The sequence below is a fragment of the Dipteris shenzhenensis genome, chromosome 20 (assembly GCF_047967505.1).
Source record: "Dipteris shenzhenensis isolate YYH24624 ecotype China chromosome 20, Dip_SZ_1.0, whole genome shotgun sequence".
NCBI classification, from domain to species: Eukaryota; Viridiplantae; Streptophyta; class Polypodiopsida; order Gleicheniales; family Dipteridaceae; genus Dipteris; species Dipteris shenzhenensis.
This window is the reverse complement of record NC_141615.1, coordinates 4,390,961-4,679,318: the sequence shown is the minus strand read 5'-3', so window position 1 is coordinate 4,679,318 and position 288,358 is coordinate 4,390,961. Positions and strand designations below refer to the sequence as shown.

Below are 288,358 nucleotides of genomic sequence, written 5' to 3'. Positions count from 1 at the left end.
TGTCCCCACTACATGGACGGATCTTTATCACATAGTGAACATGTGGCTAACATATTATGGGCACCCTATTTGTCCTTTGTCTATAGTCCAAACCTAAGTAATTAGCACCTTTTTTAGTGTTTCCTAATGCACTAGAAGATTTCTTATGAAATTTCATTGTTGGGTCCCTACTTCTTAGCAAAAGTCCAAGTTTAGTATGTAGTTAATAAAGTTTTCCCCCCAATGGGAATCTCTAATTGAAAAGATTACTATAGGTCCCTAAGAATTTCAAGGATTTTCCTTTTGAGAAATAGCTTACTAGTCAAGGAAATATAGGATGCTAAAGCTACTATCAATGGTATTTTCAAAATCCAAATTATGTGGCAACTAGTCTACTTGAAATCCTCAATCTCAATGAGTCCTAAGTGTCCAATTGCAAGGATATGGTCTTGAAGTCACGTATATCTCTCCTTCTCTATAGTCATCTACCAAACTTAAGTCATAGTAGGTGTGAGGTGGCTTGTTGAGTCATGGCTCCCACTACAAGTAAGTTGAGCTTGTGGGTCTTGGCTATGTTAACAATGTGGCTTAGCGCGGTGACGAAGGAAGCACCTATTTTATTAATCAATAAAAGCACCTATTTTATAGCAAAATAATTACTAGGGGTGACTCTTGCAAGTTCCATTTCCTTCTAGTGTGCGCTAAACCACATGTATCCCTCACACCACACCACTTTTGACATTGTGCAACCACTTCCCTGTATCGTTGATTTTTCACATATTTTAATTATAATGCCATCTATATATGCATGTGTTTTTTATAGCAAGGTGTGAAAGTAATAGAGTGATCATTAAGGTGATTTGGGGCTCATTGGGCCCTAAGTGTTATGAATCCCACAACCATGGGATATAGTTGCCTAGCCAAAACATGTGCAATGAGCATGTTCTAGCTGATCTTGGAGCATCCTCCTAGAATACCAAAACCGGAGAGTATGGATCTCTCTGAAGATAAGGATGAGGATAAGCCTGTGTGTTGTCCCAAACTTTCTTCTCTTCCTCTAAAAGAGAGGAAATACACCCCTCAAAGATGGGGTTTGGAAGATTATGGAGAGTGGTTACAAGGCTATCATATGCAAGCGGCATAGACTTGAGGAGGACCACGATCCACTTTGACAAGTTGTCAAAGGAACTAACAACATATTGAAATTCTTCGCATGTCCCGACCAAAAGGAGAGTAGCTCAAGTTTTTTCACAAATCCGAGCAATCAAAGTGGTAGAAAATTTCATAAAGGACCATATACCAAAGTCACTAGATGAAAAATACAGCCACCCACATAGGACGACCCACAAAAAAAGATCTCATAAAATAAAATAAAAGTCTTCTATGCTCAAATAAATCTTCAGTGATCACATGACCAGCCACCTCCTTGTTAGTGAAGACTTTGGCACGTTTTCAAAAGCAACTTCAATGAGTCTCATCCACAACCTAATAAGAGAGGGTGATCACATGACAAGCCATCTCCTTGTTAGTGAAGACTTTGGCACATTTTCAAAAGCAACTTCAATGAGTCTCATCCACAACCTAATAAGAGAGGGTGATCACATGACCAGCCACCTCCTTGTTAGTGAAGACTTTGGCACGTTTTCAAAAGCAACTTCAATGAGTCTCATCCACAACCTAATAAGAGAGGGTGTATTTTTGTTGTGAAATTTCACAAAGCAAATTGTGGAGCCACCCAAGCATTGGCTTCATCTCGTGTGAAATATAAACAAAGTTCTCTTAGAGACGTGAACAAGATATGTCCTCTTTATCTAGGCCACTAATAGTCTCCACTATGCAATGAACTCATGCCACTTCATTGTCCCATAAGACCTTATTTGCTCTGATACCAATTGTTAGAGTACAGCTGCATGCACCCCATTGTAGGAATCAACATAAAATAACATCAAAAGTAATCTAGAACGAGAAGTGTGGAGATCTTCAAGCTTGATTACACTCCAAAAAGGTGACATAAATGAGTACTCGAACAAACATAGAAATAACCTTAACACAAAATCCTCACCTCTACTAAGTTTTTCTGCTTATAACATGTTTGAATGACTCGACTATGGAGCCTACAAACAAGACTCTTAGAAAGACTCGACATGAGTAGCGACTCATCTCTATATGCTAACAAGAGCTTGTATATGTTAAGAAGAGCTTAATAACCTGAAGGGGACTCTCCTTGGACTGACAATGGACAAAGAAAAGATGCTCTGTCAGTTGCGACTTGTAAACAAACATGGTTTTCCCACCTTGAACCACCACCTTCTCTTCGATGGGCATGAAGGTCAAATCACTGGCCATGCAATCCATAAGTTGGTCAATGCATGAATAGTTGCCATGTTAGAATTATCCTCAAAACTTCACTAGCCATCCACTATCCACCACGTGAGCAATGCATCATTTTCATCTCCTTGCCAATCATGTGCCACTAATGTAAAATACTTCACAAACCTTTCAAATATTAAGCCCCCGTGAGGGTCACACACCAGCAAACCCCCCTAAACTGAATGGGGAGAAACACACAAATAATAGTAAAAGAAGAACTGAGAACAAACATCTCGAGCAATCTATAATGTGGTCAACTCAATAATAGAGTCCGGCCACCTTTAAACAATCTCCACTACCAGGCAATTCTCAAACATCCTCGGGATCTCAAAAGGCCCAATCTTCATCACAACTCTCAACCATCGCAAGTCCAGTAATCCTCACAAGCACATATAGCCACAATAGGTGCACTTTGTCCACACATCCATCTTCATGTACTCTTGTGCAAAGGTATCAATTCACTTCCGCAAGCTATCAAAGGAACTCACAACAGATTGAACTTCTTCACATGTCTCGACCAAAAGGACAACAACTCAAGTTCTCTTACAAATTTGAGGAATCAAAGTGGTAGACAAATCCATGAAGGAACATATACCAAAATCACCAGATAAAAAAGATGGTCACCCACATAGGACACGACCCACAAAAAAAGATCTGATAAAATTAAAAAAATTCTTCTACACTCAAATAAATCTTTAGTGATCACATGACCAACAACCTCCTTGTTGGTAAAAACTTTGGCACGTTTCCAAAAGAAATTTATTTATGAGTCTCATCCACAACCTAACAAGAGAGGGTGAATTTTGCCGTGAAACTTCATGAAGAAAATCCAAGAGACACCCAAGCACCAGCTTCATCTTGCATGTAGTACAAATAGAGCTATCTTAGAGACCTCAACAAGATCCGTCCTCTTTATCAAGGCCACTAGTAGTCTCCACTCCATAATGAACTCTTGACACTTTAGCTCTGATACCAATTGTTAGAATTCAGATGCATGCACCCCACTATAGAAATCCACACAAAATAACGTCAAAAGTAGTTGAAAACTAAAAGTGCGATGACTCAAATCTTCAATAAACCTCATAGATCTTCAAGCTTGATTACACTCCAAAAAGGTGACACAAATGAGGAATTGAACAAACATAGAAATAACCTTGACACAGAATCCTCATCTCTATTGAGTTTTTTGGCTTACAACATGTTTGAATTAATTAAGTATGGAGCCTACAAATAACTCTCTTGGACAGACTCACGTGAGCAGCTGCTCAGCTCTATATGCTAATAAGAGCTTGATAACATAAAGGCGGCTCTCATTGAACTGACAATTGACAAAGAGAAGAAGATTCGTCAGTTGACCTACTAATAAACGTGGTTCCCTCGCCTTGAGCTGCCACCTTTCTTAACCTACCTCATCTAGTGTCAATATGTTAGCCATGTCGTTAATGATCTCCCTACATCATACAGAACAAAATGATGTATGAGTAAGCGGTGTTGAAATTTGCTTATTAAATTGTGAAAGGGAGAGTGGGTCAAGCAAGGACCTATGATATTGGAGATTTGCTACTGCTTGCACATGTATAACACTTGGCATGCAAATAATCTTCTACTCTACCAACAAGCAATGTTAGCAATCGTTACTTCATCTTTGGCCTTTTTGATCGCATGATCTGGACCTTTCTTTTAGACCTGGCAATCTCAGTGCATAGTATCCAATTGTGTTGTAGTTGACCAATGTAACTACTAATATCTCATAATCAGGTGGCAAACTATTAAGTAGAGCAAAGACTTGATGTTCTTTTAAAACTGGCACACCTACCCACTATTGCAAGTTCATCCATAAGAGCTTCAATGTGCTTGAGCGTACTTTCATCAGCTTCATCTTGGCATTCATTAATTGCATCTTCAATTGGTGCCTAATAATTGGCAAGAGGTTTTCATAAATAGAAATGACTTTAGGGTGGGTTTAGATCATCCGATAGCCACATATTTCAAATTGCAAGCAAGACAGATGGCCGTCACTCTTGTTGTTCACACTGGGCAGTGAGATTTTGACCCTCCACACTAATGGAGGCGGAGAGTATTGTTCTAACCATTTTGTCAAGTTTTGTGACACTTGGCAAAAAGGAGAATGGAAAAGGAGAATGAATGAATCGGACACTCGGCAAAATGGTCAAATGCATGCTCTTTCAAGCACGTCTCCAGGCACCTTTTTGGGGAGAAGCCATCCTCACTGTTGTTCACATAGTAAATTTTTTGCCCACTCGTGCTTGTAAGAAAGAAACTCCGGAAGAACGATGGTCAGGATAAAGATCTGATGTCTCCTCCCTAACGTAGAGAGGGTGAGCTAGGTATGGACTATGATCTTGCCTCCTTTCTTGCATGTCCATTCTTGGTTCCATGCCCTATCATAGAAGTATCTAAGAGGCCATTCCCTCGGTGTGCCTGTTAAACAAAAATGTCATGAATGCCAAGGTTCCATATGTTCCCACCCAGCGCTCCGCAATCTTAGGTGCTAGAAATGAGCATTCAATTTTCTTATTGGAGACAAAAAAATCATCTTTCTACATGGGCATTTTGGGCTCACTATTGACATTCATTTGTTTTTTTAGCTCATAGTGCCAGTTCAACATTGGCTACCCATCTCATTGTTGGTTCACTCATGTCATTCCATTGGGTCACTGACAAAAGAGAGGGCTGCAATGTGTCCCAATCGTTAATCATGGAGATCTCCAAGAGGAATGGGAACAACTCAATGTGTTGTGAGTAGGAATGCCATAGTTCTAAGTGAGAACACCTCTAAAGACTACTAGTGGAGAAACTAATGCGTTACATGGGCCTATAAAATATTATTTACAAAGAATTCGCATATGTAGGTGTCTTCTTTGAATTCGCATCAAGAATGATTTGATAAATTGGACTTCTACAAAGCATGCATGAATGTGGGCTGATTTGAGTTTCTGTCCTAAGAGGCAACACACTAGTGGAGTCACAAAGGTGCAAAGGATGCCTAGAATGCTGAGTAAATTTCTCATTTGTTGTTGTATTTCTATAGCATTTGGACTTACATAACAAAGAGAGATGCTAAGTATTTGGACTTGCATGACAAAGAGGATGCTCAACATACAAAGAGAGTGTACATAATATGATATCATCCTTAGTGTTGTCAAGTTTGCTTCATCTTGTTCACATGGAAGAAACATTAAAAGAAGCTAAAACAAACACCAACATATAAATGCGTTAGGAGAGCTAGATTCTTTCAAAACAAGCCCTGAAGCCTTTGAAAGGTGATTTGTCTCACCATAGCCTTGTCTAGTCCACCCTTTTCTACCTTTCTAGTTATGCAAAAAATTTCTTTAGCATCTCAATTCATCCAGAAATCCACATTCGAACTCACATTGCAAAATAATTTTATACGTTTTAAGAATCTCAGAGTGCTTCCAATCCAAGATCTTTACCATGCTTGTAACAATTTTTGGAGGACTCGGTCTCTCATTCATTGGGTTTGGATTTATTCAAAACAATGTCAAAGAGAAGCATGCATGCCATGGCTCCTCAACTCACGTGGATAATGCCTTCAAGTGTAAATATGTATGGATAGGTTTCTTTCTAACCCATAATACATTCTGAAGTTAAACTCAACCACATCCCAAGCCTTTGTCTTTTGACCATCCAATGGCTCACAATCTTGGAGTTTAGTCTAATGGCCAATATTCTTTCAATGGCCCCATAACCATCTTCCCACGTTAATACATTAATAGATGTTTGTGTCGCTATAACATGGAGTTGCTCGTAATCTCTAGAGAGCTTTCACTATATCATCTAAGACTATGGGTTTGTTACACCTATGATTTGCAATTTAGTTCCCCGTTTCTATTCAATACCTCATCCTTGACTCGACATGCTACATATTTCCCCATTGAGAATATCTCAAGGCATAAGGCAATCATCATCATGAGGACTCGTGTTATCTTTGAACACTAGCCTTTTAAAGAGATCATATGATTTTTGGGAGGAGAAATCCCATCATGTAGGGTATGTATTTGAACACTTGCCTTGCAAGAGATCATGTGGTTGTTGGGAGGATAACTAGGCATAGTTTTTAAGGGCACACAAGGCTTAAGAGATCATACCACATGTAGGAGGAGGAGTTCAAAGGTTTGATAGAAGCCATAACAGTGCATGGGGATGTGAGAATAGAGATGGACAAAACTATATGAGTGATGTATACATCAGAAGCTAGAGGGGTTGAAAGTGTGGGTTTTGTTGTAAGGCTACATTGCACAAAATCTTAGCTACATTGAACAAGGTAGGGAATGGAGGGGTAGGTGGGTGAGGTTTGCTATTCATCCCTTCAGCATTGTTGCTACAGGTACCTAACAAGCACTAAGGTAGAAGGAGTCAAGGATCAAACTTCCAAGCTACTACAATGATGCAAAAGGAGTCAAGGATAAGTTACTACTCTGACATTGATGTAAAATGAGTCAATTTGAAGCTTTTTTTCTCCAATATTTTGCTCCTCAAACAATACTTTCCTATTCCAAATGCTATCTTCTTTATTCACATGCAAGAATTAAACTAGGAGAGATATGGTTTAATATAGATAGTTTGCCTCCCATTTAGTAGATAGTTTGCTTTCTCTTTTGGTTTTCATGTAACAATCCTTATACATGATTGAGAAATTATTGCACAACAAGCTATCCCTTTTCTACAAGAATCACTCTCCATTAATTTTTAAGATTATAAGAATTGCTCCACATTTAGTTTAGAGCTACATCCCCGATTGACATTTTGTGCAGCAATTATCCGATTCTCAATTTCTACAATTAGTGCTCAATTACTTAGCTCTACAATTTTTGTCTGATTTACTTAATGTTGCTCTCCAACTAATGTATCTAAAATGTGAGAGATTGTTTTAAAAGGCCTTTGGTCTATGTATCCAAGGTGCATGTGATGATCCTTGGAAATGTGCATTATACTTGCCTCCATCCCCATGTCTATTTAGTTCAATTGAGCAAACTTCTGCTTCTACATCCTTGACATCATGACCGAAGATTTGAGTAGAATTCCATTGTCCTACTATTATTGTGTATATCCGCTTCATTATCAATGGTGAATCTTGACCGTGTCATCTATTCCAAGATGTATGGGATTTCATTGTCCTACTATTCTTGTGTCTGTCCACTTTGTTATCAATGATGAATCTTTGACTATGTCTTCTATTCCTCACATCTCTTGTGGGTTATGGCCTTTTTAAATACTCCAAAAGAAACAATCACATGGATATCGTAGCATGTTAAAGATCTAGCATTATTATTGGATGTTCTATCTTAGACTTAAACTTAGCATGGAGGGTTTCTTTATGTGCATGTTTGGTTTGCATGGGTTTTATGATTGCTTCTTTTTGATAGTCGAGTGTGCAATTTGCACATCTAAATGGTCGAGTAAACATACTCCAGCATATGGACCGACCAATGCATGTCCCATCATCTATGCCAAGGGTATGATATGCCTTCTAAATTAGGATTCATGTCAATCTTGAACTATCAATTAAGATGAATTCTGATAAGCATTTCTTTATACAGTGCAGTCACTTGCATTAAAGAGAATTTTCCATCAGGGGATGCTTGTTAACATGATGTTGACAAGAATTCAAAGCCTTGGATATCTAGATATTGGTATCATGCTTCGGTATAGCCACGATGTATGTTGAAATGTTATGACTACAACATTTATCCAAAATAAGTATTTCCAGGAAGCTCTATATTTCTTTCATGTGATGTGCCTTGCATGTATTGATGAGTCTTGGGGAGTTGAAAGGTACTAGCACACTCTTAGTTGTGGAAATAGTGTGTTCCCCATGTGTGTGTGTTTTGTATATGTGTGTGTGTGATTCAAGGCCATATTCTCATACTCTAATGGGATCATAGAGCTTTAAGGAGCAATTGTTGGTGGCATGATGCACGAGAGTGTAGGAATAAAAGAGGAGATGCTACAGCCTAACTATAAAAGTTCAAACACTAATGACCATAGAAGTAGAAGGCCCTTAGGGAAGTTAAAGAAGAGCAATGTGGTTTAAATTTGAGTGGAATGGAAGGCAATAGAGGATGAGATTAGAGCTTTCCTCTGGTATGAGGAGAGGGTAAAGGGTATCTGCTATGTCTATGTCTCTTGGTAAAGAGTGATTTTTGCCTAAGGAGAGGGGATGATTATAGGCTCTCTACCTCAGTATGGGATGTAGCTTTGGTCTCTAATGTCTTCCATGATACTAGATAGTAAGTTTTCATGGGTTCAAAGTAAACCCTTTTTGTTTCTCAAAGATAAAATGTTCTATTACTTTCCACTTTGAGACATAGGTTTTGATTTATTAAAGGGTCTAGTAGGAGCAACGTCTAGCAAATGGTTCATTTGTTGATGTTAAGGAAAGAAAGTAGGGAGATTGATGGCACTAAGATGATAAGGTAAAATTTTTTCTTACTTTCCACTTGTAGATGTTAAGGAAATAGCGTAGGGAGATTGATTGCACTAAGATGGTAAGATAAAATGTTTTGTTATGCCACACTTAAAGAAATGGGTTTGGATTTATCAAAGGATCTAGTGGGAGCTTGAAAGCAATTTGTGCTTGAGCTTAACTAAATTGCAAGGGCTGGCTCTGTTGGAAGGTCGAGCTTAAGAGAGGATGCAATTCTTGCTAGCATAATTTGGTGAAGTAAGGCATGGCAGATTGTTGTCCTACCTTGAAGATAGGTGCCAAACTATCTAATAAAGTGCATTAATGATTGTGCAACATCATGGTTACCTATGGAAATATCATCCCAATAGATGGTGGATATAATTTCATTTTGCATTGTTTATAGTCCATCTTAGCTAACTTAGATAATTCGCCAATACTAAATAGTAGTGACCATGAATTGAATCTCTTCATAAATCTTGATGTTGATTCTAATGCTATAGAGAGCTAGTTCACAAAGATCCCATCCACTAAGTTTTGTTCACAGATGTACATAAAGCAAATGAATTACATGAAAGTTTGTTTCTAAGGAAAAGAGATAGGTATTAGGGTTAAGAAATCCTATGTGTCACATGCATTCAAGGGGTGTTTTAAATATCCTTTACCTAAAAAAAATTCCCCACCAATAATCCCTCCCCAACTTTACTTATGAACTAATATCGAGTTTTTTTTAAAGTTAAATTTCAAACCTCTCCTATTATTGTAATCCCTTTAACAGTTTCCTTAAAGTTTAATTTAAACACCTCTCATATTTGAATACACATGGTGTGTAGTGGGTATGTCTTTTTTTACAGTCTTCCAAAGCTTTTGATGCATCAGGAGATACCTGATTTGTGTAGACCAGGTATGAAATCCTTCCTCAGTGAACTTCTCAATAGTTGGGGTGCATATTGCCATTTCAAAGGTCTTACCAGTTGAAGAAAATTTCAAATCTGGTAGTGTCTAATTGCATATAATGATTCTAACTTGACAGGCACATAGAGCTCAAAAAGACAATCACTTTTTCATTTTGGAGTGCGTGCAAATTCTTCCTGGATTGGAAGTTACGGCTTGTCGAAGTTTTATGAAGAAGAGGTGGCCTTTGATGATGTGACACAGGAATTCATATGGTGCATGCAAAGTGTGCTTATGATGGGACTATGTGCTTAGTTGATTGAGGTTGCATAGTTAACTAATCCATGGCTACTATGGTTAACTTGACCAGAGTTAAGTCTTATCTACTGCCACGTGGCAAAACTTATACTAGGTGTCAAAAGTAGTCGCATTAAAGCCTCTACATTGTTGATGAAGAGTCACTAGCATTGGCACTACACCCAGTCGGTGGATGTTGCCCGTGCATCTGTTAAGGCTGAGCCGATGAAGATGCAGTCTAGCTCGCAGTGGATGATCGCTTGGAGGCTGTCTTTGCAGATACTCGTTGTCCCCATGGAGGCTTGTTGTGCTGGAGTTGAGATTGGTCAAGATGCTGTGAGGCGATCGGTGATGCTAAGAGTGGACAACCGCTCTATAGGAGCATTGGAGACTGGATTCAGCAACTGAAGCTACTAGTCGGTGCTCATGAAGGAGCCCATGAGAAGGTTGTGTGTCAAGGTCTCTACACAGTCGTGTAGGTCGTGAGGAGGCACTGCTGGACGTAGCAGCCATGTGTTGTAGAGCTAGGTCTCTAAGAGATAGAGCACACGGGCTGTTGGAGCTTTTGGCGATGGTGCTATGGGTTGTAGAGAAGGGCCGTTGAAAGATACATTGCATGCAAACTGTAGAGCCGCCTCTACAGTGATGGAATTGGTAGCCTCTATAGAGGAGTTCATTGCAAGGCAGAGAAGGCATGGCATTACTTTAAGGATGTCTTGGCCGCTGTAGTCATTTCTGTTGGAGGAGCATTTATGATGTCATAGCCGTGTGGAGCTCCTTGCCTTGCATGAGAGCTATGGTCATTAGTAGTACTAGGAGACCTGGATGCGTGGAGCTGCTTTGTGACCACTCAAGTGAATGAATGGCTCTCAATCTAAAATCTACATCTAATCTACGAGAGCTAGGACCTAAGCTCTGATACCATGTGAAAGCACATGGACTGAGCTCTCTTATGGACCCTAATCTACTCTAATGACAACACTAATCTAAGGTGGATGAATCCTAAGAATGATCATGATCTATAACTCAAGTCAATTAGGTTCCAAGATAGATTAGCTTGGACTCATAAAGAGAATCTTGAGATAGTGCAAAGTGCTTGATTGATATTGCTTCAAATAAACCTCCCTTTTATAGGAGTGGGTACTTACATCCATATGCATGCTCACATGTGGGATATCTCCTCCATGCCACGTGGTAGCTTGCCCTTCATACCTTTGCTCTACATGTGCTCATGGCACCACAACTCTCAACATGAAGATGGTCCTCAATTAGACATTTTTCTATCCTACTAGTTTCCCTTCCTCTCTAACCTTAACAAGTTCACCATGTTGTGTAGACATTTTTTGTGAGCTTGTCACCCCAAATAGCCATAAAAATTTAAAGGTCAAGCAGAATTTCTACTCCAAAGCAAAGTAGGATGGGTGGCTGGGGGTTATAGACATAGAATTTACAAATCATCTATCTCATGGGTTATCAGACTAGTAAATAATTTTTAGACACTTTATGGGCCCATCTCTCGCTCAAGAACATATCCACAATCAAATAGGGCCCTTAGATAGAAAAAATGACCTTTACTAGCTATAATCTATAATGCTTAAACCTTGAAGTTCAAAGGAATTTTTTTCCTTTACTAGCTACAATCTGTATATTGAACCTTTATGCTCAAATACACCATATTAGATAAAGTGGGAAAAATCTCTCATTTTGGGAATTTTGAACTTGCTTGGATTTCAGTAAATTTGGGAAAAGTTTTATTGATTATGGGCTATTCTATTAATTATGGGAATTATGCTAATATTGAAAGTTTTATTGATTTTTGGAAAATTCCAATGATTATGGGAAACTTTATTGGTTGTGGAAATTTTCATTCATTATAGTAATACCAGTTAATGGTGTTAATAACCACTGTGCAAAGTAAACCACAAGGAACAAAACTAGTGGACTTTAATATAGGTAAATTATAATTATATTAATATGCACTATGTATCATTAAAGATCACAACAAAATTGATGAGAAAGATTACATGAGAACATATTACTTTCAGGCTCGTAGTTTGGGAGGTCAACATTGTCAGGGAGAAAGCCACCACCCTTTTCTTTGCTCCGATACCAAGCAAGCCTTCCTTTTCTTTGACTCATACATTCTGTGGAATCTTAATCTTCTTGGATTGATTTATGGCTTTTGACATCCACAACCAGACCACCACATCAATACACTCCTATACCTATGGATCCGACCTCTATTCTGTGCCAACAATCAAGGTAGACGTTTGCATCACTAAAACTTTTATCATAACCAATGGTGCCCAATATTGAATTAATAATTTCTTAAAGTCAGGAGATGTAGCACCCATCTTGACACTTGATTGGGCAACACCAAGCCATATGGAGACAAATTCATCTTGCTTAACATTTACCATTGGTCTAAACTCCTCCCTCGGCTTATCTCTTAGAAGCTTGCAATAGTGGTCATTCCATTTCTTATTGCCTTGGAACTCATTCATGCAAGCATCTTTATTATCCTCCTCATTAGGTTACTGTGTTCTTGGCCAAAATCATGTGTGCACTTCTATCTCTGAGATATTTTGTTGTTCGAGCTCACCAATCATGTTTTTATAGTGATTTATCATTGGCCTAATATAGGACTCATATGATGCATTCTTTCCACTTGTGCACCTTTCCGAAAAATTAATGTAATACCTAATATTACTTGCAAACAACCTCTCACAAATTCAATAATTGATAGTATATCTGGATAACTTCTTGGCAACAATGGTTCTTCCTTGCTATCATTCTTCCATAGTTGATTTCCCCCTTCAATGGCCATCCAATTTGGTTATTTTGGATCCACTTTGTACTACATCATTGGCGTGTCACCTAGCATGAAAAATTATAATTGCAATGGTTTTGCATGACCAACTAGCATATCTAGCCCATCACATAGGTAGCCTTCCATATAACCCTTGAAGCTTGGAACCCTGTAAAAAGAAGTGGTACTAGTGAGGATGATGTACCTTTTTTGAATGTATCCATCAGATGAGGGGGAAAAAAGGTTCGTCCCACTCACAATGTCTCGGGGAACCAACTAAACATTGCATCAATATCCTCATGTGTGTGCCCGACCATCGAGAAGCCCAATTGAAAAATAGTGTTGAAAATGCCCCTTGCTAAAAGAAGAGAAAGGTATACAAACAGTATTGTTTATGTTCTCGGATGCACAATTATCTAGCTGGAGTAGCAAGTTCTCTGGCCACTTTTTGTATGGTGGCTCAATAGTAACACTTCCATTTGAAGAGGTTGGGTTCTCACATCTAAGTGATGGCAAGAAATTACTGCATGTAGTTGTAGCCATCGCAATAGAAGTTGCCATGGAATTCACCCTAAACATTGGATCACTATCAGATATAGTGTCTACTATCTACATTTATGATCATGCCATCTACAATTTTACATGAGCCACCCATAGTAGAAAGCTGCATACCTATAGAACTATAATGAGAGTCCAATGCCTTTCTTGAGCATAGAGCATTGAGAAGTCAAACATTGCTGCTTGGAATCGCATCAGTAGCAAGGTCTCCAAGGTCATGTGTATCCATCCTCTCTAGGTCGTGCAAATAAATTAAAAGGGATCCAATTATTAGGTTGGGGTCAGATGGCCACAAACCATTGACGGTGAAGTGCCTGTAATGACCATGTATGGCCATGCCCATGAGTAATCATTTTAATAAGAAACTTGTAATTGCCATGGGGAATCAATGTTCTTAGACCTCACCCAAAGCCTTGGAATCACTGTCTCCTTCTAGTCCATCTTGTCATGGATTATGCATAAGTATTTTTGTGGATCCATCTCAAAGTACCAATGCCATGCATGCATAGTATAAGTTCCTACAACTCTGTTGCTATATCATATGCTTCTTTCTCTTATCCATTAGCAAATTGTGCTCCTCTCAACTTTTTGTGGTCGCCAATTGAGCTTTGATCCCATTGCACAAGTTGCATTTAGAGAATTCACTAGTCTTAGCAAGGCCTATATTTTTAAAGTTTGTATTGCAAACCTCGCATGTAGATGTGGATAGGCTCTCATAACCACATCATTTTAGCAAAATTTTGATCTCATGTAGGATGTTTATTAGCCAGTTGTGTCTCTCTAGAACCCTACCCACACCTATGTGCTCCTCGATCCTCCTCGCAATTGCTAAATTCCCATGCACATATCATTGCACACACCATTCTCAAATCGCTCCCTGTATCAATAAAATGACATCCTTGGTATTCCATAAATCTCGTACCATGCTCCACAACACACCTCCAGACCATTCACCCTAAAGTTGTAGCATATCCTCCCAACCAAGCCACGATTCCAAGCCATTGACAACACATCATATACAAAGTTTGTACAAGACTCTAAGGAGCTGCCCCTAAAAATCTTCCTTATCGACATTAAGAAGTCTCTCTCAATATGTTGGGGACATCTATTCCCACAACAATCGATGGAAGACAGCTATTGTACCAATTCTAGTGACATTTTGTACATTGATGTTGGAGGCTCTCTTTGCTTAGGCTCCCTCTAAAGGAAAGTGTTTATTCTTTTCTTTGATGGTGGAGCATCTTTTTCCAACATTCAACCATTGATCACCTCATGTATTCTAGCATCCTGGTCCATGGGCAATTTTTTTGCAATGGGCTTCCATTCAAGGTAATTTGCTTGATGATCCACTTAACTAGCCTGAGACAACCAACGTCTCGCATAGAAGACTCTAGGCCACTTCCTATAGTCTATTCTTTCTTTTCAATACCCACATCAATGTAGCCATTACCTAATAGAACTTAGGACTCAGAACCTAAAATCCATTTGATGGAGTCTAGACCAAAAATGCAAACCAAAGCTCAACCTAAAACCTATTTGATGAAACTCTGAACCTAGAATTAATGCATTAAATAAAAATAGGGATCACAATTCCATTACCCCCTAGCCATAGACTCTCTCAAGAGCTAGCTTCCTCTTGTGTTCTTCCTCTTGCTAATCTTTCCTCAAGAACATTTCAGAACCTAGATCTCTCTAGAGTTATCCTTGAACCCAACACTTGTCAATTGGCCTCTCCACTTGGTGTCGTGTGTCCCACAAGGAACTTAAACCCTTTCCCATGGTAAACTCTCTTCAAATCTATCTTTCCACTTAACTAGACATTATTAATATACTGTACCTCTTGTTTTTTTTCTTGTCTACCTAAGATTTTTTTTGGTTCATGTGCTAAAGTAGTAGCTTTAGCGAGTGCAACCAAGGCTTCATTTCTAATGATATTTTCATCCTATCTTCCTTTTCAACCTATTTATATGAAAAACTAAAGGTACCCAACATCCTTTTGGTAAGGCTAACTTGTAAGCAAGTCTCCAATTCTCTTAAGTATTAGGAATGGTCCACAATAAGTATGAGACAACTTTGAAATTTATCTATCTTAAGTAATAGGAATGGTCCACAACACGTAAGAGACAACTTTGACATTTACCTATCTTTAGGGATTCAAAGATTCAGCTACCCTAAGATAGAGTTCCTGATTTTCTTCAAAGTTTAACTTTCTATGGTGAGGGTTTGCGTAACTTCTTACTTTATGTTGAGCCCTTCTAATAATATCTTTGGCTATTTTGAGCATTTAATTCATATCTTCAAGAAAGCCTTTAGTTGCTTAAACCTTCTCTTTTTTTGAGACCCGCTACAATTGGGGCTCTAGGTTGAAATCTAGACCTTATCATGAATGGACTAAAATTGTTGTTGTCTATTGAATGCTTGGCACTATTATATGCAAATTCTAATATGCCAAATACTGTTTCCAATTAGTTTGCCTTTTAATTACATATGCTCAAAGCATATCCTCAATGCCCTGATCGACCCTTTTGGTTTGGCCATCACTCTGTGGATGATCCACATGGCTCATATCCAAAGTAGTTTCCAACCTCATGAATATAGCCCTCCAAAAATGGCTATAAGTTTTCTATCTTCATCACTAACAACACCAATTGGTAGCCCATACAATCTGTAAATATGCTTTGGCACCATACAAATAATGCTTGCATTTATTTGAAGCATAAACTTAGCATATAATTTCTTCTCATGTGCCACATGATTTCAGTAAGCACGATCTAATTTTTTACTTCCAAAAGCTTCTGGTCGATACTCTTGTAAAAGTACGCCCTAACAACAAAATCACAAGATCTTTTTCAACCACAAATGGTTCATTGGGATCCACTACCCTTAAGGCAAAAGTTGGAGCTATAGCTATTTTTAACTTTTTGCCTCAAAATTATTTTGAGGTCCATCTAATATGAAGGTACTTACCTTTTCCTTAATTTAATCCATCATTGTGATGACAATTTAAGCATAATCTTGGATGAATCTCCTATAAAATTGAGACAAACCTAAGAATATCTATAATATCTAGGTTTTAGGATGTGGCCCTCCCAATATGGCATGTACCTTTTCAAGATCCATATGAATACCTTCTTGGGATATGATATATCCCAAGTACTTCACTTCTTTTGAAAAGTATCCACACTTAAATTTCTTTGGGAAAAGGAGAGTCATCTCTAAAGCAACTAGAACACTTTCCTCAAATATGCCATATGCCTTTTCCTAGTTTAATTGTAGATAAGGATATCGCCTAAAATACTATAGCAATTGGTTCATAGGATACTTATTTTTTATTATGGTTTTATTTAAACCTCGATAATCTATGCATAAATGCTTAGTACCATCCTTCTTCTTTATCGATAATATTGGTGAGCACCAAAGTGAGCTACTAGGTTGAATTTGACCAAGGTGAGTTATTGGGTTGAATTTTGACTTTTCTAAGATATTTATTTAATTATCTTTCTACCTTAAGTTCTTTCATTTGACTAAGTCTAGGCATATTGCTACTCTCTTCTTGTAATGGGGGGAATGGCACAAGTGCCAATATTCACAAACTCACGTGGAGATTAGCACTTTAATCTCCTCTTGCAAGGGTGAATGGTTCCAGTGTCTTTCTTCCCATGCAAGGAGGAACATCACAATAGAGCTCTTGGGAACAATGGTAGTTGTGCCATCCCCCGATTGCAAGGATAGAATGGCATCGATACCATTGTCCCCCTTGGAAGGGCAAAATGACGCTACTACCATTCCCCCCTTGGAAGGGGTAGAATGGCAATTGGAGGGAGAGGAAGGTAAGTAGTAGTGACATTCCCCCATTCTTCCCATTCCAAGGAGAGAGTGGGAATAATGACATTTCCCTACTTTCAAGAGAAGAATAGCATTAGTGCCATTCTCCCTATAGTGGAAGAAAAGAATGACACTAGTACCATTCTCACCAATGCAGTTGAAAGATTGGCACAACTACAAGTCTCCCACTAGTGCAACATGGCACTATTGCAAGGGGGATTGGCACTAGTGTCATTCATCATGTGAGGTTGTGGAGATTGGAACCAATGCCATTCCCATATTTGTAGGGGTAGAATGGCATAGTGCCAATTTCCACCTTGCAAGCATCAATCTCCCATTGTAAGAAGGATTGAAAATATTGCCAATCGATCACATTGTTGAATCAAATAAAATTTCCTACATAGCTACTGAAAAATTTGGGGAAATCCAACACATGATGTTAGGAGAAATATTGTTGGAATCTCTCATACTCCATGTCAAAAAATCAAATTCCCTAAAAAATGTGTAAAACACTACTAAAAACCATAAATATCTAATATATAAGTCTTTGAATATTTTGTCATAGTCTTCGCTATTTCATCATATAGTCTCCGCTATTTAGTAATCATATGTCGCAAGAAGTAGTATGACCAAGGAGGGCAATCTAGTAGCAATCGAGGGAATTTTCATGGAAGAGGAAATCCCCATGGTGGACATTCAAGACATAGTCATTATGTCAATGAACCTCAGAATATGTATCTTGTAATTAGAGATATGCTGAAGACTGACACAATATACATTGACTTTTTTTTTGGGGCAAAAAAAGAGTTGATGTTTATATTAGAATCATAAAATCTGTACAATAATTTCCTCTGTAGTACAAAAACTTCTCCTCAAAGAAGGGATAGCTACCAAGAAACAAAAAGTCCCATTGAAAAGTGAAAAATCAAAACACTGCAGTCCACTAGCTCTTCTTTACTAGCAGAGAAAGTAGGGAAAGAAAAGGTCTGCCAACTCTGTTGGAGGCTGATGAACCTAGTATACTATGAGAGATACTCCTCATGTTCAAAAAGTAGAATTCAAACATTTGGCTCTTCCTTAACAGGAAACAGAGAAGGGATAGGTAGGGTTTGCCAATCCTGAGGGGAGTTGGTGCAACTGTTAAAGGATTTGAGATGTTCATCAACCTCCACCTATAATTGAGCAAGCTGATCATTATAGTAATGAATATCTTAGTCCAGATGGTACTTAGCCTATGGTACTTAGCCTGGGTCAAAATAGAGGGAAGTTAGTTAGAAAGCAAGTTAACATTCTTATCATACCAACTTGTAAATAGCTATTCAACACTTAAGTATTCATCATTAAACTGAAAGGCATTTTTGGCAAACCACAGTGCATGTGCCCTGATAATGACCCACAAGGCATAAATAAGTTTGGAACTATGAAAGAGATTGCCGCAAGAAGTAGTATGACCTAGGAGGTCAATCTAGCAGCAATCAAGGGAATTTTCATGGAAGAGGAAATCACCGTGGTGGACATTTAAGTCACAATCATTATGTTAACGAACCTCATAATACGTATCTTGCAGCAAGTGAGGATATGTAGAAGTTTGATGCAATATACATTGACATTGATTGCAATTCAAAAGGGGAATGTAGCTATTAAGTTGATCAAGCAGATCAAGATCCTTGTAAATTGACAGCAGTGCATCATCTCACGTGACAAAGTGTCAGGAATGGTTCACAGATATGAAACCATTATAATGTTATCTACACAACAAATAACAGACCAATTCTAGTTCAAGGGAAAGACATTGTCCTAATGAGCAATTTCATTGGTACAAAAGGATTTTACTGAAATATGTACTCTATGTTTCAAAGCTTAGCAAGAACCTCGTGTCAAGTGGGCAATTGATGGAACACACCTATCGAGTCATCTTCAATGGAGATGAATGCACAATCAGAGATATCAACTAGTAGGAAAAGCAGTCAAGGAAGTACACTTGTTCAAAATGTTAGCTTTAGTACTAGATTGGAAAGCCATGTTAGCTCAATAGCAAACTGATGCCACTTTTTGCACTATGGAACAAGAGATTTGGACATGTCAATTTCAAAAGCTTGATGCAGCTAAGAAATCAAAATATGGCAATTGGAATTCTCAAACTATGGTTTCTAGGAAAAGTTTGTGAAGCATGTTGCTTTGGTAAACAAAAGAGAACCAATTTTAGATAAAGCACCTCTGGAGTAAGAGGTATTCTTGATTTAATGCATACATATGTATGGGGTTATGCACAGACCCATAGCATCAATGGTTCATTGTATACCTGACTCTCATCGATGACTACAGCAGATATTATTTGGTCTATTTTTAGAAAGAGAAATCTGAAGTCTTTTTCAAATATCAAGAGTTCAAAGCCATGGTAGAGAATCAGATAGGCAAAAAAATAAAAGTCATGAGATTAGATAAAGGAGGTGAATACGTGCCTTCAAAATTCATGAACTTTTGTAGAAGTAATGGCATTCAAAGTTAGTTCATATGTTCGGATACTCCTCAACAAAATGCAATAGTATTTGAAAGGAAGAACGGTACTTTAGCAGACGATGCTTAAGCAATGCTCAGTGAGAAGCATCTTTCAAATCAGTATTGGGTGGAAGCAATTGCCACTACAAACCACTTACTTAATCAGCTTTTGACTGAACCAATTTAGGGTACGACACCTTATGAGGCATTCACTGGATACAAGCCACGCATAGGGCATCTCTGCATATTTGATTTCATATCATATGCCCAGTGCCCACATACATGACGACCATCGTAGAAAGTTGAATGTGAATCCGTGTAAATGCATCATGATTGGCTACAGTGAAGAGAGCAAAGCGTACAAGTTGTATGATGCCATCAACTGAAAGGTCATAATATCTAGAGATGTAATCTTTGATGAAGAATTAGAAGGGAAAATGTCAAATACACAAAAGATAGACACACAGATGACTCAGTTACCTATAGAAAAGGTTGATGAATAAAAGCAAGAATTACCAAAGAATCCACTAGCAGAGCACCAACTCAGATGGTCTACTAGGGAAATCAAACCACTAACAAAGTTGACATATGCTTAGAAAGGCAAAACAATTTAGGTTGAAACCACTAATTATGCTCTTATGACTATCATCATGGTTACAAAAGTGCCAGTCTACTTCGAAGACGCAGTTGAGCTGGAATGGCAAACTGCTGTGAATGAAGAAATGGAAGCCTTGTATAAAAACAACACTTGGTATTTATGCGACCTTACACCAAGAAAGAAGGCCATTGCAAACAAACCCTTGGTGGAAGGCCATTGCAAACAAATGGATTTACAAAGTGAAGTATAATCTAGATGGAAGTATTGAAAGATACAAAGCCACCAGTTACAAAAGGATTTGCATAGCAATATGGTCATAACTATGATGAGACTTATGCTCCAATAGCAAAGGTGGACTCTATATGATTCTTGATATCACTAGCGACACTCAGTCAATGCAATGTGTACCAGTTAGATGTCAAAAATGCTTTTCTCAATGGTTACCTAGACAAGGAAGTCTACATGCAGCAACCAATAGGGTATGTTGAACTAGGGAAAGAGCATCAGGTTTGCCATCTCAATAAAAGTCTCTATGGCTTAAAGCAAGCACCCAGAAGTTGATATAGTAGAATTAACAAGTATTTATCTAATTTGGGATACATGAAGTCCAATGCAGACCATACTCTCTACTACAAAGTTCAAGGGGAAGACATTGCTGTTGCACTTTTGTATGTAGATGATCTAATTGTGATAGGAAGAAATGATAGCTTCATCAGCAAGCTGAAATAAGACTTATCTATAGAGTTTGACATGAAAGATCTTGGACTTATGCACTATTGTCTTGGTATTGAGTTCTAGAGCTTAGACAACACCTTCATGAGCCATCAAAAATATGTGGATAGTCTCTTGAAAAAGTTTCATATGGAATTCCGATTGCAAGATTGCAGCCACTCCCATGGAATACAATTTGAAACTTACCAAAGATCTAGAAAATCCTACACTCAATGACAAAAACTATCGGATCTCTTATATATCTAACTATCACAAGGCTAAATATTTGTTATGCAATTAGTTCACTTACACATTTTATGGCAAATCCCAAATAGTCTCACTGGAACGGCGGAGCCAAGAGAGTCTTAAGGTACATCAAAGGTACAAGACAGTTTGGAATAGAATATAGAGGATGTCATCCAAGGTCGCATGATAATGTGATGATGACTATGCAAGAGATCATGAGACTAGGAGATCCACACAAGGATATGCATTTTTCCTTAGTCAAGGTGCTACATCTTGGTTATCAAATAAGCAACCAAGTGTTTCTTTGTCTTCAACTGATGTAGAATATAGGGCACTCACAACAGGTGCATGTGAGCCTATATGGCTCAGAAGACTATTGTCAAAAATAGACTACTTTGATGATTCAAAGCCAACAATAATATACTATGATAATCGATCAACTCAAGCATTAGCCAAGAATCTAGTATATCACTCCAGGATAAACGCACATTGATGTCAAAGAGCATTTCATCAGAGAAAGAGTGTTACTTGGTGACATCACACTACAACATTGTGACAACAAAGATAATGTTGCAGATATCTTAACCAAACCGCTTGGAAAAGAGCTTTTCAAGAAGCACCAACAAGATCTTGGTTTGACACAGAGGAAGGACATTGCCATTAAAGGGGTGTGATGGAATGTAATGTTTAATCCTTCTTCGATTCCCCATAATCATCATAGGCCTAATTCACAATGTTGATCTTGAGGGAAGGTGTTTAGCATTCACCTCAACATCATGTTTGATATTGTGCATAGCACTAACACAAAAAAGTGCTAAAAAAGAAAGGGTTGGAATTCCTAACCCTAACCCTAACCCTACAGGGGTTTGTATATATTTTTTATTTTCAACTAAATCTAGTGTACAGTTAGTCATTTGTGGTATGCTCTCTAGTTGTGCCCTCTCTCCTCATCTCCACTATTCTCCTCTCCTCTCTCCATGTTTGTTCAAAAACCTTCGACTCTTATCTCCCAATGATTTATTTTGATTGTCAGTTATTTTAGGCTGGATTTGGCTCTGTTGATAGCTGAGTGTTAGTGATTCTATTGTTGATTTAGCTTCATTAGATCTTGCTCAAATGACAATGATCATTGAATGTGTTGATGGTCTTTTAGAACTTTAGATAAGAGAAGAGGGTTATCAACTATTCTAAACCTCCACTTTCGAGCTTAATAGGAAGTGGATAGTTTTAGTTGTTTACAACCCTATCCACATGGAGCAGCAAGTTGTGGCATCAAAGAATGTTGAGCTCTCTAATGGTGTGTGCAGCCTATGGATATCATCTATGGTAACATTAGTGAATAAAGCAAAATCATTAATCTGAAATTCATTTTCTTGAACTTTCCCTCGAGCCGCAAAATTTGAAAGCTTACTTTTGGCCATTTCGGTAATTTAGATTGTGATAAAGTGAACTATATTTCATAGCCTGGTGCTAGTCCCAAACATTTCCTGCTTTGGATGCCATTGATTTAGTGCATAAATCAAATTCTACCCCACCTTACACACCACAAAAGAGCAGTTTGAGACGACATAACTCACAAGACTTTTGACAGTTCTGGGCATAGCAAAGATTTAAGGCTTGTAAATGTATACAAAAAAAAGATCGCAGATCTAAAGAAGGTTAAAAGAAGTCTTCCTTGGAAATTGGAGTTGAGTCCCTTGGGCATCGACCAAGCTTTGCTGGGTTATACTGAAAGAAATCTGTTGTTTGCAGCGTTTGATAAATGTATAGCAGAATTTTCAATTGTCCCATGCAAGGCTCAAAGCAACACAATCATTCTATCAAGGCAGCTCACTAGAGTCTCTTGACTATTTCCTAGTTTTAGAAATTAAGCAAGTTTTCAAAAGTGCTGTTAGGTTTGCATTCAAAGGGAAAATCTTGATCAAATATGAGACATTTTGTGGAGCAAAGGGACCTTGGCCCAAGCTTTTGAAAGCTGATCTCATTGATCGAAAGACTGAGGACACTATCACGCTTGTTGTTTCTGAAGTATTCATACCAAGATTTGAAATAGCATTAAGTTTGATAGCTTTGTGCACATTGAAGGTGTCATTGTATGACCCAAGAATCATAATGATGGTGGCACCTCTAACTTATCTTTGCATGTTGATGCTACTGCAACAATCCTAAAAGTTGAGCCATTTCCCTGCTGTATATCCTTTTGTACCTGAGAAAAGTATAAGCGAATTCCTATTGGAGACTTCCTTGAATCGAAAAAGAAGGTTCTGCTATCGACCTCGCAACAGTTGCATTCATAGTTGTCAATGTTGATGCTATGACTAAAACAATTGGACATCCAATGGAGCAGCTAACAATCATTGATGATCCATTGGCAATCGACCGTGCAACTATAATTGCTCTTTCTTTGTTCATGAGCTTGTAATCATCAATTTGTTTGCTGTAGTTAAGTCCCTTCCTTTTCTATCTATTGCAACTCTCGAGAGATGGCAGGAATACCAATGAATGATTGCTGAGTTCCAAGAAAAGAGATCAGCGATGTATGTTGCCCATAATATAGGAGTTTGGAAGCAAAAAAGCAATGCCCTTTCAATATAGATGGAACAATCTTGACCCCACTTCCAATAGTTAAGCTACAACAAGAACTAATGGATGCTGTTTTGAGACAGATTTCAAAACTTAGTAATGGGAAAAAGGTGATTTCAGAATTGATTTCATAGAGTCTATGTACACTTTTCCTTTGCTCGAAGTTGACTACTAATTGTAGGTCTTTAGAATTTTGAAAATTATTAAGCTCAATAGCACTAAGGTCAACTCGTTTTGTAATGAATGCAAAAGTACCAAACTAAGTTGGCACGGGTTGAAATATTTCTACCATTAGTGTTCTCAGTGTACTGCAATCAACTAGATAGCTACTTTGCAGGCCAGAATCACACTATGAGATAATTAGGTCACAAATGTGGTCCTTCATGGGATTAATGTTGATAGAATTCTTGGTCTAGATAACTCCTTTGTATCAATTTACTCTAAAAGTTCTCCGCATGCGAAGGTTGCACTTGCTAATTGGGGGTACAAGTTTCATTCTTGAACTTAGACAAAACAATTTTATCTTTAGCATCCTTGTCTAGCAGATCTAATAGTATGAACATATTGATGGAAAGGCACGAGTGACCTGAGATCTTTTGGTAGGGCCTTGTACTCATTAACTTTTGATACAAACCATCTACCTCAGTGCTGCCACCCTTGGGAACATTGCTCCTTGGTGGCTCCCTACTCCTTTGAGCGTCACACCATTAGCATTGTAGGCCTTCCTTGCTGATGACTTGAAACCATGAGGGTCTGCAGTAGACTCAGCAATGATGTCAGCATCAGAATCTAAGTCATCCTCCCTAGACTGCTCCTTAGCCTTTTTTCTTCATGGACCTAGCTCCTTCTGAGCTGATCCAGTCTTCTATTCATGGTGGCAAAGGAGTTCTGCATTCTTATACCATTAGCCTCAATCTCCAGGGTCATCTAGGTCTAGATGTCCATCAGTATTCTGCTCCTGTGCATGAGTTGCTTGAACATTTGATGTGCCATCAGTGAACTCCTGTCTGCAACTTCCAGGAACCTCAACATTATCAATGCCATCATCCTGGGCTCCCCCACTGGAGCCAATGCCCAATCTGGAAGAATCCATCACAGCACGGATCAAGGCCCCCATCCGATGCTTCCTTTTGTGGCTCCCAGGCATCCTTGCAGGCATGATGAGACTCGAATCAATCTTTATATGAAAACATTGTTTAGAACTCTGCGCGAACTCTGTTGGAGGGATTAAATCACTGTCTACCAGTATATTTATTGCCAAAGCATTGTCGAACATTGTCTGCTCTCTGGTGGAGACTTAAAAACACTGTTTGAACTGGGATTTACTGCCAGATCCTTAGTTGAAGACTATCTGCAGACTGTTCAAAGTTTCTGTTTGCACACTATGTAAACCACACTGTTTAGATGCATTGTTTAAGGCTTAGGAAACTGTTTGAACATCCAATTCTGTGTCAAAGCACTGTATAGGAGCACTGTTGGAGTCACCGGCTGGATAGGACCTGTCTGACAGAAAATACTAACTGGCCACTGCAGTGGATTCGCTGCCATGGGCAAATGCTGATTGGACAGTTACACAGGTTGCCCATTGATTCAATTAGGGCTCAATTCTCCAACCAAGGCTTCAATTTACGTATGAAGGGATTTCTCTTGTCATGACAATATCATCTTGGATGGCCTATGGAAGGAATATATGTTGGAAAATAGAGGTGGAGGTTGCTTGCTACAGCCAATAGTGCCCGCAATGGAAGATTATGAAAAGTATGCCCAGAAACTATACAGTGCTATTTCAAATCTCACGTCTTTCCTTAATATTTTCAAGTGCATAGAGAGAGATGCAGGCAGTTATTGAAATATGCTCATGAGAGTAGAAACAGTAAATATACATTGTTTCAGAGATGGACAAAACCTTATACAAAAGTGTGCAGTGTGCCAGACTGCTGTCACTACAAAACTGTTCTTCTACCTCCTCGTGGCACCTTCAAAACACTATCAGCCTGCATGCTCTCCTAGAGCTTCAGTGGGCTGCATAGTGAATTGCCCTTCCAATAGACCTCCTTGCCGCTCCGGCGGACAGCCAATGGTGAGGCACTGTTTGCACCTTGATTTTTGACCTCATTGCTGCTTCCATCTGCAGCCACTGGTGAGGTACAAGTCTCCCTGATTCCTGCCCTCCTTGCTACTTTGATGACAGCCTGTTGTGAGGCACTGTTGTGTGTCTTTGGACCTCCTTGCTCTTGAATGTGCACCCAGACTAGGCTCCAGAAAACCCAAAACACTGAATGGCATGACGGCCCTGAAGGGGCCTTTATATAGAGCCTAGAAGCCCCCAAAACAGGCCGACCCAGTACCCATAGACTGGCTGACCTGGCAGTCTGCCAACCTGTAGGGTTCCAGGTCAGCCAACCTGCTTCCTGGCCTATTTGAGGCATGTTCTGCATTTGCCTTGCTTCTGATCCCTGATCCAGACCTGCTGCCTTCTACAGGCCACCTGTACATGCTGCAGTACCTGACCAAGTCTGTAATACATGTCCTGCAGTACTGTTGACCAGTCACAGACTGCTCCTTCCTCTGTTGGCCTGCTGTACCTGTTGTGGAAGTAGCCATACCACTGCAATACCCTCTGTACCTGCTGCTGCTGTACCATCTGCAGTACCATTTGTACCTGCTGTACCTGCTGTTGTACCAGCCCAGGTACCTCCACAAGCTTGACCTAACAGTCGATATACGTGCTTCCCATGTGGCCCTGTGTACAGTAAGTCATCCTTCCCCATGTCCTCATATGGGGGCTCACAAGTGGGGAGGTGACCCTTGTATTCCAACAATACATCCATAGAACATGGATATCTCTCCTAGAGCCACACGGGACCAACATGGCTGGCCTTCTACAGGGCGCATTTTTCCACCTAAGCAAGGACGGCTTCATTCAAGCACCAGGAGACCTACAAATCCATCTCTCTCATGCAGTCTGGATCACCATGGGCCAGCTTAGGACCTCATCTCATAGATTCTAGCTCGAGGCAAGATTGCAGCCACACGACACTGCAGAGACTTCAGGCTCTGCACCCTTGTGAGATATATGAGAAGCATGCCCTGAAGCGATGTCCCAAGTGTTCTGAGATTCGAGGGAGATACTGCTGCCTTTTCTCCCATAGATACATGGATATAAGCAGAGTCATTGACCATTCAGAGCAGAGATTCGCCGCACTCAGTCCCAACTTATGTCTAGACTCATTGACATGGGCCTCAGCCGCAAACATTTGGAGATCACAGAATGGTGACGTTGGGATCAAGGACTTGATTTTTCCAGCATGCCAGGTTAGCAAGAGACTAGACATCGGCCCAGCGAGCAGCACCCACCACCATCATTGTCGCATTCCGGTGTGAATTTGCCTCATGCAGCATGCTGCGCACGGGTACATCCTACGGACAGCAGAGGACATCTGAGTTTCAGCAGAGACACTGCGACTCCAAATGGGATCCTCACACAGCTCTGGTCACTCATCCCAAGACATGGTATAGCACACACGGTATTTCTTTCCTGGAGTTCTCATTTTCAGCATTAGTTCTTTCCAAGTTCCCCATAGGGGGTATACTCTCATGGTGATTTCAGATTCCATAGTCTAAGTTACTAGGAACCATGTTCTCATCTGAATTGAAGGTTGGGATTTTGTTTTTGTTTCCTTATAATTCAGGGTTAGCTATAGAAAGATTTTATGTTTGAAAGGGGAAAGGGTGGGGGGGGGTAGGGGGAGAGAGAGAGAGAGAGAGAGAGAGAGAAAGTCTATTAACATCCATTGGAGACCAAAAGGTCTATGGGACAGCAAGAAACCCTCTAGTACAACTGCTTTAGGGAGGGTGCATGGCAGCTCCCAAGGAGAGAGAGAGGGCTGACAATTGTTTATATTGGCAGGGCTGACTGCATAATGCTGAACAAAGGTTTACACATTGTGAAGGCTGTTTCCTTTTTAGATAGGTTTTTGAAGCATTGATCAGTTGTAAACTGATGTGGATACTAGAGATCAACATGTCCATATGTAAGCATTTCTCATAAATGATTTGATGCATCAATTGGGAACTGGGGGTGGTGTTTGAGAGTACAGGTAATGTGAACAAGATTCAGAGATTTCCTTCTCAAGCTTTGGCATGTATGGTTCGTTGGGTTTGGAAAGATGAACGGTGTCCTCAAATTTTTCTCTGGACTATTTTCAGCCGTTGAAGGTTGGGCATAGAATCTGAGCAACTTGGTACGAGCCATAAAATGACTATTATATGGAAATGGTAACCACTGCAGAAGTGTCTGATGAGATTTGAAGCCATTTTGTAGAGATATTTAAAGAGTTGGTTAGGTTTTGAAGCTTGTTTAAGCACATCTATGTCCATTCATTGCCCTTTGATGCCACTTATGGCTTCCCCTTTCTTGCTTTATTCCCATCCTCTTTTGTGCTTTATTCACATTTTCATAGGTCTTTCCTCGTGCATTTAAAGAGAGTCACAATGAGAATATTGAAATCAATAGTACAAGGTCTTCCTTTTTGGGACAATAATAAAGGATTCCCTACATGAATACTATCACACATCATTTTTGAAAGATTGCAAGTAGGTCTAATTAAACCCTCGAGGGAAAATCAAGTAAATAGTTCAGCAAATCCAACCATGGTAGATTTCTATCCCAAGTTATATTGAGAAAGAGGAAATGACTAGGGTTATACGATCTCATGTGTCACTTTGTGGAGAGTAAAAGGATAGCACAATATACACAATGAGGAATCTCATAGAATGGTTTCTCAATGCCATAGCTAGTTGTGTAGGTTGTATGTAGAATTTAATAATCAATCCCTTTACTCCAAAGTCTATTAAGCTCTTTGTTGCATGTGCACCAAATCTTCTTTAGGGAGACTTACTTTTAAAATGAAGAGACCGGCTTGTATAGAAATTGTGATAGGGTGTGAAGTTCAATCATAGAGTGATCTCTACTTGAAACAATAATGGTCTATAAGTTTTTATTCCCCCAGATCTTCATAGCTGGTTAAACACGAGCCTCAAAAGGGCACCGCCTCAAGCGATCACAAAAGACCTTTCATTCATCATAGATATGGTCTATAAATCTCATTGTGAACAAGTTGAAGGGGTGACACCATCGATCAACATCAAGGAAAGGAATATGTTTAGATTTTGACGTCTATCTTAGCATAAATCCATATCCTCTAAGGATATCATAGTCTAGAACTAGACTCTGCATGTTGATAGTAGAAATGCAACAAGAAGATTTCATCTGGTTCATTTAATGTGCGAGTCTGGAGAAGCTGCAATGGATCAAGATGATGTGGTTCTAATGTTTAGGCATACTAGATCTATACTATTGAGTATGCCAACAAATCAATGTGTAATGAATAATTGTTCAGCATTTTGTTCTTTTTATAGAGCCTTGATCAAAATTCCTCATAGATAGAAAGTTAAAGGCCTTTGATGTTTCGTCAAACTTTGTCAAAGAGTGGTCAAAATGATGATGTGGCACTATGTGCATATGTTGCATGAAAGAGTGTGCCTATGTAGCACAATGTGATTAGTAGCATTGTGTGAGGTGGCACTTAATGCTGCAACATCACTAACTATGTAGGATTATGTGGATGATGATTATGCGAGATGACATGGCACTTGCTTACATCGTTGCTAATGTCACATTGTTAGCTAGCTGCCTAGCGTGGCTAAATAACTAAATTGCTTTGAGGTTGTGTGGCTATTTGCCATGTGTCAATATGGATAAGACCTATCTGGTCTACTACATGGTGATTTGCCACGTGGATTGGCTATTGGTAAACATGCTGTGGATGAGGTTGAGGATAGGCTGAGGAGAATCTACAAAGTGCATTCAAGTAAGCGAGATTGTGTTGTGATTTTTAACCTAGATTTCTTTCTACAAAGTATCTTTTGGCCTTCAATTTTGTGTTTGCAGTCCAGGGATATGTTGTTCCTAGTCGAATATCAACAAGTGGTGGATATATAACTCTAGACTAAATGAGGCACCAAGTCTATAGAGATATAAATTAAGATTAGGTCAAATTTAAATATAAACACATTCTTAGCTTGTAGGTTTGGCCATCTATATCAAGAGCTCTAAGGTGTATTCAAAGTACAAACTTGTACTACATAGTCACATTGCTCACACTGTACATACTACTTTGATATTTTTAGTTTTCTTTTTTCAGTTTTGTTGGTGTCATATACACCAAAAATTCCAAAAAATATTTTGTACAAGCACCCTCTACTTATCCAATGCAATTTAAGAGGGCGTGTAGAGAATGTCACAAGTTGTACCTTAGAGATAGGGCATAGGAACAAATTTGAACCATAATCCTAATCATAACCCTAATCCTAACTCTAAAAGGTGAACATATATATATTTGATATTTATCATAGAGTATGTTAGTCATCTCTTATGCAGTTTAATCTCTCTCCCCAATTGTCCAACATGGCATCAGAGCTGGTCATGCTCTATCATTTCTAGTGAGAGTGTAAGTCCTTGCTTCCATCAAGGAACAAGCTTCCTTCTAAGGAATCTTTATTATTAGTTTATTCCATCTTATAGAGCTCCTCGTTCTCTTGAATTTGCTTTAGAAACTTGCCATTTAGAACTATGGAGAGAGATTTATCTTCATTTTAGTATTGGGGTTCCTCTTGAGTTCACTTGTGAAGGTTTCTAAGGTTCAATGAGTGATACGGTTTTGTCAAGGTGTTGTATAGTCTGATTTATCATTTACAAATATGGAAATGGCAAGCTTCGGTAATGAACATAGCTTCCTTCTACTTACAAACTACACAACAACCATCAAGCGTCCAGAGTTATCGTCAATGACAAATGAGGGCCTATAGAAGTGTATGGCATAATAGATGCATGTCTTTTCATCATTCATGTCTGTCTCTTAAGCAGTCTAACCTTTAATGACTCGATGTTAGTAGCATACAATAGACACATAAATGCAACATTAAAATGGTAGGCAAATAGTTGACTAGGCACGACAATGATTCAAGCACACAATAGTACCTAATATCAAACAAATGCAACCTACAAAAATGCAAAAACAATACACATCACCAATGCCAAACTGCTATATTATAAACATGAAACAATAGCACATGCAATTCAAATGACAACACAAGAATTGAGTAAGAGCAGTTCACTACACACCTATAGCAACAAAGATGACATAACCGTAGAACACATAGTAAGCAAAAACATAGCAATAGTAAGTAGGCTACTGACCGTAGGAGCAAGCAACAAACATAACGAGTTTTTGGCAACAATTAAGTAGTCTTCTTAGTCCATAGTACCATATGCTCCCAACTTGCTTCACAATGCCAAGCACACATTGAGCATTAGCATTGATGATGTCTATCTGGCTTTGTTTTCGATTACTAGTTCTAATGTTGCACAATGACTAGATAGGATGGTAAATAGACTCAACCCTTGCCCATTACTTGCATTGTTTTAAAAATAATGAAGTCCTTATTTTTCACCAACGATTCAGTCCTAATGGAGAGGATATTGTTACATCCTTGATTGCTATTAGATCATTTACATTGACCTACTTGGCACACACACTTATAGTTATGAGACTCTCAAAGTGTGCATTTTATTCATTTTGACCTTCACTTCATTCAGAAGAACAATAGGCCAAGAGCACAACCTCAAAATAAGGTGGAAAAAGTACTTGCCAAAAAATAACAATTTAACATGACACTACACAAGATTAAAGAAAATGTAGCATGCGACAATGGCAAAACAACACAAAGTACCAATGCCAAACTACTATAGCATAGATATGAAGCATCATCATACACAATTCAAAAAACTATGAAAACAAGCAAGTAAGAGTAGCTATGCACCTATAACAGTAGGTTGCCTACTTGTTGCTTGCTATGTGTTCTTCTACTGTCATGTTATCTTTGTTGCTGAGCCGTTACCACAACAAGCATATAGCAACTAAGTAGTCTTCTTGGTCCATAGTATCATATGCTCTACTCACTTGACAATGTTAGGCACACTTTCCACATAAGCATTAATGATGTCCGTCTAGCTTAGTCTCATATCGCTCATGTTTGGATGATTTGATGGAAATGGGTGCGTGTGAAAATTGGCCACAACCTTGTCGCTGCTTGGAGCAAGATTGCTAGGCTGATATAATGGAGCAACAATGCAAGTAGCTCCATATCCTCTGATGCCACTAGTCCAAGCATGCATCTAAGTGTGGTCATCTTCACAACCGGAGAGAATATCTCATCAAAGTCCACACCCTTCTCTTGCTTGAACCCTTTAGCAACCAAACGGGCCTTATACCTAGGCACATCATCACCTGTGACCTTCATTTTGTAGACCCATTTACATGGCAATGCTTTCTTTCCATGTGGCAAAGAAACCAAGTTCCAAGTCTTATTCTTCATAAGTGAACTCATCTCTGATTGCATAGCATACTCCCACTTGCGTTGATCCTCACGCATCATAGCCTCTTTGTAGCAAGAAGGCTCCCCGCAATCAGTAAGCATCACATAGTCTACCCCTGGAACAAACCTATCAGGCGGTCTAGACACTCTAGATGATCTTCTCAATGGCATTTCAGCTTGCTGTCCCACTTGCATATCAGCCACATTTGGCTCATGATTTCCACCAATAGATGATCCATCATTTACCCTTGATTGTATACCTGTGGGAGTACTTGGTTGTACCATTTCTTGCACATTTGGTGCATGGACAGCTTGCTGTCTATCAACATATGTAGGTGGATTCACATCCTGGAAAGTGATTCTCCTCATTTCCACATCCCTCATGGGTGCCTTATGCATCTTCTTCTCATTGAAGACCACATCATGGCTGCGTATGATCTTCTTTGCTTCTGGATCCTAGAGACGATAGCCCATCTCTCCACTTTCACCATAACCCAGAAAGATGCATTTCCTAGACTTAGGATCTAGCTTCTTTCGAAGCTCTTTTGGCACATGTGCATATGCCTCACACCCAAATATACGCAAATGAGAGTAAGAGGGCTTCTTGCCACTCCATGCCTCTTCATGAATACCACCATCCAAACTCTTACTAGGTGATCTATTGATCACATGCACTGCAGTCTTCATTGCCTCAGCCCAAAAACCACCAGAAAGACTTGCATTGGAAAGCATGCATTGCAACCTTTCTTGAATGGTACGGTTCATCTTTTCTGCAACTGGATTTTGCTCTGGAGTACGAGGGGATGTGAGCTCCCTCTTAATCCCACGTGTATCACAGAAATGCTGAAAGTCATGAGAGAGATACTCTCCACCATTATCAGTCCGTAGGCATTTAAGCGTTCTACCTGACTGATTCTCAACCAAGGCCAGCCATTTCTGAAATACCTGAAACACATCACTCTTCCGAGCTATAGCATAAGCCCACACTTTCCTAGTTGCATCATCAATGAATGTCACATAGTATTCAGCCCCGCCTAATGACCGTGTAGGCATGGGACCACATACGTCTGAATGCACCAAATCAAGCATTTCAAACTCTTTCTTTCCTTTTCTTTTATGGGCTGATTTAGTCTGCTTCCCATAGAGACAGTGCTCAAAAAATTCAAAATCAGAGAAACTCAAATGCGGTACATAACCCAAAGGGCATAAGAGTTTCATTCCATTCTGGCTCATGTGCCCCAACCTGCAATGCCACAAAGAAGTGCTTGGCTGCTCAGTTATTGCAACAACATGATCAAATACCCCTGATACATGTAAGGGATACAAAGTCCCACACTTGGCACCCCTGGCCAAAAGCATAGAGCCCTTCTGAATTTTCCAACTTTGAAAGCCAAAAGTGATGTGAAAACCAGCATCATCTAGCTGACCCACTGAAATAAGACTCTTGGTCAGCTTAGGCACATGTCTCACATGTTTCAAAACAAATGCAGACCCATTTGCAAAAGAAAACTTTATGTCACCTGCTCCCACTATGTCACATGCATAGTCATTTCCAAGATGCACACAACCTGTCTTTCCACTATCATAAGTGGAGAACCATTCCCTATGGGGAGTAACATGGAATGAAGCACCAGAATCCAAAATCCAATCCTGGGAATATGCATCATCTGAAGTGGTAAGCAACTCTGCAGATAAAGTAGACATGAAGAGAACATCATTGTCACTATCATGTGTGACTGCATTGATCTCCTCGATCTTCACTTTTCCTTTGTTCTCCCTTGGACTCTCTTCCTTTTTATTTGCACCCCAATTTGCATTCTTTTTCTTATCCTTTTGCTCTCTTTTCAGCTTGTAGCAATCCTTTTTCATATGGCCCTTCTTGCCACAATGGTAACACTCAATGTTCCGTGCCTTGGATTTGCTACGAGACTTCCCTCTTTCTTGGGACTTCCCCCTGAACTGTGATCTGCCCCTTTGCACATTTAAGGCTGCATCCTGCTTGTTGCCATCCATAGACTTCCGTCTAATCTCCTCGGCCAACAAGCTACCCACAACATCATCAAATTTCAGTACTCCACCAGGTGCAGAGTTACTGACAGCTGTACGGAAGGTATCCCATGAGGATGGCAATGAACATAAGAGAAATATTGCCTTAGTCTCCGCATCAAAATTCATTTTCTGAGCCTGAAGCTGGCTGAAAATAATATTGAATTCATTCAAGTGAGAAGCAATGGAGACCCCTTCCTTCATCTGCAGCTCAAACAACCTCTTCATGAGGTAAACTTTATTAGAGGCAGTTTCCTTTTCATAAGTGGCACATAGTTTCTTCCACAAATCTTCCGTAGTCTGCTCATTTACTACTGTGAAATAAACTGACTCTGCAAGATGAAGTCTAATAGTATTGCTAATGCATCCAACTCATTCCAATCATCCTCAGACATATTTGCAGGCTTAGCTTCAATCCCTGCCAAGGGTTTAATCTGCTTCTTTTGAATAAGCACATCCCTTATCTGTTCTTTCCACAAAGAAAAGTTTGTCCCATCAAACTTTTTAATGCTGAAAAACTCCTTTTCAGGCATGGAAGAGGATGCCATGATGCAAATAAAGCAAAATCCCAAATGCTAGTACCTGCAAGAGAGAATCACACCAAATACTAGGTGCACCCAAATGTGTATGCCACAATAGAGTGAAATATCACCAAAACTCAAAACTCAAAGCATCTGACTCATGTGCATATACTATGCATCCATATGAGCAAATCTGGCCCAAAAGAAAATGCCAATATGTGCCAAATGACTCAAGCATAAAACTGTCCACTAGCATATGCATCAATAATGTCTCATCCAAGAGAGCATAGCACTATCAGTGCGTCACCTGCAATGTGTCAAAGCTGTCCCTCAGCATAAAATAGCATCCATGTGCAAAGCGTCCATAAAAATAGCATCCCACAAGGCAATTTGGGCCTATCAGCGCATCCAACAAGGACCGCAATGCATCCAATTGGCCTATAAATCATCCACTGCAACCCAATGCATACCACGAATGAGCGCACATTGCTCAAAATGCAACCAGAGTGATCTGCATAAGGTATGCTCAAGAAATCATAGTCCCACGGTAATGAGCGCTACTAAAAATAGAACCTGAGATGCTTCAAAACATGGGCGCCATTGCATAATCGGACTCAGCAAGAAAATTTGCAAATATCTCTCTTCTGCTAGAACTCCAAAATCCCAACCGATGAATGAGAAATGGGAGTCAACACTTATCCACTGCCATGTGGCATAAATCTAAGGTTTCAAAACCTTAGCATGAAAAATGCATAACAGAGAGACGAAATCGAATACACAGAGATTTATAACTCTGAAAATCCTCCACCGAATCATGCAAGAACTGATAGGTAGGGGTTTTTGGGCGTCCGGAACGCAATGGGACAGACGGTTTTGGAAACCGTGGTCTCAATCACTGGGTCCAACACACGGACTGAAAAACGTTTTTGGAAACAGAGCTATCTGTAAACTCCACCGGAGTGCGAATGATGAGCAACATAGAAGTTTTAGGACCTCCTGAGTCCACCGGAACTGACAGATCTGCAAATGGTTGCTCCAAACTTGAGTTCCAACACCCGGGTAAAAAACGCAGGAACTGATACAGTGAGTCAGAAATCCACTGAAATGATCCCAGATTCAAGAATGAAGGTGTTTCCAAGCTCCTGAAGTAATGTGGACACCAAAAGCAAGCAATAGTTGCCTCTACAAGTCAATACGGAGTCTCTGTCATCGAACGGAACAGGGAAAAGCTCAAAAAACGACTTTTTCTTTGAAAGCTCTTAACAGGCTCTCAAAACCACTTCGTAAAGCCAAAATGACTTTTCCAAAGGTTCCTCCAAGGTCTCTGCACACTCGGATGCAAGTAAAGTCACCCACAAAGCTTCCCACAAAGCTTCTCCTTCCTCCTACAGAGCTGCTGAGCTTCCAAGCATTCACGCACGCTCAGCTAGATCACCCGAGCTCTGATACCAGTTGAGAGTGCTCTCAACGGAAGCAAGAACGGAAGAAAGGAGAGAGAGAGATAGAGAGCCACACAAGTTTGGTGGGTGCAGAACCACCCTAATCTTCTTTTTCATTCATTTATATATGTGTTTGAGTATTGTACATAACTGGGGTTAAGGCACAGTGACCTTTAACCCCCACACTCATAACTCTTGCAAGATGTTCGTTGACACCATTATAAAGTTAAACTTGTAACTCTTTCAAGGTGTTTTTTGAAACCATTATAAATTATTTTGAGATTTTACAAGTGTTGTTTTCTAAAACTTCTCTATAAGATTTATGCAAAAAAAAATATTCTCTATAAGTCATTTATCACCACCATTATAACGTCTTATGACACTACTATATATTCTTAGGGATTCTAAAGACTATCATCATGGATAATCAATCCCTTTGAGTGTCATCAAGTGCTTTTGTAATTGTATTTGTTTTTTCTTTAAAAACTTCAAAATTAGCATAATTTTTAAGAGAGTTTTTTTAATAAATTTTATTCTCTTAAAGAAACAAAAAATTATTATTTATTATAATATGTATATGTACTTGAAAAATATTTTCTTTAATTGTTTGTTCTAGTCTATTTGTAGTTGGGTTACATAATATCTAAAAGCCATATTTGTTGAGATATGGTGCCATGAGCACATAGATTAAAGGCTAAGGTATGGTATAGGAAAGAATTAACGTAGCCACCCTAAGATGTGGACTACATGATGTGGAGATGTGGATTGAGGATATCTACAAGGAGAGATGTGGATCAGAGGATCCCACATGTGTTGACTATTCAAAGGGCACTCTCTATATAAGAGGCCTATCATGTATTGTTGAGTAGAGAGAAAATGCACGTTCACTCAAGATTCTATTTATGAGTCCAAGCTAATCTATCTTGGAACCTAATTGACTTGAGGTATATGTCATGAGCACTCTCTTCATAATGTTTCTACACAGGTTCCATCCACCTTAGAACGCTCCATAGATTTTGAGTCACGCATATTTTGTCATGGTATCAGAGCTCCCTTGCCTTCCGCTGAGGCATTGTGACCTTGGGAGATTGAGACCGATTGAGTGAGCATCCTTTCATTCCGTTGATGAAAGAGAATTTCCATCCATAGGATTTTCATTCATTTCCTCGAGAATTTGTGAGAGATTTCTTATAGATCCTTCATTTCTGCCGCTGAGAGATTCTTGGGAGTAAAAGAGAGAGAGTTTCAGTTTATTCTGCAAAGGAGAGAGAGATGCTTTGAGAGATGGAGACTCTATGCTCCAAGCACCTCCAACAAAGGCAAGCCTTTACAAATGCCTACCTCGACTAGCTTCAAAGGCTGCGGCCTCTACATACAATAAATCATATCTTCAAAGGCTGTGTTTGGACTCCATTATGCAATATCTGGCATGATTCGCTCTGCTGGACAGAAAGTAAAAGCTTCTACAACCTGTGCTCCATAGCACTGACTACCATCAATCACATGGGCTATAAAGCTCCACGCTCCATGTCCTCTCCAAGCTCCTACTGCAATAGCAACCTGTATAAGCTACACCTCACAAACCAGCAACCTCTCCAATAGCTGGTGCTTCTACAACGAATCAAGGGCTCCAGCTCTATGCCTCAACGACTAAACAAGAAGCTCGAATACAGCTCCAGCCAGCCAATGCTTCTCATCACAGCCGAGTCATTGACAACAACGACTGGCTCTTTAGGCTCACAGCCTTCAACACTCATGACTGACTATAGAATCCTCTCCTTAGACCTTCTGCTCCAACACGGTCCAAGCTCTAGTCGCTCCTTGCACACGATTGTAGCTCTAGCCTACCGTCTGCTCCCACAAGCTAGCACCTTCATCAAACAAGCCTCTCCAACCATCACCAGTCCGTCAACGTCCTCTGCACCGCAACCCATTTGCAGGTCACACCAACGCCTTCATATGGGAGATTGCAACTCGCACAATAGCCTTTAATGGCTATCAGTCATTGTTTGTTGAGGCCCGCATAATAGCTGATATCAGCACCAACTATCACGAGCTCTTGGCTCTGCACACATGCACGAAAGCTTCTCCACAACTTCTAACTCTAGGTCTCATAGGTGAACCCGAACTGCAACCTCTCCATACCATTGACCTCCTCGCTCCATTGAAGGTTCCCTACTCTAAGGCGTAGCCTACGACAACTCCCTATGATAACTCACGTGCCATTGCACTAGTGCCTTTATCGATGGAAAACTCCATCATAAATTCCAAAGGCTTCTTCCTTTGACTGACACGTTTCAAGATAGGATTTAACTGTGGTTAGATTAAAGATCACCATGGTTAGGTTCAGTTGCTTGGACCATGGTTAAGATTTCTTAGACTTGGGTTAATTCAGTTCGGTTAGAAGATTGCCACATCATCATAGGTGCCAACTAAGCACACAAAAGCCCTTTCTAAGCATAGTTCTGCAAGTAGCATGTGAACAGCCAAGCCACATCATCAAAGGTCCCTTTTTAAATCAAAATTCGACAAGTCGTAACTTCCAATCCAGGAAGAATTTGCACATGCTCCAAAAAGAAAAAGTGATAGTCTTTTCGAGTTTTACGTGCTTGTCAGATCAAAATCATTGTTAGCAATTAGACACTACCAATATTGAAAGAAATCAATTGGTAAGACCTTTGCAACAAATGACAAATTAATGCAATGCACAACACATGCCAAAAGCACAAGTGCATGAGATGACCATAGCACAGAACATGGCATCCACACATAAAGCATCAAGGCACATGGTAAAACAAAGCATCATGCATCAAGCTACGTCAATCAAAGAAGACCATGACATCGACAACATGTATTGAGAAGCAACATCCTTGCCACCTTTAGCCCACACGTTGTAAATCAAACCTAACCACCTGAGAGTAGCTATGAAAGCACCCAGGGGAGGTATTGACATGTAAAAACCACACTTGACCACCTTAAGTAGCAATGCATGCACTAAGGGGAGGTGATGGATTTGTAACTCACATCTGACCACCTTGCGATAGCCAAAGGATCATGGCACCAAGGAGAGGTGTTGAGATATGGTGCCATGAGCACATAGATTAAAGTCTAAGGTATGGTATAGGAAAGAATTAAAGTCGCCACCCTAAGATGTGGACTACATGATGTGGAGATGTGAATTGAGGATATCCATAAGGAAAGATGTGGGTAAGAGGATCCCACATGTGTTGACTATTCAAAGGGCACTCTCTATATAAGAGGCCTATCATGTATTGTTAAGTAGAGACAAAATGCACATTCACTCAAGATTTTGTTTATGAGTCCAAGATAATCTATCTTGGAACCTAATGACAAAATATAAAGAGGGGAGAGGAGAAGAGTGGAGATGAGGAGAGAGGGCACAGCTAGAGAGCACACCACAAATGACTAGTTAACTATACACTAGATTTAGTTGAAAATGTAGAATATATATAAACCCATTTAGGATTAGGGTTAAGGGGTCTAACCCTTTCCTTTATAGCACTCTATTGGGTTAGTGCTATGCACATATGATCACATGATCGTGCTATGCACACGTGATCACATGATGTTGAGCATGAACTCTCAACACCTTCCCTCAAGGTCAACATCATGAAGTAGGCCTTCCCTCAAGATGATGATTTTGGGGATTGAAGGACTGAACATTACATTCCATCACACCCCTTTAATGGGAATGTCCTTCCTCTGCATCAGCTAGTTGGTGTTTCTCGAATAGCTCTTTACTGAGTGGTTTGGTAAAGATGTCTGCAACATTTTCTTTGCTATCACAATGCTGCAGTGTGATGTCACTAAGTAACACTCTTTCTCTGATGAAGTGCTATTTGACATCAATGTGCTTTGTCCTGGAGTGATATACTAGATTCTTGGCCAATGCTTGAGCCGATTGGTTATCATAGTATATTGTTGTTGGCTTTGACTCACATATAGCCATATAGTCTCCTGAGCCATATAGCCTCACATGCACCGGTAGTGAGTGCTCTATATTTTGCTTCAGTCGAGAAGATAAAGAAACAGTTGGCTGTTTGTTTGACAACCATGATATAGCACCTTGACCAAGGAAAAATGCATATCCTTGTGTTGATCTCTTGGTCTCATGATCTCTGGCATAGGCACTATCAGAGTATCCATGCAACCATGGATGACTTCCTCTGTATTCTATCCCAAACTGTCTTGTACCTCTGATGTATCTCAAGACTCTTTTGGTTGCATTCCAGTGAGACTGTTTTGGATTTGCCATAAACTGTGCTAGTGAACTTACTGCATAACAAATATCTAGCTGAGTGATAGTCAGATATATAAGAGATCCAATTAGCTGCCTATAGTATTTGTCATTGATTGTAGGCTTTTCTGAATCTTTTGTAAGTTTCAAACTCTGTTCCATAGGAGTGGCTATAATCTTGCAATCTTCCATATGAAACTTCTTCGAGAGACTGTCAGCATACTTAAGTTGACTCATAAATGTGCTATCTGAATCTCTCCAGAACTCAACTCCAAGATAATAGTGCATAAGTCCAAGATCTTTCATGTCGAACTCTGTAGATAAGTCTTGTTTCAATTTTCTGATGAAGCTATCCTTGCTTCCTATCACAATCAGATCATCTACATACAAAAGTGCAATAGTAATGTCTTCCCCTTGAACTTTGTAGTAGAGAGTATGATCTGATTGGACTTCATATATCCCAGATCAGCAAAATACTTGTCAATTCTATTGTACCAACTTCAAGGTGCTTGTTTTAAGTCGTAGAGACTTTTCTTAAGATGGCAAACCTTATTCTCTTTTCTTGGTTTAACATAACCTGCTGGTTGTTGCATGTAGACTTCCTCGTCTAGATAACCATTGAGAAATGCATTCTTGACATCGAGCTGATACACATTCCATTTGCTGAGTGTTGCTAGTGATATCAAGAACCGTATGGAATCCATCTTTGCTAATGGAGCATAAGTCTCATCATAATCCTGACCATATTGCTGTGCAAATCCTTTTGCAACTAGTTTGGCTTTGTATCGTTGAATACTTCCATCTAGATTGTACTTCACTTTGTATACCCATTTGTTTGCTATGGCCTTCTTTCCTGGTGGAAGGGAAGTGTTCTTGGACTTGTAGAGAGTTGCGAGCATATCCCATGCTTCTTCAATGTCTTGACTATGTTGAGCTACCCTAGCATGACATCTTGCACATTCTGCTTGATCAGATGATAGGCGTACTTGTCTTTCCTATCCCATTCTACCTGAGCTTGGGCAATGGCAGGATCTGCTACAGGTGCAGAAACTGTTTGTATAGCTATAGATCCTGTTATAGATCCCGCTGCTGGTGCTATGACAACAAGTGGAGTAGAGCTACCGCTAGCTAGATCGTCCAACAGTCTAGCTGTAGACCCATCGACATACTCCCATTTGTCTTGAAATACAAGAATGGTCTCCATTTGGTATTTCCATGTACCATAATGTCTAACTTAGCAGATGCCTCGAGATTGAGGTTGCTAGCTGTAGACATGGTGTAAGAAATGTACTCAAAAGCAAAAATAGTCTCCTAACTATTCTTCAAAAGGCCTTTGTGGTGTTACAAGCCTTCAATACAAATTTCTAAATTTTTGTGCATAATCCTCCACTAATAAATCTTTCTGTTTCATGTTGCGAAGCCTTTTAAGCATTGCCTTTGGTGTTTTTTCCTTCCAAAATCTTCCCAAGAAAGATCCCTTCAGCTCATCATATGTAGCAAATTGTGGTAGCTCATAGTGCATGGACCAACTCATTGTTCTCCCTTCCATTGTTACAAGCTACTCCTTCTTTAATGCATCTGCCAACCACTCAAGTTGCCAATGTTTACCCATGGTTTCACTTCGCCCAATTGTAGCTTGTTATTTGGCATACCACATTGTGCTTTAGGCATTCTGCATCAACTTGGAACAATCAAAACTCAAATTGGAGTTCAAAATAAAAAGTACTTGAGCTAGATGTACCATGTGAGACTCATGCATGCTAGCACATTCTATCACATAATCTTGTCTTCTCTCTCTAAAACATAAATAGTCAAAGTATGGAAATGTAGATCTAAAGAGTCTTTTGGATATGATCATTCTATCAAGTCCATTGCATAGTTGGTTTATTAGAAGTGGGGCTTTGTTGCTACTCTTGCTACTCAACACACACACATGCAGTTCTAATGATCCGTATAAATTGTTTCTATCAGATGCATTGCATCATCAATCCATCATGTTTTGAACTGCCCTACATGGCTGTCAGCGTCTTGTCCCTTTTTGCCTTCAAACTTTGCAGCTTTTACCAGTGGAATTTGGATTTGCCATGATGATAGGTGGTGGAGCATTTCGTCTCCTTCTTGGTTAAGGTGGCAATGGATTGAACAAGTTTCTTCGAAAATGCAACATAAACTCTTGCTACTATATATGATCCACAGGTCATTCTAATGAAGAATTTTGATGGTGACTCCGAGGTCAGTCTTGGATTTGCTTCCTCCACTTCTAAATACTCTGAACTCCGAGTAGAATCCATAGAGGATCCTTCTCTGCTAGGGCATAGTCATCGACATCCTCATTACTTTCTCCATCTTGTTGTTGTTGTTGGAGGTCAGTTTGACTTGAGGCTTTGGACCTAACTCTCGCCCTGGTAAAATAAATGTGGCATCTTTGGGTAGGAGTCTCCTGTTCTCCTATGTTTGACATTTGCTACTTGATCCTCCATGAAGCCAATGATCACCCTCAATCAGAATTCAATCGGAGCTTTTGATCTTCTTTTACGTACTACCTTTCACATTAGTTGCTTGTAGATCTCACGTCTTTCAACCATCGCCTTCCAGAATGGAAGCAACTTCTTCTTTCTTTATTCGCGCCTAGCTGTCTTTTTGTCATTGTCGTTCTACTTTAAAAATTCCACCAAGATCTTCATTAATACTTGATTTACACTTTCTGCTTGCTGATTCCCTTGTGGGATGCAAGCCTACATCCACTTCATCTTGCTCTCTTTCTTTATAAAATTGATGCCCTTTGTACATTTTGCTAGCACTTTCTAACCCACGGCATCAAGCTTCCTTGATTCCCTCTTGATTCCTTCTATCTCAAAGGCTTTTCTAAGCTCGAACCAACTATAGGATTGCCAAATGTGTTTAGGGTGGTTATACCTAGAGCACTTCTACATCATACTTTAAGCAAACACTTCCCATCAAGAGCCTTAACATGGAATAAATACAATAAGATAGAAATCGAAACTGATTACAATTTAGTAATACATTGCAAATGGCAGATACAAATTAGAAAGTGATCTCCATTCATTTATCATTGTCGGATTATAGTAAAAGATCAGAGTGCAACTGATAAACATAGCATCATTGTAATTCGATTCATCTCTGAGTTCTATTCAACTAACAAGACTCATTAGTACGAGTCTAGTAGTTACATGCATATATAAATGAATAACTATTTTAGGATGCTGACGATGTGACAACTAACTGCCATAGGTACTACTTAGGACTAGAGCTAACTATAGGTGACCAGTTAACCCCTAACAGTACGAAACTTCTACACTTCTCTCTTTTCATTTTTTATTTATGTTGCAATGGGCATTTTCTAATGCCTTAAGCACTAGCAAATGTAAAGGGCGTAGGACCCTTATCTCCATTCACTCTTGCTCCCTCCCCCCCCCCCCCCTCTCTCTCTCTCTCTCTCTCTCTCTCTCTCTCTCTCTCTCTCTCTCTCTTCCTCTTTCTCTTTTCTTAATCTTTTCCTCTCTTCCTCTCTTAGTCTCTTTCTCTTGTTCTCTCGTCTCTTCCTCTCTTTTTCTCTCTTTCTCTCTTACTCTCTTTCTCTCTTTTCCACTCTTCCTCTTTTCCTTGCTTCCTCTCTTTTCCTCTCTTTCTGTTTTTCTCTCTTTTCCTCTCTTCTTCTTCCTCTCATTCTTTCTTTTCTATCTTCCTCTCTTTTTCTCTCTTTTCTCTCTTGTTCTCTCATTCTCTCTTCCTCTCTTCCTCTCTTTTCCTCTCGTTCTCTCTTCCTCTCTTTTCCTCTTTTTTCTCTCTCTTACTCTCTTACTCTCTTTAGGTAGGCAACATTGTGCTGTGAAAAGTAATTCTAGATTCTCCTTGAGCCATGCATGATGATTTTGTGTGAATGCCAATAAAATTTTAAAGTAATGATCTCATGGTAACGTCCTCTCATTGTTGCCACTTTGCTTGTTTGCTTTTTCCCTTCTTTTATTGCTTCCATTAACTCATCTCTTCTTCCCTTCTCTCCTTGCTTCTACCACCTCATCATTTCCTTGCTTTTCTCATTTCCCATGTCCTTGTGTATGCTTTCTTCATTCTATTTGGCCGTACTCTATGAAGTAAAATCTTCCCTTGGAAAATGATGTTGTCGAGGGGTCTTTTCAACTAGTCTATGTCGGTTCTCTCCAAAACTTACCTCAATGTCTCGTGCCACTCTTTGGGGTATCAAAGGTTGCAAGCCACCATATGTCCTTCTTAGATTGGACTGAGAAACCCTTCTCAACTTCCTCATCCCCTTGAGCAAAATGCAAGGCATCATTCATAATACAAATGCTCACTCTCTCTAGCTTGTGCTCTTTTACCAACTGAGCTTCATCCATTTTTATAACAAATACTAGCTTGCCATCTATACAATGAAAGAGAAATACACTAAGGATATTGAAATGAGAAGAAGTAAAGTTGAATGTGAAGAGGGAATTTCTCTTACCTTCTTCTCTCATCCCATAGAATTTAACCATGGCCCTTTGCAAATTCTCTACATCCATGTAAACATTATTGAAAGCATTCATCTCAAATGTTTGGATGCTAGATTTATTTTTACTCTTCCAAGTCAATGTGCCACTTACACAATGGTATCCTCCAAGCTTTTCTTTAGCACATTGGTTTATTTCTTGACATGCAAGCCTTACAGACCAAGGTGTTGGCAATGGCATTGTAGATATCTTATACTTTCCCTCCATAGTAGACTTGAAATTTTTTAAAACAGAGTTGTAAGCTTCACCACTTACACCAGCAGCATCACAAGCTCCAAGCACCTCCTTTGCTTGTGCGAGGCCCTTGAAGTCCTTCATTACCTCTCTAGTAACTTGTTCACGTAGCCCTTTTTGTCTAGGGTCCTTCAACACTTCAATAACATCACTTGGCTTTATTAAACTTTTTAGAACATAACATTGTAACATCTAATTCGAGAACTGTAACCTCAAAATAAGAACTCTAGGGGAATATTTCAAAGATTCCCTTCTTTTCATGTGAATTTTACATATTTTTTAAAACGATGGCCATTTTGCACAAAAGACATAAAAACCATCTTTTTTTTTTAACAATTTGACAATGGTATTTCAAAAAACAGCCATGAAAACCTTTACTTAGAATACAAAATCCACATAAAATACAATAATGTCTCAAAACCATTACAATATGGACCTATACATCCAATGCAAATAAAAGGGCCATGGCATGACATATTTCAAAATACTAACATGCTAGAAATTGCGTCACAAATATACATGCCATTGATTCTACAAAGAATAGTACTCATCCTCGAATCCTATACCTTCAAATGCACTAGAGCTAAAGCTTTGCAGGGTAAAAGTTGTAAGAGCCTTCCTCCTCCAAATTATCCACTAGAACATTCTCTGAGTCAACCTAGCCAAGTTGAGATGCCACCCTCTTTCTTGCATGGCGTGTCTTGGCTTTAGCTTGTGCACTACATCCAATCAATGTCTTTAGAATCTTTTGGGATAATGTTATGTATTGTGTCACCTTTGGCAATTGCCCTGCTTGTCTCAATTAAAATGCATATACCAAAATATATAACCCAATTGCTCATTCATTGATATCATCTACCAAGCTCTACCTTGCTTGCTTTATGTAACCAAGCTATATGCTTGGTCAATGATATCATTGACCAAGTGAGCCAAAACCTTTGAAAGCTCTAAATTATTTGGAAAAAAATGTAATTTTTTGTAGATACATATTTTGGTGCTTTTGACATTAGAAATGAGCTTGGAAGGCCCCAAAACCCTAAAAAATGACTACAAACATGGGTATTTTTTGATGATTTTTTGAGAAAGCCTAGAGGAAAAAGTATGCGCCCACATGCTAGGTCGATGATATCATCGACCTGGCACGTGTTTTGTTGATGACATCATCATCGACAAAATGCATGCCAGGTCAATGATATCATCAACTAAGAGCTAGGTGCATGCTTTCCCATCTGGGATTTTCAAAATATCGTCGGAAGGTAGATATGTTTACAGTCGTTTTCAAGGTTTTAGGGCCTTCCGAGATCATTTGTAATGTCAAAAGTACCAAACTAGGATTATACAAAAAATGAACAATTGTTTCTCAAATAATTTAAAGGTTTTGACTCACTCGAATAAAAGTTTTCCATTCTTTCTTTATGTGATTTAAAAAGTGGGTGAAAAGTCTCGTTTGGAAAATAATGAGTAGAACATGCTATTAGGTGCAACAAGTTAAGATAATAAAAGTTATTTTTTGATAAAAATACACAGGGCATGGGAAGGAAAAATCTTTAAGACTTTTAGAATATAGAAAATCAAAATACATTTTGCGATATAGTGGAGGCTCTTTTTAATTTATAGACATGATGTTTGAAAAATATATGAATTCTGTAAGTTTATAATTTTTAACTACGCAAAATATAGATTTTTTTTTTAAAGTTATAATTTCAATGAATTTTTTAGCGAATCTTAAAACGGGTACCAATGTTACGTACCTGAAATAGATGTTACACTGTTACATGTGAAGGTCACTATCATCCATTTCCATTGTTCCCATCACATCCTCCATGAAATTCCTAAAGTATAGTACAAATGAGTCTGTGGAAACAATGCAGCACCACAAATATTTTGGAGTAAGAAATTTCATTGAAAAATTGGGGAACTAACCTTGCAGTCCGTACTCTCCTCTTTCAGGCACCACTATTGGTCGACAATGCATCCATATATTGCAATTGTCTTTTCCTCTCCTTCAGTCCCAAAGACGTTCCCTTCAACTTTTGTACTCGTTCTATCGACTTCTCGCCTTCCTTCTCCACAACATGTTGAACTTGGCCATAGATAGACTTTCCAAATCTTGTTTGCCTTTAGCAAGCTTATGGATTGGTTCTTCCAATTCCTATCGCTCCAAGTCCAGTGCACGTGCTTTGTCACTAAGTTCCTTTATTTTGCAATTGGAGATCCTACATACTACTATGCATTGCCACAATAGTAATATTTTACCAAATGTGCTAGTTCTTCTACTTGGGTTCTTTGCACCTCGCTTGCTTGCATCGACAATGTCTGGGAATGGTTCAATCAATTGCAATAACTAAGCAATCTAGCATGTCTATTGCCAACAAACCGAACAACATCATGCACTGTATGAAAAGGAGGACTCTTTTGGGTGGCAAGGTCAAAAGGATACAAGGTTCTATCCACCCAAAGGTCAAGATGCTTCTTCCCTTGTAATCAAAGACTGTCAAGCACACTTTGAGGAGTTCCACTAAACCCCAAATGGCACGTGCTTGCATATTCAGCCTCCAATTGCAAGTTCACATGGTACTTGTTGGATATGTCCTTGAATGGTGCCATGAGTACTCAAGGAGAGGTATTAGTGATGCAGGATGAAATATAGGGGAGAGCTAGCAAAGATGGAGCAGTGAGAGGGAGAGAGTAGTAAGGAAGAGGGAGGAGGAGAAGCAGGTCAAGGCAAGAGGAAGAGGAGGAGGAGAGTAGGGCGACTGGTGTAGAAGGGAGGGAAGGAGTTGCTGCAAAAGGGAGGAGGAGGGGAGAGCTACTACAAGAGGGAGGAGGAGGGGAGAGTTACTGTAAGAGGAAGGAGCATAAGAGAGGGAGTAGGGCGGTTGGAGAAGGAGGGGAGAGGAAGGAGGGAGGAGGAGGAGCCAAAAGGAGTAGGAGGAGGGGAGAGGGAGGAGCAAGATAGAGGAGGGGAAAGGAGGAGGGAGGGAGGGAGAGGGAGAGGGAGAGGGAGAGGGAGAGGGAGAGGGAGAGGGAGGTGGAGCGAGAGGAGGGAGGGGGAGGGAGAGAGAGAGAGGGAGAGAGAGGGAGGGAGGGAGATTTAAAATTTGAAATTCAAATTTCAAAAGGTGGCCCCTCCCCTCATTGATGGGGGGAGAGATGGGCTCAATTGTGGGCTTAACCCACCTAGGTTGGGCTGGTTGGGTCTCTTTGGGACCCCCCAAGCCCCTTGCATTAGCCCACTAAGCATTCCCAAATCCATTCCTTATAAGGCCCTTTTAAGACCCCAATTCTCCCCTAATGGTTCAAACACATAAAGACCCCTGGAAAACTTAGCCCCTTGGATATTCCAAATATGAAATGGGAATGTGTAACCATGGATTTCATTTATGGATTACCAAAGCTTAGATCCGGTCATGATCCCATCTTTGTGGTAATAGATAAATTGACAAAAGTAGGGCAGTTTATTCTAGTTAAGTCCACCGACACTCCCCTGGATATTCCAAGAGTATTCATAAAGGAGACCTTTAGATTTCATGGGCTATAGAAGAAAATAACTTTTGATAGGGATAGTAACTTCACTTCAAAATTTTGGCAAGCCCTATTTCATGCTATAGGCACTGAACTCAAGTTGAGTTATGCCTATCATCCACAGGCAAATGGGTAGACTAAATGAGTCAATCAAATCCTTGAGGATATACTCTGCATGTATTGCATGGATAAAGGTAACCTTTGGGGAGAGTACCTCCATCTAGTGGAGTATGCCTACAATAGCACATCCCAAGGCTCTATTAAGATGACTTCTTTTAGAGCCTTATATGGCCTAGAATGTTTTCAACCAGTGCCTTGGTGTGATCCAGTGAGAAAAGTTGAGATCTACAAGGACATGCTAGATAAAATGCAAAGGGAAATTTGAAAATAAAAGAGCATCTTAAAATAGCCATTGATCAACAAAAGAAATATGTTAATAAGCATCAGAGTTAGAGGATTCAAAGAAGGGGAGTGGGTTTTCTTAAGGGTGAAGCCTTGTATGTCCTTGATAAAATTTAAAGGCAAGAGAAAACTAAAGCCTCAATATTGTGGACCTTTTCGGGTCATAACTAGGATAGGGGAGCATAATTACCTAATAAATATTAAGTTCACAATGTGTTCTATGTAATCTTGTTAAAGAGATATGTGCTCGATAGTACCCATTGCTGAAGATAGATGAAATAATAAACATAGATGGAATTTTTGATATTGAACCCGAAGAAATAGTTGAAATAAGGGAGACCCCCTTAAGAAATAGAACTATACATGAATATCAGATTAAGTGGAAGAGATATCTGTCAGAAGAAGCAACATGGCTAACTAAAAATGAACTCAAAATCGAGTTTCCCAAGTTTCAAGGTTAAGAGCATCCTTGATCCTGTAGTAGGGGAGAATGTAACATCCCCCTAGAATCTCAAAATAGGTTCTTAAGTGAAAGACGTTGGACTTACCACGGTTACGCTTTGTTCATATGATTGAATTCATGAGAATTGTGTGATTGCACATGCCTTTATGATTTAATTCATATGAATTGGGGGTGGGAATGTATGGATGCAAGAGCTTGGTTTTTATAATCATAACTTTATATATAAGAACTTTGAAAAGTATTTTTTTCATACTAATCATTTCCTTATGTGTAGGAACTTAAGGCTAAAAGAGAATATGGCCATGTGTGGGATTAGTCAACATGCAAGAAGCCATGGAAAGATGATGAAGCTACATCGAGATGGATCGGTAGCCATGACTTGCCAAAAAGAGAGCATGAAGAGAAGGGCATCCGCCCTTGGAAGGAGAGGGAGAGGTAGTTCTTCTTTGAGCATCAGAAGAGCTCAAAGGCAATCAAAGGTCACAAACCTTACAAGGCAATCACTTAGATCTACATAATGGACTATTGGGCCTTGCAAGGAGAGAATATCTATGATCTGCGGTGAAATTTTGTCTATTTTGGGCTAAAGGGGAGGTTGGGAGGCAACACTTGAAGGAAAGGTGATGTGACTTTTCATCTGGGAGTAGGGAGGGAGTACGCTATCAATCAACTTCTCTTTTACAATGTAATGTGTTACTTTCAAAATTGCAAATATGTGCGCTGATTTTTCCCTTTAGATGTAGATTCGTTTGTCCTCATTGCCATCCATTTGGTCAGGATTTGTTAAGGAGTCCACCCCTCAAGAGTTAGGGTAGCTTTAAGGGATACATTTTCCTCTATCAACTTCTGCACAGTCTCTGGTGAGATTGTGTTCCCATGGAGGTCCACGTAAACTTTAGGACTAGAAGTCATGATGCCCTTCAACTACAGGAGAAAACTGCACGAGATTAAATATTTTAGAAAACTTCTTTTTCAAAAAGACATAATAGTAACAACAATTACAAGTGGGAAAAAAATAAGTGCAAATGATATTTAAATCTTTCATTACATTGACTATGTCAAAGCAACTTTATTGATGCATCAATCTTTGTTCACACTTCTGCTCTCAAAACGGTTATTTCAGGATGTGAAGATTGATTGGTAGTGGCAAGTGCATGTGCACAAAGCATGACATCATCTAAGTTTGAGAGTGATACTTGCAATCCCTCTCACTCTAAGGCTAGTACAATTGCTTTGTCATGGAGATCCTTGTTCTCCAGTTGAAGATTTATTGTATTATATGTGGCACTGGGGCCGTGATTCTGACGGCATGCACGAGGCAGTCAATGACGTGGTAGTTGGGTCTTGATGACATGGCATTGGGTGATGTGGCACCCAAGAGTGGCGTTGGTGATGTGGACCTGTGATGGCAAGTGCTGACATGGCAGTAAAGTTTGCCACGTAGCAGATAAGATGTGCCACATGGCATAAAACCCTCTCTCTCTTTTATTTTTGAGAATAGGAGACTCATTATTCAAATATTTACAGCAAAGCCTCCTCATTATAATGACTTCCTAATTATCATATTCTCCATAGTGGTTAAACCCTACCAAGGGTTTAAAAGAACCATCACTAGCCTTCAGAATAATTTTCTCCCTTGGGAGGAAATGAGAGTATAGATTTAGAATTTCTGCTAGGGATGGGGTGGCCCAACCCCAATACATATAGTCGAGGTCAATCCAGTCCACAAGTCCAAGCTCACAAAGACAAATTGCTGCCACAATGTACTCCTTGGTATTTTCCCACCACTCAATAGAGTCCCCGCAATCCATAAAGATTGATGGATTGGGTTGTACTGCATACTTCCTATATTGGCAATGATGTGGGTATAGAACATGTAAGTCATTATGAGGAGTTCATCTCGAGCATGTGACATGATTGTGGCCAAGGGGTCTATAGGTTCAAGAAAATCCCTTTCAACTTAAGGGAGAGGGGGAAAGGGATCAAGTTTTGGTATTGAGTCAGAATCAGGATTAGGGTGGTTGGGTTCGAGGGATCAGGATTAGGTTAGCAATCATGATCTAGAAACGACTCTGACCTCAAATAGTCTTCATATAATGACACCAAGTTGGGCCTTTGAATATGCTTTCTCAGAGAGGGGATCCACACCCTCTGATAGACTGTCTTTCCCCTCTCAATGTTTGGAATGACCTTGAATAATGCTGGATTTATCACCACCATGTCTAATAGTTGCGAATACAAAAGGACCACATCACACGATCATGTAAGTAATTATAATCATGAGTAGAAATCAGATCCTTTATTAACTTTTCTCTAATACCAACTGTAACATACCTTGATATCTTTTTCCAATGGAACAATTGCGGAAAATTAAGGTCCTTTATTCTACATATTAAGGTTATGTTCCTTTGATTCAATGGATCTCAGGGGATGTTACACTCACTACTATATCCTATCCTAACACTGTTGAAAAAAATTTGAGAAATTAATTAATTATTGTCCTTCCTTATATATATATATCAATATATTTTGACTTTGCACTTACCAAGAAATGGATCTTCCCTTATATATTAGCTTAGGAAGGGGACTTTGTGAGTAATCCTATATTAATCAAAGTTCCTAATTATCATGCAATCAATGTTCTATCATATATACTCTCCCTTGAAATTATTCCCTTAAGCTATCAAAGGGACTGATGTAGTATATCATAACTTATGAGTTTAAGACCCCAACTATATATAGCTCATGAAAACATATTGATAGAGAAATGATCTAGTACATATCATAGTCTCTTTTAGATATATAGATATAAAATTCTAATCAAGTGGTAGGAAATTAAAGGTAGATGACTAATCACAAAAAAAGCTGCATACAAACAGTTTACATCGGATCTTAGAGGAGATTCATGGAGCTAAAAAAATCCCATCTAAAGCTTGATTTTAGTTGCATTATAGATAGTAATTTTATGACAATAGTAGATAGACTTGAACAAATCATAGTTGGGAATTAGCGCTTAGTCTTACATAAGAGTCAAAGTAATCTCCCATACAATGAATTTTTTTTTGACATAGTAACCACATTGCTAACAAAAAAGGGGAGTACTACTAGACTAATCAAATCCGATGTTACCTCTATTAACCAATTGCAAACAAAGAGCTATTGAACTATGTAGAATTTATGCTACACCAACCTCTTTGATATGGATTACCTCTATTAACTTTTGAAGAGTCTTGGGTGATATTGTGTTCCTATGGATGTCCATGTTAACTTTAGGTTTAGAAGTCATGATGCCCTTCAATTATGGGAGAAGATTGCATGAGATTAATAGAGATTAGATCTTTTTGAAAACATGACCCTAAGTTTCTCCCTTGGGGGGAAATGAGAGTACGGATTTAGGATTTCTACTAGGGATGGCGTGGCCCAACCCCAATACATATAGTCGAGGTCAATCTAGTCCACAAGTCCAAGCTCAGAAAGACAGATTGCCACCACAATGTACTTCTTAGTATTGCTCCCCCACTCAATAGAGTCCCTTTCAATCCGTAAAGATACTACATCAAAGGGACTAATGTAGTATAGCATAACTTATAAGCGTAAAACCCCAACTATATATAGCTCATGAAAACATATAGATAGAGGAATGATCCAGTACATATCACAATCTCTTTTAGATATATAGATATAGAATGCTAATCAAGTGGTAGGAAATTAAAGGCAAATGATTAAATATGAAAAAAGTTGCATACAAACATTTTACATTGGATCTTAAAGGATTCACGGAGCTGAGAAAATCCCATCTAAAGCTTGATTTTAGTTGCATTATAGACATTAATTTTATGACAATAGTAGACAAAATTAAACAAAACATAGTTGGGAATTAGCGCTTGAGACTTCAAGTGTCACATAATCTCCCATACTATGAAAAAAATCTTTGACATAGTAACCATGCTGCTAACAAAAAAGGGGAGCACTACTAGATTAATCAAATCCAATGTTACCTCATAACTAACCAAATGCAAACAAAGAGCCTATGCAGAATTTATGCTACGCTAGCCTCTTTGTTATGGAATAGAACCAATTTCTTTACAAATCCAATTACTAGTAGTAGCTGATGCCAGTAACAGGTACTACCTTTTTTAAAAACCAGCAAGCTCAATCTCATAGGGTTCTTCACATTCTACTGGCATAAGCTTCTCTTCTCCAACTCATAATTTACCCAGAAATCTCCTTTCATGACATTTCCTAGCATTATGAAGGCTATGTTGGGTAAGAAAGACTACTGGAACCATAGTCAAGGCATCCTTTAGGGCCTAAAAACTTTCTTGAGATTCAGGGGTCTAATTCTCATTAGTTTCTTTCTTAAGTGGATCTATCATAGGCCTTGCAATGTTGGCAAAACCTCGTATAAATTTTCTATAGAATCCAGCTAGACCTAGGAATACCTTAATATCACATGTTGTCTTTGGAATGGCCAATTTCTAATGGACTTAATATTCCTTGGATCCATCCTAATCCCTTCTTTACATATAATGTGTCCCAAGTACTCTATTTTTTTTGTATAAAAGGAGTGTTTGCTCTTCTTGGCATGAAATTTGGTCTTCCTTAGATTGTCTAAGACCATTCTCAAAATTTTTTGTGATCTTCTCCGTTCGTATAAATTTTCTATAGAATCCAGCTAGACCTAGGAATACCTTAATACCACATGTTATCTTTGGAATGGGCCAATTTCTAATGGACTCAATCTTCCTTGGATCCATCCTAACCCCATCTTAACATAAAATGTGTCCCAAGTAATCTATTTGTTTTGTATAAAAGGAGTGTTTGCTCTTCTTGGCATAAAGTTAGTTCCTCCTTAGAATGTCTAAGACCATTGTCAAATGTTTTTTGTGATCTGAATTCTGTTCTTCGAATAGACCAATATGTCATCAAAGAAGCCCAAGGAAAAATCACCTAAATGCTCATGGAACAAGTCTTGCATAAGGCAATTGAAAGTTGCAGTGCATTAGTGAGTGCGAATGACATAACTACCCACTCATAGTGACCATAGCCAGTATTAAAAGCTATTTTGGGGATATCTATTTCTCTAATCTATTTCTTTAATCCTAATCTGATGATAAACTGACTTAAGGTTAATCTTTAAAGAGATATGTGCCCTGTACAACCTATCAAGGAGTTCATCTATCCTTGGAATAGGATATCATAGGTAGGATTTTCTTACAATTTTAACTTGGAAGTCCTCATATGCAAGGGACAATATGAGCACCTCGTAATTGAAATAACCTTTTTTATAGCAACTTCAGAAGTCAAGGCACTGGAAAAGGGAACTCAACTTGGAGGTGAGCCCAATCGAGCACAACATTTGACAGTGAACAGGGAACTCAATATGGTGGTGAGCTCCAGCACACTGACACATGCTCTCAGTGCATTAGAGTTGATCACCAAGTTGAGTTCCATCCCTAGTGTGAAAGGTTGTGCGCAATTATGAGAGCCTCAAGTTGAGTTCTCTCCTAGTGCCTCACGGAACAATGACGACCCGTTTTCCTTGGCCTGCAACATGGTTGGTCATGAGGTTTTTCTTTCAAGTCTTTCAAGGAATTGCCTTCGTCATAGCAACTTCTTTCTTGAGGCACTGGTGGGGTTATCAAATAATGGCTTCTTTCAAGGTGCCACTGGCAGAGAGAACTCAACGACGACCCATTTCTCTTGGCTCCCCATCCTACAACTCCCTTGGTCATGGCTATGGCTGGTGGAGTGTAGGATGGAGAGCCAAGGCAAACAATGGATCCCATGACTTGGGCAGCATTATGAAGGGGCATCGAGGTTGCAGTAGAAGATTCATCATAGGGGTAGAAGGGGGCTTGGAGAGAGTGTGGAAGGGGGTAGGAGAGAAATTTTCCTATGTGCGATGAATTGTTTCTCTGCCCTTAAGGCCTTTATATAGCTAGACTTGCCACCCTCCCAGTATTTTCCCCTTTGTTTCTTGTGTCAATTGTGCGACTCTGGGTGCCTATCATTGCTAAGAGCACACAATCCACTAGCTAGATTTTGCTGGTAGCCCAGCCTAGTGTAGGCAATCATCTACATCATCATCTAGCCATGACGCGCAATTAGATGGTTGCCATGCTAGAATTTCTTGGTCATCGGAGCCAAGATCTTGTGTCAGTTGTTCGACTTTGGGTGCCTATTGCTGCTAAGAGCACACAATCCACCAGCTGGATTTTGTTGGTAGCCCAGCCTAGTGTAGGCAGTTATCTACATCATCGTCTAGCCACGACATGCAATTAGATGGTTGCCATGCTAGAATTTCTTGGCCATCGGAGCCAATATCATGATAATTCAATAGGATGAGGGGGGAGGAGCGGTGGCACATATACCTAGCTTTGCTGGTAGCCCAACCTAGCATACGTGATCATATACATCATTGACTAGCCATGACGTTGGATGGACAAAAGCAGTAGAGCCCAATCCGCCTTCACAGCCACCCTCCTCCACATTTAAAACAACCGAACAACACCACCAGAAGGTAAAAGGCATTCATTCAACATCATTGTCTTTACACATTCAATTCATACACTGGCTACATTTTCCCCGGAAGCTAGACAACCTCAAAAAAACCCAGTGGACCGCCCAACACAAGCTCCTACCAATTGAGCTCAAGCTCAGGAACATAGATGACCCATAAACCATAAAACTCTAGAAAATGACAACTTCAGGATTGCATAACAACCATGCTCACATTTCCCCTGAAAAAGTCTAGGAAGAACAACCCCAGATCTCTTTGACCTCAAGTAGCTAACTGCCTTGTATGCTCAAACTTCCACCCTATAAGAGAACCCACACCGATAGACACACAAGCACTGCACCTTTGGACTGCAACTACAAGCCTTTTACTACCCATAATCTCTCTTTTGAAAATCCACCAACCACAAGCTCCCATTGAGTCATGAGTGTATTGAGATGAGTTAGGCTTCTTTGATGGAACTCGCCATCCCCGTTTTCTCTCACAGCCAAGTCTCTGAGGCAAGCACTCGACACCCACCTGGCCAAGGCCTCTCTGCTCTCAGCCCATGCAATTGACAACTAGCCAGCCTATGAGCACGCTGCAGCACCTCTGACCCAAAGCTCATGACCAATGCAACCACCAACTGCATAGTCGCCTCCCTCAGCCGCTCTTGTGCATCCCAGAGCTCACGGAGATCACAACCTCCTTTGTCTGAGAAGCTTCCATCTGCACAGTAGCCACGCCAGCCAAGTAGCTCCCTCCAAGTGTAAACAGTCCACTACCTAGCTCACACACAGCCATCTATCAAGCCACCTCCCTTCAGCACCTCCTAGTAAGAGCCACGGCCTCTCCTTCATGACGATCATAGCCTTGCATCAAGAAACTCCAGTGTCGCGGCTTCTCCCTTGGAACTAGTGCACACGCTCTCCAACCAAGCTCCCAGCTTATTGCTATTAGCTCACCTTCTCTGTCGCCCTTGAGCTCACACATTCGTCTGCTCAACTCTTCATGATAATAGCTGCTCACAGCTTCTAAGTTCTTCTCCTCACAGCGCACGCAGAGCTCTTACAAAGTTCTCTCCGCCCACATAGTAGTCTTTCTCTGCCTTCACACAATAATTGCATCCTTGGAGCTTCTCCCTTACATCAGAGAGCTCCTATCTCTGTCGCCCACGATCCTCCAGATCGTATAGTAGTGATGCCGCTCTTGGCTAGAAGCTCACGACCAATGCTCCAGCAGCTTGTCCTCTAAACCCGAGCTCTCGCAAAGCCAATATCCCCCATCTCAGGACCTCCCTAAGCTCCCTTTATCCCAGGAACTCCTCTCCTACAGTCACGATCCCCCTCTTTCAGCAACAGTCCTGTCCTTGGATGCCCAGCCACCACCTTGCCATCCAGAAGCACCTCCTTCCTTCTCACGTAGCCACAACTCATGCATGCTTTTTAATTATAGCCACGTCATCTTTGCCTTTTACCACTCTCCAAGGATTCCCACAATTTCATACACCAAGGCACTTAAGCACATATGGTTCTAGTTAGTTATTCAATCACTTGCATGCCTCCAACACTTAGCATTTAGTTGCCCAAACTACCACATATGGTGAACACCATCCCGTCACAATGGATTTTCAAGACAACCACGACAAAATAATGCTCATGCCCTCATATAAAAAGGATTCGGGACAACCATGAAGAGTACATGTCATCCCATAACAAAACTCCATCACACTCTGGATACCATGCTCTGAATTGTTTGCTACACCCACACTGCTTTCCATCATCTCCTAGAAGTCCTCGTAAAGTATCTACCTTCTCAAGAAAGTATATCATCAGTGTGGAGTCCTTTATGAGGGTGTACATAACTCAAAGCCACCACTAATGTGCTATGTACTTAGCTATGCACCTGCCTATCAACATGCAACAAGTGAAAAACATTTTTTTCGTTTTTATCCACACAACGTGCGATTAGATGGTTGCCATGGGAGAATTTCTCAGTCATCGGAGCCAAGAACATAATAATTCCATGGGATGAGGGGGGAGGAGTTGTGGCACATACATCCAGCTTTGCTAGTAGCCCAACCTAGTGTAGGCGGTCATATACATCACTGTCTAGCCACGATGTGCACCAAACTCTATTTATCTATCCATTCTATTGCTTCCTATGAGCAATTGTAGCCCTTATTGTTATAGTTTTCTTTGCTGATCCAAGTCTGTCACGTGAACTTTGTACTAGCTTATTATTTTATTGCTTTTCTACCACTGGCTCTTGATCTGAAGCGAAGGAACCTTAGTTCCATGTTCTCCCTATCATCCTAAGATTCTCATTTTTTTGGCCAAAATATTGTACCGCTCTTTTAACGTCCTCTATTATGCCTGCAGCGAGTAACCTTTATAGTGAGGTCTATAATGAACCAAGTCATTGCCACTATTCTTCATATGAGTTAGACCAAGCACCGCCTCTTTAGCCTCTTTTTTGGGACTATTTCTTCAAAAGAGATAAATAGGGGTTTTTTTGTAAGGTTCATGCATGCAAGTGATGTGTCCCATTTATAAGAAGTCAACCCTTTGGGGTTCAATGGGTCACCAACTTGGAGGAAAAGACATTTCACTTTTTGAATGGGAGATCTTCTTCTTTGAGAGTTGATCGTCGATGAATGATAGACATTGTTCTAAATAGTTGATGTTTCATTGAGAACTCGAGCAGCTCAAACTTTGAGTGAGCATACATGTATTGGAAATACAGGATGGGCTGTAGGATGGGGATGTCTTTTGATAGGTCTTCTAAAGATGTTACATGATGGTATGTACTACCCATCTACATCTTGGGTGACTCTATACTAGGGTTGAGGCATGGATCCCATGCATGCAGGTCGTGGGGGGGGGGGGGGTCACTTACATATGTAAGCTAGCACATGGGTTCAACACAAGGAGTTTTTTTAATCCCATTTTTACACATTTTTCACATACAGAAGGGTATCGTATAAAGGGGGTATTTACAGATTGAATAGAAAAAAGGTGTATTCTATTCATGATAAATTTACAGATAAGGGATTTTATAAATTAGCATTGAACACACGTGATATATAGGGTTTATATATAGTGACCCCCCTGAGGTGCAGGTGCATTATGGAGATCCATGGTCTTATCATTTTTCATCACTACCACCATTGCTAGCAACATTTTTTATGCCTCTAACATGCCTATACACAACCACATGCAGATCAACATATCAGAGGCCTACTTTTTATTGCATCTAGATACTTTGAGATCAGTCCCAGATGTTCATGTTGGTCGCACACATGGATGGCCCTATGGACATTCCAATTTTGGAGGTTGACGATGAGATTAGCATAGAGTTTGTAGATTCATTAGTTCCAAGCATCCAATCCTCCTCAAAGCTAGTTGTGCATCTCGGTGATCGACTACGTAAGGAATTGATTGTCATGCGCTACAACTCCCACTGATGATAACCATAATGATGATTGCAAGCGTTTGAGTGACTAATGCACCCCTTGATCATGCCCTCATACACATTCCATAGATTTATTTAGATTTTGCATTGGATATTATGAAAATGTTATGTATCATCAACTTTGTAATTTTGTCCCATTCTCTAATTTTTGGAGTTTGTGGAACAATGTTAGAGAACCTTTTCAAGAGAAAAGTCTTTTGGATGTCTCTAACTATATATTAATTAATCAATCTAATAGTGCCTTATGTTACCAAGTGAATATGAATTTACTTGAGTTATTTAACATAGCATTCTTCTTTGTGACAATGCAAAATTACTGCCTTTGGTTTCATGCCCCTTGGGTTTCCAAGATTGCCATTTTTGAACACAGTGTACTATATCTCATGGGCAATGCCTTTTGGTTGATTTGAAGATGAGAGAGAGAGAGAGAGCGCGCGCGAGAGAGAGAGACCATTATGGAAAAGTAAATTTTGCTTTTGAACATTAAAAACGAAGTTTGTTACTGGCACAGTCAGGCACATAAACCACGGCAATTGGACAAACATATCATAAACGGACAACATCTCATACTTAGCTTTCCAGTCCTGGCCGCCACAACCTAGGCTCACACGCAGCGCAGACGGAATCATTAAGATTCAACACACACAAAGTTAAGGCTGCTCAGTCGATGGACGTTCACAGTTCCATCCAGATTATTGAAAAATCAGGCGACCTTATCTGAAGAACGCACCATTTTAACCGGTAGCAAGTAAAATCGCTCAAAATTTCTCGCTTCAGCGGGAGGGTGCATCTATCGCTCGACCAAGAAATTGAGGCTTCAAGCTCCATCCATACAAGGACTCCCAATGCGACGGACGTGTCACGGGGTCTTGACGTAATTCAGAGATCCTGATTCGCAAAAAAGTTGGCCTTCCATTACAAGCTTTTCAATAAATGTGCGTTGTAGCTAGCTCGCTGGAGATGTTAAGAGAGGTTTGATACGTGGGTTTTGTCCGTTGTCTGGGCCTCTATGAGTCCATCCGTTTTCTCGTACATACAGAAGCTCGGCTGGGGAAAGTTCAACGGCTTGGACAAGTATAAGTTGGTTACTCTGTCCGTTTTGCTGTAGATTGGCATTGCCATACAAGAGTCCGACTCTTCGAACATGTGCTGAATTCGTTCCGCATTATCGTGGTACATGAGAAATGTCCAACACAATGGGTTAAATTAAAAAGTCAGAGTCCGTTATATTAGACGGTAGATACTAGACCAGCCCTGATCCAGGGTCAAAGTCCCCACAGGTTATCGTCGCGACTCAGCATATAGAACAACGATGAGCAGAAAATTAATGATTACAAGGGAAGAATTTAATCAAGCAACTTTTGACGTATCAGCTAGCAGAAAATGTTATATCCGGATATATATGTCTGAAGCCTGCATAATATTCCGTAACTTGCAATCGAACCGCAAAGCCCCAGGGATTTCAAAAAGTGGCTAGAAAATAACCGATGCAAAGATGCCTAAGTTGGACTGAAGCAATTCATTGAATGCATGAAATCCTTACACAGTACGCGCGCCCAACTTATTTAAGCCGCACAAATTGTTGTTAGGCATCCAAAGCTTTAATTAGTGGCCCTGATAAAGGAAAGCACGCAAGCCAAGAGCAAGAGCCATGGCCATGGTGGCATGGCCCATCGCCGATGGGCAAGTGCCGCAGCGAGTTTAGCTGTAACCTGTAAGGACAAGCTATTTGACGCGTGCATGATGAGGCGCTGACTTCGGCTCAGCCGAGAACCGAGCTGCTGACTGCCTCTAGAGTCTAGCCGATAGCCTTGCGCGGGTGGAAGGCCGTAATCTGAGCGTGTCAGTGGAATGATGCGTTTTATCTGATAAGTTGGGCCAATCATTAACGTCCTTTAATCACCCATGGCTTTCTTTTCGGAAAATAGGAAGGAGAAGATTTTATTCTGGCAGCTCGCAGGAAAGAAAATTGCTCTATTCAGAGTATTGAAGGTTCAATGAGAACCCCGCGGCTCCTGCGGGGGAAGAGGAAGGAAATAACTTTAAAGCTTTCAAGTTCAGTGCCGTTGGAATGAACAAAGAAACATGGCTATGGTGACTGGTCTACCGTCCCATCGAAATTTTTTGCCCCGGCATGCTCAAACCTAGAAGCATGACGTGGCTACTGGGTCAATGGGTTGTTGGAATGAAGGGGTTTTAGTTACTAGGGCCTTTTTACTAGGACATGCCAACGAATACGAATAGTCTTATGTGCGCGAAGGCGGCCGATATATATATTTATTAAAAATGCCCGGATCTCGAAGCGCGGGTAAAAGGGGCAAAACATCTGAGCAAATAAAGCGAGCAACGGTATTCCAGCGGCTGAACTCTTTATGACTCTAAAAGTTCAATAGGTTGCAAATTTTTAAAAATGCACCTCCGAATAAAATATATCGTCAAAACTCCAAAATTCGCGTGGCGACCATCTGAATAAAATGCATGGAGCACTGATTGACGGCCGACGGTCGCGATCACGCTGAGCTCATCGAGTTTAAATACCACACTCCTGTCCCAAAACGAATGAGGTTAGGTTATAAAGAGGCAATGAACACTCCAGTTAGTGACCTTAATAATAATAATCATCTTAAATGATAAAAGGAAAAAGAAGGAAGGGCAGCTTCCTTCCTCCCTCGAGCCTTGCGTCTCGTCCCTCCCAGAGTCCCAGGTTCCCACTATCTCTCTCTCAGCGCCGCTCGCTGCAACAAGGAACGCATCATCGCCACATCGCCAACCCTCCGAAAGCTCTCCTCTGAATTGCCCATAGCATATGGCTTTTCTCATTCCATGCGTTTGTGAATCCTTACCCGTCCCTTCCTGATCACCCTTTTCCTTCGCTCGCTGGCTGCAACCCACACGTTATGGAAGACGATCTGTTGGGCTTTGCTGGAGTTTGCCTCCCGCCCGCGTGCTGCTGTCCGTTCGTGATATCAAATAGGGCTGCTTTGTTACTGGCATTTGTGCCCGACAAGCACGCACAGTGTGAATATTGTAATCCGAGTGCACAGTCTTTCTGCTGGCTTGCAAGCTCCGCCCTCCGCGTTCAGCTGGTGCATAGTCTGGGAGAGGATGATTGTCGGCTTTCATCTTAAGCGCTGGCCTCCTGCAGCTCCACTTTCGTGACGCCGCCTTGAATCGCGATGGAAGAGGATGTTCAAGAGCCTCCAGAAAGCGAGAACCCTACCGACCCTTCGCCTCACTCATCTCATCACCAGCTCCACCAGTCCGCCTTCGCGGCTGTTCCTTCTCTTAACCCCGCTTCCTTGGCTAGGCAGATGTCCTTCCCGAGAGAACTGCCAACAGATTCACCTTCCGCCAAGCGAGGAAAGTATGGACCTGCCTGGAAGCAGGTCAATCCAGCCACAGTAGCAACAGGGGCAGTCGCTCAACAACCTTCTTCCAATCCAGCCTTCCCTCTTGGCGCTCTCTCCCCTTCCTCCGGCCCGAGTTCCGCGAGCGCTACTTCATTCTCGCAGTCCTCCTCACCCTCAGCTCAGCCCTCGGTCTCTGCTCCGCCACCTCTCCTTTCCGGCCGAGCAACCGTTTCTTCGCCGTCAGCATCGCACTCTCCGTCCCAGTCACGTATTCCCTGTCTAACTGGTGCTCAAGCAGAGCCTATGCCGGTGCACGAACAAGCCACAGATGTACAGCTGCCAATAAGGAAAGGTAAGGTTGTTTCTCCTGTCTGGAAACCGTTCGAAATGCTGGCCCTCGCGAAGGCTTGGAGGATTCAATACAGTGGGGGGCCTTCGAAGTCCGAAACTGGAGAATCTGGAGGGCCTGGAGAGGCTACGGTTGCTCATAAGGCCAAAACACGAGCGGAGAAGGACTGGGAGGTGGCAGAGTATTTGAAACAGCATGGTGTTCAACGAGACGTGAAAACAGCAGCAACGAAGTGGGATAACATGTTGGGTGATTTCCGTAAAGTTCATGAATGGGAGAAAGGTCCGGAAAGGGATGCAGTCGGAAAGAGCTACTTCCGTCTCTCGCCCCACGAAAGAAAGTCACATCGTCTGCCTGCTTCCTTTGATGAAGACGTCTACGAAGAAATGGTGCAATACATAGGTCACAGGCCTCGATCGCAAGCGGTCAGGGTTGGCCGAGGTGGAGACAGCGAGGCGATCCGAGGAGCTTCGCGCGAAGCGCACCATCGGAGCTCCCCAAAGATCGACCCCAGGGACATGTCTGGAGGTGAGATACCATCCGTAATCTCCAGAGTTGAGAAGAGTTGCGAATGGCAACAAGTCTAGAATGCTTCTGTTATTGCTGATATATTGAAAAAGCCTTAAACTCCAGAATCGAATATCAGGACTGCAAACAATTTACTCACGTGGTTTTTAATGCATGTTTGTTGTCACGATTGGGTCTGCTTTCGGAGTGCAACTCTGTTGTTTGTTGGGAATATTATAAGCGCGACTAATCGACAGGTGAACTACGTATCTCATTTGGCGTTTCAGTTTTAGCGACTCGATGATTGATATTATATTCTATCTCTTAAAAGCTTTTGAAGCAAAGCGGGATCAGAAGCTATAATGGCATTAGAAACTTTACAGTTTGAGGACGAGAATAACCGGTTGTGGCGTGAGTCCTTCCGTATCGACATGCGTAACGTCCGTTTACAAATCGCACTCCCCAGACATGCTGAACATCTTCCCTGGATTTGTTTCACTTCATTTCGGGGACGTAGAGACATTAGCTGCGGGGTTTGGGCACGTAAGAACAGTGTTACATTTCTGCATGAGAGCGGTTTAAGTCATTACAGACAAGCTAAATCCTAAGGAAAAGATTCTTTGATATGAAACTAATCCGTATTGGTCTACCGTTCTGTTTGGACTTCAGCTCTTGTGCAGTATACGCCAGTTGGAGAGCAGGTAACGATGGGAGGTGCAACAGCAGGAGTAGGCGGCTCAAGGCATATCGTGGGTGGACGAGGTAAAGCGGTATCAGAAGCGGCCAAACGATCGGAGGGCCAAGCCCACCGCATAGGGAAGATCAAAATGGTGTGGGAAGAGAGCATTCACATATGGGGCGACGATGACGGGACTCAGCAGGGCCGATTAAAACTAGAGAACGTGAACTTTCTTCACGCCGACGAATTGGTGTTTCTGGACGAGAATTTTACAGGCAACGCCATTGAAGTCTTCGAGAGCGGCTCTCTCCAAGGTTTCTCTACAGATACTTTCACATGTGGTCAGCAGCTTAAGGTCTTCGGCCGTCGGAAAACTGGTAAGCGGACTTCTCTCTTTGCAGCTCGCTATTCTGCTCTGTTAACTTCTGGTGTTTATCTTACCTGTTGCTCCTCCATTTCCCAAGAATTCCTAGATCGACCTGCTCCTGGATCGTTATTGGCTAGCTCTTTAATAATAGATCTCTAACATAGTTTCGCATGCGATTGAAAGTCGATGCATCGTTACGCTCCTTTCTGAGGCATTACTTTTATCCTGGAGGAGTTTGTAAGGATGCATTTGCAACAGCGTTAAACTCATCCCGGTTTCCAATCACATGACCTCCCGACATTTCTCGCCATTTGGAAGAGCGTGTTAACGATGTAGTCTTTGAACGAGCCACATTTACAAGTCCTCAACTAGCATAAATATTATTAGCTGGCCCACATGCATTTAGGTTTTAATTGAATTCGTATAAGTTTATTCACAACCAAAATACGACATGCATAAGTATTACGATACAAATCCGATCCAAAATAAGAGTTACTTTGAATGCACTTGTTAACTATTTTGAAACATTTCAAGGATAAGATGTAGTGGAGCCTAGCCTATGGTATAACCTTTTATTAAACAATAGGGCTCTGGAAGTCTTGGTGAAGAGAAATTGAGAAGTAATGACTCTTAGAGCTTTAAGCATATAGATAGTCTTGTGGTTGCAGTAATTTCACAATGCTAAAGCTTAGAATGTGCTTACCTAGCACTCTCATATTGTTGGTTTCTCCCTATGCTAAGAGACTAAGTTGTAAGAAACATGAGTTTAAGGTAAAACATCCTTGAATTTTCCATCACAAATAGCTGCCCAGATTTTGCCACTATCGCTCATAGGACGAAACCATCTTGAGTATGGATGAAATACTTCTAATGGCATTATAGAATCTAAGATGGGTAACACTCCTTGTTTGATACACCTTGAACTTAAAGTACACATCCATCATATTTAGTTTATATTCAAAAAAACTATAATAAAAATGCATTGTGAGTTACTAAAAAGAGGAGATTTGGAGATTCAGATTTAAGTTCAATAAAGCAATGTGCTTTTTACATTAGCAAGGTTGCTTGTTTTTGTACAACCTTATGTTTAATGTAATGTAACGGCCCTATCATGTTTGTATATTTGCATTTTACTACAATTTGATGAATCATGTAGAGGGCAGCTATGTTAATTCAGCTTTTCAAAATGAAATGTGTGTAAATGGATAATAAAAGATGTTATTTTTATAAGACAATTTATTGCCTGATCTCATAATTAAATGCACATGTATGTAGTTCAAAATAGAAAGTACATTAATAAATGTCTTTGAATGTTGTTAATGGATCTGTAGAGCAGCCTCTAATCAAGTCGTTTTGGATTTTGAAAAGCTAATATAAGCAACTCTTCCTTTCTTTATTAGCTAATATCACAATTAAAAATGTACATGTTTGTAGTCCAAAAGAGAAGTAATTGTGTGGATGTATCTCGAAGTTGTTCATGCTAGCTATATTTGTAGAGAGGACTCTAATGAGTAGCCTTTTTGAAAAGCTTAGATAAGCAATGCCCATCCTTAATTATATGAAGGGACTTAGAAGGGTTTTTAAATTCCATTTCTATGCATGCTGGAGCAAGTACTTGTATCAACATCAAGGAAGTCAAGGTAGAAAGTTCAATGAATTTAGAGTATCACAAGGGGCCCTAGAATGCTAATTTCCCAAGCCAAACTTGACTTGGATCAAGCCTTGCTCTAAGTAAGTAGATGCCCTTTCTAGGATTCATGTGAGCCTTGTAATAGAGCATGCTTCAAAAGGATAAATAGATCACCCATAGTATGCATCAAATAGGATACATTGTGAATTTAAAGACCCTAATTTCCCAAGATAAACTTTACTTGGGTCAAGCCTTGCTCTAGGTAAGGAGATGCACTTTCTAGGATTCATCGGAGGCTTGTAATAGAGCATGCTACTAAAGGATAAATAGATCACCCATAGTATGCATCAAATAGGATACATTGTGTGCTCACGTGCATGATCTCTCTTTGAGGGGATTGTTAGCGAATACGAATGATATCGTATTAACCTAAAGGAGGATCCAAAACTTTCCAATGCATTTAAAGCTCCTATAATACATATGAAGTTACTTAGGACTCAGTCTAACGAAGCAAAAGTAGAAGTCCATTTGATAGCCTACAATTTCTCTTTAATAGGAAAATAAAGTTTTGATGGGCAACAATAGTTTATAAAGCCACTTTTTTTAAAAGTAGACCTCTTATTGGATGATGGTTAGAAAACCCTAACATAAAGTCATATGAATGCATGCATCTATCTTCATCCATAGTTGGTTCCATACTTGTTTGGTTGGATGAACCATATGCATATGAGATAATTATTCGTAAGCGTTTGGCATGTCCAATCATACTTGGCTTTTTTTGGGGGGGAAAAGGGGGCTTCCTAGACCTTTTAAAATATTTTTTAATGAATTTCTTCACTTTAATAATAATGATACAAGTTTTTGCCGTATGCGTATGTTAGCATATGAAAAAAACTGTCTTGATCATCATGAACAAGGATCTACCCAGTGAATATGTTCATTGTTAGTATAAGTTATTGATTGATCATCATCTTGATCAATCAATTCCTCATACTTCTAATTGTTGTACATGTGAATTGGATTTTTTATACTATGAATACAAATGTTGTATGAGAGTAACAAGATCTACCTACCTACCTACCTATCTATCTATCTATCTATCTCTCTGTTTGTGTGTGTGTATTACTTACTTATTTACAATCAATAACCCGTAATTTACATCATTGTGCATTATGCATTGTTTGCAATCAAAATAATCTATAAGCATATTTTAAGCTAATGGATGCTTCTCATACATACATCAAGATTAAGGGGTTTGTGAGTCACAAGAGATTCATGAGCCCCTTTGAAAAGAGTCCCAAGGACTTCCTCATTCTTCAATGATATTGGGCTCAAGTCCTAGGCACAATGAACAATATTCATATCAATGTATAAATTATAATATGTTCATGAATGTTAGATTTCAGTGGATCATGAGGAGACTTAAGGAGAACAACCTAGAATCTTGAGCGATGGGATCCATATTTTCCTAGTCTAACCCTTTTTTCGTGAATTACCTAAACTTTGGGACGCTTCCAAAGTGGAGGATTCTTGCTAAAATGAAGTCAATATTCCAAACACATTATGGTCGAAGAAATAACACTTCATATATTGTTACTACTTCTCCCACGATAAAAGTAAATAATAATGTGTTGCAAATTGCAATGCATGATCCTTAAAAAAGTCATGTGATCAATATGTCATGCTTGAATGCCTACATGCATGTGCATCTAGATATACTTGAATGTTAGAGAACTGATTCCCATAACCATTCAATAGCCATCATAATTCTTCTATATGTTTTCAATGCGAAATTAGTAATAACTTGTTTTTTTGATATTCATTTGGTATTTTTTTCATAAAAGTATAAGATTTTTAAAAGTATTAGGGTTTTGTCAGCAAATGGACTCCCTCAATGATCATTTAGCCCAAGGTTTAAAGAGATTGACTAAATGTTAAGTTTTCACAAAAGAGATGAAGGACATTGTGAGATAAAGAGGAGTTCAATAGCAAGAGGGCCATTCTTGAAATTATTGAATGACTCATATGTTTTTAAGAGACTCGGTGGAGAGCGGCATTTGATTAAATTTGTAAGCCCGTGTGCATGTTCATTCATGTTTGTGGGCACAAACATATAGATGTGTTCATGGTGGAGAGACCATGAGTGTCTATGTTTGTGTTTCTTTTTACTTGGATGATTGTATGTTTTATAAAGCATGCAAATGGATGAATGTAATTTTTTTGGAAGAGATGCTTCATGTCATATATTGAATGTCCTTAGGGACATGAATCTTCATAGATCTTAGGTGTTAAAATATACACTTGAGGAATAGAATGTTTGGTTTTCTCACCGCTAAGCTTCAACTAAGTCTTGGATATATTTGAATCCTAGTACGTACTTCTATTTTGTAGAACTAGTACTCACATACCTTTTTCCACATTAAGCTTTTTTCAAGGTACATTATGCACCATATTTTTAATCAAGTCTCCAACAATACATCTCTAACATGTGATTGGGAAGGTGCTTTGATGTATTTGCTTTAGGGAGGCTTGTCTCATAGACATTTCGAAGAAGTTAGCTAAAGCATTGGACTCAATACAAGAGGGAGTGAAGAATAACTTTCATATTTTAGAATCTTCAACATATTCAATAATTCAAATAGCACATGTACGAATGTTATGTATACAAAAACGTTTACTATTACAAAAAAAGTTGTAATGAGTTTATAGGCCTCAACCAAGATAGAACATAGTGAGAGGTTGTAATTGTAGAATAGATGAAAGCCATAAGAGCCTTTGAACATGATCAAAAATTTTGAAGAGTTTGATCAGACATTTTGAAAGTCTAGAGCCTTCAAAGAGATAGGTTAAAGATGTTGTAATCCCATGCTCATGCAAGAAGACTTCACGACAATCTCTAGAGAAAGATACACATAATCACATAAACAATAGTTTTCCATAGAGGGTAGTTAAAAAACCTAACAAAAAGGATGTCATGAACAACTCAAAGCTATATGGGGAATTGAGTAATGGAATAAGATAAAGTGGCATTAAAAATTTTAGCGAGAATGTATTTTTTTAAATTTAAAAAATAAATGCAAAAAGAAAATTTCTCAAAAATTTTCCCGTTGGTTGTATAAAAGGGTTGCCAATTTTTGGGGTATTTGGAGTGTACACACAAGGTGGTCTTTGAGACTGTGGCGAGTAAAGTGTACAAAGTTGATGCTGTCTATGGTGTGACTAAGATGATGCTTGCAGTCTAGGCTCCACCTTGGAAGATGATGTGGCTCACGAGAGGTCTAACCTTCCTTCTACATTATGTGCCTATTGGTCGTATATAAGGGTTGCCAATTTTTGGGGTTTTTGGAGTGTACGAACAAGGTGGTCTTTGAGAGTGTGGTGAGTCAAGTGTACAAAGTTGATGTTGTTTGAGGTGTGACTAAGACGATGCTTGCAGTCTAGGCTCCACCTTGGAAGATGATGTGGTTCACGAGAGGGCTAACCTTCCTTCTACATTATGTGCCTGTTGGTCGTATATAAGGTTTGCCAATTTTGGGGGTTTTTGGAGTGTACGAACAAGGTGGTCTTTGAGAGTGTGGTGAGTCAAGTGTACAAAGTTAATGTTGTTTGAGGATGCTTGCAGTCTAGGCCCCACCTTGGAAGATGATGTGGATGGTTGTTCTTTGTTATAGTTAAGCCTTGTGGGGTGAGTTTCTTTGTTTGCTATAGTGCAACGTAGATGGTGGGAAGTTAGCCCTCATTCGGCTACTTTTTGTATCTCTGCTCTTTTCTACTAGTAAAGCAAGCAAGTTTCATGTAATTTTATTAATTAAAAAAACGTTATCATTATCTCAAGAACTAGGTATCATAGATGACCTTGTAATTATTTTACAAGCAATCCTTGCAAGTTTTGCATAACGAGAGGATTGATTTGTATAAGGAGACAAACCATGTTTTATGAATAAAAAAGAAATCTAGTTTAAAAAGTCGAGGTAATGATTGTGCAATGGTAGCAAAATTTGCAGGTGAATAGATATTTAAAATTCTGGCTAAAAGACGTTTGCTAATTGAAAGCAAATTAGCATAGTACATAGATCTTAGCAAGGAGTTTTTATATACTACTCTATAAATGAGGAGAAATATGTGATGCTTACTGAAGAATGTTAAAGTTGATAAAGCACACCACCATAGTCTAAAACATTTTCATAAAAGGTTGCTAGACACTTACATTTAAATACCTAGCATTCTTGCCACTAGTTTGTCCATATGCCATCCCTACATATGATGTAACTATTGCTTGGAATGATAGCAAGGCTGATTGTAGATTTCTTGGGAGAATCATATGGGTTATTTGGGTGCCATTGATTCAGAATATGTTTGTTCATGCTTGAAGCAAACATGTAGAAACTCATGAAAGGAAAAGTGTGTTGTTCCTATAAGAACAAAGATTGGTATCTCATGATAAGAACAAAGACTGATATCTTATGACCTAGGAGCCTTACTTGTGATAATGTGAACATGCATATTGTGCATTCACATTAGGGTAGCTTTTCATTTTGAAACTGCATTTATAATTTGGAGGATATATATGCAAATATAGTAGGAATATGAGAAAGCATTAAAATGCTTCTACATTTAGTCGAGTAATTTTTTCATTTTCAAAGTGCATTTGCAACTAGGAAATCTACAACTGATTGTAGATTTCTTGGGAGAATCATATGGGTTATTTGGGTGCCATTGATTCAGAATATGTTTATTCATGCTTGAAGCAAACACGTAGAAACTCATGAGAGGAAAAGTGTGTTGTTCCTATAAGAACAAAGATTTGTATCTTATGACCTAGGAGCCTTACTTATGAAAATGTGAACATGCATATTGTGCATTCACATTAGGGTATCTTTTCATTTTGAAACTGCATTTTTAATTTGGGGGATATATATGCAAATATAGTAGGAATATGAGAGAGCATTAAAATGCTTCTACATTTAGTCGAGTAATTTTTTCTTTTCAAAGTGCATTTACAACTAGGAGATATATATGCAAATATAGTAAGACAATTTGAGAAAAAGATATGCATTCTAACACGGCGTAATTTTCCTTCTCATGCAAGATGTATATAGAGGTTTATTATTAGTTAGATGAATGCACATGATGGGTGGAACTTTTAGAAAGTGGGGCCCCTTTGGATAAAAAAGACAGACAAGGTCATGCCAATATTGTGGCTACTTTATATTGCCAAGATCTCATAGCCCATCATACAAAAAGTGAAGCCCTTATTGGACACCTAAGGTGGATGCAAAATTGAAGAAATGCAACAATATGTAAGTACAACATATATTGTAACAACATGTTTACAATGAGCGCTATATGAAAGACAATTGATCTTCAATAGGACAAGAAACATTATATGCTCATCCTATTATAGTATCATTGGTCGCTATTTTTGACACATAAGAATTTTGGCATATATTTACTTTGGTGAATATAGAATTTTCTACCTTGGTCTATCAAGGAATTTAGGTTGTGGAATTTGTAAAAATCCTTCTATCAAATGTCAACCAAGCTATCATTCAGCTTTAATTCACTTCTGATTACTACTTAATGAAAGTTTGTTTGGTGGGCAGTTTGCTGTACAATATTTTTTATGCTTGTAACATATTGTGAACTATATGTTCTCCCATTTAACAATGTGCGTGAGTGAATACGTATTAATTATGTCACAGTGGGTCCCTTTCCCTATAATAAACATGAAAAGATGATCATGTAGAAGTTGTATCCATGCATATGTACATTAATGTCTATGTATATCGCACATTTAATTTTTTGTATACCAAACATTTAATTTTATTCTCTCGAAGATGAAAGAGATATCAATTCCTACTTGGGTTGGGTACTCGTTTCTCCCCTTGCATCATTGGGCTAATTCCTCAAATCTAGACTATTTTCTTTGGCAAGAAATCGAGACTGGAGTGGGTACTTCAATAATCTCAAGAAGAGAGGTGATTAGTGTGCCTTACCTTGAAGTACTTCCCAAACTAGTATCTTTTTTTTAAAAAAGCACATACATTCTACTTTCTCCCCCTACATCACTAGCCGATTCCTCAAAATCTACACTAGTTGGAACATTCTTCGACAAGAAATCAGAACGGATTGGCTAGTTCAAATAAACTCAAGAAGAGGGGTGACAAATATGCCCTACCTTGAAATACTTCCCACACTAGTATATTATGGTTTTTGGACCACATACATTTTATTATAGGTCTCCTATGAAAATTCAGGCTTTTTGAAAAACGTTAGACCAACTTGCATGTCTTCAACTCTGTCTTTGAGAAATTGATTGCTATCATTTTCAAATTTTCTATTATGAACATCAGTTGTCTCGTATTTCTCATATTTTAAGTGATATCATGGGCCAATTCTTTTGATAGTTCTTCAATCTTGAGAATCAAACATATTCTTTGTTTCGAAAAGGGAAGTCTCTCCTCACCAATTAGAGATACATTTAACAAGCGAACCCGATCAAAAGCACCACAATCATCTTTGAGATTATAACTAACTACTTGCACATGTACACATGCATACTTAAAAGCCACCCATGTATATGTTGTTAAGCCTATGCTTGCATATGTTTGCAAGCATTTAGAGATATGCATGTAGTTATGTCTTCATGTGCATGCACTCACACACCTAGGAAGACACGCGTGCACCTACATATTTGTACATGGATGCAACACTCCATGAATGCAAGTCTTAACCTGTGAAAGCTTCATGCCTTTTTCATTTTCAAGCATTCCATTGGGCATAGATCAAAATTAATATTTCCAACATTGGTTCCCATGGTGCACACCACATTTGACATTTCAAGCAGTGGCCCTATGCTCAACACTTAAATTTAGTGATAATTGTGTTGCTCTTAATACCATAGTCAAAACTAAGTTGCTTTAAAGGCAAATGTGCATAGTCAAAACTAAGTTGCTTTGGAAGGCTAATGCCATAGTCAAAACTAACTTGCCCCTTTTGAAATGCTCGATGAGTGAGTATAGCTGCTTGCTTGATTAGATGTGTAGTAAGGCGCAGCTTACTTGATATGGCTGCTTTCTTGATATCATTTTCACTTACATGCAACTTGCTATATACAAATAAATACTTATTGCTCGAATTTCACCTTTTAAATGCAATGGCTTTTGTTATGTCATTATTATCATCATGGCTAATGTTTAGGTTTTTGCAAATTAATAGGCTGATGTGGATTAATGTTTGTCTCTCATGAACAATATCATGTTTGCATGTTCACACTAACATAATGAATCAAACATGTACTTGCTATAATTTTCATGATTATGTTCCAAACCTATAAATACTTGTAACCCAAAACTTAATTTTGCATGCAGGTAGCTCTCAAGTGATAAGGGCCCCCGTTATTGGTAAGTCTCAAACTAACTCTTCAATTTGTTTGTGTAGTTTACATCACTCAAGGTGTGCAGTTGCTTTTTTTGATTGAACATGCAATTTTACTACCAAGTTTGTTCTAATTGTAGCATAATTGCAATCCTCCCTCATGGCTTAGATGAATCAATGGGCAATGCTTCGCTTGAGTCAAAATGGACCCATTGTTCTCAAATTGGCCAAGGATTAGTACTACTAGGTATATTCTTTGAAGGTTGATCAACTTTGTTCAAGAATTCATGCACCCCATCTACACCTCCTTTCATCATTTGTAATAGTTCTTCTTCTTGGATTAGTCTAGATGCTTTAATGATTGACACTCCAAGGACTCCTTCACTGGAGGATATTTTCTAATGGCTCAATCAATCAATGGCTAGAGTATCTCCTTCATAAACCAAACAACTTGCTCGGGTGAATCCTCTAAGTTACTATATCATATAAGTCATTGCATGTTGAGTTGTTAGGGTCAACCTACAAAAATGAACTCTATAAATTAAGGCTTAATCTTCTTTGTTGATGCACAGAGGCTTCCCCTAAAATAAAAAATTACTCAAATCGGACATTCATCCAAACCACATTTCCTCAAGTACCCCAAATGTACGCATGCATTTGCATACCCATAGGTATATATACATGTCGTATGCCTCTCTATGAGCAAATACATTCACTTAGTTTACCATCTTACCCTTGCTAGTGAGGCTATTCTAGCTTGACCAATGGTGGCTAGGAATGTTCCACTATGGTTTATTACCCAATGTCCATAAACGTTTAAATTGATTTGAACTTATCTGTGTGATAAACATCATTGCTTGTTTTAATAAGGGCTTCTAGATATATATCAGAATAACTCTATATACATACAATGTTGGATACATGACCCAAGATTACAAGTGTGATCCATTGCAATCATTTCTTATGAAAATCCATGTCTCATAAATATTCTTGAAATTGTTTATTTGGTGTTCATAGGCATAACCTTTCCTAGCTAGGAAGCCAAATTCATATGACCATAAATTTTTTCACCTCACATGACTTCAAATCTACAACATAATTATCTATCTTATAGACAAACTTAATCAAGCAATTTATACTTACGGTGCTATCATTTAATTTGTGTAAATAATTCATTCCAGTATTATCTCTATGGGTTGAGCTTGTGCACTTGGTTTACTATAGAAATTGTCTAGAAAAGAGTGAGAGGCTCCAATGAAGGAGCCCTCATAGCAGCAATTTTATCACATTTGAAATAATCTAAGCATAATGGCCTATTGCATATGTAGGTAATTATAGGTGCCATGAGATACATACCTTTGATTGTACTCGAGCAATGCTCAAGGGTACCTTCCATGAAGGACTTAGGTCAAGGAAAATACTTTTTGGCTATTTAAATGTCATAGGAGTGTATTGATCTCTCATAGAAAAGGTGAGTTGACTTGTGTAAATCAAGTTTTGTTCCATTGGAGGCTAGAAATCAATCCTCATTGTCAATTCTAACATGAGGTTTACTCAAAATGCCTATTTTTGACATGTCCTGTCCAAAAGGCTTGCTCTTACAAGTAGATTATCATGTAAGACATATCTAACAAGTAGCTTGCTAGTGGTTCAAACGGACTAAGGTGGTGAGTGCATCAAATCAACACTAGTGTCAAAAACATCGCATACACCTAATAGAATAATGGGACTTGAGCTAACCAACTAGCTATAACAATATCGCATCTATAAGATAATAAAATGCACAATAGTGATTAGTAAGCTAGCTTCATGGCTGCAACACCGTTCAACATTAGTAAAACACTAGTAGAATTCATAAGTAAGCTAACTACAAAGGAGCTAACCAAATAGGGGTGTTTAGAGCTGTGACATCATAACTAGCCATAGTTCTTTGGAGGTTCTTTGTTGGTGACATATTTAATGCGTAGCTTGCTGGTGGATCAAATGGGCTAGCAGGTGAGTGCATCAAATCAAAACTACTATTAACAAAATTGCATATATGTAACTAAACAACTAACAATGTTTATTCCCCAACGAAGGGGGGGGAGAGAGAGAGAGAGAGAGAGAGAGAGAGAGAGATGATATGATTGTATTAAAGTAGAGAGATGATATGATTGTATGAAGGTTCGCTTGAGACCCTTCAAGATCTATGGGACTAGGCATTACTATCTTATAGCTTGTGGCTCATATATCTCAAAAGTTTGAGAAAAAAAATTCATACAAAACTTCCTTTTTTGGTCCTAGGTCTTGCCATAATTTCTGTAGCATTTTCTACATAACTAGATTTCTGATATCTCCCACATGGTCAGGGATATCTGCAACCTATATTCCCCACAGCCCTAGTAATATATCCCCTTGTCTAGGTAGGCCATCTTTTTTACACAAAACTTTCTATGCTGCGAGTCCTTGTTTGGTCCTAGGTCTTGCCGTAATTTCTGTAGCATTTTCTACATAACTAGATTTCTGATATCTCCCACATGCTCAGGGATATCTGCAACCTATATTCCCCACAGCCCTAGTAATATATCCCCTTGTCTAGGTAGGCCATCTTGTTGTTTTTGTGGGCTCCATCGGCCTACATGAAATCCTGTTTGCTTCCATTTTCACAAGCTTTTTGAGGTTGAGCATGTACTGGCACTATCATCCCAAGATCGTGTGTTATTTGGTCCTCAACTCCCTCATGAAATATGGTTAGTGGATTCTCTCTACTCTTTTCCAATATACCTTTGAGAATATGGGTGGGTGCGCATGCAAGGCATCCATAGAAGACCATTTGTACGAGCGTAGTATATTAAAATTCTCTCATGTCAAAGCTCCATAAATGTGTTTCTTGCATTTATTTTGAAAGCTATAATTATTTCCACCCTCCTGCTACTCTCCTTTCCATCACTCATTCCACTTGTTTTTTTTTGGCAAATTCCAACCCTTACTTCGATACAATAGTTTCTAGATGTTCCACAGAGAGAGATTAAGAGAGAGAAAAAGAGAGAAAGCTGGCTGTTCCAACAGGATTTTCAGATTTCCTCTGCTGTCCCCATATCCTTCTCTGGTTGGTGGGTGTGTGTGTGTGTGTGAGAGAGAGAGAGAGAGAGAGAGATTATTACTAAGTGGACAAAAGCAAATAAGATGTGAAAAACACAAGAAACGTCACCGTGTGAAGTCTCAAAAACCAGGTGTTTTCATGAAATTTGAACATGGGCGTACATTCCAAGTTGTAATGACAATGAGTTAAAAGCTTATGCTTACCACCTAAATTTGGGTTGATATGGTGAAAATTCTGACCAATCAAGAATGAAATAGTATCCATTTGACCCTTAAATGAATTACTTACATAGTCTTTAGTTTTCCTTGAAAATAAAGTTGTAGAGTGCATAGAAGATTGGCGTTCATAGTAAAGACAGTCTTATCTAACTATGCACTCAAAAGTAATGCCGTTGGTGTTATAAAGAAAAGTGCATGCGATAAGGTATGGCTGTAGTAGTAAAGGGCCCAATTCTTTTGAATACATTGTAGCACGTTCCTAATGTTCCTCATTAAAGTGATTAAGTTTATCTGATTAACAAGTACTATATACCTTAGATTTGATGAGTCCAAAATATACAGTAATTAGTCCCTTATGTCATTTGTCCTCAATGGCTTTGTCAAGTATGTTGTTCCGTGATTTAATTAGGGTGATCCCTTCAATGTCTTTGCTAACGTAAGCTATTGTTTTGTTTTGTTACCTACTAGAAGTGGTTTTTTAAAACTTGAGCTGAATTGATTATTGTTGCAATCCTTGATAATCCAAGCTACACTCTGCAGGTTAAGTGGGCCTAGAATAGGAAAACATAATGTTCCACCAAGTGAAGTGCTAGTAGAATAAAGAGGATACGTTTTGAAGTAATAAAGCGGTTCTACAAGCTTCGTTACCTTTTTAAGTCCTTCAACATGATCTAGCCTTCCTTCGTATCTCAAGCCTGAGGCAAACTTGCTAGCGAAAACAACCACTGCGAATGCATGAGCATGTGTGCTTTCGCATGTATGTAGAGAGAGAGAGAGAGAGAGAGAGAGAGAGAGAGAGAGGCTAAATGTTTCACTGCACCTCATGTGTGCTCATTTAATGTATTGGTTCATGTACACGTGCTTATATGACTATGCAAGCCCTACCACCATTAAAATCAAGTAAAAAGATTCTGTTATTGGGCATGACTGAGAGTAATTGAGATAGCATGACAGCTAGTCCTTGCTGTAACATGATACAACCTCCTTTTTTGCATTGATATGGCAAGGTTGGGCATGTTATTGGATTCATAAAAGGGGGAAAACTGCAATCACACCTTTTTTTTTGGCATTGAAATGGTAAGGTTGGGCATGTCTCTTAAAGGAGACCAGTGCCGGAATTCTGTCAAGGCTATATTGCTCGGATGTTATGTTGTATGGAATAAAAAATTTTGGCCGATTTGCAATACAACTTTCAGTGGTATTAATGTCAATGAAGAAAACAATACTTTTGCAAGTAAAACTACGTTGATTACTTCTGCAAGTAAAATACTGTCAATAAAGAAGGCATTGGTAATTTTCATGCAAAACGTTTCCAAGAGGCAAAATTTTTGTGGCATTCCTTTGATTTGTTTATTTTTAGTGCAGAAAAGAAAATTCAAAGTGCCGGAAGCGTAGCATAAATAGTGTGTAAGAAACTTGAAAGAAAGGCTTGAGACGTCGTTAGCTTGAGACGTCGTTACAGATGGGTAACTTCTTTTCTTGATATCGTGAGATCTCCATATACGTACCTTGGTCGTTAAGTGTTATCATGCCTGCTCTCTATTATGAAGCTCTAAATAGAAGGTTCGTACAGTAAAGTTTTTGTGGAAGGTAGCCCATAGCCGTGAATTATGTATATGATGAGCATCGTTTTGCGGTTCTGGTCCATGTTGCTTATGTATATGACCACCACCACAAGGAAGTTGGAGATTCCTCCCAAGACATGGAGAAACTTTCCTTAATAAAAATTCCTGATGGTTTTTGGTGCATGATAACGTTTTAGTCTTTAGGGTCTGCCGAATGCAAATTTAATACACGCAGTCAGGAAGGCAATTGAAATCTTGCTTTCATGATTTTGGAACCATCGTTATCTCCGACTTAATTGCAGACATTTTCAACTCCGACTTAATTGCAGACATTTTCAACCACAGAAGAAGTTAGGTCCCTCGAGGAAGACTTCATCATCCTCGCAAACTAGTCTTGCGAACTTTATCGTGGTTGGATGCCTCATAGTGCCTCATAGTTGCATACTTAGAATGTCTGTTCGGCAACAGCTTCTTTCATATCACGAATTTTGCACCAACTCGGCTTCTGTTCTATAACAATTCGTACCCTTCCAAGGTGGAATGTTTTGCTTCTGTAGTTTTTGTTGTTCTGCGTAGTTCAAGATACATTCGTGGACAGCTGGTTATAAATAGCATCATTTACATGCTTCGGTAATCTTTCTTTTTCATATCCAGTCTGATCCCACAACTCCAAAGGTTCGGGTTTACCTTGATTCTGTGCAGCAGCTGTACCTCCGACGCTTCGGGATCGAACAAATTACTACCTCAGCTGCCTAAAAATTCCTCCAACAATGCTCCCAACCTTGTCCGAGCTACCATTTCGTCTCAAAGAGCCGCCACCCTCTGATTTGCGTTTTCCAATTCGCACGGATGTTTTTATGGATTTCCCTCCCGGGAGAGAGACTTTTTTTGTCGCCTCCGCCGAAAGCGACTGCAGAGAGATCGTATACGAAGTAGTAGCCCCGCTGATCCGCTCTGGCAATGTTGGGTCCGGAATGGAATTTCTGATTAGTTTGTGGGATGATTGTATCAATCGCATTGTCAAGGTATTCTGCGCAGAGGAGGTTGAATTAATTCGCGACAGTGACTCCAACCGTTCCTGTGAGGAGGAACGACCGAATCTGTGCGGCCTTGTCCGGCAGTTATGCCTGTGGCGAGGAGAAGAGCGAAGACTACCCACCGGAAGTGATGACCCTGCCAACAGTCTTGTTAACAAGTTGCTATGGACGTACAGGGATTTACCATATATACTGGGGTACTACGCTGTCGGCATGAAAGTCACATTTTGTGCTTTGAGTAGAGATCAAGAAAAACTGATACGCACTAACCTTGCCACCATCAGTTTGTCCAACCCTGCAGAGAGACTGAGTGCCCTAACACCGTGCTGGCACGTTGCGCAGCTGTTACCGCTTCTTGCTGACGCCTGCTGCAAGCTAAGGGACGTACACAGCGATTACGTGAGGTCTCATCGCGGGAATGGCAAGATCGTGGAAGTTACTCTTTCTCAGGTCAGGAAAATATACCCGAACAGGAAAAAATGGGCAAGTGTTAAGGAGATCTATGCCATCTTGGAGAATCACAGAATCCCGTTTGTTGAGTACCTCTACAAAGTCGACGAGCAAGCCTTGTCATTAATCTACAAGCCGCGGGGACAACCAATCAAACCTTCGTCTATCGATCAGCTTATGGAGGCCTTGAAGTGTGTATGCACAGCGTTGATTCCGCTGCACAATCTATCGTTCATGCACAGGGATCTGCGGTGGGAGAACGTGATGAAGAGAACAGATATCGATGAGTGGTTTCTAATCGATTTTGAAGACGCAACGACTGAGTCTTCTCAGATGTACCCTTATCATCTGAACCCAGCGAGCCACGCCCCGGAGATGTACAGAGGTCCCCATGGGCTGAAAGTGGACGTATGGGGCTTAGGTTACTTGATTAAAACTTGTGGCCTGGATCTTCCTGAGCATCTCCGGGATCTGCAGAGAAGGTTTATGGATCAGGACCCTGATCAGAGACCGCCGGTTGATGATTGTTACTTCCTACTCGTGCAGGTGCAATCTTCCTTACAGCATTACTAGCATCAGTAGGTCACTCACAAGGAAGCTTTTTGTGAACGCCCAGTCCTCTGTAACGATGACATATACGTTGTCACAAAGTAGAGTCGGCTAGCCGAAATTTTGTATACTACTTAATTTATCTCAGGATGAACGTTGTATCGATATGTAATTGGAAGTTTGAGGTTGGTATCCCGTCGGTTACGTCAGTTTTGCAGGGATGGGCGAGGGATTTTTGCCTCCACTCTTTTCTGTTCTTCTCTGGGTCCAATACAGGGGCCAAGGCATTGATAGTAAAAGCCATTGCACAAAAGAAGTCCGCTGACGATCGAAGTATATAGGTTGTAATACTGCGAAGAATTGCCCTAGTTTGACGGCTTAAGCAAACCAAGTTCGTTCGATTGGAGACTACCATGTCTGGAAATGAAATATATGGGATTGCACCTGTTTTTCAAATATAGGAGGGTACAAACCCGTGGCTTTGTAAAATATATAGGAGACTATCATGTCTGGAAATGAAATATATGGGATTGCACCTGCTTTTCAAATATAGGAGGGTACAAACCCGTGGCTTTGTAAAAACGGGTGACAAGAAAGCGACTTTCAACATCCGTATCCTGGACCTCACCATGCAAAGTGGTTCAGTTTAGCCACATCACAAATGGAGTACAGCTCTGCCGGTTCTTAATTTGGACGATCATTAACCTCGTATTCCCAACGCCTGCACAATTGTACGGCCTTAAGAGAAGAGAGTAGATGCATATGAATATGTTTATTAGGGTTTATAAATGCATAGCATGGATGATATAGTCCTTGCAATGCTATGAGAATACATGCAAAGATTATGATTGAAAGTGATTACCTTTTTGAGAAGATGAGTATAGCCATGATTTCCCCTTTCACCAAGAATTTAAAGGGAAAATGGAGGTTATATATAGCATAATGGAGAATTTTTATTGTTTGCTTGTAATTGATCAATGTTCACAAAAGAAATTGTGGAAAAAAAGAACATGCCATGGACTAGGTGCTTTAAAATAAAAATAAAAAACATGCCGGAGATGTCGAAAGCTAGGTGGTCAACCCATTAAAAAAAAACTAAATCCAATACTCTTTCCAACGTCTTCTAGGATGGAGCTGACTAAAGGGCCCTTCCTTGCCACGATCATTACTAGAGTTTGCCAAATACACACCCACCCTTGCCACGATGGATGTGATGCCATGAGCCTCTTTTGTGTCTGATGTTGGACGACTAACCTATTCTTTATTTCCCATAGTGCCATGATTACTAGCTTCCTTTTCGAGGTTAAACTTGTTTTGGGTTCAACTTCCATGATATTTGTCGTGCGAGGAGCATGTAGAGGAAAGGATCAAAGGGGGTGGACTTGTTGTAAGCAGTACTTTGCAAGCAATTCTACTAGAATGATTCCAGGTTTGTAGACCTCAATCAGAGATAGAACCTCAAGCATGGAGGTGTACGGTGATATGGACTAGGTGTGGAGCAAAAACATGGTCATTGCCAATGGAGCAAGAGTATGACTATATACGTTTGCTAAGGCTAAGTGTATGTATGGATGCATGTGAAACGGTGATATGGACTAGGTGTGGAGCAAAAACATGGTCATTGCCAATGGAGCAAGAGTATGGCTATATACGTTTGCTAAGGCTAAGTGTATGTATGGATGCATGTGAAAATTTTAAGCTAAGTAGTGATACAAAAAGATTGAATTATGTTTTGCAAAGGAAAAAAAAAGGATATACCTAAAAGGGAAAGCTAATAACATGTTGCACTTGCAAACAACGATGGGATCCAAATCCTCCCACTTGCAAACAACAATGGGATCTAAATGCTCCACGAGTCCCTTTCAAAATAGCTTGCTTTTTCTTCTAAAAATAAAGCTTTCTTTTTTCACTTTAGTTAATACATGAGTATTTGTAATGTCAAAACTTAGGCTTAGCCTTGTTCTCCCTACCAAATACGATGAATCATGTGCATCAAATGCCATCGCTTGATCAAATATTTCTTGAATTCAAAAAAACCAATAATAATTTACACTTTAAAGCACAGATAACCTTGGAACTAATCACCACAATTAATCAACCTTTTAGTATTTTAGCGATAACAAAATCAATGAATCACAAATGGATGGTACACATGCTATTAAAAGGTTTGCCTCATATGACATGCCATCAGATGGTCCACCTTATGTACACATGCAACACATGTTATTAGATGTTTGACCTCATGCCACACATGTATAAAATCACATGGATGGTGCACACATGCCACACACCGAATACACCGTCATCATGTAAGTGGTACCCACAGTGCCACACTTATATAGTTGTAGCCATATATCCAACTATTAAGAGAACATGCAGCACTACGAACAACAATATATGCATTAGCTATGTGACAAAAATGCTAGATCTCACTCAACTAAATATTGAAGGATTAAATTAATGGGATAATTCTATTTCTTGTGAACCGTCATCATGTAAGTGGTGCCCACAGTGCCACACTTATATAGTTGTAGCCATATATCCAGCTACTAAGAGAACATGCAGCACTACGAACAATAATATATGCATTAGCTATGTGATAAAAATGCTAGATCTCACTCAACTAAATACTGAAGGATTAAATTAATGGGATAATTCTATTTCTTGTATCACACTCGACCAATATCTCTGATTTTTTCGTTTTTGCGCCATTTTTTGAGGCTTTTTGTGCACTTGTATAATAATTGTGACATTATTAATATTATTAATAATATTAACAATAATATCAAAGGATATATATATATATATATATAGTTATTAAATCAATAGTTTTATTGATGTAATATCAAAGCAAATATTGATATATATACTAACGTCTTTATATTAATGAAAATACTTATAACAATACTAACCATAATATCGATGTCTTTGCTAACACTTGTAGTAATCATTTATTTACATAGAGTAATTTCCAATGGCACCATAAATCATAGTACCTAGGGTTTCACATCATTTGAAGGATTAAAATAGTGAGAAGATCTCATATAATCATCCTCATGCAAGTACAAGTTAAAGGATAAAGGATAGAAGGCCCTCTACATTGAGGGTTGCAACTGCATCCAAGTCCATCAATCCAAATAAGTCTATCTTTAGTTATGTCCCTAACTCACCTATATCTTCAAGAACTTAAGTAGATAAAAGTTGATTTTGTAGAAGATACAAAAAAGATGTACTAGCATGTTGAATCATGGTCTCCATCTTCTACACCATCTCACTATTACCATTCAAAAAAAGTTTAATGTTTATTTGAGAAACTTTTTCTAAAATAGTGGCAAGCATTGAGATAGGTATCAAAAAGTGGTTGGACATAAACGTTGATAGAAACATTGAGATAGGTATCGTTATTTCTAATTCTAAGATCAATCCTCTTGTGGTCTTGTTGAATTTTCCCTTCCTCACTTTCATATGAGTAAACTTAAAGTAGGGTGATTAGAAGATGAAGGCAAAGTGAAATATCTTGAATTAATAAAGATATAAAGCATTCATTTGTCAAACTTATAGCTATATTAGACTCCGATCTACTTTGAGACATGGGAGTAAAGATTATATAAGGAGCTAGATTTAAACCATAATATAGTCCATGAATGCATGAATTAGTGAAACGTACATATAGCATAACAAAATTGTGTGCATAATTAGTTATGTCGATCCTTAGATGAATCTTTTGTATGATAGTCTAATAAAGTTAACATTTACATGATCATGTTAATCTTGTGCTAAATCTTTTATGTCCTTGAAAACAAATTTTCCCAAATTTGGGGCCCAAAAGTATTCTAGATCTAGAATGGGAAGTGCCCCAAATCTAGGGCTTGGAAGTGTCCTAAATCTAGGACTAAAATTGTCTCGGAATTGGGGCTTGTTCTGGATATGGGGAGTGGAGGTGTTCCATATTTTGCATTGAAAGTGTCCTAGATTTGGGTACCAAACCTTAGTTCCCAATACATGTGTCAAATTGGATATTTCTATCCATGAGCACTACTACATCATGCAGTGCTACATCATTAAATGCACTCTCAAAGGCATAAGGAAAGAAGGGAACTCAATTTGGGGCCCTCTAAGAAATTCACTATTTATCTATTTTTATTGCACTCAAAATATGGAAAATGCCATAAAATACAGATACTCACTACAAAAATGTCAGTCTAGTACTCAGGCTTCACATTAAATGCATATATAAGATCCTTGATTTTCTATCTAGCATTTGATGATTTTGACATCGCCAGTGCATCTAGAGCGGGCCAAAACTCCCAAATTGACCCTGGAGAAACCAAAAACCGACGCTTGAAGGCCCAAAAAAGGGCAAAAATGCAGGGGGCATCAATTTTCAATGTCTCCAAGGTCAATTTGGGGGTTTTGGTCCGCTTCGGATGTGTTGATCACGTATGTCAGACATAATATTAAAAGAAAAAGATTTTGAATATGACTTATTTTATATTTTTACATGGTTTTTGGTATTTTTCCAACGTTACGTTGGTCCTCTTCTGATTGGTAGAGAGCCTATTTTTCTAAACCCTAAAAGGTCCCAAAATGAGCTTCCTTTTTCCTATGCAAGCTTGCTTTGCTAAAATAGTTGCTAAATTTTGCATGGATTATCATGCATCTCCACTAATAGTCTATTTCCTTTGATTGCATACTTCATGCAAACTTGGCTTTTTGGCCATAGGTTATGCTATTACAATGGCTATTTTGCCATTGCCAAAAACTTCAATGGTCTAGTTTACCAATGTCTTCCCACTTTAAGCCATTTGGAAAGTTTGCTCTATGCAGTTTGGTCCCCTCCTTTAGCATCAAGTCTACATTGACTTTTTAGTCACAAGCCAATGTTTGTCCATTTTACGAGATGCTTCGATCTTACCATCGCCTATTGCACCACTTGTTTGCAAGTTTTGTGATGTAAAGGATGTTACTTTATAGGGTAGCTCTACATAACCACAAATGTACATTGTGTTGCAAGTGGCACTCTTGGCTAAGTGCTCAAGATGCCAATGTCATAAAGAGCCTTGGCTCCCAAAGGCCTTAAGTCAAGGCCCTTATAGGGCCTGATGGCCTTAGGGCTTAGAGTCACCCCCCTCAATTCTAGCAGTGCAAGTAACATTTTTTTAGGCCTACCTCAATTTTTGCAATCAAGAGAGGTTCTTTGAAGCCTTTTTAAAATAGAGATCTACTTGGGTTTTCTTTTTGTGTATGACCTCTTGGTTGGAACTCTAAGATGGGGGAGGCCTCACTCAAGGACCCTAATGTTTGAAATAAAAGGGCATATCCTTTGGAACAAAAGAAGTCAACACCTTTCTTAGGAAATTGACAAAGACCAAAGCTACTTTCTCTACAATTGTGTCTCTTCCTACACTACAAGCCCTCTCTCTCTCTGTCTCTCTCTCTGCACTATCTTATCTTAAAAGCTCTATGTTTCTCATACTTCCTTCTCTGTTAGCAAAATGATAGATGCTTGTGCTACAAGAAATACATTGGTTGCTTTGAGGCCGTTGCAAACTCTCTCTCTCTCTCTCTCTCTCTCTCTCTCTCTCTCTCTCTCTCTCTCTCTCTTTGAAGTATCTTATCTTAAAGCTCTATGTTTCTCATACTTCCTTCTCTGTTAGCAAAATGGTAGGTGCTTGTGCTGTAAGAAATACATTGGTTGCTTTGAGACCGCTACAAGCTCTCTCTCTCTCTCTCTCTCTCTCTCTCTCTCTCTCTCTCTTTGTGTGCATGTGTGTGTGTGTGTGTTGGTGTTGCCTCTAGTGTGTGTGTGTGTGGTGGTGACGTGAAGGTTCGAGATAGAGCTCGCTGCTCCATCGTCATCGCCCACATAGCTTTTCCCTCTTGCTAGTCCTTCCTTGGTTTTGTTCCATCCTCATGTTGTTCCATTGCAGTCATCCGAATCGCCATCCTTTGTTCTTGTTTCCTTGAAGTCATCTACAGTTGCTCTGTTCCACATGCAAGAATGGTGTAGAGGAGAGTGTGAGTGAAATAGTATTGGAGAGTGTGTTCCTTATGTGTGTTTTGCCAAGTATCAAGGACCTTGGTTGCAAAATAGTAAACATGCGCATAATGGAACTGAATGTATAAATGATCGTGATGCTGTGTAAGCACAAATACATAAACAAGCAATATGCTAGCTTGTTCCATGATAAAGGGATTCATGGCAAGCTACCATTAGCTAGGCAAGCAGTAGTGGTACGTTGACACCAAAGAGGGACCGAGAAAGGATTGAACAATAGGATGAAAGTGAGGGTTTTAATAAACCTTCCCAGGGCATCAAAGTGGGCCGAAGGAGCGAGTGCCAAGAGCTAGGCAAGAGCAAGGCAAGGATGCAACGGAAGCTAGCAAACTAGACGTTGAGGGAAAACTACAATGCAATCAAAGTACAAAAAAGTGGGAGCTTTGATGTAATAGGATTCGGAGACCTGAGCTAGATAATCATCCACACAAGATATGTACGAAGGGAAATAAGGTAGGCATACTCAGGCACGATAGGGAAGCAACTGGTAGAGAAAAGATGGGGCCATGCTATGCATGGAGTCTTCCATGAGGGTGGTGAAGGAAAAGGAGCTAAGGAGAGAGAGGAGGCACACCTCAGAGGGCATAAGGCTATGCAAGACCTTATGCAGAGACACAATTGACATTTAGTATGAGGGTGGGCAAGAGAATCATGACCATTTGTTCCCCCGAGATAGTTCTCCCAAATCTAGTACCAAGAAGCTTTCGCAAGATGGCAAGCCAAGTAGCAAAGTACAGCCAGCTTAGCAAAGTACATAGCACTGAATGTAAGGCCATGCAAGTGGGAAGTCATGTCTGTATATCCTAAAGCGAGGCAACCATGCACCAAGCTACAAGCTAGTTAGTAAGTGATTAGTCGTAAGTACACAAAGAGAATATATAATCATGAAGAAACAAGAGCACTTGAGTGAGTGCGCATCTTGCAACGTGAGAGGTGGAGGAAGGAGCATTAGCAAACTAAGAAGGAGCAGCCGCTCTACAACTAAAGAGTCCAAAAAAGGTTACTCGATAGTGTAGCAGAGTCTATCAAGAAAATAGAGACATAAGTGAATGAGCAATTGCCAATATAGAATAGCCCGAGAGCATATGAGCAATAAAAGTAAGGGAAGGGCACTACTCCTGGGATGCAAGCCACCGCCACCACCATAAAGAGCACCACCATTACCCACATAGTGCATGCTAAATAGAGATACATCTAGAATCTTTGTGATTAGTAGGTAGATGAACTAGTTTTAGACCCATAGCTTAGCTACAAGAGAGAAGACCTTGCATCTTAGCAGACCCATTGTTTAATTTTTTTAAACGTGAGTAAGGAGAGCCATACAAAACCATGTTGACATACTACTATGAGTCCATATAGCCATCACCATTTATTAACACGGGCACACAAGAGGTTATTACTAAAAAAGATAACCAAAATTTTGCATTTCAAGGAGCAAAAGACACTTTAAATCAAAGTATGAGCGAGGACATCAATTATAACATGTGTCCAATACCCATTACTATCCAACCGTAACACAATAAAAAGATGCTTCAAAATATGCCAATGAACAACACCATGACCTAGTGTCAATAAAACTACTACTTATTAATAAAGCATTACTTGAAGAGGGGTCTCATGAGAGAAATTAGTGTGTGATAAGAGTCTACAATATTGTGTGTGTAAAGTTGCGTGCAAGGAAAATATACAAATAAAAAATACATGTGTGAATGTACGTGTGTGTGTGTGTGTGTGTGTGTGTGTGAGAGAGAGAGAGAGAGAGAGAGAGAGAGAGAGAGAGAGAGAGAGAGAGAGAGAGAGAGAGAGAGAGAGAGAGAGAGAGAGAGAGAGAGTATAGAAAGTGTGTGTGTATGTGTGTGTGTGGTGTGGTGACATGAAGGTTCGAGGTGGAGTTCGCTGCTCCATCATCATCGCCCATAGAGCTTTTTCCTCTTGCTAATCCTTCCTTGGTTTTGTTCCATCCCCTTGCTGTTCCATTATAGTCATCCAAATCGCCATCCTTTGCTCCTATTTTCTTGAAGTCGTTTGCAGTTGCTTTTTTGGCTCCCCCCTCTTAAGTGCCTACAAAACCATCCCTAGCCTACCAAAATGACCTAAGCCTCCATTATGAGCCCTCCACATAGGATTGTATTAAGTTTTTAATCCCTCTCCTAATCCATTCCTTATGAGGCCCTTTTGAGACCCCATTTCTCCCCTAATGACTCCTGCGAATGTTGAATTTTCACACCTCTCGCCCATCAAATCTTACGCTACAAAGGTGACATGTAGTGATCCAAGTAGAGGTCTTTCATGTTTCTTCTTTGCAAATATATCAAACATATTTGCCTTTGGCATTAGAAGATGTCAATGTAGGGAAGGGACGTTCACACATGCACCTAACTCGTTGAGAAAAATACATAAATGTTGTTAGAGGGTATGAGGCTACAAAGTATCGACAAAAAGCAAGAATAAAGTAAGCTATGATAGATCAAGCTAATGTTGTAGTCGATGTGGACAAGAGAGAAAAGATAGCAAATGAGGTTGTGTTGTTATTTCAAAATACACAAGCAGGATGGACTCAGTAGCCAAAAGGATATCTTTGAACATGTCAATTTTAATCCCAGTGTCAAGCATTTTCACAATGCCAATAATGAAGTTCAGTTACAGCAAGGAATAATTATATCCAACACCTGCAACACCTTAACACATGTGAAGCAGCTATGAACCTGTGACAAAGTTTTCTTCAAAAGATCTACTATGATAATGGTGATCATTATGGACTAGATAACTGGAAATTCAACATTACAAAAGCTTTGAACCTTTTGCGTGTTTAAAGAAGGAAATTCTACTCTGCAAAATCCCATTTTTTCATTGAAGATCAAGGAATGCTGTTAATATCTTGGTTTCAAAGACGACAACGATGATGGAGGTTCAAGATATTGTCTTTACATCTTGGACTCAAGAAACAAGGGTGTCCCACACTATGAAAGATGTTTCTTAGAATATGATAGGTAAAAAAAGCTACATGAAGCACCCGATCCATCTTCTTAAGGAACCTCAAGTCTAGTACAATCAGCTTTGTAGCGTTGATGGGATTGTTATTGGGTACTTCCAGTAGACACAACTCTACTTTAGACTGCTTTGAGAATATTGTGTGACTGAAGCCATGATAAACTACTTTCTGACTGATTAAAGCCACAATGAACTGTTTTCAGAGTTTTTTCAAATCACTTTTTGACTAATTAGAGCCATCATGAATTGATTTTAGACTGATTTGAGAGCGATTTTTAACAAGTTGGAGCAATGAGTAATTGCTTTGAGACATCTTTCTAACTGGAATGAATTCTCCTTCAATAAGGCATCCATTTTGGTTGCATCTTGGATTGCACACCATTTCGCATCTTAGATTACTCCGTAGTGCTTTGTGACTATTGTGAGAGTTCTTGGAAGTGATTTATGACAATTATGTGACTGCTTTGTGATTTTTAAATGGCTTCTTGGTAGTGCTTTGGCAACACCAAACAGTCCCATAACAATGAAAGCTATGTGAGTGTTTTATGACTACTTTGTGAGTGCTTGGTCAATGCTTTGGGTCTATTTATTGCAGTGCTTGGTAGTGCTTTGTGACTGTTATGAGACTTTGTGGAAGTGCTTTGTGAAAGTTATGGTAGTACTTTGTCACTATTATATGGTTGCTTGGTATAGCTTTGTGAGCACCAAACACTCTCATAATAGTGAAAGCTATGTGAGTGGTATGTGACTCCTATGGAGTGCTTTGTGAGTGCAGCAATACTATTACTTGACTTCTTGTAGTACTTTGTGACTACTAGCCTTCTGTTGGACAATTTTCAATCATGGTGGACACTTTTTGGACTTCATGTCAAATATAGAAATTATGGACATCAATATGTTTTGTTCTATTGTGTTGCAATAATCTTTATTAATTATCATAACACTTTGATCATGACAGCCGAGTAGTTCTTGAGGATGGAGGATGACCAATATATGAAAGTAGTCATAGCCAAATCATTTAACATATACTTGATGCATTTCCACATGAAATTGTGATGAGTCAATCAAGCTGTCAACATAAGTGAAATACAGATTAACTTCTAAATGCCACATGAACCAAAGGCCGAACAATTACAGTTCATGACTTAATTCACAAAGCAAATGATCCAAGGGCTTAATTAATACACTTAATATATGATAATATTACTTAATGCAATTACAATTCATTTTATAGGCCTTTTGAGACTGTTATGAACCAATGGTTGAATAATTACAGTTCATAGCTTGATTCACAAAGTACATGGTCCAAGAGCTTAATAAGTATACTTCATACATGATAATATAGGGATAACATCATTTAACTACAAGATACTACCCCTGTCAAGTTTCGAGTCAAAGCAACCATCTCTGAAACCTCTGGGAAGCAACCATCTGGGCTTCCACCCAAAATCCTGGATGTACAACAAAATTTTCTACAACTTGCGATCCTCGCAAGCCCCAAAATGGTCTGTAAAACCAAACTACAACCCATCTTGTGATAGCAACCATTATCATAACCATGATGCTACATGTTAAATAAAAAAATTGCAACACATGCATGGACTGATCCCATCTTTGGAAGTATGTTGAAGGTCCCTTCTAGATTTCCTGCATGCATACTTGTAAATGATGTCATCAATAAGTATGGTACACGACGCAACATAGAAAGGGCATTTTTCCCAAAAATATCATAGGTATTTGAGAAAAATTGGCTTCCAACCCAAAGAGGTGAAATGCACCGAGTCACAATATGCCTAATCCATCCATCCCAATATCAAAGACTAAAAGTTAGGAAAGCACAACTTCAAGTGCCATCTTAGGTTGTGGTGGTGACACTATGAGCTTCATATATGCACATAAAAACATCAAATCACCCAATGCAAAAATGCCTCTACATCCTTTGGAATAAAAAATGTGACATCAACATTAGGTCTTATGATAAAGTCTCGTTCGTGCCACACGTAAAGGTGTGATTGAGGCCATAACAACTCATTTCTACAATTGTGTTGATGAACCTAGCACACCGTTCATGTCCAAATAAAAAGCATTACATTCAACATTCTTGCTATCAGAGATGGAGCTAGGTGGAGGTAGCGTAGGACTACTCTCCTAATTTGAGAGCAGTATTGCACTATTACATCTAGGATGAATGACTCCTAGCTTGGCTGCATAAAACTTTCGCACTATCCTTGGTTGATCTAGATAAAATCCACGTGCTTGTGCAGCACGCATCTTGGGCCAAAGTTTGAAAGGCCCTTTTTTGTTCGTGACTAGTGCAATTTATTCAACTCAATACAAACCATGACATGGTTATGTTCTCATTCATAAAGCCACCTCTTGTGAGTATCATGGTACCTTATGGTATTGTGACCCCATCCAATTTGGACCTTGGCCAGTTGCTCCTTTTTAGCCCCTTCATTGGCCAATCAAAGGCACTTCGTCCTCTCTCTCTTTCCCTCCCTCTCCTTAACCTCTCTCCCTACCCCTCTCCCTTCCAATTCTTTCCCCTAATTGTTCCCCTTTGAATGCCCTTAGGTTCCCATCCTCTCCTTCTCTCTTCCCTCTTGTCCCTCCCCTTCCTTTCTTCATCCTCCTCTCCCTCTCAACCCTCTCCATACAATGGACATATCTTCATCACTTTGAATAGGCCTTCCTTCCTTGCTTGACGAATGACGACCCATTTAATCAATCATCGTCCGCTTCCACTGACTGTGAGAACATATATTTTTTTTCAAAAGATGAGTTGCTACAATTACAAAAGAATGTGGAGCTTGAGAGCTCAACCACACTCTTAGCTCGAGCTAATAACTAGACACTTGTCGCCTTGCCCTTAGACCTCGCTCAACACCTCGCTAATATTTAAATTTTGGGACAAGGTTTCTTCCAAGTGACTTTTGACACTCCTGGAGCTGCGAGCACTGTGCTCAATGCCAACCCTTTAGCACTTGCTTCTAGGAAGATTTTTCTTATGCCTATCTCTGTTGGTTTTGACCCAATAGGAGGACGAAAAGACAACATATCTTTTTATCAGAGTTACAGGTCTGCCCTACGTGTATCATTAGCTCCTTGCCATAATTGTAGCTACTTTTGGAGTTGTCATTGATATCCCCTCCCCGTTCTACCCTCTTTGGAAACAGAGGCAATTGGATTGGATGGGGTTCTTAGAGTTAGGGTCATTGTCTCTAACCCTAATACTTATGATGATAAGATCATGCTCCATTGCCTGGATGGTTTTAGAGGGTAGAGAGTCTTAGATATCCAGGGTCTTTGGGCATTTTGCTAAAGATTTCCCAAAGAGGAGGAGAGCTTTCGGTGGTGACCCCTCCTTATACTCAACATAAAGTTTCTTTGGAACTACTACATTATCTGATTGTAGATGTAGGCACAATTCTTATAGCCCCTTGCTAGGTTCAGGTTACAATTAAGGTGCCTTCGGCATGCTCATATAAGGAGGCACTTCTTGATTTTGGTTGCAACAACTACTTGAGCCATGGCCACTAGAAGTTTACCCCATGACACATGTTAGGTTACAACTACCACTTCTCCATCTTCTATAGATCAAGAGGAGCCCTCTCTTAACTCAAACATTGCCAAGGGTTCCTCACATTCTAATTTAGTTTGCTACTGTCTCATTTCAAGTCCTTTGTAGAGATGAGCCAAGGTTGTGAGTCTATGTCATGAGTCTTCGAGTCCTTTATAATAAAGAATTTTGATTGTATTACAATATTGCAATTGCGAGTGAAAGAGACCTATGATCATCTGTGATCATTTTATATGAGAAACAGACTGTATGTAAGTGATAAGCAATTCTATTTAACAATGGTATCAGAGCAAAGTTGGTGAGTGATGTTTGTGAAAATTCATGAGATTTGTGCATGCTACATGAGAGTTGAGACTCTTGCTTGTCAAATAGGTTGAACTAACGATGTTCTGCGTCGATATTTGTACCTCAGCATCTAAGAAGCAAAAGCTACTATGAATATAGAAGGAGATTATCTCTAGATATACAAACTAAAGCTTATTTTGGGGCAATTGTCAATTGTGCTTGAGTGGTGGTCATGGACACTATCAAGAATAAAAAAGTTTTAAAAATACTACTATAAAATTTAATGGCAAAAATTTCTCATCATGGTAGTTTGCTACTCATCTTTATTTTGATGCAAAAGGATCTCTGAGGCCTTGTTGATGGAACATATTAAAAACCAAATGGTGAACAAGTCCTTTATAATACAACAATTTGGTTGTTTTACAATATTGCAATTGCTCTGAATATTGACAGTGTCGTGAAAAAGAGATGTATGTTATCATTTTATATGAGGGATAGACTGTGTGTGAGTGATAAGTAACTTAGCACATAAACTATCCTTGTTGAACATAAAGATTAGTACCAACTGTAGCATTGCCATTACGGTTAGCCAAATGAAACATGTAAACATAAGATCATGAAAGACCAAGAATCTTCCAACATAATAACCTATCTAATTATTGTCAAAAGAAGCGAATATCAGCATTAGGCTTGTTTCCCATCCTCAAATGTAATGATCTCCAAATCTCAATTTCTTCTTGTTGCATTTAAAAAATGCACTGTCTAGATTTATTAAGCCATATTTGAGTGTTGGAAAGTTAAGAGACAAAGTTGCAAATAGTTTTATTGCTCCTATTGCGTACATATGTGTGTGTGTGTATGTGAGAGAGAGAGAGAGAGAGGGGGGGTTCTTACATCTCAGAAAACTTGTGTTGGCATCTTGCTCATGCCAAACATGCGAAAGTCTCCTGCTCTATTGTGGTTCATGATGGAATTGTCTCCAAAGAATGGATTCTACTCACAAAGCTCATAGATCCCTGTGTGGATAATTATAATGAGTCTCAATGAGATAGAATCATGCAACCAACCACTTGAGCAATTTCAACTTGATCCTGGCAAACGTCAAGTTTTCAATACAAGAACTATTGCTATATAAGCTCTTGGTATGCAAGGTCCTAGTGCAATTAGCACAGAAGAAAGTCATGGGAAAAGACCAAATTTTTATGTCAAGACCATAATGAACCAAAAAATGAAGCAAGAGCTAAGCTGAAAAAAGCTTAACGATAGGAGAAGGTAGATTGATTTGCTTAGCCAATTTTAGATAAGTGTTCACCTTTGTAGGGGTAGAGTATTTGAATTTGATCCCAAGCTTCAAGAGAATTGATGTGAATGCTTCCGATCCTATTTTTTAGAAAGACGAGGTCATTTTCACAATGAAGACAGATTCCACCTTTGCAACTTAAAGAATTGACTCCATAAATCATCGCACACGAACCAGATGAGAAGTTTGCAACGCTCGCAACCTATGTGCAGATGACTAATCCTTGGATCATTGTTTATCTTTCCTTGAAAACTTCAAATCCCTTAAAATAGATTCTTCAACAAGGATTGGCTCCTTTCGCTTTCCCGTGGATTTTTCTATGAACATTTTACAAAGTGCAAATCCGGCAACCCTCCAAGGAAATTGCAACCCCAAGTTGGGCAAGTTCTGAGCAATCTCCTCTGATGATAAAGACGATACTTTCCTCTCCGCTTTAGAATACACATTAATATATATTGCGGAAGCTTTCTTGTAAAGTTCTTCTAGAGGCTCTGGGCTCTCCACTAACGTATCTGCCTTATAAAGTTCCTGTTATGATTTTTAATGAAACACCAAACCCAAGTTAATGAAAAAGAGGAGTATACATGCACAAATAGATAATCTTTAAACTAGATATACCTTTCCCTCTAGAGTACTCATAAAATTATTTTATTATTCATGAGCCTATCGAGCCTATAGTTCACAAAGCAGAAAAAGATTTAATATTAGGAAATATTACAAATTCACATCAAAGCATAAAAGCTTAGAGCAAGGCCCCATTGACATAAAATACGAAAAGAAACATACTCTGCGATATCTTTGGAACACTGTCTCTATTTGAGCCGTCCTTTCCTCACCTTCAGAATCTTGTAGACAAATTCTCATTTGCATTCTATATTCATTGAAGTGTTTTTCCCACATGTCATAATGGTTGGCAAAACCAGGGTACTCAAAGTTTCTTTCAATCAAGATCTCGCCTGGAATAGAGATTAGTGAAAACTTGTTCTTTAATAGATGGAAACTATGCTGTCATGGCATTCAAATCTTTAATCAATATCTTTTTCACATCTATAGCTCATGAGACAGAGTACCTTACCTGGGCGCAATGGGAAGTCGCATGTGCTGCACTGGCCTTTAATGAAATTATAAATATTTCCAAGGACACTTTTAGAGTTGTAGATCTTCTTTGTAATCCACTTTTCATGTGGATCTCGTTCGATAGGATGTGGCGAGCATGTTAACTTATCTTCTTCTCTTACCATATGATGTGGCCACCATGTTGCTTTATCCTCGTCGTTAATAGAGACCTGTAAAAATGTCTATTAAGCTGCGACTACATATACACCGGTACTCAGAACTCATCCCAGGTAGTTCAACTTATATCCATCTGGAAGCCAAAAAACACCTAACCACGTTTCAAATTATTTTAACAATTTCTCAAGCATGCTCTTGGATGGTTAAAAATAGATCTTTGAAAAGGCCAAGAAATGCTTTATTCTATTGTGCAACGGATATGCTTCTTGATTTTGTCCGAAATCTGCTCTACTAAATATTTGGTAAAAGATCTGGACGTGGGTTGTAAGAAGGATAGGTACATGTACCGCCCCATACATACAAATAGATTAAGGCTAATGTCAAGGAAGTGACACAATGGATCAAGAGAGGCACATGAGATAAAAGCACTGATGAGAAAAAACAAAATAAAGGCAATTTGTGGTGTGTAAATTCCATCCTTAAGGGATTACCATTGGTAAACTCAAAGAGGAATAGGAGAACTATATCATCCATCACAGAACAAACACTTACACATAGATTATAAATGTACTAAGTAAAGTATTCAATACTGTGAGAAGCATTCGCTTCAATGTTGAATTTGTTTAAATGAATGAGTATAATGATCTTGAGGATTGTCACTTTAGACAACTTCATTTCACACCCTAAAACAAAAAAAGGTAAGTATTCCACTCATATTTTCCAGTATTGAAGAAACTCACTATCTGCAAAATGGGACAACAAAGACAACCGATAGCTTTGGTGAAATGTAGTTGGCAAACAAAATTATATTCCCTAATTAAGAGAAGTAATTTGAAGATTTTTTTACTCATGCAAAACATAAATGTGTGTGTGAGCGCGTGCGCACGTTGTGTGTGTGTGCTGGTTATGATATCTTCTATGCTGGAGAGAAGTCCTTTTTTGGTGTGGCTTTTCTTCGTAAAGCACGACCTTTAACCTATTGTGGCTCTCAATGATCGCCATGGTAGATGGATTATTTATTGAATTTGCATCGGTTTATGCCTCCTAATCTTCTCGTGATAGAGCTTTGATTTGGACTACCATGCATACTTATCCATGGCGACAACATGCCTTCATTTGTGGTGACTTTAATAATGCCCCTCAATCGGGTGACAACACCTCAGGCCACACTCATAAGTTGGCTTCTGAAACACATGCATGGTCTGATTTTATGCTTCAGTTGCGCCTAGTGGATCTCTGGAAGGAATTAGTACCAATGCTTCCGAGCTATACCTTTCAGCATAATGCTCAATCTTCTTATCGGTCACACTTGGACAGAAGGTATCAGGTTGATCCCCAGCTTTGTGATGCCTTCACACATTCGGATCATGCTCCTCTTTGGTTGAGGCTTTCCTTATATGAATTTCCCACTGACAGATTGCCTTGCTGAAGGCTTTTGCTGATTAGTAATAGTTATCTGGAGCATGCTGACCTTAAAGCCTTGATGCGATTCAGCCTCTCTTTCGTCAAATACACATTGGTTTGGATTATGCCTGATAGGCTTTTCTTGCTCGAATGCAAACAGTTATTCGAGATTATGACAAATCCTATATGCAAGCCGCAAGGGAGACTGTAGCACATGCCGAATTTACTTGTCAGAGTTTGACTGAGCTTGCTCATCTTCACTCTTTGTCTTCAGAGGAAAGCATGCTCTTATGTCAGGCTCAATTCTCTCTTTAATCCAATGATCACAGAAAGCTTCCTAAATGGAAAACTCGATTCAGACAATGAGCATTTTTGGATAAAGGCTACTCTTCCAAGCAATTTTTTAAGAGTTTACACTACAAAAGACAACCTTTGCACATCGTCTTCAAATAGTGCAGTCCATCCTTGTGGCATATATTTAATTTTACTTGCCATTGATCATGTTCACTAAGGCAAATCTTACATCTTTCATGTCTGTCTTTATGAAAATCTTCTGGCGATCCAAACATGGCAAAAAAAGTCTCACGCTGCTTTTGATGCATCACATTTGTTCTCCCAAGATGCATGGTGGATTGAACATCACGGATATTCATGTGCATATTCTTACCCACAGGGAAAAAATATTGCTGCAATTTCTGCAAGGTGATCAGCCTTAGGCTCTTATGATTAGGCCTCTGGTCACTCATATGAGTATTTCTGCGTTTGGTCATTGGGAACTTGATCAACTGGGATTTCTTTTTTAGCTGCACTGATGGCATGTTGTTTCTCATCTGGAATGGAATGGACGGCAATCTTTGCTTGGGAATTCTTTGAGAGCTGAAAGCATTCACTGGTCAAAAGTCTTTCAACCTCCCTTGGGTTTACACGAACCTCGACGTTCCTACTTTGTCTCGTTTAAAGGCATCACCTCGATTGCTGATGTTATAGATGATGCTGATACTGTGCTTCCCTTTTCTCTAGCAACCACTACATATGGATTGGGCTCTCATTATCGTCCTTTGTGGGGACAAATTACTTCTATCCTTTTGCCTTTTGTTCTGATTCCTCCTTTGGAACTCCAAGACCGGCTGGAAGATTGGACTTTGACTTCTCCGGGGTCCTCTTCTCGTCCTTTGAGGCTATCTCAGATTACTGTACCTGCATTGTATAAAATCCTTTTGCCTCAACCTTGGGTTTTAGAGAGAGGTGATTCTGTTTGGCGAATGCATCGCCCAACCAAGTGGTGGAGGAAAAGATTACAGCAACTTTAGGCCATGTTTGGATCGCCCGAAGATTACAGCAACCAAGTGGGTTCTCCCAGTAGTCACACCATCTTTTGGACATTCGACCACGCTCGTCCCTACTGTTCGACACCATCCCAAGCCATCTTATGCTCCTTGCAGGTCACCTCTAACTAAGGCTGCTGTCTGGAACTATTCCCTGCCTATGCTCTCTTCAAGTTGATATGACGGGCTTGCCATCCAATCATGTTTTCTTCAAACTTAAATGGGGTCAATTTGCGGGTTCTTGTTTTGAATGTGGCGGATTTTATTGAAACCTCCACCTACGACTGCACGCCCGAATGATGCTTCTTTGGCAAAGCTTGCAACAATATCACATGCTCATGGGCCCTGGGCAAGCCATGTCTGCATCACAAAGTGGCCACATCTCTTCTGCCATTATGCCCAATTTTCCAGCCAGCTCTAGAGAAAGAAAATTGGCACGGGCCCCTGGATCAAAGAAGAACAAAGCTGTCTGGTCACGGATTTTGCCCCATGCTCTCCATAGCTCTGTGGCATCCACATCCTGTATGGCTCCAGTCACATCTGACATAAGACCAACAGTCCTACACCTTTGATCATGCTTCTTTTCTGCCTTATTCTCACTCTGCTCCGACGTGCAATCATATGATCTGTGGCTCTCTTCCCTGCATATGTAACATTTATTCGCATCATAGAGGGCTTTCTTCTCTTCCTCTGACATCTTCAGTCGAGGCGGTCCTCGCCTCTATCCTGCAACAAACCGGGCTGTTCTGAAATTTTTAGGGCCTTCCTGGTTGCTGCCCTTAAACTTTTGTGCTTCCTGGTTGCTACCCTTGAAGCCAAAAGTCTTCTCTTGAAAGAGGGCATATGCTGTAGTGGCATTTTCTATCAACTGAGACATATTAGAGACTTTGGTTTTGGTGCAATAGTCCCGGATGTCGTTTGGAAGCCCACAACAATACTTCTCAATCTGTGCGGACAGCTCCACACACCTGTAAGAACTCACAGGCAGCAAGGCTTCCCAAAACTTTTTGTTGTACTCTTACATGCTTACAATTTGCTGCATCAAGCTTGTGCCAAGTTGTCATTATGTCCACCTCAAAAGTGGTGGTGAGCCAAGTAGATGAGAAGACTTGCTTGAACTCAACCCAAGAGGTAGGGGCTCTACCTTGCAAGAGCAAATTATTCCACCATTGAAGTGCATTGTCTTTGAGAATCGTGGCTGTCTTCCTGACCTTTGATGACTCCGTGAGGTTCCCAACAGCATAGGCAGCATCAAATTGTTGCAAAAAGGTCAAGGCTTTCAGCCTATTCTGTGTCCCATTGAATGTCTCAAACTTTGCAACAGCCCCACCCTCTTTGTACTCTTTCAATTTGCCCTTGTGTGCAATATTGTCATACACAGGTGGCTGCAAATAGGAAGGTGGCATTGAGAATTCCAGGTCCCATTCCTTGCATCTGTGGCATGTTCAATGGACCACTCTTTATTCCAAGCATGCCCATTTGCATTCCGGGCTGCATACCTATGTTGGGATACATCATATTGGGATTTCCAACCTGCATACCCCCCACCATTTGTTGCTGAAAATTTCGCATTCCTGGCTGGGAACTTCCCAAGTATGTGCCAGGCATTCCTAGCCCTTCTATGGGCTGTCCCACCATTGCTTGGAAGACCGACCCTCCTCCGAAGTATCCTAGGTGCATCACCGAATGAGGAAAGGAGAAAAGGACCTTGGACCACGTGCTAATCAGCCCGTGCAGGCAGGGACTGATCCATACAGCAGCAAGGAGTATTGAATGAGTCTGTACAGATGATAGAGCAGGCCCGTACTCCATTTATGAGGGCGTACAATAGCTAAAAGAAGTCCGTACAACATTTATAGTACTGTACAACAACGAGAACAGATCCGCACTGCAATTAATGCGATCTGTACAGTCATAAATGCATTCACCCGTACAATGAAGAAATGACCCAAACGTTTGGGGTAGGGGGAGGTGAAGAGAAGGTTGCTTGGGGTTGTGCCATGTGGCACATTTGCCCCCCCTTTATTAAAGTCCAAACCCCTACAACCAATGGCACACTTAAAAACTCTAAACGTCCTTACGAATGACACATTGGTTTCCCTTTAGCCCTACAAATAGACCCCCCTTGACGTTGCCTTGGCCTAGCACTTGGGCCCTGTGATTGCACCTAGGCATTCGATGCATTCCTAGGGACTTCAAGGAAGTATCCATTCCCCTAGGCTAGTCTCCAAAGCAGTCATGGTTACAAAATTCACATCCCTGTGACTGGGCAGATGAAACCAAGAAAGAGAGAAGACAAGGGAGCTTGCTGTCCATTAGTGTTTGAAAAATATTCAAGATTTAGCAAGGAGCTGCTAGTTAGGGGAGCAATTTTAATGTTTGTCCTAGGCAGTAGCTTCTAGGGTTGTCCATGTACTCAAACTACACATGGATCATCCCTTGAATTTGTGGCAACCATTGCATGCAAGAAAAGTCTCCCCGCAACCCACAAACGTGCTCGTTTAGTGGCCACCTCTGTTTTTCACCAAAGCCCAATGTCAGGTTGCCTAGGGAGATTATGTGGTTTGGGATCATAGTGTTCTTGTGGCTCATTTAGGAATTCAGTAACATGCAAAGAAACTTTCTTTTAATGTTTTGAAGATGGACTCTTTAGATGCATCGATGGGCAAAGAGTAGTCCTACTGATGGGACCTTGAATATGTGGATCACACCATTGTAATCCACAATGCGGTAACAAAGACAACCAGCATTTACTTCATGGTGCTTTGATGTCTCGATCCGATGGACGTTGATTTAATGATGAATGAGACTAATATTAGAGCTCATGTTTCATTAAATGAAAGTTTACAACTATCTCTTGTAAAATGTGTATTAGTTGTAAGCCAAAAAACATGTATTTTTTCATGCATAAATAAAACTCTAAATTTTTTGGACAACCGCTCATAGTTACCAAGGAAGCGGGAACATTCTAGTAATGGAGATGTATCCAAAGGGGGAATGGGGGAATGGAACGAGAACAATGTCACCATGTCATACGACACATCATCAAATCACATGAAAACATACCAAAATATGAAAAGAAAACCACTTTTAGTAGCAGCTATGAACTTTCCATTTCAACTTTAATTTTTTAGAAACACACAACATTCTTAGAAATTTGAAATGTACATGTTTCTTACTTTTCGTAAGTATGAAAGAAACTCCGAGAGCAAAGCTAAAGAAAAAAGTACATCATGCGAAGCAAGAGAAAACCAATACCCTAATACGGTAAAATAAAATTCCTATAAAAGCGCTAGAAATGTTGAGGCTGAAAGTGCCATTCAACCCTATGAGAGACTGCGAGAAGAAATCAGTCCTAGTATAAGCTGCTCGTAAAGACTCATGCATGCTCCACCAGGCTCCAACTAGCCACCAATGTCTATACCGTATCTATCTAAGTACTAGCCAATGTGTGTAGGGTGAACCTACGAGCCATCCAAAGCCTTTGTCCATTTGGATCTCCTAATATGCCATGCTGATATGCTTGCCAAAATCACCCATGAAGCATCCATGAATGTCATGGAACGCATAAAAGTGCTCAATAATCTAGCCATTCCCTTTCAGACAATCCTTCCCTGTCTCCAGTATGCTGAATAGACTCCTCAACAGAAACGCATTGAACACACCTGGAATCTACCTGAACATGGCTCCACAATCTCTCCATGGATAGAAAGCCATAAAAAAAGAGTGATTTTTCTTTCCTGAGGGATTTTCAAAGTCTCTTCCAAAAGAATTTTTGCAGATCAGCAGAAATCTGAAAATTTACTCAATAAGGAGCTCTCGTGGGTCACCAGCCTCTGAAGCTAAGCTGAAACTTCCCAGCATTATTGATCGTGTATTGAAAATGGAAGGCTCTTCTCTGCATCAATCCATTCCCAGTCCCCACAATCCCACTGCAAATACTTTATGGGCACACCTCCATAGAGCCAAAGCATCCATAATCCCAGGGGAATGTGATTTGGTTAAAGTCTAGATATCAACCTGATGCCAAAAAACACTAGTCCACGTGGCCTACAACCCTAAGGGGTTGAAATGGAATATGCATAAGAACATCATCCCTAGACCTAGACAACTTGCTTTCAAAGAGAACATTAAAGGTGAGGACATCCCCATCTAATCCTCAAAATCCTATGACATGAAGTCATGAACTCGTAAAGGCCCCTAGCCAACAAGACTGAGAAGGAGGCCTATCACCCGGAAGGACCCAATCCCAAGGTATGGTTGCACCAACTTGTTGGATTCTCCCGGCACTCCCTCTGAGGTGACTTACTAACTGGAGTCTACGATCATCTAGCGGCCTTTTTAAGACCTTCCAAGAATACACAGATGAAGCAAGAACCCTCTCCCATCTAAACCATTGCATATTGTAAGAACTACCAAGTGGCAAGCCATGCTTCCCAAGTATATTATCATTCCACGTGATATGCTATCTCTCTCTCTCTTCTAGAGGGAAAGTGGGGACTCCAAAAGTACTCCTGAAGCTAGCCCAAGCTTTCAGGATAGCAGCCATAAGAAGGAAAAAGGGAGCCGTATGATGGGCTGAGGTGAATATCCCATTGGTATTATCCATCCAATCTACATTTTAAATCTCTACTCTTAAGTTTGAACTATTATATTGAGGCCTCTTTTCCACGAGGGTAGGAACGAAGTTCCCCAATCCACCCTGGCTCTGGTGTCTACTGAACCATTTGGACCACTCCAAAGAAACTTCCTTGAGCTAACTGATGGAGTCCCTAGAATGGCACCATCAAGAGCACACACACCATGCCATGCTGAAATTTAGGATGACACAAACAAAAGATGCACTCAGGCGTCTCGTTTGTAGCGAAGAGTGGGAGGCTTGGAGGGAAAGCCGCAAAGTGGAAGAATGTACCATAGCTTCCTACATCTTGGACAATACTTTTTGGGAAGAAGCCGCAGCCATAAAAGCCGCCATCATGCTTAGTACTTCATTTTAAGATTATTTGACTATGAGGGAAGTACAATAGTCATCTTTGCCGCTAAATGCAAAATCTTAAAGAGAGCATGCTCAATTGTAGATGTCTCTTAAGTGATAGGTATGCAAACTCTTTGTTATTCTATCATGAGATGTTACATTGAATTTAGAGATTGTTGCGACATAGTATTGAAATTTCATACATTTGGGGGGGAGTGTGTGTGTGTGTGTAATCTATACGGCCCCCGTGTAGATTTCCCTCAGCGCCCTGTACACAGTCAGTACGTCCGGATAGTCCCTATGAGCCACTTCCGTTCAGGTATGCAGTTCGTACGCCCGTACAAGTACTCGTTTCGTTCAGGCACTGTCTACTTTCCGTACAGATTTTCAGCTTCCAACCTTACAGTTCTCTGATAGCAAGCCGTACGCTCAGTTTTCGTACATTTTTCATGCTTTCAACCATATAGTTTTGTGGGTCCTTTTGTGCAGCTTCTTCTTGGGATTCTAGCCCTCTGTTTACTCCTCTCTCCCTCCTTTTTCTCTCTAGCTGTCTATGCCTTTTCTGTGACCTCTTGCAAACTTACCTTTTCCTTGTCCAACCTTTTACGCTTTCTTCTTTAGTTGCTCTTTACATATTTTAGTTTCTTTATCTCTTCTTCTTTTCAGAAAAATGGCAGACTGTCCATATGAAAAGACTTTTTAAACAGAAAGATCAGTCCAAAACAAAAAGCAAAAGCAGGCAATGGGTCAAGATGACCCTTTTCGTGCCTCTACAAAGGCTCAACTACTATATGAGGTGATGCATGAGGGATTTGAAGATACTCGCAAAAGTTGGAAAGATCCAACTCCCACCACAGGCATCATGGTGAAACTGGACGATATTTTGGATCCAGGCAAAGAATATGCCAAGCATGTCATCATTATCTTCTTTCTAGGACGTATGTCTGCTGTTGCAGATGTTGGTAACTGGTTGACTAGAACCCTGTGTGGTTGCTATGTCAAAAAAGTTCACTATGCAGCAAGGGGTTTTTTTGAAGTTATCATGGGAGATGAAGAGCACAAGCAGATTTTATTGCAGCACTCTCCTCTTTTCTATGGGCAACAAATGGTTCATGTGTTGCCCTAGTCTCCCTCCAGAGACTATCACGCGCTGATCCGACACAGTTGCCCTCTCTGAGTGGAAGTTGTGGACTTCCTCAATGTCTGGCTTCTCTTTTGCCAGAAATTGCAGCATCTCTTGGCAAAGTGGTTAGTCCGCCATGGCCTAATGGCAATTCAAACATATTTTGTATTTTGTGGGATAGATATAATCCAATCCCAGACTCTTATTCGCTTACAGTGAATAATGTTTCGATGGGCAGTGCCTTCTATAAACTGAAATGGGGTCTCTTTGCAAGTACTTGCTTTGAATGCAAGAAGTTTGGGCATATGGCCTCGCAACGCCCTTCACATACTCCCAAAATGCCAGTGTAGGCTGATTTGTCACCGCCTCCGAGCAAGACTTCTATTGCCCCCTCTTTGATGAAGACTAAGGGGGTGAAACATTTTTTTACTGTCCAGGACAAAGGGAAAGCACCAGTTGCTTCAAATGGTGATGTTTCTCCTTCTGTGCCGTCAGCCTCTCATCCTCGGGCAAAGGAAAAAACTTTGAATGATGCTCGGCAAACCCCAAGAAAAGTCTTTTTACCTAGGAGACCTTTGCCCTCCCGGACTTGGAATGGTGCTTCATCTCACGACAAAGCACCGGTTGAGAATTCTGATATTGGTTTGACTAGGGCTGAGGTGACAGCCAATCGTACCCTCTTTGAAGAAGAGGAAGTTGCTGCATTATTGTCCTCTCCTCAGGCTGAGTTTGCTTCTCAGGGCCAAGGCCCGGATACTGAGGTGAAAATGCAGACATAGAAGGCAATTGCAGCCTGATATAGTGGCTTTAATCAGGATATGTATGCTGGAAAATCTGGACATTTTGTTGGTTATGACATTTTTTATGCTCGAGAGAACTCTTTCGCTGGGGTAGCTTTTTTGGTTAAGCATGATCGTCACCCTATTGTGGCCTTCAATGATCACCATGGTCGATGGCATACAATGCCTCATTCAAGGCGACATCTTTCAATTTGCATCAATATATGCTCCTCGATCTTCAGGGAATGGAGCTTGGTTTGGGATGCCATGCCTAAATATCCATGACGGCATTATGCTTTTATCTGTGGTGATTTCAATAATGCTCCACAATCGGGAGATAATACCTCAGGCCACAGTCACATGTTGGCTTCTGAAAAGCAGGCACGGTCTAATTTTTTGCTTCAGTTGTCTCTCGTTGATCTCTAGAAGAAATTGCAGCCCATGCTTCCAGGCTATATCCTTCAGCATAATTCTCAATCTTCATATCAAGCCTGCTTGGACAGATGGTATCGGGTTGATCCGCAGCATTCCGATGCTTTCACTTGTCAACTTTGGATAGACCATGCTTTCATATACTCTAATCATGCTACTCTTTGGCTGAGGCTCTCTTTGCATGACTTTCCAGATGACAGATTGGCTTGCAGACGTCTTTTGCTGATAAATAATGGTTACCTTGATCATGCTGATTTTAAAGCCATGGTTTTTGATACCATTCAACCTCTTTCTCATCAGATGCACATTGATCTGGATTATGCATGGCAGGCTTTTGTTGCAAGAATGCAAGCTGTTATCGGGATTATGATAAATCTTACATGCAGGCCACACGAGAGACCATGAAGCATGCCAAATACACTTGCTAGAGTTTGACAGTCCTCAGTCATCTTCGGCCTTTGTCTTCTGAAGAAAGCATGCTATTATGTCAGGCTAAATTTAGTCTCCAATCGAATGATCGAAGAAAGCTTTTTTGGATAAAGGTTGCTCTTCCAAGCAATTCTTTAAAAGTTTGCATTACAAAAGACAAGCTGCCTCATGGTTCTTGGTCCTCATCTCGCTCAGAGCTTGCTGCTTTTTGTGTTCAACACTTTTCATCTCATTTTGGGCATGTGGACATTCTTTCTCCTAGGGTTGTGTCTACCCGCCAGCTTCTTTTGCAGCATGTCCATCCCATACTCTCTGATGCTTAGGCTTTGGAACTGGAAATTCCTTTCAGATGCTGTTAAATCCTATGGCAGAAGGAAATCTCCTGGATGGGATGGTCTCACTGTGGAATTTTTTGTTGCTTTCTCGAATATCCTCAAGCAAACTTTGCTGCAAATGGTTAATTCAGCCTGGGAAAATCAGCAAATGCCTATGTCATGGAAAAAAGGACTTGTGAAGCTCCTTCCAAAAAAGCAGTTATGTGATTTGCTCACTGATTGGAGATCAATAACGCTCATGCCAGTTATTTACAAGATCATAGCCAAAAAGGTTGTTAAACGTATTAAAGGTTATTTGCATGATGGGCTGCATCCTTTGCAATATGGCTTCATTCCCTGTAGGCATATCACAGATAATATTGCCAATGCTTATATTGGGATTGCATATGTCAAATACACACATCCGGATGTTCTGCTCTTACAGGTGGATATTGCAAAAGCCTTTGATACAATTCAATGGGAATTCATCTCGCAAACAATGCGAGCTTTGGGGTTTGGAACAAAATTGCAGCAGATTATTTTTTGGCTTTACAACGACAGCAATGCAGCTTGCATTCTTTCTGGAGATCTCTCTGATGAGTGGACTCTTTGTTATTCGGTCTGTCAGAGATGTCCCCTTAGTGCTTTATTATATGCCATTGCTTCCCATCCTATGCTGCAATATATTAATCATCTCGTGGCTATAGACTCCCTTCATGGTTTGGAATTGGACGTAAATCGCAGCATGGTTGCTCAAGCCTATGCTGATGATTCTTTCTTTACCCTAAAGCATACGCTGAATGATCTTTCTGCTTTGATGCAGGCTCTCTCTATTTATGGTTTGGTAGCTGGTCTTCCTGTAAAATTTCAAAAGTCCAAGCTGCTCCCATTGCATTCTAAAGACTGGCATAGTCTTTTGTGTCCTCGCGAAATCATTCCACCCACTCAGATTGTTCGTTATCTTGGTTACCCTTTGGGGTGGGGTCTCACTCGTTGTCAACATACTAATTGGGTGATGGTCCAGCTTCGGAAAAAGCTAGAATATTGCAACTTGGCAACCTGGCCTTTGCATGTTTGGCTTCGGACAGTACAATCCATCCTTGTGGCATATATTCAATTTTACTTGCCTTTGATCATGTTCATCAAGGCAGATCTTGCTTCTTTCATGTCTGCCATTATGAAAATCTTTTGGCATTCCAAACATGGCAAAAAAAGTATCATACTACTTTTAGTGCATCAACTTTGTTCTCCTAAGATGCATAGTGATTTGAACATCACAAATATCCAAGTGCACATCCTTGCTCACAGGGGAAAAATGTTGCTGCATTTTCTGCAAGGTGATCAGCCTTGGGCTCTTATGATTAGATCTCTAGTTACACATATCAGTATTTCTACCTTTGGTCACTGGCAAATCAATTACTGGGATTTCTTATTTGGTCGCATTGATGGCACTTTGCCTGACTGCCCGTTGGTCTCCAGTTTGCTTCTTGTTTGGAAGCACGTCCTCTCTCATCTGGAATGGAATGGTCGACAATCTTTGCTGGGTAATTCTTTACCAGCTGAAAGCATTCATTGGTCGACAGTTTTTCAATCTCCACTGGCTTTACAGGAACCTCGTCGTTCCTATTTTGTTTCTTTTAAGGGCATCACTTCTATTGTTGATGTTATTCATGATGATGGCTCTGTGCTACCTTTTTCTATGGCAGCTACACGGCATGGCTTGGGCTCTCATTATCGTGCTTTGTAGCAACAAATTGCTTATATACTTTCACCTTTTGTTCCGATTCCTCCTTTGGAACTTCAGGACAGGTTGGAGGATTGGACTTTGACTTCACCAAGGTCCTCTTCTCGCCCCTTGAGGTTCCAGTGCCTGCATTGTATAAAATCCTTTTGCCTCAACCTTGGGTTTCAGAGAAAGGCAATTCTATTTGGCGAATGCATCGCACAACCAAGTGGTGGAGAAAGAGATTAAAGCAGCTTTGGGCTCTCTTCGACAACAAGTTTTCTTCGGGCAAGTGCTCAATTTGACCTGATTCATCCATGGGAGGCAAATCTGCTGCAACTAGAATGGATGGGCCCACAAACCTCTTGAGTAGAGAAACATGAAATACATTATGAATCTTGGCTGTGGCTGGTAAGCTGAGTTTATAGGCTAAGTCTCCCACCTTCTTAAGGATCTGAAATGGGCCATAGAACCTGCGAGCTAACTTAGTGTTAGTATTGCCCCTTAAGGAAGCATACCTATGAGGGTGCAGCCTGAGAGATAACCCAATCTCCCTCCTCAAATTCCACATGCCTCCTCTTCTTATCTGCATTTTCCTTCATCCTAGCTTGTGCTTTGAGAAGGTTATCCTTGGCCAGCTATAGGATGGCTTGCATTCTATCCACTTCATCCTTTGCATGCTGATTTAACAAAATCTGATCTTTGATGGTGGAAGGTACCTGAACTTGGCACCCATATAATGCTTAAAAAGTTGACATGCCAATAGAGGTGTGCTGGGTGGAATTGTAACAAAATTCTGCTGAACACAACCATGTATCCCAAGACTTTTGTGTCTCAAGTATTCCTCTACCCCACTTATTTACTCTCTCTGACTGGCCATCTGTTTGGGGATGATATGCTGTACTAGGGGTCAACTTTGTTCCAATTTGAGAGAATAATTCTTTCCAAAAACCACTCATGAATTTTGCATCCCTATCACTCACAATCTTCTGTGGAAGGCCATGCAACTTGAAGATATACTCCACAAACGCATTGGCCACTTGTGAAGAAGAATATGTGGTCTTGGTAGGAAGTGAGCAGTTCTATCCACCACCACCAGAATACTATTCCATCCGTTTGCTGTTGTGGGCAGTCCTGTGATAAAATCCATGCTGATGTGTGTCCACTTACCCTCAAGAATGGGTAGGGGATTTAATAGGCCAGCAGGATGAGTGTTCTCAGTTCTATTTTGCTGGCATTGCTCACAGCTCTTTACATACTGCATTACATCTTTCGACAGACCCTTCCAATAGAAGCTTTGTTTAACCCTTTCATAGGTCTTACCTAGCCCAATATGTCCTCTAGCATCAGCTTCAATAAAGAAAGGCTTTGAAAAATCTGGGCATGTCAAGGTAGGTGCTGAAGTGAGAGCTTCCTTGAGATCATTGAAAGCTTCTTCGGCAGATAAACTCAATGAGAAAGAGTTGAGTCTATTTGCACTGTTTTGAACTCGGCATATTGAGTCTTCTAAGTTGTTTAACAGTGACCAACTGTAATTTCTGAGGATGAATTTGGAAATAAACAAACTTCCTTAGCCCCATCTTGGAAAGTCATGGTCATCCCTTTGAGATCCATGGTGAACTTACCTAGTGTTCCAAGCCAATCAAAGCCAAGAATGATATCTATAGGACCAAGATTTAATGCAAATAAATCTACAGTACAAGAGTATTCTCAAGAGAGCTTAATATCCACATCTTTGCAAATCCTTTGGCGTGTAGTGTAGGCTCCATCAGCCACTTCCACCTTCAAGCTGTGAGGTAGTTCACCACTTGGGAGCCTAAATGATTGAATAGACCTGGAATTTATGAAGCTGTGAGTACTTCCTATGTCCACAACTACATAGACATCTCTGCCCTTCACTTGCCCTTTGACTCTAAAAGTAGTAGGTCCACTTATCCCACTTAAAGCATTGCTGGAAATGACATACAGCAATCAACCGTTGTGTCAAAATTTCACCTCTTAAGTGACACTTGGTACACTTTGGATGAACTGGTTCCACCTTCTAGAATTGGCACATGAGCTGGACTTGTTTCTGTAGTACCTGACAGATTTGCATTCCATGGGGGCACATGATAGGAAGGTTGTTGTGGATGAGATCTTCTAGCCTCTGCCATAAATCCGTCTTTTCCTGAGTTCAAACCACCCTGATTTGGTTCCATAACCTTCTTGGGAACATCCTCCCTTAGAATTTCCTTCCCACTAGGTTCACCTCTATTCCTCACTTGATTCACATCACTCCTCATATTTCTTAGCTGAGTGAAGCATAGTCAAACTTAGTCTTGGATTCTCTTTCCACATCATCAAATTTCTACTCCAGCATTACATTGAGCTGCCCAACTTGACCAGATAGCTTTTGCTGCTAATCCATAAGATGCTGCATCATTTTATTTTGCTTCTCCATAATACTTTGCTGTTGCTGCAGCATTGTAACCAGAAAACCTTCAAGATCCACTCCATGCCTGGAAAGAGGAGACTTGAGAGGTGATTGGGAGGTAGACCTTCTTGCCAATCCCTCATCTTCTGGCTCTTGCTCACTAATATGGACTCCATCCCCAAGTTCAAGGGCTCCAACATGCTCTTCTTCCTAGCTCATTAACTGAGCTTCATCATACTCCATATCAGATCTTACATCTTGAGATATTTTCCCCCTTCTGGAATTAGATGAAAATTTCTTTGGTGCCATAAGATTTCTTTCGCTAGGCAAGATAGAATAGAGTACATTGGCCTGCAAAATCAGAAAGCCCCAAAAAATTTTCAAAGTATCTGATCAGATAATACAATTGCGCCACCTATAAGCTGAATTTTGAGCAAACTTCAAGGTAAACGATCTTCAATGGACTCCAAACTTAGTTCATGTGCTTTAGAGGCTGAGACGACTCCTTGGAAGAAGAGGTATCACTATTTGCAGCAAGGAAACCCTAATTCGAAGCAGAAATGCAGATACAGCCAGTCAAAAACGCTGATAACTCCCCCACTTGGACTCCAATGTCTACCAAACCTTAGAAGCAGCGTGTAGAGCCTAGGGCGACCAGCTTGGTGCAAGAAGCCCCAAATTCTGAGCAGTACTTGGCTCGATCGTAATTTAGGTCAAATTCGCCAGTCAGATTTTCGAGCAATTTCTGGGTGAGACCTGCACCATTTCGTGTTTCATGCACATAGGAGTGATCAGGGAAGCAAGTGCTATCCAATGATGCTAAAAGCCCCAATTTGAGCACTCTGAAATTTAGGGTCTCTGCACAGTCCAACACGTGGCAGCAGCTTATTGGGACACCTGACCGCGATGAATTTTTCCACAGAAGTAGGGATAGGCCTCAAGATGCCATGCTCCAAGTTTTAGCAAGTTTGGACATGATTTACCCCACCATTTCCCATGAAAAGAGCTCTGATACCAAATGTAACAAGGGCAACTACTAGACTACTAAACTGCCACTTAAACTAGTAAAAAGAACAGAAAAGATAGAGGGGTAGGGTTAGAGACACTCTCACATGAGAGAGCATGCACTTGCAGCTCCATGGGAGCTGGCTAGCCATTGCAAGGGGATCTTTCTTGGGATTGAGTCAATCACCAAAGGGAGTAGCCTACAATTTGTATTACTTGGAAGTACAGCTGAAGCCCTTTTTTATATTATGGGAAAGTGGGCCAGCAACACTAAATGCTTATGGGATAACCTCCTAGGGCTAACACGTGGCATTACATGATTTAAAGTAGCACTTACAAAAGGAAATAGTAGTTTCCTACTAAAATAGAGCGAACTACTAAGCTGGAAGTAACTACACTTACACTTGTCAATCGTATAATGTATTTGTCTTTGTTTACTCTAAGCTTGAATATAACATACCCTGTTTGCCTCTATCCTTGTATATATGAAGTATCATTTCAAAACCTATACGTTTCGTCCAAAAAGTCGAAACGAAACGAAACGAAATGAAATGCGTCAAAACCCTGAAACGATGAAACAGACAAAACGGTTCTTGTGACTATAAGTAACACCCGGGTGGAAAGAGGAGAACCCAGTTGAGAGAAAGTGGCACCGGGTGAAAACAAGAGGACCATGTAGAGAGAGAAAGTGGTAATCAGATACGAAGATATGATATGATATGATTGTACTAACGTCCTCGTGAGACCCTACAAGATCTATGGGACAGTGATCACTATCAACAAGTAGTAATTGTTTACATTCATTGAAAGAAATAGCATAAATGTGCCATGCAGCGAGTACTTGTTGTGCTAGCCTGTGTGCTAGACCAAGTACTTTGTTGCGATATTCTAAAATTTCCTTTATTTAGTTGCCTAGACCATTGGCACGTGGGTAATAGGGAGATGAAAATTTATGAACTATCGGTAACATGTTAACCAGGGCAGCAATGGTGTCATTTAGGAAGTGAGATCCTCGATCACTCATCAACTCAACAAGACAGCCAAACCGAGAAATGATCTGGTCATATTTTGACTGTCGACCCATTTGGTTCCATAGTCAGTGGCAAGCAGAGCATACTTGTTCCCTCGACGATAGAAGGGGGGCACTGGAGTGAATGGTTTTAGAGGAAGGTACTCCTGTCTTGTAGGCTTGGGGCCTACCCGTTGACATGAGTCACATCGTGTCACATGAGCATGGCAGTCGTCTCGTGGAAGAGCTTAGGCCACCAAAACCCAGCACGTATGATCTTCCGAGCAGTAGCATCTAGGGCCATATGCCCTCCAGCATGTGCCTCCTCAAACATGGATTGTGTCTCATGGGGACGCATACACCGTCTCAAGATATAGTCCTTCCCGAGTTTGTACAATTGACCTACAATCAACTTAAAAGGAGCCGCTTCAAGGATCCTCTTCCGTTTCTCTGTTGGAGTCAGACCTGGAGGAAAGCCACCTATAGACAATAGTTGTACTAAGTTGACATACCGTGGTGGAAAGCAGTCCACCGCAAACAGGTGTTCATCAGGTAGTGCCGTCACCCCAAAAAGGCCAGCGTTAGGGTAATTCATCTGTGATACCACTGGCTGGTTCCCTGGAACATAACCTGGACAAGTGGTCTACAGGTTCACCAACCCTCACCACAATGTCAAATTCAAATTCTTGAAAAAGAAGAATCCATCTGCTTAACCAACCACCAAGAGTAGGCTTATTCAAGAACATAATGATCAGTGATGATCACAAACTTGTTTCCCAAGAGATAGTGACGATACTTGGTCATGGCATAAACCATGCCGAGACCCTCCCTTTCTCTCGTACTGTAATTGCGTTCTGCTCCATTGAGTTGTCGGCTGGTGAAGTAGATGGGCAAAGCAATCTCGTTATCCTAGTTAGGTTGAGGCAATATAGCACCTACTGCCCAGCCACTTGCATCCACATGAAAATGAAAAATGATATCCCAATCTGACTGCCTGAGGATTAAGGCCTTACGAGGCGATGCTTCAAATCATCAAAGGCTAGTTGTTGTGGGCTGGCACAAACAAATGATTGGTCTAGATGCAAGAGTTCTGTCAATGCAATAGCAATCCCTGCATAGAAACGTATGAACCTTCGGTAACACCCCACATGCCCTAAGAAGGAGTTCACCTCTTTGGGTGTACAAGGGATAGGCAATGAGATGATCAACTCTACCTTAGCGGGGTCAGTAGTCATGCCCTCAGTAGAAACAATATGACCAAAGAGAACACCTCGGAGAGTGAGAAAGAAGCATTTGTCAGGGTTCAAGCAGAAGCACACTTCTCTGGACTTATCAAATACCCATCTTAACTTATGTAGATGATCATTTTGTATGGCCGGATCAAGATGGGAGGCATCTTTACCATTAAAAACAGAGAAGTCGTCTAAAAATACCTCAAGAAACTTGCCGATATTCTCCTGAAAGAGTTTGGCTACAAGTCGTTGAAATGTTGCGGGGACATTACATAATTCAAAGGGCATCATTCGCTAGGCGTATGTTCCCCATTGAGTGACAAAGGTAGTCTTGGGCTGATCATGTTCTTTCACGCAGACTTGGTTGTGCCCGCTATATCCATCCATGAATGAGTATAAAGCATGTCCTGCCACTGTCTCCAACACTCTATCGTGAAGGGAAGGGGAAACTTATCACGTCATGTTGCAGCATTCAAACTCCTATAGTCAACACATATTCTAAGTTAGCCAGTCTCTCTTTTGGGTACAATGACAATTCCGCTGACCCAATCTGAGTAGTCCACTGGGTAGATTAATCCTACTTGCTCCATTTTTTGTATATCTGTTTAGACTGCCTTGCATTAGTTGGGATTCATGCAATATGGACCTTTAACCACAAGGTCTGCATCCGGGTATAAGTCGATGCGATACTCCATGAAATTAGTTGGCACCCCCTTCAAATCCTTGTAGGACCAGGCAAAGACATCCACAAATTCTTTAAAAAGATATGTCACTACTACTAGAAGATAATCGTGTTCCCAAACCCAAGTGGCTACCTACAAATGCCGAGGTTGGTCCTCAATCCCAATGTTGAGGTACCGCCAGTTCTGTGCCTCATCAACAAGGGCAATGCATTGGGAGGTTGAGGTACTTGGCTCACCCATGCTTAGTCATGTATGTGTCCTCAAGGGGAAAGTCCCCTCCACTTCTCTCAACCAAGACGGGGGATAATTAGCTGGTGGGTTCTCCGGCATGTGCACGGGCTGAGATGTAGAGTCGGTAGGTGTTGTGTGTCTTTGATGCCTCGGTGCCTGTCTCAGCATGCCCCGGTAAGGTAAGCCTTCCACCTCATAAGTGGTTCAGAAGGTCTTCAACTGAGGGGTGGTCAGCTTCTGATAAGTAAAGGTCAAGCAGAGTGAGGTCGGCCATGTTCTCATCGCCGTATCTAGTATGCACCCTGGGTCTCCCCAAGACCTTGATCTCTTGGTGTTGATTGTCCTCAAGTTCAGCAATGTCTGTGTAACTGTCTTCTAAATCACCATCCCCATCAGTTTCTTCTCCACTAGTGCACCATTGGTGGGTTGTGCAATACCGGCATCGTATATAGTAGATCCATCATTGTATGCTATAGTACCATCAGCATCAGTTTGGCCAATGTCCTCCATGTTGCATTGTATCACCGTCAGTCTTCACTATACTACTGCCAATGTTCACTCAACTACCATCAGTGTTCACTGCAGTGCCATTGTTGCCCTCGGTATGATCATTGGTGTCCATTGTAGTATCCTCTACACTTCCTTGTGCCGTACTCCTAGTCACCATTCTCTGATACATGTGTGGACTATCGCAAAGATCAAAAGGCATTCTTTCATAAACTAGTTCAGCTAGACCCTGTGCATATGGTTCTTGGTGGACTTCTGATACTCTGCTTGAAGTGCTAAGGTGTTCTTATGGATCTTCTTGTTGACATAGTTCCACCATGTTGACGGCTAAGGAGCCCAAGGCTGCCATCCAATCCAAAATGACAGCTTCCTCGTCTTCTTGATCAGCCCGATCCAACAAGTAGGTCAAACTTTCAAATCCTTCCAAGGTTGTCTCCTCGTTGTTATCTTGGTCACCACCCATGGGCAAGTCACCACAACCCAATGCTCCTCTTCGGCTCCTATTTGTTCTTCAAAATCCTCTTCTCCTAGTTCTATTGGTATGTGCCTTGCCTGTCCTGAGACCATTTCTATTTCGAGGGAGGTGGATCCGAGGAACAACCGATTGGCCAATCTTGAATGACCTTAGCGGACCGCAACCAGGGCCTACCAAGAAATAGAGGGTAACTTTGTTTATTTTCGTTCATAGCAAGGACAACAAAGTTGGAGAATAAAGTTGGAACTTTATGTGATTATCAATTTGTTGAGACATAACATTAAAAAAAACTAAGTTGGAGAGAAAAGTTACTCCGCCAATCTTCATGTGAACACCATTGACTGCGCCCATTGGTTTCACTCTGCATTGATAAGCCATGCGTACTTGAAATTGAACATCACTTGTCAACTTCAACCCCAATTTTTGGAGTGTATCTTTCGGCACGATGTTCACGGCTGCCCCACCATCAAGGAAGACATCCTTCAGCTCCACTCCATGAATATTCAAGGTGAGCTTGGGACTCTACTCACAAGTGAGGGCAGTGTAGGCGGAGCAGTGGTCTGGTGTAGACCCATGCTAAGCCGGTAATGTCTCTGGATGACCGTGTCACAACGCCCAACACTGTGCCAATCAAATGGGACTTGTTGCTCTCCCCCGCTACTACTACATCAACCATATTTAGTTGGAATGCACGTTCCGCTCTTCCATTGGGACAATCTCTGGTGTAGTGGTCATTTGTGTTGCACTGTGTACAAGAGGGTCTCTCGAATGGCTGTGTACAATCATCTTGGTAGTGGCCGTACTCCCCACATCTGTAAAACATGATGGGTCTTCGAAAGTGAGTACCTCTGCCTACACCTCCACGTCCACCTCGAAAACCTCCCCATCGACCTCATTGATAAGGGAGTCCATAGCCACGTCCTGGCATAGGTGGTTGGTACGCTGCATAGTAAGGATGAGGATAGAAATAAGGGGCACCAACCGAATTGGGTGCAGGAGCTTGGAGCAAAGGGGGAAATCGTTTGAGATACCTACACTCAGAGGTATCATATCCATGGATCTCACAAAATGTACAAACTAGATAGAAGTAGGTACCTTACGCTTGGAGGGACACTCCCATTGACCATGGTTAGAACCCTTGCATTCTATGCACCAAAGACCACTTCGAATCTAGGCCTCAAAGGACGACTGGCCATCCACTTTTATTCTACCCTTCAGACCTTCTTTGATTTTTTCTAACTCTTTCTTGAGTTGCTGCCATGCGGACGATCTCTTCTCTCTTGGGAGCTGGGTGGTCGTAGTCGATGATGAGCCAAAACTTAACTGTGACCGTTCCATCTTGACGGCTCCCTTCAGGAAGTCTTGAAGTGAGACACGTTCAGGGAGTTTGTCAACCAACCTTATAGCAATGGTAGGGGGTAATGCTTTCAAAAACCACCCCTTCATGACAGCATCATTAGGTGGCACAAACATCTTTGCCACCAAAACCCTCATCCTTGTGTACATCTCAGAGATGCTTTTCCTAGGCTTCATGGTGTCAATGAACAACTCCTGGACAATCATATGTTGAAACTTCTCCAATTTGAAAGTCTGTAAAAACTCCTACATTAGAGCTATCCAAGTTTGAAAATGATCATCTGGAAATTGGCTATACCATACATCGGCTGCATCCTCCAACGACGAATGAAAGATTTGTAGAAAGGCATGCTCATTCTCCACACCCTTGGCTTTGCATCCTGTGAGAAATTTGATCACATGAGCTTCCACATCCTCATGTAGGTGACATTTGAATTTCTTAGTCTTCACATGGACTTTGTTCAGTAACTCAAAAAGTCCGACTTTTTCTCTAGGACTGAGAACCACTGCACTCACCTCGAAAGCTAAGGCGGAAGGAAGAGTAGAAGGATCTCCCGATAGAGCAATACTCAATGTGGGTACTATGGAGACATCTGGTGGAGTGGCTGATGAGACAACACTCCGTGTAGGAGACCACACTAGTGCAGTTACTACTGATGTAGCCATAGTGGAGATAGACGGTACTACATATGCTGCAGGCACTATTGTTGCGAAAGCAGATGGTGAAGACAGGGGGAATATGGGGTCAATGGGGATGCGGAGGCAGTTGGGAAGGAGAAGGAAGGGGTTGAGGCCATTTACGATGGATAAGGAGTAGGGAAGGATAGAGATCATGGCAACGGTACGGACATGACTGGAGCAAAAGGTTAACCCATGGTGTCACGAATGTAGAAACTAGACTCGAAGGACCAAGGTTATACATGGCAGACGAAATGGCAGCTTGACCATTGGATGTCAAGTCCGGTGCTAAAGTGGGTACTACTCCCGTTTAAGTGGCTGCAATGGCTGCTGATGAAGACATTGTTGCAACAGGAGATAAGGGGCTGTCTTGACCTTGATGCACGTCTGAGGAGCCCTCATCCTTAGTACTTTCCTCTTTCTCCCGTTTCTTGCTTTGTACTTCTTCTTCTTCGGAGTCGAGATCTGATCTTGTTGGTCCGAATCGATGAGAGTCTCGATGAAGTTACTTGCTCTCGCTACAGCTCCAATAGGTTCACTTTGTGCTCTTTCTTAGGACCTTGCGAACGTCCGTCTCACGTAATGCGTTTCGTATCAAGTTTGGTCGGCCGGAAGTCTCCTCTCCACTTTCCTTAAGAACCTCCTAGTTCTCTCACTCGCTCCTTCAAGGGTATTAGAACTACTCGGCATAAGAACTCTCTCCTCTAGGACCCTAGAACTCCACTTTCCTCTTGCTACTCTCAACACCAACAGTGTCCCACCGTGATCGCCATAAACTGCCTGAGGGGGGAGGGGTTCCTATCCTTCCGGAGGTGTTACTGGAGGCCGCAGGTCACTGGACAAGTGTTGCAATGCTCTAATGCAGTGGATCGTGCGCAGTGCACTGTACGGTGGTGCACGGGTGTCATAGGGTGTACTGTAGTGAATTCCACAATATGAATGCACTATGCTAAATGACAATCACATGAGAACCCCACAACATGAGCATAAGAAGAGGAAGTGGCCAAGTTGGCCAAAGTACATGTATATCACTGGACCAGCACCGAGAGGTCAAAAGTCACAGGTCACAAGAACATACAAGTATACCCCCATAGTGGACAAAGAGGTGCACACAGGTCTCTCCACACTCTGCCCTCGGCGAGCTCGTAGCTCTAGCCTCTATCTCTCCTCACACTCTCCTCTCTCTTCCTCCAATGCCTAACACCAAATGCTCAATGCTGAATGGTGAATGCTGAAGCCCCTCTCCCCCTTCTCCTCCATCCTCTTCCCTTGCCTTAGAGGGTCCCCTCTTCGCTAAGAATCTCCCTCCTTTCTCTCGATTGGTCATCCTCCTATCTCCTTAGCTGTTGAGGATAGCCGTTGCGCCACTGGCTCTCTTGATGGCACCAGTGACTTCCTAACTCCATGACTCGCCATCCTCTTCTAGTCAAGGTGGTGTAAATACTCCATGTGCAAGTGAGCTAGATCACCGCACCATTGAACCACTGTACACGTCTTCACCATGTGCAACTGCAAATACTCCTGACTGCTCCATGTGCTGAGCTCATTCTCCATGTGCGCAACTCTGGATGAGATCGCCTTGGGCATGGTACTCCTGGTTGACATGTGGTTGACATGTGTCGACCTGTGGTGGTTGACATGTGTACCTCGGATATGGTACTGTGCAGGTGAGCTAGATCATTGCACCACTAAACCATTGTACACGTCTTCACCATGTGCAACTGTAAATACTCCTCACTGCTCCATGTGCTGAGCTCACTCTCCATCTGCGTAGCTCTCGATGAGATCGCATTGGGATGTATTATTTAAATGGCTCCGAGTTTGTGATGTGTGTGGATAACACATCACTAGTACTTCTGTACTACTACTGTCTTGGGTTGGTTCCAAGGCTACATGGTTTTGAGCTTTTGATTTTGAAGCTACTACAAAAGAAGTGCCACTAATGTGGTGGCCGATGCATAGAGTCGCATCAGTTTTCTAAAATTTTTGAATTTTAGTGAGAGTCGTACCGCTCTTCTTCCATTCCTTACTGTATGAGTATGATAACTATTTCAGCCATATACGGCAACGAGTGGGATGCTTAGATGAACCCACTGGTTCAAATTTAAGAGAAAAGGAAACTGGAGACCAGTTGTCCATTTGAAACTCTTTTGTTTCAAAAGGATCAAGTTTGCATACCAGCATCCAAGACACAAGAAAGTGTGCATACCAGACGTCCAATGACAACCCTTGTGGCATTCCACAAGCCTTGGCTTTGTAAAGCATGAATTTTATTGGCCAAAGATGCGGACTAATGTCGAACAATACGTTTGAGTGTCAGCAATGTCAAGTCAATAAAGCATACTGCTTCCAACAAAGTGGCTTGCTGCATCCGTTGGAAATCCCTTTTCCCCTCTACCCATTCCTCCTCCCTCTAAGCCTCTCTCCCCTCCCTCCCTCCCCCGTGCCCCCCTCATTGTCAGGTCTACACTAAACTCCTCGCCATGATCAAAGATTCCCTTAGTTGGGTTACAAAGATCCCTCATCTCCCTCGTTTATAGCAGAGGCTATCAGATTGACCCTAATATACCGATAACTATATTCCGACATCTGGATAGCTCTCTTTCGGAAGAGAGTTGAGGTTGTAGGCAAGGGGCACACTGTACAAGACCTTTGGGCAAGTCGCCAAAGATTGCCCAAGGAAGAAGAAAAAGCCCAAGAAGTGCAATATCAAAACTTCAAGTAAAAAAACAAACAGAACCAAAGACATTATCTCAGGACTGAAGGTTTCAAGATAAACCAACCTCCATTCCATTCTTCTCAGCATCCACAGCTTCATAGTATCTATTAACAAGATTTTGCATTTTGGACCATAACACTGCCTTCTCTTCTGTGTGTCCTTCTAAAGTCGAATACAGGTCCATATGTGCAAGCCAATTATTCGCTGCTGTCCCCATAGCAAAGCTGCATACACAAAGTAGATAGAGTTAGGGTGCTAAATGTAAGTTAGGGTGCATACACAAACTTTTCTTTCTTCGTTCTACCTTGGCTTGAATCTTGCTTTGAGATAGGCTTCAAAATGTTTTTCCTGAAATTGTGAAGCATTCCATCCCCCAACTAAAGATGTCTTCTTCTTGGTACCCACATTCTGCCAAACGTTTGACGGAGCAAAGTACTTCACCAACTGAAATAAATACATTAAAAAATATAGTGTATGTTTTAGGTTGTTGAATATCACAATAGATCCCATAAAAACAAACAAAAGCTTGCTTTAAAATTAACTAACATATTGATGTCTTATGTTTTTGTGCACTGACCAAATATTCTAGCAGAGCTCTCACTCTTTATTCCATAAGCTAAATGCCTCTATAGTAGCATATCTAGGTTGAGCACCAATACAGAAACATTGGTCTCAACTAGTACAGTAACAAGAGGCCACCACAAGCCACATCCACACATAGCCCCGTTAGGGTTCTATCTCTAAGCTCATGCAAGTACAGCCCCACTTGACATCAAGCCCATCATGATCTCCCCCTTTTTTGGGGCCCTATCTTATCTATCTGACCAAACTTGGCATTGGATATGATTTCATATGATGATGATGATGATGGTGGTGATGTTCCGACTATGTAGCACTTAGATAAAGCATGGGTGATGATGCTCAATTAATAGCTCCACCATTTTAGTGATGATGATGACGATGATGATGATGACATCGGGCCTGCTGTTCTCCTGCTCCACCCGCTAGCCTCCCCTCCCGCTCTCCTGCGCCCCTTGCTCGCTGCCCACAACAGCTCCACCCCCTCCTCTTCGCCTAGCCTCGCCTACAGCTCTCTCCGTCCCCGCCTAACCTCGCCTGCAGCTCCCTCCCTTCCCGCCTGCAACGCTAGCAGCTCCTTCGTCCACTGCCTCCTCCGCCCCTCCGCTCCTGCTCCTGCTCCTTCCCCCCTACCCCTCCGCTCCTGCTCCTCCCCCCCCCCCCCCTCCGTCCACTGCCTCCTCACCTACAGCCCCTCCGTCCACTGCCTCCCCGCTTGTAGCTCCTTCGCCGCTACCTTCCCTCTTCCCCGCTTCTGCTCCACCCTCCCTCTTTGCCTCCCCTGCCTAGCCTCGCCACCCTCCCTCTTCCCCGCCTCCTACTCCCTCCATTGAGCTCATTGAGCTCTCCGGCTCCCCACCTCGTTTCAGCCTCCTAGGGGTTCCTCCGTGTCAAGGGAAAGGGGGGGGTACATGCTCCCGCTTCCTCTCCCGCTCCTGCAATAAGACTAAGACCTACACCGAACACGGGTCGAACGAAATGGAGAAAGGTGGCAAACATACAAATAAAGCCGCCAAGAAAGACAACAACAAAGCCAAGAAACAAACTGAAACTCGAAGATGTGAACACATACTACAACCGCAGTGGACTCGCAATGGACAGCAAAGCAAAGGCGGGACCCACCTCTGCCTCAGCTTCAATCACAACTTCAACTTTGGCTTCAGTCTCAATCTCGGTCTCAACTACATCCTCATCCTCAATCTCAGCGCCAACCCCAGCTTCAGCTTCAGAGTCAGCTCTAGTTCCAATTTCAGTTTCACTTTTAGCTCCACTTACGCCCACAACCTCTACAGTTACAGCTACTGGCTCTGATATACCCCTACCCATAACATCGATTGCTCCACCCTCCCCTAGGATAGAGGGGTTGCCACTGACACCATCTCTCCCTTCTTCTCCCACTACAGTTCTCTCTCCGATTATGACACCTATTTTGGAGGGGTCATACATTGTTCCGCACTAGTCGATCTTTCTCTCTCCTCTACCTCTCAGTCAGCCCACGCTCCCACACCCTGCTGGAATCGCCTCCTCCACGCCACTATCATCTCCATACTGCATCCATCTCACCCAGTCATCACCCAGCCTCCAGTCTCATCCTCACACTTTCAGGCCACAAACCTTTCAGTTTCCGTTAAAGCACGAACGAGCTGACCCATTAGAGGCTTGGAACTACTTGCTGATGGAGGTCAAGAGCATCCAAGATGCACGAGAGGGAGCTGTCACGCTTCGCACAGGAGCAGACATGCTTCATCCAAGAGCAATCTCAAGCTATCCGAGTCCAAGCTGATCTTATTCAGGGGCTCAGACAGGAGATCTCACAGCTCCGACAGGTGGTCACTGCTATACGTACAATCCCAAGGAGCACCCCAGTTGTGGAGGCACATATTGCAAGCATGCAATCTGCCATCGAGGAGACGTCCAGATGGATCAACGAAGCCAAACGGTAACCTACAAGGGTAACCGTTTCGGCTATCCTCCTAGAGCAGCAGCAGAGAGCTAGCAAGACTCGCAACATCAGAGTACGTGGGATTCCCCGCACTGACGCTACACCAATGGTAGATGCACAAGCCTTCGTAACCACTATCCTAGGGACGACTGAGCAAAGGATGGTGGACTTAGATGACATGCCTATTACTTGTTCCACCTGGATGGGGGCATTTTCCAGATTGGGCATTCCTTTGTAGGTGATTGCTTTACGTAACACACATGAGGATGCCCTAGTCTTTGATGTTTCTTCGGGGGGCAGGTTGTCCAAGTCCACAGACGATATATTGTTGGAGGTACCGTTTCAGCCAGTCAGGATAGTGAGCTTCATGGAGCATGGCTCTCTTTCACAGTGGTACTTGGATCCTGACCTTGGATCCTGACCCGCTACTCATTGCCCTGGGCTCATGGAGACTGTGGCTCTACGGAGGTGTCCCAATTCAGTTTTTGCGATGGGACCCTGGGGAATGGGAGTGGATAGATGAAGGGCACCGACAGAAGGGCATCCCCTTCTTTCGTTACACGGTCAGTAATGCCAGGAAATTCCAGCTCAGCTGTAGGGGTTGGAGGCCCACCAGAGCTCCTCATTGGGAGAATTTTCAGAATTCTGCAGACTTGCAGAAATTTTTTTGGCAGAGGCTCTGGAAATCCCACCGGAGTAGAAAAATCACTCTCTTCTTTTCGTGGTGGGATAGCCGTGAACAATGTGGAGATCCAGGTTCGGGGCTGACCCTACTTACCCTCGTTGCCTTTCTGCTTCGGAGACAGTACAACACTGCCTTTGGGATTGCAGATAGGAGAATCATATGGAAGGGCATTGCAAGACTTTTCAGTACTTTTGTTCGCCTCCCTTTCTATATGACCTGAGGATCAGTGGCTTGGCTCACTCTTTCAGGGCCCCATGTTTTCTTTGAGAGACATGACTCGTCTTGGGCTCTTCACATCCAACGACACCTTGTGGAGTCGTGCTCTTTAGAGGATGTTCCGGCCACTCTCTTCAGGGCTGATCATTCCTCGGTTGACTCTCCATGGGAGGTTTTAGCTAGCATTGCAGCATGGCACATTTGGAGAGCCAGATGCACTGAGGCTATAAAGGGTTCTCAGGTTCACCCCTCTGAGACCTTGGCCAGTACTTGGACAGATACGGTACACACTCTGATGGCCATATGGGCGACCATGCAGGGATCCTCTCGAGCAGCCTCCTCCACGAGAGTTTTTTTTCTCACGGATTGGAGAGACTCTCCCTTCCTTGTTGAGACTTCTACAGGGTTGAGTTGGCATTTTCAGCCTCAACCTTGGTTTCTTTCTACCTCATTCTTCTGAGGTTTTTTTTATTACATGCTTAGCATGTTGCATTTCCACACAGAGCTTGCTCTAGCGAGTTTCTTTCTTACTTAATAGAAGTCTCTTTTTTGCCAAAAAAAAAAAAGAGCAACACGACAGGCCAGTTTCAGGCGGGATCATGGGACCATGGATCATATTCTCGCGCTCAGATGTATCATTGAGGAGACAAGGGCACGGAAAAAGAGGGTTTACTCTTGCTTTGTGGATTTCCGCAAGGCATTTGACACCGTTCCGAAAGCCCGTCTCATACAATGCCTACAGACAGGATCTGGATGGACAGACGAGATCATGAGCACTATCGGGATCAAACAAGGGTGCCCACTATCACCTACCCTATTTGGCCTCTACATCGACGAGCTCGAGACAATGATGCAGGCACAGAGTGGGGTAGGTTGCTCTCTCGCGGGCACGCTTATCCGGATACTACTTTATGCATATGACGTGGCTCTCTCGTCTTTCTTAGCAGAGGAGCTCCAGAGACACCTTGACACACTACAGTCCTTTTGTGAGTATCATGATTTGAAGGTTAACTTAAGTAAAACCTTTTTTATGATCTTGAATACATCTTGAGCCGTCATGCGCCATTTCATATTTGATGGGTCCCCTGTGTAGGTAGTTTCATCAAACACTTATCTTGGGATCGTCTTTTCCAGACCCATCTTCACCATGAGACCTGCGATGCATGCACGCCTAAGCAGCAGATATGCTTCATTGGCTAGACTAGAGAGACAGTGTCTTTTAGGATCCACGGACCAAAGGGTTGCTTTTTGACTCCTTGGTCTGCCCAACAGGGATGTATGGCAGTCCATGTTGGGGGCTAGACTTGTCGAAAACAGAGTGGGCCAAGGTGGAGCGGCTGCAGGTTCTCATATTATCACGGATGATCCGTGGTAAGCCATCCGTCCCTCACCAAATCATTCGGGCGGAGTTTGGTTCACCCCCATTACAGCTACATGCAACATTTCAAGTCATTACGTATCTATACCGAGTCAGGAGTATGGGGATTACACATCCAGGCGTAGCAAGATACCATGGCTAGCACTGTCCTCTTCTATGGGACTTGCAACAGGGAGAGACCAGAGGTGCTAGTATGCACGCACAAGAGAGATGGTTTGAAAGACTAGAGCTCCACATGGACAGACTACCTCCTTTCCAATATAGCATGGATGCTCCTTTCTCTCCCCTCCTATCACACGAGGTCAACCAGGTTATCTGTGAGGATCTACTACAGCTACACACAATGATCTTCTAGTGAAGCTAGGCTTCTACAAAGATCACTTCTTACATATCACAGTAGAGGGTTTCATTGTTCCACCAGGATACACGCAGATTCACCTACCCCACTCGCTGAGGATCTCTCTTGAGCAGTTCCAGGTCTCTTTACTCAAACTTCGTATCAAGAGCGCCAGAGCAGAACGGTTACAAGGAGAGGCGCATATGCACTGTGTGACATGCAGGAGGTTGAGACACAGGAGCATTTCATCTTCAGGTGTCCTATTTACTATGAGATTCGAGGGCGTTTCTACTCCCTCTTCAGAGATAGTTATGGGGTTTTGGCACATTTCCTCTCCCACACAGACCAGCGATGTTTGGCTGGTTTCATTCATGAGGTGCTCAAACACCGCGATAGGATACTCCGAGCATGGAGACAAGAGCAGACTTCTTCCTCGACTAACACCTCTCAGAGCTCTATCACGGAGTTCTTTCAGCCAGATCACATACACCCCCACGAGGCGATACCTCGACATGACCGTGACCCAGAGCCTGTGACCCCACAGCTCAGACAGAGGGTTGACTCACATATCATACTTGGGGACATCCCCTCCTTGTTTAGGATCGGAGCCTGACCGACGGGGGTCACAGTGGCCCTGGTTAGACGCAAAGCTACGACTAGGAGACGTACCAGGACTGCACCCTTGGGGGGGCGACAGCGCTCTATTGCTGGCCTCATGCCTCCACTTCCACAACCTCATCCATCCTGATATCCTGCTGCTAATAGATCAGGAGCTCTCCACCAAGACACAATTCTACCGTCACAATTTCCTGAATGTCTCAGAGGATGGATTCATCGTCAGACCCTATATCTCGAGGACAGAAGAGTCTCACATACGCTAAGGATCGCCATTGGGTAGATGCGGGTTACATCCCATCACTTGAGGATTGAGACAAGGAGAGCAGCATGTATACCTAGAGAGCAGCGGACCTGCACGCTATGCACACTGGGAGTTGCTGAGGAACACTTTCTTTGCACCTGCCCGGCCTACTACGAGATCCGGGGACAGAATAGCTTCGACCCACTATCACGCTTGATCCATTTTCATGACCAGGTCTGTATTGGGCCGACACAAGGAGACCTTGCTACGACAGATCAGAGAGCACCAGGAGGCGATCACACCACAATATGCAGAGGCTGACCACAGACAATGGCACGTCACACATTTTTATGCATTCGAGTCAGCTCCAGGACACAGTGGGGTGGAGGAGGAGGAGGTAGCTGCTATGCGGGCATCTTGGATTACCGAGAGAGGACTACAGAGGCCACCCACGACACGGAGACCGCCCAAAGAACACTCGATTGAGGTTTGCCCTATCACATCTTTCCTCAGAGGGGACCGCCCGCCGAGACAAGGGGTTCACTCTGAACATAGCTCAACAGGTTGATATATTTATTTATTTGTGTACTTGTTTTTGTTTGAGCCAGTGAGCTCTGTTTATTTCAAAGGGTCCTAGCGCGCCCTTTGCCTCAGCCCCTTGTGGCTTGTATGAGTTTTTCTCTTTGGTGTCACTTTGTCCCATAGGACCGCGAGGCCTTCTGTGGACGTTAATCTCTCTCTCTCTCTCTCTCTCTCTCTCTCTCTCTCTCTCTCTCTCTCTGTGGGACACAAAGCCATGGAACAGGCAGGCTACAATGGATCACATCTTAACATTGAGGGCTGTCATTAGTGAGGCCCAAGCACAGAGGCAGAGGGTTCATTGTTGCTTTTGTGGATTTACGCAAATCCTGTGAACTCAGGTTCTTGAAGGACCGAGCAAGCAAGCAATAATTGATGAGGTGATAAAAACCTGGAAGGCTTTCCCCCCTACCCTCCAGCTAGTTCTACGGTTAAAGATTTAGTTCATCTGAAGTACATACAGTTAGAAAAGAAGTAACTGTAAAGTTTGATGCAAAGATAAATAAAGCGGATATTTTGGAAGAGATCAATGAACATGCAGGTAGACATGATAATGCTTTGAAGATCAGAATTGGGAGACTCCCTAAAGGATGCTCCAGAGAGGAGGACTCCCTTAGTGACACTATAGCACATGCTAAAGCAGCCATGCCTAATGTTGATTGGACGGTTGACAAGGACGAGGATGATGAAGATGAAGCTAGGGCAACCAATATCCTACATCTAAAGGTCATGCTATTATTACACTCAGCTCACAAGATCTATCTATCGAACTTCTCCGACAATCTTACAAGTTAAGAGGCACCACGATATGGATAGCTAAGAAGTTCGCACGAGCTCAACTAAAGAATAAGGCAACGGCATTAGTCAAGGTCAAGGCTGCTAGGAAGGACTGAAAATGGGAAGTATTTCGCGAAAGCATAGCAATCGTTGAAGAGTTTAAATCCAAATGGAAAGACTCTCGGTTTGAAACTGATGTATGGCTGATTATGTTTTCAGACTATTATGTAGGAACTCTAAATAACTGGAGTTACTATTTTGCACTCCTTGGGAGCTGCAATGTGTCCTCCCTAAGATGTACTTGGCTTTTGTTGTCCCATAGACCTGTTGGTCTTCCATGAACATTAATAGACTCTCTCTCTCTCTCTCTCTCTCTCTCTCTCATACATATGTATTTAGGAGAGGATATGACCAGATTCTCTAAAGAGAATGCAATTAAAATCTCTCAAGAGAGTTTAATGCATGAACTGGATCAATGCAAGGCATCACAACCATGAGAGAGACCCCATGTGGACGGAAGAAGGGGAAGAGGACTATGAAGAAAGAAGAGGCTGGAAAAGGACATCAAAAGATGAGGGGAAATCACTCATATTGGAAAACGACTGCTCATGCTATGTGGATGCTTTGGGGTACAAATCTATAATGGTCCATTGAATTATCAGGATATACATGCAAGACAACACAAGGGTCAAGTGTAGTTGATTAGGCGATCACAAGCCCACATACAATACACAATTGATTTTATCAATATTGGGGAGGAATCCCTTGAGTTTGACCACAGGGCAATGTCTAAAGGAATATTGGGGACAAATAATGCCATGAAAAAACAAAGGTTAAGAATGGATCACAAAAGGTCTCATATTTATGAAAGGATAATAGAGGCGGCAATGGCATAGGGTTAGATGCTTTCTACATGCCATGAAATGAGCAAATACATAACAAAGATGTTCCTGTCAACAGCCCAAACGTGCTTCACTACAAGTAGGGGAAGAAGTACAGAAGGGCCATGTGGTATGACCGGGACTGTAAACATGCAAACACAACAGAGAAAGAAGACAAAGCACGAACATATAAACAGGTAGCAAGGAAAAAAAAGTGATATTTGTCAAGAACAAACAGCTTCAGAGTTTTGAGGAGCTAAAACAAAATTCCAAAAGTTCTTTAAAAATTAGATGCCATTAAACCTCAAGAGAGGAAAGCACAATGGGAAGACATGATCCGGTTTGTTAAAAGCCTATACGAAAAGGATGGGGAAGAGAAAGTCAACCACAATTATACTATCAAGGCAGCTAATAGAATCATGACTGAAAAAGACGTGGATAAAAGCTTGAAAAGGCTACCTAATGGAAGGGCTCCAGACACAAGGGCTGGTCGCAGAAATATTAGTATGGGGAGGAGAGAAGACAAAGAAAATGCTTACCAAGATGACGAATATGGCTCTCAAAGGAGGATTTCCTCAAAATGGCAGCTTACTAGGACTATACCAATCCATAAAGGGGGGGATAGTATGATGGCAAAGAATTATCGGACAATCATGCTGAGCAGTCTTATGGCAAATTTCTATGCTTTGTCCTTGAGCAACACGTGAACAAATGGGCCGAGGAAAAGAGATTCAGGACCCATCTCAAGCAGGATTTTGTCCCAAGAACTTATGACTTGGTTGCAGCAAGGAAGGCAGACGATTTGGTATTCTTTACCAAGAAAAGGAGAGCCTAAAACCAGCAATGGCATTCAGACAACTTGCAAACCTGCCAGTTCTCATAGCTCATCCCATCTATTTGTACCAGCAGGGTAGGTTGCTGCCATTTACCACTACAATGCTAGGAGCGGCCTCACAGAAAACATGTTCCATTGTCAACCTGCAGTTCATCCTATTGTAGCTGATTGTTACCATCGTGAGGGGCCTACGAAAATGTTCTAGCATCATATTCTGTGCACCACATCACATCTTCTAACGTCCTATGAAATGGTTGAGGTTTGTACCGAACAACATGTGCTCAACTGGAGACTTTGTGAATGATCTTCTTGGCATCTTCTTGTCCTTAATCTCCTTTTGCATTGGGCGACAGGCTTTGCATTTGTATACATGCATGACGAGCGCGATGTGGAAGATGCTATACAAGATTTGAACAACACCGAGTTTGGACGACAGAGACGCCGTCTCCGTGTTGAGTGGTCAAAGGTTTAATATATTTGCCTGATTTGAGTGCGCAATTATAAGTGAATTGAGACGGAGTTGTTTCAATGTGTATGTTTCAATTAATATATTTGCCTGATTTGAGTGCGCAATTATAAGTGAATTGAGACGGAGTTGTTTCAATGTGTATGTTTCAATTCGTCATTTTGCAATTTTACCAGTGTTTACCTTCCAGCATGATAGCAAGGAGATGGCATCATTAAGCCGCATGAGGATGCCTTGAGGAGCATTACAAAGCAAAGACCAACAACACCCTTTTTGTTATGAGCTTCCATCCTTTTTGGACACAAGAACACATGATCTAGAAAGGCATCCTGAACCTTACAAGAACCTTATGCAAGTACGGATTCAAAAAAAAAAAAACCTTTTCTCCAATATGAGACACAAGAGGAAGCCACAAAGGCACTAGAATGTACAAACATGAGGTAGTTTTTTGTTGCCCATCTACTGATGCTTTGAGACATTCAAAAGCTTTTATGAGACCTCTTGGAGTCCCTCAGTTTTGCTTGCTTGGTCATGAAGGTTAGATTTGATTTCTCTAAGACGATCAACACCATGAATTTGTTATGATAGGCACCTATGATGGCCCCTCAAAATGTATGTCATGGGATGTGAAGAGTTACTCCTTGAACCACCACATGGCTATGATGGAATCCTGAAACTAGGCGTCACCCTCAGCTTTAGGAACATTTGTATCTAAGCTTTTCAAGCACAGAAACTCACCTAGACATAAAGGTAGTTTCTGTTATTACCCTCCCCTTTGAGGGAGGAGTCTTTATGTATGTAAGGTTTTGTATTGTTTCAGGTCCCATAGGCCGATTTTTGGTCTTCAGAGGACAATAATATCTTCTTCTTCTTCTTCTTCTTCTTCTTCTTCTTCTCCTCTCTCTCTCTCTCTCTCTCTCTCTCTCTCTCTCTCTCATTGTTGCAGGCCACAAGCCCCATTCATGCCCTATAGCAGCACACATTGTTGCCGCACCCAATATCGGACCGCCCCCCCCTGACTTATGAGGGCCACCTCAAGCCCTGGGGGCTGGCTGCAAACTAACAACGCCACCTAGAACCACAAAAACAATCATTCAGCATTCAAAAAAATCAAGGAGAGAGAAACCAAGAAGCCACCTGCTGGGACCTTCTAAACACAAAGACACAATTCTACAAAGAACCAGGTCAAACGTCAACAAACTGCCAACAACGATACATGCTCTGAAAAACAGCAAAGGGGAAAAAGGAGGTGTCAATTTCACACGAGACTGTACTGAAGATACATGGGAAAAACTCGCTCTGGATAATGCTGTGACAGTATCCTTAGCAGGAGGGCCACCTAAAAATAGTGCTGAAGTCATCACACACCTCAACAAAATCTACTTTGTATCCATTGAGAAAATAGAGAACTTGAAAGCTACAAATGAAGGGACATGTGGAGAGGGGAGCATCACTCTAACACTAGGAACAGAATGGAAAGATGGAAAGCATAATGAAAATGGAAAGAAAGTACAAGTGCAAGGCAATCATAACCGAAATACTCACATGAATAGATAGCTTGATGTTGACTGATATGAAAAGACTCAAGACTAGTACAAGACTATATAGTGTGATCCTCTAGACTCTAGAAAGTCACAATGCATATGGGATAATCTCCCATATGACAAGTGGCACTATCTAGGACTAACTAGACTATAAAATAAGTCCTAGGTTCCTAGGACACACAAATACAATCACTTTGACTTCATATTCCAACTGCCCCCCATGAAGGAAAGGTGAGGGACTACTAGAATGAAGCCAAAAACAGAACATGACAATGATGGAGTCTACTACTCTGTGCACCCCAAGTAGCTCAGACCCTCAAATGAAGCATGGCTACCTAACCAACACATCGGTCTAGGGAATGCACCAACATCCTAGAACTCAGCCAAGCCTAATACACAGACCCATCAAAGCCAATAGAAAGGCTCCCACAATACATCCCCCTCCTGACTCCATAACAGAATGGTGGGGAGTCAGACGCGAAAAATAAAAAAGATTACAATCGTTTTTGGAGGACAATCCAAGGCTGTGAACATTTATTGACTCAATGACAGACGACTCATTATTACAAGCATTTGTGGGGGACTACCCAAGGCAGAGTACCCAAGCACATCAAGCTTACGCAGGAAAATAAATAAATCTCCCAAGCTGGAATATGTTCCCCGTGTAGCTGTCGCACACAAGTGTGCACATTCATGCATGCCGATGAAGGTGTTGATGAAGTCCTTGGCAAGAATGCCCTCGAATGATATGTCGATGAAATCCATGGGAGCAGCTGCGTAGGGCAATCATCCCATGACTCTCAAAACGTCGAGTGCAGAGGCACCAATATCGGAGTAAAAGACCTTAATTTGGGTCAATCTTGCTTGATGTAGCAAAATCGCCAAATGTTTACATGGTACAGGATTCAATTCTGATTAGGAAGAATGAAATTCAGAAAAGCCCCAAAATTTTGAGGAGCTAGTGCATCAAATATGTCATCAATAAGAGGAGAAGAGGGCAAAATCAAGAAGAGAGAAGCTGAAGGTAATCAACTTCAACTGGGCGACATTTTATGCTTTCAAGGGGGAGCTTCAATCCCAACGGTTCCTTCAACAGAGATGCACAACTTCAAGTGTTACGTGTATGAATGTTTTCTCATGAACAGTATCTGAAATGTACGCTCGTGGAGTACACAGATAACCTGTAGAACTTGTGCTGGAAATTGTGCAAAAAAATGAGTACGCTGCCCACAGAGCAATTGCTGTTGAATCTGCTATGATAAGGAGCGCCTTATTCTGAGTAACCATGCAGATTACTAGAGCAGAGATAGATGTCGGCTTGCATTTGCTTTGCAGTTGCAATCCATCTTTATTCTGCCGTCCACGCTCATCAAATGATCAATATCGATGACCCAACATCAAGCATGCCATCTGAGCTTCCCATATCTAGCCTTGAGCAAAAACATCAATGCTTAAATCTTTCCAGAGATGGTCCTGCAAAGGTTGTCGCCCGGCAAAATTGAAGCTTTCTTGGACAGGATCAAAGCTATCTCCATGAAAGACAGTAATGGACAATGGCGGGCAAAACTGGATTAGCGACCAAGACTACACAGCTGTAGCTTCAACAAGGCAGTAGTGAGAGCACCTGAGAGGAGGTGTGCGTCCACGTGGTGGATGATGACATAATCGGAGGTCCTTTTTATAGATGAGAAGATGCTCATGGCTCTCAAGACGCTCCCAATGCAAAAACGCACCGGGACCCACGACATGTCTCCCCTAGTCTTCTATGCCTTTCGAAAGCACATATTCACCCCAATCCAAGCCAAGACAAAAACGTCCAATATATTTGGATCCTACAGAAAAACCGTCTAATTCAAGGGGGGGAAACAACCTTAGCCCAAGGCTACCAGCTTGTGATAAGTTCTTGTAACTACAGCGTGAAAGGGTGATTGGAAACTAGTGACTTACCATGGTAAGCCCCATAAACTAACACAGCTTGCCTAGGCTAAGTGCACAAAATGGCCCCAAAAGTTTTGTTGAAGTACAAACCTATCCGCTTCAATGTCGTGGTTCTTACTTTTGCTCGACGGCAAGGCACACAGATAACTTAGCATCTCCTACTTGAAAAAGACATGTCTAATGTGCCTCTTGCAATGTCAATCACATGTAACTATGTCTTTCGGTTGAGAAGCTGGGTCAGCTGATCAGTTCCCTAAAGATTCCTATAAAGATCTCTCAAAATCTATAGGATCCAACCTAACTCCGTAATCATATTACATTGTTCAATACCACATACTTAAAATAGACGAAAGTTCCTTGCTTATTCAATCTTATTGCTAGAGTGACAATAAGTGATGAAGACAAAACTGCCACGCACTCTCGGCGTGGCCACAGTTTTGGGGCTCTATATAAACCACCAATAGCAGCTCAGCGATCTTGGTTATTGAGTTAGTCACAGTGTAGTTCAAGCATTCAAGCCTTTCATCCTTCCAAGCACTTCTCCTTTCCCTTTAAAAAGACCTTTGTTGACTTCAGAAAAAAACTAGGGATTGTAGAAAAAGAAAATAATTACTAAAAGCTTGTTTGAGAGAGGAGTAAAAACTGCAAGAAGTCAAACCCAAGGGCATAGCCGAAGGGAAGGAGAATGCACGCTGCAAGTTAATGTTATCGTGGATAGAGGCCATAGAAGCTAAAAAAAGAGCTGCAAAAGTTAGAGACAGACGACCGGTAGGATGCGACAGGAATTGAGCAGACAAGAAGGGGCTGTGAGCGATGCCATTGGGGGAGTAGACCTTACAAAAAGTGAGAGTGCAAGAATGGTTGGAGGGAAGAGGATGGTGTTATGAAGAGGGAAGGTGGCAGGGAGGGAACGGGAAGGCAGAAATGGGAAAGCTGTGGAGAATTGGACCTAATAAAGGGACCAAGGAGATGTGGCACATGAGTTGAACGGCAAAAGTGGGGGCTAGGTGTGGATGGGCTGTGATGATGGTTCATGGAAGCTGATCAGCACAACTGTCAAGGGCATCTAAATTCGTGAGTGGCAGTCCGACAGAGCTTTTTTTTTTTTTCAAAGAACAGTCAGACAGAGCTTTGAGGAAACAGGAGACACTTCGACAGTCTCCGTGAACTTTTCAAATGCTTTGATTCACACTGTAAGTTATTTGTAAACACTAAAAAGATGGCAAACACCATAGAATCAAATACTTTGATTCACAATGGATATTACTTGTAAACACCAAAAGCAGGTAAACAGGCAAGCTGAGGGTGTTTCTCTCTAACACTCTACCAACTAAGCAATGTACAAGTTATTGTCCAAATGGGATGCAGCACAGGCTGCTGTTTTCATCATTTCCACTTTCATATTATTTGGGCCATAAGCATACCTGTGCATTATTGCAGACCCAATACTGATCTCCATCAAGATCACTGTTTGCAATCTCATCAACAACTGATCGGGGGCCCTTCACTGAAAAAAAAATCACATACTTTCCATTCCCAATTATATTCTCGAAGTCGCTATGCCATGTTGCTTCAAACACTTTGACATCACCTGTATGTAATCCTGGAGGCTTATAAACAAGTACTTTGGGACTGTATAGTGGACCATTATCACTGCATATTCGAATGAAACAAAAAATCTTAGCAGAGGTGTGTCTCCACTTTGTAGCATTCATTTAGGACAAAGTGTTTGCAGATTTGTTTCTCCATTCATTCCCATCACAACCCCTACAAGGAGTGCTCCAGGTCATTGAAGAACTATGCTTGAAGAATGCATCAAAACTTACAGTATAACCACCACCTGGTTTCGTTCCAACTTCCCAGTCGGGTCTGCACAACCCATCAAATTGTATGTCTCAGGAATCGTTACACGTGCTTTGCTCAAGTCTTGAAGCCGGGACTTTGAGACATCCCATAATGTCTTTTTCAAATATGCCTCATGTAAGGGGATTCCTGAAAACAGCATCCTTAATGCCATCTCAAGAAGATCTCCTTGCTCTGTACTTTTGGTAAGTGCTGCATCAAATCGAGCCACTACTTTTGTCAAAGAATCTTAGTAAAAGTGTGCATTTGCAAGTAGATGTAGGTGCAAACACAGGAGCAACATGAGTGTATTTAGCTTACTTGGAATAAGTAGAAGTGTACATACATATCGGATAAGTCAACAGACAACTGGTAGGAAGAAGACGACTGAAGATGCATAAATGAATGTAATTTCAATATTGGTTTAGCAAATTTGGCTTACCAAAGCGAGAAGTAGCCAACAATGGTCTTATCTTCAACTGAAGTAAAATATCAAGAATCACCAATGCTTCATGTGAAGCAGTTTATTTCAGATGACTTCTTCAATCACTGGTGGGAAGTGCATTCATAGCCCCTTAAAATTATCTGTGAGTGCTTGAATCGCAGTACCATATTCTAAAGACCCCATTTGAAACCTACACTTGAACAATGACCCCAAACATTCGAGTCACAAGTGCTGTTGTTAGATATGGTTGTCAAAACGTTTCAGCACAAGCTGTGGCATGAAATTATTGTACAGAGTTAACTCCTATATTGGGAACAATCAATTGCAAACTCTCTGAATGCTAGCAATAACATGGAAATTGTCAAAAAGTTGGGCATAACTTCTTGTCAGAAGTTAAATGATGAGCAATGCTGTGCAAGCAAAGCGTGTGTCTTTTGCATTGAAAATGTAACAGTTCCAACCATCAAAAAAAGTTAACCACTACTGAGGGAATCAAAAGACATCAAGCTCTCATGCACCTCAGTTTGGTATTAATGCAGCTCCAACAAATAGTTTGGAAAAAGATGATATCATGATACCATGTACTCAGAAAATTTTATCCTTGATTTCAAAAAGGCCTTTGACAAAATGCCAAGACAGAAGTTATGGAAAGAATTAACAAAACTGAACATTCCCAAGGAATCGAGACGACCTATACTCAAGCCACATGAAAAGGTGATAGCTGAGCTAGGACAGCCATTAGTAGGTGGATCAAACCTGATGAAATTTCAAACTCTGTAGGCATAAACCATTGTGTTATTAAAAAGATAATTATCATTGCTTGTTTGTAGGCCAAAACATCCACAAAGGCTGAGCATGTGCTTTATCATTTTGGCCAATCTCTTTCATCTGGTAAATCCGTCATTAGCATTCACAGGCGCCCATTGGAGCAGTCATAACCTAGCCTATGTAACGTAAATTGGTTTACAAGCTTACCACAATGAATGATTCCCCATCCTTCGCATACAATGCTCCAAATCATATGTTACTTAAACAATAAAAAAGACCTACATACTAATTGCCTTTACAAGCACTCATAACCTAGCCTATGTAACGTAAACCCGTTTACAAACTTACCACAATAAATGATCCCTCATCCTTCACATACAATGCTCCAAATCATATGTTAGCTAAATGCTCAAAAAGATCGACATAGACATTACCCTAAAAAGCATGTATGCTTTCAACATCGACATTATACTTTACAAACTTACCACAATAAATGATCCCTCACCCTTTACATATGATGCTCCAAATCATATGTTAGTTAAATGCTCAAAAAGATCGACATAGACACTACCCTTACAAGCACATATGCTTTCAACATCGTAAATAGTCCAATTACTCCTAAAGCAAACCTTTTGTCTCCACCCCATCTGTATAGGTCTGAATTGCATCAGCTAGAGCATAGGAATTCTGATGCATATTTAGATCATGTGTGGCCTTGCATACCACATCAAAGCACCATGCAAAGTGTATCACCTAGCTTGCACTATGCAATCTCCTCATATTACACCATTAGGTTTAATCAAGAAGAATCCAATCCAGACTCGTTAAAAAAACAATCTTTCCCTTCTCTCTATTTCACAATATTGGGGCTATTGATCAATATCATACAGTTTTGCCTATGGAGAGGGACAAAAAGAGGTTGAATCTTTGTCAAAATGCACCTACATCTTTACAAAACCATGTCCATCCACACATGCATCGTTTTATGTCCATGTACAAAATAACTAACGGTCTTAACAAGGGTAGGCACAACTTCAAGTGGAGACCTAACCCTGTAGGAATGTGCATGCTCCAAGGAACCTTGTTTAGATCATCTTAGCCATGAAATTCATGGTTGTCCAAGTTGGGATTAGGACAATGTCTCAGGTATTAGGGTTATGGATACCATTGGAGGCCATAGTCGGTGCCACTACCTTGGGTAGCATCCCCCTTATGTATTAGGAGCAAGATTCCATTGTCTTTAGGCAAAGTTACCTCTAGCAACCATCTTGGTGATATCACACTCATGAGAGAGGCATGCAACACACATTCTTACTGTCAAGTTGTCTTTCCTCCAGTTATCCATCTTCGGAATCTATCCCACTTGAGGACAATGAAGGCCTATATGATTATGGACAAAGTAGAAACTAACCCATTTAAAATTCCTTCTAATAGTATTGGGTGCACCGTTTGATAATTGAGACGGATTTGATATATTATGATTGCATTTGAATATTTGTTCTATGTTCTTTCAAGAATATGATTAAGATTTCACAGTTCTGTGGAAGGTATCTTGAGGCTCCTAAGCCACGCTGATCATTAATTGGGATTGTGCACTTTAAATCATGCACTTACGATGCAGACCAGCTGAAAATACGAAGAATGCTGGAGATGAGCGTTAGTCTGTAAGGAAGTGGATAAAGCTGTCGCCATTCAGCCATCGCTTAAGAATTGAGTGTGTGTGGCTGTTTGGAGTGCATGGGCTTATTATTACACCACCATCACAAGATTTCTTTGCAGCTGAAAACGATGCAATCATTAGGCTCATACTAGGCCTTCTTGCCACAACTCATCATACAATATAACAATACTTGATTCAAGTGCATACATGGGACCATGGGATAGGGTAGGCACCTACTATAGATGCTAGGGTTGTTAGGAAAGATGTGGATTGACTATATATGCTGAACTACCAAATGGCAAGAACGCATCGAGCAAAAACTACCAAGTGGCAATGAGCAACGCGAGATGGAGGCCCCAAAGGTGACCTCTCCCACCAAGGACAAGTGGCAAGCATGTTGAGCTAAAACTACCAAATCACAAAGGGAAATACCAAGTGGACAGATGGATGAGCACAAATGACTTGTTAGGGAGGGCACGCCTTACCAAATGGGTGGACACGATCCCCTCGATTATTGGAGGTGTAAAGGTTGACTTGACGCCTCCAATAATCAAGGATCAGCTGAGCGAGAGGATGATAACTCTGTATCCAACAACCAAGGGGACAAAAGAGTTTGAAAATGAAATACACGTACCACCTAGTGCCAACTGCAACAATTGACCAAAAAGTGTAACTTGAAAGCATCTGAACTGACTTAGCACAATCTCTGGCATCCAATTTGTGTTAAGAAATGAAAATGGACCCACAGTAACACCTTGATAAAGCTGATTGCAATCAGTTGCCTATGGTGGAGGCGATGTGGCACACCACCAAGGCCCTGTATGTTCCAAGTGACAATCCTCATCGGCAAGAGAAGATAGGATGGAACACCTTACCCGACCCGGTGGCAGAAACAAACCTCTCCTAAGAAGGAGCCCTTCTCCAAAAGCACGTGGAAAAGAATCCTCACACCTACGGAGGGAGATGCTCTATCAATAGGAAATCCAATAACAACATCCTTGTGGAGGGCACAAGCTCCTCCTACCCTATCTCCGCCAAATTTGCCATGATAGAAAAAGAGTTCCTATGAACCAAGCCTAACACTGGAATGTGAACAATCCCCACACTCGAGGAAGGAGAAGGAGAGGAAAGCCCCTTGCCTCTAGCAATGGAAGAAGTACAAAGTGCAATAGAAGAAAGGGACTGGTCGGATAAGGGCCACGAGTCTGAATATCTGCATGAGAGCCATCACTGGTCCTATCCACGACTGGAACTGAGGTATCTCTAGCGGGAGCAAAGGCATCACGTGGCCCCTCCTCCTGACGTATGACTGATGAAACGATAAACGGTAGCCTCAATCGCAACCAAAACAAGAATGGCTCTTGCCGTAATCAAAGAAGAGGCCAGGGCACGAGAGGCGTCCTTCTAAACTGTTGGTGGAGTGATGACCCTAACTGCAACCCGACAGGGGACAGTAGGTGAAGGACGTGAGGATTGATGAAACTGATTGTGCTGCTAATGAAGGTCTAGTAGCACGCGTTGCAGGACGAGCTGGGGGTGCCAAAGGAGTGGTACGAGGAAGAGTCGCACCAGAACACTTCCTGGATCTTTATTTTTTCCTTAAGCAGTCTGTAGCGAGGTGCCCAAGGGTCCGGCAAATCATACATTGATCATGTTTTCCCACAATCTCAATCCTCTAGCAAAACAAAGATCCATCTGGGCATTGAAGCATGATGTGGTAATCCATGATGTTAGTGTCAGAGACAATCACCCTAACTCTAGGTACCCCATCTGCCTTAACCACCTCCGCTTAAGAAGAAGGCACGCCAGGGAGGGGAGGGGATCTCATGACCACTCCAAAAGAGGCTCACATAGTAGCAAGATGCCGATGGTACACCTGAGGAAGGCTGGAAAATCGGATAAAAAGAAAAAGTGACCCAACTATCCTACTCAACACGATCAAAACCCAAAGTGAAAGGTGAAAGAATAATCCTCCTAGAAGCTAGCACCAAGGGGTTGCCTTGAGCACCGAAGTTGTGGCCTCAGGAGAATTGAAAACCACCTAAAAGAAGCCTCGTCCTAGTAAGTGTACATCTAAAGGTAAGGCCGCAAGCATCCAGTCACCGGCTTGAATCTGGAAGGGTGGGACCCATGGATGCAGGCAAAGAGCAAAGTAGAACTTTCTAGATCTACATACTTTCTAAACTACTACAACTTGCTTTTGAAAATATAACTATTTTCGCGGCCGGTGGAAGTAGTCGAGGATTGACCGAGTAGGAATCAATTCGTCAATCGAGACAAAAAGGCCGACCCAAACACGGTGAAGCTCCATCAATAGAGTCCTTGCTGTGGGAGAGACTGAAAAAATATAAGTAGAAGGAAGGGAAGGACTAAAGCGCAAAGAAGGGAAGGTTGTAGGATGAGAGGACAGAAAGATGAGGGGAAGGGGGGGGCTCATCCTTTCAGCCTCCCCTCTTGCTGTCCTGCCCCCTCCCTAGCCTCTTCCTCCCCTCAGCCCCCTTCCTAGCCACTCCCCCTTGGCTAGTGTGCCACCCCCCTCCCCAGCCTCTCCCTCCCCTTGGCTGTACCTGCCCCCTAACTAGGCTAGTGTCCCACCCCCCTCCCTAGCTCCCTCTTCCCCTCCTCTCCTGTACTGCCCCCCCACTACCCTCTCTCCCCTCCTCCCTCCCTCCCTCACATCCCCCCCCCCCCCCACCTTCTTCCCCTCAACCTTCCCCTCCGCCATCGATAGAGTTTAACTAGCTCTTCCACAAATATTTGTGCTAACTCAGAACTCTTAATACTCAACCAAGTAGAGATGAATCTTGCTAGCTTGGTGAGTCTATTTGTGCTAACTCAGAATTCTTCCCAAATATAGGTCCTAATTCAAAACTCGTAACACTCACCTAGTAGAGATACCTGGTAGCTTGGTGAGTCTATCTACCACGACCCAGATAGCATCATGACCCGTGGTCATCCCACTACAGAGTACATAGAGATACTCTTTCCATCAAGAATCTCTAATGGCCTCAACATCCCTCTGATCCTATAACGTTCGGCCTTACTTAGTTCACATTGTTCACATTTGAGAGCATAATTCTCAGCATATAGTTTCATTTTGCCAACAAAAGTGCCTCTTGAAGAAATCCAAACTTGTGTATATTCAAACGTCCAACACTAGGATTATCATGACATCCAAAAATGTCATCATTCTTCGATACAGGAACTTTTCCCAATCTAAATAATAATCCATTCCTTATGGAATACTTCTAGATTACCTTCCCTTTGCTCCACTCATTTCCATACAACCAATCCTCTAGTGAGCTACTTGCTTGAACCTCTTGTCAAATCTTACCAAAGTACCTATTGACTCAGCAAGTCCCTCTAAGGGAAAGATATAGAGGAAATTTCATTCACTTATAAGCTTCTACTTAGCACATCAGCAATCCTATCAGAGGTTCCTTTTCAGTGAGTATTTCAAGATCAGACCATTGGATGAGTTCAACCCTTTAGCTTTCTGACGCCGAAGATGAGGCTAATTGAAAATATATTTCAAGGACTACAATCAGTCCATGCAATAAATAATGATCCATAAAGATAATGCCCCCAACCTTTCAAGGCATCAACTAATGTTGCGAGTTCCTTTTCCTATGTATGATATATTATTTGAGGCTCAATAAACTTTTTATTCTCCAACGCCACAATTCTTCTGTCTAGATACAATGTTAATCGAATAGCATAGTCGTTTATATATGTTTCAATCACAAAAAGTTACTAGGATCAGCAAGTAACATGTGTGCAGTAGTTACCAAAATTGTTACAATCTGAAAACTGGATCCGGTGTCTTTCCATTGCACAAGAGGACTGCACATACCCTTCTTTTTCTTGCTTCCCAACTTGCAAAAGAGGGCAATGAATCATAAGTACCTACCGCGGAGAGCCCCAGTTCTCAGTAACAAGAAGTGGGACTTACTGCATGTGTGCGGATTACAAAGGGTTGAATAAATTTACTATTAACATGGATGATTTGGTAGATCATTTGCAATAGTAATTCAAGTCGCTTCCGTAGTGCCCAGAAACGGCGTTTCTAGGCACCCGAAACGGTTCGCCATTTCCGAAACCAGAAACAATGTTTCGGACAGGCCCTTTCTTTTGGGGGGGGGGGGGGGGGGGTTTTGCAATGCCTCTGAAATTTATCAAGGAAACGTATATATAGAGCAACAATGTAAGAGCTTGTACACACCAATCCTCACCTATAGAAGCAAAAGTACTAGCGCGCACACACACACGCACGCCTCAACCACCGAGTAAGAAGTTGGAACCCCATTAGCAGGTAGGGCAGTTTTTGCTCTCCCTCTCCAACCTCTCCTCTTGCTCTCCTCTCATCCAACAACCCCCCTCTCAGCCCGTTGCCCCTCCTCCTTGCTCTCCTCTCTAGCATATCCTCCTTGCTCTCCTTGCTCTAGCATATCCTCCTTGCTCTCCTCTCTAGCATATCCTCCTTGCTCTCCTCTCCAACCTCTCCTTCTTGCTTTCCTCTCCTCCTTGCTCTCCTCAGCCGTTGCCCTCTTCTCCTTGCTCTCCTCAGTCATTGCCCTCTCCTCTCCTCCTTGTTGTCCTCTCAGGCCTTGTTGTATGACATGTATTAATAATAATTACATATATAATATATATTTTATTAACCGAAACTCCGTTTCCACCGTTTCTTCTAGTGCCCGAAACTCCGAAAACCGTTTCCCGCCCATTTTTCGTTTCCCCGTTTCCGAAACTCCTAGGAACTATGGTCACTTGCTAATGAATTCCATGCTTCAATTTTGTTTAATGGAGAAGTAATTTCATCGAACACTTGTATGGACATTACGAGTTTCTTGTAATTCCAGTTGGTCTTACAAATGCTACTCTAGAAGTTGCAACAGATGATGAATGCCTTATCATGTGTATAGCTTGGAAAGTTTGTAATAGTGCTCTTGGTTGATAGACAGATTTACAGTAAATCATTGGAAAAACAAGAGCAACAATGTAAGAGCTTGTACACACCAATGCTCAGCTATAGAAGCAAAAGTACTAGCACACACACACACGCGCGCGCGCCTCAACCACCGAGTAAGAAGTTGGAACCCCATTAGCAGGTAGGGCAGTTTTTGCTCTCCCTCTCCAACCTCTCCTCTTGCTCTCCTCTCATCCAACAACCCCCCTCTCAGCCCGTTGCCCCTCCTCCTTGGTCTCCTCTCTAGCATATCCTCCTTGCTCTCTAGCATATCCTCCTTGCTCTCCTCTCCAACCTCTCCTTCTTGCTTTCCTCTCCTCCTTGCTCTCCTCAGTCGTTGCCCTCTTCTCCTTGCTCTCCTCAGTCATTGCCCTCTCCTCTCCTCCTTGTCCTCCTCTCAAGCCTTGTTGTATGACATGTATTAATAATAATTACATATATAATATATATTTTATTAACCAAAACTCCGTTTCCACCGTTTCTTTTGGTGCCCAAAACTCCGAAAACCGTTTCCCGCCCATTTTTCGTTTCCCCGTTTCCGAAACTCCTAGGAACTATGGTCGCTTGCTAATGAATTCCATGCTTCAATTTTGTCTGATGGAGAAGTAATTTCATCGAACACTTGTATGGACATTACGAGTTTCTTGTAATTCCAGTTGGTCTTACAAATGCTACTCTAGAAGTTGCAACAAATGATGAATGCCTTATCATGTGTGTAGCATTGGTTGATAGACAGATTTACAATAAATCATTGGAAAAACAAGAGCAATAATTTCCCTTTTCTTGGACATTCTCAAACAAGAAAAATTATATGCTAAGGAATCAAATTGTGTTTCCTTTCGCTAGGAGGAATTTTTTTCTCAAGGAGCAAAGAGATTGCCCTTTCATCTTAGAGTCAATACAAGTTTTAGGTGGCATTTTCAGCCTCATCCATGGATCTTATGGAGATTTGTTTGTTGAGTAGGACTTGATCCTCTCTCTGGTCTTTTTCATGCTGTGCATCATGTATTTTTGCCTCGAGCAGTTTGATCTTGGGGTTTCGTAACACTTGATTAAAAAAAACAAGCATACTACACGTAGACCCCACATATCCCTAGATGGATCTAGTCCACCACGTGTCATCATTTCAAATTCATTTCCCCTTGGCACACTTAATGCATTTAGGCCCCTTAGCCTTAGATCCACCTAGTCTTGTGCAATGTCACCCTCACCAAGGATGTTGACATTGATTCCTTTTGAACATTTACATGAAGCCCAAAGAAATATAATACAAACATTGAGCCTTTAAAGAAAATGTCCACTGACCCCTCCAAGGTCATGTTACCTCAACTTGAGTGTAACATTTCTTCCCTCTTCAGGCATCAACGTCCTTGATGATATAGGCTAGGAACACTCTTTGTAACTAATATATAGATTCCCAAGTAGCTTCTGATAGAGGTAAACCATGCCATCCAAGCAACACCGTGGATATCTTTCGATTGCGTACTTGCATTGTTCTTCGGTCCAAGATTCTTGGTGATTTGCGTCATGCATTATCCTCTATCTCCTGAAATAAAACAACACCCTCGATTAGTGAGTCACATGTATGCAAAAATTCCTTTAAACGAGAAACGTGAAACACTGGATGCACCTTATAACCCTATGGTAATTCTAATTTATAGGCCACCTTGCCTATAGAATTAACCACGGCCCACAATATTGGGATGATAACTTAGCACACTCTCCTGCAGTCAAAGACTTATAGTGCGAAGAAACTCTGAGAAAAACTTTTTCTCCTTCCTTAAATTCTCTAACGGATCTATTTTCATCCGCATATGCCTTAGCTCTATCCATAGCTTGGTAGATGTTAGCTCTCGAAAGTGCTAGCAGCTCCCGCATCTGAATCACAAAGTTCGCGGCACTAGGTAATTTATGAGATACTTCAACTGTAGTTGGATTTGCTGGTCTATAACCATAGTTCAGCTCAAACGGATTGACCCCTGTAGAGAAATGTTTTCTATCATTGTAGGCAAATTCTAACACTGGCAACCACTTGTCCCATGTATGTCGCCTCAATGACACATATGCTCTAGAGTCTAAGCATATTCTCTAAAATTTGGTTGATTCTCTCCGTCTGAACATCCATTTCTGGATGATCCCCACTATCCATTCCCAACTCAATCCTTAGTGTCTCAAACACTGCAGCCCAAAAATGACTGATAAATTTGACATCCCTGTCTGACACTATGAATTTGGGTAATCCATGCAGACGAAATATATGTTTAATAAACAAATCCGCCACTTGCAGAAAACTAACAGACTCTCTAGTTGGAATGAAGTGAGCCATCTTGGTAAGACCGTCCTACCTAGTCGTATTTACAAGGGCTATAAAAGTCCGAGTGGCTTCACCCGCTCTGTCTTCCTTACTTGACACGAAAAACGACAAGTTAAATTTTCATGAATATGTTTTTTCATTTTTGGCCAAAAGAAATCTCGCTTCACGAGATGATACGTTTTCTCGACTCCTGGATGTCCCGCACATGGGCTATCATGGCATTGTTGAATGACTCTCTGCCTGAGATCATTCTGATGGTACCACTACCTTGCCATTTCTTTTTAGCATACCATCTCTTATGGTATATCTTGCATAAGTTTGACCTTTTCTAGATGCCACGTCACCCTTTTCCCCGGGTTTAAATACATGAGCCTTAGGCCAAAGACTCTAGACGAACTCGTCCACCTTTTGAGTTTCTCTAATCTTGGTCATTAGAGCACTCTCTAATACCGTGAAACTAATATTATGCATAATGCGTGACAACACATCAGCAACTTTATTATCCTTCCCTCTTCGGTACAGAATCATGAAGTGAAACTCCCGCATGAGTTCTGTCCACCTAGCTTGGTGGCCTCTCAAGTCAGATTGTTTACAAAAATGTTTCAGAGTATCATAATCAACAACAACATAAAACTCTGATCCATACAAATAATCTCTTTATGTTTTCAAAGCATGGACAACAGCATACAACTCTAATTCATGAGTTGGCCAATTTCGTTGAGAAGGTCTCTCTTGGAGGAAATTTGCTCCTACCGCAATGCCACGTGCATGGGTTTCAATGAAAAACGGTTTCTGAGAATAAACATTTTTAATACCGGTCTTGAGACCACAGCTTGTTTTATGGTGTTAAAACTTTCCTATTGATTCTGTCCCCATATAAAAGGTACTTTATATCTGAGGTCAGATCAGTCAATGGCGATACTATCTCCATTACGGAAACCAACGGTCCTTGAGACATATCTTTTTCACCTCGTAACACATACAGTACATCATTCATCTTGAAGTAATAAATGTGCTTTTTCCAATCTATGGCTGGATTCTTCCTAGAATGCCAAGCCTTACTTAGGGCTATATCTACGTCAGCAAGATTTGTCATTTCAAAATGAAGCTTCTCTGTATAGTCCTGAATTCGAAGTTCCAACTAGGTAACCCTTTGGTCCTATACTTCAGTTGAACTTCTGTCTGTCATTCTGACTGTGTATGCATAGTCAGAAGGGCTAGTCTTTAATTTCAGCCTCTTTACAAGCTTGGAGTTAATTACATTGTGCGTTGACGTTGAGTAAAACAACACAATAATGTCATGATTGGCTACTTGCCCCTTCATCTTAATTAACTCTGAATCGTTAAAGGTTGTATATCCCGATGCTGTGGGCTTTGATAAGATATTATCAGGTGCACTGTTTACTAGCTTAGCAACAGACACACCTAACAAAACAGATACAGACCTTTGAGAAGATCCTGCTAGCTGAATTTGCATCTGTTCTGCTCTAGGACTTTCCTCCATTTCCACATCGCATTCTGAGATCACCATCTCAGCCATCCGACGATCCTTGTTACGTGGACAATCTTTCCACTGATGAGGCTGAAGACATCCAAAACACAAGCCTTCTCTCCTCGCTTTTTCTCTTTGCTCTCGGTTCAAAGAAGACTTTGACTAAGCCCGAGCTGCCATTGGTGTTACTTTTCTTTTCACTCCAATGGCCGTACTTAGTTTAGCAGTCTCAACTGGCTTCACCTGCTTGGCTTGAGCACTAGGCTGTGAGGCACTCCCTTTGCTAATCCACTTCTTCTTAAACCTAGTTTTCTTCGGCTAATCATACCAAGTCCCAACCTGCATAAACCCACTTGGTCTGTTCCCTTTGGCATCCTCATAGTTTACGGCTATGGCAATTGCTTCATCTAGCATGTTCGCATACTTAGCCTGAGCTTCCATCTTAATTCGATCATTCAATCCAAAGATAAAATCTTTTACTTCCACCGACTGAGGTAGAGGCTCATAAATTTTCATTACACTTTCTTTAAACTTATCAGTATATTTAGCCACTGATAAATTTCTCTGACGAAGGTTTTGATACTGATCCCAAGCTTGGGATGCTTCGTCAGGAGGTAAGAAGCGTTTTCTAAATTCTTTTTTAAACCCTCCCAAGTAGTGGATGCCACTCCATCTTTCTGTTCTTTTATCCACCACCAATCCGCTGCCTCATTAAACATGTGGGTAGCCTCACAGATTTTTTTCATATCGTTCCTAATTTTACAAATGGCGAAGGCCTCGTTCCATTTGTGTAACCAAGTCTCTATGATATCGGAACTACGGTCAGACATCCGACCAAAATACTTTTCTGGCCTATAATTGGCAATATTAGGTACCTTAGCCCTCCTAGGCTCGACCGTATGAACAATGGTTTCACGCTCCATTGGAGCTTTACCCTTCTCTTCACGAGATAGTCTAGTAGACATACTATGAACCATTTTTCTGAGCTCGTATTGCCCTACATTTGCTTGCAATTGTTGAGCTAAAATCTGTTGCAAGGCATCTTCCAATATTGCAATTCTACCAAATAGTGTATGGCCTGCTGGGCACGACACCTGCAGGGTCGACCGAACCCCCGATTCTACGGGATCCACCCTAGAAGCTTCCTCTTCAACTGTATATAATAACTTTCCAAACCCCCGCTATATGCCAAATCACCCTCACCAAGGACCTTGACATTGACTCCTTTGACCATTTAGACAAAGCACAACAAAATATATTACAAAAGTCGATCCTCTAAAGGAAAATGTCCACGAACCCTTTTGAGGTCATGTTACCTCACCTTGAGCATAACACTCCAAGCCTCCTCTTGCCTAAACGAATCCTTCACTAGCCCTCCCTAGAGCTAGTACAGTAGCCACAACCACCTACCAAGTAGCTTGGCCATGGAGTTTCGGTCTAGAAAGGGTTGCTGGACTCTATTTTGTAGCAAGCACCTCTCCTAATCTTACTGATGCTCCTCGACCACCAACCATCAACTTGGCAATTTCGTTTGCCGACACGCTTATGCGCTAACAGCCCAAGCATTACCACAGCCTCCTTCGCTTGTTAAACTCGCTTGCCGGATGAACCATTGCCAGAGCTGCAGATCATGTTAGGCCTTTACCACAGCCTTGCACTAGTCTCTTCACTGGACTATTACTCCATTCACACACAGAAACACTCCACATCTTCTTCCAAACCAATAACCAATACAAGACAACAAGCTATTAGACAATTAACCAATGTAAAGGCCTCATGCGCTTTGACTTGACACCTCGAGTAGTTATATGACAATACAACAACAAGAGTCACAAACGTTGGATTCACCTCCCAACCATAGGTATCAGAGCATGTGTGCAGGGTAGACTAGTTCTCTAGGCATAGCAAGGAGATCCAAGCTAATGGTGATCAATGCCCAAACAATAAGTGTGGGCTTTCTTATATAGCCCCAAGCCTTTGGCGATAATGACCTTTGGATCATTCTTTAGTTTCAAACCATCCTAGATATTGAATTTTCCCATCAAAGTGACAACGAACTAGCAAACATCACGAAAAAGAGAACATAATTCCATTGACATGCCTTGTGCCCCCTGCTTTCCTCTTATAGGTTGACAAAGATTATATATGCTGAATGCAAATAAGAAGTTTTAAATATTGTGATGTTTGAAACAAGAAATGGCTCAAATCGAATAATCATAACCCCTGTTGATATCTTCTTATAATAGATTGCTCACTTTACGGAGACCATACCAAAGCTGTACTGACCCTTTTTCAAACACCAATATGAGCCTAGCCTATTCTTAGATGGTATCATGTGACAGTCCCTTTACGAGGCTTACCACTAATAGCAGCACTTCGGTTTTTGAAGATGGCCTTTATCTCGTCAAGTTCTTGTTCAACAAAATTGAGTAAAACTGACTCAGGTACCCCTCCATACGTCAACAGAAGTGCAAGATGCTGAAATAGCTTTGCTTTTCCAGGTTTGCGACTGGTTTTGAATTCACCCAATAAGAAACAAAAAGAGGGGAGAATTGTGAGAAATGCATTTTGGTAATGCTCTTCATAAAATGTATGCCATAGCACGATAATGTTGTACAAAGAAACAAATTATGAACGCAGCCCTACGATCGTTAATATTGGTGCTCAATCTTTCTCCTGTCCAAGAGTTTCCTAGGCATTGTAACCCCGCACAATGCTGCTATAGTTTCATCGAAGAGTCGCCCGGTCAATAAAACCACACACTCACAAAGGAGATCACTAACTTGGTCTAAGACTGCCATGTGGAGCATTAGAGTGTACTGTCTTCAGGGAGCCACTGATTCAGGGGTGGTGACTGTGTCGCAGCAAGCTGTGAGTGCTACAGAGGCATGGTGCTCTTCTGCATGCCGCTGAATGGCGTTGGTTTCTAGCAGATAGTCAGCGGTTCTCTGTGGAGCTGAGGCGGGGCTAAAGGAGCAGGATTGTTAGGACGTTATATTGCTATAGAGACCTTCTGGACAGGAGAAAGCTTGAGCAAAGTCAAGGATCCTGTCAGATCCAAGGACAGCATTTGCAACACAAGTAAATGGGCTGCTCTTTTCTTTCTTATGCACAATAGATCCTTCATAAAGTGCAAAGGCTACACAAGAAAGCTTACCCTGATTGGCAAAATTCTGAACTCAAAGAGGTCAAAGCAACCTAAAGTAGCAAAACTTAAGGAACCATATAAAACAAGAACAGCTGTCTTTACCTTGTCGCACAAAGCTCTAGAGAGTTGTAGCAAGGATCTGTTATCGTTTTATCAGATAGCACCTTCACCATGGATTGACGAATCTGAATGGTGGAAGATGGTATCTGTGCAAACATGAGTATAAAATAACATTAAAACCCTCAAGTTTTTGCCTCCAAGGACCTAGCCTAATCCCTTACGAATGTCAAAAAGAAAATTCTGATAATGACACTTTCAGAAACAGCTACCAGAAACTTCACAAATTTATGTAATCAGAACCAATTTTCCATACTTTCCATTGCCAGCTACTCTGTACAGCATCCAAACCGGTTTATAGCAAGCACTCATCATTGATAACACATACCCAAACCAGGAAGCATTTTGAAGTCCTCATGGGATCAAATCATAGTAAATCTATAGAAAGTAATGGACCATATCACCACATCAGAGACAAAAGATTCCATTCCAAATGCATCACCAAACGTTGTCAAGTAGCTTGATTTCATAAGCATTAGAAGTCAAACAAAGACAAAATTCCAAAACTAACCGTAAGATTAACCAGAAGGGTACCCTTGGCGACACTTCCTTTATAGAACACTCGAACTTGCATCAGCAGAGGAAATTCCTGACAGAAGAAAATGAAAAGGAATAAGCAATCTTTTTCTTTAAAAAATTTCAGCTTACAGTCACAAAAGCGGGACATGAAACATTATAGGGTACAATCCAGCACACATCTAGAGCCCACATTACCCTGCTATAAATGGTCACAATTTCCCAGACCTGTGACATTAAAACATCCAAAGGTACAACCTTACTTATCATCAACTAACTTTCAAACAAGTGCATACATAAATTTCCCTTATGAACCTTAATGGAAAGCAACATCCTGTAACTTCTTTAGATAGCAGAATTGTCAGCCAATTCTTGTTCAAACGATGAATCTGTAAGACATGTTCAGGTGCCACCTGCCCTCTCCTCTCCTCCCCTGCTCGCTGCTGCTACTGACCATCCCTTCCTTCCCTCACCCCCTCCCCAGCTCCCAGCAGGCTGCACTCAAAGATCCCAGGGCTTAGGCTGCATACGCTCTCGAGGGGGCATGAAATGCATGCCTTGTGTCATTATTCTATGTTCCAGCTTGCCAATTACTTATTGTGCAGGCGTTCACCGATCAGGAATGTGAGTTCGTTTTACAAGACTACACACACCATCCTGCTTCAGCAAATCAAATGAATGGTCATCAGTTTTTCAGTGATATCACTTCGCATGGTTTTTACCATGTATCAGTTACACCATGTGTGGCATACTTGGTCCGGCCATCCATACTTGAGCAAATCCAAATGTAATGATTATCAGTATTACATGCAATCCAGTCACAACTGACACTTTGGACATTGCTCGGCCAGTCATTGCAAGTGATAAGATGATGGAAACTAGCATAGAGTGCAGACTGCGCAATGAAATTACGAGCCTCCACAGACTTTTCAGTGCACCACCATAGATAAGTCAGTGCTCTCTCTTCAAGCGCTCAACTGCCATCTGCTCTAAGCCCTTTTCCTGCTAGCTCCAGCATCCAATTGGCACCCTTCCTCCTTCGCACCTGTTCATGATGAAAAAGCTTTATTTCTTGACTGAATTTGACTTCGAGGAGGTTCGCGGTGCACTCCTGCTGCTTGTTTTCTGGACCCAAACGCAACTTGCTTGCTCTAGTAACCAAGATCTTGCCGATATCCTGTTGTTTCCTAATCTGTGAATTGAGTCCCAGCTATCTGGAAGTTTATCTGGCGCTTCCTATTTGAACGCACAAGCTGCTTACAACCTGTTATCTTCTAGCGTTCTAGGCTGATTTTGTCATCAGTTGAACGACAAATCAGAACTCTTCCCGCTGCATTTCCGCGTCAGCCACCAAGTTCCATCCTGAAGCTAACGTCTGCACACGAACTTGCCTTGGGTTGCACTCAAATGCACACCCCACAAAGTCAGTAATTCGCAGTTAGTGTTCACTCAGCAAAGTTCTTGGGGAAGACTGGTCCAGTCTATTGAGATTCCCCCCACCCAGCTAGTGTATTGCTAAGGTATTCTTCCAAGTACATAGTTTCTCAAAGATATTTTGGCTTCTAGACATCTTCAAAGTGTTGGTAGAGATAGTATGTTGTCAATTTATGTTGTTAGTGACGTTTTGAAGCAGGAGACATAGTAAATCCATTCAGAAGTCATATTTCATAGGATTTCTAGTTAGATTCAGCTTCAAACTTTCATTACCATTGCAAACAAATCACGTATAACTTTAAACAAAGAAATATACTAGGCAATATTATTATTGGGAGGGAGTTATTCCTCCTTCACACCCCATGCTGTGTCACTATTTCTTAAGTCTCAAATCTATCCTAAACCCTGTTCAGTGACTTGGTTTGTGTTTTTTGGTAATTTTGAATAAATGTCAAATCTTCGCCATTTAATTTTAAATTATTTAATCAAGAGCTCCTTGGTATTCACACTTCACAACAAGTACACTTTGACAACTATCAACGGCTTGCCTACCCCTCCCATCAAGCTCTTCTTAGCGTCCTTCCCCAGCCTTTCAATGACCTATCGCCCCCACATGACCTATCCTAGCTCCCTTAAGGGCATGTCTTGCCCCATCCCCGTCTTCATCGGCTGTATTCTACCCACAAGCGACATGTCTTATCAAACCCCCCTTCCCCGGCAATTTTAGCTAATAGCCACGTTTTTCATTATTTGTTTTACCCACACTCCTAGTATTTACCCTACTAGTCTCTTTCAACCAAAGTAACATTTTGCAATTCTCTCCTTCTAAGAGCTATAGTAAGCTGATTCTTCAGACCTAGCCATAGCACCTGCAATTACAAAGAATGGATGTTTCCTTAGTAGGAATAAGGACGTAGTAATAGTGTTAACACACTGTGACTCTCGTGAGACACTAATAAAAGCATTGCATACCATGGTTTAAATTAAACATATCGAGAAAACACCGTATCATAGTATATACAAGAAAACACAAAGAAAAACAACAACGGAAAAACAAATGCTCAAAACATCCTCTCTAAGACTAGTAATTTAGTGTAAGTTAAAAATGTATAGGCCAAGTACAAAATCCTAAGTGTCAACATTGTAGCAATGCTATATTGCAATCAATCTCCTTGATTGCTCTCACACAATAACTAGGACCAATATTCTACGATAAGAATAAGCGGCATGCAGTATCTGAGGTCATTCATTTCTTAGGATCTGTCCCTAAGCATAATCATGAAACATGTTTAAGTATCTTAATGTTTAGCGGCCCATTGGTCATGGTGTAGAGAGACTTTAAAGCAAGGCACATTGCTCTCTATGTCATAACAAGATTTACAAAACCTTGATAGTATCTAGCCTAGAGATAATATATCTGTTGCAATAGACCAAGGCCTTCTCGTTACCCCATCAAATACCTCAGGCGCTAGCCGACGCTTCTTTGAAAGATTCTCTCTATCTGCCTCTATTCTTTTGCAATACTCTATATTGGTTTCTCCCAAGCACCTTGGCAACATGTTTACCTTAGAATATGCCATAGAACTTGCATGCCCCCAATCTGAAATACCGATTCATACTTGCCTCTCAGGTGCGTAGTCTACCAAAGCATTTCCACTGTGCAAATCATTGTGAAGCCACCCTTGCACAGTTTGCAAGCCCAAACAAAGAGCAAAAGAAATTTATAGTACAAAAGCTATAGTTTTTCTTGAGTTGTCCAAATACTCCATTCTACATCCAAAGCAAAACTACAATTCATAGAAGCTTCTCCTATTTTACAGAATATCCTATGCAATGACCCTCCATTAAAATACAGCGTGAATGCCTAATGCGGAGGGCTTATTGACATGGCATGGACTTGTACTAACACATTGTGCTTCACTTACATAGATGCCTCCTTCATAAAACTTGTTAGCTTTGCCTCTGAAGTGCCATTGCAGGCTTTTGCCAAAAAATAGGTAGTTGCATCTACTCCTACAAGCCCCTATATTTTAGCTAGGAAATTTAACCTTTTTTTTAATCAAACGGTACTTTGTATGCAATCAAGCAAAATAGCTACTTCTTAAGAGCACTGCCTTGGCATGTGTTGCCACTAGAAGTGGACCCAAAAGCGCTTAACGTGCCTGCATCCATGCTCACCTAGTGCTCAGGCTCCACTATGCCAAGTTCTTGCCTAGCTCTATCAAGCTTAGTCTTAGCCAACACTGCTAATTTCGATCGTGTCACGTGTGCTCTTGACCACATGCCATCCCAAAGCAGTTCTTTTCTTAGGTGGGAGCACAATGTGTATAGCACAATTTGCATGTAGCTTTATGTTCCCTATGATCGTTGTAATCTCCCCCCCCCCCCCCCCAATGAAAGAGACTTCTATTAAGTATGAAAAAAATCCCACGTGAGCAAGCTCGATGCCGAAATACATCATGCTGGACATGAGAAAAAACACTATAGAAGAGTAAGCAAAAACTCAAACGGAGCTGGAGAGAAACGAAGGTTTGAGGCTGAAAATGCCACCTCAGCCCTGATGTAGTCTCTGAGAAAAAAGGTAAGTCCCTCCATCCCGTAAGAATATAACCCTCTTGGAAGAGGCTTCCCTGAAGGACCCTTGCATGCTCGCCCAACTGGCCATCATAGTGTGAACGGTATCAACCCAAATACTAGCCAAGGTATGAGAAGGGTGGACCTGTGAACCATTAATGGCCTCTGTGCATCCGGCCCTCCAGATCTACGAAGCAATATTACTAGCCAATATCTCCCACATCAGCATGCACTGGTCTATATCGAGAGATAGGCACATCCTCCAGAGAACAAGGCTCAACTAGGTGTCGTCGAATAGAAATGGCCCAAGAAGCATCCTGCCACTCATAAAAAATCTGAGGACCTGATAAAGAGAGCCAAGCCACTGATCCCCGCGTAATGAAAAAATGAGAGGGGGGGAAAATGTTGGAAATCCTAGATTTAGGGAAGATTCGACTTGTTCGCGGTACTCGCCTGTAGAGGAGTCGATGCATCATTGCTTATGGACTACAAGGGCTGTCGGATCTCCATCTGTTCACTGCAATCCCTCCATGTATAGAAAGCCAAAAAAAATAAAGTTATCTTTCTATTACTTCGGGATTTCCAGAGCCTTCTCCAAAAGAGTCTCTCCAAGTCAGCTAATAGCACTCCCAATGAGGGGATCTAGAAGGTTTCCAACCTCTACAAACTAATCTGGAACCTTCTGGCATTACTGACAGTGTAACCAAAGAAGGAAGACTCCTCTCTTGGTTCCCTGCAATAATCCGTTTCCACTCTCTGAGGTCCCACTGAAGATACTTTATGGGAACTCCTCCATAGAGCCACAACCTCCATGAACCCAAAATAGAGAGACGAGAAACTATGGGAATTAGTTATGAGTACTTGCGAAACGTAATCTTGTTTCTTGCAACAAGGATATATATGCTTGTGAATAGAATCATTGGTTTGGTTTATACGTGAAGTATGTTTTGGTTAAGTTGTTTGTGGATACCACTTCAAAAATTGTTTGGATCAGTTGAGAGGATTTTATCATTGTGTGCTATTGCTTTAATAGTGTTTCCATGTTGGTGGTTCTTTCTTTTCGGTGTTTATGGGATCACTTGTGTTGTTTTATTTTATTGATGCTATCTTCTTCTTTTGGAGGAAAAAACCCTGAAAGAATGAGGGTGCTCTTTCTAGGTATGGTCCTGGTTTGTTTGCATTATTCTTGGGCATTATTTAGGTTTTTTCTAAGCCTTTGGTGTGCATTGTATAACACGTGTGTAGATATGGATGCAAAGAATCACGGGAATAAATGGAAGGAGCTATTTGTTCATGTGCAAAGAGAAGTGATATCAATTGTTTCTTGCATGGGCAATAGAATGATCCAAAAGCTTGAGCGAGTTGATACTTTGTTGGATGCTTTTAAGCAAGGTGTTGTGCAGAAAATAAGCAAAAGAAAAGATGTGTTGATTCTGTACACTTGGCGAGGGGGCATAACAAAAGAGGACAGATCAGCTGAATTATGCAATCAGATTACAACGATCAGATGATATTCTTTTGGGCATGTCGTTTCAGCCTGTCAGGATGCACTTCACATGCAATATGGGTAAGATCTCATGATTCTTCTTGGTTTTTGCAGGCTGCAATAAGTGTTGCTGCTGCTTCTGTTTCACGGCACGACTTGCTGGTGCAAGTCGCCTTTTTGGACCCCGGGGCCACCTTAGGTGTAGGGTGGACAAGTATCCTGTTTTTTTCTCTTCATCTACCCCAAAATCTAGGCTGCACCTTTGAGACACCATAGTGACTTTCATCTCTCTGAAAATCACACCCTTGCTCACAATTATCCTGCAGTATTCAAGGTGGTACAATGCATTCGTCTTCCTTCCTACCCATTTTCTGTCTGATCTATTCTGGAACATGGACATAATAGATACAACCAAAGAGAATTTCAAAACCTTTTGAACCTAAAAGTCCTAACTTTTGTACTCACCCAATCTGTTCACTTCTTGGAATTCTGATTTTCTTGCCTCCTTTTTCTACCAGATCCTTGAATTCAGGAAATTGAAAGGCTTTGTCTTTGGACAATGAAAATCCACCCAAACCTTTCAAAGAAAATCAGATACGAAAGACGAGATATATTTCTTCCCACCAAGACTCAATGTTCAGCAGCCCTACCAAATCTGAGTACCCAAGATCAAGAGGGGCTTATACCCTTTCCTACTCAGACATATTCCATAAACACAGCCCTTAGAAAAGGAGATCTGAGGATGTTCAAGAACAAAGGCATCCACCATAGTACACCTTTTCAATGTGCAAAGCCTTTTTGCATTAATAACAGCTATTAATGTATGTCGTGAGCTGTTCTCATGTGGAACGCGCATGTTCTCTCTCCACCACTTTGCCATCAAATGTATAAAGGCCTTCACATATGCTCAGTCATCCCACTACTCTATTAAATGGAACCTTTATATACATTTAGGTGAAATGTTGAATTTTGAGTTATCCAAAAAAGCGCCTACTCTAATATCTGGTAGGCTATCTAGCGGGCCCAGCCTTGTACAAACTTTCAACACACACCCTCTATATATAAAGCAAAATGGCTCGTCTATGACAAACTCGCTATCCAAATTCTCACACATATATAGTACAAGAGACACCATCATCGATCGCCTCGAACGTATATTATGGTCACATTGAGATAAAACAAAAAAAACATTTGATTCAGAAGCAAGCACATAGCCACCCCACACAAAACAAGCCCAAAAAAGAATTGAGCCACCCACAAGGACCAAATTAATGAATCATGCACACGAGATTGACTCAAGTCTTGTCAAAACTTACAACAATTCATTGTGTACCATCGAGAAATTTCAATGCACCAAGCACTACCCAATAAAACTAAACTACACTAAGCTAAACTACCTATAATCTACAATCTATTTGCACAACTGCACTAAAAGTGCACATAATTGTGCTTATTACAAGAGCATATTTAGCCTGAGCACATACTTCACTAATTCTAATTGTGAAAGATCCTTCCAACATGTTACCATGCACACCACCTACTAACTCTTCTTCTAAAATGATTTCAATGCACCTACATGATCCATCTCTCTGACTACATCGCTAACTATTAATTTATTTCCTTTATCATCTACCTATTTGTTCTTTGCCTTACCATCATCCAACTTCCTATAACAATGCTTTATGATATGTCTAATTTCACCACAATACTCACACATCATTTTTGCTTACTTAAAACCTCTAATGTTTTGCGCCACTACTTGTTGCATAATTAGAAAAGCTGAAAGTGACCCATTGACTCCATGCACAAAGAAAACAATTGAGATTCTCAAAAACCTTGATGTTCCTCAATTGAACACCAATCCAATCGTCCGATCAACAATTTCCCAATCTTCTCAACGTGTAGTTGCAAGATCAAGATGATGAAGTCCAAACCTTCAAGAAGCACAAGAGCACATCCATTCCTAATAGTATCTATACTAATACCTCACAAACTATCCCAGTTTTGTAAGGCTTACGACGCACACACCTTTATATGTAAAGCAAAGACACTCATCTATGATAAATTAGTGTATCCAAAGCCTAGTGCACATAGTAGAGAACCACCTACATAAGAGAACACACTACCATATAGGTGGGAGGAAACTGTGCAAAGAAAGCTTGAACCGCTTGGAGGGAGAAAAAGAAAAGAAAAAAGAGCTGCAAATAAACCGGCTTGGATTGAAGCACTCTCCAAGAAACCCCGAACCAATGTGTTGACGGGAGTGGAAGGCCCTCTGTTGTTGGCAACCAAGGCGAAGAAGGAGAAGGAGAAGAAGAGAAGCTTCAAAAACATTTGAAAGCATGGCCTGGAAAAATCGAGAAAAGGGAAAATCAAAAAAGAGGGAGGGGAGGGGGGAGGGCTGTGGTGTGAGGCTAGGGGAGAAAATGAGGATTTATATTTTTAACATTTTTAAAAATGCTATATCGAGACATCCACTAGGCTAGTCAAGCTATGTGCAGTGGTCCACATGGGTGAGGGGCCCATCTCCACTGTTTCTTGGAGAGTCCTCAGGGAGCTGCCTCTCCCAAGCGGCATACTATCACTCAAGGAATTACAAAATACTCTCAAACGCACCGTGCACTTAACATGGCGATACTTTTTTAGATTGGCTTTATGGAACAACTCACACTAAGGGCACATAGGTTCATAGACTAGGCATCTTCTCAAGCTAGCATATTCTTCTAAAAGTTATTGGCATCCTTTTGGACCAAGGAGGAAAGACAGTTCTTTAGGAGGTTGCAAAGGACTAGAGACTAGCCTCACTAACGAAGAACAAGCCACTTGAGGATGCTATCCTTGATACGATCAGAGTGGTCAACTTCAGTGATGGCAAATGCTTCATCCCATTGCTTGTCATGTGTCATCCATGGCGTCTTTCGTTTAGACCTCATGGCTTCAATGTGAGTATATGATGAAAACAATTATCATACTCCTACATTTAGACCTCATGGCTTCAATGTGAGTATACGATGAAAACAATTATCATATCACTAATCAAGCGCATCAGCTCTTACATCCTTTTGTGACCCTACTCTTGGAACATCATAAGGCTTATGCCAAGAGTTGACTAGGTCTTCTTGAAAGTGACAGCCCCATGAGAAAACTTGGCTTCTCTATGTACTAGAGGACATGCATTTCGGTGCTATGCTCTAGTAGAGTGGGCCAGCTCCTCATTTGGAGCCACAAAACTTGGCTTCTCTGTGTACTAGAGGACATGCATTTCGGTGCTATACTCTAGTAGAGTGGGCCAGCTCCTCATTTGGAGCCACAAAACAAGTGCTTCTCTTCCCAGTCCATTGGCAAGGAGCCGACCATTTTTCTTCCTCTTTGTACCCGAGGCCATGGGTAATACTTGCAGTCGAGTCACAAGGGTCAAGGTTGGTGGGAATCTCCCATACCAATCTACCAAGAACATAACCTATTCCTGCAAAGTTCACTGAGAGCTTGTCACTCTTGGTCCGATGGGGCTGCTTTCTCTTGGAGAAGTACTACCTAGCATCACATGCTCATTTTGACTACAGCAACAAAGTCACTTCCTCAAAAAGAGAGAGTGCCGTTTCATGAGGGAGAGATTCTAGGTTTTAGGTGAATCCAAAGAGGTCATATGACACGGTATTTAGGATTTCAGACGGGGACTGATATTGTAGCCAAGCAATAAGTATGTCCGGCATTAGAGAGAATTCATCATGAGTTTCGAAGAGAGCTCCAAACCATGTTTACAATGATGGGATGAAATCTTTTCTATAATATCTTGTTTTTTCTTTTGGTTTAAACTATGCTTTTATCCAGGAATTTCTTTTGTAGTGGATCGCTCGTGTGGCTGTACAGCTTTCAATCTGCACTGCAGATTACAGTGACAGAGGTTTCCATGCAATATGGTTGTTTTCCAATCCAACGTTGGGAGTTCCTTATAAATGATCAGAATACTTGCATCCCTGGAGCAGGAAGACAAACGACAAAAAGCGGACCCTTGAGTGCTCAGGAATGTCAAAACCTGCCTCTTCAGAAAAAACCGACATTGAATGTTAGCAAGGATACACTCAGTCACAGAGTGTGAATGTGAACGGGACAGGTTGTTTTCCCCTTCTAAAGGCTTGCTAGATGTCACCAACTTCTTTGAGAAAACAACGTAATATTTTATTCGTACAATGGGTCTGCAAAAATATGTCTTCGCATTGTTATTTTTCCCCAAATGAAGATAGCACTTTTTAGTGCACTCTACGAAGTATACTTCGGCTTTCACATTATCAACACAATGTCAATGAGAATGTTTTCAATCCGCAGTTACTTATCAAAAAGGTTTCAAGGTTAGCCAAACAGAGATGTTTTAAAGTTTAGCAGGATTAACAATAATGCCACGTCGCAAAAAAGAATAAAAAAAAGATGCCACAGCTCAGAATGCAGTTACAATCATGCACCTCAAACTTGCTGAAAGGAACATATGTCCCTTCTATAATAGGAGTTCCTTTCACAACAGCATCTTCAAATCAAGTACGTGAGGACGGGTCTTCTTTTAACTGCCTGCGCATTCCCAATTATGACTCAAAATCCTGCACTAATTTTTTACCGATTTCCTTTCTAGTCTTCTTTTCTTGGGGTTAAGTATTAAACAGGTCTCAAAGCATGAGTTATCAAATTTGGCTGAGATACCTGGTCATTGCCATGCTCATTCAATGTTTTTCCTCGATACACATGGACTGGACAAAGAACTGCTATATCCTTTGAAACAAAGCCTGTCCCATCGGTGTGAATAAGGCTTTGACCATTTGCATCAGTCACAATATTTCCAGACGAATCCTGTTATTCAAGAATCGCATTAGTATCATAAGAAATTTGTTCCTACTATCTAACCACAGGCAGGTTCATATCCCCTTTACTTAGTTCTTACAGAATGGGTTCTTTTATATACACCAATTAGCAACCCAAAATCTTCCCTCTATATGATTATATGCTACCAAAATTCCTTCCATCTTACTGCATGCATGGGAACCTCAAATGGCAAGTTAAAAAACCTTACTCTGCAATAAATGTCTTCAATAATTTCCACCTTGTATTTGGGGTTATCCAAATCAAGGATTGGCAATGTTTGTGATAATGCCAGCTGAAGCCTACACAAGTCACACTTCTTAGCGATCTAAGGTAAACTAACTGGGCAAATGTCTGCTTTAGAAAAACACAATGTTGCAACGACCTTAATGTAGACCTGATTTCAAATGCCCACTTTTACAAAAATAAATAAAACAAAATACACTTGGAACAAAAAATATAATATACAGTACAAACAAACTGACATGACAAATAGTTCTTATCGTGTGAGCTTAACCAACCTCAATTTCTATGCTCCAAATAATAGAGGAGAAAGAAATATTTTTTGAAAGGAGCTGCTCTCTTGGGCCCAAATGCTGATTCCTAAGAAATTGCAAGGGTGACTTCAATATGGTGGAGTTGCTTACAAACAAAAGAGAATGAATTATGGTGGCATTCACTCTAGACAAAGCACTAAATTTTCAGTTGAGAGACAGAGATTATTTGATTGATTCCTATTTGCAAAATCGTTTGTGCTCTCCTCTTGCTCAGGCAGCAGCTCTTTCTGATATTAGTGGTTTTTATCATTCCGTTGCTACAACCAGTAGACAAGGTATCCTTAGGCAACAGATTTCCATTTGTCAGTAGTTGATAACTGTGCAAGGGAGAAACAAAAAAGCCCTTCATATGCCTAGGTCCATGAGGACGGTGCTGCAGCAAGGGCTCACCAATAGACTCCTTGCGAGTAGCGGAGCTTTCTATTCATGCATGGGATGGGAGCAAGAGTGAATAAACACTTGTTCTCTACTCTTAGTCCTAGACATGGCAAAGAAAGAGTTTCTCGGGTAATTGATTCGAAGAGGACTTGCACAAAGACCTAGATATTGCCATAAAAAGTGTTTCAATTTTTTATGATTCTCGTTAAGTATTTGTGTGATATGTTGCAGTAGACAAGATGAGTATTCAAGATGCTCGAGCATGTCTGAAAACTTAAAGAGGGTAGCTGGAGGGACACCTAATAGAAAAATATAGCTTGAAATGTATGAAACAGCTCTCTAGGTATTCCGAAAATGTATGAAACAGCTTCTAGGTACTCCGAAATGTATGAAACATATACTTGAAATGTATGAAACAGCTCTCTAGGTATTCCGAAATGAAGTAGCAGGCCTCCACGATAAAAACGGTCTATTGTAGGTGTGCTAGAGGCTTCATAAAAGCTCAAAAAATGCTGAGTCGGCTATTCAAAGTGCACCGACATCCTGCAGCAAGCCTTGACTTTGATGCTGAATATCCCTCTGCTGTAGGCGGTTGTGCAACAGCAATCCTAGAGCAACTCGAAATGCAAGTAACTGCTCCAAAATAGGTCAAAAGGTCCTCCAAATGGCTCGAAAATCTGCAACCAATGCACGTGGATAGACAGCTCTACTGCAGCGGCCTGGAAACCCTAAAAACAGGAATGAAAATGCTCTGAAATGGCTCGAATTTCCACACGTGTTGCTCCTAAGAGACCCAAACAGAGGCGGCTATGAAGGTCAGGCTATGGAGAGGCTAAGCGGGCAGAAAGGAGGGTAAACGGACTGCAAAACAAAGGCCGAATGGGCTAGCAAAATGGCACTGGTGCAGAAACCCTAAACGGATAGAAGGCAGCTGGAAAGAGATGAAACCGAAGCTGAACTATGGCAGAAATGAGCAGAAGTAAAGACTCCAACTGAGGCGGCTGAGAGAAGAAGGGCTTGAGCAGAATTAGGGTTTAGGGTTAGGGTTAGGTCTGGGACGACGTGGCAAACAACTATGGCAGTGTGAACATGCTTTGATACCATGTTAGAAACATGGTAGAGAGAGGGAGAGAGAGAGTTAGGATGTGAGGAAATGAAACATAAATGAACACATAATGAAAGGCTATCTTATTCATAATCATGAGAAGTACAAGCCTTACAGGCAACACACTCACACAATTGCACCAAGTGCATATGGGATAAGTCTGATAGTGACGCGTGGCACTCACATATGTCTCACACACATGAACTAGTACTAGAACTCCTAGTACAACACAGCAACACATCACAACACTACACTCTTTGACTATGAATACCTCCAACACTAAGGTTGATGGAAGGGTGGAAAAGACTAGTGCCACGTGGCACTATCCCATGCATGCTTCTACATGGTGGTTCTCATCTTGGCTGAGGGACTTTGAGGCGGTTCACAGCTCGACTCTCCTATGAGAGTCGGAGCTCTAGGCACCTTTAAGGAGGCAATAGCATCATCACGACGCATGCGATTGGCTCTCTCAGTTGGCACGTCTTCTCGGCCCTTCACGACTCTATGTGGATCTCCCGCTAACTCCTTATATGCTCGGACTGTGTCTGTTCAGGATTATGCATGTGTATCAGCTCCGCCAGCTTGGAGCTTTGAATCTTTTGCTTGTATTTAGCCAATGTGGCCAGAGTGTTAGGAAATCTTGTGAACAGACGCAAAAGGCCCTGTAGGGCAGAGCATCTACTAGTGAGTGAGGTGAGAGCTTGTGTTTTCTTATTAAATCATTTCAACTTGTATGGTCTATCATTCGGAGTTTCTCTCCTCTCTCAACCAAATTAAGTGCATGCATTTGTATTTCTTTTTGCAACAATTGGTATCAGAGCGATTCGACTCTGTGATAATTCAGAGTGTTTGCAAGGATTTGTGATTCAAGGTCCAAGAGATATCATCAGTGGGGTGTAGTTGTGAGATGTCAAATTATTCTCAACGGATTCATGAAGTATATAGCAATCACGTGGCAAAGTTTTGAGACCAAGATACACGACAATAGAACCAACAGTTAAGGCATCCCTAAAGGAGTCAGTCCTCTAAATGGGAGAGTATACAATCAATCTGCTTGTCAATCGTGAAGACTACTACTCGTGATAGTTGATTGTGGTGACTGCCTTTGGGTGGCGCAATAGCTAAAGCGACACATCATCTTGCATCCTTATGAAGCGACACTGAATAGTCTCATGCGCCTGAGAGCCCGAGCACTTCCTGCAAGGAATACTCTGATATGTTAAACACGACTTCCAAGGCCGGCTTGCCTGAAACCTCAGTGGTAAGATTTGATGGATGCAATTTCCCTTCTTGGAAGCTGTTTGTGTGTCTTTGTTCAGGGAGAAAGGGTTGTGGGGGGTTGTGTACGGAAGAGAAACCTCCTAACAATGAGGAGAAAAAGCAAGCTTGGGAGCCTAAGAATGAAAAACTTTAAAGCTTCTTAGGAGTAGATTTTTTCCATCATGTTGATATTACCAAGACAGCTGCCCAAAGCTGGAACATCCTAGAAGCTTTGTTTGGGTCGAGTGAAAATTTCCAATATAATGTTAAAGCAAGAATTATTCTCTTTGCAAATGGGAGAAGAAGATTCCTTTTCTACTCAACTCAATAGGATGCAGGCAACGATGAAGCAGCTTCAAGACTCAAATGTTTGGATAGATAGTGGTGATGCCAAAGCAATTTTACTTACAAGCCTTCCATCTAAGTACTCAGAGATTGTCACCATACTTGGGCTGAATTCTGATGCACTTGATTTTTGTTATGTTGTTTCCATGCTTCTAGGAGGGCAGAGATTAACATGGCAGGTACGAGTGAACCAGCTTTTACAGTTAAAGATAAGGGAAAAGGCAAAAAGAAAAATCGGGTTTGTGAATATTATGGCAGACAAGCACATAGAGAGAAATACTATTACAAAAAAGCATTTGATGTGAAACAAAAGGAATCCATTAAGAAGGCTTGCATTGTGGAAGAGGAAGGACAAGGGGATAACTTTGCAACCTTTGCACAGACATAAGTATTTCAATTGGAGAAGGAAATGCCTATACTTTTCAGTGACACACATTTCAGCTAGTAGTAGTAGGAGCTGGTTATGGTATTGGAATTGCTTCATTGTCTTTTGTTTGCATTAGTGGCAATATTTGTCTACAACCCCTTCTCGTTTTATTTGTTAGCTTTGGTTAAGTATGTGTGTGGTATGTGTGGTGAACCTCCAAGGGGTGGTGAAGAGCACTAAGGTTAATGATGGAAGGGTGGAAAAGACTAGTGTCACGTGGCACTATTGTGAACAAAATGAGGGCAAGAGAGAGCAGTGAGCTGAACGTAAGTCTGCTGAATAGTGGACTGAAATGAAGTAAGTACAAAAGAGAAGTGAGGGGTTTTGTCTAAGTGACAAAACCCTATCTTATCCACTAATCGTAGTTAGGGATTAGACTCTGTGGTTAGGGGAGAAAACCTCAATGAGGAAAAAGGTGCCCCTAACCCACTTATGACATTACATTGGCCACTACCTAGAATACAATAATAATTCTAACAACTACCCCATGCATGCTTCTACATGGTGGTTCTCATCTTGGCTGAGGGACTTTGAGGGGGTTCATAGCTCGACTCTCCAATGAGAGTCAGAGCTCTAAGCACCACTGAGGAGGCAGTAGCATCATCATGACGCATGTGATTGGCTCTCTCAACTGGCACATCTTCTCGACCCTTCACAACTCTGTGTGGATCTCCCACGATCTCTTTATATGCTCGGACTATCTTTGTTTGGGATTATGCATGTGATCCGAACAAGACTCACAAAAATATACTATTCGAGGATCTGGCAAACACTCCCGTTGTTGGTGAAACGGGATATTAAGATCTCCCTTGATGTACCCTTCACTAACCTAGAATTCAAGGAAGCTTTATTTACCAATCTTTCATGGATAAGTGCCTAGGTTTAGATGGTTTGACCCGTTATATTTCCATTGCTTTCTAAGAACATATTGATGATCATATGAATTCTCCTCTACATAGCATTTGAGACTGTGTTATGCCTACTTCGATTGTTCAAAGTCTCACCCCTCCCATACATAACGAGAGGTCTAGGAATTTGATAAATCAGTGGAAGTCGATCACACCTTTCGGCACTAGTCCATAGTAGTCAAGGAGTTTCAAGACCACTTTCGAAGTTTCGGAAACGTTTTAGGGCAATGCCAAAATGTTTGCAAAAAGGTTTCGTGCAACATAGAGTATTTAACATCTATTTTTTTGCCCCAAAAAAAAAAAAGATTTTAGATCAATACCACCATAACTCCAATACTTTTAAAACATAGTGCACAACAATTAGAAATCGCACTTAAAAACATATGATTGTAATCCATATTACTAATCTTCTAAATCAGATTATTGACAACACATCCTTGAAGATTTAATAGTCAATGGTCAATGGCCATATTTCAGAATTGAAAGAGATACATGAAATATGAGGTTCAATTTTCAAAGCTGAAATGATGCTAATAGGTACTCCAATGCTACTTATAATGAGCCTAAAAAGTTGTGGAGGATCAAGAGTCAAGACGAAATAGAAAAATATATGCTCACCAGTCATGAGTCATCCCCCACATCCTCGACATCCTCCTCATCTTCATCCTCAACATCCTCGCTCTCACTAGCAGCTCAAACACGTCATCATCTATTAGAGGCAGTGCAGCTCAAACATGTCAACATCTGTTAGAGGCGGTACAGCACTGGTACTAGTCTTGATATACGATTTTGGAGGTTTTTTTATCCAACCAAGGGTCCCAAAGCGAGTGTTTCAGACCCAAAACGTTTCGTCCAGTTTGGGCCTACTATGGGCCGCACTAGATATAAAATTCTAGCCAATGATTGCCTTCACTTACAGCCTGTACTTCTAGACTGGATAGATGCCACACAGACTAGCTTTGTGCACGGGCGCAACATCTTTGATAATATCTTCTCACTTGCTAGAGTGGGCTAGACAGAGTGGCCAAGACCTTGCTATTCTACTTTTATATTTTAAGAAAGCTTAAGCCAAAGTGGCTTGGGGTTCCTTGAAGTGTGCATTGATATGTCAGGGTTTTTTTCAATTATTGGATCAAAGATGTGTGATATATTTATAGCTCAGCCAACGCTTATCAAAGGTGCTGAAACAAAGAGGTTTCAAATCACCATATCAGTCCATTAGAGGCGTGCTCTTACTCGTTTGTCATGTCATAACCTCAAATCTCGGGCAGACATCCTCGCTTTGAGACTCTCTCTCTCTCTCGTATGGGAGGAGCAGATTTTAGCAACGAGCTTGTAAATGACACGACATTTTACTTGGATGCCTCTCCTCATACCCTTGCAAGATTTCATTTTTATTTTGCCTTGTAGCAAGGACATATGTCAATTGGAATAAATCCAATGGCTTTTGGATAAGAGATGAGGACTCTCCTACCTAGGGGTTGGATAGTTGGCATGGGTATTTCTTCACGTTAGCAGTTTCCTCCCATGATGGAGAGTATTAGAGGAAGCTCTCCACCTTTTCAATTCAGCCAAGCTGAATCTAGCCTCTACAGTGATAGTTGTCAACAAATGCTTGGTTTCTTTGCTCATGTTAGTGCCAGTGTAGGGTCTTTATTTCTGAGCTCAAGAGGCCTATCAAAAACTTTCAAAGGAGGGCACTTAATGGATTCATCTCAGATGAGAGGCGGGGGAAGCCAAGTAGAGTCAATAGTAAAACTAGTTTTGGCAAGAATGGTAGTGACGAAAAAGTACATGCATCTTGGAAATGGTTCGCAGCAGCATGTTAGAGAAGAAAATGCCCTAGCTGACCCAAGTCTACAACAACCAAGGGACCATGTTCGCAGCTGCCCAAACTCATCCAACCGCTTTGACTCTTGGCATTAGATTCCTCGTGTTTCTTCTCTCCATGAAAAACATTGTCACTATTTTGGAGGCTAGCTTTCTCGCCTGCGGGTGCTTGGTAATAAACCATCCTGAAAGACCCTAAAAATGACCTTCAGACAACCTTAGCGAGCATTGTAGCGTGTCACCCACGCCTCACCTTAGGAAGCTCGTTTCCACCTCAAGTTTCAAAGCCCGGAGCATACAAACGAGGTCCTTAACCGAACCCCCATTGACCTTCGGATAGCACATGGTTCTTTGCTAGTTGGCTCTAAGGGCAAGAATTATCCGCATCTAAGGTCCGGATTAGTGGTCACTATCCTCTTCTCTGGCTTGTGTTGGAAATGGAAGCGAGAGAAGGCGAGAGAATGGAGCTAAAGCAACCTGGAATGAAATTGCAGCCGCACAATTGAACTACAAATCTAGGGTAATCATAGTTGAGACAAAGCCCGAGAATGAACCCTAACTGGTTGTGTGATATCTAACTCACCCACGAACTCAATCTCTAACTGAGGTTAGGAGTAAAAAACCTTACTAAAGAAAAAAAGTGCCCCTAGCCCCTTATTATATAATATTGGCCACTACCTTAAGAAATATAAATATTCCTAACACCATAGATCCTGCGCTCAGATCAATAGGGGGAATATTCATCCAAGGCATTGCAATGATTTTTTGTTGAGAAGGGCATTGTACATCAGTATAAGGAAAAATCGGTCACTTTTGAAAATGGAAAGATGCATGCTAAAAGCAAAAGGGTTGCCACACGGATTTCCGATGGAGCCCTTATGTGCTCTAATCATATTCTAAACAGGTGTCCCACGAAGGCTCTTTGACACCTTATCAAGCAGGGTTTGGTCGTAAACCCGATGTGGGCTATTTTCGTACATGTGGTCGTGTGGCATATGCACATATGCCTCAAGAGTTGGTGTATACTTTATAATCCCATGACGAAGAAGGTTATAACTAGTCGGAATGTTATATTTTCCGAAAAGGCAGATCTGTCCTTTCCTGGTTTTTTACAAAAATCAGGGTCCTTTTGAACTCTCGGACAGGCTGCTGCCCATTTCCTTCGATTTTGCACCTGATATGCCAATGGAAAATCAGAATGTGCAGCAAGATACTTCAGTGGGTGATGTCTAATGATGCCGTGGCACGTGAAAGTACAGCAACGTAGGAAGCGACATTAGTACCTCGTTGGCTGCTCGGCAAACTTTCAGCACCACTTCGTGGCTGTACATGGAGTGGTACTTGAGACAATAAGGATGCACATAACTATGAATCTGCTTGGGTCAATAGCATACATGAGGCAAATGAGCCTAACAGTTTTGATGATGCATGAGACAATGTGCATTGGATGCAACCAATGCAGGCCGAGATTGAATCCATCAAGAAAAACCACACTTGGGAGTTGGTGGACTTGCCCGCCAGCAAGATGGCGACTAGCCCAAAGTGGATGTACAAGCTCAAAAGAAAATTAGAATGTTCCATAGACAAGTACAAAGCTCGTCTCGTGGAAAGGGCTATGCACAGCAGAATGGCATAGATTATAATCAAACCTCTGCCCCCCCTCCTAGTATGACCACTGCTAGATGTGCGGTTGCATTGGCCGCATTTTATGGATGGAAGATCCATCATCCAGACATTAAAACTGCAATCTCAATGGGGAACTTCAGGAGGAGGTCTATGTTTCTCAACCCATTGGATTTGTGGAACCTAACAAGGAAGCCAAAGTTTGCAAGCTGAGAAAGGCCTTGTAAGGTTTGAAGCAAAGTCCTCAAGATAGAAATGCAAAGATAGATGCCTCGTATGGTTCTAAGCAAGCTCCTGGAGCTTGGTATGCAAAGTCCCGGGATGCAGAATAGTCCATATGAGAGCACCCTCTATGTCAAGAAGGATGGGCGAATTTGCTCATCATTGTTCTCTATGTCGACGCTGCTCACTGGTACTAATGCTGCAAAAATTACAGATTTTAAGGCTGAATTACAGCAAACATTTGAGGTGTCAAATTTGGGGTTGCTTTGTGCATCTAGCTTATATAGGATGATAAAGGTATTAGGCTATCGCAGTCCAAGTATATTGGTAAGCTCCTAGAACGGTTCAAAATTTCAGAATTGCAAGCCTATCTCTACTCCTATGGAGCTGGACCTTAAGCTGTCCGTTGATGATGCCAATGAACCTTTTGATGCCTATCACGAGGGCATGATTTCTGGCGCATGTATGTTGGCATGCATGTGGGCAGGACCGTGGGAAAACAAGGAGCAAGGTCATGGGTTGCTTGGTGTGCTAGAACCCCTACCAAGTAATGCCTTGGGGGTGCAGTAAATTCTGATTTTCAGCATGAGCATCAGGTGGGGAACCAAGTGCTATAGGAAGCATCCCCTCAAAAACATCATCTAAAGAAGCTGGAATTGTAAATTCAGCATGTGTATGTGCTGAATTTTCTGAAAATATAACATCTCTACTCAAAAAAATCTTTGGAGAAGCAGGATTGTAGAGATGATAGCCTTTGCTTTGTGCACTGTCCCAACAAAAATGCATTTAAGTGCCTTATCTAACAACTTATGTCTAAATTTCACAGGCACATGGGCATATGCAACACAACCAAAAACTCCTAAGTGATCCACTGAAGGCTTTCTCCCATGCCATGCCTCATAGGGAGTGATTGTCTTCAAGGTCTTTGTGGAAGCCCAATTCAAAACATAGTTTGCACACATGAGGCCTTTGAACCAGAACCTATGAGGCAACTTTTTACTAGTAAGCATGCATATATACATCTCCATAAGAGTGCGATTCTTGCGCTCAACTTTGCCATTTTGTTGAGGTGTAAGCCTCACTGTAAGCTGATGCATGATGCCTTTCTCCTTCAAAAATGCCTCAAACTCATGAGACATGTACTCCCCCCCTCTATCTGTGCAAACTGTATGCACCTTGAGTCCTGTCTCATTCTCGAATCTCAACCATAGCCACAAAGTGTTTGAAATGCATAAACACTTCTGATTTTGCCTTAAGACCATAGACCCAAGTGTAGTTGGTGAAGTCATCTATGAATGTAACATAATAGAGATAACCACCAAAAGCAGGTGTCCTCATGGGACCGCAGACATCACTATGTATGAGCTGTAATTTACGTGTAGCTCTTACTGCACCATCCTTCTTAAAAGGAAATCTATGCATCTTCCCAAGGATGCAACCCTCACATGCATGAGGAGGAGGTGACACCAAAGGAAGCAATGCATTAACCATAGCATGCTTCTAAAGTATCATTAAGCTGCCATAGCTCATGTGCCCATACCTGGCATGCCATAACTCCGCATTATGCATCGCAATAGTGGGAGTGCTCACTGAAAGTGCAAGATCGGATCTTTTCTCATATATATCAAGCTGAAAAAGACCCCGATACAAGGTGCCAGACAACATCAAAGCGTAGTCATTCTCTTTGTCTCTGACTGCACACTTAGCATCATTGAATACAACCTGAAATCCTCCTCTATAGAGAGAGAACACTGAAAGCAAATTCTTCTTTATACCTGACACATAGAGTAACATCTGAAATTCAGAAATCTGTGCCATCAATGGATGTGAGGACAATGTGCCCCAATCCACACACTGAATAAGAAGAATTATTTGCACAAGTCACCTTCTTTTTAGTAGGTGGAGGATGCAGAGATGCAAAAAGGCTCTTCTTAGCAATGATGTGCTTAGAAGCACCACTATCAAAATACCAAGTATTCAGTGTCTCATTGACACTGAGAGAGCATGCAAGGATCATAACTGCAAGTCAAAAAAGCATATGGATCATCATCAATAGTGGCTGCAGTATCTGAACTACCCACTGAAGAATCTGAAATGAAAGACAAAAAGGCATAGTGTTCTTCCACAAAGTTAGCTGTAACATCTCCCCCATCATGTGCATGAGGAGCTGATGCATCTGACACAGCCATATCTGAATCCCTTTTCTTTTCTTTAGCTATACGCTTCTTGTATTCACCAATATAATGACCTGGCTTCTTGCAATAGTAACAAATGCCCTTCTTTTTAGGCTTATCTGCATAAACCTTAGCCTTATAAAAGGGCTGTCCTGAATCAGCTTTATGCTGATGTGCGGGCTGCTTTTGCTGCCCTTTTCCCTGCTTAGAAAGCATGGCATCCTCGCCAGCCCGTGTTGCCATACTTCTTCGTGTCTGGTCTTCTTGCAACAGAAGTCCTACCAACTCGTGAAAAGAGAGAGGATTGCTGCCCCCCCTCAATGGCAAATTCAGCGAGGTGTGGAAACCAAGATGGGATTCAGGAAGAGAATTCAGAGTGTTGGTAATCATCTCTGAATCCGGAATAACTTCATCAATATTCAGCAACTGCTCCCTCAAATCCTGAAGCTTTGTGAGGTGAGTATTCATGGAATCTCCCTCATCCATATGCATATGAGAAAGCTCTCTCTTCAAGAAGGAAACTCTAGCATCATTTCTTGCTATGCCTTTGAGGTCTTGCATGACCGAATGTGAGGAATAATGAACCTCTTGACAGAAAGAGAAATCACTGATAGAGCTTGTGCATCCCTAGAATCCCATCTTTTCTGCTCTGCTGTGGGAGCCACTGCAGCAGCAGCTCCAATTACTTGCGCTGCATTTTGACCTCTACCCTTGTCTCCAGCTGTAGGAGTGACAAGTGTAGCGACAGAATCTGGCCTTGCTTCATCTCCATTGACATAATCCCAAAGATGTCTGCAAACCAAGATGCTGCGAACCATAAAACTCCACGAGGAGTAGCTGGTGCCATCTAACTTATCCTCCTATGTGAGGACTCCAAACACCTCATTGGGGTTGTTCTGAGCTATTTTTGCCAGATAGACTCAAAAACACAACAAACTGAACAAGTAAAATCCCTTCCTGGGATGCAAAATGCACAACCAAAGTCTGCTAAAGAAAATCTGCCCACAGTAACAAATACTGTCACAACATATCAAAGGCTTCAAATGCACCTCAATGCTCTGCAAATGCCAAAAAATCTGCAAAAACTGAAAAAAGTCTGCAAATTGACTCACACTGAGTCCAAAACTGCTTGCAAACCTCCCAAATGGCCTTTCAACTACCAAATTGCATCCGAATGCCAAAAGCTCCAAATTTCTGCAAGAAATTGCACCTGAAAGGAACAACTGAACTAAAAGCCCCAATTTTTGTAATTAGCTGTAAAAATTGCAAAAGCCCCAAATTTTGCCTACACGATTGCAAGCAAAACCAAAAAGCCCCAAATTTATGGAGCAGGTTCTACAACCTGACTGCAATGCCTGCCTTGAGGACCCATATGACACTTATTTGGATTTCGAGGCTCTCTATGCTATGTGTGTTTGTGTTGAGTCAAATAAAGGTTATCAGCGTTGAGTTGTCCCTCTAAATTGAAAGTATTTGGAGTCAATAAGAGATGCTTTGCATTGGGTTGTCTCCCAAAAACGAATGGATTGTCCTTTAATTTGGTTTGTATGATATTGACCACCCTATTCAGAGTAAAGGGAGGTGACAAGTGATGGTCGATCGCAAGTTGACTGAGAGATCACTATCACACGGAAGGTGTTGGATTGTGGGACTTGGTCTTTGCAGTATTGCGGTAAAGGAGGGAACGATCTCCTCCTTGCGTGCTGGGTCTCACACTCTTTGATCTGAAGGGGGGAGTTGGAGATATCATAGCCAAAGAGTGTGTTGATGTGATGTGTTTGGTGTGTAGTACTAGGAGATCTAGTACTAGTCCTTGTGTGAGTCATGTGTGAGTGCCATGTGTCACTATGGGATATGCGCTTGGTGCAAGTGTCTGAGTGTATAGTCTATAAGGCTTGTACTTCACTTGTCTCATTTAGTAATGGTAATGATGGAATGAAAGCCTTCATGGTTTCTACATTTGTGTACCACTTTTTCAATCCCTAGCCTCTCTCTCTCTCTCTCTCTCTCTCTCTCTCTCTCTCTCTCTCACTCACTCACAACATGTTTCTAACATTTTATCAGCCTGGATAGGATATTACCAACCAAATCGTTATTAAAGAGTATGGAGATTGGACAACTTTTCAAGGTTTGCAAGAATCAGACAATGGAAAGTGTTGCTAGAAAGATTTAGGTACAGCATGCCAATCAAAGATTCTACATCATAAGGGATATTCCCCGTTCAAACGATTCTTCGAGAAATCTAGGGAAGCCGTGCTCCCTAGGAGATAGAGGTAGCTTTAAAATTCATTTCCAAAAAATGTGCAAGTTGTCGAGATAGAGAGTGTGAGGATTTTGCAAAGCCGGAAGAGGGATGATTTGTGGAAGGCTTCATGAGAATCGATTTTCGGAAAAGGTAAATGAGTTGGAGCACACAAGAAAATTTGAATTTCCATTGTAGTATAGCGCCACCTAAAAATTTATTTGCGACAATCAGTATGTGTATCTTTCCCAGCTTATTCTTGTCAGAGGGCAACGTCCTTGATAGGTTGTTATTTTTGAGATGGAGAACAAGCAAATTAGAGCAGTTTTTGAGGGAATGAGGGTGACCACCAGAGAAATAATTCCCAGATAAGTCCAAAAAGCTGAAGCTGGATGAGGTTTCCCAACAAATTAGGTGTAACAGTACTCAAAGAGTTGTTGGATAGCTTTAGGAGTTGGACTGGATATAATCCACCAATTTAAAGAGGTTGGCTGTCAGTAAAGCCATTTTCAAATATGTGTAAAACTTCACCTTGAAGTTATAGTTGAACTGTTGGAAGAGTAAGACAGATCGATTTGCAAGATAGAGGAAGGTTGTGAGAGATGGAAAAGCAAATCTAACTTGTCATGAATTTTTCCGGAAAGCTTATTACCTGACAAGTCAATGTGCAGCTAGTGAGAGGCAAAGGCATTAGAATCGGTGATGTGTCCCTGAAGATGATCAGAATGAAAGTTTAGCTAAGATCAAGCGGTGGAAGAGCCACGGGCTTATTGAATGAAAGTTTAGCTAAGATCAAGCAGTGGAAGAGCCACGGGCTTATTGAAGGACTTGAGAGGTGGTTTTTATCTAGAACCATAAAATTCATTTGCGAATGGTTGGCTAAAGTGACAAGAATGAAGCTTGTGAACACGTTCTATTCCATAGAAAGCGCTTCAAGGTTTGGCCGTACCTTATGGAAGCTTTCCATGAAACTAATTGTGTCCGAGCGCAAGCGTAGGGAGGGAAGTGGTATTTTTGAAGGCTTTCAGAAAAAACAATGTTCGAGTGCAAGAGTAGAAAGTGAAGTGCAATTTTATAATACATGTAATGGGTTAGAGAGATCGTTAAAAGAATGCCTGGCAATTTTGAAAACCCCCCCTCTCAATAAGTGTGTCTCCTTGTGGGCTATGGGAATCAAAAATGGGAGCGAAGTGGGGGTTTGGATGTGATCGGTTTGCTCACTCTCGTTGCTTGAGCTAGGAGACCGAATGGAGTCACTTGGGCTAGAGCTGTTGAGCTATGTCTTGTGATGATATGTCTTGGTGCCTCTTGCCTTGAAACTAAGGTAAGCCATCTTGCTCACTCACATCCCTCATTGGCAATTGAGTGTTTTTCACGAGGGATGGATGAGGAGGAGGTTGTGCGGGTAGTCGAAAAGATGCCAACTCTTCCAGCACGGCCCCTTGCGAGACGTGTTGTTTAGGGCTCAGTTGGTGCTTCGTTGGCTTGGTCTCTTGTTGGTCCTAGTGTACTGTTGTTACCGGGTGCTAGAAAAACTCCTTGTTTCTCCTATGCTGGGTCTGCCTGCGCCTCTCCTTTGCAACTCTCCTCCTTGCTTTACGCACCTTTGAATGTCTGTTCTTGGCCAACTTTGCGACAAGGTTTTGTAAGGAGTTTGCATCGTAAGTCGAAAGATCAGTGATGTAGCATATTGATTGAAGCTATCAAATCTTTGGAGGATTCATAGTACTTGAAATGTGAATCTTCTTAAACCTTTCCAAGGAGATGTGCCAAACAATATGTCTTCTGTGTATAGCTAGAGGTTTAGGAACTTGATGAGATCTTAGTTCCAGAGCAAGTATTGGCACATAAGGGAAGGAAAGTTAGCGGTAAAGTTTCTATCTGGTGAAGTTTTGGAATTATTCACCATTGTATGCAAAGGCATAGACTTGTGTTCGGTCCGCCAGGCATGCCCCCTCAGTGCTTTACTGTATGCCACTGCTACTCATCCTATGCTGCAATATATTGATCATCTTGTGGCTACAGGATCACTTCATGGCTTGGAATTGGATGCTAATCGCAGCATGGTTGCTCAAGCTTATGCTGATGATTCTTTCTTTACCCCAAAGAATACACCCCATGATCTTCGTGCCTTGATGCAGGCCATCTCTATTTATGGTTTGGCAGTTGGTCTTCATGTTAATTTTCAGAAGTCTAAGCTGCTCCCTTTGCATTCCAAAGACTGGCATAGTCTATTATGGCCCGGGGATATCATTCCACCCACTCAGTTTGTTCGTCATCTTGGTTACCCTTTGGGGTGGGAACTCACTTGCCGACAACAAACTGATTGGGTTTTGGCTAAGCTTCGGAAAAAGCTTGAGTATTAGAAACTGGCAACCTGGCCTTTGCACGTTCGTCTTGAATATTTCGTCTTGAATAGTGCAGTCCATCCTTGTGGCATATATTCAATTTTACTTGCCATTGATCATGTTCACTAAGGCAGATCTTACATCTTTCATGTCTGTCTTTATGGAACTCTTCTGGCGATCCAAACATGGCAAAAAAAGTCTCAGGCTGCTTTCGATGCATCACATTTGTTCTCCCAAGATGCATGGTGGATTGAACATCACGGATATTCATGTGCATATTCTTGCCCACAGGGGGAAAATGTTGCTGCAATTTCTGCAAGGTGATCAGCCTTGGGCTCTTATGATTAGGACTCTGGTCACTCATATCAGTATTTTTGCGTTTGGTCATTGGCAACTCGATCACTGGGATTTCTTTTTTGGCTGCACTGATGGCACTTCGCCTTGATGCCCTTTTGTCTCCCGCTTGCTTCTTGACTGGAAGCATGTTCTCACTCATCTGAAATGAAATGGACGGCAATCTTTGCTTGGGAATTCTTTGAGACCTGAAAGCATTCACTGGTCGAAAGTCTTTCAGCCTCCCTTGGCTTTACAAGAACCTCGACGTTCCTACTTTGTCTCGTTTAAAGGCATCACCTTGGTTGCTAATGTTATAGATGATGCTGGTACTGTGCTCCCCTTTTCTCTAGCAGCCACTACATATGGATTGGGCTCTCATTATCGTCCTTTGTGGTGACAAATTACTTCTATGCTTTCGCCCTTTGTTCCGATTCCTCCTTTGGAACAAATCCTTTTGCCTCAACCTTGGGTTTCAAAGAGAGGTGATTCTATTTGGCGAATGCATCGCCCAGCCAAGTAGTGGAGGAAAAGATTATAGCAACTTTGGGCCTATAAAGTACCGCTTTGACAACAGGTTTTCTTTTGGCGAGTTCTTTTGGGAGTGTTTCCATCTGGACAACTATTAGCTCATCGACACATTGCTCCCGCACTTTGCCATAGATGTTCTGCTTCTTCGAAGACTGTGCCTCACTTGTTTTGGCATTATCCGTGCTCTCGTGAGTTTTTTTATCTGCTTCGACAACACCTGCAAGCGAGATTCCCATCTGTTCCATTTGGAAAGTTCTTCTGGCTATTTGGGTTTCATCCATCCAGACCAGAGTTTCATCTTTTCTTCGTTTGGGTTCGCTACTGGGCACTATGGACTTTATGAACATATAGGAATTATAAAGTCTTTGGTGATCCTACTTTCTCTCTGTTTGGCATTTTAGGCATTCTCTGTAGCAATCTTTCTTTGATTGCTTGCAGACCCGCTGCATAGATCATGAGGTCTTTTTGGAATATACTGAAATTTTCAGTTGATGTAATTGTCGCACCTTTTCTTGAGATTGCTACTCATATAATATAATCAATCAAAGATTTCACCAAAAAAAAAGTGTGTGTGTGTGTGTGTGTGTGTGTGTGTGTGTGTGTGTGAGATTGGACTATTGGAAAATTTCTACTTGGCCACTTCATGTTAGGCTCAGAGTAGTCCAGTCTATTGTAATGTCTTATGTTCAGTTCTTCTTGCCTTTACTACATTGGTCTTCTAGAGATATCTTAGCTTTTATGTCTCAAGCGATGGAGCTGTTATGGAAGACAAAAACTGCTGTGACAGCATTGAGACTACTGAAGATGGAAATGGTGTGCTCCCCTAAGATGCATGGAGGACTTAATGTTCTAAATATCAGATATCATGTACTTGCAAGGAAGGCGACTATGCTCAATACCTTTTTCTGCCAAAAACAGCCATGGACTTGTATGATAGCATCCATGTGTGTCAACATGAGGACAAATGCTTATGGCCATTGGACTACTGATCATTGGGAGGTTGTCATTGGGAGATTTGTAGGGAAGATTCCTAGATGCCCTTTCTCTACTGCTCTGATACTGGACTGGAAACAAGTGCTTTCTAAGGTCAAATGGACTCCTGATAATCTTTCGGGGACAAACTCAATGCGGAAAGAAAGTATTCATTGGAGTGCCATCTTTGACACTCCACTTGCTTTACAGGAACCGGTTAGGGCATATAATCTCATGAAATTGGGAATCAAATACATCAATGACGTGGTAGATGATAATGGCCATATTTTATCTTTTCCTCAGGCCTCTGCCATTTATGCATTGGGAATGCACCACAGGTTGATATGGAAGAGAATTGCTGATCTCTTGCATCCTTTCCTTCCTATTCCCCCTGTGGCTGACATAGACAGGCTTATGGATTGGAAATTGTACCCCACCGCTACATGCTCTCGTCCCATTCCTCTGTCTGTTTTGACCTCCATCAAAGTCTACAAGCTTCTTCAGCCTGCCCCTTGGATTCATCAATATGCTAATACTCTGTGGCATATCAGGCGGCCTCTTTCATGGTGGCGGAAGAATCTCCGACTAATATGGAGGTGTAAAATGCCTTTGAAACAAAGACTCTTTCTTTGGAGATGTTTGACTGGCACATTGTCAGTGGGAATCACACTTGCTAAACGTCACATTGCTTCACCCACTTGCCTACGGTGTCATGCTCCTTCAGAGACTGTCCTTCATCTACTTTCGCAATGTCAGTCTACTCGGAACCTCCTGGGGAAAATTTCAAATCATCTTCGCCTCCGTTTCCCGAGTCACATATTTGGGAAACTTTTTTGGTTATTTGGCAGATTTAAGACGTCTTTATCTCAATACTCACTCTTTTTCTCATGGGTGAGATATTGGGCTCTTTGGACAATTTGGGAAGAACATAATTTGGCATATTTGGGCCGTCAGTTTCAAAAGTCATATGAATCCTTTAGAGCCTCATTGCGGCAATCTTTATATGATGCCAACCTTGAGGGTGATATACATGCATCTTGCATTGAGCTTTTCTTTTTATGCTTCTGATTTATGCTTCTGATCTGTGGAATACTCTCCATTTTGGAGACTTTCCCTCTTGTAAAGTTTTGATATTATAAATATATAACACTGGATTCACTTTAAAAAAAAGTGTGTGTGTGTGAGAACCAAGTTTCGCAGCCACTTTGGGGCAAGTTGTATGCCCACCCCGCCCTTCGGGTAATCGCAATCGCTTTTGTATTCTTTGGGATACAGATCACCCAACCCCTCCTTCCATTGCGGTAGAAGTGGAGGATGTTCCCCTCGGTGAAAAATACTTTGATTTGAAATGGGGAGTTTTTGCAAGTGCTTGTTTCACATGCCATAAGTTTGGCCACCTAGCCTCACATTGTCCTGCAGTTCTACATCAGCTCCCACCTACAGCTATTGCTCCAGAAAATACTCCTTCCCCTACTTATGCTCCGGGATCTAAGGCTATGCCTACCAAACTGGGTGATGTTGCATCCAAATCCGTCCCTTCCAAAGAAAATGTGATTCAGGTTTCAGCTAAGCAAAAGGATAAGGGGAAGGGCAAAATTTCAGAATCTCATGCCTCTACCCAGGGTGCCAGGCAGCAACCCAAAAAGGTATTCGCTCTCAAACCACGTCCGTTACAATCTCACCATTGGGATGCTTCAACTTCTACCCCTGGTCAGACCTCTACCCTTGCTGACAGCCTTGCTTCTCAACTGTGGGTTGAGGTGTTAAAAAGGGGCATCCCAGTATGTGACAATGATGAGGATCATAGAGCTAATGATCCAGAGGCCAGGTGGATGTTGATGTCATGGCTGCTGATGCCTGACAGCTTATACTTTACTCTGCTTTTTGGTTTGACTGTACATATCTTCTATGTCTACTTCAATTACTTGCATTACATACAATGTTCAGGGTCTTTGTAATGTCAATAAGTGGAGACTTTTCTGGCATTATGTACATAGAATGAATCCCGATGTGATCTCTTTACAGGAACACAATCAACACTTCTTGGCTGGCCAGCAAGGCCACTATGCTGGTTATGATATTTTTTATGCTGGTACAATGCACTTTTCGGGGGTCTGCATGCTGGTCAAACATGATATGCAGCCCACGGTTGCTTACAATGACCCTCAGGGTCGATGGATGGAGATCAGGTGCATCTGGCAGGCTGATCTCTATGAAATAGCATCTGTTTATGCTTCACAAACCTCTACGACTAAAGCTCAAATGTGGGACTCCCTTAAACAATATCCATGGCTTGTTAGAATTATAGATATAATTCAGCAGTGACCAATGTAATATAATAAGCTAGTTAGGGGCACTTTTCCCTCTTTAAGAGGTTTTCCCCCCTAACTGCAGTTAGTTCACTAACTATGGTTAGTGACTACTAAGGTTTTGTCACTAGGACAAAACCTTATCTTTCTCACTTTGCGTTGTACTCTTTTCACTCTATTCTATTGCAACTACGTCTTCAGCTTCCAAGCTTCCTATTCTCTCAATCCCTCTTGCTCTCACTCACTCCCTTTCCTTCATTTGGTATCAGAGCAGGTTCAAGGCCTTTGAGCCCTCTGCTCCTTTTAGTTCCAGCGCCTTGCCTCCAGCTCTAGCCCGCTCCAACCTCCCCGTACAATCCGTACGACTGTATGGAATCCTGACGCACGTTGCCGTACAAACCTTCTCATCGTCGGCCGTACAGACCTGCTCACCGTACAGTTTCGCCGTACAGATCTGTACAACGACCGCCGTACCGTTCCGTACAGTGTCGCCGTATAGATCCGTACATCGTCGCCGTACAAGCTCCGTACGTGTCGCCATCTGCCACCGTACAACGTTCTGCTCCCGTACCTGCGCGTCGTACAATATCCGTACATGTTCCGTACTTACCGTACAGTACGTACAATCTGTACTTACCGTACAGTTTGGACTTACCATCTGTACTTGCAGATCTACACCGGTTGCTGTCAGCCTCGGGTGTTCTTTGACAGGCTCATCTTGCAGAAAACTACAGTTTGGTGCAGTTGTTTTGGAGTACATTTGGGGCATTTTGCATATTGTAGCCATTGCAATCATTGTGCAATTTTGGAGCTACATCTAGAGCAAAATTGGAGATCTAGTCTGAAATTTGGGGCTTTTGTTTTAAAATTGCAGATTTGGGGCTTTTAGTAATTTTGCCCCTTTCTGGCTGCAATTTCTAGCCACAAATTGGGGCTTTTGTGTTGGGAGAGCATTTTTTGGAGTATTCAGTACATACTGCCTTTCTTGAAGTGTTTGGAACACTTTTGGCAGATTTTGGAGAGTGTTTGATGCTTGGACAGATTTCTGACAGCTCAAGTACAGAAACCTAAGTTGCATATACAGCCCGTGCTTGGCTGTGTTTTTGGGAGTTGTGCATTTTATTCCCAGTAAGGGAATTCAGCTTTGTATCTGCTTCAATCTCTTTCTCAGATATGGCCCATCAAAATACGAATGAGTTCCAGTTCGGTGGTCTTTCGCAGGAAGACAAGTTGGATGGTACCAACTACTCCCTCTGGAGTTTCATGGTACGTAATATTCTGATTTCTCGCAATTTATGGGATTATGTCAATGGGGATGAAATCCGACCAGCAGATATTGCACCTGCTACCCCTCCTCAGCAAGGAGGTGGAAGAGGTCGTGCACAGGGTGCAGCTGCAGAGGGCAAGTTGTTGGTGCAGCTACAGTCAATACTCCAGAGCAAAAGAGATGGGATTCACGGGATGCCTTAGCCTTGTCATGCATCTCTCTTTCAGTGAAAAGATCAATCATTCAACATATCCGGTCGTGTAAGACCTCCAGGGCAGCGTGGGATATTTTGGAAAGCATGTATGCAGCACCGAATGATGCCAGAGTATCTTTCTTAAAAAGAGAGTTGAGCAATACCCATATGGAGGAGGGTGACTCCATGTCAGTCCACCTCACAAAGCTACAGGATCTCAGAAAGCAGTTGTTAAACATAGATGAAATTATTCCTGATTCAGAGATGATTACAACCACTCTGAATTCTCTTCCTGAGTCTTATCTCAGCTTTCACACTTCGCTGAATTTATCATTGAGGGGGGGTGCAAATCCTCTCTCTTTTCATGAGTTGATAGGACTTCTGCTTCAGGAAGAGCAGACCAGGAAAAATTTGGCTTCACGTGCAGGTGAACAAGCCATGCTCTCAAAATTTAAATCAAAAACAAAGGGACAGGCAAAGACAACAGCAAATCAGCCTTCCAGTGGGTCAAGACAGTCTACACAAAAGGCTAAAAGTGATGCAAGTAAGCCCAAAAAGAAGGGTTTTTGTCACTACTGCAAAAAACCAGGTCATCACATAGCAGAATGCAGGAAAAGGATTGCAAAAGAAAAGAAAAACAGCTCAGGAATGGCTGTTTCAGATTCAGCCCCTTGTGCATCTGACAGTGGGGATGCTGCAGCCAACTTTGTTGGTCAAGATTATGCCTTTTTATCTTGCATTTCTGATTCTAGGTTGGCTGTTCCAGATGCTCGGGATAGTACAGCCTCTTGCAGTGATGATACATATGCATTTTTGACTTGCAGCTTTGACTCTTCTACAGATGCATCTGCTTTCAGTGTTAATGAAACACTGAACACATGGTATTTTGACAGCGGTGCATCCAAGCACATCACTTCGAGGAAGTGTCTTTTTACTTCCTTGCATCCACCTCCTGTTGGTAAGAAAGTCACTTGTGCCAACAACTCCTCATATTCAGTACGTGGCACAGGAGAAGTTGAGCTCACTGCAATTGATGGCTCAATTTTCAGACTTTCTGATGTCTTATATGTGCCTGGCATAACCAAAAATCTCCTTTCAGTGTCCACTCTTAACAGAGGGGGATTTCAGGTCATCTTTGAGGATGACAAATGTGCTGTCCGAGACAGGGAAGCTAACTATGCCTTAATGTTATCTGGTACTCTGCTGCGTGGGCTTTTTCAGCTTGATATTTTTGAGAAAAGAGCAGCCCATGCTTTGGCAATTTCTACCCCTACAGCTGCCATGCAAAATGCAGCACTATGGCATGCCAGATATGGCCACATGCATTATAACAGCTTAATGACACTTCAGAAATTTTCAATGGTTGATGCATTGCCACCTCTTGAGATACCTCCTCCACATGCCTGTGAAGGGTGCATTTTAGGTAAAATGCATAGATTCCCCTTCAAAAAGGATGGTTCAGTTAAAGCTGTTCGCAAATTGCAGCTTATACACAGTGATGTCTGTGGTCCCATGAGGACTCCGTCATTGGGTGGTCATCTCTACTTTGTCACATTTATTGATGACTACTCCAATTTTACTTGGGTTTATGGGCTGAAAAAGAAATCTGAAGTGTTCACAGTGTTTAAACACTTTTCAGCCATGGTTGAAAATGAAACCGGACTCAAGATACAGACATTACGCACGCACTTTTCAGCCATGGTTGAAAATGAAACCGGACTCAAGATACAAACATTACGCACGGATAGAGGTGGAGAATACCTATCTGCAAAATTTGATGCTTTTCTCAAGCAAAAGGGTATTGTGCATCAGCTCACAGTCAAGCTGACCCCTCAGCAAAATGGCAAAGCTGAGAGGAAAAATAGAACCCTCATGGAGATGGACAGATGTATGCTGAAAAGCAAACACATGCCTCATAAATTCTGGTTAGAGGGTTTGATGTGTGCCAATTACATTTTGAACAGGGCTCCCACTAAGGCTTTAAAAACAAAAACTCCTTTTGAGGTCTGGAATGACAGGAAGCCTTCAGTGGATCACTTCCGAGTCTTTGGATGCCTTGCCTATGCACATGTGCCAGTTGAATTTAGGCACAAATTGTCAGATAAAGCCATCAAATGCATATTTGTTGGATACAGTGCAGAAAGCAAGGGGTATCGTCTCTACAATCCTGCTACACGCAAAATCATTGTAAGTAGAGATGTGATATTTTCTGAAAATTCAACTCACACTCAGGCTGATTTTCAAATGCCTTCACCTTCAGAAGATGTCTTTCAAGGGTTGCTACCCACTGCTTTGGGTTCCCCTGCTGATTTTTCTGATCCAAATCAGAATTTACAGCAACCTTCAAATGCTTCAGTTCCGCCACAGGATGTCTTGCCTCCTCCACAGGCAGTGGAACAAGTGGTGCAGCAAGAAATTGCAGACATACATGCAGCAAAAACAGTCCCAAACTGGCTGTTACAAACTCTCAGGGAGAGTAAACTTGATGCTCCGTTACCTGGCAGGACTCGCAGTGCAGCAAGGCACATGGAAGGTGCTAATTCAGTGGAATCAGCATATGCAGGTACTCTCCTTGATGAGGAGGAGCCTGCCACATTTGAAGAAGCAAAAGGTAATGTGCATTGGATGAATGCCATGCACGATGAGTTGCAGTCCATTGCAGCAAAAAATCAGACTTGGGATGTTGTGGACTTGCCACAGGGTAAACATGCTATTGGCACACGATGGGTATTTAAAGTCAAACGGAAGCCAGATGGCTCCATTGACAGATATAAAGCCAAGCTGGTTGCTAAGGGCTATGCTCAGAAAAAGGGCATAGATTATGAGGAGACATTTGCTCCTACATCCAGGATGACCACCATCCGATCAGTAATTGCAATGGCTGCCCATTTTGAATGGAATGTTCATCAGTTGGACATAAAAACAGCCTTCTTAAATGGGGACTTGCTGGAAGAGGTGTATGTCAAACCACCTCCGGGCTTTGAAATTACAGCAAATGCACTTCAAGTATGCAAACTCAATAAAGCTTTATACGGGCTGAAACAGGCCCCTCGTGCATGGTATGCTAAGATACATGCCTTTTTTACCAGCAAGGGGCTGCACAATAGTCCTATTGAGAGCACCCTCTACATCAAGATGGATGGGGGGGAAATATTAGTCATCCTTCTTTATGTCGATGACTTACTGCTCACAGGGTCCAATGAAGAAAAAATTGCAGATTTCAAAGCTGATTTGCAGACCAACTTTGACATGTCAGATTTGGGGCTGCTTCACTTTTATTTGGGGATCCAGTTCTCTCATGAGAGACGTGGCACTGTTATGTCTCAGTCCAAGTATGTTCAGAAACTCTTGGACAGATTTAACATGCAAGAGTGTAAGCCCATATCTACTCCTATGGAACTGGGGCTGAAACTCACAATGCATGATGCAGGAGAATCAGTTGATGCCACACTTTACAGTCAAGCTGTTGGATGCCTCATATATCTCTGCAATACTAGGCCTGATATTCAGTTTGCAGTATCTCAGGTGAGCAGGTACATGCACAGCCCCAAAACTATGCATTGGTAGGCAGTTAAGCGCATCTTCCGTTATTTGCAGGGCACCAAGTCTTTTGGCTTACTATTTCCCAGGGGGGGTGACTTGCAGATGCATGCCTACAGTGATTCAGATTGGGCTGGTGATTATGACACTAGGCAGTCCACTAGTGGCAATTGTTTCTTTTTGGGTAAATCTTGCATTTCATGGCTGAGCAAGAAACAATCTACAGTGGCTACCTCATCATGTGAAGCTGAGTACAGGGCATTTTTCACAGCAACAGTTGAATGTGTCTGGCTGAGACGTTTATTTGCTGATCTTCATCTGTCTTTGGAGGGTCCTTCTCCAATTCTCACTGATAGTCAGAGTGCCATTGCAGTGGCAAAGAATCCAGTGTTTCATGCTCGCACGAAGCACATTGAGGTTCACTATCATTACGTCAGAGAGAAGTTGCATGCAGGAGAGATCAGTATGATATTTGTGTCCACACATGACAACGTTGCAGATATTTTCACCAAAGCACTACCACGTGAAAAGTTTGAGGCATTTCGCAGTGCCCTGAACTTATATCCATTTGGTGATTGATCAGCCTTGTACATGACATTGGCACTGCAGGGGGGTGTTAGAATTATAGATATAATTCAGCAGTGACCAATGTAATATAATAAGCTAGTTAGGGGCACTTTTCCCTCTTTAAGAGGTTTTTCCCCCTAACTGCAGTTAGTTCACTAACTATGGTTAGTGACTACTAAGGTTTTGTCACTAGGACAAAACCTTATCTTTCTCACTTTGCGTTGTACTCTTTTCACTCTATTCTATTGCAACTACGTCTTCAGCTTCCAAGCTTCCTACTCTCTCAATCACTCTTGCTCTCACTCACTCCCTTTCCTTCATGGCTGTCCAATGCTTTTTTGTGTGGATACTTCAACAACTCGCCTGCCACTCAAGATAATACAACTCATCGTTCTCACATGATCCCCACTAAGCTCCGACATTGGGAAGATATGTTCTCATCCCTGCATGCAGAAGATTTATGGCTCTCAACAAGGGCCGTAGATATGGGTTATACATATCATCACAATGCCTTTACTCATTACTGGGCTCAACTTGACAGATGGTATTTGCTGCATGCTCAGCAGTATGCTGATTTTACATGTACACTTTGGGTTGATCACTCCCCCTTGCTCTCTGATCATTTTCCAGTATGCTTGACATTATCAATAGCACGTTTGATAGATGATATGCCTTTCTTTGGTCGTCGCTTGCTCCATGTTAATAGTGCTTATTTGCTTCATCAACAATTTCAGAACATGGTGAGAGTGGCTGTCCGTACCCTCCTCTTACATGCTCAGGAGGATATGGATTTTGCTTGGATCAGCCTTGCTCATCGCTTACAGGCTGTTATTCAAGATTATGGACGGAGTTACATGAGAAACCTCAGGCTCAAGCTGAAATGGGCTCAGTCTCACAATCAGCAAATGGATGCAATCAGTTCTCATAGGCAGCTTACCTCTTCTGAGCAGGATTCTTGTGCTTATGCAGTTCATATCATCCACCAAAATGATCTTCGCAAATTAAAGAAATGGCAAATCCGAGCTCGCATGAAACCCCTTTTGGATAAGGGCTGTTCCTCCAAAGCCTTTTTTAAAAGTCTTCATGCGGATAGGCGAAAGGAGGATATTTGCAGGATCAAGAAAGATGATGGCACTTAGACCACTTCCAAATCAGAATTGGAATCGCAATGTTCTAGTCATTTCCAGCATCTCCTTTCTCTTCAGCCTGATCATCTGATGCAGGTGGATACAGCTAGGTCTCAATTTCTTATGCATGTCCAGCCCATTTTGTCTCGGGAACAGGCTCATGCATTGGAGCAGCCTTTTATGCTTAGTGAACTGGATGATCCTTTGAGTCATCTATGCAAAAGCAACTCTCCTGGTTGGGATGGATTCACTGTCGAATTTTTCCGCGCATTTTGGGATGATCTCAAAAACACTCTTCTTCTAATGATCAATCATGCTTGGGCAGAACAATCTCTTCCCCCATCCTGGAAACATGGCCTAGTCAAATTGATCCCCAAAAAAAGCTTGTGTGAGACGATGGCTGATTGGAGGCCTATATCTCTCATGCCTGTTATTTACAAACTCATTGCTAAAATGATTGTCCTCAGAGTTCGATTCTTTCTGCAAGCAGGACTTCATCCTAGACAGTATGGGTTTGTCCCCAGAAGGCAGATCACTGACAATATCTCCAATGCTTTGCTTGCGATTGAGTATGCCAAATATTCTAAACAAGACGTTCTCATTCTGCAAGTAGACATTGCGAAAGCATTTGATACTGTCCACTGGAATTTTATCTCTCAGACTATGCATAAATTGGGATTTGGCCCTCGGCTCGTCCATATCATCTACTGGCTCTGTTCTCAGGCCACAGCGCAGTGCTTGCTTGGTGATGGGTTGTCAAGAACCTGGACTATGACCCGCTTAGTGAGACAGGGTTGCTCTCTTAGTTCTTTACTGTATGCCATTGCTACCCATCCATTACTGTTGCATATGGACTATCTTGCAGATACAGGACAGCTTCATGGCTTGCAAATTCTAGGGGCACAGTCATTTCTTGCACAGGCATATGCTGATGATTCATACTTTATGCCCAGGAATTCTCAAAGTGACCTTTCTCACTTGATGCATACACTGAATGACTTTGGCATAGCTGCAGTCATGACCACCTTTCAAGGAAAAATTCCTGGTTGCCCTGTTTCTAATGCTTTTATTCATGATTGGAAGAGAATTCTCTCATATGTAAAATGGACAGGTGCTTCTTCTCATCATGGTAATTCTCTTCGCTTGGAAAGCATCCATTGGAGCAAGGTGTTTGAATTGCCTCTCGCTTTACAGGCACCTATTAAAGCATACAATCTCATGAAATTGGGCATAAGATTTGTTGGCGATGTTGTGGATCAACAAGGTTGTATGCTTTCATTTCCACAAGCTTGCAGGACATTCTCCTTGGGTTTACATCATAGGTCCATTTGAAGAATTCTTTCAACTATGTTGCAGCCATTTGTTCCGGTCCCTCCACTGTTTGTACAGGACAGATTACTGGACTCGAATTTGACTTCCTTACCTCCTGCTACTCATACGCTCTCAATGCACAATCTGACCTCCTCGAAGGTCTACAGATTTCTTCTTCCACCGCCATGGATTGATAAGCATGCCAACACTCTTTGGAATTTGGATAGGCCTCTATCTTGGTGGCAATCACGACTCATGAAAATCTGGAAAGCCAAATTGCCATTGAAACAGAGGCTTTTCTTTTGGAGATGTATAGTGGGAGCTTTTTCCATTGGGGCGAAATTGGCAGCACGCCGCATTGCTTCCCCCTCCTGCCCCCGTTGCTCTCATCACTGTGAAAAAGTTCCTCACCTTTTATGGTCTTGCCCACACTCTCGCATATTGATCACTCATATTTCTCATTTGCTACGGCTTCAGTTTCCCTCTACCAGATTTGGGAAACTTTTCTAGATGTTTGGATGCCTCTCATCTCAGATGTCTCCATTCCTCCTCTTCTTTCACTGGACTCGCTTTTGGGTACTATGGACCATTTGGACACAGAGACTGCATTCTAGGATGGGTCAACAGTTTCCTCAAGCATATATTTTCTTCAGAATGTCCCTCAAGCAATCCTTATATGACAGTTTTGCTGCAAGGGACTTGGATGCTACTAGCCTTGAAGTGTTCTCTATCTGTTTTTGAGTTTTTCCATTGGGCTCTCTTTTGGAGTCTAATGTCAGTGTGTGGGAGACTTCCCATCTTGTAAATTTATGAGAATATAAATACACTTGATTTTACCAAAAAAAGTGTGTGTGTGTGTGTGTGTGTGTGAGAGAGAGAGAGGTAGAGTGTGTGTGAGAGAGAAACGAGGTGTGTGTGTGTGTGTGAGAGAGAGAAGCTATTGATGGTTCAGCCCTGTTGTTGAATCCCCCGTACTTTTTGCTTTAGCCCTCGTGCTCCCACGCTACAACTGCTTGTTTCTCCCTCAGTTTGACACCCTCGAGCTTCCTTTTGACGTCCATTTTCTGTCTGTACGCTCTGTCAGAAAATTCGAAAAAAAAAATTGTACTGTCAAAAATCCGTACAATTTTGTCCGTATAGTCAGAACAGTCGGTACAGGTTTGTCCGTACAATCAGAGAGGTCCGTACAGTTTGCCTGTCAGAGAAAAAAAATTACTATCAAAAATCCGTACGATTTTCTCCGTACAATCAAAAAATTCCATACAGTTTTATCCGTACAATCAGGGAAGTCCATACAGTTTGTCTGTCAGGGAAAAAAAAATTCATACTGTCCAAAATTCGTACGATTTTGTCCGTAAAGCCAGGGAAAAATCGTACAGTTTTGTACCTGATGTGCTTTCCTCCTTGTAAAGTGTTGCTGCTTCCAAGTTTTTTCCTTAACTCGAATGGCAGATTATTCCTATGAGAAAACCTTTCACAAAGACAAGTCGGTTTCCAACAAGAAACAAAAACAGGTGATGGATTCAGATGATTCCCTTCATGACTATGCTGAGGCTCAGCTTGTTTATGAGGTTATGCATGAAGGGTTTGAAGACACCCGTCAAGGTTGGAAAGATCCACTTCCCACCACTAGCATTATGGTGGAAGTGGATGATATATTTGATCCAATTAAGGAGTATGCAAAGCATGCATTATAATTTTCTTCCCAGGACGGATGCCTGCTGCTGCAGATGTTGGGAATTGGTTGACTCGAACCCTGGGTGGTTCTTATGTCAAAAAAGTTCATTATGCAGCGAGGGGCTTTTTTGAGATCATCATGGCTGATGAGAAGCACCGTCAGGTTTTGCTAGAGCACTCTCCTCTTTTCTATGGCCAGCAGATGGTCCATGTTCTGCCCTGGTCTCCCACCCGGGATTATCAGGCATTGATTCGGCATCGTTGCCCTGTTTGGGTAGAAGAAGTGGATTTTCCTCAATGCTTGTCTTCTCTTCTACCTAAAATTGCAGCTTCCCTCGGTAATGTGGTATGTCCACCGCAACCCAATGGAAATTCGAATCGCTTCTGCATTTTGTGGGATACAGATCATCCCACTCCAGCTTCATACTCGGTTACTGTGAATAATGTTTCCATGGGGAGTGCCTTTTACAAGCTCAAGTGGGGGCTGTTTGCATGTGCTTGCTTTGAATGCAAGCAATTTTGGCACATGGCTTCACAATGCCCTTCCCGAGCTCCACGGATGCCAGTGCAAGCTGAAATGGTTCAGCCTTTGAATAAATGCAAATGCCTCTTCTGTGGTCAAAAACAAAGGGGTCAAACAGTTTTTCTCTGTTCAAGACAAAGGCAAAGCCCCGGCTGTCTCACATGGTAATGCTTCTTTTCCTGTGCGTTTCTCCTCTCCACCTCAGGGGAAGGGGGAAATTTTTTTGACTGATGGATGGCAAACTCCTCGCAAAGTGATCTCCCCCAAGCGACCTTTGCCTTCTCGGACTTTTGTACAGCCTTCTAGGGGTGTGTGCACTGCTCGCGGTGTATTTGTTACCTACCTGCCGTACAGCCCGTCAGAATTACGTACATTTTCCGTACAACTGTACGGACTTGTACGGCTTGTCCCGCCTTGCTCCGGCTGCTACTGCCAATTGATTCCTCGCTCTTGGGTCGCTTTTGTGCAGGGTTTTGCTCACGGGCTGCATCTATACGTTGGTTTTGAGGGTTCTATGTTCCCCTTTCTCTCATCTTGGGTTTCTGGGTCCTCTGTACTCTTTTCATCACCCGAATCTCCTCTCTTTTTCTGAAAAATAGTTCATCTGGGAACTTTTACTGGTTTTTTTATCCTTTTCTTCTACAGAACTTGTCTTTTCTTTTCTCTAAATCCCTACATCTCTCTTTCTCTTTCTTCTCCTTCCAAATACACTATTCTCTTCTTCTCTGTGGACTGTTTTTTTCTCTTTGGGACTGTTTTTTTCTCTATTATCACATTACAGGTACCTCTTTTTTGGGTTCCATCCTCTTTCAAAGACATGGCTGAATACTCTTATGAAAAAACTTTTCAAAAGGATCGATCAGTTCAATGCAAAAAGCAAAAGCACGCTGAGGGTCAACATGACCCAGTGCATGATTCTGTTGAAGCACAACTGGTTTATGATGTCATGCATGAAGCATTTGCAGACACAAGGAAAGAGTGGAAAGACTATGTTCCTTCAGTTGGTCTCATGGTTGAAGTGGATGAAATTGTGGATCCAGTTAGAGAATATGCCAAAAATGCAGTTATTTTATTTTCCCCAGGTCGGATGCCACCTGCTGCAGAGGTAGGCCACAGGTTGACCCGCACACTGGCTGGCTCATTTGAAGTCATTATGGTAGATGAGATTCACAGACAAATGCTTTTGAAACATTCACCCCTCTTTTTTAGGCAGCAAATAGTGCACGTTTTGCAATGGTCTCCCACAAGGGATTTTTAGGCTTTGATCCGACACAAATGTCCGATCTGGGTTGAAGTTGTAGACTTCCCGCAATGCATGGCTTCACCCTTGCCTAAAATTGCAGCGACTTAAGGCAAAGTGGTTTGCCCACCACGGCCTAATGGCAACTCAAATCGATTTTGCATTCTCTACGATACTGATAATCCCACACCAGAGTCTTATTCAGTCACAGTGAACAATGTTGACATGGGAAGTGCTTTTTATAAATTGAAATGGGGCTTATTTGCAGGGGCTTGCTTTGACTGTAAAAAATTTGGGCACATGGCTTCGCAGTGTCCAATGAGGCAGCATAAAATGCCTCCTGCCACTTTACCTATTCAGATGCCCACTAACAATGCTCCTGCCTCTATTGGGAATAAAAATAAAGGTAATAGACAGCTTTATGTGAATCAGGATAAAGGCAAAGCTCCAGTGATTTCAAATGGGACTGCTTCTTTCCCTTTACTTCCTGCTATTCAACCATCAGCAAAAGGACCGAAACCTCCAATTGATGGCTGGCAAAGTCCAAGAAAAGTTATTTCTGTTCGACGACCTCCACCCCCTCGCACTTGGAATGGTGCATCTTCTAGTGGAAACTCTCCAAAGGTTAATTCAGGAATTGGGATCACTTGGGCTGCAGCAACAGCTAGCAGAACCCTCTTCCCTGAAGAAGAGGTTGCTGCTTTGCTGTCTACCCCTCAGGCGGATGTTTCTTCTCAGGGAAGAGGCCCTGATCCTGAGGTAAAATGCAAGGTTGATATCCTAAAGGTTGCTGCTGTACATAGCTGTTATTCTCCTATAAATATCTGTAAATATGACTGCTCATATCAAATGCTTTACACTTAATGTTCACGGGATGTGTGACAATAGGAAATGGAAATCTCTGTGGCTGTATATATCAATAGATTTCAGCCTGATATAGTGGCACTACAAGAACACAATCAACATGTCTATACAAGAAAGACAGGTCATTACTGTGGCTATGATATCTTCTATGCTGAGGAGCAGAGGTGTTTGAATTTGCATCTATCTATGCACCTCAATCTTCTCGGAATAGATCTGCAATTTGGGATGCCATGCAGCAATATCCACAGAGATATCATGCCTTTATTTGTGGGGATTTCAATAATGCTCCGCAACAGGGTAACAATACATCAGGACATACTCATATATTAACCCCTGAAAGGCATGCATAGTCTCATTTACTGATGCACCTTGATTTGGTTGATCTTTGGAAGGAATTGCAGCCTTTGTCACTAGGATACACTTTCCAACATAATGCCCTTTCCTCTTATCAGGCACGTCTGGATCGCTGCTTTAGTGTAGCTCCACAACAAAATGATGATTTTACATGCAAAATGTGGATTTACTATGCCTTTCAGATCATGCACCTTTATGGTTGAGGTTATCTTTTTATGATATGCCAGATGATAGACATCTGATTCTCAACAATAGCTATTTGCAGCATGTCGCTTTCAAGGCCATGGTTACTGAAGCATCTCACTCTCTGTCTTCTCAAAGTCACTTTGATATTGATAATGCATGGGATTCTTTTGTTTCTAAAATGCAAGTTGTAATTAGAGGTTATAGCAAGTCTTACATGAAGACTCTGAGGGAAACTATTGCTCAAGCCAAATTGACTTGTCAAGACCTCACTGAACTCAATCATCTTCATCCATTGTCATTGCATGAGCAAACAACACTATGCCAAGCTAAACATTGTCTTCAAATCAATGATCACAGGAAATTGGCTAAATGGGAGACTACAGCAAGACAAAGAGCTTTTCCAGATAAAGGCTGCTCTTCCAAACAATTTTTTAAAAGCTTGCATCGAAAGGGATTAAAAACAAACATTTGCAAGGTGCTTCTGCCTGATGGTTCATGGACTACATCATAGTCACAGCTTGCTTTTGTTTGTGTACATCATTTCTCTCAACAGTTTGATTTTGCAGATCCTCCCTCGGAGCAGGTTTTGCCTGCCAGAAATTTACTTTTACAGCATGTTTCTCCTATTATTTCCACTACTGAAGCTTTGGAATTGGAGGAACATTTTTTTGAGAGGGAATTGTCAGATGCAATCAAATCCTGTGATAGATGGAAATCTCCAAGATGGGATGGTCTTACAGTTGAGTTTTTTCTAAAATATTGGCCTCTTTTGAAGCATACATTGCTGCATATGGTGAACTCTGCTTGGCAAAATCAGAAAATGCCACATGGAAATGAGGTCTTACTAAGCTCCTTCCAAAAAAGCAAATTTGTGAATCTTTGGCTGATTGGAGACCTATCACGCTTATGCCGATCATTTACAAATTTACTACCAAAATGATTGTTGATCAGCTAAAAGGCTATTTACATGATGGGTTGCATCCTGCGCAATATGGTTTTGTTCCTCATAGGCATATCACTAATAACATTGCTAATGCTTATGTTGGAATCGAATATGCCAAATACATGCAACAGGATGTTTTGCTATTGCAAGTTGATATTGCCAAAGCTTTTGATACTGTTAAGTGGGATTTTATTTCCTCAACTATGCAAGCATTGGGATTTGGCCCAAAAATGCAGCAAGTTATCAATTGGCTATATCAAGATAGTAAAGATGTCTGCATACTTTCAGGGGATATTTCTACAACCTGGACTTTTGGTTGTTCTGTTTGGCAAGGATGTCCCCTCAGTGCTTTACATTTTGCCATAGCCACTCATCCAATGCTTCAATATATGGACCACCTTTTGGACACTGGCATGTTGCATGCATTGGAAATTCCTGGCAGGCATAGCATGATCGCCCAAGCATATGCTAATGATTCTTTCTTTACCCCGAAAAATGCTCGGAGCAATCTCTCCATGATTATGCAAGCTATTTCTACATATGGTTTGGCTGATGGTCTTTGTGTCAATTTCCAGAAATCAAAATTATTGCCGTTGCATGCTAAAGACTGGCATAGTCTTTTATGGCCTGGGGAAATTGTTCCAACTTCTCAACTGATTCGACATCTTGGCTATCCTCTAGGTTGGGGGCTTACCATAGTCACAAGAAATGTTTCGTCTGTTTCGCCATTTCGTTGTTTCGACAGGTTTTGTTTCGTTTCGTTTCGTGTTGTCAGACGAAACGGATAGGTTTCGAATTGATACTTAATATATACCCTTATAGGTACAAAAAGATATGTTATATTTAAGTTAGAGTGAACAAAGAGAAATATAAAGTCAAGATACTAAAAGGAAATTCAAAACATAAACACCTTGGATTCTAGAAAAAACGGGGCAAAAACGTTTATTTTGATTTGGGCGAAACAAAGGTTTCGTTGAGAGCGTTTCGTCCTATTTCGAAATGTTTCGTCTGTTTCGCGTTTCGAGGTTTCGAAAAGGACGAAACAGGTTTTCATGTGACTATGGGGCTTACTCGTTCTCAACAAACTGATTGGGTGCTTACAAAGTTAAGGGCAAAACTTGAATATTGGAAACTTGCAACTTGGCCATTACATGTTCGTTTGCAAATAACGCAATCCATTTTGATAGCATACATACAATTCTATCTACCTCTCATCATTTTCACTAAGGCAGATCTGGTTTCCTTTATGTCTGCTATCATGGAGATTTTCTGGTGTTCAAAAAAAGGCAAGAAAAGTCTCAGATTACTCTCTATGCATCGTCTCTGCTCTCCAAAGATGCACGGCGGTCTGAACATACTCAATATTCAAATGCATATACTTGCTCACAAGGGGAAAATGATGTTGCAGTTCATGCAAGGGGATCGGCCTTGGGCTTTCGTGATCCGCTCTCTTTTATTGCATATTGACACTTTTGCTTTTGGGCATTGGCAGCCTACACAGTAGGACTTCCTATTTTGCTCTATTCAAGGCAAGATCAAAGGCTGTCCTTTTGTCTCTCGTTTGCTTCTTAATTGAGAGCATATTTTATCCCACCTGGAATGGAATGGCAAGGATTCTTTGTCGGGAAATTCCTTGAGGGCTAAGAATTTTTATTGGTCCAAAGTATTTCACCCTTTTTTGGCTATACAAGAACCCAGGCATTCTTACTTTCTATCTTTCAAAGGCATTTTCTCTATGGCAAATGTACTTTAGGATGATGGCACTCTTTTATATTTTTCTATGGCTGCTAGCAAATATGGTTTGGGAGCTCATTATCGTCCTTTATGGCATCAAATTTCAGAAATGCTTCAACCAGTCTTACCGGTAGCTCGGTTGGAAGTTCAAAATAGGCTTGAGGATTGGACTCTACATTTCTCTTCCTCTTCAGCATGTCCTTTGAAGTTCTCACATATCACAGTGCCTTCTCTGTATAAAGTGTTATTACTTCCGTCTTGGATTTCTTACAGAGCAAATTCTGTTTGGCATATGGATCGCCCACTAAAGTGGTGGAGAAAGCGGTTGCGTCTCCTTTGGCATTATAAACTCCCTCAAGGTTATGGAAAGTCTTACATGAAGACTCTAAGGGAAACTGTTGCTCAGGCCAAATTGACTTGTCAAGACCTCACTGAACTCATTCATCTTCGTCGCTTATACTTGCATGAGCAAACAACACCATGCCAAGCTAAACATTGTCTTGAAATCAATGATCACAGGAAACTGGCTAAATGGGAGACTACAACAAGACAAAGAGCTTTTACAGATAAAGGCTGCTCTTCCAAACAATTATTAAAAGCTTGCATCAGAAGAGATTAAAAACAAACATTTGCAGAGTGCTTCTCCCTGATGGTTCATGGATTACATCACGGTCACAGCTTGCTTCTGTTTGTGTACATCATTTCTCTCAGCAGTTTAGTTCTGCAGATCCTCCCTCGCAGCAGGTTTTGCCTGCAAGAAATATACTTTTACAGCATGTTTCTCCTATTATTTCCACTACTCAAGCTTTGGAATTGGAGGAACTTTTTACTGAGAGGGAATTGTCAGATGCAATCAAATCCTGTGGTAGATGGAAATCTCCAGGATGGGATGGTCTGACAGTTGAGTTTTTTCTAGAATGTTGGCCTCTTTAGAAGCATACATTGCTGCATATGGTGAACTCTACTTGGAAAAAGCAAAAAATGCCAGACATATGGAAGAGAGGTCTTGTTAAACTCCTTCCAAAAAAGCAAATTTGTGAATCTTTGACTGATTGGAGACCTATCACGCTTATGCTGGTCATTTACAAATTTACTACCAAAATGATTGTTGATCGGCTAAAAGGCTATTTACAGGATGGGTTGCATCCTTCGCAATATGGTTTTATTCCTCGTAGGCATATCACAGATAACATTGCTAATGCTTATGTTGGAATCGAATATGCCAAATATATGCAACAGGATGTTTTGCTATTGCAAGTTGATATTGCCAAAGCTTTAGATACTGTTAAGTGGGACTTTATTTCATCAACTATGCTCTTGGGATTTGGCACAAAAAAGCAGCAAGTTATCAATTGGCTATATCAAGATAGTAAAGCTGGGCAACGGCGATCTGTCCATGATTATGCAGGCTCTTTCTACATATGGTTTGGCTGCTGGTCTTCATGTCAATTTTTAGAAATCAAAGCTACTGCCGTTGCATGCTAAAGACTAGCATGTTCTTTTGTGGCCTGAGGAAATTGTTCCAACTTCTCAATTGATTCGACATCTTGGCTATCCTCTAGGTTGGGGGCTCACTCGTTCTCAACAAACTGATTGGGTGCTCACAATGTTGAGGGCAAAACTTCAATATTGGAAGCTTGCAACTTGGCCATTACATGTTCGATTGCAAATAACGCAATCCATTTTGATAGCATACATACAATTCTATATGCCTCTCATCATGTTCACTAAGGCAGATCTTGTTTCCTTTATGTCTCCTATCATGTAGATTTTCTGGTGTTCAAAAAATAGCAAGAAAAGTCTCAGATTACTCTCTATGCATCGTCTCTGCTCTCCAAAGATGCACGGGGGTTTGAACATACTCAATATTCAAATGCATATACTTGCTCACAAGGGAAAAATGATGTTGCAGTTTATGCAAGGGGATCAGCGTTGGGCTTTCATGATCCGCTCTCTTTTGTTGCATATTGATACTTCTGCTTTTAGGCATTGGCAGCCTACACAGTGGGATTTTCTATTTGGCTCTATTCAAGGCAAGATCAGAGATTGCCCTTTTGTCTCTCGTTTGCTTCTTGATTGGAAGCATATTTTATCCCACTTGGAATGGCATGGCAGGGAATCTTTGTCGAGAAATTCCTTAAGAGCTGAGAATATTTATTGGTCCAAAGTATTCCACCCTCCTTTGGCTATACAAGAACCCAAGCGTTCTTATTTTATATCTATCAAAGGTATTTCTTGTCACGGGGGCGTGAAATTCTAAGTACTTTAATGTACTACAAGACCGTGACAACTTTGGTTTTAAAAGTCCAAGCATGGGCTTAATAATGTGTAATTAAACGCGGCATGGTGCCTAGCACATAAGCGTAATTAATCCCTAGGTCCAAAGGCATTCCAAGGAATTAAAAGAGTGGTTGTTGGGAAATGATGATGTAGCATTTTTAATGGGCCCCCTAGAGGACCATGTACCTTCAGTGGCCCCCCTAGAGTTCCAAGTGGCTCTAGTGCGTTCTACATGCTCCTTTGTCATTCCTGGACCTTCCTGGGCCTTCTAAACTTCACATGTGTGGTTCTCTCTCTCATCTTCTGCCTTTGTTGAGATTTTGGACTGGTTTTTCAGCCTCCTTTAGCTGAATTCCGTTTTTCTTCATAACTCCTCACCCGTTTGGATTCCTCGACTTCCGTTTGGCCCAATGGCTTCCCCTCTGCCTCCCCTTCGTAGTGATATGCTTTTCCCTCCGTGCGTTTGGTAGAACGGGCAGAGCTGAGCACTTCTTTTGCTGGTCAAATTTGCAAAAGTGGCTTTTCTTCTACCGCCTTCTAGGCCTCTCCTCTTGCAAAGCTACAGCTTTCTGTTGAATTTCGAGTGGTCCCACGCGATGGGTGACTGGTTTTTCTCAATTTTGGAGGACTTTCCGGCGATGAAACTTCTCCAAAACCTTCTCAATGCATTCCTCTCTGAAGCATGCTTCTTTTGAGTCCAAGAACTCCCATTTCTTTGCGACAGAAGTGCTTCTTTTCGCATTTTTCAGTGGAATTCTTGCTGGTCGGCTCTTGTAAATGCTCTTTCTTCATGCCTTTGCACTCCTCTTTGGCTGAGAATGCAATTGGGCATTGGCTACTATGTCCTCTTGGCGATTGAGGACTTGGTTCGAGTTAACAGAGCTTGGTGAGTTGTGATTTTGCTGCTGCAATTTCTTCTTGCCATAGGCCTTGGTTTGGGTACTTCTACTCCTCAAAATAATAATGTGCAGTCCATAAATGTGGCTCAACCACCTCAGCCATATTTGAGGCAGCAACCTGAATATTTTGATACATATTCTATCTTTGATGCTATGTTGATTTCACCGCCAATTGGGCATAGAAAGCAAGCCATGTATGACAATGTGGGAATGTAGCGAGGCATGCAAGCCACAGCATATGCTCCCATGCCTAATGTTCAGCCAAGCATGGATCTCCCTAGTGAAGGGAATGCTGCAACCATCTTTGGGACAGCCAATATCAAATGTATATAAAGAATTTAAGGATGGGAACATTACCTTCTTGGAGCTGATTTTTATGTGCACACAGATCATCAGTCACTTAGATATTTTCTCACGCAGAGAAAATTACCTAAAAAGCACATGAGATGGGCTAACTTCCTCTCAATGTTTCATTTTCAAATTGTACATGTGCCGGGTAACGAAAATGTCGTGGCTGATGCACTTTCCAGGAAACCACAGCCTAAAGCAATCTCCAAGAAACCCAGTGTTTCAGCAGTGAGCATTGCTTACAACAATGTGTTAGATGTGATGAAAGATCAATATGTTAATGATGCTGATTTTTCAACTATTTATGATCAACTTTCTGATGGTCAAAGGCATGATCACTATATGTTGAAAGAGGGTTTCACTTTGATGCATGGACGACTCTGTGTCACCGATCAGATGCTCCTCCATATGCAGGACATAGGGGAATTACAACAACAATTACAGCAGTGGAGCAATACTTTTATTGGCCATCTTTGAGGAAAGATGTGGAAGAATATGTGAGAACATGCATGGTTTGTCAGAAAGTAAAGTTTGACACGCAAAAGGCACCTGGGTTGTTACACCCTTTGCCAATTCCGGATAGACCATGGCAAAGCATAGCTATGGATTTTGTGTTTGATCTTCCACGTACTCCTACTGGACATGATGGATTGTGGACAATAATTTGCAGGTTTAGCAAACAAGCCCACTTTGTGCCAGTAAGAAAGAAAATTACAGCAGATCAAATGACCAAATTGTTTCTGCAGCATGTCTTCAAGTATCATGGGATGCCTGAATCCATAATCAGTGATAGAGATCCGAGGATGACCGGCCTCTTTTGAAGAGGGCTGTTTGAAAATATGGACACTATGCTGAATTTTTCGTCATCTTTTCACCCTCAGTCTGATAGACAATCGGAGCAGAAAAACTCTACCATCTTGGATATATTTAAATGCTATGTCTCAGACCACAAAAGCAAATGGGAGCATTATTTGCCTTTGCTGGAATATGCTTACAATAATACGGTACACACATCCACAAGTAAAGCACCTTTTGAAATAGTGGAAGGTGCCAAGAAGATACCTCCTATTTTGCATACAAAAGAGAAAATCTTCGAAGCTGATCGTTTTGTGGAAAGCCTTGAAGAGGCTTACAAGAAGATCAAATATGCCTTGCAAAGAAGTCAGGACAAGCAGAAAAGAGCAGTAGATAAGCAACGCAGGGCTTGGTGAGTTGTGATTTTGCTGCTGCAATTTCTTCTTGCCATAAGCTATTGGTTGGCCTCGTGTGCCTCCTCTTTCTTGGCTCACAGGTGCCGAGGCAGTGCTACATGAGTCATTCTTTGGTTGGGTACTTTGCTGATTTTATTTTGGAGCTTTGAAAAGCTTTGTGAATACCATCTGGAAACCACTCAAAGACAGTGCAAGTGGGGTGCAGTGTGATTGCATCTAGACAGCCAATGGAATTGCACTCGGAAAAGAGAATGCCTTTGGGTTGAGCCTATGGGTTAAGTACACTTATGTGATGGTGTTCTATGCTTGAAAGCCTTGCGAAGGCTTAGTGAATTGGGGCTGCGTGCTCAGTTGCAGGGAAGGTCTCCCAGATGCAACTTGTGCACAACTTTTCCTTTGGCGAGTCCTACTTGGCATTTTTCCATCTGGGCAATTACTCATGCATGGACATATTGCTCCGGCTGTTTGCCACAGATGTCTACATTCTGCTGAATCTGTGCTTCACATCTTTTGGCACTGTCCACACTTGTGATTTCCTCGCTCTCATTCGACAAGGGCTTCGAGCGATATTTCCTACTGTTACTTTTGGCAAGTTCTTCTGGTTATTTGATTTTCATCCAACTAGACAAGGTTTTGATTTATTTTTTGTTTGGGTGCGCTACTGGGCACTGTGGACTCTATGGATGGACAAAAATCATAGAGCCTTTGGTGATCCTACTTTTCCATCTTTTGTTTTTTTCAAACGATCTCTGCGGCAATCATTTTATGATTGCTTTCAGACTCATTTGATTGATCATGATGTATATATAGCTTATACTGAGATTTTCAATTGAGTAGTAGTTACTCCGTTTTTGAAGTAACTATGAATGTAATTATTTTACAACAATAAAATATTTCTTCTCACAAAAAAAAAAAAAATTGTGTGTGTGTGTGTGCGTGTGTGTCTGTGTGGGGTAGTAAAAACCACAGGAGTATCCACAGGAAGCCCACAAGGGAGGGGGAGGAGAGTATAGCTAGTGAGGAGAAAAGTAGAGGGAAAGGTAAGATTTCGGTGAAAAAAAAAAACAGGGCTGTTCGGGAAGACAACGAAGCAAAGAAACCCCAAAAGCTTATACGACAAGAGGTGCTGGGCTGTACGGACTATGACGAGCTGTGTTGAAGTATGCACAGGCTGCACGGGGGGGAGGCTAACTGTACGGAAATACAGGACAGGTACGTAATCGTACGGTCGTACGGACACCGTACAGCGATCGTACAACGTACGGACGAATCTGCGGAGGGTACTTGGCAAGGACGAAATACCAAAACACGTACACCTGGCTGAAATCGCATAAGGGCACCGGACGCTGACGGGCAACGAGCTCTCACCGCTCACACACACACCACCACACCACACACACCACACACACACAGAACCTCCACACACCACCACACACACACACCAATGCCATCAAATCATGTGGCAGATGGAAATCCCCTGGATGGGATGGTTTGACAGTCGAGTTTTTTCTAGCATACTGGCCTATTTTGAAGCATCCATTACTATCTATGGTGAATGCTGCATGGCAACATCAGAAAATGCCAAACACATGGAAGAGAGGTCTTGTTAAACTACTTCCTAAAAAACAAATTTGTGAGTCTTTGGCAGATTGGAGACCTATCACTCTTATGCCTGCAATATACAAAGTCACTACCAAAATGATTGTTGCTCGGCTAAAGGGGTTTTTACATGATGGGTTGCATCCTGCGCAATATGGCTTTGTCCCGCGTAGGCATATCACCGATAACATTGCTAATGCCAACATTGGAATTGAATATGCCAAATACACACAGCAGGATGTTCTGTTATTGCAAGTTGATATTGCCAAAGCTTTTGATACAATTCAATGGGATTTCATTTCATCGACTATGCAGGCTTTGGGTTTTGGCACAAAAATGCAGCAACTCATCAATTGGCTCTATCAAGATAGTGAAGCTGCCTGCATACTTTCAGGAGATATTTCTCCATCCTGGACTCTTGCTTGCTCTGTCAGACAAGGATGCCCACTGAGTGCTTTACTTTTTGCCATAGCCACTCATCCACTGCTTCAATATCTGGATCACCTCTTGGACACGGACTAGCTGCACGGTTTGGAGATCCATGGCAGTCGCAGCATGATTGCTCAAGCATATGCCGATGATTCTTTCTTTACTCCAAAAAATACTCGGGCTGATCTGTCCATGATTATGCATGCTCTTTCTACATATGGATTGGCTGCTGGCCTTCGGGTAAATTTTCAAAAATCAAAATTGTTGCCTTTACATCCACAGGACTAGCACAACCTTTTGTGGCCTGGGGAAATTATTCTTGCTTCTCAATTCATTCGACATCTTGGTTATCCTTTAGGATGGGGACTCACCCATTCACAACAAACTGATTGGGTGCTAGTAAAGTTGAGGGCAAAACTTGAATATTGGAAGCTTGCAACTTGGCCATTACATGTTCGTCTACGAATTACACAATCCATTTTGATAGCATACATAAAATTTTACCTGCCTCTCACTATGTTTACTAAGGCAGATTTGGTTTCATTTATGTCAGCTATCATGGAAATTTTCTGGCGTTCAAAACATGGCAAGAAAAGTCTCAGATTACTCTCCATGCATCGTCTCTGTTCTCCAAAGATGCACGGGGGTCTGAACATTCTCAATATTCAAATGCATTTACTTGCTCACAGGGGGAAAATGATGATGCAATTTCTACAAGGAGATCAGCATTGGGCTTTTATGATTCGCTCTCTCTTATTACATCTTCATACATCTGCTTTTGGGAATTGGCAGCCTACTCAGTGGGAATTTTTATTTGGCTCTATCCAAGGCAAGATCAGAGGATGCCCTTTTGTTTCTTCTCTGCTTCTTGATTGGAAACACATTTTATCCCACTTGGAATGGAAAGGCAGGGACTCTCTCTTGGGAACTCTTTGAGGGTAGAGAATCTCTTTTGGTCTAAAGTATTCCACCCACCTTTGGCCATACAAGAACCTCGACGTTCTTATTTTCTCTCCTTCAAAGGCATTTCATCTGTGGCGGATGTACTTCACGATGATGGCACAATTCTATATTTTTCTTTGGCTGCTCGCAAATATGGCTTGGGAGCTCATTATCGTCCTTTATGGCATAAAATTTCAGCAATGCTCCAACCGTACTTGCCGGTACCTCATTTAGAAATACAACATCGGCTTAAGGATTGGATTTTACGCTCTCCTTCCTCATATGTCCGTCCTTTGAAGCTTTCACATATCACAGTGTCATCATTGTATAGAGTGTTATTACCTCCACCTTGGATTTCCAACAGAGCAAATATTGTTTGGCATATGGATCGTCCAATGAAGTGGTGGAGAAAAAGGCTGCATCTCCTTTGGCATTACAAAGTCCCTCTTCGACAACAGCTTTTTCTATGGCGAGTTCTCCTTGGCATTTTTCCATCTGGACACTTACTCGCACACAGACATATTGCTTCAGCTGTTTGTCATAGATGCTCGCACTCTACTGAATCAGTGCTCCACATCTTTTGGTCCTGTCCAAATACTTCTGATTTCATTGCTCTCATCAGACAGAGGCTTCAACAGCGATTTCCTACTATTACTTTTGGCAGATTTTTCTGGTTGTTTGGATTTCATCCCCAGAGACAGGGTTTTGATTTATTTTTTATATGGGTGCGATATTGGACCCTATGGACTTTATGGATGGATAGAAATCATAGAGTCTTTGGTGATCCACTATTTTCATCCTTTCTTTTTTTCAAACGATCTCTGCAACAATCATTCTACGATTGTTTTCAGACTCGTTTGAGTGATCAGGATGTGTATACAGCCTATACTGAGATCTTTTCTTGAGTAGTAGCTACTTCGTTTTTTGAAGCAGCTATGAATGTAATTATTATATAGAAATAAAAGCTTTCTTCTCACCAAAAAAAAAAAGTGTGTGTGTTAAAATTTTTTCTTGTTATAAATACAGTAGTTTCACCCAAAAAAATTTGTGTGTACACATTCACCCACGTGCATGTGTGCGTGCACACACGTGCATCCATTCCTATCTATGCAACTATGGAGAGTACTACAATCCAAGCCTTCCCGTTTCTAATTTCTCTCACGTGTCTCAAGCTCAGCACAATGTCATCAATCATCAACTACAAATACAAGTCATCTAACGTGGAAGATATGCCAAGATAGTACAACCACTTTTTTTCAATTGAATAGAAAGCTCCTCAAATCTAGGAAAGAACACTCAGATATACTGCCGAGGAATATATAAATAGACGTAAACGTCCAAGATAGATGGATGCTTGAATCTATGTCTCTCAGCTTTATCCACACAATTAAAGAGCTAAAACTATACGGGAAACATCAACCTTAAGCTTTATAAATAGTGTATGTAACCTGGAGATCTTCTTGGCATGTTGCTCCACCATGTGAATATGCATCATGTACATCCGAGCTTCATTGATGCTTTTGAACTGCCGGAATTTGGGATTGGTGCAGTCAGCCTTTGCAAGAGAATCCGCGCATACAAAGAAACACTTTGGGACACTTGAAATGTCTGTTGTCAAGCCTTGTTTCTTCTTCCCCTTTGGGTCCTTATATGCTGCACACAAAAACATTCCAAGATTGAAAATGATAATTTCATATCTAATCAGACACTATTTCTGGTGCTATAAATGTAAGGGATCACCACTCAGTTTGTTTATGCATTTCGAGTTATAGACAAATTCAAGCATGGGAGTCATCAACCTGGAAATAATAAGACGACACACAGGTAGAGAAGCAAAACCCCCTAGTATAAGCATGTTGTGAAAAAAACTTCTTCATTTTTTCTCCTTGAATAGAGTAATGGATCCAATCAACACAAATTAATAGGGCATTCGCTAGTGCCAATATTTATGCTTCACACATTAGTTACCTGGAGCTATGGTGACAAATTATTTTCACCTTTATATGCACACAAATAAAGACACGTTGTGCCTCAATTTAAACAATTAGCAAATCAATCACTGAAAGTAGAGTCCTTTCAGAATAAGAACTTGTGAAAGACCTGGGGAATAAGCTCTCTCCTTGAACTCACACATATTTGACTTTCTTCAAATGCTTTCTGCATCTTTGATGTGATTGGGGGTCTTAACATCATAGATCCGGATTTATAGTGCAAGGCCTTGCTCTGCAAGATGGACGTGAGGGAACTTATACCTAGGCAAGAGCCGTGGAAAATGTTCTTTATTCAAAGCATACAATCTTGTATGCCTATTTCCAGAGGAGACTAGAGGGACAATACCCGATGGATTTTTACTTCAGTCCACCTCAAGGCTCCTTCCCCTCTTATGACTGCTATCCTGAAGACTTGGGGCAACTTCACGAGTATCCTTCAGAGACTTTCCCCTTCCTCTCATGAAGAGATACATAGGTAGCCTGTCATGTGGAATGATAGCATACTTGATGATCATAGCAAATCACTTGATGCCTCTCAAATAAATGCAATGGTCCAAGTGGGAGAGGGGCCTTGCCTCTACTCTGGGATTCTTTAAAGCTTTCAAAAAGCCTCCAAAGGACCGTAAGCCTCAATTAGTAAGCAATCTCATAGGGAGTGCACATAGAATTCAACTAATTGATGCAGCCTTTCTAGTGGATTGGACTAACACAAATGATATGCCTATTTCATATTCCACTTGGATGGGAGCTTTCACAAAAGCGGGCATTCCTCTAAAGGTTATTGCTTTTTGTGGTGAAAATGAGGATGCCGTGGTTTTTTATGTCCTTGCAGAATTCAAGCGGTCTAGATCGACTGATGATGTGTTATTAGGGATTGCATTTCAGCCTGTCAAGATTGTCGGTCTTGTGGAGCATGGTACGTAGATTCTCACCCACGTCTTATTACCTTGAGTGCTTAGATGGCTTTATGAGGGTGTTCCCATAAAGCTCTTGCAATGGGATCCCTAAGGAGTGGGAGTGGACTAATGAAAGGCACAGAGAGAAGAGCCTCCTCTTTTTTCGTTAACGATGTTAGTAATGCCATGAGATTTCAGCTGAGTTGTAGAGGTTGGAGGCCCTCCAGAGCCCTCTATTGAATTTTAGCTGACTTGCAAAAGAGCTTTTGAAAGAGCCTTTGGAAATCCCTCAGGAATAGAAAAATCCATCTTGGGTATGCTGAGCAAGAAGAAGGCAGTGAACTCGCCTTGAAATTGTATGAATAGATGCACCAGCATGGTGTCTTTCTGTTGAGGAGTTAGTTTAGCATTACTTATTGGATTGCAAAACAAGCCAAGCATAGTTTCCACAAGTTTCGGAAACGGGCGGGAAATGATGTTTTGGAGTTTCGGTCACTAGAAGAAACGGTGGGAATGGAGTTTTAATTTTTAAGGTTAATAAAATATATTTTATTATTATTATTACGTATGTCATACAACAAGGCCTGAGAGGACAACAAGGAGGAGAGGAGAGGGCAAGGCTGAGGAGAGCAAGGAGAAGAGGGCAAGGAGGAGAGGAGAGCAAGAAGGAGAAGTTGGAGAGGAATTCAAGGAGGAGAGGAGAGGGCAAGGGCCGAGGAGAGCAAGGAGGAGATGATGGAGAGGAGAGCAAGGAGGAGGGGCAGCGGGCTGAGAGGGGGGTTGTAGGATGAGAGGAGAGGCTTGGAGAGGGAGAGCAAAAACTGCCCTACCCGCCAATGGGGTTCTTACTCAATAGTTGAGGTGGGTGTGTGTGTGGTGTGTGTTTGCTGGTACTTTTGCTTCTATAGCTGAGCATTGGTGTCTACAAGCTTTTACATTGCTGCTCTATATTTACGTTTCCCTAGCTAGGCTCCAAAAGCACTGCACATACACACATACACACACACACAAAAACTGACCTGCCCGAAACATCGTTTCTGGTTTCGTAAACGGCACCGAAACAGCAAACCGTTTCTGGGCACTAATACACCAGGATTATTTAGAGTGGGATAGCCAGGATTGTCAGTACTTTTATTCGTCGCTCCTTCTTCATGACTTCGGGTTCAGTTACTTGGATTTCCCTTTCGGAGCCTCAGGTCTTCTATGAGAGACAAGACTCCGCTTGGACCTTATCGATTCGACGCCACTTAGTTGAGCCATGCTCTATGGATGATGTTGCTGCCTCACCCTTTAGAGCTGTGCATGCCTCTGTGGACTCTTCTTGGGAGATACTGGCGAGTGTCGCAACGTGGCATATTTGGAGAGCCAGATGCACAAAGGCATTACATGGATCCTAGGTTCACACTTCTCACATGTAGGTGCATACCTACGTGCAATACAAACTTATTCATCAAATGACAGCATAAAACACTGAGATGAAAAAAGCATCTGCCACAGCTTGTGGCTGCAAATGAATATCAATATCCTCAATTGTGTATCATCATAAGCCAGCTGTTCATTTGACAGGGGTGGCTGCCCATATCATCCTCAATAATTTCTTCTGTAAAGATACATTCTAGCACATAATTTCTTTGTTGAGCATTAGTTGACTGATTTCCATTTATGAAATTATCTTTGACTACATATGCTTGCTGTTCTTGACCTTGATCTGTCTTTTCATCCCTGCATTCATTCTCGTAATGCCCCATTTCCCCACGATAGCGATAGTTGTTGTTTTTCTCCTTCCGCACCTTGTATTCAATGTCAAAATCATAATTTTGTACAAGGGAAAGCCACCTTCTCTGTTTGGGATATAAATTGGGCTTGATAAAAAATGTCTGAGAGTTCTGTGATCAGTCTTTATACTCAAATGACCCCCATATATGTAGCGAGGCCATTTGTTAATAGCATGCAATATGGGCCATGGCTAGCATTTCCTGGTCATAAATGTGGTACGTCTTCTCCTTGTCATCCAGCTTCTTGCTCTCATGGGCTATTACACCCCCCAAGGCCTCTACCACTAGCAACAGCTTCAATGTAAATGGTTAAGAAAAATTTAGACACACAAGGATGGGAGCTGAAATCAAAGCATCCTTCAGGTCCTCGAGACTCTTCTCTGAAATGGCTGTCCAGAAAAAGCTTCCTTCTTGAGCTGATCAGTGAGGGGTGCTTCTACTTTTGCAAAGTGTTTAATGAACTTCCTATAGAACGATGCTAGCCCAACAAATCCCCTTAACTGAGTGGTGTTCCGGGGGCATGGCACACACTTGACCTTATTAGGGTCACCCTTATTCCCTTGTTGCTAATTATCTTGACCAAGATACTCTACTTCATTAGCCATGAAGGTGCACTTGCTAGCTTGGCAAAGAGTTGGTGAGTCCTTAGTACTTATTTTACATGCATTAAATGCTCCTCCTTAAACTTTCTGTATGGATATCAACAATGAAAACCAGGCTATATCTGTAAAGATAGGGATGTAGAATCTTGTTCATGAGTGCTTAGAAAGTTGCTGGAGCATTAGTGAGGCCAAATGCCATAACCTTGAACTGATATACACCACATTCAATTCTGAAGGCTCATACTACTACTCCATCCTTATTTGATGGTAACCTGACCTTAGGTCTATCTTTGTAACACTCCTTTGCAACTTGAGAGCTGCTCCCTGCTCGTTTCCCCACTGCCCCCACCCCCTCACCTCGCATGAGTTTCTCGCCTGCAGCCAGCCCCTCGTACCATTGCTCTAGCCTCGCCCTCAACTTACCTCTATTGCCCATCGAGCCGCCCTTCTCGGCCCTCTTGCAGATCACATGCCCTTTCTTGGTGTGTAGGGCGGATGGACCATTACATAAAAGTTGGGAGGTGCCTATTTTGGCAAGAGTGATAGGTGCCCCTAGATACAAAAACCTTTTTTTTCTTCCTTTAGCAGCGGTGAGCATTTGTTTAAACTGGTGAAAAAGTATTTGGTGGCAACCACTTGGTCTAGCCAAAGGGGCTCAAATGGCAGCACCCTCGACGCCCCATTACTCCATCAAACAGAGACGTGCGAGATTAGATCCATGCTAGTCTGGCACTAGGGAGTGACCATATCCAAGAAGTTACTATCTATGGGAGAGGCATATTCCTTCTTCAGCTGAGCTCCCCCGACATCACCTCAGTAGAGCCTCCTTTATCTTGGCCCGCATCTCATGTACTTCATTCCCTGGTACCACAGAATCACGGTTGACAGCATGGACTCAACTCATCATGTCCCTCGCTTCTCCTATCGACAGTGTGGGGGTGTTGGGAGACAATGCGACAAAGACAATTGGTGGTTCGAATTCGGGAGATATAAGTGACGGGGTCCCTCAGCTTTCGGAGAAGACACTTGCTGATTCAAAAGGCACTTTTTCAAGTATCCCAACCATACTTGGATTTGCTGGTTCAACTCGAACGGACTCATTGTCACCACAATGTAAATATCCTAAGTCAAAGTATAGTTGACCATTTATTTGATCATAATCAAAAAGTTTTATATGTGTTAATTATGGTCAAATAGTTCTTTTAATGGTCAAAGAATTGACTACGGTCAAAGATACTTGACTCTAGTCAAGTAAACCTGACTTCGGTCGAGGAGACTTGGTTTATTACCAAGAGGGTTAACTACGGTTAACCAGAGAACTACAGAGCTGACTACGGTCAGAGAGTGTTGACTTCGGTCAACGAGACTTGGCATGCGCCAAGAGAGTTAACCACGGTTAAGCAAGATGTGCCAACTTCGGTTGGAGAGACTTGGCTATAATTAAGACGCATCGACCCTTGGTCAAAGCTCCTTAATTATGATCAAGAGTGTTGACTCCAGTCAACCAAAGAATAAATATATTTTTTTATATTTGTTATGTGCGCACATGTGTTTAGTGGGAACGCCCACCGTGACTAGAACTAGTCCACAATGTGTTGTTTGCATGCAAAGCGCTAACAATTAATGGGTGCCATGGTGGTGCGCATTAATTAATTGTTGCAGGTACTAGGAAGAGTTATTTTCCTAAGCGCTACGGGAGCCTAATCAGAGTCTGGGAGGCGGTTCGCATGACCAAGTGCTTCGAAGACTCCAGAGTTGCCCTTAGTGGCATGTAATTAGGAAAGTAATGTAGAAATTGACAAGTGGCTTGTTGCCAAGAAAGGGAGCCTGAGAGCTCATGTAATGATTCATTCATTCACATTTTGGGATTTTCATGTATCAGGCAGCTCTACGCTGAACTCTTGTAACAGATTCTCTCTTAAAGAAATAAAATACCTTCAGGGGGGTCCAGCCCGACATGTTGTCCTAGGCCCTAGCTATGTGTGTAGAGAGAGAGAGTCACAAAAAGCAGAGCCCCTCAACAGGAAATCAAAAGCAAAGAGAGACCCTCATGTAAATCTTGCTGATAATATACCTCTCATGGGTTTACCAAAAAAAGTGTGTAGAGAGAGAGAGAGAGAGAGAGCTCTTATGAGTGTTTCTGCAGTAAATTATGAGCGTGAGGTTCCACGAGAGAGCTAGCGATTGCATAAAAAATTGATAGTGTCTCTGCTGTATTTTACGACTGAGGTTGCATTGGTATCAGAGCATGGCTTCACAGTTTTATGAAGTTGTGACGATTAAGTAGTAGGTGTTTGTACAAAGAAGTTTCTGAGGATAGATAAAGCTGATGTAAAATATACAATCTGCCTACAAATCACAGCTGAAGTGCTGAGATTAGACTTCTTCAGTGTCAAAAAAACTAGGTAGCTGTCCTCCTAACCTTTTATGGGAGCTGCGCACCCTTTCAGGCCCTTCTGATGTACTGTAGGAAACAGCCAAATCTGTGATCAGACTATCTGCACAATCTTCAGCTATCCAAGATAGTACTGCAGTTGAACGCAGCCCTCTGGAGTGACGAAAATACCAAACTGTGCACAGCCTCTTAGCGCAGTCTCTAAAGTAGTGAACACAACTTTGTTTTCTACATTTCTTGAAGGAGAAGATCATGGGACTGGAGTAGCAGACAGCCTCAATCGCTGCAGTTTTACAGTAAATCGTTTTTGGCAGACATACACAGCAGGTGGTGGAACAAACACTGGAGGTAGAGGCGCCTGGAAGAGATGGAATAGAGTGACTAAATATGTGAAAAAAATCTGTTATAGGCCACTATCATATTTAACGCTTGGGCCTAGATTAAACAAGCCAGTGTAAATCTGCATAGCTGCTTTTCTAAAAGCAGAACTTAGCCTGCTTCTAGCTAAAGTATAAAACAATTTTTCGCTTTGGACTTTTTTTAGAGCTCTCAATTCCAAAAAAACCAACGCTTGGACAGCTAATATACTCATAAAGACGTCCAATATCTGGAAATGGATTCAGAGACTTTATTTTGCCAGTCGCTTGCATGCACTGCAGCCTATCACATGCGACTCACTGCATGTTTGGCCCATGCAATTCACTTAAATAAATTGCATGCCTACAGGCACTTTAGCACTGCTGCAAAACTCGCATGCAGGAGCCTACTGAGACTGCTACAAGATCAGACCCTTAGCATGCGCCTTGCATGCAACCTGAAATACTGCTGCATGCATGCACATTGCTTGCAGTCCATGATATCTAATCTGGCTTGCATGTCCCTATTTTTAAGCACCAGCCCCTAAATTAGGTACACACCGCCTTTTCTTGGCTCGTGAAGCTTCAAACTGAAGCCCAACATCAATTTCACTAACATTCCTTTCTGCCAAGACTTTGACTAAAAGCCTATGACCACTTTTACCAGCATACAAGATTCACACAGCATGCAATTCAGAAATTGTCAACTGAAACAGCCTATCTCAGAGATGCACTCCTCAAAGACATCAGCAAATGATCCTAGCTTGTTCTGCACTGCAGATTCAGCCACAAAATTATTAACCCTGTCCTAGTAATCCTACTAGATCCAACCGCTTTGCTGAAATCCTCTTCTGGCTTGGGCCAGAGTCCAAAGTACCATAGTATAAACCCATAAGCAACCGATAGGTGTTTGAGCTAGCAGCTCACCTCTGAGCAGTAGGCTCATATCTCAAGCCACCTCCGAGCCTCAGTGCTAGACCACCACAAGAGCCAGCCACCCTCAAGAGTCAAAACATGCGTCCCATACAAAATAACCTTTCCTCTAAGATGCTTCTCCCTAGTCAACAGCAGGTCTACATCTATAGGAAAGTCCACTCCTCAGAACCCTAATATTGAGCCCCTGACGCATATGTAAGGGCCAAGCATTGGCTATCCTTAGCAATGAGCCCTAAACTTAGGTTGTATGCCCAAAATAGCTTTACTTTACTTGCAGTCCGCGCTTTACGCTAATTAGCTCTGAATAGCCACACTATTCTTGGGCTAGCTCACTCCCACATGATCTAAGCCTCACTGACACTAGCTCTAGTCTTAACACTAGTTTGGTAGAAGGACATAAAAATGTCCTAGGACACTGTTATGTCTTGTTAACTTCGTGACTTCCTTGAATTATTCAAAAGCCTTGATAATGTATTTTTGGATTTTGATTATTTGCCATAATAGCATAATAGCCTACATGTTGAAAAAAACTGAATTATTATGGATTGGAACTCGCATCTACTACTTTTAGTTCCACATGAAGTTTTCAGGTCAACCTACCACAAAAGTTCAAGTAGTTTTCTCAGTTTTTAGATAAAATGCCCAATTAGAATGAGTTTTTTAGAATTTCTAAGTCCAAGAGTCTATGGATAAATATGACACATATGTCTAGATTTCTTTGGATCTAGATAATCATACTTATTATGATCTGTGGCCTCAAATGTAATTCTCAAAAAATGCTGATAGTGAGGCAAAAGTTGATCTTTTGCACATTCTTTGGCACGTCTAACAAGTTACAAAATCAACCATACTTTGTATATATCTTCAATATGATATTATATAGTAGCATAAATTTTTAGGGAACCTAATATCATGCAAAACACCAAATTCAAATCTTATTTTGATTGTTCATTATGGTGCAATATATAGACACAAGGGTTAACTAAAATCATAAGAACGTTCAAACATTTAAACTATACTTATTGAATGCCTTTAATCATTAAAGGCAAGTTATGTATAGAAACTTCTATATGGAATAATTTAAAACTATAAAAGTGAGGTTTAATGCACAACTTGTTTGATATAGTTGAGATTAAGAGTACCTACTCTCTTTTATTCGTAGCCTTTATTGTGATGTAGTGACTTTTACCTATGATAGAACTTTAGTATTATTAAGATATGATACTTTGTGGCTATTATATGTAGTATATAAAGATGCTTATTTATGAAATGCGAGTTATAATGCAATCCACTCGGCTAACCATTCTTGTTAATTGCTAAATCAATCTTGCACAAAATTCTTTTTTGTCACTCTTAGGTGTTTGATATGCTTATAGAAACTTTGTAAAAAATGTCTAGCTCATTGAAATCAGTTTCAATTTCAAGTATGCTACACAAAGTTTCAACTTTGAGTACACTGTACTACCTCATTGAAAAACTACATTTATGAACATTTTGTAATCAATGTAATGGTTCTTTTATGCTCCTCCTATTTTAAAGAAATAGTCCTATGCACCTTAAGCTCAAGAGAGAGAATAGTCATAAAACACATCTACATCAAGTTGTGATTTTTTAGCAAATGCTGAAAGAAACTAGGATTGTGGCTGAAATGCCATGTCAATCCAATGAGAGACTAGAACAAGGGATCTCCTCTCCACTCTCTATTAAAAAAAATTCCCTGGCCATGGAGATACAGAAGTCCCCTATATTCTAGAACAAATAGCCATCCGAGTGTGTACAATGTTGTCCAAATGCAAGCCATGGTATGAGCTGGGTGAACCTATGTGCTGTCTATAGCCTCTCTACATCTGGAATTGCAAATGAGCTGGGTAGTGATATTGGTAATAATGTCCCAACTCGTGTCCATTGAATTTAGACAATTTCAACTCGATACAACTCTTCTAGATGTCTTCTAGGTGAGCTTTGCTTGCTGGTCCCTCTTGACAGTCTTGTGCTCCCCGTGTGGACGTTGTATCAAACCGTGTGGATTTAATGCTAGGCATGCACCAAAATCTACCCCAATAAAGGCTCAGAATTGCACTACAAAGTACTCATTGTGGATCATTGGAGTTGCCTCTGTTCTCACCCTAAAAGATAACCTACAGATGGAACCCTTGGATCCTCCTTAGATAAAGTGTAACCCCAGAGGCCTTTCCAACCTGCAATTTGCAAGCTTACCCCAGATCAATCAACTTGTAAAGAGCCGAACCAACCTTCTTGAGCTGCTCCAAGAGGCCCCAAGAGAATCTCATTCTTTCCCAACCGTTGGCCCACCCATAGTAGATGATCTGGACTCAAGTTTCAACTTATTTCATGTCTAAATTCTTGATTACGCAACTTTTCCTAAGTCTCCTCAACAATGCTTGATTGGGGGTCCGTGGATATTCGCATGCTCCAAGAACATACGATTTCTCGGTCATGTATCTATAATCTCTAGCAAAGCAAGTTGGATGAGAAAGACTCCCCCTCCCATAGATTGTGACATCCTAAATGTGGTCACCTTAAGCAATAAGCTAATCGCACACTCGATGTCTAGTTGGTATTAATTGTAAAATGTGTTCCACGAGTGCCATGTCCTATAGTTCCTATACTACCTTCTTAACTTATCGCTTGTCTTTAGATATAAGGGCTACCTTGATGGCAATAAGTGTTGAGAATGCTAACATTAGAGATGCTCTGGCCAACCAGATAGTCACCCTCTAAAAGGCTTCTCGCTAAGTCAAACAAAACCTTCCCATGTCACCACAATGTAAATATCCTAAGTCAAAGTACAGTTGACCATTTATTTGATCATAATTAAAGAGTTTTATATGTGTTAATTATGGTCAAAGAGTTCTTTTAATGTTCAAAGAATTGACTACAGTCAAAGATACTTGCCTCTGGTCAAGTAAACCTGACTTCGGTCAAGAGACTTGGTTTAAAACCAAGAGGGTTAACTGTGGTTAACCAGAGAACCACAGAGCTGACTACGGTCAGAGAGTTTTGACTTCGGTCAACAAGACTTGGCATGCGCCAAGAGGGTTAACACCGGTTAACCAAGATGTGCCAACTTCGGTTGGAGAGACTTGACTATAATTAAGGCGCCTCGACCCTTGGTCAAAGCTCCTTAATTATAATCAAGAGTGTTGACTCCGGTCAACCAGAGAATAAATATATATTTTTATATTTGTTTAGGTGTGCACTTGTATTCAGTGGGGATGCCCATCGTGACTAGAATTAGTCCACAGTGTGTTATTTGCATGCAAAGCGCTAACAATTAATGGGTGCCATGGTGGTGCGCTTTAATTAATTGTTACAGGTATTAGGAAGAGTAATTTCCTAAGCGCTACGGAAGCCTAATCAGAGTCTAGGAGGCAGTTCGTGTGACCAAGTGCTTCAAAGACTCCAGAATGGCCCTTAGTGGCATGTAATAGGACTTAGTCTAATTTTTAGAGTCTAATTTTTAGACAAGTGGCATGTTGCCAATTTGAAATGAGCTTGAAGCTCTTGTAATGAAGGATTGACGTTTTGGATTAGTGGGTGTATCAGACAGCTCTACGCTGAACTTTTGTAACAGATTCTCTTCAAGAAATAAAATACCTTCGGGGGGGTCCAGCCCAACATGTTGTCCTCGGCCCTAGTGTCTTTGTTGAGAGACAGAGAGAGGGAGAGCAAAAGAAAATGTGCTTGCTGTCTTTTACGACGGAGGTTTTGTAGTGAATAAAAGAGTAATTGCTGTCTTTTACGAAGGAGGTTTCGTAGTGAATCAAAGAGGAATTGGTGTCTTTAAAGAGCGAGAGGTATTTCATCCCACACCTATCTTTAAAAAGAAAAAGGACAAAAACAAGAAGAGAAAGGGAAAAAAAGAGGTTGAGAAACGGGAAGGGAAGGAGGTGCTAAGAAGGACATCAGGAGAGCTATGAAAGGCCGCCCAAAAACGTCAAGCTACGGCATCAGCGTGCCTGTCTAGGGGCAACGCCAATGGTTCCAAGGAGAAGCAAGCCTAGCCCAAATGCAAAGCAAAGAAGGTAACCAATGCCACCTAGAAAGCTAGTGAAGAGAAGAAGAGACGGAGAATGGAATCAAATATTTTGATTTGAAATGGGGAGTTTTTGCAGGTGCTTGTTTCACATGCCATAAGTTTGGCCACTTAGCCTCACAGTGTCCTGCAGTCCTACATCAGCTCCCACCTACAACTATTGCTCCAGAAAATACTCCCCCCAACTTATGGCCTGGGGCCTAAGGCTATGCCTACCAAACTGGGTGATGTGGCATCTAAATCTGTCCCTCCCAAAGAAAATGTGGTTCAGGTTTCAGCCAAAGGGGCATCCCTGTATCCGACAATGATGAGGATCATAGAGCTAATGATCCAGGAGGTCAAGTGGATGTTGATGTCATGGCTGAGGCCTGACATCTTATACCTTACTCTGCTTTTTGGTTTGACTCTACATATCTTCTATGTCTACTTCAATTACTTGCATTACATACAATGTTCAGGGTCTTTGCAATGTCAATAAGTGGAGACTTTTCTAGCATTATGTACATAGAATGCACCCCGATGTGATCTCTTTACAGGAACACAACCAACACTTCTTGGCTGGCCAGCAAGGCCACTATGCTGGTTATGATATCTTTTATGCTGGTACAATGCACTTTTCAGGGGTCTGCATGCTGGTAAAACATGATATGCAGCCCACGGTTGCTTACAATGACCCTCAGGGTCGATGGATGGTCATCAGGTGCATCTGGCAGGCTGATCTCTATGAAATAGCATCTGTTTATGCACAAAAACAATGTCTGGATCATTTTCAGCTTCTTTTTTCTCAGCCATCTTCTTCTACACCTCAGGTCGCATTGGCTCGTAACAGATTTACTCAGCTTGTTTCTCCCATAGTCTCCTCACAAAAAGCCTCAATGCTGGAAATGTCCTTTTCAGATGATGAATTGGATGAAGCCCTTAAGCATTTGGGTAAACATAAATCCCCTCGCTGGGATGGTCTGACGGTTGAATTTTTTGAAGCCTTTTGGCCTGAATTGAAGGGTCCAATTTTGCAGTTTATTAATGTAGCCTAGCAGCACCAACATCTTCCCTCAGCTTGGAAGCATGGTCTAGTTAAGCTTGTGCCCAAAAAACTTCTATGTGAGACTATGGATGACTGGAGGCCCATCACTTTAATGCCGGTCATATACAAACTGATTGCCAAAATGTTGGTACACCGGATAAAGGATATCCTTCATGATGGACTTCATCCCAGGCAATATGGTTTTGTTCCAAGACGGCACATACATGACAATATCTCTAACACTCTCATTGCAATGCAATATGCAAAATATTCAGATCAAGATGTGTTGGTCATGCAGGTGGATGTGTCAAAGGCATTTGATACAGTACAGTGGGATTATGTCTCTCAAATCATGCTAAAACTTGGTTTTGGGCCAAAGCTAGCTAATGTCATATATTGGCTTTACTCAAATTCCACTGCACAATGCTTTATAGGGAAACATTTGTCTGAGTCTTGGACTCTCGAACGTTCAGTTCGACAGGGATGCCCTCTCAGTGCATTGCTTTATGCCATCGCTTCACATCCTTTGCTTCTTTATATGGATCACATGGTTGGTACTGGACAGCTAGAGGGGCTTCAGATTTCTCGTTCACGACCCTTCATTGCTCAGGCCTATGCAGATGATTCGTTCTTCATGCCAAAGAACAGTCCATTGGAGATTCGTCTCTTGATGGCTACCCTTTCAGTTTTTTTTTTTTTTTTCATGAAAAAGACTTCTATTAAGTAAGAACAAAAACCCTATTAAGTAAGAACAAAAACCCGCGAGAGCAAGCTCAAAGCGGAATATATCATGAAATCATGAGGATAATAAAAAACCCCTCAAAGTGAGGTGGAAAGAAACCAAGGCTGAGGCTGAAAGTGCCATCTCAACCCTGTAGTAGATTCAGAGAAGAAAGGAGAATCCTTCCATTCCCTGAAGAAAGAAGCCTTCCTAGCTGAGGCTGCACAGGAGTCCCCCTGCATACCCGTCCATACGGCCATCAGAGTGTGTACGATGTCTGTCCAGATACTACCAATGTGTGCGAGGGATAAACCTGAGTACCCTCCATAGCCTCTGTGCATCTGGCTCTCTAGATATGCCAGGCTGCTATGCTCGCTATAATCTCCCAAGAAGTATCCACAGAGGCATGTACAGCTGTAAAAGGACGGTGTGGAACCACATCCAACGAGCAGAACTCAACCCGATGACGTCGAACCGAAATGGCCCGAGAGGAGTCAAGTCCCTCATAGAAAACCTGAGGTCCTGTAAGAGAAAGCCAAGCCACCGAGCCCCAAGTCATAAAGAGTGGGGAATGGGCAAAGTGACTGAAGATCCTGGCTATCCCCATCCAAATCAATCTCGCCTGTCTGCAATCCCATAAGCAATGCTGAATAGACTCCGAAGCAGAAAGACAACGAGGGCAAGTAGGGTCGGCTCCGAATCTGGACCTCCAAAGGTTCACTGCAATCCCTCCATGAATAGAAAGCCAAAAGAAGATAGTGATCTTTCTATTCCTGTGGGATTTCCAAAGCCTTCTCCAGAAGTACCTCTGCTGATCCGCAGTAATACCAAAAGTCTCCCAATGAGGAACTCTGGAGGGTCTCCAGCCTCTACTACTGAGCTGAAATCTCCTGGCATTACTGACCGTGTAACGAAAGAAGGGGATGGTCTTCTCTCGATGCCCCGCGTCAATCCACTCCCACTCTCCGGGGTCCCACTGTAAATACCTGATGGGAACTCCTCCATAGAGCCAAAGTCTCCAAGACCCGATGGAGAGTAACTGGGGGTCAGGGTCTAAGAACCACTCTGAATCTGATCCCTGCATCAAAAGGCCTACGACCCTAATAGGCTGAAAAGCAGACTCAAGCAAGATATCATCTGTAGATCTGAGCAATCTGCCACCATCCTGGACACTGAAAACCAAAGCATCCTCCTGTGCATCTCGGAAGGCTAAGACCTGAAGTGGAACCCCGCCTCTCGAGAAAGTACCTGCCCAAGTGGAGGAAGTGAGAGGCATATCATCTGTGTCTATCCAAGCCTCTGGAAGGGTTGTCTCAATCTGCAAGATCCTCCCTGCACTCCCTCTGAGATGTCCTGTCAACCTTGACTTGGTTTCCTCTGGAAGCCTACGGAAAGCTTTCAGATTTTGGGTTGGCAGCTGGTCTTAAAATTAATTTTCAGAAATCAAAACTCTTGCCTCTCAAGCATTGTGATTGGCATGCTATCCTCTGGCCAGGCCAGATTATTCATCCGGAAAATATAGTAAGACATTTGGGCTATCCTATTGGCTGGAAAATCAGCAATAAGCAACAAATGTCGTGGGTGTCAAAAAACAAAATTCAGGACAAATTAGAATATTGGAAGATCTCCACTTCGCCTCTGCATGTACGGCTTCGAATTGTCCAGTCTATTGTCCTAACTTATGTCCAGTTCTACCTTCCTCTATTACATTGGTCATCTCGAGATCTCACATCTTTTATGTCTCAAGCCATGGAGATTTTTTGGAAAACTAAGCTTCATAAAAAAGCTTTACGGTTGCTCAAAATGGACTTGCTTTGCTCACCAAGAATGCATGGTGGTTTGAATATAATAAACATCAAATATCATGTGTTGGCAAGAAAGATCACTATGCTCAAGACATTCTTTCAACAAGAGCAGCCTTGGTCTATCATGCTGGCAATTTTGTGTGGCCAGATGAGCACACATGCTTATGGACATTGGCTAGTAGATCCATCGGAAGTAGTACTTGGAAAATTTCAAGGTAAAATCCCTGGTTGTCCATTTTCTAATTCCTTGATTCAGGACTGGAAGCAAGTACTCTCTCACATCAAATTGTCTCCTCATCCTGCTTCTATAGCTTCTTCACTCAGATTGGAAAGTATTCATTGGAGTGCTGTGTTTTCCTCTCCCCTTGCTGTTCAACAACCCATCAGAGCTTACAATCTTATGAAATTGGGTATCCGGTTCATTGATGATGTCGTAGATATGCAAGGAAATATTCTCACTTTTCCAGTAGCATGTCAACAATACAATCTGGGAATGCATCATAGACCTATTTGGAAAGCTATTGCTGATCTCCAACTTCCTCTGGTTCCGATTCCGACATTGAATGTCAGTGACAGGCTTCAAGATTGGCACCTTCAGTCTTCAAGTCCAAGCATATCCTCTAGGCCTTTGCAGTTATTGACTTCTATACAGCTTATCGATTGATATTACCTCCTCCTTGGATTGCCCATCATGCTATGGCATCTGAACAAATCATTAGCCTGGTGGAAAGGAAGATTGCAATTGATATGGAAGTTGAAAATGCCATTGAAGCAACGACTATTTCTATGGAGATGTATTGTTGGTATTCTTCCAGTGGAAGTGAAATTGGCTAAACGACGGATAGATTCACCTCTTTGTCCAAGAAGTCACCTTACATCGGAGAGTATTCTGCATTTATTGTGGTTTTGTTCATATTCCACAGACCTTTTAGACAGAATCTCCTATTTTTTATCTCTCACATTTCCAGCGCACAGGTTCTACAGGTTTTTCTGGATGTATGGCAAACTATCAGCTTCTTTGTCACAGTATTCTCTCTTCTTCCACTGGATCAGATACTGGGCCTCATGGACCCTTTGGCTGCAGCGCAATCAAGCATTTCTGAATTCTCCCCTTCAGCATCCTTATGAGTTCTTCAGAGCCTCATTACGGCAGTCTTTATATGATGCCTTACATGAGGAAGATTTGGATGTTTCTTGTATTCAACTTTTCTTTTACTGCTTCTGATGGATAGGGCTTTAGCTCTCTTTTGAGCACTGCCTGGATGTAAATGAATGTTTCATAGTATAAGTATCTTGGTTTCACCAAAAAAAAAAAATGTGTGTGTGTGTGTGGGTGTGTGTGTGTGTCTGTGTGTCTGTGTGTGTGTGGTCCGTGTGTGTGTGTGTATGTTGGTGTGTGTGTGTGTGTGTGTGTGTGTGTGTGTGTGTGTGGGGGGTGTGTGTGTGTGTGTGTGTGTGTGTGGTGTGTGTGAGAGAGAGAGTGTGTGAGAGAGGGAGAGAAAGACAGTCCGGCCGTGAGAGCCCCGTACAGCTCCCCCGTCTGCTCCGTACACCTGTACGGCTGTCGTACAGGTACCGTACACCAGTACGAACAGCCCGTGCGACCAAACTGCCCTTTCTGCAAATCTTTGCGTCATCCCGCTCCAACCCTGCGTGTGTGTGCGTCGCTATCTTTTCCTTTCTTCATAACCTTACCTTGTGCATCCATACGCTTCCGTTACATCGCAAACAGATAGTCTTCCGTCAACATCATCCTCCCTGCGCCATCCTCGTCCGTACGCCTGTACGGTCACCGTACGGCGACCGTACGTCTGTCGTACGTTTCCGTACAAATCCAGCCCTACCGTATAATCTGAATCTTCCTTGGGGGTTTTCCTTTCGCATTTCTTCCCTTAGCTGGTCTTCTGCCAACTCCTACCTATCCCTTTGCTCTCTCCTTACTAGTCACACAATTCCTCTTCTCTCTTGTGGGCTTCTTCTGATTTCCCTTTGGGACTGTTTTTTTGGCTTTCACCACCTTCTTACAGGTACTTCATCCTCAAGCTCCTTTTCTTACCAAATCATGGCAGAGTATTCATATGAAAAAACATTTCAGAAGGAGCGCTCGGCTCCCTGTAAGAAGCAAAAGCAAGTTGAGGGTCAGCATGACCCAATGCATGATACACTTGAGGCTCAACTAGTGTATGATGTAATGCATGAAGGATTTGCAGATACGAGAAAAGATTGGAAAGAATCGGTTCCCTCAGTTGGCCTCGTGGTTGAGGTCGATGAAATTGTGGATCCAGTCAGAGAGTATGCCAAGAATGCAGTTATATTATTCCTTCCAGGCCGGATGCCACCTGCTGCAGAGATAGGCAACTGGCTGACACGCACTTTGGCTGGCTCTTTTGTTCGTAAAGTACACTATGCAGCCAAAGGCTTTTTCGAGGTTATCATGGTGGATGAGATCCACAGACAAATGCTTTTGGAACATTCACCTCTTTTTTTTGGACAGCAAATGGTGCATGTCTTGCCATGGTCTCCCACAAAGGACTTTCAGGCTTTAATCAAACACAGATGCCCGGTCTGGGTTGAAGTCGTTGATTTCCCCCAATGCATGGCCTCACTTTTGCCTAAAATTGCAGCCTCTTTAGGTAAAGTGGTCTGCCCACCACGGCCAAATGGCAATTCAAACAGATTTTGCATTCTCTGGGATACTGATAATCCCACACCGGACTCTTATTCAGTCACGGTGAACAATGTGAACATGGGGAGTGCATTTTATAAACTCAAATGGGGTTTATTTGCAGGGGCCTGTTTTGAATGCAAAAAGTTTGGACACATGGCTTCACAGTGTCCATTGAACCCACATAAAATGCCTCATGTAACCTTGCCGGTACACATGCCTACTAAAGATGCTCCTACTCCAGTTGCCAACAAAAATAAAAGCAGTAGACAGCATCCTGGAAGTCAGGAAAAAGGCAAAGATTCAGTAGTTACCAATATGAATCTCACTACACATTCACCTCCTGCTACTCAATCCATGCCCAAAGGAAAGCAACCTTCAACTGATGGCTGGCAGAGCCCAAGAAAAGTTATTTCTGCTCGAAGAATTCCACCCCCCCCCGCACTTGGAATGGTGCATCTTCTAGCGGAAACACCCCAGAGATCAATACAGGAATTGGGATTACATGGGCTGCAGTAACAGCCAGCAGAACACTCTTCCCTGAAGAAGAGGTTGCTGCCTTGCTGTCTACTTCTCAGGCGACTACTTCTTCTCAGGGGCGAGGCCTCGACCCTGAGATAGAAATGCAAGGCTGACCTCATACTTTTTGCTGCTGTACATAGTTTGTTACATTACTATAAATATCTGTATATATGACTGCTCACATCACATGTTTTACACTCAATGTCCAGGGTATATGTGACAGTAGGAAATGGAAATCTGTGTGGCTGTACATCAACAGATTTCAGCCTGACATAGTGGCATTACAAGAGCACAACCAACATATTTATGCAGGCAAGACAGGACACTTCTGTGGGTATGACATTTTCTATGCTGGGGAGCACTCTTTCTCAGGGGTTGTCCTTCTGATCAAACATGAGCTACAACCAGTCATTGCATTAAATGACAACAAAGGTAGATGGCTTGTTCTCCAATGCATTAGAGGAGAGGTGTTTGAATTTGCTTCAGTTTATGCACCTCAGTCATCTCGAGACAGAACTGTAATTTGGGATGCTATGCAACAATACCCGTGGAGATATCATGCCTACATATGTGGGGATTTCAATAATGCTCCACAACAGGGAGACAACACTTCCAGCCACGATCATATGTTATCTCCTGAAAGGCATGCATGGTCTCAACTACTTTTGCATTTAAATCTGGTTGACCTTTGGAAGGAATTGCAGCCTTTGTCACCGGGCTACACTTTTCAACATAATGCTCTTTCCGCTTATCAGGCAAGACTGGATCGTTGGTATAGTGTCGCTCCCCAACAAAATGGGGATCTCGCATGCAAAATGTGGATTGATTATGCCTTTGTGCATTCAGACCATGCACCACTATGGCTGCGTTTATCTTTTCATAAGATGCCAGAAGATAGATTGCCACAAAGGCGACATCTAATCATCAACAATAGTTATTTGCAACATGTTGAATTCAAGGCAATGGTTACTGAAGCAGCTCATTGTCTTTCCTCTAGCAGCTATCTTCATGCTGATGATGCCTGGGCTTCTTTTATTTCTAAAATGCAAATGGTGATCAGAGCTTATGGCAAGTCTTACATGAGGACTCTGAGGGAAACCATTACTCAGGCCAAATCTACTTGTCAAGACCTCACTGAACTCAGTCATCATCGTTCGTTGTCTATGCATGAGCAAACAACACTATGTCAGGCTAGACATTGTCTTAAATTAAATGATCACAGGAAACTGGCAAAATGGGAGACTAGAGCAAGACAAAGAGCCTTCACAGATAAAGGTTGCTCTTCCAAAGAATTTTTCAAAAGTTTGCATCAGAGGAGAATCAAAACAAAAATTTGCCGAGTGCTTATGCCCGATGGATCATGGACTACTTCACGATCACAGCTTGCCTCTGTTTGTGTGCATCACTTCTCCCAGCAATTTGGCTCTGCAGCTCCGCCCTCGCAACAGATTTTGCTTGCACGGAATTTACTGTTGCAAAATGTTTCTCCAATAATTTCCTCTACTCAAGCTTTGGAATTGGAGGAACCCTTTACTGAGAACGAACTGTCAGATGCAATCAAATCATGTGATAGATGGAAATCCCCCGGATGGGATGGTTTAACAGTCGAGTTTTTTCTAGCATACTGGCCTATTTTGAAGCATCCATTACTATATATGGTGAATGCTGCATGGCAACATCAAAAAATGCCAGACACATGGAAGAGAGGTCTTGTTAAACTTCTTCCTAAAAAACAAATTTGTGAGTCTTTGGCAGACTGGAGACCTATCACTCTTATGCCGGTAATTTACAAAGTCACTACCAAAATGATTGTTGCTCGGCTAAAGGGGTTTTTACATGATGGGTTGCATCCTGCACAATATGGCTTTGTCCCGCGTAGGCATATCACCAATAACATTGCCAATGCCTACATTGGAATTGAATATGCCAAATACACACAGCAGGATGTTTTGTTATTGCAAGTTGATATTGCCAAAGCTTTCGGTACAGTTCAGTGGGATTTCATTTCATCGACTATGCAGGCTTTGGGTTTTGGCACAAAAATGCAGCAACTCATTAATTGGCTATATCAAGATAGTGAAGCTGCCTGTATACTTTCAGGAGATATTTCTCCATCCTGGACTCTTGCTTGCTCTGTCAAAAAAGGATGTCCACTGAGTGCTTTACTTTTTGCCATAGCCACTCATCCACTGCTTCAATATCTGGATCACCTCTTAGACATTGACCAGCTGCACGGTTTGGAGATTCTTGGCAGTCGCAGCATGATTGCTCAAGCATATGCTGATGATTCTTTCTTTACTCCAAAAAATACTCGGGCTGATCTGTCCATGATTATGCATGCTCTTTCTACATATGGATTGGCTGCTGGCCTTCAGGTCAATTTTCAAAAATCAAAATTGCTGCCTTTACATGCACAGGACTGGCACAATCTTTTGTGGCCTGGGGAAATTGTCCCTGCTTCTCAATTTATTCGACACCTTGGTTATCCTCTAGGCTGGGGACACACCCGTTCACAACAAATTGATTGGGTGTTAGTAAAGTTAAGGGCAAAACTTGAATATTGGAAGCTTGCAACTTGGCCATTACATGTTCGTCTGCGAATTACACAATCCATTTTGATAGCATACATACAATTTTATCTGCCTCTCACTATGTTCACTAAGGCAGATTTGGTTTCATTTATGTCAGCTATCATGGAAATTTTCTGGCGTTCAAAACATGGCAAGAAAAGTCTCAGATTACTCTCCATGCACCGTCTCTGTTCTCCAAAGATGCACGGGGGTCTGAACATTCTCAATATTCAAATGCATTTGCTTGCTCACAGGGGGAAAATGATGATGCAGTTTCTACAAGGAGATCAGCCTTGGGCTTTTATGATCCGCTCTCTCTTATTACATCTTCATACATCTGCTTTTGGGAATTGGCAGCCTACTCAGTGGGAATTTTTATTTGGCTCTATCCAAGGCAAGATCAGAGGATGCCCTTTTGTCTCCTCTCTGCTTCTTGATTGGAAACATATTCTATCCCACTTGGAATGGAAAGGAAGGGACTTACTCTCGGGCAACTCTTTGAGGACGGAGAATCTCTTTTGGTCCAAAGTATTCCATTCACCTTTGGCCATACAAGAACCCCGACGCTCTTATTTTCTCTCCTTCAAAAGCATTTCATCTGTGGCGGATGTACTTCAGGATGATGGCACAATTCTATCTTTTTCTTTGGCTGCTCGCAAATATGGCTTGGGAGCTCATTATCGTCCTTTATGGCATAAAATTTCAGCAATGCTCCAACCGTACTTGCCGGTACCTCATTTAGAAATACAGCATCGGCTTGAGGATTGGAGTTTACGCTCTCCTTCCTCATATGTCCGTCCTTTAAAGCTTTCACATATTACAGTGTCATCACTATATAAAGTGTTATTACCTCCACCTTGGATTTCCAACAGAGTAAATACTGTTTGGCATATGGATCGTCCAATGAAGTGGTGGAGGAAAAGGCTGCGTCTCCTTTGGCATTACAAAGTCCCTCTTCGACAACAGCTTTTCCTATGGCGAGTTCTCCTTGGCATTTTTCCATCTGGACAGTTACTCGCACACAGACATATTGCTTCAGCTGTTTGTCACAGATGCTCGCACTCTACTGAATCAGTGCTCCATATCTTTTGGTCCTGTCCAAACACTTCTGATCTCATTGCTCTCATCAGACAGAGGCTTCGCCAACGATTTCCTACTGTCACTTTTGGCAGATTTTTCTGGTTGTTTGGATTTCATCCCCAGAGACAGGGTTTTGATTTATTTTCTGTATGGGTGCGATATTGGACCCTATGGACTTTATGGATGGATAGAAATCATAGAGTCTTTGGTGATCCACTATTTTCATCCTTTCTTTTTTTCAAACGATCTCTGCAACAATCATTCTACGATTGTTTTCAGACTCATTTGATAGATCAGGATGTGTATATAGCTTATACTGAGATCTTTTGTTGAGTAGTAGTAGCTACTTCTTTTGAAGCAGCTATGAATGTAATTATTTCATAGAAATAAAAGATTTCTTCTCACAAAAAAGTGTGTGTGTGTGGTGTGTGCGTGTGTGCAGCTGAGCGGTGAGAGGGTAGAGGCGACGATCGTGAGCGAAGCGTAGAGCAGTCAGCGCTGATCTGCGTTGCTCTCCGTACCACTGTACAGTCGTCGTACGATTTCTGTACGAAGCTTCCATAAGGAATCTGCTCCATCTTACGTCAGTTTGTACCGGCAGTTCCCCTTCTCTAATAACCGTACAGATCGTCCGTACTTTTCAGCGCAGTCCTCCGTCTCAAATTCCGTACATCTTCTCCGTACTTTCCCGTACTATTTCCTTTATAGTTCACTGAATCTTAAGTGCACAGTCTGCTTTCCCGTACAGCCTGTCAGCAGTCCCGTACAGTTTGACTTGCAATCTCTCCTTTTGTCCGTACAATTCTGTCTTTTCTTTGTGCCACCGTACAGTGCGTCAGGTCTACCTCCGTACAGTCCGCCTCCCCTTCTTTGTGCTCAGTACGATCTTTGCTGTTTCATATCTGTTGAATCCCTTAGCTGCCATGGCAGAATCAAACAAGTTCTATGTCAAGAGAGCCCTCTCTCCTGAACCCAAAAGACAATTAAGGGAAGCCTCTTCCCCCATAGCTCCTTCTTCTGAAGATGCTTCCTATGTGTTTGATATGCTGAATGATGATTTTCAACAAAGCAGAAGAGAATGGATTCAACTTGCTCCGGAACTCACTTACAAAATGAAGCTGCCATCTCTTGTGCAACCTTTGAAGAAGCTCTCTCAAACTACAGTTATCATCTTTTTCCCAGGTAAAATTCCCTCTGCTAATGATGTGGGACAATGGGTGAATTCTCTCCTAGGTGGATGCTTTGTAGAAGGAGTCTATTTTGCCTCCCGAGGATTTTATAAAGTTCATCTTTTGGAAGCTTTGACAAAACAAAAGATGCTGGAAATGTCCCCTTTATTTTTTGGTCGCCAGATGGTGCATATCATGCCCTGGCCCCCAATAAGGACTATCAGAACCTCATCAAGCATCATTGCCCTGTATGGGTTGAAGTGGTTGATTTTCCAGATTATATGAGAACAGAGCTTCCAAGTTTAGCTATGACATTGGGACAAGTGATCTGTCCCCCTCGTCCAACAGGTAATAAAAATCGTTTTTGCATCTTATGGGATACTGATACACCGACCCCTTCTTCTATTGCAGTTGAGATTGAGGGTGTTAATTTGGGCAATAAATATTTCACCTTAAAATGGGGCATTTTTGCTGGAGCTTGTTTTTCTTGTCACAAATTTGGGCATCTTGCTTCGGAGTGTCCTTCTATCCTTCATCCACCTCCTCCAGCTGCTATTCCTCTGCCATCTAATAAAGGAGGTCAGAAGACATATGTGGAAAAGATTGAAGCTAAAGGAGCAAAGCCTTCAGTTCATACAGGGAGCCAGGCCAATTCAGCTCAAAATAAGGATAAAGGAAAAAGCAAGTTAGGGGAAAATAACTCATCTTCTCATGAGGGATGGCAGACTGCAAAGAAGACGGTGCCTCTCAAACAAAGACCTCTCCAATCTCGTTGTGCTTCCTCTATAATTGATGCCAATGAAAAATGAAAGCTGTCTAAATGGCAGATAAAGGCCAGAGTTAAACCTATGCTAGATAAGGGCTGTTCCTCTAAATCTTTTTTTCTCTACTTACATGCACACAGACAAAGCCAATTTATCATGAGGGTAAGGAAATCAGATGGTCTCTGGACCCAGTCTCTCTCTCAGCTTGAAAAACAATGTCTGGATCATTTTCAGCTCCTTTATTCTCAGCCATCTTCTTCTGCACCTCCGGTTGCATTGGCTCGTAACAGATTTACTGAGCTTGTTTCTCCCATTGTCTCCCCGCAAAAAGCCTCAATGCTGGAAATGTCTTTTTTCAGATGATGAATTGGATGAAGCCCTTAAGCATTTGGGTAAACATAAATCCCCTGGCTGGGATGGTCTGACGGTTGAATTTTTCGAAGCCTTTTGGCCAGAAATGAAGGGTCCAATTCTGCACTTTATTAATGCAGCATGGCAGCACCAACATCTTCCCTCAGCTTGGAAGCATGGTCTGGTTAAGCTTGTGCCCAAAAAGATTCTTTGTGAGACTATGGATGACTGGAGACCAATTACTTTGATGCCGGTGATATACAAACTGATTGCCAAAATGTTGGTACATCGGATAAAGGATATCCTTCATGATGGACTTCATCCCAGGCAATATGGTTTTGTTCCAAGACGGCACATACATGACAATATCACTAACACTCTTATCGCAATGGAATATGCTAAATATTCAGATCAAGATGTGTTGGTCATGCAGGTGGATGTGGCGAAGGCGTTTGATACAGTACAGTGGGTGTCTCTCAAATCATGCAAAAACTTGGTTTTGGGCCAAAGCTATCTAATGTCATATATTGGCTTTATTCAAATTCTACTGCACAATGCTTTATAGGGAAACATTTGTCTGAGTCTTGGACTCTCGAACGTTCGGTTCGACAAGGATGTCCTCTCAATGCCTTGCTTTATGCCATCGCTTCACATCCTTTGCTTCTTTATATGGATCACACGGTTCATACTGGACAGCTAGAGGGGCTTCAGATTTCTGGTTCACGACCCTTCATAGCGCAGGCCTATGCAGATGATTCATTCTTCATGCTAAAGAACAGTCCATTGGAGATTCGCCTCTTGATGGATACCCTTTCAGATTTTGGGTTGGCAGCTGGTCTTAAAATTAATTTTCAGAAATCAAAACTCTTGCCTCTCAAGCTTTGTGATTGGCATGCTACTCTGTGGCCGGGCCAGATTATTCAACCGGAAAATATAGTAAGACATTTGGGTTATCCTATTGGCTGGAAAATCAGTAATAAGCAACAAATATTGTGGGTGTTCAACAAAATTCAGGACAAATTACAATATTGGAAGATTTCCACATGGCCTCTGCATGTACGGCTTCGAATTGTCCAGTCTATTGCTCTAGCTTATGTCCAGTTCTACCTTCCTCTATTACATTGGTCGTCTCGAGATCTCTCATCTTTTATGTCTCAAGCCATGGAGATTTTTTGGAAAACCAAGCTTCATAAAAAAGCTTTACGGTTGCTCAAAATGGACTTGCTTTGCTCACCCAGAATGCATGGTGGTTTGAATATAATAAACATCAAATATCATGTGTTGGCAAGAAAGATCACTATGCTCAAAACATTCTTTCAACAAGAGCAGCCTTGGTCTATTATGCTAGCAATTTTGTGTGGTCAGATGCGCACACATGCTTATGGACATTGGATAGTAGATCCATCGGAAGTAGTACTTGGAAAATTTCAAGGTAAAATCCCTGGTTGTCCATTTTCTAATTCCTTGATTCAGGATTGGAAGCAAGTACTCTCTCACATCAAATGGTCTCCTCATCCTGCTTCTCTAGCATCATCACTCAGATTGGAGAGTATTCATTGGAGTGCCATGTTTTCCTCTCCCCTTGCTGTTCAACAACCCATCAGAGCTTACAATCTTATGAAAATGGGTATCCGGTTCATTGATGACGTTGTAGATATGCAAGGAAATATTCTCCCTTTTCCAGCAGCATGTAGACAATACAACCTGGCAATGCATCATAGACCTATTTGGAAAGCTATTGCTGATCTCCTACTTCCTCTAGTTCCGATTCCGACATTGAATGGCAGTGACAGGCTTCAAGATTGGCACCTTCAATCTTCAAGTCCAAGCATTTCTTCTAAGCCTTTGCAATCATTGACATCTATACAGGCTTATAGATTAATATTACCTCCTCCTTGGATTGCCCATCATGCTAATTCTTTATGGCATCTGAACAAATCATTAGCCTGGTGGAAAGGAAGATTGCAAATGATATGGAAGTTGAAAATGCCATTGAAGCAAAGACTATTCCTATGGAGATGTATTGTTGGTATTCTCCCAGTGGGAGTGAAATTGGCTAAACGACGAATAGCTTCACCTCTCTGTCCAAGATGTCACCTTGCATCGGAGAGTATTCCGCATTTATTGTGGTTTTGTTCATATTCTAGAGACCTTCTAGATAGAATCTCCTATTTTTTATCTCTCAGATTTCCAGCACACAGGTTCTACAGGTTTTTCTGGATGTATGGCAAACTATCAGCTTCTTTGTCACAGTATTCTCTCTTCTTCCACTGGATCAGATACTGGGCCTTATGGACCCTCTGGCTGCAACGCATCCAAGCATATCTGAATTCTCCTCTTCAGCATCCTTATGAGTTTTTCAGAGCCTCATTAAGGCAGTCTTTATATGATGCCTTACATGAGGAAGATTTGGATGTTTCTTGTATTCAACTTTTCTTTTACTGTTTCTGATGGATAGGGCTGTAGCTCTATTTTGAGCACGGCCTGGATGTAAATGAATGTTTTATAATATAAGTATCTTGGTTTTACAAAAAAAAAAAAAAAGTGTGTGTGTGTTTTTTGGGGAGGGGGGGGGGGGGAGGGGGGGATTTTGAGGAGAAACCACAAGCCATCAAACGAACAGACTACTTGCAAGCAACTAAGACGTAAGACGGGCAAAAACTAGCATGTCGTAAAAGTTGCCATCTTAAAGGAAAAATGGCCCTCAACAAGCCAAAGACAATAGCGCGAAGAGGAAAGGACAGGCCGAAGGACGAACAAGAGGGGAAGGAAGAGAAAGAAGGCAAAGCAAAGGCCGATAGATGAGGAAGAGGGATGGTTAAGCAAGGCAAGAAACACAAGAGCAATAGACTTACATAATGTATCCATTTACATCAAAGACACTGGAGTTCTGAGATTATTGATTTCCATTTTACTGGTAACCTATAAAAAGGAGTTTCCCATTGGCGATTGAATGACATTGCTCAAATAATTGGGCCTTAGCATTCACATTAATGACCTGGTCCTACAAGCCAAACAGGAACCGATGATGCTTCTTACACACCATCATAGGGACTTTCGTCACCACTGTCTAATGTCAACTATATCATTCTTGGAATTGGGGCATATCTACCCTCACGAAAAGAGGAGGGCATCAAATCCTGAATCAAAGATCTCCTGAAAACAAAGTGCTGACCAACTTCTAGAACTACCATTTTCTTATGGTCATATCCCATATACAAAAAGACACAGCAAGGCTACTAGGAAGCCAATCAAGCCTTAAGCTTCAAAACAAGTATGAAAACCTGTCAAAAACTCAAATAGGAATTGAAACAATGAATTGCATGTTGTAATATTTGGTACAATCGTAGAAGAGGCCTACTACTTAAAATTAGGGTTAGTGCCTAAGTGCTTGTTGGTGTGTCACACTCTCTCCTAATCCAAGACGTAATTTGGAATTCCACTTTCTAATTGCAAATTACATTTTCCTTACATGACATATTTCCTTGTGCCTTAGATAACAATAGTCTCTTGACTACAGTTGCTATCGTTTCAGCCTAGTGCAATGCAGCCCTGTGATAGGGGGTCAGCAAATTTAACTTGTAAACACCCTCGACAACATATGATTGGACATCATATAGACCTTTCACTCGATCTAGGAGCGAGGTTCAAAGGGGTCCAAAAAGACTCCAGAGTGTCATTAGAGTTCTTACAAGGCTCGGCTTGCATGCACTTTCTCCATTCTCATGGATTAAGGAATCTATTGCTTGTGACGTCACACCAAAATAGCTGTTGACACATGTTCCAGGGTTACATTTGAAGACACATGGTGGAGAAGGGAGAGAGAAAGGGTAGGCTAGGGAGAGAGATAGTGATACTCAAAGAGAGACATAATGGAAAAGAAATAAAATGACTAAGCAATGAACAAAATGAAAGTACTCACATGTAGACCAAAGAGCTTGTAGCTTGATACTTGATTCTATTGACACTAGACAAGTACAGCTCTTATATAAGAGCACACACACACATATGAACACCTATGCATATGGGATAACTCCAAATGTGACACGTGGCATCCATAGGACACACTAGACTACGCTAGAACACACCAAACTGACTCAACTTCTAACAACATTGGGAAATGAGGCATAACCATGAGAGGCAAGCTGCAAAGAAGCTGGTCTCTCTTACTTTTCACTGTTCAGCAACCTTATCGTGTTTCCAAAAATTAATATAGAGTTTTTCACAAGGGTGAGGGTGTCGGAAGAATAAGCCTTAATGGCTGGAATATTTAAACCCCTTGCTGTGTTTAAGCATAAACTAGTAACGGTGCCATTAGCCACAATTGAAAAGCAAATAAGATTTAAAAAGAGGACTGATGCAATTTCTTCATCTTGTACACTTGTTGCTTTACATACCAAAAAACATGTAGCGTCGAAGACCAACCAAGATGCCCTCTCTTGCAATCCTTCTATAACAACCCTCTGTTTCATCACTCTTGTTATGCTCTGCAAAATGCACGCGCAGTACACCTGCATCCCCAAACACTCGTTGAAGAGGACTGCCCACACGCTCGAAATATGGCCCCTGCAAGATGCCATATGGCATCACATATTGTGTCATGTACTAATAAATAAACTCTCTAAATGGAAAACGCACACCAAAACTTCAAACACAAACTATGGTGCATTTTAAACTAACGCCGTAGAACATTGACTCATACCTTAAAGGTACACAATCCTTCACAGCTTACATCACAATGGAAAATAATGTGATGGTCCTCTCGTCTACACCAATCTATCTGCGCCAAAATGATGTCGTGTGGGTATTAACCAGTACTCACATTATTAAGTCAAATAGCATCATTCGTTTTTTTAAATATAGATTCTTAGCAGATTTTCTCTACAATGTAAAATATTTATGTGACTTCAAGATCATAAAGCAATGCATACAACACACCATCTTTTTTTGGTATAACACAGTTTTTTTTGTAAAATCCATATGTATTTATATTACACGAGCTGATCTCCAAAGTGGAGATGAGCTATTACAAAATCAGAAGATTTCATTTTAACACATATGTGCGTGCACACACACACACACACCCCCCCCGCCCCTAAATAGGACTAGAAGTAGAAAAATTAAACAAAAAACCATGAAGTGGGTGCTGCACTAAGCGTCTACTAAGGCGCCAAAAAAGCATTCCATTTGCCACAAAAGTGGGTGCTACAGCCTACCACCATAATTTGTGTGTGTGTGTGTGGGTAATATCCTTCATGATGGACTTCATCCCAGGCAATATGGTTTTGTTCCAAGACGGCACATACATGACAATATCACTAACAGTCTTATCGCAATGGAATATGCTAAATATTCAGATCAAGATGTGTTGGTCATGCAGGTGGATGTGGCGAAGGCGTTTGATACAGTACAGTGGGATTATGTCTCTCAAATCATGCAAAAACTTGGTTTTGGGCCAAAGCTATCTAATGTCCTATATTGACTTTATTCAAATTCTACTGCACAATGCTTTATAGGGAAACATTTGTCTGAGTCTTGGACTCTCAAACGTTCGGTTCGACAAGGATGTCCTCTCAGTGCCTTGCTTTATGCCATCGCTTCACATCCTTTGCTTCTTTATATGGATCACATGGTTGATACTGGACAGCTAGAGGGGCTTCAGATTTCTGGTTCACGACCCTTCATAGCGCAGGCCTATGCAGATGATTCATTCTTCATGCTAAAGAACAGTCCATTGGAGATTCGCCTCTTGATGGATACCCTTTCAGATTTTGGGTTGGCAGCTGGTCTTAAAATTAATTTTCAGAAATCAAAACTCTTGCCTCTCAAGCTTTGTGATTGGCATGCTATTCTGTGGCCGGGCCAGATTATTCAACCAGAACATATAGTAAGACATTTGGGTTATCCTATTGGCTGGAAAATCAGTAATAAGCAACAAATGTTGTGGATGTTCAACAAAATTCAGGACAAATTACAATATTGGAAGATTTCCACATGACCTCTGCATGTACGGCTTCGAATTGTCCAGTCTATTGTTCTAGCTTATGTCCAGTTCTACCTTCCTCTATTACATTGGTCGTCTCGAGATCTCTCATCTTTTATGTCTCAAGCCATGGAGATTTTTTGGAAAACCAAGCTTCATAAAAAAGCTTTACGGTTGCTCAAAATGGACTTGCTTTGCTCACCCAGAATGCATGGTGGTTTGAATATAATAAACATCAAATATCATGTGTTGGCAAGAAAGATCACTATGCTCAAAACATTCTTTCAACAAGAGCAGCCTTGGTCTATTATGCTAGCAATTTTGTGTGGTCAGATGCGCACACATGCTTATGGACATTGGATAGTAGATCCATCGGAAGTAGTACTTGGAAAATTTCAAGGTAAAATCCCTGGTTGTCCATTTTCTAATTCCTTGATTCAGGATTGGAAGCAAGTACTCTCTCACATCAAATGGTCTCCTCATCCTGCTTCTCTAGCATCATCACTCAGATTGGAGAGTATTCATTGGAGTGCCGTGTTTTCCTCTCCCCTTGCTGTTCAACAACCCATCAGAGCTTACAATCTTATGAAAATGGGTATCCGGTTCATTGATGACGTTGTAGATATGCAAGGAAATATTCTCCCTTTTCCAGCAGCATGTAGACAATACAACCTGGCAATGCATCATAGACCTATTTGGAAAGCTATTGCTGATCTCCTACTTCCTCTAGTTCCGATTCCGACATTGAATGGCAGTGACAGGCTTCAAGATTGGCACCTTCAATCTTCAAGTCCAAGCATTTCTTCTAAGCCTTTGCAATCATTGACATCTATACAGGCTTATAGATTAATATTACCTCCTCCTTGGATTGCCCATCATGCTAATTCTTTATGGCATCTGAACAAATCATTAGCCTGGTGGAAAGGAAGATTGCAAATGATATGGAAGTTGAAAATGCCATTGAAGCAAAGACTATTCCTATGGAGATGTATTGTTGGTATTCTCCCAGTGGGAGTGAAATTGGCTAAACGACGAATAGCTTCACCTCTCTGTCCAAGATGTCACCTTGCATCGGAGAGTATTCCGCATTTATTGTGGTTTTGTTCATATTCTAGAGACCTTCTAGATAGAATCTCCTATTTTTTATCTCTCAGATTTCCAGCACACAGGTTCTACAGGTTTTTCTGGATGTATGGCAAACTATCAGCTTCTTTGTCACAGTATTCTCTCTTCTTCCACTGGATCAGATACTGGGCCTTATGGACCCTCTGGCTGCAGCGCATCCAAGCATATCTGAATTCTCCTCTTCAGCATCCTTATGAGTTTTTCAGAGCCTCATTAAGGCAGTCTTTATATGATGCCTTACATGAGGAAGATTGGGATGTTTCTTGTATTCAACTTTTCTTTTACTGTTTCTGATGGATAGGGCTGTAGCTCTATTTTGAGCACGGCCTGGATGTAAATGAATGTTTTATAATATAAGTATCTTGGTTTTACAAAAAAAAAAAGTGTGTGTGTGTGTGGGTGTGGGTGTGTGGGGGCAGCACCATGGGCTTGTTTCAGCCAAATATAGCCACTACTCCATCCAATGATCTTGAGTAGAAAGACCCATGTGGCTGTTGCACATGAATCTAGAACAGGATCATTCCGATGGATCCCGCCTCTTCGGTGTATCATATACACCTCCCTAGTCATGCAGCGAAGCATCAATGGAATGGCCTCTCAATCATCTCTCTCTCTAAATAACTCGGTCTCATTGAAGACCAAATATGGTTCGTGAGGCCTATAAATCAAATTCTTTAGTGATAGTACATGACAATCATCACCCATGGAGATCCACATGAGGAATGACATGAAGTTTCAAGCACAATGAGCTTGAAGACCTTGTCGCAACTTCAATTCAAACTTACATGAATGTGCTGAGTTGGATACACTTTCACAAATAGTGGATACTACACATAGGCAGCGCTAGTAGCTGTTCCTTTGTTAAGAGCTATAAGAGAGATGTAAAATGATAATTCTTCTGTTTTTTTCCCCCATGAAAAAGACTTCTATTAAGTATGAATAAAACCCACGAGAGCAAGCTCAAAGCAGAAATACAACATGCAAAGCACCTCAAAATGAGGTAGGGATAATCCAACACTGAGACTGAAAATGCCACCACAACCTTGTAGACGACCTCGAGAAAAAAAGAGAGCCTCTCCATTCCTACCAAAGGCCACTCTAGAAGATCCATGCATGCTCATCCAAGTGACCATCAAAGTATGTAGAGTATCTGTTCAAATATTGGCCAAAGTAATGAGAGGGGTCAACCTGGGAATGGTCTAGGATCTCTGTGCATCGAGCTCTCCAGATGCCATGCTGAAATGCTAGCCAGAATCTACCAAGAGGATGCACCGCTCCAAAAGGTAACGCTGGTACATCGTCCAGAGGGCATGACTCTACTAAGTGTCACCGAATCGAGAAAGCATAAGAAGATTCATGCCTCTCGTAAAATACCTAACAACTAAATCTCGAGTCATGATGAAAGGGTGATGGGCAAAGGTGCTAAAAATCCTAGCAATCCCTTTCCAGGTAATCATCGCATGTTTGTAGTCTCATTAGCAATGCTGAACTGATTTCACCACAAAGTGGCAGCGAGGACCCATAGAGTCCGCCCCAAATCTGGACCTCCACAAATTAACTACAATCACACCATGAATAGAAAGCCAAAAGAATAGAGTGATTTTTCTATTCATGTGGGATTTCAAGGTCCCCTCCAAAAACCTTTCTACAAATCAACAGAAATCTGAAAATTCTCCCACCTCTGCAACTAATTTGGAACTGCCAAGCATTACTTACCGTGTAATGAAAGAAGGAGAGGCCCTTCTCTCGATGCCCTTCATCAATAGATTCCCACTCCCTTAGGTCCCACTACAAATACTTTATTGAGACCGCATCATAGAACCACAATCTCCATGAACCCAAGGCCAATAAAAGTGGGTCAGAGTCTACGTACCATTGAGAATCTGAGTCATGCTCTACAAAACCAAAGACCCTGATAGGCTGGAAAGTAAGAACATTATCTGAAGATCTAGACAGCCTATCTCCCATCTGGACACATCAAAAACCAAGGCATCCTCGTGTGATCATGGCAAAGCAATAACCTGAAGTGGAATGCCCAACCCTGAGAAGGCTCCCATCCAAGTGCAACAAGAGATAGGCATATTATCCGTCTCAATCCAATCCACTCGAATGGTTACATCAATCTGCTGCACTTCCTCTGAGATGACTTACTACTTGCAATTTACGGTCCTCCAAAAGCTTTCTAAAAGCTTTTCAGGATCCTCCTCTCTTCCATCTCAACCACTGCATATAATGTGACTAGCCTAGCAGTCTACCATTCTCATCAAGTACTTTGTCATTCCACATGACCAGCCGCCTATCAATCTCTTCCAAAGAAACCGGGGAAATTCTCCAAAGAGTATTTCTGAAGCTGCTCCAAGCTTTCAAAATGGCTATCATGAGAGGAAAGGAAGGAGACCTGAGGGGGGCTGAAGTAAAAATCCACTTGATGCTACCCATCCTGTCTCCACCTAAAGAAGAAAAACATGCATGTATGCTTCGAATAAAGAAATCCTTCCAAGGCTCTTGCCCAAGCAAAAGTCCCCTTACCACAAACTTGCAAAGTAATGCTCTGCACTGCAAGTCCGGTTCTATAATATTGAGACCTCCTTTTGTGGGAAGGATCAACATCTCCCAAACCGGCCACAGTATCTATGATGCTATCTAGCCCATTCCACAAAAAATTTATTATAGTCTCTTGAGTTGAGTGATGCAATCCTTAGAGCTGCACCAACAAGAGCAAACATACCATGCCGTGGCTAACAAAACTTGGTTATCAACCACCACCCGGGAAGCCAGGTCCAATTTGACTGAACTCCAAAAGAGGAGTTTCCTCCTCATGCTCTCTAACACTGGAGCAAACTGTTGTGAAGAGTAGATACCCATACCGACCAAGCATCCTAGATATTTGATGGGAACATCCCTCTGAATCCAAGTAAAACCAAAATTAACCCCCAAATCAAGTGTGTATGTGAAGAACTAAACTTTTTGAGAATGCAAATGTGTGCAATGCATGCAAAATTTGAATGCCAATTGGCCATCCAATGGGGTAGAGCGCCCTCATGAGAGTACTTGTTTCGATTTCGACCTACATGCAAGGTGGGAGAGAGATGGCGGATGAATGCAATGTGGTAGAAAGAATGCTACGTGAGATTCACAATGAAAGGGTGATACTCTTTGATTAATGTCCCTTGAGATCACTGAAGTTCCATCTTTCCATTTACACCTATCCTTATCCTATGTCCCATGCACCTACCATTCAATGCACTATAATGCACCCTTTCCTTTCCTATTGCCCCTAGGACCTAGACACATGTGTGCACATGTTTATTACTAATCATTGGCCAATGTTACATAGTTTTGCGGTACTATTTACACCGCTTGATCGATCATAAATACAAACGTATAACCGCACCATCAAATTGGCATCTAGCAATAATAAGGTTCTAATGACTATTAATTAACTAAATAATCATTTCTCGTCATGACACTCCCTCCTCCTTGAATGAGCAGAAGTCCTCTTCTGGATTATTGCTTGTCTTCTCCTCTTACGTACACTTTCTCTTGTTACTTCTGCAATTGCATCACCTCTTTATAATATGCGAGTATCTGTGGAAAATCTATAAAGAACTCTTCTTCCATCCATTATGCATCACTAGCTGGTTGGTTTAAAAACTTCAATAAATACATATATCTCTTCTTTCCACGAGTACTCTTCTCTTTATGGTACACAATCTCTTCCGAAGTAAGAACTTCGGTGCCATCTTCAAGTTCAAGTTCTTCTTGATGCTGAGGATCCAAAAACGTAGAAGTATCGCCATGGTATCTCTTCAAATTGCTCACATGAAAGATATTCTTCATACGCCAATGGGCTGGTAATTTCAGCTCATATGCTCTGGATCCTTCTTCTGGATATAAAGTTGCTGAAATCTGAAATGGACCATAAAACTTCGGTGCTAACTTGACATGTTTTGTACTTCCTCTCACTGATTTGATTCTTCTTTTATCAATCTTCAATAAAACCAAATCATCCTCCTTGTAATAAACTTCTTTTCTTTCTTTATTGGCTCCTTGGATTGTTGAACCTAGGCCTTCTTAATATGTTCTTTTACCTTCTCAATAACCTGTGACATATCCTCAGCAAACTGGTCAGCAGCAAAAATTCACTCCCCAAAGTGTGTTATTGGAGTGAGTAAACATTGCCCATACATAATTTCAATTGGGGCTTTCTTGGTGGAAGTATGAACAGTGTTGTTATAAGCAAACTCTAACATGGTAAGAACTCTGGCCACCTTCTAGGTTGGTCATGGACATAAGCTCGAAGTAAAATAATTATGGTTTGATGGACATTCTCTCACTTTGTCCATCTCCTTGAGGATGGAAGGCTGCAGTAAATTTCACTTTGGTTCCGAGATTCTCTAATAGGGCTGTCCAACGTTGCTAATGAAACGGCCATCATTATCCATGTAACCTAAAGATTTTCCTAATGAATAACCTTGTTGTTTCAGAAGCAGACAACTCTTTTTTACAGGGAATAAAATGAGCCTGTTTACTCAGCCTATCTATAACAGTTAAAATGTGCTCAAACTGACCAACCTTGGGAAAACCTGACACAAAATCCATTGTAATGTGTTCCCACCTTTCAGAGAGAATGGGCAAAGGCTGCAAAAGACCAGCAGTCTTACTTGTGTCAGATTTAATGCACTGACATACGTCACATTGTTGAACAAAGGTTGAAACTTCTTTGCAAAGTTTAGGCCTGGCTACACATATGGGACATCCCAACAATAAGTATCCATCCACGATGGAATAAGCCTCTAAACCCCAGACCTCGTTACGCTAAATATTCCCATAAATTTTAGCGAAGTCCTCATCTAAAGGATAAGCTTCAACCATCGCTCCTAATGATTTCTCCTTAATCACAGAAATGTGATTAACTTGAGGCCGTCTACTCAAAGCATCAGCTACTAAATTCTCCTTTCCTGGCTGATATTCAATATTTGGTTGTCCAAAGAATTGAATATATTCAGCCCATTTGATTTGCCTTGAAGAAGCAATGGGTTGAGAAAACAAGTGCTTGATACTTTGATGATCAATCTTAATCTTGGAAGACGAACCATATAGATAATGCTTCCATAACTTCAAAGCATGAATGACTTCCGGTAACTCCTTCTCATATGTGATATATTTCAATTCAGCCACTTGAAGTTTTCTACTCTCATAAGCAATGGGATGCCCTTCTTGCATCAACAGTACCCCAATCGAGGTACCACTCGCATCCGTATATATAACAAAGAACTCTTTGTCCATGTCCGGAAGTGTTAACACTCACCAATGTTGTCTTAAGCTCCTCAAAAGCTACTTGGTGAACCCCTCCCCACTCAAACAAGGAATGCTTCTTCAACAAATCTTTTAGTGGAGAAGCAAGACGTGCAAAATTCTTAATGAATCTACGATAATAACTACACATCCCTAGGAAGGATCTCAACTCATGTATATTTTTGGATATTGGCCATTCAATTATGGCCTTGACCTTCTTAAGGTCAACCCGAATTCCCTCAGCAGACATAATGTGTCCCAAATACTCTATTTCTGTCTTGAAGAACTTACTCTTCTTGGTATTTAGGAACAAACGATCCTTCCTTAGGAGCTCCATCACCTTAGCAAGGTGATCTTTATGCTCTTCCCCACTCTAGCTGAAAACTAAAATGTCGTCAAAGAAGACTATGACAAATTTTCCCAAGTAGGGTCGTGAAATCCTTCTCATCAGCCTACTAAAAGTGGCTGGAGCATTAGTTAGGCACTTTTCTCAGCTACATTTATAGAATATCTTATTTCCATTTATTTCATTTGTTTTTCCTATGTTCTCTCTAAACTTGGAGGATGTAAACACATGCTTTAATCGGAGCGGACTAGGAGTGGACAGCAAAGTTATGATGAAGAACTCTACATCATCCACGTTGGCAACATCATCTACATTCATATGTTTAGGAGACCACATGTGTAAGTTTCTTTGTGCGAGTTCTTGTGACGGGACTTTGTTGGAATATGAAGCCAAAGTGAGTCAAAAATGTAAGTTCTAGGTGGTCTAGGTGGTGTTTTATTGTCTAGTGAGTCCTAGACGTGCCACGTGTCATAGTGGGAGATATCCCATAGACATTGTGACTTTCTAGAGTCTAGTGTCACATTATATAGTGTTGTACTTATCTATTGTCTATTACAACAATCAACATCAAGCTATCAATACATTGTGAGTATTTTGGTTATTGCCTTACACTTTCTTTCCTTTCCATTCTGCCTTTCATTATGCTTTCCATATTTCCATTCCGTTCCTAGCTAGCTTCCATGTCTCTTCATATGGTATTAGAGCCTTTCTTCCTAGCCCTTCCCTTCCTCCTTGCTTCTCCATGAGGTAGAGGGTGGCCAGAAAGAGAAGCTGCCCTCTCTTCTCTTGGAAAAGCTCCCCTTCCCTACTCTCCATTGAAAGCTTCATCAACATTGGGATTCTCCTCCAACGTTGTCTTCTCCAACTTGAGCTTATGCCACCTCTCTTCCCTTTCCTTGATGAGCTCTTCTACTTCCTTCAGCTACAAAGACATCCTGGAGTGGTGCTGTTTTTGTTGCTCTCTCTGTGACCTACAGACCATGTGATGCTTCTATCTAGATTTGGAAGCAGAATCACGACTTTATGTCTTTAAGAAAGTTGTAGAGGACCTTGAGTACTACAATTTTCGTTTTTACATCATTGCAATCCGAGTTTTCTATGAAAAGATATAGCTCCTGCAAAAAGTGACGAAAATTATTCCTGCGCGCGGATTTTGTTCTTGAGTTCATGGGATGATAGTTTCCAACATACTATCACTATCTCCATATCCACCTCCATCTTTTGCTGCTCCAATTGGTGCCCGCGAAGCTAAGCTATAGCTGCCCACGTAGATTCTCTTGATGTCCACGTAGCTATCCCCTCTGCCCGCCATCTAGTTGCACATGTTGGTTCTAGCTGCCCACGCTGCTGCTCACGCTTCTCCTACTGCCCACAAAGCTCTATCTTCTCGCCATTCGAGCTGCCACATTGCACACCTCATCCGCCTTCTATAACGGTGTGTAGACTCCACACTAATTTGCAACAAGAAGATAAAGAAAAATGATCTTGATGTGAGGTATGGTTACTTCCCGGCTTCTCCGATTACTTCTCTAATTGCCCGTGGTGCTAGGCTTGCATATTGAGTGACTCTACTAGTCCTTGTGGCACCTCCAACCTCTGCATCGACTTTTTGGTGACTCTCCATCTTCTATTTTGAGTCATGCCATGACCGCTCCATGTCGCTACCCCATGGACATATTTTGAGGCATCCATGCCTAGTGCTTCATCGATATCGTCATCGACTCGCAGGGATGTGCACACATGCGCAGTGGCTACTTAAAGGACATCTCTTACTCCTAAGAGATCTATTTTTATTATTCCTACAGCTTGATGTATTTTGGGATCCTCTGCCCTGGGTAGTCCCCATAAAATGATATGTAACTAAGTGTTTGGTTGTCATTGAGTCTAAAGGTCCTCTGAATTGGATAGTCCTCCTAAAAAGATGTATCGGTTTTCCTACTTTGGTGTGTGGCTTCCTAACATGTCCTATTATGAAGCCAAGGGGGATGTACTGTGGGAGCCATGTATTAGCATTGATAGGTCTATTTGTTTATCAGGCCTGGCTTGAGAGTTCCAGGATGTTGGTGCATTGATCTCCTAGACCTCTGAGTTGATCATGCATCCATGCATGATGAGCTTCTAAGCCATGCTAAATAAGCTTTCTATGTTATGCTCACTAGCCTCTGAGCCATGCTCACTTGCCTCTAAGATTGTGTGGGAGCCATGTCTAGTTCTAGATCGGCATGCACAGTTTTGATGACCGTCATTGTCATGTTCTATTATTGGTTCCATTCCAATAGTCTCTCACCTTGCCTTCGTGGGGGGGTGTTGGAATATGAAGCCAAAGTGAGTCAAAAATGTGTGTTCTAGGTGGTCTAGGTGGTGTTTTATAGTCTAGTGAGTCCTAGACGTGCCGCGTGTCATATTGGGAGATATCCCATAGACCTTGTGACTTTCAAGACTTCACATCACGACCCTACAAATCATGTGCACTTGGTTATTTACAGTTCAGAGGTTACCTATTATCATGGCTGATCACCATGTATGCTATCTTCAATATAGCTCATGTTACATTCAGTGTGACCACACCACTTTAGTGTGATTTGTCATCTCCAATATGATTTTACCATCTTCACTATCAAACAGTATTGATTTCTAGGTTATCAGTGGTTGACATGGTTTGCTGTCATGTGACCTGAACTTGAATATGTGCAACAGGAAACCATAATGTAGACGAGTAGAATTCCAAACGAAAAAGTGTCACAGTGGAAGGGCTAAGTAGAAATGAACAGAGGACATTCCAATAGACACTGTGGGAGCCTCTCAAACCTTCCCCGCCATTGCCAAAATTGCACAAGGAAGAGAGACCAATAGCCATGTCCCTACTCGCCATCATTTGCCAAATCCAAATAATTTGGAAAAACACCTAAACTTTCGATGTTGTGTCCAAAGGTTGGATCTGCATGATTGAATTATTATCACACAAAGGTCGTCAATATACCTATATGTATTGTAGAAAAGTTTAAGTAAATCTTTGTCTCCCAAAAGCCACTAGCCTACAGATACACATAAACTGACATCAAATCCCCGAGGATCGACACAAGAGTTCCTTGCTTGAAGACAAAGGCCTTCGCTTTGTTTGAAAAGGAGGTGACTTCAAATCCAGCTAGAAATGCAAGGACATCTACTTTGATGCCTACGGGATGAGTGGGGAGGCCTAGACATGGTCAACTATCAAGGAGGATGCTCAAAGGATGCAGTATGCTAGAGATTTATGAGGCAAACTTAGACTAAACATCCAAAAGCAAAAGAGCATAAATGTTACCTCAAAGGGCTCAAGATTGATCCTTAGTGGAGCTCATGAGGAACTTGGATCTTGTAAGGCACTGCAATGTCAACTCGTTCATCATCTTTGTCATAGATTCTTTAGATACCAAGAATCTCGACAAAAACTTAAGGAGTCTTCAATCATTCATCTTTCTTTGGCTGCAGTTCAGATTCACAATAGGAATTGGTGCATTGTCACTTGACAATTCGAGGATGGAATGGTCATTTGCATAGTCAGTGGATGGACATGTAGTAATACCTCGGCAATAACACGATTTTGGCAACAGACATAATCTAGCATTGCCACATCCAGTGTGATTGGTTTGATCCAAATTGGCTCAAAGAAATAGAAAACTTTGTGGAGCATACTAGAGGAGCTGGATATGCGGGTGCAAGGGAGGACGCCTTTGATTTGTTCTTGAGAGTTTCTACATAGGAGCTGATGGAGCGCCTCTTTGATCGGGTGGGTGCCCACCTGTTGACCCCCATTGGGAGTGACACCTATAGGCATCATGGGGAAGAGACAGATGCAAAGGCTGCCATGTGGGCAGCATATGGAATATCCTTCTTAGATTAATTCGATCCACCCTAAGGTGAGAGAGAGTGTGTGTTGTGTCTGTTTTCCGCTTATATGTGTCCAATGAGGCAACAGGAAGAAGCTTTCAGCTGATCTGTTGCTAGACACTTAGGAGGAAGCCTTTCCATGGCCTTCCATTCAAACATTGCTTTGTTGAGTTGACATGGTAAGAACTACACAATTATTTGAGCAGCTGATGTAGCTCAATGGGCACGTGTGCTTGATCAATATAACTGATTAGTTACAGCAAAGCAGCTGGCCACAATTGAGGCTCCCAAGAGGTTGTCCTCCAACCTCTCATGCATGGCCTAAATGCAAGTGAGTTTGACAAGCTAAGGAAGTCAGCACGAGAGTATACTTATTAGACAAACATGCCATCAATGCTTGCATGATGAATGTATACACACTAGCAAACTAAGCTGCAGGCCCACATCAGCCAAAAGAGCTTGCAAGAAGATAAAGCTTTCAGACAAACTATAACTCACCTTCAGCAATTTGTTGCAAAACGCATTGTTGAAGATTTCAGCACATTTTTTAACTCTGCCCTCTATTTCACTCATGCTCATACCCTGGTACCTCCTTAATTCATCAACGGAAAAAGCACTCTCCCATCCTCCTCTGCAAAGCCAAACCCTCCTCCATAACATGAAAGAAACATTAGAGTCATGCATAAATCCATGGGCCAGAACTTTGGGCAATGTCAAGTAATTTTACAAAGATAAAGAGGACGGCATTACTTGGGGAAAAAAGTAGTAACGAACAATGCCTTCTCTTGGCTGAGCTCTCCGTGAGCCTCTAGCAGCTCTATAGACGGCGATACGTTGTTGCAAATGCCAACTTGTGAGACCCATTTGGCATACCATTCTTTCACTTGTGTTGCCCTGCTAAAATCGTCACATGAACCAAGGTTGGCTCTACGCTCGCCACTCGATGTCGCCAAGTTCAACTTTCTTGCCACTCCATCCTCCCTACGCCCATAGGTTCCTTTGCGGCCAAAACTGTCATATCTGGTTGTGCATGGTGAGTTGTCGCTCCCAAAATGGGATCTCTGTCCTTGTATTGTTGATATGTTTGTTTGAGTTTGTGAAGGTGAAGGACATTTCAAAAAAACCTTCGATGGAGACATATCGTGATCGTCCAGCATCTTGAAGAAGTCTTTGTCATAGTTTTCAAATTCAGGAAACTTTTGCAGCACAGTATTGATATCCTTACCATAAGTTAGCGGTTGGGGTGAAAGTGAAATAGTAGCGGGAGATAGACTATGGCAAGGTGAAGTCGAATCATGCACCGAAAGCAAGGGAGTTGAGGTAGGGGAGCATGTAGAGACTTGTCGTATAATCTTCGACACATAGGCAGAGAGAGACTTTATATCGATTGGACAGGTAAGCCTCTCAATCATTTCTAATGCTTGGATTGACAGTGACTCCCCTGCACGTAACAAATCCAACCGGGTTTTCCTATCGATGACTTGCCCATGTCGAGCCGAGAGCCTCGACAGCTTCACTTCTACAGAAATCGGAAGATAAAACTCGAGACTTTGACTGAGCACCATATCAACTGGATGGGACATGAGTTAATATGTTATGTTTTTTATTGCAGTCTTAGACCCTCGAGAACCTGTGGCACAACAAAAGTTAGTGACTTCTTGCGCCCAGCTCCATATTGTCCGTAGTTTTCTATCTGTCAAGATAGCCACGTTTGGAAGTATGAAAGTTTAGATTTTGAAGCTACGCATTCGTCCGACAATGCCATGATAAACTGACAAGTTCACTCGCACCTGTCTTGTTCTACTGTGCTGGCCCTTCCCTCGTCGTTGCTGTTGCGATTGCTCTGCCCGTTCATCATCTCACTGCTACACTCCTTTTGCATGACCGTTTTCTGTTTGTGATATCGCATACAAGTTCCGAACGTTCTCTGAGAGAGAGTAGCAACTTAGCTCGTCGCCATTCCATAATTGTGACCCATAAAAGGCCAACCATACCTTTCTCCGGTGATTGAGACTCCGTCATGTCATTAGGCGGATCATGTCATTAGGCGCAGATTTGCCCTTCCTTGGCGCGGACGCGCTATTTTTGAATCTTACTTCAAAGTTGCTTTTTACTTTTTGGGCCCCGCAAAGGGTCCTAGGGATGGCTTGGTTTTTAGGTCCATAGTTATGAAGTTAGTTCATTTGGTCAATTTGACCATCCAAATTGTGGTTAGTAGTACTTTAAGAGCTTCTAATGTGTTTAGGGTTTAAAGTTTTTGTTTGCTTGTGGAGGTCCTAAATGTTCTTGTCTTTGTTGTGGAAAGCCTAAATGGTTTTGTATTTTGTTAGGTATTTCTCTCTAAAGATGGAGGCTCTCTTTGTCTCTTGTATGACACCACCTTTATATTACTCTTGCCAAAATAGGCATGTCCCCACTTTTATTTAATGGTCCTTCCACCATACACCTCTTTCACCTCTTTTCTCTCTCTCTTTCAATTTCCCCGTATTCCTTCCCTTTCCTTCCAATTTACACCCATCGTTCCATTGGAAATATTTATGGAGCTTACACTTAGACTTATAATGTCACTCCAAAAGGCAAGGCCTTAGTGGGATCCCCACCTTCTTGCAATGCATTTGGTCAAATTGACTAGTTTATTTAGTATTTAATGTTAAAATTAGTGACAGTTTAGGCCACTTCTCGCCTGTATGCCAAAGCCCAACAAAGAGGCCTTTTAAAGGCTAGATAAGGGAGCAGAGAGGTCGGCCAGACCTAGTCCAGCTAACTGTCCCCCCCACAGACTCCCAAGTTGGCCAGTCCAGGGGCTTGACAACAAACCTTGGCTAAAAGGTGCGCTGGGAATGTTAGAGCATTGAGGGCTAAAGAGGGCTGACTCTAAGAATGGAGGGGGGTGATAAGGGACTAAGAGAGCTAAGAGAGCTAACAAAGGGAAAGGGGATGAGAGAGGGTTGAGAAGGATTCAAGGAAGAAAAGATGAGAGAGGGTTGAGAAGGATTCAAGGATAAGAAGTGCTAAGAGAGGGCTGAGTGAGGACTAAGAGAGGGAAAGGGTGTGGAGAGAGAATTGACTAAGGGCTAAGAGAGGCAAGGGGCAGAACGAATGCAAAGCAGTTGTGTGTGACACGATGTCATCCAAGTGAATCTTAGGTTCAAGTTTTTGTCTCTATTTGAAGATCCTAAATCATATCACTTTGTGTGAGACTTGGGTAGTGAATTGTGTTGTCATTTAGCTTGCACGTGATAATATTGCCAAAATGGCCAAGTCCCCACTCATATTTAATGGTCCATCCCCTCTTTCATCTCTTTTCTCTCCTCGCATCTTTATTCAGTTACCTTCACTTGCATTTTTCTCTTTTCCTTTCCTTCCAATTTACACCTTTCGTTTCCCTTTTACAAGTTACTGGGAAAAAATTTTGTAATATTTATTCAACCTATTTTCTCTAAATGGGGACTTAGTGATTGTGCTACCTTGTTGATAGAGAGGCCATAAGGGTGACTTGAGCATAGATACCTCTCAAAGAACACCACAATCAACATATCTACACACCATGATGGACTACTTTCGCTTCAACTTAGAATCCAAAGACGTACCTCATTCGCATACTGGGGATAGACCATTCCATTGCATACATTTGCACATAATAGACACTAACACTTACACCTCCAATAACATTCCATAAGGTAGGGCCTTAGTGGGAGCCCCACCTTGTCTTTTTCTAGCTGTTGCCTTTCTCTGCTTGCTGAACAAAGATGGAACTCCAATGTCAATGATCACCACATGTACAAACCTTGGGGTTGTCGCAATACAGTTTAGGAACCAATACCTTTCTCATGGCTCCCACTAATGCAACTTCCTCTAATACCATATGGCCTTTCTCACCACAGTGGTTACATGTCTTATTTGCCTTTACGGTCTGACGATTCTCATTGGATTTCTTTTTCGAAGACTTTCCTTTACTCTTGTTGTTGGCTTCTTTGCTTTGCAAGGTCGCCAATGCTTCTGATCCTTCGCCCTATGAATGGTTGTTGAATTGCTCCTCTTGTCTAGCACAAGCTCCTCCCATGTGAGAGTGTTGAGTCTTGCACAGTAATCAGAGAGGATAGATGGGACAGCAAGGTGATGGACATATCCTTCAAGAATATCTCCTTCCCAACTTGAAGCACCTCTTGGTGAAGATCTTGTAGCTTGTTGATGTGCTCCTACATGGTCATGGGGTTCAAAACATGCATCTACACTTCCAAGAAGACACGCTTCATGGGTGATATTTTGTTCTAAAGAGATGCCAAGTGCTCCCAAATTCATTTGGCCAACATCATGTGCTTCAAAATATTGATCATCAGAGGGTATAGTTGAGAAATATGAACATACGAAAGCATTGTCATTCAGATTTGGCTTGATATTCCAGCAAGTCGCAACACTGTTTCCATTATTTCTTCATACACCATAGTTGCTTCTATCCAATTGATGGTCCATTGGAAATACAGAAAGAATGGGAATCTTTATTGGCTTCTCAGCCATCTCTAGTAAACTTGCCATCCTTTTTTTGTTTGGGGGGGGGGTGACCTTGCCCAAAGGCGGTCACTCTCTAAAAACCAAGCACACATTTAAAGTATCCTATATTTAAAATTCTACCTTTTTAAAGCATAAATTTTACCCCTCTTTCGTACATATACATGCTATAATTTTGAATTTAAAAAGTCACCTTCATACATGTACATACCATACTTATACTATATAAGTATTTTTTAAAACCCCTCCTGTTCGTAAATGGCTTATAAATCCCCTTCCATTAATGAACCTTCTATATTATATGTTGTACAAAGTGATCGCCCCCAAGGACCTTGCTCTTGTGAAAGGAGGGTCATTGGAAAATAAAAGAAGAGGTTGTTTACTTTGCAAAGTTGGTTTCTTCAAGCTCATTCTCCTTGTTTGTACTACCCAAGGCTCTAAACTACTATGGGCTCTAATAACATGCCAAAGTATGTAGCAGAGGTATGTTTTTGGAAGAGAGATGCAAAGATGCTAATAGAGAGAGAATGTTCTATGCAATTTACTAAAATGGACTACAAGGAATAAGTGCTAGGAAAACTATGCTCTTTACTATTGAGAAAACTAAAACTTGGAAGATATAACCCAAGGCAAGAACTGCATCCTGGAATACTCCACACAAAGGTAGACAAATGCACCTCTCAATGATTGCAAACGGAAGTTGAATTGCACCTCTAAATGTATGCCAAACAAGACCTTGAAATGTATACAATACATGGAAAAATGACAATATTTATAGGATGGGGGTAGGTTGTGGTCAGTGACACAACCCTAGTTAGGCCGCTTGACCTAGAGCATTTGTTGGGTGGTTGATTGGCATGACTGGCCCCAACTAGCTAGTTAATGGACTATTGCGTACTTTGACATTTAGTGTTTGGTCTCTTTCATTATGTGGGTATTGCATTAGTAGTGTGTTGTTTGCCTCCTTTTTTAAATAATACAAGAATAGAATATGTATTATAAAATGGTCACTCCATTATGAATATGTAACTCTATAGTCTACTTTAGCATGAGAAATGTTGCAAGAGATAAAAAATTTGGGAGTTGTTGATAGCAATTAAATGCTTGAATTGCGACCACATGTAAAATCATGGTGTTTGTTATAAATGTCAATCTATAGGTCTCCTAGTAAAAACTATTGGTATTATCATTTAGATGCATGAAAATATTTTTGGTTAAGCGAACTAACAATTCACAGATTGTTGCATAAGGCTAATAAGTGTTGAGTATTATGCACTGGTTGTTATTATTTCTCATACCCACAATGGTTATCTTGATTCCATATTAAAAGGTACGTCATATTGCTATTTAGAAAACCTCGAGGTCCTTGTGCTTGCATAATTGCTAATTACAATTTAAAAAAATTTGTTGAGTTCCCTTCACAATCTTTTGTGGTGTTTTCTTATAGGCATATAACCTCAAATGGCACGATATCTATAATCAATTCTATATTTAATTTATATTTTGATAGTAATATCATATTCAAAGAGTTTAATTTAGGAAAGGCTTTACCTCTTAAAGTAAAGCTATAGGGAATGTCTAGAACATATTGAAGTCATTACTTTTTATCATTAATATCTATACCAACCACAAAGTGATGATGAGATGCAAGTAGAAGCTATCAATTTTTCTTGCTCTCAATAATGTTGCATATGGAAGACTGTGAACATATATGGATTTTTGAGAGAATTAGTAGCAAGATCATGTGTAAATTCATTTTTTGAGGATGATAAGTTTTCCATTGTCAATCCTTGTGATATGTGGATAGTTTTAGTTGCAATTGGTTGAATTGGAAATTGTTGTGAATGTAAAAATATTGGTCCTTACAGGTGCCAACATTGCGAAGTATAAAATTTAACTATCCAACAATAATGTACTATCTTTAGATAATCACTCCTCATTATACTTTGAAAAGTAAGCTAGGCCACTTCAAACATTTTTTCTACTTGAGATAACAATCGTAGACTAGGGCATATGATGCACAATTTCCACACATAAAAATAAGACCATGCACTTGATAACCATCTGTAATTAGTTCATCTTGTTGATTATAAGAACACCCTAGCTTGATAATAGCATTAGTAAGAGTTGCTACTACAGTTATATTAGATTCGCCAAAATTGATGATGGCCTTCCAATGCTATTTGAATTTCAAAATGGTTATTTAGAAAACATTAAAGGTTGAATATTCAATGACAAAACCCTTCTCAATACAAGTTAAATTTATCAATGACAAAACCTACCAGATATGTTAGAGATATGTTATGAGAATAATGTAAATTGAGATGTCCATCTCTTGTAGGTTGAGGAGAAGTGAAGGCATACATAGATTCACTTAACAACAATATCTACTATGGCTTGTGAACATTTCTCCAATCTACTTTAATGCCATCATTGGTTGAGTGTGCAAAACGTGGAAGATATCAAACCATCCTTCTAGGGACATGCTCTCATGGTATCACCGATTGCAAGAGGGCATCAAGACTCTTGGACATATTTACAATACCTTGACAATTGCTTTTTAAGGAAAGAACACTCAGAGAGAGCACACCATAAATGACTAACTGTACACTAGATTTAGTTGAAAAAATAGAATACATACAAACCCATTTAGGGTTAGGGTAGGGGATCTAACCCTTTCCTTTATAGCACTCTGTTGGGTTAGTGCTATGCACATATGATCACATGAGGGTGCTATGCACATGTGATCACATGATGTTGAGCATGAACTCTCAACACCTTCCCTCAAGATCAACATCATGAAGTAGGCCTTCCCTCAAGATGATGATTTTGGGGAATCGAAGAAGTACTGAGCATTATATTCCATCACACCCCTTTAATGGGAATGTCCTTCCTCTGCTCCAACCCAAGAGCTAGTCGGTGTTTCTCGAATAGCTCTTTGCCGAGTGGATTGGTGACAATGTCAGCAACATTTTCTTTGCTATCACAATGCTGCAGTGTGATGTCACCAAGTAACACTCTTTCTTTGATGAAGTACTCTTTGACATCAATGTGCTTTGTCCTGGAGTGATATACTGGATTCTTGGCTAATGCTTGAGCCGATTGATTATCACAGTATATTGTTGTTGGCTTTGACTCATAAAAGTAATCTATTTCTGACAATAGTCTTATGAGCCATATAGCCTTACATGCACCTATAGTGAGTGCCCTATATTCTTCTTCAATTGAAGACAAAGAAACAATTGGTTGTTTGTTTGACAACCATGATATAGCACCTTGACCAAGGAAAAATGCATATTCCTATGTCGATCTCCTTGGTCTCATGATCTCCAACATAGTCACTGTCACAATATCCATGCGACCGTGGATGACTTCCTCTATATTCTATCCCAAATTGTCTTGTACCTCTGATGTATCTCAAGACTCTTTTGGCTACATTCCAGTGAGACTGTTTTGGATTTGCCATAAACTGTGCTAGTGAGCTTACTACATAACAAATATCTGGCTGAGTGATAGTGAGATATATAAGAGATCCGATGAGCTGCCTATAGTACCTATCATTGACTGTAGGCTTTTTTGAATCTTTAGTAAGTTTCAAACTCTGTTCCATTGGAGTGGTTGCAATCTTGCAATCAGCCATATGAAACTTCTTCAGGAGACTGTCAACATACTTGAGCTGACTCATGAATGTGCTATCTGAATCTCTCTAGAACTCAATTCCAAGACAATAATGCATAAGTCCATAAGATAAATTGTATACCACTCCACAATGAATAAAGTGCATGTTTTTTATCACAACTTGGTACTCACACGTGGAGCTATGTCCCGAGGTTGGGGTGCATAGAGATCTTTCATGTCGAACTCAGCACAGATAAGTCTTGTTCTAGTTTTCTGATGAAGCTATCAAGGGTTTCCTGTCACAATTAGATCATCTACATACAAAACTGCAATAGTAATGTCTTCCCCTTGAACTTTGTAGTAGAGTGTATGATCTGCATTGGATTTCATGTATCCCAAATCAGCAAAATACTTATTGATTCTGATGTACCAACTTTTGGGTGCTTGCTTTAAGCCATAAAGACTCTTTTTGAGATGGCAAACCTTATTCTCTTTTCTTGGTTCAACATAACCTGGTGGTTGTTGCATGTAGACTTCCTCGTTTAGGTAACCATTGAGAAATGCATTCTTGACATCGAGCTAGTACACATTCCATTTACTGAGTGTCGCTAGTGATATCAAGAACCGTATGGAATCCATCTTTGCTCTACTGGAGCATAAGTCTCATCATAGTCCTAACCATATTGCTGTGCAAATCCTTTTGCAACTAGTCTGGCTTTGTAACTTTGAATATTGCCATGTGGATTGTACTTCACTTTGTATACCTATTTGTTTGCTATGGCCTTCTTTCCTGGTGGAAGGTTGCATAATTCCTTTATTCTTATACAAAGCATCCATTTCTTCATTCATAGCAATTTGCCATTCTGGCTTGTCTACTGCATCTTCAAAGTACACTGGCTCTTCTGTAGCCATGATGGTAGTCATAAGAGCATAGTTGGTGGTTTCAACTTGAATTGCTTTTTCTTTCTGAGCATATGTCAATCTAGCTGGAGGTCTGCTTTCCCTAGTAGACCGTCTGAGCTGTTGTAGCTCTGCTTGGGGTGTTGTTCTGTAGATGACTTTGAAGTTGATGCTTCTATCTCCTATGTAGGTGAGGTTTTCCATTCTAATTCCTCATCAAAGATTACATCTATGGAGATAATGACCTTGCGGTTGATGGGATCATACAATTTTATGCTTTGCTTTCGTCACTGTAGCCAACCATGATGCATTTGTGTGACTTCACATCCAATTTCCTGTGATGATCATCGTGTATGTGGAGATATGCTATGCAACCAAATATGCAGAGATGCCCAATGTGTGGCTTATGTCCAGTGAATGCTTCATAAGGAGTCATACTGTGAATCGGTTCGGTAGGAAGCTGATTAAGCAAATAGTTTGCAGTGGTGGCTATTGCTTCTGCCCAATACTGATTCGAAAGATGCTTTTCACTAAGCATTGCTCTAGCATTGTCTGCTAAAGTCCCATTCTTCCTTTTAGCTCTTGCATTCTGTTGAGGAGTTTCTGCACAAGTGAATTGTCTTCGAATGCCGTGATTTTCGTAAAAGTTCATGAATGCTGAAGACATGTATTCACCTCCTCTATCTGATCTCATGACTTTGATCTTTCTATCTATCTGGTTTTCTATCATGGCTTTTAATTCTTGAAATCTGGAAAACACTTCATATTTCTCTTTCAGAAAGTAGACCCAACAATATCTACTGTAGTCATCGATGAAAGTCAAGTAGTAGAGTGAACCATTGATGCTGCGGGTCTAGGTATAACCCCATACATCTATATGAATTAAATCAAGAATACCTCGTGCACGAGAGGTACTTCTGACAAAGTTGGTTTGCTTTTGTTTGCCAAAGCAACATGCTTCGCAAACTTTTCCAAGAAACTGTAACTTTAGAATCCCAATTGCCATATTCTAATTCATGAGATCTAAGAAGTACTTGAAATTAACATGACCATATCTCTTGTGTCATTTTGTAGATAGTGGCATCTGTTGCGGTTGAGCTAACATGGCATGCTTTTCTTGTACTGTAGCTAGCATTTTGTATAAATGTCCTTCCTTGACACCTTTTGCTACTAGTTGACATCTTCTAGATTTGCCTCTGATAGTGCATTCATCTCCATCAAAGATGACTCTGTAGTTGTGTTCCGTCATTTGACCTACTGACAAAAGGTTCTTGCTGAGCATTGGAACATAGAGCACATCTTTCACTAATATTTTCGTACTAGTGAAATTGTTCATAGGGATAACACCTGTCCCTTGAACTGGATTTGGTGTATTGTTTGCTATGTAGATGACATTTTTCTGACCTTCTAATGGTTTCATCTCTGTGAACCATCCTTAATGACTTGTCATGTGAGATAATGCACCGCTGTCGATATACCAAGGATCCTGTTCCACTCGATCGACTTGATAGCTGTAATCTTCTTTGGGATTGAAATCATAGTCTAGGTACACTGTATCAGTCTGTTGCATTTTCTTGTTTGCAAGAAACATATTCCCATGTTCATTTGCAAGATGACTATGACTAGAATGTCTACCATGATGATTTCCTCTACCACGGACATTCCCTCAATAACTATTGGATTGATCGCCTTGGTCGTACTAGTTTTTGCGGTGGCAATCTCTTTCATAGTCTCCAAACTTGTGATAGTAGTTACACTGGATGTTTGACACATTGGTGGATGCATTCCCTCGTCCTTGGAATCTTCCTCAGTTGGAATGATTTTCTGTTTGCTGATTCTAAGGTTGCTGAGGATGATGCTGATGTTGATTCTAATGCTGACTTTGATTCTGTTACTGATGATGACCACTTCTCTAATATGCCTCTACCTCAGCTTCTGTCTAAAGTTGTGAATGCCTAATCATTAGAATGGCCTCTACATGCTTGGATGGCTTGAGTCCTGAGTTCTTCACCAAGTAGGACTGACTAAAGTTCTTCCAAATTTGCTATTAGATGGCAATACTCTAGACTAGATTCTCATATCCCTCTCCTAGTCCATTCAGGATGACTTGAACCATTTCTACGAGGTCCATAATGAGAGCGCTCTCAACGGAAGCAAGAACGGAAGAGGGAGAGAGAGAAACAGAGAGCCACACAAGTTTTGGTGGGTGCAGAACACCCTAATCTTCTTTTTCATTCATTTATATATGTGATTGAGTATTGTACATAACTGGGGTAAAGGCACAGTGACCTTTAATGCCCACAACCTCCCACTTAAAGGACAATGTGCCTTTAAGTGAGAACAACCAGTGAGCATACTATCCAATGCCCATCAATACACGACAATACTCAAACTGCTGACTAGGTAGACTCTTCATCAGCATATCTGTAGGGTTATCATCTGTATGAATCTTGACAAGCTCTATGCACTTGTCCTCAAGTACCTCCCTGATGAAATGGTACCTGACCTCAATGTGTTTGGTCTTTGCATGAAAGACCAGATTCTGTGCTAGCTGAATAGCACTCATGGAATCACTATGCAATGTTGGTACACCTGTATGAATCTGCAAATCTCCCACTAGCTGATCAAGCCATATAGCCTCCTTGCAACCCTCTGTGGCTGCAACATACTCAGCCTCTGTGGTAGACAAAGCAATGCACTTCTGTGCGCGAGACATCCATGACACTACACCACCTGCAAATGTGAACACATAACCAGAAGTGGATCTCCTACTATCCACATGCCTTGCATAGTCTGAATCTATGTACCCAAGTACACGCATGTCTCCTCTACCAAAGTAGATGCACATCTCCTTGGTACCCTTCATGTACCTCATGATGCACTTAACTGCCTCCTAATGTCTCTTTCCTAGATTAGCCATATATCGGCTAACAACTCCCACTGCAAATGCAATGTCTAGTCTAGTACCTATCATAGCATACATAAGACTCCCAACTGCTGATGCATAAGGAACCTTGGCCATCATGGCCCTTTCCTCATCTGATTTGGGACTATCTGTATGACTCAGTTTCACATATGGAGGCAATGGAGTACTCACTGCCTTCCCCCCTCCATATTGAAATGCTGCAATACTTTTGTAACATACTCTTTTTGTGAAAGCCAAAGGAGTTTCCTACTCCGATCATGCGTGATGCGCATACCAAGAATATGACCTGCAAGTCCCAAATCCTTCATATCAAAGGCCTCATGCAACTTGGCCTTTAATGCATCTAGCTCATAAGTATTCTTGCTAGCCAATAGCATATCATCCACATATAGTGCCAAGATTATCAGGCTATTATCCTTAGCCCTTTTAGTGTAGATGCAGTGATCAATTTCACTCCTTCTAAAACCTTGGGATCGAATGAAAGCATCAAACTTCTGATACCATTCTCTAGGCACTTGCTTAAGACCATAGAGACTCTTCTTCAACTTCCAAACTAAATGCTCTTTGCCCTTTTCTTCAAAGCCTTCCGGCTGCACCATGTAAATTTCCTCATGCAAATCCCCATGCAAGAAAGCTGTCTTGACATCCATCTGCATAAGCTCCATATCCTCTGATGCCACTAGTCCAAGCATGCATCTAAGTGTGGTCATCTTCACAACCGGAGAGAATATCTCATCAAATTCCACACCCTTCTCTTGCTTGAATCCTTTAGCGACCAAACGGGCCTTGTACCTAGGCACATCATCACCTGTGACCATTTTGTAGACCCATTTACATGGCAATGCTTTCTTTCCATGTGGCAAAGAAACCAAGTCCCAAGTCTTATTCTTCATAAGTGAACTCATCTCTGATTGCATAGCATACTCCCACTTGCGTTGATCCTCGCGCATCATAGCCTCTCTGTAGCAAGAAGGCTCCTTGCAATCAGTAAGCATCACATAGTCTACCCCTGGAACATACCTATCAGGTGGTCTAGACACTCTAGATGATCTTCTCAAGGGCATTTCAACTTGCTGATTCACCTGCATATCAGCCACATTTGGCTCATCATTTCCACCAATAGATGATCCATCATCTACCCTTGATTATATACCTATGGGAGTACTTGGTGGTACCATTTCTTGCACATTTGGTGCATGGACAGCTTGCTGTCTATCAACATATGTAGGTGGATTCACATCCTGGAAAGTGATTCTCCTCATTTCCACATCCCTCATGGGTGCCTTATGTATCTTCTTCTCATTGAAGACTACATCGTGGCTGCATATGATCTTCTTTGCTTCTGGATCCCAGAGATGATAGCCCATCTCTCCACTTTCACCATAACCCAGAAAGATGCATTTCCTAGACTTAGGATCTAGCTTCTTTCGAAGCTCTTTTGGTACATGTGTATATGCCTCACACCCAAATATATGCAAATGAGAGTAAGAGGGCTTCTTGCCACTCCATGCCTCTTTAGGAATACCACCATCCAAACTCTTACTAGGTGATCTATTGATCACATTTACTGCAGTCTTCATTGCCTCAGCCCAAAAACCACTAGAAAGACTTGCACTGGAAAGCATGCATTGCAACCTTTCTTGAATGGTATGGTTCATCTTTTTTGCAACTGGATTTTGCTCTGGAGTACGAGGGGATGTGAGCTCCCTCTTAATCCCACGTGTATCATAGAAATGCTAAAAGTCATGAGAGAGATACTCTCCACCATTGTCAGTCCATAGGCATTTAAGCATTCTACCTGACTGATTCTCAACCAAGGCCAGCAATTTCTGAAATACCTGGAACACATCACTCTTCCGAGCTATAGCATAAGCCCATACTTTCCTAATTGCATCATTAAATCATGTCACATAGTATTCAGTCCCGCCTAATGACCGTGTAGGCATGGGACCACATACATCTGAATGCACCAAATCAAGCTTTTCAAACTCTTTCTTTCCCCTTCTTTTATGGGCTGATTTAGTCTACTTCCCATAGAGACAGTGTTCAGCCCCACCTAATGACTGTGTAGGCATGGGACCACATACGTCTGAATGCACCAAATCAAGCTTTTCAAACTCTTTCTTTCCCCTTCTTTTATGGGCTGATTTAGTCTGCTTCCCATAGAGACAGTGCTCACAAAATTCAAAATTAGAGAAACTCAAATGCGGTACATAACCCAAATGGCATAAGAGTTTCATTCCATTCTGGCTCATGTGCCCCAACCTACAATGCCACAAAGAAGTGCTTGGCTACTCGGTTATTGCAACAACATAATGAAATACCCCTGATACATGTAAGGGATACAAAGTCCCACACTTGGCACCCTTGGCCAAAAGCATAAAGCCCTTTTGAATTTTCCTACTCTGAAAGCCAAAAGTGGTGTGAAAACTAGCATCATCTAGCTGACCCACTGAAATTAGACTCTTGGTCAACTTAGGCACATGTCTCACATGTTTCAAAATAAATGCAAACCCATTTGCAAAAGAAAACTTTATGTCACCTGCTCCCACTATGTCACATGCATAGTCATTTCCAAGATGCACACAACCTGTCTTTCCACTATCATAAGTGAAGAACCATTCCCTATGGGGAGTAACATGGAATGAAGCACCAGAATCCAAAATCTAATCCTAGGAATATGCATCATTTGAAGTGGTAAGCAACTCTACAGATAAACTAGACACGAAGAGAACGTCATTGTCACTATCATGTGTGACTGCATTGATCTCCTCGATCTTCACTTTTCCTTTGTCCTCCCTTGGACTCTCTTCCTTTTGATTTGCACCCCAATTTGCATTCTTTTTCTTATCCTTTTGCTCTCTTTTTAGCTTGTAGCAATCCTTTTTCATATGGCCCTTCTTGCCACAGTGGTAACACTCAATGTTTCGGGCCCTAGATTGCAGGCTTAGCTTCAATCCCTGCCAAGGGTTTAATCTGCTTCTTTTGAATAAGCACATCCCTTATTAGTTCTCTCCACAAAGAAAAGTTTGTCCCATCAAACTTTTTAATGCTAAAAATCTCCTTTTTAGACATGGAAGAGGATGCCATGATGCAATGAAGGAAAAATCCCAAATGCTAGCGCCTCAAGAGAGAATCACACCAAATACCAGGTGCACCCAAATGTGTATGCCACAATAGAGTGAAATATCACCAAAATTCATGTCTCAAAGCATATGACTCATGTGCATATACTATGCATCCATATGAGCAAATCTGGCCCAAAAGAAAATGCCAACTGTAATGGCAATCCAAAATGCCAATAAGTGCCAAATGACTCAAGCATAAACACCGTCCACTGGCATATGCATTAATAATATCTCATCTAAGAGAGCATAGCACTATCAGTGCATCACCTGCAATGTGTTAAAACTGTCCCTCAGCATAAAATAGCATCCATGTGCAAAGCGTCCATAAAAATAGCATCCCACAAGGCAATTTGGGCCTATTAGTGCATCCAATAAGGATCGCAATGCATCTAAATGGCCTATAAATCATCCACTGCAACCCAATGCATACCGCGAATGAGCGCACACTGCTCAAACTACAACCGGAGTGATTTGCATAAGGTATGCTCAAGAAATCATAGTCCCACGATAATGACTGCTACTGAAAATAGAACGTGAGATGCCTCAAAACATGGGCGCCATTGCATAATCGGAATCAGCAAGAAAATTTGCAAATATCTCTCTTCTACCGGAACTCCAAAATCCCAACCGATGAGTGAGAAATGGGAGTCAACACTTATCCACTACCATGTGGCATAAATCTAAGGTTTCAAAACCTTAGAATGAAAAATGCATAATAGAGAGACGAAATCGAATACACAGAGATCCATAACTCTGAAAATCCTCCACCGAATGGTGTAAGAATTGACAAGTATGGGTTTTTGGGTGTCCGGAATGCAATGGGACAGACGGTTTTGGAAACCATGGTCTCAATCATTGGGTCCAACACACGGACTAAAAAACATTTTTGGAAACAGAGCTATTTGTAAACTCCACCAGAGTGCGAATGAGAGCAACATAGAAGTTTTAGGACCTCCTGAGTCCACCAGAACTGACAGATCTGCAAAGGGTTGCTCCAAACTTGAGTTTTAACACCTTGGCAAAAAAACACAGAAACTGACACAGTGAGTCAAAAATCCAATGAAATGATCCCAGATTCAAGAATGAAGGCGTTTCCAAGCTCCTGAAGTGAAGTGGACACCAAAAGCAAGCAATAGTTGCCTCTACAAGTCAATACGGAGTCTCTGTCATCGAACAAAATAGGGAAAAGCTCAAAAATCGACTTTTTCTTTGAAAACACTTAACAGGCTCTCAAAACCACTTCGCAAAACCAAAGTGACTTTTCCAAAGGTTCCTCCAAGGTCTCTATAGACTCGGATGCAAGTAAATTCACCCACAAAGCTTCCACAGAGCTTCTCCTTCCTCCCATAGAGCTGCTGAGCTTCAAGCATTCACGCATGCTCAGCTAGATCACCCGGGCTCTGATACCAGTTGAGAGTGCTCTCAACGAAAGCAAGAATGGAAGAGGGAGAGAGAGAAATAGAGAGCCACACAAGTTTTGTAGGTGCAGAACACCCTAATCTTCTTTTTCATTCATTTATATATGTGATTAAGTATTGTACATAACCAGGGTAAAGGCACAGTGACCTTTAACCCCCACACATAGTCTCTCCTGCTGCTGCAAGTTGATTGTTGTAGTCTTTTATCCAGAGTACATAAGCATGACCAGTTTTGTAGCTATTGCGAAAACTTTGGTTGATTTGGTTTCTCAAGGTGAGAATCCTGGATGTGTTCTTAGACTCATAGAGAGCTGCGAACATATCCCATGCTTCTTTCGATGGCTTGATTGTGTTAAGCTGTCCTAGCATGACATCTTGCACATTTTACTTGTCAGATGATAGGCGTACTTGTCTTTCTTATCCCATTATGCCTGAGCTCGAGCAATGGCAGGATTGCTACTGGTGCGGAAACTATTTGTGTAGATGTGGATCCCATTGCTGGTGCTATGACAACAGGTGGAGTAGAGCTGGCTGGATCGTCCAATGGTCTAGGTGTAGATCCATCGACATACTCCCACTTGTCCTGAAGTACAAGAATGGTCTCCATTCGATATTTCCATGTACCATAATTGGAGTTATCTAGCTTAGCAGATGCCTCCAGATTGAGGTTGCTACTCGTAGACATGGTGCATAAAATGTACTCAAAGTGTCATGAAAATCTCTGTATAAATCAATTGCAAAACACTGACTGTGCCAAGTGAAATCTCTAAATTGTCAGTAAGAACTACAATATATAAAATCTAATGTGTTACAAGGCTTGTGGCCAATGATGCCAAGAAAAGACAAGAGGCTTTACAAGGCTCAAATGATGTGCATAATGCCGTGAAATAGTCATGTAGGCTTTACAATGGTGGCACGTGTGTGTGAAATCAAATGCTATCTGCCCATGAACAATCGGCAATGCCTCTGAACTCTATGAAGTCTACTCACTGAACTAATGAACGTCAAGTTTCAAGTAATGTAATGATGTGAAACCGTATGTGAGCATATGGACTGACTTCGAGTAGGTACTAGTCATAATTGTTATTTTTACTTGCCTTGCATAGGTACGGTATGGATTTTTGAGACTCCAGAGTACTCATGTGAACGACAACAGCATGGGATTAGAGTAAATAGACAGAGGCTTTTCTAGGGATGCTTCTAGGGATTCTTTTTTTGTTCAGCTATGACTTTGTTTGCGGATGTGTATTTGGACATATTGCTCGGTTCTTGGTAGTGGATAATTCATGTTCGAACATGTGGCTCCAAATTTGGATGTAATATTTTGAAGTACTATGTTATAGAGGATTTTTTGTTGTTGGAGCATCATGAGAATCATCAGGAAAGATTTGAAATAACTTATGTACAAGACTTAGTTGGGCAAGTATTCCCCACTTGATTAGGTAATGTGTTTACAGTTTCTTTTGTTGCTCTATGAAATTTTAAATCACAAGATGCAAAAGATCTCAAACTAAGCCTGTATTTTTTTGTTGGGTGACCTAAGCTACAACATAAGGTTGGAAGTTGAATGTAAAGCCCTATGATACATGCTTTGGATGTCTTGGCAATAGTCTCTGATCATTATCTTTGAATTCTTTACAAGTCTCTAGATCCTTTCATGTTGGGAAGTTACCTTTAGTAATCATGTGTAAGTTGGTGGGAGATCACATGCCTTAATTTTCAAAGGAGGTTAATTTAGAGAGAGAGAGAGAGAGAGAAGAGAGTTTATAAGATATTTAGTATTGTGTGTGTGTGTGTGTGTGCTTAGAAGTTTGGTTTAATGAAAGACAACCAAATATTCTTGAATATTTGTGTGTGTGTGTGCACGTGTTTGTATGTATGTATGCATTTTTCACAAAAATTTTTAAAATTCCTCAACATTTGAGATTTATAAATGAAACCTTAAATTTTATTAAATGCAATCCATTATCGCAACGTAGAGACCCAGCGGAGCGAGTCTCTAGCCATCATAGACGAGCCAGGTTACTTGTATATGAAGTCAATCTCTCTCTCTCTCTCTCTCTCTTCTCTCTCTCTCTCTCTCTCTCTCTCTCTCTCTTCTCTCTCTCTCTCTCTCTCTCTCTCTCTCTCTCTCTCTCACACACACACACACACACACACACACACACATACACACACACACACATAGAGGGGTTATGAAACGCATTAAATGCTAAAAACCTTAAACTTGTTACTATTGCCTTTAACCACCTACACAAACACCAATCAAGCCAAAAGCTATTGGATGATATAGTGAAACTTGAGAAGGCAAGGGACTAAAACTCTGAGGTAATGATCATTTGCAATGCAAGTTGAATATCTCTGCATCATGAGATATAATTGCAAGCAATAGCTAATGGAAAATGCCCCATCAATTCAAGAACTTGTTCCATAACTTGCCAATTCTCTTTCATTTGCACCTTTTGTATCATTGGTATTAACCAACCAAATCACATGCAAAATAGTTTTTGAGACTAAATGCTCTTAACTTGTTTCACCTCCATTGATTTCCCAGAATTTTTTGTCTCCCAATCCTTGGTTGATGTCTCAATCTCTCTTGCCTATTGTCTGCTTTCACATTTGCAGAATTATGCTCATTGGCCATACTTACTTGCTCACATAATTTTGCCTTGCAGAGTAGCCTTAGCCACTTAAACCCATATCTACCCACTACTAACTAATAAGGAGGCTACCCTTGACACTTTATTGTTATCTGGTATAAAATCCTTGTATACTTAATGCAGCAATGCCTTGAAAATAAGTGCTTTCATGTCATTCACTCTCTTCCATAGTTCCAAAGAATTGTGCTTTTAACATTTATGCATGGAGTCACCACCGTGAACTTATCATGATTTACAAGAGAAATTCCCAATGTGACATCGCAATAGAGAATAGCTTTGACCTTGGAGGGGAAGACTGTTGAGAGTTCACGCTCAACATCATGTGATCACATGTGCATAGCACCATCATGTGATCATATGTGCATAGCACTAACCCAATAGAGTGCTATAAAGGAAAGGGTTCGATCCCCTAACCCTAAATGGGTTTATATATTTTTTATTTTTTCAACTAAATCTAGTGTACACTTAGTCATTTGTGGTGTGCTCTCTAGCTATGCCCTCTCTCCTCATCTCCCCTCTTCATATTTTGTCATGGTTTCAGAGCTTCCTTGCCTTCCAATGAGGCATTGTGATCCTTGAGAGTGTGAGAGAGTGATCAAGAGATTGAGTGTTCTTAAAAAACCATTGAGTGATAGAAAATTTCCATCCATTTGAGAGAATTCCATTCATTCTTATTGTGAGAAATTTTTTTGAGTGAGAGAGGATTTCCGTTAAGAGTTTCTTGAGAGACTATGAACGAGAGAGAGAGTTCTTTCTATTATTTCGTGAGAGAAATCTTCTAAAAGAGTGCATTCTTTTCTTCTAAAGAGAGTGTTCTTTGAGTGTGAGAAGACATTTAAGAGAGAGCTTCCTTTAACATAACCTTGTAAATACATCCTCAATCGGCTCCTTCAACGACAACCTCTCCATCGAAGGTGGCTCTACACCACTGCTCCTACAATGAACTTTCAAATAGGAGTGCTCCACTAGTTTGAAGCAGCTTTAGCACCTTCAAACACGCCTCTCCAAGGTTTCCTTCTGCTCAACAATAGACGGCTACAACTCGTCTAGCCAATGCCCTACATAAAAGCCTTCCAACAAGCCACAAAGCCCATAACTCAAAATTATGTGTACTCGCATTCCATGCAACACTGAATGCGGCTCCTTCGACGTCTTCAGTAGCTAGGGGCCTTCAATGCTTTGCAAAGTAGCACCCTCTACAACAACAGTTGCCCATTACTACTATGCACTTTGCTAGCCCTAAGTCGACCTTCAGCAGCTAAGCCACGCCTCCTCCAAGTGGAACCTCAACACTCAACAAGCTGTCTCTGACAAGCCAGGCACAAAGGACTAACTATAACTCCAACTGTTTGGGTGAGAAGACCCTTCACTGCAAGCCTCTTCAATAGCGACTTAGCTGACAACCTGCACAAAAAAAGCCATCAACGGCTAAGCACCTTCAAGCTACAACTCGACCTGCCTCCAAGCGACCAGCTATTGTAACACCAACACCTCCTACACCTTCAATCCCGACCGGCTAGCAACTAGCAGTGCCTCCAACTCAAGGCCTTCTACATCCAACCGATGACCAATGACCAGACTCCAACCATTTGCATCTATGGATTCTCCTTCGAGCACCGGTCTTCTACTCTTAGCTACCACGAATAGCGGCCTCTAAAGCCTTGACTAGCCTCGCGCCTCAGCAAACGGATTAACAGACCCGACAAGGGCTCAACGGGCTCTTCCATGGGATGTCCAACCGGCCTTCCATGGGTGACTCAAAGACGATAGAATCTTTTTAAATTCCGTTGAAATCTTTCCTAGATTTTGGTCCCCTACAGCACGACACGTGGCATAGGCCACCAACTCTATCACAAGGGTTACCACACACAAGTGTGGTCTTAAGGTTGACATGTGTCAACCCCTATCTGACATGTGGCAGACCTTATCTACCACATCATCACCTCATCTAGTTGCCACATCAGTAGTCCCGTGAGGCTACCATGTCATCACCTTATCCATAATGCCACCTCACTTGGACACATCAACAAGGTTGACATCATCAACCATGTCACCACTGCCACATCATCAAGCCACATCAACAAACTACCATGTCATCTACCACATAATCATTGCCATGTGGTAGTCTGACCACTTGCTGACATCAGTAGACCGTGGTTAGGTGACCCTGTCCTTGGGTTAGGTCAACTAGTGCCACATCAGTAGCACAATCACACTGACCCTTTGCAGGCACACACACTGCTCCATAGTCACTACATGTGACCACTCCTGCCACCTCAGCACAAGGCTTCACAGGCACACCTCTTGCTAGGCACAGTGCCACATCATCATTGCATGTGACCCATAGTGACACATCATCATTGAGCACCATTTGCACTCCTTTTGTCCCTCCACCTAGATCAAGTCATATTTCTTGATCCAGGAAGAATTTAAGGGTGCTCCAAAAAGAAAAGTCGCTCATTTTTTTGTGCTCTACGTGCTCATCACATCATGTGCACATTTTGACACAAGCTACACTCACTTTTGAGCCTCGTCATCAAATCCACTTCCTACACACACATCTGTCTCTACATCGACGCATCTGACCCAGCACTTAAAAATAACAAAAGAATATGAATTATTTGCTCTTTTAACTTCGATCAACGGTTGGTATAGATCTAGATCAGAGTAGACTAGATCGCCATATAGGGGATGCTTTGAATTTCCCCAAATTGCCAATCCAAGCCATGCCTAAAATTTATGTGAAGGAACACGAATCAAATGCAAGAATTGATACATGTAATCTCCATTCTCCCCTCGAAAAAATGCATGCCATCCTTCATGCTCTTCGTATCCCAAGAAGCACACAAAGATTCATCGGGATCCATTGGCCTCCTCAATTCACTGAGGAATGACACAATAATACCCTTGGTGCATGTATCCCCTGAAAACATAGTCTCTTACGTGGATTTCCAAAAAAAAACTCGAATTGAGAAGGAATCTATAGGAAAACATAGTATCAATCTTATGCACTAAAACATGGCTAAAATAAGTCTCACTTATTACAAAAAAAAAAAGCTACGAAAAAGGCAATATTCAAAACGTGGCATATCTTGCCTAGCTTCATCAAGCAACAAATTCCCAACCCGATGGTACATGCTGCCGTGGACTCAAAAGTTTGGTATACCCCCATTCCTAGCGAACATGTGGTCAATTTAGCTCCCAATGAAACAAATGCCATCACACTATTATATGCCCTAATTGACTTCTTAAATAGTTTGCTCTTGGCATCATTTTCATGTAGAAGAACTTTCAAAATCTCGGGCGGTTCTTCTAATGGCAACGACACACGATCAACTTTGCAACAATGCTTCCCCACACGATCCGATGCATATTTAATTGTGTCTCTTGTTTCCACAATTGAGCATGGCAAAGACTACATGTATGATTCATGGATCCAAGTGAATGAATAGAGGAGCACTGAAGACCAGTGGATATAAGGAAGGGTGCTCTACGTCATCCCTTAATGGAAATCGATGCAAGAGTGAGAGGCTACCCCCAGTACCTAAAACCACATCCCTATTGCCAACAATGCATTCTTGTGCTCTCAAATGATTAGGGGACTTGGTTGCAGCTATTTGAGCAAGTGTACTTATTACTGGAGCATTTACTACATTTATTTCACCGACAGAATGTTGTTACACAATGTATTATTGAGGTATCCATTACAATTCTTCCACAATCTTTGGATTGGTCTCTAATGATGAAATGATTGAGGAAAAACTCATACCTTCATATAGAAAAAGAAGGGGAGGGAGGGGTGTCTATTTAGGATTCCGTGTGGTCGGCAATGCTTTTTGATGTCTGTCGTTCGTGTCTCAACAAAGCTTCATCGAAGAGTAGCATTTATTTTGCCACTAGATAATGTGGGAAGTTCTCTTATATATTAAATTCACTAAAAGTAATTGAAATACAAAAGGGAAACTAAAAGAGCCTCATACAAAGTTGAAATTACTCAGGTTAGGTTGAGGGAAGATGATGACCTAAGTTTTGAACCCTTAAAATGGGCCTTAAGATGATGTTTGGGTTAAAACTCTTTCTTTGAAATGATGATAAGATAATCATGGTACTTTGTGCCTTTAATGTGGTTTCTAGATTTGTGCCTTGAAAAAGGGTTTTCTTGACCTTAAGCTTTTGCAAAATATCATTTCAAGGGCTTCTTGATGTGCTTTGTGTGGATTGTCCATCGAAAATGATGTTTAACCATCTCTCTTATCCTTGACCTTTAGTAGTGATGAGCAGATGTGCATCGTGGGCCTTATTGATGTGCTTGGAGAAACACCATTAGTGCCTCTGAAGTCAAGGGAAATCAAGGGCCTTGAAGTGCTCTTAGTATGGTCTTCAAAAGACCAAAGGGAAACTAAAAGTACCTTATACATAGTTGAAACTACCTAGGTTAGGTTGAGGGAAGGTGATGACCTAAGTTTGAAGAAGCAACGTGTATTCTGTATAATACGCATCTGTGTCTTTGTGTGTGTGTAACTCATTTTCTATTGAAGCACATTTTCTATTAAAATTGGAGACAAAGTACAATTATGTCCTCCTTGAATTAGCTTGCTCTCCCTTTGTAAGAGATGTAACTCTTCTCTTTCCATCTTTTATATTTTGCAAGAAACATCAACTTTATTTTTACCAAAAAGCCTCTCGAAGCTCATATACAATGTGCAGAGAGAGAGAGAGAGAGAGAGAGAGAGAGAGAGAGAGAGAGAGAGAGAGAGAGAGATTGGGGGGGATGATGTATATCCATGGATGCACAAAGATTGGTTTGCTAGGGGAGATTGCAACCTCAAGATTTTTTCGCTTTTATATTCTTTATTATATGCATATGTGCGATGTCTTGGAAAGTCTTCCTTTTTTATAAATTATGTGCCATGTCAACATGAGTTCAACCCCTAGCTAGAACTTAGCGGCACCACAATTTTAAAAAATTAAGAGAAGTATTTATTTCGGGGGGGGGGGCATGATGCAGATGGATGCACAAAGATTGGTTTGCTAGGAGAGATTGTTTCTTTTCCTTTTTATGTTCTTTATTATACACATGTGTGTGTGTGTGTGTTAGAGAAAGATTTTGTTTTTAAAGTTTTTGTGATTTTGTTTGAGAATGAGAAAAGATTATAGTGAAACAATTCTTTAATTTCTATCTATATTTTCATTTTCTTGAGATGCCATGTCTCAAATTACTAGAATCATCCCCTCCAAGCCTTGAACTTTTAGCTCCTTATGAGGTCCTCAAAATTTGAATATCGCTAGGCCGTCCACCAAAAAATTTCTTCCCCACTGATACTTTTTTGGGTTATATGGGTTGTGTTAGATGGCAACAATTTAAAAAAAGTAAGGGAAGCATTTATTTTGTAGGGGGATGATGCGGATGGATTGGTTTGCTAGGAGAGGTGCAAATTGGAATTTCTTTCCCTTTTTATATTCTTTATTATACACGTGTGTGTGTGTGTGTCTTTGTGTGTGTGCATAAGTCATTTTCTACTGAAGTATATTTTCGATTAAAATTGGAGACAAAGTACAATGAAGTCCTCGAATCAGCTAGCTCTTGCTGTGTAAGTGCTATAACTCTTCTCTCACTTTTTATATTTTATGAGGAACACCAATTTTATTTTTACCAAAAAAGTGCTCTGACCTCATATACTTGCCTTAAGTATATCTTAAGCTAGATGTAACATTTTTTCATTCTTTCCCCCCTTTTTGTTTCCTTTTAAATAAGGTTGCTCTCTTTTTGCAAAAACACATGAAGATCTGTATTGTTTGTTACTTCATTTCTTCTCATTGATACTTTTATGGGTTGTAAGGGTTATGTGGTAGTCGACCATAATTAAAAAAAAAAAAGAAAAGCATTTATTTTGAGGATGATGCAGATTGATTAGTTTGCTAGGATTGGTTATGTGTTGCGCCATTTGTTACAAGTAGCATCATAGTCCCCACATTGGCAGACAGATCTGCCCTAAAGGGGGTGTGTGTGTGCATGGCTAACTATAGTCTACCATCACTGATGATGTGTTAAAAATGAAAATGTTGGTAGAAGCCCACATTGAGACCCCTTTGAAGAACACGAGCTCAATGTGTGTGTGTGTGTGTTGATAATTATTTTAATAAACTTTTGTGATTTTATTTGAGAAAGATTTTGTTTTTAAGTTTTGTGATTTTGTTTGAGAAATATTAAAGTGAAATGATTATTTAATTTCTATCTATACTTGCCTGAGTATATTCCAAGCCAGATGTAAGATTTCTCATTCTTTTCCCCCTTTTTGTTCGTTTAAATAACATTGCTCTCTTTTTGCGTAAATTAATAATTTATTTTTTGAATTTTTGTTATTTTTTTTGAGAAAGATTAAAGTGAAATGATTATTTAATTTCTATCTATATTTTCTTTTTCGTGAGGTGCCATATGGTTCACTAAGCTTTTCTTTTTTTCTTTGGTTTTTTTTTGGCAGGTGGCCTATCCAACTGCTACTACTTTTTCTTACTCAGGTAGGTGATATCTATTCCTTTGCTAGGAGAGATTGCAAACTAAAATTTCTTTCCCTTTTTATGTCCTTTATTATACGCATGTGTGTGTAACTCATTTTCTATTCTTTAGATTATAATTAGAGACAAAGTACAATGAAATCCTTGAATCAACTACCTCTCCCTATGTAAGAGCTTTAATAAAAAATCAACTTTATTTTTACCAAAAAAGGCTCTCTGAGCTCATATACTTGCCATGCAGATTTGTAAATTGATAATTAATTTTTGAAAGTTTTGTGATTTTGTTTGAGAATGAGAAAGATTATAATAAAACAATTCTTTAATTTCTATCTATATTTTCTTTTTCTTGAGGTGCCATATCTCAAATTACTAAAATCATCCCCTCCAAGCCATGGACTTTCAGCTCCTGATGAGGTGCTTGAATATCGCTAAGCCATCTGCCAAACCTTTTCGTCAGAAGCCTTGATCATTGGCTCATCGATGTCCAGTCCCAAACACTAGTTGCACTCTATTGAATCAGCAACTGTCCCTGTGTAAGAGCTGTAGCTCTTCTCTTTTAACTTTTTATATTTTGCAAGAAAAATCAACTTTATTTTTATCAAAAAAAGCTCTTTGAGCTCATATACTTGCTTGAGTATATCTCAAGCTAGATGTAGCATTGTATTGTTTGTTATTTCATTTCTTCCTGATTGATACTTTTTTGGGTTATATGGGTTATGTGGTAGTTGGCCACAATTTAAAAAAATAAGAGAAGCATTTATTTTGGGGGGGGATGATGCGGATGGATGCACAAAGATTGGTTTGCTAGGGGATCAAATATCTAGATCCCTTGATTAAAGCTAATAATACAATCAAGGTATCAACAGAAACTGGGAAAGTAGTGGAGTTTGTAAAGTTCAACATTGGAAACGTTGTTACATTCATTGGTTGTCATAACAAAGGAAGACTGGGTGTCATCAAGCATCATGAAAAGCATAAGTGAAGTTTTGAACTAATTTATGCACAAAAGGGAGGTGGACAAGTGGGATCCATGAGGTCATAGAGGTAGACCCATCTACAATCTCTACAAAATATATATGCATAGTCTTTTTATGGAATGCTATGTTGTGGGATGAGTTGTTGGATATTTCCAATATGCGGAAAGTTGGGTGAAGACAATTCTTGGAAGTACTATGGTAGATACACAGTAAACGATATGCCCTTTTTCTTACAGCTACTGCTGGGCTCTACCCTAGCTCCATTGCCCCTCCATTGGGCCATATAAACTAGCCCATATGCCTCTCCATAAAGGTTATGCGCATCCCCATTTCTTGGCAGCATTATCATAGTCCCCACATGGGAAGATCTGCCCAAAAGTGTGTGTTTATATGTTTGCTTCAAGAGCAATCACATAGTCAAGCTCCAAACAATGTCTTGCTCTTTCCTCTTAAAATGGCAAGTACATTGGAGCATGTCACACCACCAAAGACAACATACATGGCTTGCTAATTCATTGTCTTGAAAATGCAAGTTGCAAGCAGTAATGGGCATACCTATGTATTGAGGTTGGTAGGGAGTGTTGATATACTTATTGGTATTACATACATTGTCTACTCGAATTCAATCAAAATAGTGTATGTTTTGTTAGTTCATTTCTTCTTGATTAATACTTTTTTTGGTTATATGGGTTATGTGGTAGTCGGCCACAATTTTTGAAAAATAAGACAAGTCTTGGGAGTACTATGGTAGATATATAAAGTAAACGATAAGCCCTTTTTCTTATAGCAATTGTTGGGCTCTACCCCAGCTCTATTACCCCTCCATTGGGCCATATAAACCAACCCATATGCCTCCCCATAGAGGTTATGTGCAATCCCATGTGTTGGTAGCATCATCATAGTCCCCTAAAGGGTGTGTATATGTTTGCTACAAGAGCAATCACATAGTCAAGCTCCAAACAATGTCTTGCTCTTTCCTCTAAAAATGGCAAGTACATTGGAGCATGTCACACCACCAAAAGCAACATTCATGGCTTCAAAATTTGCTGCTAATTCATTATCTTGAAAATGCAAGTTGCAAGCAGTAATGGGCATACCTATGTATTGAGGTTGGTAGGGAGTGTTAATATACATACTTATTGGTATTGCATACATTGTCTACTCGAATTCAATCAAAATAGTGTATTGTTTGTTACTTTATTTCTTCCTGATTAATACTTTTTTTGGTTATACGGGTTATGTGGTAGTCGGCCACAATTTAAAAAAAATAAGAGAAGCATTTATTTTTTGGGGGGGCAAGGGGGGATGATGCAAATGGATGCACAAAGATTGGTTTGCTAGGAGAGGTTGTAAACTGAATTTTCTTTTCCTTTTTATATTCCTTATTATACACATGTGTGTGTGTGTCTTTGGGTTTGTGTGTGTGTGTAACTCATTGTCTATTGAAGTACATTTTCTATTAAATTCAAAGACAAAGTACAATGACATCCCTAAATCAACTAGCTCTCCCTATGTAAGAGCTGTAACTCTTCTCTTTTTGTGGAATGCTATGTTGTGGGATGAATTGTTGGATATATTTCCAATATGCAAAAAGTTGGGCGTACTATGGTAATATATATAGTAAACGATAATAAGCCTTTTTTCTTATAGCTACTGTTGGGTTGTACCCAGCTCCATTGCCCCTCCATTGGATCATATAAACCAGTCCATATGCCTCCCCATAGAGGTCATGTGCAGACCCATTTGTTGGTAGCATCATCATAGCCCTCTAAAGGGTGTGTTTATATGTTTGCTACAAGAGCAATCACATAGTCAAGCTCCAAACAATGTCTTGCTCTATCCTCTAAAAATGGCAAGTACGTTGGAGCATGTCACACCACCAAGGACAACATACATGGCTTTAAAATTTTTTGCTAATTCATTATCTTGAAAGTGTATGGTAGCATATACAAAGTTTACTTTGCTAAATACACTTTTCATCAAACATAGCATCTTTGGGTAAAGATACTTCAAGTATGTGAGGATAGTAAAGGATGGGAGAGTAGAGGGAGAGGTCAAATTCAAAGATGAAGAAGAGGCAACTCAATAGAAAAAGCTTTTGCAAGTTGAAAGGAAATATATTGTTGCTTCCATGCTCTACTCTTCTCTACCCCTCCTACCTCTAAGAAATGTTCTTTGCTCTTGCCCCTCCAAGCCATGAACTTTTAGCTCGCCATGAGATCCTCAAATATTCCTATGCCCTCAACTAGCCTCCTAGACCTATTCATCGGAACCCTTGATCATGTTCTAAGTGACTTTGCCTTTGATGTTGAAAACCTTAAATCTAACAAATTCCAAAGGTTCAGGGTGTTTAGAGAAGGAATGTGAGGAGCTTGCTAAGGTCAAGGAGGGAATAAAGGTAGAGAATTTAGCATTTGTGGGTCTATACAAGGTAGTAGTACTTATGTGCTAAGAAAATTAATCCACTCTATGTTTATTCTTTTGTAGTACAAATTGTGAATATGTTACGTGCACAATTTAGGAATTGTAACACTTGCACGATAGGGAAATTACACTGCCATTTAATCATCCACTCGGTGTATTTTTTAGCATCTAATCATTAAATTTATATGTGTCCTTCAATTTGATATGCAATCAGACAATCGATTCAACACACATATTGGAGTACATCTCTATGCTATGAGTTTCATGCATTCTCTCTCTCTCTAGAGTTTCCAAACTATATCATAGTTAAGTTGTCCCAGTTTCTAAATCCTTGAGTTTGATCCAATTACAAAATTTCGTGAATATATACTTGAAAAGGAATTTGTATTTTGCTTTGGATGCAGTTGCAGAGATGACTTCTATCACTGTTCCAAATGCTAAAGAGGCAACTTTTAGCATCAGGGAGTCATCCTTCTGTGAACAGCAAGGCCTTCATACATTGATGCGAGTTGCAAGGGCTCAAACTTCAATAGTTTTTGACGCTGTGTTATTGACCTTTTGTGAGCCGTGAAGCCTTTGTGCAATGAAAGCAATTCAGAGGGCAAAGAATTTCACCAATGGAGCGAATCAGACACCCAAGTTGCCTTCAAGACAAAATGCTATTGCTATTGCAAGGCATTTAAAGCCCAACCGTGCACGACACTCTGCTATTGTAATGAAACTTGGAAGGAGGGGGGGGGGGGGGAGCTTCAAGCCTTGCGACCAAGCATGCAAGTAGAAGGTTGTCATCTTTGACGCAATACAATCTTTCTACTGAACGTTGTTTAAAATCAATTGAAGACATGTGTGAGAGTAATAAAGATGTAAGTGCCATGAATATGAGATACTTGACCTCTTTACAGACAAAAGTCCATTCGAATGGTGGTAGAGTAGTAACAAGAGACATGGGGCAATCCTCTAGAACCCTCATTGCAAGGATTGCTCAAATTGAGAACAATGTGAAGGACACCAATCAATGCATCCAACAAGTTCTGGGGAGAGGTGGAGAAGGGTTAGTTGTATGTGAGAATGGGTGTAGACTACAAGTTGATAAGTTGAAAGAACAAGTTCAACTCTGTCCAATGAGGTGTCAACATTTAAAATGGGTTTAAATAGGGTAACCACTTTGATGACCAGAATGAGTCGTAAACTAGAGCAGGTTGCAAGCCATCAAAATTGAGATACTTTGTATCGATTTTTGTAAATATCAAATTTTGTAAAGAATCCCAAAGTCCTTCTATGGGATTTTCATACTTTGATCATCCTAAAGTTAATTAGTAGGAGAAGTTTTTTTATGTCCATTTTGCAAATGTTTCTATTTAGTTTTGTTTGTTTGAATGATATTTTTAAGGTTCTACAAGTTAGATTACTTTTATATTTGAATTATGGAGATGGATTGCTCCTTGCTATTTTTGTTTTGTTTACGAGTGGCCTAATCCATCTACGACGGGTTAGAGACCAGCTCCGCTGGGTCTCAATGTTCGATGTTAAAATACTTTTGATGTCAAGCTCCCCTCTACCATAGACATAGATGTGTGCGTGTGCACGCACACAAAGAATGGGAGACAAAAATATGTATATAAAATCCATGGTATTCATATATGAAAACGATAGGTACCTAATTATATTTTCTAAGAATTTTAAAATTTTAAAGTGCTCCAAAAACTCTTTTAAAAAACTCTTTTTGTCTCCTAAAAATCATCCTTTTGCCATGCAATACTCTTCTTTTCCTAGGACATGGAACACCCCTTTCCCCGACACATGGCAAGTTTAAAATAAGAAAAGATGTAAGATAGAAGGAAATTAAGAACATGCCCTAGAACTATTGAAATGGTTTTCAATCCACACAATCAAGTGTTATCCTTCAAACATCCTCATGTAAGGAATGATGATAAAGGGGCACCAAAGAGGGTTAGCCCATTTCCCACATTCCCCGTGGGCTAAGCACCTTGAAAGGTGAGCCAACAAAACCAAAGGGCAAACCAACGACAAATCGTAGTACACGAAACTACATAGGGTAGGACAGATTAAAGTCCTCCCATAGTGCCAAACATGTGTCGTCGGTGCATGCAAGTTGCCACTACCAAAATGATCTCATTGAAAAGTATGCTGTGAATCAACCCTCCACGAAGATGTTGCTCTCAATGCCCACTATGTAGATCACGACCACCTGCACAACACCTAGTCCACTATACAGTCTAGCATGGGTCACCACTTCTTGAGGCATGCACAATCATGGAGATTGATAGACTCCTTGAGTGCTTATTAAAACATCAAAAAAATATCATCCTTAGAATTGAGAGAGAGAGAGAGAGAGAGAGAGAGAGAGAGAATGTGCTTGCTTTGATTATTGTTATTTAAATAAAATGACAAATATGTGTTTTAAGATCGAAGTTGAGCGATTTGACTCGAGGTAAATCGGTCCACCACTAGGGTGAGAAATCTTTGCGAGCAATTTGATGGCATGCCCACTTGACAAACAAAATGCGAAGAGTTAAAATCTATATTAAAACAATAAAATATTTATATTATATTTTTTAATTTAATTGAAATATTACCTCCACACTCTGTGTTGCTAATCTACTCTCAAAATTCATCTAATAACCCTCTATAGGTTTCCAAACCCTTAAATTTAAAATTGCAATCCATTTTAAGACCTAGCAAATTACAATTAATCTAAGCAAAATTTAAGTGGAGCAAAGCCGATTACAATGCACAAAAAGACCACAATTCAACTTAAAGGTGCTTTTTGCAAAGGGATTTTCATACTTTGATCATCCTAAAGTTAATTAGTAGGAGAAGCTTTTTTATGTCCATTTTGCAAATGTTTCTATTTAGTTTTGTTTGTTTGAATGATATTTTTAAGGTTCTACAAGTTAGATTAATTTTATATTTGAATTATGGAGATGGATTGCTCCTTGCTATTTTTGTTTTGTTTACGAGTGGCCTAATCCATCTACGACGGGCTCCGCTGGGTCTCAATGTTCGATGTTAAAATACTTTTGATGTCAAGATCCCCTCTACCATAGACATAGATGTGTGCGTGTGCACGCACACAAAGAATGGGAGACAAAAATATGTACATAAAATCCATGTTATTCATATATGAAAACGATAGGTACCTAATTATATTTTTTAAGAATTTTAAATTTTTAAAGTGCTCCAAAAACTCTTTTAAAAAACTCTTTTTGTCTCCTAAAAATCATCCTTTTGCCATGCAATACTCTTCTTTTCCTAGGACATGGAACACCCCTTTCCCCGACACATGGCAAGTTTAAAATAAGAAAAGATGTAAGATAGAAGGAAATTAAGAACATGCCCTAGAACTATTGAAATGGTTTTCAATCCACACAATCAAGTGTTATCCTTCAAACATCCTCATGTAAGGAATGATGATAAAGGGGCACCAAAGAGGGTTAGCCCATTTCCCACATTCCTCGTGGGCTAAGCACCTTGAAAGGTGAGCCAACAAAACCAAAGGGCAAACCAACGACAAATCGTAGTACACGAAACTACATAGGGTAGGACAGATTAAAGTCCTCCCATAGTGCCAAACATGTGTCGTCGGTGCATGCAAGTTGCCACTACCAAAATGATCTCATTGAAAAGTACGCCGTGAATCAACCCTCCACGAAGATGTTGCTCTCAATGCCCACTATGTAGATCACGACCACCTGCACAACACCTAGTCCACTAAACAGTCTAGCATGGGTCACCACTTCTTGAGGCATGCACAATCATGGAGATTGATAGACTCCTTGAGTGCTTATTAAAACATCAAAAAAATATCATCCTTAGAATTGAGAGAGAGAGAGAGAGAGAGAGAGAGAGAGAAAGTGCTTGCTTTGATTATTGTTATTTAAATAAAATGACAAATATGTGTTTTAAGATCGAAGTTGAGCGATTTGACTCGAGGTAAATCGGTCCACCACTAGGGTGAGAAATCTTTGCGAGCAATTTGATGGCATTCCCACTTGATAAACAAAATGCGAAGAGTTAAAATCTATATTAAAACAATAAAATATTTATATTATATTTTTTAATTTAATTGAAATATTACCTCCACACTCTGTGTTGCTAATCTACTCTCAAAATTCATCTAATAACCCTCTATAGGTTTCCAAACCCTTAAATTTAAAATTGCAATCCATTTTAAGACCTAGCAAATTACAATTAATCTAAGCAAAATTTAAGTGGAGCAAAGCCGATTACAATGCACAAAAAGACCACAATTCAACTTAAAGGTGCTTTTTGCAAAGGGATTTTCATACTTTGATCATCCTAAAGTTAATTAGTAGGAGAAGTTTTTTTATGTCCATTTTGCAAATGTTTCTATTTAGTTTTGTTTGTTTGAATGATATTTTTAAGGTTCTACAAGTTAGATTAATTTTATATTTGAATTATGGAGATGGATTGCTCCTTGCTATTTTTGTTTTGTTTACGAGTGGCCTAATCCATCTACGACGGGTTAGAGACCAGCTCTGCTGGGTCTCAATGTTCGATGTTAAAATACTTTTGATGTCAAGATCCCCTCTACCATAGACATAGATGTGTGCGTGTGCACGCACACAAAGAATGGGAGACAAAAATATGTATATAAAATCCATGGTATTCATATATGAAAACGATAGGTACCTAATTATATTTTCTAAGAATTTTAAAATTTTAAAGTGCTCCAAAAACTCTTTTAAAAAAACTCTTTTTGTCTCCTAAAAATCATCCTTTTGCCATGCAATACTCTTCTTTTCCTAGGACATGGAACACCCCTTTCCCCGACACATGGCAAGTTTAAAATAAGAAAAGATGTAAGATAGAAGGAAATTAAGAACATGCCCTAGAACTATTGAAATGGTTTTCAATCCACACAATCAAGTGTTATCCTTCAAACATCCTCATGTAAGGAATGATGATAAAGGGGCACCAAAGAGGGTTAGCCCATTTCCCACATTCCCCGTGGGCTAAGCACCTTGAAAGGTGAGCCAACAAAACCAAAGGGCAAACCAACGACAAATCGTAGTACACGAAACTACATAGGGTAGGACAGATTAAAGTCCTCCCATAGTGCCAAACATGTGTCGTCGGTGCATGCAAGTTGCCACTACCAAAATGATCTCATGAAAAGTACGCCGTGAATCAACCCTCCATGAAGATGTTGCTCTCAATGCCCACTATGTAGATCACGATCACCTGCACAACACCTAGTCCACTAAACAGTCTAGCATGGGTCACCACTTCTTGAGGCATGCACAATCATGGAGATTGATAGACTCCTTGAGTGCTTATTAAAACATCAAAAAAATATCATCCTTAGAATTGAGAGAGAGAGAGAGAGAGAGAGAGAGAATGTGCTTGCTTTGATTATTGTTATTTAAATAAAATGACAAATATGTGTTTTAAGATCGAAGTTGAGCGATTTGACTCGAGGTAAATCGGTCCACCACTAGGGTGAGAAATCTTTGCGAGCAATTTGATGGCATGCCCACTTAACAAACAAAATGCGAAGAGTTAAAATCTATATTAAAACAATAAAATATTTATATTATATTTTTTAATTTAATTGAAATATTACCTCCACACTCTGTGTTGCTAATCTACTCTCAAAATTCATCTAATAACCCTCTATAGGTTTCCAAACCCTTAAATTTAAAATTGCAATCCATTTTAAGACCTAGCAAATTACAATTAATCTAAGCAAAATTTAAGTGGAGCAAAGCCGATTACAATGCACAAAAAGACCACAATTCAACTTAAAGGTGCTTTTTGCAAAGGGATTTTCATACTTTGATCATCCTAAAGTTAATTAGTAGGAGAAGCTTTTTTATGTCCATTTTGCAAATGTTTCTATTTAGTTTTGTTTGTTTGAATGATATTTTTAAGGTTCTACAAGTTAGATTAATTTTATATTTGAATTATGGAGATGGATTGCTCCTTGCTATTTTTGTTTTGTTTACGAGTGGCCTAATCCATCTACGACGGGCTCCGCTGGGTCTCAATGTTCGATGTTAAAATACTTTTGATGTCAAGATCCCCTCTACCATAGACATAGATGTGTGCGTGTGCACGCACACAAAGAATGGGAGACAAAAATATGTATATAAAATCCATGGTATTCATATATGAAAACGATAGGTACCTAATTATATTTTCTAAGAATTTTAAAATTTTAAAGTGCTCCAAAAACTCTTTTAAAAAACTCTTTTTGTCTCCTAAAAATCATCCTTTTGCCATGCAATACTCTTCTTTTCCTAGGACATGGAACACCCCTTTCCCCGACACATGGCAAGTTTAAAATAAGAAAAGATGTAAGATAGAAGGAAATTAAGAACATGCCCTAGAACTATTGAAATGGTTTTCAATCCACACAATCAAGTGTTATCCTTCAAACATCCTCATGTAAGGAATGATGATAAAGGGGCACCAAAGAGGGTTAGCCCATTTCCCACATTCCCCGTGGGCTAAGCACCTTGAAAGGTGAGCCAACAAAACCAAAGGGCAAACCAACGACAAATCGTAGTACACGAAACTACATAGGGTAGGACAGATTAAAGTCCTCCCATAGTGCCAAACATGTGTCGTCGGTGCATGCAAGTTGCCACTACCAAAATGATCTCATTGAAAAGTACGCCGTGAATCAACCCTCCACGAAGATGTTGCTCTCAATGCCCACTATGTAGATCACGACCACCTGCACAACACCTAGTCCACTAAACAGTCTAGCATGGGTCACCACTTCTTGAGGCATGCACAATCATGGAGATTGATAGACTCCTTGAGTGCTTATTAAAACATCAAAAAAATATCATCCTTAGAATTGAGAGAGAGAGAGAGAGAGAGAGAGAGAGAGAGAGAATGTGCTTGCTTTGATTATTGTTATTTAAATAAAATGACAAATATGTGTTTTAAGATCGAAGTTGAGCAATTTGACTCGAGGTAAATCGGTCCACCAATAGGGTGAGAAATCTTTGCGAGCAATTTGATGGCATGCCCACTTGACAAACAAAATGCGAAGAGTTAAAATCTATATTAAAACAATAAAATATTTATATTATATTTTTTAATTTAATTGAAATATTACCTCCACACTCTGTGTTGCTAATCTACTCTCAAAATTCATCTAATAACCCTCTATAGGTTTCCAAACCCTTAAATTTAAAATTGCAATCCATTTTAAGACCTAGCAAATTACAATTAATCTAAGCAAAATTTAAGTGGAGCAAAGCCGATTACAATGCACAAAAAGACCACAATTCAACTTAAAGGTGCTTTTTGCAAAGGGATTTTCATACTTTGATCATCCTAAAGTTAATTAGTAGGAGAAGTTTTTTTATGTCCATTTTGCAAATGTTTCTATTTAGTTTTGTTTGTTTGAATGATATTTTTAAGGTTCTACAAGTTAGATTAATTTTATATTTGAATTATGGAGATGGATTGCTCCTTGCTATTTTTGTTTTGTTTACGAGTGGCCTAATCCATCTACGACGGGCTCCGCTGGGTCTCAATGTTCGATGTTAAAATACTTTTGATGTCAAGATCCCCTCTACCATAGACATAGATGTGTGCGTGTGCACGCACACAAAGAATGGGAGACAAAAATATGTATATAAAATCCATGGTATTCATATTTGAAAACGATAGGTACCTAATTATATTTTCTAAGAATTTTAAAATTTTAAAGTGCTCCAAAAACTCTTTTTGTCTCCTAAAAATCATCCTTTTGCCATGCAATACTCTTCTTTTCCTAGGACATGGAACACCCCTTTCCCCGACACATGGCAAGTTTAAAATAAGAAAAGATGTAAGATAGAAGGAAATTAAGAACATGCCCTAGAACTATTGAAATGGTTTTCAATCCACACAATCAAGTGTTATCCTTCAAACATCCTCATGTAAGGAATGATGATAAAGGGGCACCAAAGAGGGTTAGCCCATTTCCCACATTCCCCGTGGGCTAAGCACCTTGAAAGGTGAGCCAACAAAACCAAAGGGCAAACCAACGACAAATCGTAGTACACGAAACTACATAGGGTAGGACAGATTAAAGTCCTCCCATAGTGCCAAACATGTGTCGTCGGTGCATGCAAGTTGCCACTACCAAAATGATCTCATGAAAAGTACGCCGTGAATCAACCCTCCATGAAGATGTTGCTCTCAATGCCCACTATGTAGATCACGATCACCTGCACAACACCTAGTCCACTAAACAGTCTAGCATGGGTCACCACTTCTTGAGGCATGCACAATCATGGAGATTGATAGACTCCTTGAGTGCTTATTAAAACATCAAAAAAATATCATCCTTAGAATTGAGAGAGAGAGAGAGAGAGAGAGAGAGAATGTGCTTGCTTTGATTATTGTTATTTAAATAAAATGACAAATATGTGTTTTAAGATCGAAGTTGAGCGATTTGACTCGAGGTAAATCGGTCCACCACTAGGGTGAGAAATCTTTGCGAGCAATTTGATGGCATGCCCACTTAACAAACAAAATGCGAAGAGTTAAAATCTATATTAAAACAATAAAATATTTATATTATATTTTTTAATTTAATTGAAATATTACCTCCACACTCTGTGTTGCTAATCTACTCTCAAAATTCATCTAATAACCCTCTATAGGTTTCCAAACCCTTAAATTTAAAATTGCAATCCATTTTAAGACCTAGCAAATTACAATTAATCTAAGCAAAATTTAAGTGGAGCAAAGCCGATTACAATGCACAAAAAGACCACAATTCAACTTAAAGGTGCTTTTTGCAAAGGGATTTTCATACTTTGATCATCCTAAAGTTAATTAGTAGGAGAAGCTTTTTTATGTCCATTTTGCAAATGTTTCTATTTAGTTTTGTTTGTTTGAATGATATTTTTAAGGTTCTACAAGTTAGATTAATTTTATATTTGAATTATGGAGATGGATTGCTCCTTGCTATTTTTGTTTTGTTTACGAGTGGCCTAATCCATCTACGACGGGCTCCGCTGGGTCTCAATGTTCGATGTTAAAATACTTTTGATGTCAAGATCCCCTCTACCATAGACATAGATGTGTGCGTGTGCACGCACACAAAGAATGGGAGACAAAAATATGTATATAAAATCCATGGTATTCATATATGAAAACGATAGGTACCTAATTATATTTTCTAAGAATTTTAAAATTTTAAAGTGCTCCAAAAACTCTTTTAAAAAACTCTTTTTGTCTCCTAAAAATCATCCTTTTGCCATGCAATACTCTTCTTTTCCTAGGACATGGAACACCCCTTTCCCCGACACATGGCAAGTTTAAAATAAGAAAAGATGTAAGATAGAAGGAAATTAAGAACATGCCCTAGAACTATTGAAATGGTTTTCAATCCACACAATCAAGTGTTATCCTTCAAACATCCTCATGTAAGGAATGATGATAAAGGGGCACCAAAGAGGGTTAGCCCATTTCCCACATTCCCCGTGGGCTAAGCACCTTGAAAGGTGAGCCAACAAAACCAAAGGGCAAACCAACGACAAATCGTAGTACACGAAACTACATAGGGTAGGACAGATTAAAGTCCTCCCATAGTGCCAAACATGTGTCGTCGGTGCATGCAAGTTGCCACTACCAAAATGATCTCATTGAAAAGTACGCCGTGAATCAACCCTCCACGAAGATGTTGCTCTCAATGCCCACTATGTAGATCACGACCACCTGCACAACACCTAGTCCACTAAACAGTCTAGCATGGGTCACCACTTCTTGAGGCATGCACAATCATGGAGATTGATAGACTCCTTGAGTGCTTATTAAAACATCAAAAAAATATCATCCTTAGAATTGAGAGAGAGAGAGAGAGAGAGAGAGAGAGAGAGAGAGAGAGAGAATGTGCTTGCTTTGATTATTGTTATTTAAATAAAATGACAAATATGTGTTTTAAGATCGAAGTTGAGCAATTTGACTCGAGGTAAATCGGTCCACCAATAGGGTGAGAAATCTTTGCGAGCAATTTGATGGCATGCCCACTTGACAAACAAAATGCGAAGAGTTAAAATCTATATTAAAACAATAAAATATTTATATTATATTTTTTAATTTAATTGAAATATTACCTCCACACTCTGTGTTGCTAATCTACTCTCAAAATTCATCTAATAACCCTCTATAGGTTTCCAAACCCTTAAATTTAAAATTGCAATCCATTTTAAGACCTAGCAAATTACAATTAATCTAAGCAAAATTTAAGTGGAGCAAAGCCGATTACAATGCACAAAAAGACCACAATTCAACTTAAAGGTGCTTTTTGCAAAGGGATTTTCATACTTTGATCATCCTAAAGTTAATTAGTAGGAGAAGTTTTTTTATGTCCATTTTGCAAATGTTTCTATTTAGTTTTGTTTGTTTGAATGATATTTTTAAGGTTCTACAAGTTAGATTAATTTTATATTTGAATTATGGAGATGGATTGCTCCTTGCTATTTTTGTTTTGTTTACGAGTGGCCTAATCCATCTACGACGGGCTCCGCTGGGTCTCAATGTTCGATGTTAAAATACTTTTGATGTCAAGATCCCCTCTACCATAGACATAGATGTGTGCGTGTGCACGCACACAAAGAATGGGAGACAAAAATATGTATATAAAATCCATGGTATTCATATTTGAAAACGATAGGTACCTAATTATATTTTCTAAGAATTTTAAAATTTTAAAGTGCTCCAAAAACTCTTTTTGTCTCCTAAAAATCATCCTTTTGCCATGCAATACTCTTCTTTTCCTAGGACATGGAACACCCCTTTCCCCGACACATGGCAAGTTTAAAATAAGAAAAGATGTAAGATAGAAGGAAATTAAGAACATGCCCTAGAACTATTGAAATGGTTTTCAATCCACACAATCAAGTGTTATCCTTCAAACATCCTCATGTAAGGAATGATGATAAAGGGGCACCAAAGAGGGTTAGCCCATTTCCCACATTCCCCGTGGGCTAAGCACCTTGAAAGGTGAGCCAACAAAACCAAAGGGCAAACCAACGACAAATCGTAGTACACGAAACTACATAGGGTAGGACAGATTAAAGTCCTCCCATAGTGCCAAACATGTGTCGTCGGTGCATGCAAGTTGCCACTACCAAAATGATCTCATGAAAAGTACGCCGTGAATCAACCCTCCATGAAGATGTTGCTCTCAATGCCCACTATGTAGATCACGATCACCTGCACAACACCTAGTCCACTAAACAGTCTAGCATGGGTCACCACTTCTTGAGGCATGCACAATCATGGAGATTGATAGACTCCTTGAGTGCTTATTAAAACATCAAAAAAATATCATCCTTAGAATTGAGAGAGAGAGAGAGAGAGAGAGAGAGAATGTGCTTGCTTTGATTATTGTTATTTAAATAAAATGACAAATATGTGTTTTAAGATCGAAGTTGAGCGATTTGACTCGAGGTAAATCGGTCCACCACTAGGGTGAGAAATCTTTGCGAGCAATTTGATGGCATGCCCACTTAACAAACAAAATGCGAAGAGTTAAAATCTATATTAAAACAATAAAATATTTATATTATATTTTTTAATTTAATTGAAATATTACCTCCACACTCTGTGTTGCTAATCTACTCTCAAAATTCATCTAATAACCCTCTATAGGTTTCCAAACCCTTAAATTTAAAATTGCAATCCATTTTAAGACCTAGCAAATTACAATTAATCTAAGCAAAATTTAAGTGGAGCAAAGCCGATTACAATGCACAAAAAGACCACAATTCAACTTAAAGGTGCTTTTTGCAAAGGGATTTTCATACTTTGATCATCCTAAAGTTAATTAGTAGGAGAAGCTTTTTTATGTCCATTTTGCAAATGTTTCTATTTAGTTTTGTTTGTTTGAATGATATTTTTAAGGTTCTACAAGTTAGATTAATTTTATATTTGAATTATGGAGATGGATTGCTCCTTGCTATTTTTGTTTTGTTTACGAGTGGCCTAATCCATCTACGACGGGCTCCGCTGGGTCTCAATGTTCGATGTTAAAATACTTTTGATGTCAAGATCCCCTCTACCATAGACATAGATGTGTGCGTGTGCACGCACACAAAGAATGGGAGACAAAAATATGTATATAAAATCCATGGTATTCATATATGAAAACGATAGGTACCTAATTATATTTTCTAAGAATTTTAAAATTTTAAAGTGCTCCAAAAACTCTTTTTGTCTCCTAAAAATCATCCTTTTGCCATGCAATACTCTTCTTTTCCTAGGACATGGAACACCCCTTTCCCCGACACATGGCAAGTTTAAAATAAGAAAAGATGTAAGATAGAAGGAAATTAAGAACATGCCCTAGAACTATTGAAATGGTTTTCAATCCACACAATCAAGTGTTATCCTTCAAACATCCTCATGTAAGGAATGATGATAAAGGGGCACCAAAGAGGGTTAGCCCATTTCCCACATTCCCCGTGGGCTAAGCACCTTGAAAGGTGAGCC

At 41.1% G+C, this 288,358-nt stretch overlaps 2 protein-coding genes across 7 annotated transcripts; one reads left to right on the top strand and one right to left on the bottom strand.

Annotated features, from left to right (window-relative positions):
• The first annotated feature begins 62,822 nt into the window (after window positions 1–62,822).
• On the top strand, window positions 62,823–80,830 carry LOC147889155 (Protein kinase superfamily protein). The gene is made up of 5 exons (XM_087391991.1): window positions 62,823–63,873; window positions 63,979–64,109; window positions 64,225–64,395; window positions 64,533–64,989; window positions 79,494–80,830. The coding sequence occupies exons 1-5, from the start codon at window positions 62,823–62,825 to the stop codon at window positions 80,828–80,830; spliced, it is 3,147 nt and encodes a 1,048-aa protein (XP_087248117.1).
• A 13,521-nt stretch (window positions 80,831–94,351) lies between these two features.
• Window positions 94,352–248,814, bottom strand: LOC147889154 (putative RNA-dependent RNA polymerase 4). Of its 6 annotated transcripts, none has more exons than XR_015542944.1 (20): window positions 248,581–248,814; window positions 247,541–248,483; window positions 247,289–247,421; window positions 234,871–234,948; window positions 234,566–234,734; window positions 205,938–206,142; window positions 161,903–161,993; window positions 161,536–161,682; window positions 151,345–151,422; window positions 150,819–150,922; window positions 149,929–150,077; window positions 135,908–136,136; window positions 135,506–135,734; window positions 121,370–121,509; window positions 121,130–121,289; window positions 96,096–96,306; window positions 95,807–95,976; window positions 95,195–95,548; window positions 95,033–95,100; window positions 94,352–94,736 (listed from the first exon to the last, which is right to left on the bottom strand). XR_015542944.1 is itself a non-coding variant. In XM_087391960.1 (18 exons), exons 2-18 carry the CDS (start codon window positions 248,371–248,373, stop codon window positions 95,249–95,251), a joined length of 3,426 nt encoding a protein of 1,141 aa, XP_087248086.1. In that variant the 5' UTR covers window positions 248,374–248,483; window positions 248,581–248,814; the 3' UTR covers window positions 95,191–95,248. The 6 variants fall into 6 exon arrangements, 2 of the variants coding, with proteins under 2 accessions (XP_087248086.1, XP_087248087.1); XR_015542947.1 differs by having other exon boundaries at window positions 121,370–121,473; XR_015542946.1 differs by having other exon boundaries at window positions 247,565–248,483.
• Between the last annotated feature and the right edge of the window lie 39,544 nt (window positions 248,815–288,358).

Coding starts and splice junctions, on each gene's coding strand:
- LOC147889155 (XM_087391991.1), top strand. CDS start 62,823: ATGGAAGAGGATGTTCAAGAGCCTCCAGAAAGCGAGAACCCTACCGAC. Junction 63,874..63,978: donor CCCCAGGGACATGTCTGGAG/GTGAGATACCAT, acceptor CTTAAACTCCAG/AATCGAATATCAGGACTGCA. Junction 64,990..79,493: donor TACCTGTTGCTCCTCCATTT/CCCAAGAATTCC, acceptor CTCCGACGCTTC/GGGATCGAACAAATTACTAC.
- LOC147889154 (XM_087391960.1), bottom strand. CDS start 248,373: ATGTCCCATCCAGTTGATATGGTGCTCAGTCAAAGTCTCGAGTTTTAT. Junction 161,683..161,902: donor TTGAAGACATTTATTGCAGA/GTAAGGTTTTTT, acceptor CTTGAATAACAG/GATTCGTCTGGAAATATTGT. Junction 135,735..135,907: donor AACCAGGTGGTGGTTATACT/GTAAGTTTTGAT, acceptor TCGAATATGCAG/TGATAATGGTCCACTATACA.